The 288,358-nt window shown below is 38.7% G+C and overlaps 1 protein-coding gene and 2 pseudogenes across 3 annotated transcripts; all 3 read right to left on the bottom strand.

The window, feature by feature from the left end:
• Positions 1 to 78,877: 78,877 nt before the first annotated feature.
• PLS3 (plastin 3) lies at positions 78,878 to 180,329 on the bottom strand. 3 transcript variants are annotated; one of them, XM_055437848.2, is made up of 17 exons: positions 180,221 to 180,329; positions 138,846 to 138,930; positions 135,449 to 135,529; positions 120,365 to 120,528; positions 112,033 to 112,162; positions 111,169 to 111,301; positions 108,756 to 108,837; positions 107,816 to 107,981; positions 104,808 to 104,950; positions 97,100 to 97,195; positions 86,242 to 86,437; positions 84,330 to 84,408; positions 83,223 to 83,337; positions 82,913 to 83,046; positions 81,925 to 82,048; positions 81,578 to 81,702; positions 78,878 to 80,123 (listed from the first exon to the last, which is right to left on the bottom strand). In XM_055437848.2, the coding sequence occupies exons 3-17, from the start codon at positions 135,519 to 135,521 to the stop codon at positions 79,991 to 79,993; spliced, it is 1,893 nt and encodes a 630-aa protein (XP_055293823.1). In that variant the 5' UTR covers positions 135,522 to 135,529; positions 138,846 to 138,930; positions 180,221 to 180,329; the 3' UTR covers positions 78,878 to 79,990. The 3 variants fall into 3 exon arrangements, with proteins under 3 accessions (XP_055293823.1, XP_055293824.1, XP_055293825.1); XM_055437849.2 differs by having other exon boundaries at positions 180,206 to 180,223; XM_055437850.2 differs by lacking the exon at positions 138,846 to 138,930 and having other exon boundaries at positions 180,221 to 180,303.
• Positions 180,330 to 181,019: 690 nt separating this feature from the next.
• Positions 181,020 to 215,580, bottom strand: LOC148773423 (protein CFDP2-like; annotated as a pseudogene).
• A 2,138-nt stretch (positions 215,581 to 217,718) lies between these two features.
• On the bottom strand, positions 217,719 to 252,166 carry LOC148773422 (protein CFDP2-like; annotated as a pseudogene).
• Positions 252,167 to 288,358: the final 36,192 nt, after the last annotated feature.

Here is a 288,358-nt window from a genome sequence, read left to right as displayed (position 1 = left end):
ACATGGAAGCAAGCTAGATGTTCATCAGCAGACGAATGGATAAGAAAGCTGTGGTACATACACACAATGGAGTTTTACTCAACAATTAAAAAGAATACATTTGAATCAGTCCTAATAAGATGGATGATACTGGAGCCTATTATACAGATTGAAGTAAGCCAGAAAGGAAAATACCAATACAGTTTATTAACGCGTATTTATGGAATTCAGAAAGATGATAATGATAACCCTGTATATGAGACAACAAAAGAGACACAGATGTATAGAAGAGTCTTTTGGACTCTGTGGGAGAGGGGGAAGTTGGGATGATTTGGGAAATTGGCATTGAAACATGTATATTATCATATGTGAAACGAATCACCAGTCCACGTTCGATGCATGATACAGGATGCTTGGGACTGGTGTACTGGGATGAACCAGAGGGATGTGATGGGGCGGGAGGTGGGAAACACATGTACACCCGGGGCAGTTTCATGTCAATGTATGGCAATACCATTACAATAATGTGATGTAATTAGCCTCCAATTAAAACAAATATATTAGAAAAAAATTTAAAAAGAAAGAAATAAAATACAAAAGAATGTGTTAATTACAAGATAGGGGAGAGTAACTTGACAGTGGTGAAGCTTGACAGCAACCACTTTAATCAAGTGATCCAAGTGAATATCATCAATATTGGGACACGTAGAAATCATGAACCACCTGATAGAATGAGATGATATGAACACAGTGTGATTTCCATCATTTTCCTGTTAAAGATGCAACACATGAAATTGATCATGAGCAAATACTGGGTGGAGCAAAACTGGGGAGATTTGTACGAATTAACTGGCCTCTAGTTTTGGCATTGGAGTAATACTTCCTTACAGAATGAGCTGGGAAATGTTCCTTTCCACTTCTATGAATACATTTTGAATGCATGTATGGAGAATTGGCATGACTTAGTTGCAATGCTTTAAATTTGCTGAAATGAAATGTTTGACAGAATTCATCAGCGAGGCTATCTGGGTCTAGGTAGGGTAAGGGGGCTTTTGTGAGGTGGGTTGGGAAGAAGTTTAAAACTTACTAATTTTACCTCTTTGCTCTTCCGATTTTCATTTTCTTCTTGAGTCAATTTCAGTCATTTGTATATTTCTGGCAGTTTCTCCATTTGATCTAAATTTTCTAACTAGCATCATGGTATTCCTTTACAATTATATTTATTTCTCTAAAGTTAGTAATTTTTCCTTTTTTATTCCTAATTTTAGTAATTTGAGTCTTTTCCTTCCCTTGGTCAATATCACTAAAGTTGTGTCTATTTATTGACCTTTCAAGTGTCAATTGTATTTTCTTCTTTTTTTTTTTTGCATTTGTATTTTTCTTTTTTTAAAAAATTAATTTATTTTAATTGGAGGCTAATTACTTTACATAATTGCATTGGTTTTTCCATACATTGACATGAATCTGACCTGGGTGTATATATGTTCCCCATCTTGAACCCCCCTCCCACCTCCCTCCCCATCCCATCCCTCTGGTTCATCCCGGTACACTAGCCCTGAGTATCTTGTATCATGCATCGAACGTGGACTGGCTATTCGTTTCACATATTATAATATACATGTTTCAATGCCATTCTCCCAAATCATTCCACCCTCGTCCTCTCCCAAAGAGTCCAAAAGACTCTTCTATACATCTGTGTCTCTTTTGCTGTCTTGTATACAGGTTTATCGTTAACATCCTTCTAAATTCCATATATATACGTTAATATACTGTATTGCTGTTTTTTTTTTAATTTTTATTGGAGGCTATATTATATTGGTTGGTTTTGCCATACATTGACATGAATCCGCCCTGGGTGTACATGAGTTCCCCCTCCCAAACACCCCTCCCACCTCCCTCCTCCCCTTATCCTCCCTCTGGGTCATCCCCGCATACCAGTCCCAAGCATCCTGTAACATGCATCGACCCTGAACTGATGATTCGTTTCACATATGATAATGTACATGTTTCAATGCCATTCACCCAAACCATCCCACCCTCACCCTCTCCCACAGAGTCCCAAAGACTGTTCTATACATCTGTGTCTCTTTTGCTGTCTCATATACAGGGTTATCATTTGCATCTTTCTAAATTCCATATATATATGCGTTAGTATATTGTATTGGTGTTTTTCTTTCTGGCTTACTTCACTCTGTATAATAGGCTCTAGTTTCATCCACCTCATTAGAACTGGTTCAAATGCATTCTTTTTAATGCTGAGTAATACTCCATTGTGTATATGTACCAAAGCTTTCTTATCCATTCGTCTGCAGATGGACATCTAGGTTGCTTACATGTCCTGGCTATTGTAAATAGTGCTGCAATGAACATTGGAGTACATGTGTCTCTTTCAATTCTGGTTTCCTCGGTGTGTATGCCCAGGAGTGCGATTGCTGGATCATATGGCAGTACTATTTCCAGTTTTTTGAGGAATCTCCACACTGTTCTCCATAGTGGCTGTACTAGTTTGCATTCCCACCAACAGTGTAAGAGGGTTCCCTTCTCTCCACACCCTCTCCAGCATTTATTGCATGTAGACTTTTGGATAGCAGCCTTTCTGACTGGTGTGAAATAGTATCTCATTGTGGTTTTGATTTGCATTTCTCTGATTATGAGGGATGTTGAGCATCTTTTCATGTGTTTGTTAGCTATCTGTATGTCTTCTTTGGAGAAATATTTGTTTAGTTCTTTGGCCCATTTTTTGATTGGGTCATTTATTTTTCTGGAATTGAGCTGCAGGAGCTGCTTGTATAATTTGGAGATTAATCCTTTATCAGTTGCTTCATTTGCTATTATTTTCTCCCATTCTGAAGGCTGTCTTTTCACCTTACTTTTAGTTTCCTTTGCTGTGCAGAAGCTTTTGATTTTAATTAGGTCCCATTTGTTTATTTTTGCTTTTATTTCCAATATTCTGGAAGGTGGGTCTTGGAGGATCCTGCTGTGATTTATGTCGGAGAGTGTTGTGCCTACGTTCTCCTCTAGGAGTTTTATAGTCTCTGGTCTTACATTTAGCACTCTAATCCATTTTATTTTGGTGTATGGTGTTAGGAAGTGTTCTAGTTTCATTCTTTCACAAATAGCTGACCAGTTTTCCCAGCACCACTTGTTAAAGAGACTGTCTTTTCTCCATTTTATATTCTTGCCCCCTTTGTCAAAGATTAGGTGTCCATAGGTGCGTGGATTTATCTCTGGGCTTTCTATTTTGTTCCATTGATCTATATTTCTGTCTTTATGCCAGTACCATACTGTCTTGATGATTGTGGCTTTGTAGTAGAGCCTGAAGTCCGGCAGGTTAATTCCCCCTGTTCCATTTTTCTTCCTCAAGATTGCTTTGGCTATTCGAGGTTTTTTGTATTTCCATACAAATTGTGAGATTATTTGTTCTAGTTCTGTGAAAAATATCGTTGGTAGCTTGATAAGGATTGCATTGAATGTATAAATTACTTTGGGTAGTATACTCATTTTTACAATATTTATTCTTCCAATCCACGAACACGGTATATTTCTCCATCTATTAGTGTCCTCTTTGATTACTTTCACTAGTGTTTTATAGTTTTCTATGTACAAGTCTTTTGTTTCCTTAGGTAGATATATTCCTAAGTATTTAATTCTTTTCTTTGCAACAGTGAATGGAATAGTTTCCTTAATTTCTCTCTCTATTTTCTCATTATTAGTGTATAGGAATGCAAGGGACTTCTTTGTGTTGATTTTATATCCTGCAACTTTACTGTATTCATTGATTAGCTCTAGTAGTTTTCTGGTAGAGTCTTTAGGGTTTTCTGTGTAGAGGATCATGTCATCAGCGAACAGTGAAAGTTTTGTTTCTTCTTTTCCAATTTGTATTCCTTTTATGTCTTTTTCTGCTCTGATTGCTGTAGCCAAAACTTCCAGAACTATGTTGAATAGTAGTGGTGAGAGTGGGCACCCTTGAATTGTTCCTGACTTTAGGGGAAATGCTTTCAGGTTTTCACCATTGAGGATAATGTTTGCTGTGGGTTTGTCATATATATCTTTTATTATGTTGAGATATGTCCCTTCTATTCCCACTTTCTGGAGGGTTTTTATCATAAATGGATGTTGAATTTTGTCGAAGGCTTTCTCTGCATCTGTTGAGATAAACATCAGTTCAGTTCAGTTAAGTTCAGTCGCTCAGTTGTGTCCGACCGTCCCCGACCCCATGAATCACAGCACGCCAGGCATCCCTGTCCATCACCAACTCCCGGAGTTCACTCAAACTCATGTCCACAGAGTCAGTGATGCCATCCATCCATCTCATTCTCTGTCGTCCCCTTCTCCCCCGCCCCCAACCTTTCCCAGCATCAGAGTCTTTTCCAGTGCGTCAACTCATGATTTTTATTTTTCAGTTTGTTAATGTGGTGTATTACGTTGATTGATTTGCGAATATTGAAGAATCCTTGCATTCCTGGGATAAAGCCCACTTGGTCAGGATGTATGATCTTCTTAATGTGTTGTTGGATTCTGATTGCTAGAATTTTGTTAAGGATTTTTGCATCTATGTTCATCAGTGATATTGGCCTGTAGTTTTCTTTTTTTGTGTGGGATCTTTGCCAGGTTTTGGGATTAGGGTGATGGTGGCCTCATAGAATGAGTTTGGAAGTTTCCCTTCCTCAGCAATTTTCTGGAAGAGTTTGAGCAGAATAGGTGTCAGCTCTTCTCTAAATTTTTGGTAGAATTCAGCTGTGAAGCCGTCTGGACCTGGGCTTTTGTTTGCTGGAAATTTCTGTGTACAGCCTCTAGTTCCGTGCTTGTGATGGGTCTGTTCAGATTTTCTATTTCTTCCTGGTTCAGTTTTGGAAAGGTGTACTTTTCTAGGAATTTGTCCATTTCTTCCAGGTTATTAATTTTATTGCCATATAATTGCTGATAATATTCTCTAATAATCATTCGTATTTCTGTGTTGTCAGTTGTGATCTCTCCATTTTCATTTCTAATTTTATTGATTTGGTTCTTCTCCCTTTGTTTCTTGCTGAGTCTGGATAGCGGTTTGTCAATTTTATTTATCTTCTCAAAGAACCAGCTTTTGGGTTTGTTGATTTTGCTATGGTCTCTATTCTTTCTTTTGGATTTATGTCTGCCCTAATTTTTACGATTTCTTTCCTTCTAGTGACCCTGGGGTTCTTCATTTCTTCCTTTTCTGGTTGCTTTAGGTGTAGAGTTAGGTTGTTTAGTTGGCTTTTTTCTTGTTTCTTTAGGTATGCCTGTATTGTTATGAACCTTCCCCTTAGCACTGCTTTTACAGTGTCCCAGAGGTTTTGGGTTGTTGTGTTTTCATTTTCATTCGTTTCTATGCATATTTTGACTTCTTTTTTTTATTTCTTCTGTGATTTGTTGGTTATTCAGCAGCGTGTTTTTCATCCTCCATATGTTGGCATTTTTAATGGTTTTTCTCCTGTAATTGAGATCTAATCTTACTGCATTGTGGTCAGAAAAGATGCTTGGAATGATTTCAATTTTTTTGAATGTACCAAGGCTAGATTTATGGCCCAGGATGTGATCTATCCTGGAGAAGGTTCGGTGTGCACTTGGGAAGAAGGTGAAATTCATTGTTTTGGGGTGAAATCTCCTATAGATATCTATTAGGTCTAACTGTTCTATTTTATCATTTAACGTTTGTGTTTCCTTGTTAGTTTTCTGTTTAGTTGATTTATCCATAGGTGTGAGTGGGGTATTGAAGTCTCCCACTATTACTGTGTTATTGTTATTTTCCCCTTTCATACTTATTAGCATTTTTCTTACATATTGCAGTGTTCCTATGTTGAGTGCATATGTATTTACAATTGCTATATCTTCTTCTTGGATTGATCCTTTGATCATTGTGTAGTTTCCTTCTTTGTCTCTTTTCACAGCCTTTGTTTTAAAGTCTATTTTATCTGATATGAGTATTGCTACTTCTGCTTTCTTTTGGTCTCTATTTGCGTGGAATATCTTTCTCCAGCCCTTCACTTTCAATCTGTATGTGTCCCTCGTTTTGAGGTGGGTCTCTTGTAGACAACATATATGGGGGTCTTGTTTTTGTATCCATTCAGCCAGTCTTTGTCTTTTGGTTGGGGCATTCAACCCATTTACATTTAAGGTAATTATTGATAAGTATGATCCCATTGCCATTTTCTTTATTGCTTTGGGTTCGAGTTTATACACCCTTTCTGTGTTTCCTGTCTAGAGAAGGTCCTTTAATATTTGTTGGAGAGCTGGTTTGGTGATGCTGAATTCTCTCAGCTTTTGCTTGTCTGTAAAGCTTTTGATTTCTCCTTCAGGTTTGAATGACATCCTTGCTGGGTACAGTAATCTGGGCTGTATGTTATTTTCTTTCATCACTTTAAGTATGCCTTGCCATTTCCTCCTGGCCTGAAGAGTTTCTATTGAAAGATCAGCTGTTATCCTTATGGGAATCCCCTTGTGTGTTATTTGTTGCTTTTCCCTTGCTGCTTTTAATATTTGTTCTTTGTGTTTGATCTTTGTTAATTTGATTACTATGCGTCTTGGGGTATTTCGCTTTGGTTTTATCCTGTTTGGGACTCTGTGGGATTCTTGGACTTGGGGGACTATTTCCTTCCCCATTTTAGGGAAATTTTCAACTATTATCTCCTGAAGTTTTTTCTCATGGTCTTTCTTCTTGTCTTCTTCTTCTGGGACTCTTATGATTCGGATGTTGGGGCGTTTAACATTGTCCCAGAGGTCTCTGAGATTGTCCTCATTTCTTTTAATTCGTTTTTCTTTTTTCCACTCTGCTTCATTTATTTCTACCATTCTATCTTCTAACTCACTTACTCTATCTTCTGCCTCTGTTATTCTACTGTTGGTTCCCTCCAGCGTGTTTTTTTATCTCATCTATTGCATTATTTATTGTATATTGACTCTTTTTTTATTTCTTCTAGTTCCTTATTAATCCCTTCTTGCATCTTCTCAATCCTTGTCTCCAGGTTATTTGTCTGTAACTCCAACTTGTTTTCAAGATTTTGGATCAATTTCACTATCATTATTCGGAATTCTTTATCAGGTAAGTTCCCTATCTCTTCCTCTTTTGTTTGGGTTGGTAGGCTTTTATTCTGTTCCTTTATTTGCTGAGTAATTCTGTGCCTCTTCATCTTGCTTATATTGTTGTGCTTGGGATGGCCTTTCCGTCTTCTAGCAGTTTGTGGAGTTCTCTTTTTTGTGGAGTTTCCTCGCTATGGGTGAGGTTGGATGGGTGGCTTGTCAAGGTTCACCGGTTAGGGAAGCTTGTGTCGGTGTTCTGGTGGGTGGAACTGGATTTCTTCTCTCTGGAGTGCAATGAAATGTCCAGTAATGTGTTATGAGATGTCAAAGGGTTTGGAGTGACTTTGTGCAGCCTGTATATTGAAGCTCAGGGCTATTTTCCTGTGTTGCTATAGAATCTGTGTGGTATGTCTTGCTCTGGACCTTGTTGACCCTTGTGTGGTGCTTGGTTTCAGTGTAGGTATGGAGGCATTTGATGAGCTCCTATCGATTAATGTTCCCTGGAGTCAGGAGTTCTCTGGTGTTCTCAGGATTCAGACTTAAGCCTCTTGCCTCTGGTTTTCAGTCTTATTCTTGCAGTAGCCTCTAGACTTCTCCATCTGTTATTTCCAGGGTGGTTCCCTCTGTTTTAGCTTATGTTTGGTGGTCTCTTCAGTGTCTAATTTCCGCCCTGACAATAGGGGGCGGTGGTCAACACTTTTTAAGGCTCACTTGTTCAGTCCTGTTCTGGGAAGGGAGGAACGTTGCAGACAAATATCTCTGGCGTCTGTGGGGGTGCTCGCAGTATCTTGGCCACACTGGGTTTGCCCCCATTCACGGCACGTGTGCTGTCCCAGTCTACACTGCACAGGCTCTAGGTTGCTCTGCTGGAAATTGTCTGAGGCAGGCGCTGGGTTGCATGCACATCCCAGGTCTAAGCCGCTCAGGTTCAGGTACTCGGGTACTCCACAAAGGCGCAGACTTGGTTGGGCCTCCGTTTTGTGCCCTTCCCCGGTCTGAGCAGCTCAGGTGACCAGTTGTTTGGCGAGCTCGGTTGCTGCGACTTATCACCTCCCCGGTCCCTGCCACTCAGTTTTCTGGCTGTACAGCTGGCGCACCTTTTCAGGAAGATATCAACTGGCTAGAACCCAAGAAGTCTTGGTTAGCAATGAAGCCTGACTGCAGTTTGGTATTGGATGCCTTTCTGGGGCCGTGATTGCCCGCTTCCAGCTCTGGCTGTCCTCCACTGCCTGTCTTGGCAGGGGATGGGTCATCCGCCACCGGCTAGCTCTGCTCAGTCCTTTGTTCTGTGAGCGGGACTGGTGGAGTCTTAGTTTAAGTCTTTTCGCCTTTTCGCGGGGTAGCTATCCCACAGTCTGCTTTGCTATCCCCAGTTAGTTCTCTCAGATGATTCTCGAGGCATTCAGGCCCAGTCCTTTCTCTAAGCAGTGCCGCCGGCTCCTCCCTGCCCAGCCTCTGCTTGCTAATGGCGTATGCGGGCATCTGCATTGCTTCTCCGCTGGGAGGTACCGTTTGGCGTGTAATCTGTGGGTTTTATTTATTTATTTTTCCTCCCATTTATGTGGCCCTCTGAGGTTCCAAGGCTCTCCACAGACTCACCAGTGAGAGTGTTTCCTGGTGTTTGGAAACTTCTCTCTTTTTTAAGCCTCCCTTCCAGGGACAGAGCTCCGTCCCTACCTCTTTTGTCTCTCTTTTTATCTTTTATGTTTTTTCCTACCTCCTTTCAAAGACAATGGGCTGCTTTTCTGGGTGCCTGATGTCCTCTGCCGGCATTCAGAATTTGTTTTGTGGAATTTACTCAGCATTCAAATGTTCTTTTGATAAATTTATGGGGGAGAAAGTGGTCTCACCGTCCTATTACTCCACCATCTTGTTCCCTTTCCTATTTTCTTCTTTATCTTGTGAGTCTTTGTTTGACCCTTTGTTTATGTAGGAGTATGCCAAAGCCTTTGACTGTGTGGATCACAATAAACTGTGGAACATTCTGAAAGACATGGGAATACCAGACCACCTGACCTGCCTCTTGAGAAACCTGTATGCAGGTCAGGAAGCAACAGTTAGAACTGGACATGGAACAACAGACTGGTTCCAAATAGGAAAAGGAGTACATCAAGGTTTTATATCGTCACCCTGCTTATTTAACTTATATGCAGAGTACATCATGAGGAACACTGGGCTGGAAGAAGCACAAGCTGGAATCAAGATTGCCGGGAGAAATAGCAATAACCTCAGATATGCAGATAACACCACCCTTATGGCAGAAAGTGAAGAGGACCTCAAAAGCCTCTTGATGAAAGTGAAAGTGGAGAGTGAAAAGGTTGGCTTGAAGTTCAACATTCAGAAAACAAAGATCTTGGCATCTGGTCCCATCACTTCATGGGAAGTAGATGGGGAAACAGTTGAAACAGTGTTAGACTTTATTTTGGGGGGCTCCAAAATCACTGTGGATGCTGATTGCAGCCATGAAATTAAAAGACGCTTAGCCGAAGAATTGATGCTTTTGAACTGTGGTGTTGGAGAAGACTCTTGAGAGTCCCTTGTACCGCCAGGAGATCCAACCAGTCCATTCTAAGGGAGATCAATCCTGGGTGTTCATTGGAAGGACTGATGCTAAAGCTGAAACTGCAATACTTTGGCCACCTCATGAGACGAGTTGACTCACTGGAAAAGACTCTGATGCTGGGAAAGGTTGAGGGTGGGAGGAGAAGGGGACGACCGAGAGTGAGATGGCTGGATGGCATCACCGACTCTGTGGACATGAGTTTGAGTGAACTCCGGGATTTGGTGATGGACAGGGAGGCCTGGCGTGCTGTGATTCATGGGGTTGCGGAGAGTCAGACACGACTGAGCGACTGAACTGAACTGAACTGAACTGAATCCTTTGAAGGAAAATTATGAGCAACCTAGATTGTATATTAAAAAGCAGAGACATTACTTTGCCAACCAAGGTCTGTCTAGTCAAGGCTATGGTTTTTCCCGTGGTCATGTATGGATGTGAGAGTTTTACTGTGAAGAAAGTTGATCACCGAAGAATTGATGCTTTTGAACTGTGGTGCTGGAGAAGACTCTTGAGAGTCCCTTGGACTGCAAGGGGATCCAACCAGTCCGTTCTAAAGGAGATCAACCCTGGGTGTTCATTGGAAGGACTGATGCTAAAGCTGAAACTCCAATACTTTGGCCACCTCATGCGATGAGTTGACTCACTGGGAAAGACTCTGATGCTGGGAGGGATTGGGGGTGGGAGGAGAAGGGGACGATAGAGAATGTGATGGCTGGATGGCATCACCGACTCAATGGACATGAGTTTGAGTGAACTCCAGGAGCTGGTGATGGACAGGGAGGCCTGGCGTGCTGTGATTCATGGTTTCGCAAAGAGTTGGACATGATTGAGCTACTGAACTGATCTGGAGCTGACTGTGGCTCTGCTCATCAGCTCCTTATAGCAAAATTCAGGCTTCAACTAAAGAAAGTGGGAAAAACTACCAGGACAGCCAGATACAATTGAAAGCCAATGCCCTATAAATATGCAGTGGAGGTAACAAATAGATTCAAGGGATTAGACCTAGTTAACAACTTTCCTGAGGAACTACAGATGGACGTCCATAATACTGTACAGGAGGCAGCGAACAAATTCATCCCAAAGAAAAAGAAAAGGAAGAAGGCAAAGGGGTTATTTCAGGAGGCTTTAAAATAACTGAAGACAGAAGAGAAGCAAAAACCAAGAGAGACATGGAAAGGTATATCCAACTAATGGCAGCATTCCACACAAGAGGACCAAGAGACAAAAAGGCCTTCATCAATGAACAGTGTATAAAACTAGAAGAAAACTACAAAAGGAGAAATAATAGAGATCTTTTCATGAAAACTGGAAATATCAAGGGAACATTTTGGCCATAGATGAGCACAATAAAGAACAGCAACTGTAGAGACCTAGTAGATGCTGAAGAGATCAAGAAGAGATGGAACGTACACACGGAAGAACTGTAAGAAAAAGAGCCTAATGAACCAGATTATTATGATGGTGTGGTCCGTCACCCAGGACCAGACATTCTGGAGTGGGAAATCAAGAGGGCCTAGGAAGTACTACTGTTAATAAAGCTAGAGGATACGATAGAATTCCAGTGGAACTATGCAATTTCCAAAGCTATTATGCTATCATGCTGCTGCATTCAATATGTCAGCAAATCTGGAAGAGGCAGCAGTGGCCATAGGACTGCAAGAGTTCAATCCTCATCATGTTAGTTCTAGAAGGTCTTGTAGCCTATCAAAGAATGGTTCAACTTTAGCTTCTTTGGCGTTAGTCTTTGGGGCGTAGACTTGGATTACTGTGATATTGAATGATTTCCCTTGGAAACAAAGAGAGATCATTTTGTCATTTTTGAGACTGCACCCATCCCATCGGAGTCAAGTAGCCTAACCTGTCTGTGCTTCCATAGCTCAGCTGTGTGATCTTAGGCATGTTGCATGGCCTCTCTGTTCTTTCACTTCTGAGCTCTGTGATCTTAGCCAAGTTGCCTGTATGCACTATTCTTACATATCTGAGCTGTGTGAACTTAGGCAAGTTGCCTAAATTCTCTGTGCTTCCGCATCTGAGCTGTGTCATCTTAGGCAAGTTTGTTAACCTCCCTGTTTCCACTTCTGAACTGTGTGAACTTAGGTAAGTTGCCTGATCTCTCCGTGCTTCCACTTATGAGCTGTGTTCTTCATCAAGTTGCCTGACCTCTCTGTGCTTCTACTTCTGAGCTGTGTGATATTACACAAGTTTCCTAATCTCTATTTGCTTCCACACGAGCTGTGTATTCTTAAGCAAGTTGCCTGACCTCTCTACGATTCCAATTCTAAGTTGTGTGATCTCATTCAAATTGCCTGACCACTCAGTGCTTCCACTTCTGAGCTCTTTGATCTTAGGGAAGTTTACTAACCTCTGTGCTTCTCTTTCTGACCTGTGTTGTCTTAGGAAAGTTTTTTTAACTTCTTTCTACTTCCATATCTGAGCTATGTGACATTATCAAGTTGCCTAACTGCTCGGTGCTTCCACTTCTCAGTTGTTTGATCTTATGTAAGGTCTTCCACTTATGAGCTGTGTGATTTTAGGCAAGTTCCCTAAGCTATCTTTGCCTCCACTTCTGAGCTTTGTGATCTGAGACAAGTTGCCAGACTTCTCAATGCTTCCACATCTGAGCAGTGAAATCATAGGCACTTTGCCTGACTTCTCTGTGCTTCCACATCTGAGCTGGGTGATCTTAGGCAAGTTTCCCGATTTCTCTGTGCTTCCACTTACAAGCTATGTGATTTTGGGTAAGCTGCCCAACTTCTCGGTTCCTCCACTCATGAGCTATATGATCCCAGGCAAGTTGCCTAACCTCTCTGTGGTTCCCCTTTTGAGCTGTGTGATCTCATTCAAGTTTCCTGAACTCTATGAGCTTCCACTTCTGAGCTGTTGGATCTCAGGGAAGTTGCCAGAACTCTCTGTGCTTCCACTACTCATGTGTGTTATCATAGGCAAGTTTCCTAAATACTTGTGCTTCCATATCTGAGCTCTGTGATGTTAGCCAATTTGCCTAACCTTTGCGTGATGCCACTTCTCAGCTGCTTGATCTTCCATAAGTTGACTAACGTCTCTGTGGCTCCACTTCTGAGGTGTATGATCTTAGGCAAGTTGCCTGACATCTCCTTGCTTCCACTTCTGAACTGTGTGTTCTTATGTCTGTTGCCTTACTTCCTTGTGCTTCCACTTCTGATCTTTTTGATATTATGCAAGTTTCCTGACATCTCTGTGCTTCCACATCTAACCTGTGTGATCATAGGCAAGTTGTCTGACCTCTCTGTGCATCCCTTTTTGAGCTGCATTATATTAGGCAACTTGCCTGACCTCTCTGTTCTTCCACTTTGTGCTGTGTGCTCTTAGGCAAGTTTCATGACTTCTCTGTTCTTCCACATTTGAGCTGTGTGATCTTAAGCATGTTGCCTTATCTCTCTGTGTTTCCACAAAAGAGCTGCGTGATGTTACAAAAGTTGCATGAGGTCTCTGGGCTTCCATATCCGAGCTTGTGATTTTAGGCAAGTTGTCTGACCTCTCTGTGCTTCTACTTCTGAACTGTTTGATTTTATGGAAGTTGCCCGACCTCTCTGTGCTTACACTTCTGAGCTGTGTGATCTTAGGCAAGTTCCCTACCTCTCTATGCTTCATCATGTGAGCTTTGTGATCTTGGGCAATTTGGCTGACTGCTCTGTGGTTTCAGTTGTGATCTGTATTATCTTAGCAAGTTGCCTGATCTCTGTTGCTTCCCCTTCTCAGCAGCATGATCTTAGGGTAGTTGCGTGAACTCTCTGTGCTTCAACTTCAAAGCTGTGATCTTAGGCAAGATGCTGACATCTCTGTGCTTCCACATCTGAGCTCTATGACCTTAGGCAAGTTCCCTAACCTTTCTGTGCTTCCATTCTTGAGCTGTGTGAACATAGGCAGTTGCCTGACCTCTCTGTTCTTCCATATCTGAGCTCGGTGATCTTCGGTAAGTTGCCTGATTTTTCTTTACTTCCACTTCTGAGCTCTGATATCTTAGGTAAGTTGCTTGACCTCTATTGGCTTCCACAACTGAGTTGTATGATCTTAGGCAAGTTGCCTGACATCTCTGTGCTTACACTGCTGATCTGTATGATTTAAGGCAAGCTGCCTGACCTCACTGTGCTTCTCAGTTTGAGCTGTGCCTATCTTAGGCAAGTTGCTTGAACTTTCTCTGTTTTGCCTTCTAAGCTGTATTGTCTTAGGCAAGTTTCCTAATTTTTCTCTGCCTCCATATCTGAGCTGTGTGACCTTAGCAAGTTGCCTACCCTCTCTTTGCTTGCCTGTCTCAGCTGTGTGATCCTAGGCAAGTTTTCTAACCTCTCTGTGCTTCCACATCTGAGCTATGTGATCTCAGGCAAGTGGCCTATACTCTCAGTGCTTCCACTACTGAGCACTCTGATATTAGACAACTTGCTTAACCTCTCTGTGCTTCCACTTCTGAGCTTTTGATCTTAGGTCAGTTGCCTGACCACTCTGTGCTTCCACACCTGAGCTCTGTGGTTTAGGCAAGTTGCCTAACCTTTCTGTGATTCCCCTTGTGAGCTGCGTGATCTTAGGCAGGTTGTGTGAACCCTCAGTGCTTCCACTTAAGAGCTGTGTGATCTTAGGGAAATTGCCTGAACTCTCTGTGCTTCCACTTCTCAGCTGTTAGATACTGTGCAAGTTGGCTAACCTCTCTGTGCTTCTACTTATGTGCTTTGTGACCTTAGGTTAGTTGCCTAAACTCTCTATGGTTCCCCTTCTGAACTGTGTGATCTTAGACAAGCTGTGTAAACTCTCTGTGCTTCAACTTCTAACCTGTGTGATAGTCGGCATGCTGCCTGATTTCTCTGTGCTTCCCCTTATGAGCTGTCTGGTCTAAACAAGTGGCCTGACCTCTCTTTTGTTCCACATCTGAGCTGTGTGATCTTAGGCAAGTTATCTGACCTGTGCTTCCACTTAAGAACTCTTTGATCTTAGGCAAGTTGTGTGAGCTCTCTGTGCTTCCACTTTTCAGCTGTGTGACCTTAGGCAAGATGCCTGACTTCTCTGTGCTTCCACTTCTGAGCTGTTTGATCTTAGGGAAGTTGCCTGAACTCTCTCATGTCTTCACTGTCCATTCCCAACTCCCAGAGCTTGCTCAAACTCCTGTACATCGAGTTGGTGATGCTATCCAACCTACTCATCCTCTGTCACCATCTTGGCCTCCTGCAATCAAACTTTCCTGGCATTTGGGTCTTTTCCAGTGAGTCAGTTTTTTGCATCAGGTGACCAGTTTATTGGAGCTGAAGCTCCAACATCAGTCCTTCTGGTTTATGTTCAGGACTGATTTCCTTTAGGATGGACTGGTTTCATCTCCTTGAACTCCAAGAGACTGCCAAGAGTCTTCTCCAACTCCCCAGTTCAAAAGCATCATTTCTTCCGTGCTCAGCTTTCTTTACTGTCCAACTCTCACATCCATACATGACTACTGGAAAAACCATAGCTATGACTAGATGGACCTTTGTCAGCAAAGTAATGTCTTTGCTTTTTCATATGCTGTCTAGATTGGTCATATCTTTTCTTCCAAGGAGAATCATCTTTTAATTTCCTGGATGCAGTCACCATCTGCAGTCATTTTGGAGCCCAAGAAAATAAAGTCTGATACTCTTTTCATTGTTCCTCCATCTATTTGCCATGAATTGATGAGACCAGATGCCATGAGCTTCGTTTTTTGAATGTTGAATTTTAAGCCAGCTTTTTCACTCTCCTCTTTCACTTTCATCAAGAGGCTCTTTAGTTCCTCTTTGCTTCCTGCCATAAGGGTGGTGTCATCTGCACATCTGAGGTTATTGATATGTCTCCCAGCAATCTTGATTCCACCTTGTGCTTCATCCAGCCTGGCGTTTCACAAGATGCACTCTGCATATAAGTTAAATTAGCATTTCACAAGATGCCCTCTGCATATAAGTTAAATTAGCAGGGTTATTATATACAGTCTTGTTGAACTCCTTTCCCAGTTTAGAATCAGTCTGCTGTTTCATGTCCAGTTCTCACTATTGCTTCTTGACTCACACACAGATTTCTCAGGAGACAGGTAAGGTGGCCTGGTATCCCCATCTCTTTAAGAATGACCCACAGCTTGTCGTGATCCACACAAAAGCTTTGGTGTAGTCAATGAAACAGAAGTAGATGTATTTCTGGTACTTTATTGCTTTTTCTGTGATACAATGGGTGTTTCCAATTTGATCTCTGGTTCCTCTTTGTTAAATTCAGCGTGAGTATCTGGACATTCTCAGTTCATATTCTGTTGAAGCCTAGCTGAGAGAATTTGGATTATTCCTTTGCTAGTGTGAGAGGTGATTGCCATTGTGCAGTCGTTTCAATGTTCTTTGGCATTGCCTTTCATTGGGATTGCAATAAAACTGACCATTTCCAGTCCTGTGGCTACTGCTGAATTTTCCATATTTCCTGGCATATTGAGTGCAGCATTTTCACAGCATCATCTTTTCAGATTTGAAATAGCTCAACTCGAATCCCATCACCTCCATTAGCTTTGTTCATAGTGATGCTTTCTCATGCCCACGTGACTTTGCATTCCAGGATGTCTGGCTCTAGGTGAGTGACCATACCATCGTGGTTATCTGGGTCATTAAGATCATTTTTGTATAGTTCTTCTGTGTATTCTTACCACCTCTTCTTAATACCTTCTGCTTCTTTTAGGTCCATACCGTTTCTGTCCTTTATTGTGCCCTTATCTTTCAAATCCAACCTTAGGTTTATGAGATTAAAGATTTCATGGGAAGAGATTCACACTATATGGGAAAACAAACAAACAAACCTCAAGTAGTAGTGGCTTACCATTGAGCTGCCTTTTGCACTGGTGGTGGGATGATTTTCAGTGTTCTAATGAGTAAGTCCACCAGTCTACTTCAGGCTCACTTTGTACTAGGCCAATCCATGGTAATGACTTAAAGTAAGCTGTGTATTTATATGCCTTCATGTGAAAGAGCAATGCTGAGTTAATTTCCTTCCATTTCAAATAACGACTAATATTTATATTGATAAAGCTAGTGTACCATGAAGTACAATAATCATTTGCCTCATTCTCAACATTGTTTAGTTTATATTTCTATTTTTGTCTTCAGTGAAAGTTTATTTTCCTTTTTTAATGTTCTATTTTATATTGGAGTACAATTATTAGCGATGTTGCGATACCTTATGTCTACAGCAAAGTGGTTCAGTTATACATATATCTATTCTTTTTCAAATTCTTTTCCTGTTTATGTCCTTACAGAGTATTCAGCAGGGTTTCCTGTGCTATTGAGTAGGTCCCTGTTGGTTATGCATTTTAAATACAGCAGTGTATACATATCAATCCCAAACATATTTAACTGAAATATTTATTTTATTATAAAATAAGTGCTGGAATTAAACAGAATGCACATTTTACTAATGATAACATATTAATTATAAAAATATTCATTAGGCACAGTACCAGACATTCAAAAACAAGTGCCTTAAGATTTCTCTTCTCTTGAAAATCAGAAGCGTAGGAAAATATTGAGTAAAATAGTCATCCCCCCAAGAGAACTAGCAAATTCTCTTTACTGACAGGAAAACAAGAATGTTTATAACTGAACTACAAGACTCTAAGTGAAACTAGTTAAAACCGATCATTAAACATTCTATAAATTTATGTTCGATTGAGGTGCTTGCTAATTTACCTTCTCTGTTTATAGATTATATCGAAGAGCATTTGGACTTTCAAAATTACAAAATCACTGACAGAAAATTGTTACCAATAGCAAACAGTTTAGTTACTGTCATTTTTAAAATATAATTTATTCAATTACTATACCAACATATTTTATGATTGCTCTCTAGTTCTATCAATATATATGGACTCATTAGAATCTCAGTGGAGAAGAGGCACAGATTATTAAAAACTTAAATAATGAGCATGTAGTTTTTCAAAACTATATGAAGAAGACACATAAGTGAAGATTCTGATAAAACACATATTTGCTTGTAATAAAACTTCAGGGTAAATGTACCACTACAACTGTAACTGGTACCATGCAGATTTGGTTAACATTGAGTAAGTATATAAAAGAATCTAAACAAACTGAAAAAATGGGGGAAGGGAGTTCATGCTGAATCTAAACTTTTGTGTGGAGGCACTCAACATTAGTGGATAAAGCCATACTCAGGAAAAGAAAACGTGCTCAGTGTTATACACGATTTCAAGTTATGAGTCGTTCACGAAAAAATTATTAGAGGACTAATTAAGCAAAGTAATCACTGATGGTATAAACAGCAGCAGAAGTTTTGCTGAGCAGAAGATCTATTTAAACCTCAGATTAAAGATAAATCTCCTGAAGAATTGATGGTAATAAAACACAGTGTAAATGCTGCAATGGAAATATGAAAATAAGATAACGTTTTAGAGAATACTAGTGAAACTAAAACAATGAGATACCACTACACGCTTATTGGAATGGTCAAATACAAAAATCTGACAAACCAATTACTGGCAAAGATGAGGAAAAACAGGAACTCTCATTCGTTGTTAGTGGGATTACAAAATGGTAGAATCACTTTGAAAGCAATTTCCTACAGAGCTAAACATTGTTATACAACATGATCTATCAATTACACTCCTAGATTGTTCAAATGATTTGATAGTTAATGCCCACACAAAAGCATGCACATGAATTTTATAACAGCTTAATTCATACTCTCTCTCTCTCTCACCCACAAATTGGAAGCAATGAACTATCAAATCACAAAAAGAAATGGATGAAACCTGAATGAATGTCATTAAGCAAAATAAGCGAGTCTGGAAAAGGTTATACGTTGCATGTTGCTAATTATACGACACTCTGGAAGAGATCAAACTGTAGAGCAAATAAAAAGTATCAGAGGCTTTTTTCTTTTGCTTCAGAATAGTTTTATTAGTGGATAAGGTATGTCAATGCTCAACAATACCTCTCCTACTTTGACTCACAAATCCACTCAATCGGAGTCTTCATCACACCAGAGTTCATACACTGTAATGTCATTAGGTACATCTGCAGGAACCTCGACATTGGGAGTGTTGAGGTTCCTGCAGGTTTCTGTGGCAAATTTCAGATTCCGCACCCTGGACACAAATTTCACAAGGTCCATCTCGAGCTGGGTTAAGGTAGTGAATATATAGTCTTTGTCTGAGGAAGCGTTTTTCTTTTTCTGTCCCGGAGAGCCAAATGAACCACCCTGACAGGCAGCAGGAGTCTGCACATTACTCTCGCCACTCTCTCCAGCCATCTGCACATTACTTTCGTCACTCTCTCCTGCCAACTTCACTGTCACGTACGTAAGCACGATGAAGAAAAGCCAGAGCAATATGATCTCAAGCCAGTCTTGGGCTTGCTCTGGTAGATTCTGTTGAAATAGACAGTGTCCTCTGCAGAGCACCTTCCCCTGTAGTTCTTCGGCTTTATCCCTCTGAGAAGTAAATATTAAGACACAGGTAACACCCAAGAAGAAGCACAGGAACCATTTTGGGGACCACATGGTGAACCAAGAAGAAATGGCCCCTGGTGCGCTGGTCTGCCCTGGCACCTGGAGACTGAGGACCAGCCAGGGCTGAGCCCTTGGTGATGTCACAATGGGCCCCACCCCAGCCAGAACCCATGTGGCCATGGTGATGACTTCAGGGCAGAGGGTAAGGAGGCTTGTGGGGGTCAACTGGTAGTAGGGCTTAAAGGGAAATTGCAAAATTTCCAGAGGGCAATTGAAAAAGAAGTGGGGAGTGACAGAATGCCATTTCCATGCCAGTGTATTCTTTCTGAACCTGGTGCTCTACTGAGAGGGTGGTTCCGTCTTTGATTTTCATTATTCCATTTGTTGAATCCAGACACTGGGCTGAGCAGAGCAGACCCATGGGCATGTGCCCCTATGGAGCAGAGGGACAAGTGGGAGAGTAAGATATTAAACCAGAGGCCACAAACTAGGAGCCACTGATGTGTTTTGTGTGGCCTATACTGTTCCTAAAAATGACTGTGCTCAGTCGCTGTTGTGTCTGACTCCTTGAGACCCCATGGACAGTAGCCCACCAGCTCCTCAATCCCTGGGATTTCCCAGGCAAGAATACTGGAGTGGGTTGCCATTTCCTTCTCCAGGCATAGAGGCTGTTTTAGGGCAGTGAAACTATTCTGTATAATGTTATGGAAAATACATGACACTACATATTTGTGAAAACCGGGAGAACCTTATAGCAGAAAATTAAATCAATGCATGGATATTAAAAAAAAATTGACATCAAGAATGGACTGCAGAATTTGACTAAAGAATGGAATTATATTACAAATGTATGAAACCACCTCACTAAAATCCCCTGACTTAAGTAACTTTGGAAACGAAAGGAGTTTGAAAGACTGAAAGTAAAATATAAAAGCAGTGTAATCTAGTTGATAGTGTTCTTTTTCATAGGGGTACAAGTTAACAATTCCGATAGTTACACATGCATACTTGAATTTAACAGTTAAATAGATGGCACATGAGTATACATACATATATTTCTTTACCTTCTTAGCTGAAAGGGTTTAAGAGAAATGATACTCCCAAAATCTGAAAGAAACAATTATGTAGAAATAAGCACAGATACTTATTATACTTACAATACTCTTTTCCAATAAAAGGAGCCAGGCTTCTTGGAGAAATGACTGATTGTAGGGCTCAGAGAGGAAATATAGAAGAGGAGTCTGGGGGAATCTTATTGTATCAAAAAGGAAGTGCTTAAAAAATAAAAATAAATAAAAACAAAAAAGCCCTAAAGTAACGGGGTATGTCAAAGAAGACAGGAATGTGCTTCCAATGACCAAAACTATAACAAGATGAGCAACATAATAAATTAAGTAAGTCATCTTTTGGGATTATACCCCAAAGTATAAAATGAATATCTATGGGTCCATACTGATATAAATAAATGATTGAATACATGTGAGAGAATAGACCAATTTCCCATGCAGAAGAATTTCAGATAATTGACATGGGTAATTGTGCTCTCAAGGAGTTGGAGTGTAACTCCCTATTCCTTAAGAGTGAGTTACACATAGTGACTTCATTCCAAAAAATGCAACAATATGGAGAGGGAGAAGAAGAGTAACTTGACAGTGGAATAACCTGACAAATACTACTTCAGCCAGGTGGTCAAGGTCAACATTACCAGGGATAAGGCATGTAGAACATATCACGTGGTAAAAAGGACACTCCACCTCTGCAGTCTTCCTCCCCCCAAACCCATGAAGTGAAAGTGAAAATGAAAGTCACTCAGTCATGTCTGACTCTTTGCAATCCCGTGGACTATACTGTCCATGAAATTCTCTAGGCCAGAATACTGGAATGGGTAGCCTTTCCCTTCTCTGGGGATCTTCCCAACCCAGGGATCAAATCCAGGTCTCCCGCAATGCAGGTGGATTCTTTACCAACTGAATCACAAGGGAAGACCCCCCAAAAAATCCATAGTCCAAGGCTAATAGGAAAAGCATCACACAAATTCAAGTTGAGAAATATTTTATAAAATACCTGACTAGTACTCCTCAAAACTATCAAGGTCATGAAAAATAAGGGAAGACTGAGAAATTGTCATATCCAAGAAGAGCCTAAAGGGACATCTGCTACATATAATGTAGGATCTGGGATGGGTTCCTGGATCAGAAAAAGGACATTAGGTAAAAGCTAAGAAAATCTTAATAGAAAAAAATCTTAGAAATAAAATAGGCACTCTAGTTTATAACAATATGTGTGCTATTTTGGAGCTTTCTGATATACGGCAACTATCTTCGCTTGTTTAAAATTATTCTAAGGTTTTTTTTAAGTTTATTTTTAAAACATAAAGCAATGGAGGCAACATTAACATTATTTGCTGATGATAGGAGACTCCAAAATAAAGTACTCTATACAGTCACCCTTTCCTATCCATGGGTTTTTCATGCAGGGATTCACGAAGTGTGGACTAAAAATATTTATTAAAAAATTTCAGAAATTTCCAAAGATCAAAATTCAAATTTACCACATGCTGTCAACTATTTACATATCATTTACATTGTATTAGGTATTATAAGTAATCTAGAGATGATTTAAAGTATATGACAGGATACATTCAGTTTATATGCAAATACTAAAATGCTATGCAACTTATTATAAGGGACTTGAACATCTGTGGATTTGGGTATCTGATCTTTGGCGGTGGTGTCTTAGAACCAATCTCCCACAGATATTGAGGGACAGCTGTATTTTAAGGGGGTTGAGCTAGATGGCTAGATAAAAATAACAACCAATTACATTTATAATGGAAGATACCATTTATAATAGCTAGAAACAGATAAATATTAAGAATATATTCAAGAACAAATATGCAATAACTATTTGAAGAAAATTCTGAAATCCTACTGAAAAACATAATGAAATGCATGACAAAATGGAAATATGTTTCTTTTGGGAGTATGAAAAGATTTTATACAGATATCAATCGGCCCCAAATTATTCTAAAATTATGATGAGAGTTCAACAAAAATACTAATATGATTGGTATGAGAAATAAGCTAATTCTATAATATATGTGGAAAAATAAACATGTTATAAGAGGCAGGACGTTTCTAAAAAAGAAGATGAATGCACATGAAGGTTGTCCTTACTAGATTTTAAAGTGTATGGATAGCCTACACACTTACATAGAAAAGTAGTGGTATACAACTAGTACTGGTACATGGTTAGACTTACAGCTCATGAGGTAAGAAATGAGAAAAGAAATCAACTCAACTACATACACACATACACATTTTGTATGAATGTGGCACCCCCAAAATTCATGTTGTAAACTTAATATTCAGTGTGATGATATTAGAAGGTAGGGCCTTTGGGAGATATTTAGGTCATGAGGGTGGAACCCTCAAGAATGGAGATTAATGCTCTTACAAAGAGAACTCACAGAGCTCCCTAGCTCCTTCTGCCATGTGAGAAAACAGTAAGTCCCTTACATAGGAATCTTCAAACTGAAATTTCAAAGATTCGAACTTGCATTCCCATGTCCAGTCATGTAAGTTAATTTACGTGCCTTGTGGACATTGTCACATGTGTGCATCCTCTACAAGTGGTTGTGTTTTTGTGTATTTTACAGCACAGTACTGTATAGAGTACATTAGAACACTACGTTGATTTCTAGCCCAAGATGTCTGAAAGCATGTGTAAAAGAGTAGTATACCCTATGACCCAGCAATCCCACTCTTAGGCATATACCCTGAGGAAACAAAAATTGAAAAAGACACATGTATCCCATTGTTCATTCCAGCACTATTTACAATAGCTAGAACATGGAAGCAACCTAGATTTCCATCAACACATGAATGGATAAAGGAGTTATCCATTGGTACTTGTACACAATGGAATATTATTACTCAGCCATAAAAAGGAGTCAGTTCTATATTTGAGTTCTAAAATTTGAGTCAGTTCTAATAAGGTGGATCAGCTTCCCTTGTGGCTCAGCTGGTAAACAATCTGCCTGCAATATGGGAGGCCTGGGTTCAATTCCTAGGTTGGGAAGATACCCTGGAGAAAGGAAAGGCTACCCACTCCAATATTCTGGCCTGGAGAATTTTCCATGGACTGTATTGTCCATGGGGTCTCAAAGCATTGGACACGACTGAGTGACTTTCACTTCACTAAGAAGGTGGAGTGAAGTAACTCTGAAAGAGAAAGATAAATATTATAATGCATATATATGGAATCTAGAGAAATTGTACTGAAGAATTTATTTAGGGGGCAGCAGTGGAGAAACAGACATTGAAAATAGACTTATGGACATGGGAAGAGGGAAGAGGAAAGAGTAACATGGAAACTTACATTATCATATGTAAAATAGAAAGCAACAAGAATTTGCTGTATGGCTCAGGAAACTCAAACAGGGTCTCTGTATTAACATAGAGGGGTGGGATGGGGTGGGAGATGAGAGGGAGGTTCAAAAAAGAGGGGATATATGTATACCTATGTCTGATTCATGTTGCGATTTGACAGAAAACAACAAAATTCTGCAATTATTCTTCAGTAAAAAAAATAATTTTTTAAAAAAGCAGCAGTATACAGCTGATTTTGTTGTTTGGGTACTAAGGCTAACTTTGCTGGACTTATGAACAAATTGGGCTTAAAAGTGCACTCTCAGAATGGAACTTGTTCATACGCAGGAGACTTCCTATAGGAGAGAAGTCTGCAACTCAGTAAAGGGCCCTCATCTGGCTATACTGCTATCCTGATCTTATTGCTCTAGCCTCCAGAACTGTAAGAAATAAATTTCTGTTGTTCACAAGCACCTCTATGCCTGGTATTTTGTTATAGCAGCCCAAATGCACTAAGATACATAGACACACATAACACATTAAGAATATGATAAAGGTAGAAGGTGTCATTTTACACTGGGAGAAGAAAGTTTCTTCAACTAATGCTGATGCATTATTTAGTAACCCTCTGGGGGAAAAATATAGAATTATTTTTCTATACCCCATTTTTCACATATTAAATTCCCTACCTGAAATGTGGTTTATCTATCTTTGATTGGCAATGGTCACCTATGCTTCAAAATTCAATTCAAGAACACCCCCCCCCCCGCCTGCCTCTCTTCCCCTTCTCCCTCTTGCTGAGCAACTCATCACAATTAGGTGAGATCGATCAAGACAGGTATCCATGACAGGGGTCATGGAGCCATAGTGGGCCAGCGTGAGATGCTAGAAGTGAAATAGGAGTGAAAGGGATATCCATGCAGTCAGAGTAGCCCAGTACGGGGAGTCAGAACTCAAATAGGGTGAAGTGATCAGATCCACAAGAGCAGGGAAGGGAGGTGTGTAGCATGACATGTCAAAATTTGAGCAAGGAAAAAAGGATATCCATTCTAGGACGTGTCATGGGCAGTCAGTGCCAAAGTGGGATTAAGAGGCATTCACAGAGCAGAGCAGCTTGCTACGAGAGTCCGTTTAGTCCAGAGGATATTAAACAGGAAGCTGGCCAGGCATACAGAGTAAAAGCCTCAGTCCAGAGAAGATAAAATCCACAAGGAGGAGGCAGGTTTGTGTAGAAAATCAGAGGCCAATCAAGGGGAGGTGGAATCCATGCATGGACGTGGACAGCCCTGTGTGGGCAGTTAGAGGCTGAGTGGAACGAGGAAAGTATCTGCACATGGGGGTATCCCATTGTAGAGTATCAAAGCCCAAGCAGGGTAAGGGGAGTATGTTTATATAAGGATTGCCTGGAGTGGGTGTCAGAGTATGAATATGTTGAGAAAGGCATTCACATGAGTTGGGGACAATCCAGCATTTTGTGATATCAGAGCCTGAGCTATATCAGGAGGATACCCACACACACAGGCATGCACACACACATGTACACTTCCCAGACTCTGTCCAATGAGAGGAACTTGGAAATAATGAGTACATACAGATCTCATATATTGGATTCTAAATTCCATTTTCCACTAAAAATACTTGAGACTTCTTGGAGAAATTGTTAGTTCCATGGGTAGGACAGGAAAAGTACAAGATGAGCCTGGGATATCTTGTACCAAAAGCATCAAATTTTTCAAAGAATGATGGGGAGATGTCAAAAGGACAGAGAGTCAGGTTTAAGGAGGTTCCCACTGTCTGAGGCTGGAACAATGTGAACTTCAAAATAAATAACGATGGTGACAGATCATGATTCATTTAGTAAAATAAGAGACTTAATCAAATAGACACAAATAAATTAATAAATCTAATTTTGGTGAGGAATAAAATATTTATATACTTTAAAATAAAAAAACTGTTTTAAAATACAAGATGGGGGAGAGTAACTTGACAGTGGAGAATCTTGTCAGCAACCATTTTAAATCAAGTGGTCCAAGTGAATATCATCAATACTGGGACACACTGAAATCATGAACCACCTGATAGAATGAGATGATATGAACACAGTATCATTTCTGTCATTTTCCTGTCAAAGATGCAAAACACGAAATTCGTCATGAGCAAATACTGGACGGAGCAAAATTGAGAATTCTACAAAATAACCGACCTCTAGTTTTGTCATCAGAATGAGTTGGGAAATGTTTCTTTCCACTTCTATGGATACATTTAGAATGCATGTGTGGAGAATTAGCATGATTTTTGGTTTAAATATTTGGTAGAATTCACCAGCGAGGCTATCAGGATCTAGGTAGGGTAAGGGGGCCTTTTGTGAGGTGGGTTGGGCAAAAAAATTAAAAGTGACTAATTCTATCTCTTACTATTCAGATTTTCATTTTCTTCTTGAGTCAATTTCAGTCATTTGTGTATTTCTAGAAATTTGTCCATTTCATCTAAATTTTCTAACTAGCATCATGGTATTCCTTTACAATTATATTTATTTCTCTAAAGTTGGTAGCAATTTTTCCTTTTTTATTCCTAATTTTAGTAATTTGAATCTCCTTCCTCCCTTGATAAAAATCACTAAAGTTGTGTCAATTTATTGACCTTTCTCAGGGAAGGCAATGGCACCCCACTCCAGTACTCTTTTGCCTGGAAAATCCCATGGACGGAGGAGCCTGGTGGGCTGCCGTCTATGGGGTCACACAGAGTCGGACATGACTGAAATGACCCAGCAACAGCAGCAGCAACAGCAGCACTGACCTTTCTAAATAACCAAATTTTAATTTGTTGAGTATCTCTGTGATTTTTCTATTCTCTATTTCATTAATTTTGCTCTAGAATTAATTGTTTACTATGGCTGCCAATTTGAGTTTAATTTGCTACATTCCCTCCCGTAGGTGTGGTGTATTTTCTCTTTCATTCTTCTCAAAGTAAAGTTGACCCTTGAATAACAGGCATTTGAACTGTGTAGGTCCACTTATACAAAGATTTTTTTTTCAATAGTAAATACTACAGCACTACACCATCTGCAGCTGGTTGAATCTGCAGAGGTGAAATCACGGATTTGGAAGAACCACATAGAGGGCCAACTACAAGTTATATATAGATTTTCGACTGCAGAAAAGGTTGTTGCCCTAAATACCGCATTGTTGAAGAGCTAAATGTATTTTTTACTTTCTCTTGTGATTCTTTCTTTGCCCCTTTGATTATTTAGGAATATACTGTTTAACTTCCACATATTTGTCTGTTTCTCAAAATGTTTTATTTTCTAATTTCATTACATTCAGAGGATGGACTTGATATGGTTTGAACCCTTTAATATTTATTTAGGTTTGTCTTATGTCCTAGCATATAGGGTATTCTAGAGAATGTTCCCGCACTCTTAAGAAGAATGCATATCCTGTATTGGATAAATTGCTCTATAGATGTCTGTTAGGTCCATCTGGTTTATATTATCATTCAAGATCTCTATTTCATTGTTGATCTTCTGCCTAGTCTTTCTATCCATTATTGAAAGTGGATTAGTAAAGTATAGCAATTATTGTTGAATTGTCTATTTCTTTCTTCAATTCTATCAGCTTTTTTTTTCCTCCATGCATTTTTCGATTGTCTTATTAGGTGATATATATATATATTATGTCTTCCTAATAGAGTCCCCTTTTATCATTATGAAATATCCTTCTTTATCCCTACTATCAGTTTTTAATAAAAATCATTTTTTTCTTAGTACAGTATACCACTTTTTCTCTTTGGTTGATGTTTGCATTATATGTATTTTTCAGTCATTTCATTTGAAATGTATATCTTTGACTCTAAATTATGTCTCCTGTAGAGAGCATATAGTTTTGTCTTTGTTTTTTATCTAGTTTCAGAATATTTGCTTTTTGATTAGATTGTTCAATTCATTCATAATTTACATAATTATTCAGTTCAGTTCAGTCGATTAGTTGTGTCTAATCCTTTGAGACCCCATAGACTGCAGCATGCCAGGCTTCCCTGTCCATCACCAACTCCCAGAGTTTGCTAAAACTCATGTCCATTGAGTCGGTGATGACATCCAATCATCTCATCCTCTGTCATCCCCTTATCCTCCCACCTTCAATCTTTCCCAGCATCTGGGTCTTTTTCAGTGAGTCAGTTCTTCACATCAGGTGGCCAAAGTATTGGAGCTTCAGCTTCAGCATCAGCCCTTCCAATGAATATTCAGGACTGATTTCCTTTAGGATTGAGAGGTTTGATCTCCTTGCAGTCCAAGGGACTCTCAAGAGTCTTCTCCAGCACCACATTTAAGATCATCAATTCTTGGGCGTTCAGCTTTCTTTATAGTACAATTCTCACATCCATATGTGACTACTGGAAAAACCACAGCCTTGACTAGACAGACCTTGGTTGGCAAAGTACTCTGCTTTTTAATATGCTATCTAGGTTGGTCATAACTTTCATTCCAAGGAGTAAGCGTCTTTTAATTTCCTGGCTGCAATCAGCATCTGCAGTGATTTTGGAGCCCAAAAAAATAAAGTCTGACACTGTTTCCACTGTTTCCCCATCTATTTCCCATGAAGGGATGGGACCAGATGCCATGATCTTTGTTTTCTGAATGTTGAGCTTCAAGCTAACATTTTTACTCTCCTCTTTCACTTTCATCAAGAGGCTTTTGAGTTCCTCTTCACTTTCTGCCATAAGGGTGGTGTCATCTGCATATCTGAGGTTATTGATATTTCTCCCAGCAATCTTGATTCCAGCTTGTGCTTCTTCCAGCCCAGCGTTCCTCATGATGTACTCTGCATAGAAGTTAAATAAGCAGGGTGACAATATACAACCTTGACATACTCCTTTTCCTATTTGGAACCAGTCTGTTGTTCCATGTCCAGTTCTAACTGTTGCTTCCTGACTTGCATACAGGTTTCTCAAGAGGCAGGTCAGGTGGTCTGGTATTCCCATCTCTTTCAGAATGTTCCACAGTTTATTGTGATCCACACAGTCAAAGGCTTTGGCCTAGTCAATAAAGCAGAAATCGATGCTTTTCTGGAACTCTTTTGCTTTTTCCATGATCCAACGGATGTTGGCAATTTGACCTCTGGTTCTTCTGCCTTTTCTAAAACCAGCTTGAACATCTGGAAGTTCACGGTTCACGTATTGCTGAAGCCTGGCTTGGAATTCAGTAGAACTGTCCAAAACCCAAAAGGGTGATGCCATCATGACGGTAACATTCAATTTGTCAGCAAATCTGGAAGACCCAGCATTGACCACAGGACTTCAAAAGGTCAATCCTCATCGCAATTCCAAAGAAGGGTAGTACTGAAGAATGTGCTAACTATCAGACAATTACACTAATCTCCCACGCTAGTAAAAGTCTGGTTTAAAAACTTGCATGCCAGGTTTCAGCATTATTTGAACCAAGAACTTCCAGATGTCCAAGCTGGGTTTAGTGAAAGAAGAGGCACTGGAGATCAAATTGACAGTATTTGCCGGATCACAGAGAAAGCAAGGGCGTGCCAAAAATCATCTATGTCTCTTTCATCGACTATGCTATTGCCTTCGACTGTGTGGATCATAACAAATTAATGAAAGCTCTTAAAGAGATGAGAATACCAGACTCTCTTACCTGTCCCCTGAAAAACCTGCATATGGGTCAAGAAGCAACAGGTAGTACCCTGTATGACCCAATTGATTGGTTCAAGATTGAGAAACAAGAGCCTCAGTAAGTCGTACTGGGAAAACAGACAGCTACATGTAAAAGAATGAAATCAGAACACTTCCTAACACCATACACAAAAATAAACTAAAAATGGACTAAAGACCTAAATGTAAGACCAGAAACTATAGAACTCTTAGAGGACACAGGCAGAATACTCAGTGACATAAATCAAAGCAAGATCCGCTATGACCCGCCTCCTAGAGTAATGGAAATAAAAACAAAAGTAAACAAGTGGAACGTGATCAAACTTAAAGCTTTTTCCAGCAAAAGAAACTATAAGCAAGGCGAAAAGACAACCTTCGGAATGGGAGAAAATAATAGCAAATTAAACAACTGATAAAGGATTAATTTCCAAAATATACAAGCGGCTTATACAACTCAATAGCAGAAGAAACAAACAACTCAATCAAAAAGTGGGAAAAAGACCTAAACAGACTTTTGTCCAAAGAAGACATACAGATGGCTAACAAACACATGAAAAGATGCTCAATATTGTTCATTATTAGAGAAATGCAAATCAAAACTACAATGAGATATCACCTCACACCACTCAGAATGACTATCATCAAAAAGTCTACAAACAATAAATACTGGAGAGGGTGTGGACAAAAGGGAACCCTCTTGCACTATTGGTGGGAATGTAAATTGATACAGCCACTATGGAAGACAGTATGGAGATTCCTTAAAAAAACAAACAAAAAAAAAAAAAAAAAAACTATGAAGAAAACCACCATAGGACCCAGCAACCCCAATCCTAGGCATATACCCTGAGGAAACAACAATTAAAAAAGACACATGTAACTCGATGTTCACTGCAGCACTATTTACAATAGCTAGAACATGGAAGAAACCTAGATGGCATCAGCAGATAAATGGATAAAGAAGTTGTGGTATATATACACAATGGAATATTACTCAGCCACAAAAAGGAATGCATTTGAGTCAGTTCTAATGAGGTGGACGAATCTAGAGCCTATTATATAGAGTGAAGTATGTCACAAAGAGAAAGATAAATATTGTACACTAATGCATAAATATGGAATCTAGATCCTGGGTGTTCATTGGAAGGACTGATGCTAAAGCTGAAACTCCAATACTTTGGCCACCTCATGCCATGAGTTGACTCACTGGAAAAGACTCTGATGCTGGGAGGGATTGGGGGCAGGAGGAGAAGGGGACGACAGAGAATGAGATGGCTGGATGGCATCTCCGACTCGATGGACATGAGTTTGAGTGAACTCCAGGAGTTGGTGATGGACAGGGAGGCCTGGTGTGCTGTGATTCATGGGGTCGCAAAGAGTCGGACACGACTGAGCAACTGAACTGAACTGAGAAAGATGGTACCAAAGTATTTATTTGCAGGGCAGCAATGGAGAAACAGCCATAGAGAACAGACTTATGGATAAGGGAGAGGGGAGGAGAAAGTGAGATGTATGGAGAAAGTAACATGGAAACTTACATTGCCATATGTAAAATAGATAACCAATGGGAATTTGCTCTGTCTCAGGGAACTCTAACACGGGCTCTGTATCAACCTAGAGGGGTGGGATGGGGAAGGAGATGGGAGGGAGGTGCAAGAGGGAGAGGACATACGTATAATTATGGCTGATTCACCTTTAGTTTTGACAGAAAACAACAAAATTCTGTAAAGCAATTATCCTTCAACTAAAAAATAAATAAACTTAGAAAGAAAAAAAAGAACTACACTGATTCAGGGCTTCCCTGGTGGATCAGGAGTAAAGAATCTGCCTGCAAATGCAGGAGACATGAGTTTGATCCCTGATCTGAGAAGATCCCACGTGCTGTAAAGCAACTAAGCTTGTTCTCTGGAGTCCAGAAGCCACAACTATGAACCCCATGTGCCACAACTACTGAAGCCTGCATGCCCTAGAGCCCATGCTCCACAACAAGAAGAACTACCACAGTGAGAAGCCTGCACCACAAGTAGAGAGTAATCCTGCTTGCTGCAACTAGAAAAATCCCCTCGAAGCAACAAAGACTCAATAAAGTCAAAGATAAATAAATTTAAATTTTAAAAACTTAGTTGATTTAAATATAACAGAGAAGGGCCATTAGAAGTAATATAAAGTCTGAATTAGATGATACGGTTAGATAGCATCATCGATTCAATGATCATGAATTTGAGCAAACTCGGGGAGATAGTGAAGGACAGGGAACCCTGTGTGCTATGGGTCATGGGGTTGTAATGAGTTGGACATGACTTACTGACTGGACAAAAATAACAAAGCCTGGCTTGTAGGATACTTTTTGAATAACTATAATAAAGCAAATGCAAATAGCTACTGCTAAAAAAAAAGAAGATTGAGAAAGGAGCACAATAAGGCTATCTGCAGTCACCCTGTTTAACCTGTACACTGAGCACAGCATGAGAACTTCCAGGCTGGATGAGTTACAAGCTGGAATCAAGATAGACAGGAGAAACATCAACAACCTCAGACATACAGACAATAGTACTCTAATGGTAGAAAGTGAAGAGGCACTAAAGAGACTCTTGATGAGGGTGAAGGAGGAGAGTGAAAGAGCTGGCTTAAAACTAAATATTAAAAAAATTAAGATCATGGCATCAAGCCCCATTACTTCAGGGCAAATAGAGGGGGAAAAGGTGGAAGTAGTGACAGATTTCCTCTTCTTGGGCTCTAAGATCACTGCAGGTGGTGACTGCAGCTATGAAATCAGAAGGCAACTGCTTCTTGGTTGGGAAGCTATGAGAAACCTAGACAGTATGTTGAAAAGTAGAGACATTACTCTGCTGACAAAGGTCCGTATAGTCAAGGCTATGGTCTTCCCAGTGGTCACGTATGACTGTGAGAGCTGGACAGTAAAGAAGGCAGAACGCCAAAGAATTGATGCCTTTGAACTGTGGTGCTGGAGAAGACTCCTGAAAGCCACTTGGACAGCAAGGAGATCAAATCAGTCAATCGTAAGGGAAATCAACTCTGGATATTCATTGGAAGGACTGATGCAGAAGCTGAAGCTCCAGTCTTTTGGTCATTTGATGTGAAGAACCAACTCACTGGTAAAGTCCCTGATGCTGGGAAAGATTGAGGGCAGAAGGAAAGTGGGCATCAGAGGATAAGACAGCTGGATGGTATCACCAACACAGTGGACATGAACTTGGCAAATGCTGGGAGATGGTGAGGGACAGGTAGTCCTGGTATGCTGCAGTCCATGGGGTTGCAAAGTGTCAGACACGACTGGGTGACTCAACAACAACAATGCCAGGGAGATATAGAAATGTTACTCCTACACAGCTCCATCTCCCCTTTTGCATTTTTGTTGTTTGCTCAGCATCAAAACCTGCACTTCTTAGAGTACTCTTAAACTTGAACATCTTCATTCTCTATTCCAAATAATGTTAGTCTCTTCAGGAGAGCTATGCAGCTCTGTTCTTACGGCCTGACTCTCACCCTCTGCAGAATCTCTGTGCTACTGCTCCAGAGATGGAACAGGAACTTTTATTCTTGCAGTGTCATTCCCATACAAGCAAGACTCTAGGCTGCGGGGGTGGGGGCAGGAGGGGATGGGTCATCGCTGGTCTTCTTGGTTTGTCTTTCCCAGTATGGAATCTCTGCCCTACAGGGAACCTGGTGTGAAGATTATCGAAGCCTAGTATTCTCAGTTTACTGTGCCTAGGACAGAGTTTCTGTGTTATGGAAGTAAGCTGGGTAGAGGAAGGGAGTCTTGGATCTCTCTTGCCTGGAAAGAGCTTCTGCAGTAAAGCTGGGAAGGATAAAGAATGCTGGAGCCAACCTTTCATGGGGAGAAATCATTGTCTTGAACGGAAGTCTGGAAAAAGAGCAAGTCCTATGTAATTAGCTATAACCACGTGGAATAGAGTTTCTGTTGCACTGAGCTGGGGAAGGTGGGAGGTGGGGAAAAGTCATAGTTCAAATGCCATAGACTCTAGCTCATCTTACCAAGATTTACTAGATTTTATTGAATAAATGTTTCCCCAGGGCCTTCCCTGGTGGTGCTGTGGATAAGAATCTGCCTGCCAGTGCATGGGACAGGGGTTCAATCCCTGGTCCTGGTCTAGGAAGATTCCACATGTCATAGAGCAATGAAGCCTGTGTACCACAACCATGGAGCCCCTGCTCCAGAGCCCACGTACTGCAGCTACTGAAGCCTGCATGCCACAACAAGATTAACTACCGTAATGAGAAGCCCAAGCACCACAACAAAGAGTAGTCCCTGCTCACTGTGACTAGAGAAAGCCCTGGCACACAATGAAGACACAGCCTAGCCAAAATAAATAAATAAAGTAAATATAAATAATTTCTTTTTAAAAAATGTTTCTTCATTTGCTGTAGGCTTTACAGTAATTTCTAGATATATTAAATATTTTTTTAATTGCCAGTTATCGCTGTTTTGCTGATAGAGGGGATCCGTGGAGCTTCTCATGCCACGATTCTAGAAGTGATTTTTCAAATAACTTATTTTGAGATTGAATGAACCTAGGACTGTTCTGAGCATGAAAATAACAATGAGTTCCCATGCTAGTTTTAACACTTTGAATGTAATATTTAACCTAAGTTTTTCCTCATTTATAGCATGGGCACCTTGTATACCTCTTAGATTTTGGTCAGGATTGAAAGACTATTGAAATAGTGTTATATAAAGCACCAAACATAGACATTGACTCACAGTAATCATTTAATAAGTGTCACTTCTCTCCCCTTCAAGTAAATGACTGTCTCAGTCTGGATAGCTATTTTCGGGACTATCGCAGTGTCTCTGCTTGGTCCCTCAGTCGAGTGTAACTCTTTATGGCCCTATGGAATGTAGCCCGCCAGGCTCCTCTGTCCATGGGAATTCTCCAGGCAAGAATACTGAAGTGGATTGCTATGCCCTCCCCCCGGGATCTTCCTAACCAAGGGATCAAACCCAGGTCTCCCACATTGCAGGCAGATTCTTTACCATTTTAGCCACCAGGGAAGCCCTCACATTGTCTAGAATATGGTCTCTGTGTTCATATATACTCTGAGTTCAAAGTAAGGGGCTAGGGCAGGCCTAGATGGCAGAAGACAAATGAAGGGAGCCACAGCTTAAGGCATTATATATACACTAAGAATTTGGGAAATATTCAATATGCTAAAGCTCTGTCATAATGCAAAACAAATTAAAAAGGTGATTAAAAAATTCAATTTTAGAAAATTTAGGATGACTGCAGTTGGTGACTGCCACCTTGAAATCAGAAGACGATTGCTTTTTGGTAGGAAACCTATGACAAACTTAGACAGTGTGTTGAAAAGCAGAGACATTACTCTGCCGACAAAGGTCCATATAGTCAAGGCTATGGTTTTCCCAGTGGTCATGTACGGTTGTGAGAACTGGACCATAAAGAAGGCAGAGTGCCAAAGAATTGATGCCTTGAACTGTGGTGCTGGAAAAGACTCCTAAAAGTCCCTTGGACAGCAAGGAGATCAAACCAGTCCATCCTAAAGGATATTAGTCCTGAATAGTCATTGGAAGGACTGATGCTGAAGCTGAAACTCCAGTATTTTGGTCATCTGATGTGAACAGTTGACTCATTGGTAAAGCCCTGTTGCTTGGAAAGATTGAGGGCAGAAGGTGAAAAGGGCGTCAGAGGATGAGATGGCTGGATGACATCACTGATGCAATGGATATGAACTTGGGCAAACTCCGGGAGATTTTGAGGGACAAGGAGGCCTGGCATGCTGCAGTCCATGGGGTCAGAAAGAGTTGGACATAAATGGGTGACTGAACAATAGCAACAAGTACCTCATATAAGTGGAATCATATAATATTTAAAAATATTTGTAACCTTTGTATATTGTCACCCTGCTTATTTAACTTATATGCAGAGTACCTCATGCAAAATGCCAGATGGATGAAGCACAACCTGGAATCAAGATTGCTGGGAGAAATATCAGTAACCTCAGATATGCAGATGACCCCACCCTTATGGCAGAAAGTGAAGAAGAACTAAAGAGCCTCTTGATGAAAGTAAAAGAGAAGAGTGAAAAAGCTGGCTTAAAACTCAACATTCAGAAAACTAAGAACATGGCATCTGGTCCCATCGCTTCACAGCAAACAGATGGGGAAACAATGGAAGCAGTGAGATACTTTATTTTGGGGGCTCCAATATCACTGCAGATGGTGACTGCAGCTATGAAATTAAAAGACACTTGCTCCTTGGAAGAAAAGTTATGACCAACCTAGACAGCATATTAAAAAGCAGAGACATTACTTTGCTGACAAAGGTCCATCTAGTCAAAGCTATGGTTTTTCCAGTAGTCATGTATGGATGTGAGAATTGGACTATAAAGAAAGCTGAGCCCTGAAGAATTAATGCTTTTGAACTGTGGTATTGGAGAAGACTCTTGAGAGTCCCTTGTACTGCAAGGAGATCAAACCAGTCAATCCTAAAGGAAATCAGTCTTGAATATTCATTGGAAGGGCTGATGATGAAGCTGAAGCTCCAATACTTTGGCCACATGATGCGAAGAACTGACTAACCCTGATGCAGGGAAAGATTGAAGGCAGGGGGAGAAGGGGACGATAGCAGATGAGATGGTTGGATGGTATCACCGACTCAATGGACATAAGTCTGAGAAAGCTCTGGGAATTGGTAATGGACAGGGATGCCTGGCATGCTGCAGTGCATGGGGTCACAAAGAGTCAGACACGACTGAGCGACTAAACTAAACTGAACTTTTTGTCCAGCTTATTTCACTTAGCATACATACTTATTCAAGCCCAGGGCTAGGTGCTACATGAGGATTAGATATCATTTGTCTCTGAGCCATCACACTAACACAGCAACCTGAGAGTCAACCTCTAGAGGATACAATTAACCAAAGAGCCACATTGATTTTTCTAAAGTAGCAACCCATAAAATGAAACCAGACCTCAAGTAAATATTTGGATATGGAGCCAGAGTATGGTCAATAAGGTTCTAAATAGACAATGGAAAGACCATATTCAAGATCAAATGTTGTACCAACAAAAGACAGCTGCCTTTGTTTGGAGAGCCTCCCAAAGGTATAGGCTTGGTGATAAGGAAATGCTCAAATATAGGAATGCCAAAACAGCAAAAAGTATTCCTCTGGAACTTCATGTAGCCATTGGCCTGTACATGGTGGTCAGTGTACGTGTCAAAAAAGAGAGGGGGCAAGGAATGTGGCCCATTGATAGCAGAAACAAACAGAGAGATACAACAGTGAACAAGGGGTTGACCTGCATCAGAAGAAAGAGTTCCTTAATAAAAGGGACAGCAGTGGACGGTGTGAAAGGTGCTATAAGCAAGTATGCCAGGAAACCAAGGTCCAAAGAGGCTAACTGCTTTTGCCATTGTGAACCAGGTTTTCACATGATAAATTCACACATATGGGGTACTCGTGCTTCAAATTAATTGCTCTCTCCATGCTATAAATGGACTTTTTGATTTCATTTCTTCTGTTTCTAGGCTCTTCTGGCTATTTTAAGAATTAAATTGGCATGAGACAGATTCAGTTCAGTTCAGTTGCTCAATCGTGTCTGACTCTTTGCGACTCCATGAATCACAGCACGCCAGGCCTCCCTGTCCATCACCAACTCCTGGAGACAGATTAATAGGAGAAAATCAAACAAAGTTTCATAATGTATTCATGGGAAAGACCCAGAAAAACTGAAAGCTTCACTAAAATTGCGGAAACCCTTACATTTAATACCATCTTCAGCTAAAAACAAAAGAGAATTTTGGGTGTAGAGGTTTGGGACTTCAAAGGGAGGATGGCAATTCACATGGAGCAATTCACACGAAAAGTAAATGTTTGGTAAACAAATGTATGCTGGGTCAGGCAGAGACAACTAGACACTGAGAGGAATTTTACCAAACAGACTTTGCTAGGTTCCTCCCTGTCTACTTCATTTTATAATTTTCTATGGTCATACCCCGCCTGAGGCCAGGGCCGGCGGCCGAGAGGAGCTACCCCACGTCCAACAGGCGGTGGCTGCGCGGGCGCAGGAGGGCCGAGAGGAGCTACTCCGCGTTCAAGGTCAGGAGGGGGGGCCTTGAGGAGATACCCCTCGTCCAAGGTAAGGTACAGCAGCTGCACTTTGCTGAAGCGGCTGTGAAGAGATTTTCCACGACCAAGGTAAGAGAAACCGAAATAAGACGGTAGGTATTGCTAGGGGGCACCAGAGGGCAGACAAACTGAAATCATAATCACAGGAAACTAGCTGATCTAATCACATGGACCACAGCCGAATGTGGTCCCCTGGAGAAGGGAATGGCAAACCACTTCAGTATACTTGCCTTGAGAACCCCGTGAACAGTAACAAAGGGCAAAATGATAGGATACTGAATGAGGAATTCCCCAGGTCGGTAGGTGCCCAGTATGCTACTGGAGCTCAGTGGAGAAGTAACTATAGAAGGAATAAAGGGATGGAGCAAAAGCAAAACCAATACCCAGTTGTGGATGTAACCAATGATAGAAACAAGGTCCGGTGCTGTAAAGAGCAATATTGCATAGGAACCTGGAATGTTAGGTCCATGAATCAAGGCAAATTGGAAGTGGTCAAACAGGAGATGGCAAGAGTGAATGTCGACATTCTAGGAATCAGTGAACTAAAATGGACTGGAATGGGTGAATTTAACTCGGATGACCATTATATCTACTACTGTGGGCAGGAATCCCTTAGAAGAAATGGAGTAGCCATCATGGTAAACAAAAGAGTCCGAAATGCAGTACTTGGATGCAATCTTAAAAATGACAGGATGATTTCTGTTCGTTTCCAAGGCAAACCATTCAATATTACAGTAATCCAGGCCTATGCCCCAACCAGTAATGCTGAAGAAGCCGAAGTTAATCGGTTCTATGAAGACCTACAAGACCTTTTAGAACTAACACCCAAAAAAGATGTCCTTTTCATTATAGGGGACTGGAATGCAAAAGTAGGAAGTCAAGAAACACCTGGAGTAACTGGCAAATTTGGCCTTGGAGCACGGAATGAAGCAGGGCAAAGGCTAATAGAGTTTTGTCAAGAGAATGCACTGGTCATAGCAAACACCCTCTTCCAACAACACAAGAGAAGACTCTACACATGGACATCACCAGATGGTCAACACAGAAATCAGATTGATTATATTCTTTGCAGCCAAAGATGGAGAAGCTGTATACAGTTAGCGAAAACAAGACCAGGAGCTGACTGTGGCTCAGATCATGAACTCCTTATTGCGAAGTTCAGACTTAAATTGAAGAAAGTAGGGAAAACCACTAGACCATTCAGATATGACCTCAATCAAATCCCTTATGATTATGCAGTGGAAGTGAGAAATAGATTTAAGGGACTAGATCTGATTGATAGAGTGCCTGATGAACTCTGGACGGAGGTTCGTGACATTGTACAGGAGACAGGGACCAAGACCATCCCCATGGAAAAGAAATGCAAAAGAGCGAAATGGCTGTCTGAGGAGGCCTTACAAATAGCTGTAAAAAGAAGAGAGGCGAAAAGCAAAGGAGAAAAGGGAAGATATAAGCATCTGAATGCAGAGTTCCAAAGAATAGCAAGGAGAGATAAGAAAGCCTTCCTCAGTGATCAATGCAAAGAAATAGAGGAAAACAACAGAATAGGAAAAACAAGAGACCTCTTCAAGAAAATTAGAGATTCCAAGGGAACTTTTCATGCAAAGATGGGCTCGATAAAGGACAGAAATGGTATGGACCTAACAGAAGCAGAAGATATTAAGAAGAGGTGGCAGGAATACACAGAAGAACTGTACAAAAAAGATCTTCACGACCAAGATAGTCACGATAATGTGATCACTGACCTAGAGCCAGACATCTTGGAATGTGAAGTCAAGTGGGCCTTAGAAAGCATCACTACGAACAAAGCTAGTGGTGGTGATGGAATTCCATTTGAGCTATTTCAAGTCTTGAAAGATGATGCTGTGAAAGTGCTGCACTCAATATGCCAGCAGATTTGGAAAACTCAGCAGTGGCCACAGGACTGGAAGAGGTCAGTCTTCATTCCAATCCCAAAGAAAGGCAATGCCAAAGAATGCTCAAACTACCGCACAATTGCACTCATCTCACACGCTAGTAAAGTCATGCTCAAAATTCTCCAAGCCAGGCTTCAGCAGTATGTAAACCGTGAACTCCCAGATGTTCAAGCAGGTTTTAGAAAAGGCAGAGGCACCAGAGATCAAATTGCCAACATCCGCTGGATCATGGAGAAAGCAAGAGAGTTTCAGAAAAACATCTATTTCTGCTTCATTGACTATGCCAAAGCCTTTGACTGTGTGGATCACAATAAACTGTGGAACATTCTGAAAGAGATGGGAATCCCAGACCACCTGACCTGCCTCTTGAGAAACCTGCATGCAGGTCAGGAAGCAACAGTTAGAACCGGTCATGGAACAACAGACTGGTTCCAAATAGGAAAAGGAGTGCGTCAAGGTTGTATATTGTCACCTTGCTTATTTAACTTATATGCAGAGTACATCATGAGGAACGCTGGGCTGGAAGAAGCACAAGCTGGAATCAAGATTGCTGGGAGAAATATCAATAACCTCAGATATGCAGATGACACTACCCTTATGGCAGAAAGTGAAGAGGAACTCAAAAGCCTCTTGATGAAAGTGAAAGAGGAGAGTGAAAAGGTTGGCTTGAAGCTCAACATTCAGAAAACAAAGATCATGGCATCTGGTCCCATCACTTCATGGGAAATAGATGGAAAAACAGTGGAAACAGTGTCAGACTTTGTTTTTTTGGGCTCCAAAATCACTGCAGATGCTGATTGCAGCCATGAAATTAAAAGACGCTTGCTCCTTGGAAGGAAAGTTATGACCAACCTTGATAGTATATTAAAAAGCAGAGACATTACTTTGCCGACCAAGGTCCGTCTAGTCAAGGCAATGGTTTTTCCCGTGGTCATGTATGGATGTGAGAGTTGGACTGTGAAGAAAGCTGATCGCCGAAGAATCGATGCTTTTGAACTGTGGTGTTGGAGAAGACTCTTGAGAGTCCCTTATACTGCAAGGAGATCCAACCAGTCCATTCTAAAGGAGATCAATCCTGGATATTCATTGGAGGGACTGATGCTAAAGCTGAAACTCCAATACTTTGGCCACCTCATGAGACGAGTTGACTCACTGGAAAAGACTCTGATGCTGGGAAAGGTTGGGGGCGGGAGGAGAAGGGGACGACGGAGAATGAGATGGCTGGATGGCATCACCGACTCTGTGGACATGAGTTTGAGTGTACTCCGGGAGTTGGTGATGGACAGGGAGGCCTGGCGTGCTGTGATTCATGGGGTCGCGGAGAGTCGGACACGACTGAGCGACTGAACTGAACTGAACTGATGGTCATACCCCTCCCTGGAACAGATCCTCTATCTACATTCTTTAGAGGAAAGTCAAAACTTCCTGAGTCTTTGGGGTCTTGATTGTTTTCAGCTCAAAATAATCTGCAGGCCAAAGAGACATTTGGAGGTGGCAAATTTTCAGGACCATCCTGACCTGGTTTCTGGCTTGCTCCTGTTCTCTCCAGTTTTGCCTCAGCTCGGGTTCTTGAACATTACTTCCCTTCAGGGTTTCTGCTCCTACCTGTGGATGGATTTTGATTTACAAGTTCAATACTCAGTTCATCAAGCTCACTCCCCTAGTCCCTGAATTCCCTGGAACTCCACAATTCTCTCTGGCCTTCTGGTAAGATAAGAGATGGATGGGCTCCAGGTTAGACATTTCCAACCAGCCTCCTGTTTATACTTTGAGACAGGAATAATAATAGGAACCAGGTAAACAGCTAGACTTTGTCTCCTGTAGACATTGTAAGATAACAGTAATGGCAGGGGCAGAGAGGTATTAAGCCCTGCTTGGATAAAAGATCAAGAGGTCACATATTTCTGATCCTTGGAGTCAGGGAGACCTCAACTGCACATGCAGAGAAAGGATCCTTGGAGGTGACGAAGGAAGGGGACACTAGACAATGATAAGTCTTGCTAACTACCCAAAGGTCCCTAGGCTGAAATTCATCTTGGCTAAAGGATGTGTGTGCACATAGGGAGGGCCCTGAGACAAATCAGCTATTGGGTCCAACAAAATGATTGGCCAGAGGAAAATGGAGACCCAGAAGATGGCTCCCTTACAAATGATTTAAATGTCCCAAAGTCACGACTTCTCTGAACTCACCTGTGTGTCTGTCAGCATGTATTCTGTTTTCTTAATAAACGCCTTTTCCTCTCTACCTTCTGTCTTTTTGTCAATTTTTTTTTCAAGGCAGAAAAGGACTGGATTTCAGGCTCTACTCTCTGGCCCTCATGTTCTAGTGGCTATGATCTCAGGAGCCTCACCCTGCAGCAGCTTGTAGCAGGGTTTCTGTTCCCAACCAGAGATTGAGGTCAGGCCGCAGCAGTAAGAACACCAAATCCTAGCCAATGGCAAGGTCTTGGCCCCTCACCTGTGTAGAAATGAATTTCCATAGAGATGGAAAGTAGTGAAAGAAGTAGTTCATTAAGAGGAAAAAGAGTACATGTGGATAGACACACAGGCAGTCTCAGAGTGAGAGAGAGACGTGCCCTTGTGGTGGTTTAAATCACTTTTATGGAGCATTTCTTCTAGGTTTCCTTTGGTCAATCATTTTCATTTCTCTGGTTCTGAGTCTGTATTTGGTTTATCTCAGAATCTTCCCATGTGTGCACGTGTATCTCTTAGCCAAGAAGAATTCTAGTGAAGAGGCCCATGGGGAGGTTAACATCACTGACTATGAGGTGACAGTGCCCCCTCCCTTTTGACCTCCAAAAAGCCTTTCTGTGCTTATGTAGTCAGGAAGGTCTTCTTCAAGAATGAGGAATATGTGGTCTTTTATCTCTTATCTGGGCAGGGCCCAGCCTCCCCCATCATCCAACTTTTATGAAGTTTCTGTCAATAGGGGAGAAACTGTTCAGCCTGGGGCCCATCTATCTTCTGCCTCAGTTAGGATTCAGTGCTGTCACCACTGTGACCAGGGTTCAATATCTGCTCAAGGAACTAAGGTCTCACTCTAAGCTGCTGCTCACTGCTATCTCCCTGAAATCACTGGGATAGAAATTGTGGCCTCTTCATGCTTTCTGCACCCTTGTAGGGGGTAGGAGAGACCTAGGCTGGCAAATATTTTTCCTGAAATCTACATAATTACTTATTCTGCTCTCAGAATTTTCCTGCCCGAAATATATCCCATCATGATTTCAAGATAAATACCCGTGTGCTAAGTTGCTTCAGTGGTGTCAGACTCTTTGTGACCCCATGGACTGTAGCCCACCAGGCTCCTCTGACCATGGGATTCTCCAGGCAAGAATGCTGGAGTGGGGAGCCATTTCCTCCTCCAAGGGATTTTCGAACCCAGGGATCGAACCCACGTCTCTTACTTCTCCTGCATTGACAGGCATGTTCTTTACCACTAAAGAAAGTGAAAGTGAAGTTGCTCAGTCATATCCGACTCTTTGTGACCCTGTGGACTGTAGACTACCAGGCTCCTCCGTCCATGAGATTTTCCAGGCAAGAATACTGGAGTGGGGTGCCATTTTCTACTCCAGAGGATCTTCCTGACCCAGGGATCGAACCTAGGTCTCCCGCATTGTAGGCAGATGCTTTACCGTCCGAGCCAACAGGGAAGTCCTCTTTACCACTAGCGCCACCACAAATACCCGCACACATGGTCATATGTAGCTAGGATTAAAGGGAACCTCAGCTTCAAGGTCAAGTCAAAATCCTTCCCTTATTTTCCTTCTAAAGACATAATATTTCCCCTAAGTTTAAAGCTTTCCTTGCCTTTAGTTCAATTTTTAAATAAGCAAGTTGCATTATGCAATTTAACGACTAGATGGCAGGACTTGTTCAATCTGAGTATAACATTAACTGCTCAGAACAACTCCAGGTGGTCACAGGGGGGCGCCCCAGACAAAGCAAGAGTTTTCCTAAGCATATCTTGATAATGTTAGCAAGTGTAATTTTTATTATCAACCTTATTTCCACATTGGTAAATCTGTCCTCTTTACATCCTCTCTTCACATTTAAGAACTCTTTTAAAGAAAACCACTTTAATCAGGAAAGAATATCTGAAACTTTTAATGGAAATACAGGACAAACACAGAGGCTCCAGTTTTGTTGAAAGTGTATTTAAAACGAAGTCTGTAGGAATCCACAGCAAGCTTGCTGAGCAGAGGTCCTTTCAAACACAGAAAAACGAATCCAAATTTCATTCAGTTATTCACAGATCTTTAAAAGTAGTTTCATGCTAAGTACTTTGAGCTCTTTCTAGAGTGAAGTAGGTGTGTTGCAAAATTATTTTCCTCTTTTTCAAAACTAAAGCCAGAGGAAATAAGGCAGTGGACTGAAGGAAAACTGGAGACAAGGAGACCAGTTCTGGGTATGTGAGTAGAAGCAAAAGTTAAATGCACTTTCTCACTCTCCTTGCAAACAACCTGAAGATGGAGGCTGTTGCTTCCTGCATTAACGAACACTAGGACCATCCATCTCTGTAGTGAAAAAAGTGAGATTTCTTATTTATTGAAGAAACCATGGATGACCTCCATAAAAGGTTGTAAGAAAGGACTTAATATAGGGTTTTAATGTGTATTAGATGGTTTACAGAGGATTGAAAGAATTAGTGCTTTGTTCTAGATTGTATGCTTTGATATAATAAAAAATAAATATTTGGTCTTTGTCCCTGGTTGTTGGCACACAGATTGTAAAACTCTTGGAGGGAATTCCCTGGTGGTCCAGCGACTGGGACTCTGTACTTTCACTGCAGGGGGTGTGGGTTCCATCCCTAGTCGAGGAACAAGGATCCCACATGCTGCACAGCACAGCAAAAAAGAAAAAAAAGTCAAAAAATAAAACTCTTAGAATCTCTCAGGGAATAAGAATGTGTTTTTTATGCTAATGAGATCACTGGTGTCTGGGTGCCGGTCTCAGAAGGATGAAGGCATGATTAGAGGGTAAAACTGTCAGCCCCATCCTCTGACCTCCAGGGAGGGGAAATGGACTGGTGATTGAATTCAATCACCCTCACCAGTGTAAACTGGCACCATCCAACCTATTGGTCCCAAATAGAACAAAAAGGCAGAGAAATGGTGAATTCTCTTGTCTGTCTCTCTCTCTCAAGGCAGGACATCCAGCTAACCATGCCCTCAGACATTATAGCTCCTGGTTCTTGGGCCCTGGGACCAGGACTAACAGCAGTAAGTCATCTCTCAATCTGAAACCAAGCAAGACCTGTGGGCCTAGGCACAAAAAGCCTTCTGTGTCCCCCCTCCCCCTACTCCTTGTTTGTAGGAGACAGGCTTCATTCAGTCTCCATGACCCTCCTTGAGTTCCAAAGTGAAAGCTGTTCAGTCAGGTCTGACTCTTTGTAATCCCATGGACTGTAGCCCGCCAGACTCTGCTGTCCATGGAATTCTCCAGGCAAGAATACTGGATTGGGTTGCCATTCCTTTAGACTCCAAGAGATCTTCCTGACCCAGGGATTGAACTCAGGTCTCCTGTATTGCAGGCAGATTCTTGACTGGGGAAACTACTAGGGAATCACTAAGGCAGGTTCAAACAGTTGTTTATCAGGGAACAGAGAAGATTCAAAGACAAGAGAGGAACAACCAAGAAACAACAGTGCAGCCTTGAGGCAGAGCTCTGATTCCCTTTCAAGGGATATACTAGGATGTACATAATGATCACATTTAGCATCTAACCTCATACCCTTCCCCCCTCAGTTCAGTTCAGTTCAGTTCAGTCACTCAGTCGTGTCCAACTCTCCGCGACCCCATGAATCACAGCACGCCAGGCCTCCCTGTGCATCGCCACCTCCCGGAGTTCACTCAAACTCATGTCCACAGAGTCGGTGATGCCATCCAGCCATCTCATTCTCGGTCGTCCCCTTCTCCTCCCGCCCCCAACCTTTCCCAGCATCAGAGTCTTTTCCAGTGAGTCAACTCGTCGCATGAGGTGGCCAAAGTATTGCAGTTTCAGCTTTAGCAGGGGAGAGCAAATAAAACTGTGTACCAGGACCCAGGGACTCCACAAAAGACTGAGCCAGACTTGCTGAGAGTGTCCAGGAGTCTCTAGTGGACATGTGGGTCAACAGTTGCCTGCCAGAGGGTCAGAGGCACTGAATACAACAATTTTGGGAGCTGTGTCATGCTGTCATAAGTCCTCAGGCCTAATTACGGGGAGGGAACACAGCTCCACCCATCAACAAAAAATTGGATTAAAGACTTACAGAGCATGGCCCCGCCAATCACAGCCAAGACCCAGTTTGCTCCAGAGCCAGTCCCTCGCATCAGGAAGCTTCCACAAGCCTCTTATCCTTATCCATCAGAAGGCAGACAGAATGAAAATCACAACCACAGAAGACTAACCAAACTAATCACATGGATCAGGCCTTGTCTAACTCAATGAAACTATGAGCCATGGCATGTAGGGCCACCCAAGATGGACAGGTTGTGGTGGAGAGTTCTGACAAAACGTGATCCACTGGAGAAGGGAATGGCAAACCACTTGAGCATTCTTGCCTTGAAACTCCAAGAACAATACGAAAAGTTAAAAAGATATGATAATGAAAAATGAGCTCCCCAGGTTGGTAGTTGCCCAAAATGCTACTGGAGAAGAGCAGAGAAATAGCTTCAGAAAGAATGAGGAGGCTGAGTCAAGTGGAAACAATGCCCAGGTGTGGATGTGCCTGGTGGTGAAAATAAAGTCCAGTGCCGTAAAGAACAATATTGCATAGGATTCTGGAATGTTAGGTCCATGAATCAAGGTAAATTGGAAGTGGTCAAGCAGGAAATAGCAAGAGTGAACATTGACATTTTAGGAATCAGTGAACTAAAATGAACTGGAATGAGAAAATTTAATTCAGATGACCATTTTACCTACTACTGTGAAGAGGAACTAAAAAGCCTCTTGATGAAAGTGAAAGAGGAGAGTGAAAAGGTTGGCTTGAAGCTCAACATTCAGAAAACAAAGATCATGCCATCTGGTCCCATCACTTCATTGGAAATAGATGGGGAAACAGTGGAAACAGTGTCAGACTTTATTTTTTTGGGCTCCAAAATCACTGCAGATGCTGATTGCAGCCATGAAATTAAAAGACGCTTACTCCTTGGAAGGAAAGTTATGACCAACCTAGATAGCATATTAAAAAGCAGAGACATTACTTTGCCAACAAAGGACTGTCTAGTCAAGGCTATGGTTTTTCCCGTGGTCATGTATGGATGTGAGAGTTGGACTGTGAAGAAAGCTGATCGCCGAAGAATTGATGCTTTTGAACTGTGGTGCTGGAGAAGACTCTTGAGAGTCCCTTGGACTGCAAGGAGATCCAACCAGTCCATTCTAGAGGAGATCAGTCCTGGGTGTTCGTTGGAAGGACTGATGCTAAAGCTGAAACTCCAATACTTTGGCCACCTCATGCCACGAGTTGACTCACTGGAAAAGACTCTGATGCTGGGAGGGATTGGGGGCGGGAGGAGAAGGGGACGACAGAGAATGAGGTGGCTGGATGGCATCACCGACTCGATGGACATGAGTTTGAGTGAACTCCGGGAGCTGGTGATGGACAGGGAGGCCTGGCGTGCTGTGATTCATGGGGTCGCAAAGAGTCAGACACGACTGAGCGACTGAACTGAACTGAACTGAACTGTGGGCAAGAATCACTTAGAAGAAATGAAGTAGCCCTCATAGTCAACAAAAGAGTCCAAAACACAGTATTGGGTTCAATCTCAAAAATGACAGAATGATCTCTGTCCATTTCCAAGGCAAACAACTCAGTACCACAGTAATCCAAGTCTGTCCCAACCACTAATGCCGAAGAAGCTGAAGTTGAACAGTTCTGTGAAGACCTATATGACCTTCTAGAATTAACACCAAAAAAAGATGTTTTCATCATAGGGGACTGGAATGCAAAAGTAGGAAGTCAAGAGATACCTGGAGTAACAGCCAAATTTGGCCTTGGAGTACAAAATGAAGCAGGGCAAAGGCTAACAGTGTTTTGCCAAGAGAACACATTGGTCAGAGCAGACACCTGCTTCCAATAACACAAGAGACGACTCTACACATGGACATTACCAGGTGGTCAGTACTGAAATCAGATTATCTTTTCAGCCAAAGATAGAGAAGCTCTATACAGTCATCAAGAAACAAAACTGGGAGCTGACTGTGGCTCAGATCATGAACTCTTTATGGCAAAATTCAGACTTAAATTGAAGAAAGTACGGAAAACCACTAGGCCATTCAGGTCTGACCTAAATCAAATCCCTTATGATTATACAGTGGAAGTGACAAATAGATTCAACGGATTAGATCTGATAGAGTGCCTGATGAACTATGGACGGAGGTTCATGACATTGTACAGGAGGCAGTGATCAAGACCATCCCCAAGGAAAAGAAATACAAAAAGGCAAAATGGTTATCTCAGAAGGCCTTACAAATAGCTGAGGAAAGAAGAGAAGCTAAAGGCAAAGGAGAAAAGGAAACATATATCCATTTGAATGCACAGTTTCAAAGAATAGCAAGGAGAGATAAGATAGCCTTCCTCAGTGATCAATGCAAAGAAATAGAGGAAAACAATAGAATGGGAAACAATAGAAATTAAAAGATGATTACTCATTGTAAGAAAAGCTATGACAAACCTAGACAGCATATTAAAAAGTAGAGACATTACTTTGCCAACAAAGTTCCGTATAGTCAAAGCTATGATTTTTTTCAGTAGTCATGTATAGATGTGAGAGTTGGACCATAAAGAAGGCTGAGCGCCAGCCAGAGAATTAATAATTTTGAAGTGTGGTGTTGGAGAAGACTCTTGAGAATCCGTTGGACTGCAAGAAGATGAAACCAGTCCATCCTAAAGGATATCAATCCAGAATACTCATTGGAAGGACTGTTGCTGAAGCTGAAGCTCCAATACTTTGGCCACCTGATGTGAAGAACCGACTCACTGGAAAAGACCCTGATGCTGGGAAAGATTGCAGGAGGAGAAGGAGTCGACAGAGGACAAGATGATTTGATGACATTACTGATTCAATGGACATGAGTTTGAGCAAACTCCGTGAGATGGTGAAGAACAGGGAAGCCTGACGTGCTGCAGTCCATGGGGTCAGAGTCGGACACGACTGAGCAACTGAACAACAACATAATGATATGTTCAAAGATATCATTGAGAATTAAAAATCCCCACCAAAAGGAAGATGTTAACTACTCGGAGAAGCATTCTTCATTCCAGAGAGAAGGTCAAAGTTCAATAACATCAAGAATCACAGAAGCCCATCATGAGACCATCTGATAACAGATGATCTCTGTATTGAAAAATGCGAACTCTGCATGTACATTTATCCTTATCATCAACTCCACTCCTTGATTATAAGACTCCTCAAAACTCCTTCCCACCCCAGGTTGAGATGCACAGTTTTGAAGGCATTAGCCCACTCTTATCCCCTTTGCCTGGCAAAGCAATAAAGTTATTCTTTTACATTTCACCCAAAACTCTATCTCCAAGATTCAATTTGGTACTGGTATCAGTTCAGTTCAGTCGCTCAGTCGTGACCGACTCTTTGCTACCCCATGAATCACAGCACACCAGGCCTCCCTGTCCATCACCAACTCCCGGAGTACACTCAAACTCTTATACAGAGGGTGATTTTTGGTATCAACCCCTACCCTGAGTTCTTAGACTTTTGGACTGAGAGTTATACTATTGCCTCCCCCATTCTTCACGCCTTCAGACTTTGACTGAATTATGCCACCACTGGCTTTCCTGGGTCTCCAGCTAGCAGATGCTAATTAGTCGGGTTTCTTGGTTTCCATAACCATATGAGAAATGCCAATTCATCATATGTATATATCTCCCATTGGTTCTGTTTCTCTAGAGAACCTTGCTTGAATAATATAATCACCAATGGCCAATGATTTAGTGAATTGTGCCTAGATAATAAAATCTTCATAAAACCCCTCAGCCATAGGGTTCAGAGAGCTTCTGGGTTGGTGAACACATCAGGATGATTTGAAGGTGGCATGTCTGAAGAAATCATGGAAGCTCTGCATCTCCCTTCCCCCACATATGTATCTTCCATTTGGCTATTCCTGAGTTGTATTCTTTATAATAAAGCAGTTCAGTTCAGTTCAGTTCAGTCGCTCAGTCGTGTCCGACTCTCCGCGACCCCATGAATCACAGCACGCCAGGCCTCCCTGTCCATCACCAACTCCCGGAGTACACTCAAACTCATGTCCACAGAGTCGGTGATGCCATCCAGCCATCTCATTCTCCGTCGTCCCCTTCTCCTCCCGCCCCCAACCTTTCCCAGCATCAGAGTCTTTTCCAGTGAGTCAACTCGTCGCATGAGGTGGCTAAAGTATTGCAGTTTCAGCTTTAGCATCAGTCCCTCCAATGAACACCCAGGATTGATCTCCTTTAGAATGGACTGGTTGGATCTCCTTGCAGTATAAGGGACTCTCAAGAGTCTTCTCCAACACCACAGTTCAAAAGCATCGATTCTTCGGCGATCAGCTTTCTTCACAGTCCAACTCTCACATCCATACATGACCACGGGAAAAACCATAGCCTTGACTAGACGGACCTTGGTTGCCAAAGTAATGTCTCTGCTTTTTAATATACTATCAAGGTTGGTCATAACTTCCCTTCCAAGGAGCAAGCGTCTTTTAATTTCATGGCTGCAATCAACATCTGCAGTGATTTTGGAGCCCAAAAAAATAAAGTCTGACCCTGTTTCCACTGTTTTTCCATCTATTTCCCATGAAGTGATGGGACCAGATGCCATGATCTTTGTTTTCTGAATGTTGATATATAAAGCAGTAGGTATATGTATTTTACTGAGTTCTGTGAGCTTTTCTAGTAATTTATCATACCTGAGGAGGGGTCATGGAAACCTTTGATTTACAACCAATTGGTCAAAAGTACAAGTAGCAACCTGAGACTTGTGACTGGTGTCTGAATAAAGGGCAGTCTTTTACATTAGCATTCTCTAGTCTAGCAAACTGATAAACACTATTTACAATTTCTAAAATGTATGTACTTTATTATAGAAAATGTATCAGTATGGCAGCAAATATATTATTAAGAGTTCTAAATATCTTTAATTTCTCTGTAAAAGGAAGCCTATGTTCATTAACTGTTTCAGTATCTTATTTTGGAATGATACAGATATTCAATAAACTTCTACATTTAACTTAATATAGCAAAACTCTAAGGTTTCAAGTTACTAAATATCTGGAGAAATATTTTTAAATAGATAGAATATAAAACATATTTATCCTTAGAGTTCCTAAAAACTCTTATTTCATTTACATTTAATTTACTTATGAAAATATCATACCAAGTTATTTTTCTTGCTAACAAATTATATAATAAATGTGATAAGATCTTATTTGACTTCTATCAAACCTAGGTATAATAAAGGTATTATATAATGTTGATAACTTTAAAGACATGTCCATAGTAATTAAACCAAACTAAATTATATACCAAATATTACTTTAATCTGAATGTTTCCAGGATCATGTGACCCTGAAATTCATTTGGGTTAGTTTGTTTATATTTCTGAAAATTTACTTTAAGCAAATTAAATAGAGCTCACTTACAAATTAATTTTGGCAATACCATTTGGAGATAGAGGCATATAATATCTATAACGTACATATAAACACACTCTAGAAATCTCATAGCTTTGTTCTGAAACTGTCATAAATCAGATATTATAATATAAAATCACTAGTTTATAAATAACTGTTTAAGTTTACTTGCTTGAGTTTAAAAAGTTTCCCCTACTATGCAGAACAGTATAGAGATTCCTTAGAAAACTAGGAATAAAACTACCATACGACCCAGCAATCCCACTACTGGGCATATACCCTGAGGGAACCAGGATTGAAAAAGACACACGTACCCCAAAGTTCACTGCAGTACTATTTACAATAGCTGGACAAGAAATCAACCTAGATGTTCATCAGCAGAAGAATGGACAAGGAAGTTGTAGTACATATACACAATGAGTTATTCAGTTCAGTTCAGTCGCTCAGTCATGTCTGACTCTTTGCGACCCCATGAATCACAGCACACCAGGCCTGCCTGTCCATCACCAATTCCTGGAGTTCACCCAAACTCATGTCCTTCGAGTTGGTAATGCCATCCAGCCATCTCATTCTCTGTCGTCCCTGTCTCCTCCTGCCTCCAATCCTTCCCAGCATCAGAGACTTTTCCAGTGAGTCAGCAAATCGCATGAGCTGGCCAAAGTATTGGAGTTTCAGTTTTAGCATCAGTCCTTCCAATGAACACCCAGGATTGATCTCCTTTAGAATGGACTGGTTGGATCTCCTTGCAGTCCAAGGGACTCTCAAGAGTCTTCTCCAGCACCACAGTTCAAAAGCATCAATTCTTCGGTGATCAGCTTTCTTCACAGTCCAAATCTCACATCCATACATGACCACTGGAAAAACCACAGCCTTGACTAGACAGACCTTGGTTGGCAAAGTAATGTCTCTGCTTTTTAATATGCTATCTAGGTTGATCATAACTTTCCTTCCAAGGAGTAAGCGTCTTTTAATTTCATGGCTGCAATCAGCATCTGCAGTGATTTTGGAGCCCCAAAAAATAAAGACTGACACTGTTTCCACTGTTTCTCCATCTATTTCCCATGAAGTGATGGGACCAGATGCCATGATCTTTGTTTTCTGAATGTTGAGCTTCAAGCCAATCTTTTCACTCTCCTCTTTCACTTTCATCAAGAGGCTTTTGAGTTCCTCTTCACTTTCTGCCATAAGGGTGGTGTCATCTGCATATCTGAGGTTATTGATATTTCTCCCAGCAATCTTGATTCCAGCTTGTGCTTCTTCCAGCCCAGCGTTCCTCATGATGTACTCTGCATAATTTAAATAAGCAGGGTGACAATAAACAACCTTGACGTACACCTTTTCCTATTTGGAACCAGTCTGTTGTTCCATGTCTAGTTCTAACTGTTGCTTCCTGACCTGCATACAGGTTTCTCAAGAGGCAGGTCAGGTGGTCTTGTATTCCCATCTCTTTCAGAATGTTCCACAGTTTATTGTGATCCACACAGTCAAAGGCATAGTCAATGAAGCAGAAATAGATGTTTTTCTGGACTCTCTTGCTTTCTCCATGATCCAGCGGATATTGGCAATTTGATCTCTGGTGCCTCTGCCTTTTCTAAAACCAGCTTGAACATCTGGAAGTTCACGGTTCACATATTGCTGAAGCCTGGCTTGGAGAATTTTGAGCATGACTTTACTAGCGTGTGAGATGAGTGCAATTGTGCGGTAGTTTGAGCATTCTTTGGCATTGCCTTTCTTTGGGATTTGAATGAAGACTGACCTCCAGTCCTGTGGCCACTGCTGAGTTTTCCAAATTTGCTGGCATATTGAGCACAGCACTTTCACAGCATATTTCAGGATTTGAAATAGCTCAATTGGAATTCCATCACCTCCACTAGCTTTGTTTGTAGTGATGCTCTCCAAGGCCCACTTGACTTCGTATTCCAAGATATCTGACTCCAGGTGACTGATCATGCCATCGTGATTATCTTGGTCATGAAGATTTTTTTGTACAGTTCTTCTGTGTATTCTTGCCACCTCTTCCTAATATCTTCTGCTTCTGTTAGGTCCATACCATTTCTGTCCTTTATCGAGCCCATCTTTGCATGAAATGTTCCCTTGATATCTCTAATTTTCTTGAAGAGATGTCTTGTTTTTCCTATTCTGTTGTTTTCCTCTATTTCTTTGCATTGATCGCTGAGGAAGGCTTTCTTATCTCTCCTTACTGTTCTTTGGAACTCTGCATTCAGATGCTTATATCTTTCCTTTTCTCCTTTGCTTTTCACTTCTCTTCTTTTCACAGCTATTTGTAAGGCCTCTTCAGACAGCCATTTGCTTTTTTGCATTTCTTTTCCATGGGGATGGTCTTGGTCCCTGTCTCCTGTACAATGTCACGAACCGCCATCCACAGTTCATCAGGCACTCTATCTATCAGATCTAGTCCCTTAAATCTATTTCTCACTTCCACTGCATTATCATAAGGGATTTGATTGAGGTCATATCTGAATGGTCTAGTGGTTTTCCCTACTTTCTTCAATTTAAGTCTGAATTTTGCCATAAGGAGTTCATGATCTGAGCCACAGTCAGCTCCTGGTCTTGTTTTTGGTAACTTTATAGAGCTTCTCCATCTTTGGCTGCAAAGAATATAATCAATCTGATTTCGAAGTTGACCATCTGGTGATGTCTTTGTGTAGTCTTATCTTGTGTTGTTGGAAGAGGGTGTTTGCTACGAGCAGTGCATTCTGTTGGCAAAACTCTATTAGCCTTTGCCTTGCTTCATTTCGTACTCCAAGGCCAAATTTGCCTGTTACTCCAGGTGTTTCTTGACTTCCTACTTTTGCATTCCAGTCCCCTATGATGAAAAAGACATCTTTTTTGGGTGTTAGTTCTAAAAGGTCTTGTAGGTCTTCATAGAACTGTTCAACTTTGGCTTCTTCAGCATTACTCGTTGGGTCATATGCTTGGATTACTGAGATATTGAATGGTTTTCCTTGGAAACCAACAGAGATCATTCTGTCATTTTTGAGATTGCATCCAAGTACTGCATTTCGGACTCTTTTGTTGACCATGATGGCTACTCCATTTCTTCTAAGGGATTCCTGCCCACAGTAGTTGATATAATGGTCATCTGAGTTAAATTCACCCATTCCAGTCCATTTTAGTTCACTGATTCCTTGAATGTCTATGTTCACTCTTGTCATCTCCTGAGATATTACTCAACTCTAAAAAGAAACACATTTGAGTCAGTTCCAATGAGGTGGATGAACCTAGAGCCCATTATATAGAGTGAAGTCAGAAAAAGACAAATATCATATATTAATACATATATATGGAATCTAGAAAGATCGTACCAATGATCCTCTATATGATCCTATGTACAGGGCAGCAAAGGAGACACAGACAAAGAACAGATTTTTGGAGTCAGTGGGAGGAGGAGAGGCTGGGATGATTTGAGAGAATAACATTGAAATGTATACATTATGATATGTAAAGCAGATAACCAGTGGGAGTTTGATGTATGATACAGGGAACCCAAAGCCAGCACTTGGTGACAACCTGGAGGGATAGGTTGGGGAGGAAGGTAGGAGGGAGATTCAGGAGAAAGGGGGGGGGGACACATGTATACCTATAGCTGATACATATTGATATATGACAGAAACCATCACAATACTGTAAAGTAATTATCCTCAAGTAAACTAAGTAAATGGCAACCCACTCCAGTCTTCTTGCCTGGAGAATCCCAGGGACAGGGGAGCCTGGTGGGCTTCCGTCTATGGGGTCGCACAGAGTCGGACACGACTGAAGTGACTTAGCAGCAGCAGCAGCAGCAAACTAAGTAAATAAATTTTAAAGTTTCCCCCTTTTCTCCCCTCAGTCTCAGAAAGTAGAGATGGTCTAGGCAAAAGTAAGGTAAGAGTTCCTGAGAGTCTTGGTAGAACATTTACCTCTCAAAGGCACAGGGTTTTGTTTGAGGTCCTCCTAGAAGGACTTTGTTCCTGTAGCATCAGAATTTTGAAAAGAACTTTTTATCAAGCTGGCTTTTGTTAGTTGCATATGCAAAAACCAGTTTTGGAATGCCAAAAAGAGCCCCATCTTGGCCATTTCAGGGCAGAATTTCCTTAGTTCCCAACTAAGTACGGACTTCTGTAGCATGGCCAAGATGGTGGAGTAAAGACCTTGAGCTCACCTCCTCTCACAAGCACACTAGAATCACAACTATCTGCAAAACAACCATCAGTGAAAAAGATAGGAACCTACAGGAAAAGATCTTCTACAACTAAAGACATAAAGAAGGAATCACAATATGATAGGAGGGATGGACTTGTGATATAATAAAATCCCAACCCCCCTGGGGAATTGTAGAATATTGTAGAATTTCTCTTACAGGAGTGAGAATTCTGAGTTCCACATCAGGATCCCTAGCCTGTGGGCACAGCACTTGAAAGAGGAGCCCCCAGAGTATTTGGTTTTGAAGGCAAGCGGAGCTTAATTGCAGGAGCCCCACAAGACTGGAAGAAAAAGAGGCCCTCCTTCAAGGGTAGATATGAGGGTTTCTGTAAGGCCATTAACCTGGCAGACTTGAGTCCCTTCAGAGTTGAGTGGCAATTCAGATAGAGGATTAGTAGACTGGATACTCAGGTAAAGGAGAATAGAATAGTAGGAGTCACGTCAGTCTTGTTTTAGATACTTCTTGTGTCTTTAATGTTTCCTGGTATTTTGCAATGAATCATGCAAAAAACTCATATTGGAATTCTGAGGCCTTCTGGAGGTTTCTACATGCCAATTAAAATAGGTATCTCATTGTGTATGTTTGACTTGGGAACTCTTCCTTTCAAGTACACTTTTTAAATCAATGACCTTGTCTAATTGAAGTGTACTCCACAATGACCACTGTGATTCTAGGTGGTCGTAGTAAGATTCTGCCATTTTTGTAGATAGTGATAGCTTCAGAAGGGAGCGCATTACTTAGACACAGAATTAGTAGGTGTGCCAGAAGGTGGTGTGCTTAATTCTTTGAAACTTGAGTATGTCATTTCTTTAGCTAAGTCTTAGGTGTCTCAGAGCCAAATTAATACCTAAGAGGAATGTGCTACTGGGTTGGGAATTTTGTGGTGTTTTACGGCATACCTCTTATATAGACCTTCACCCGCCTGCTAATGCAGGAGACATAAGAAATGCAGGTTCGATCCCTGGGTTGGGAAGATCCCCTGGAGGAGGGCATGGCAACTCACTACAGTATTCTTGCCTGGAGAATCCCATGGAGAGGGGAGCCTGGTGGGCTACAGTCCATGGGTCTCAAAAGTTGGACACGACTGAAGCAACTGAGCATGCACACACTTCTTGAGGTTGCCAGGTAAGGTTAGAGTTAATTAGCAAGCACTCTTAACAGCTTTTAAGTGCTTCACCTGTAGTCACCAATTTTGTGGTTATGGTTTCCAAGATTCCCATTAGCAATAGATCTATTATTCCTTTTCCAAGATTTCTTTACACTGGCAGACATCCTAATGGTTTTAAATAGTCTGACATGTGCCTGTTTAGATTCTGGTGTACCTTCGGTCAAAGCAGCTAGAATTTCTTATCTTAATTTGTTTCCCCGAGTCCCCCTGTGGTTTATGCTGTGGAGTTACCTTGAAGATTTGCAAAGCCTCTAATAGTGTCCATCTTACTTTCTTAGATTGAAGAGTATCCATTATTTTCCCTTGTCGAAATAATCCTCCTTAGTTATTGCCTAGAAAATCCCATGGATGGAGGAGCCTGGTGGGCTGTAGTCCGTGGGGTCGCTGGGGGTCGGACGCGACTGAGCGACTTCACTTTCACTTTTCACTTTCACACATTGGAGAAGGAAATGGCAACCCACTCCAGTGTTCTTGCCTGGAGAATCCCAGGGACGGGGGAGCCTGGTGGGCTTCCGTCTATGGGGTCACACAGAGTCGGACACGACTGAAGTGACTTAGCAGCAGCAGCAGCAGTTCAATGAGACTCTTTCTGGCTGCCTGTGTACGGCTCATGAGACCTATCAAAACCTCCTGAAGTTGGCTTACGTGGTAGGTGAAGTTGGCAACAAACTCAAACGTTGTGGCCCAGTAAGTCTCACCTAGAAAAGTCTGGAGTCTTTCACACTCCAGTTTTCCACTCAGAAGGATTAAGACAAACTGCAAAAGCTCAGAACACAAAATAAACAGGGATAAATCTGACAGCAGCTTCCCAGAGATCCCAGAGAAAGACTGAAGAGGCAGCAAACCAACAGGGTTCTGTGAGTATCTTCACCTGTGTTTTGGAGCGGTTCATGGAATCTTCAGTAGCTCTTTTCAGGTCTCAACTCATTGCCAAAACTGTCCGTTGGTGAAACAAAACAACTTGGTTACGAGTTTGATGTCCATTATATAGGGGAAAATAGTCCCTGGATGGGGAAGTACAGTGCCTCGTAAACAATGAAGCACACTTCCTGAGGGATTTTGGGAAAAGCAAGTTTTATAGAGTTACAAGAGGCAGTGCCGAAAGAAGGCATGATTTGCTAGGAGGTCAGGGATTTCCTTCTAAGGCTAGTAAGTCCTGTTTTCTAAGGTAAATCACTAAAGTGGAGTTGAAGGATAGTTACCGGTGTGTGAGGACTCCTTGACAGGTGTTTCCTATAAGTGCCTGCTGATTTAGGTTTAGATTTGTGATGTGGGCCTGGCCACCGGGGTGGGCTTCGCTTTGTGGGTCCTGATATATGACTCACCTTTATCAATAGGTACAGCAAGGACTGTTTGCCATAGCGTAAATTCCACTTTGGCTGGTTAAGTGGTTATCAAGGCCTGCAGGATTGTCCATAGCAATCCTGATGGGTCTAGACTAGTTTGTCTTTCAAAGTTGAAATGGTATTATTTATGATTTATTAGGGACTAAGGCAAGTTTTGGGCCGTGCTTGTCAGTGATATTACCCCTAGGAGGAAACTGTCACTTATAAAGTATGCATTTAAACAGAATTTCTGGAGGGGTTGTTTTTTAATGAGTTTGGGTGCACTGCATTTTGAAGGTTTCTGGGTAGTATTTTTTTCCACATGATCCACAGGAGGGATGGTACCTTTAAATATGTAGAAGTGTCTCATAATTATCCTGAGTACACAGAATAAATCAGTGTGTGGCAGATTGGTGGAAGCCTATCCATGTAAAATGGAGTACCCTAGTTGGAAGTAAGCTATACTGGAAGTTTAAGTATCATTTAATACAAGGGGAGGCCAACTTGGTATCCTTCGAGGAAGATACCTTTTTTCTTTGCAGAGTGCATTTTTTATTTGTAGTTGTGGTAGAATATGCATAACAAAATTAACCATCTTAACAATTTTTAACTGTATAGTGCAATGGTATTAAGTATGGAAGACATATCTTTTGAGTGGAATTAAATAGGTCAGCAAAGCAGGGTGTTCTTTTAAAATTTTAATTGGAGGCTAATTACTTTACAATATTGTATTGGTTTTGCCATACATTGACTTGAATCCGCCCCAGGTGTACATGTGTTCTCCATCTTGAACCCCTCTCCCTCCTCCCTCCCCATATCATCCCTCTGGTTCATCCCAGTGCACCAGCCACGAGCATCCTATATCATGCATTGAACATGGACTGGAGATTCATTTCACATATGATAACATACATGTTTCAATGCCATTCTCCCAAATCATCCCACCCTCGCCCTCTCCCACAGAGTCCAAAAGACTCTTCTATACATCTGTGTCTCTTTTGCTGTCTCGCACACAGGGTTATCATTACCATCTTTCTAAATTCCATATATATGCATTAGTATACTGTATTGGTGTTTTTCTTTCTGGCTTACTTCACTCTGTATAATAGGCTCCAGGTTCATCCACCTCATTAGAACTGACTCAAATGTATTCTTTTTAATGGCTGAGTAATACTCCTTTGTGTAAATGTACCACAGCTTTCTTATCCATTTGTCTGCTGATGGACATCTAGCTTGCTTCCATGTCCTGGCTATTATAAACAGTGCTGTGATGAACATTGGGGGACACATGTCTCTTTCAATTCTGGTTTCCTCGGTGTGTATGCCCAGAAGTGGGATTGCTGGATCGTATAGCAGTTCTATTTCCAGTTTTTAAAGGAATCTCCACACTGTTCTCCATAGTGGCTGTATTAGCTTGCATTCCCACTAACAGTGTAAGAGGGTTCCCTTTTCTCCACACCCTCTCCAGCATTTATTGCTTGTAGACTTTTGGATAACAGCCATTTTGACTGGCGTGAAATGGTACCTCATTGTGGTTTTGATTTGCATTTCTCTGATAATGAGTGATGTTGAGCATCTTTTCATGTGTTTGTTAGCCATCTGTACGTCTTCTTTGGAGAAATGTCTGTTTAGTTCTTTGGCCCATTTTTTTGATTGGTTCATTTATTTTTCTGGAATTGAGCTGCAGGAGTTGCTTGTATATTTTGGGGATAAATTCTTTGTCAGTTGCTTCATTTGCTATTAATTTCTCCCATTCTGAAGGCTGTCTTTTCACCTTGCTTATAGTTTGTTTTGCTGTGCAGAAGCTTTTAATTTTAATTAGGTCCCATTTGTTTATTTTTGCTTTCATTTCCAATATTCTGGGAGGTGGGTCATGGAGGATCCTGCTGTGATTTATGTCGGAGAGTGTTTTGCTTATGTTCTCGTCTAGGAGTTTTATGGTTTCTGGTCTTACATTTAGATCTTTAATCCATTTTGAGTTTATTTTTGTGTATGGTGTTAGGGAGTGTTCTAGTTTCCTTCTTTTACAAGTGGTTGACCAGTTTTCCCAGCACCACTTGTTAAAGACATCGTCTTTTCTCCATTGAATACTCTTGCCTTCTTTATCAAAGATTAGATGTCCATAGGTGCGTGGATTTATCTCTGGGCTTTGTATTTTGTTCCATTGATCTATATTTCTGTCTTTATGCCAGTACCATACTGTCTTGATGACTATGGGTTTGTAGTAGAGCTTGAAGCCTGGCATGTTGATTCCTCCAGTTCCATTCTTCTTTCTCAAGATTGCTTTGGCTATTCGAGGTTATTTGTATTTCCATACAAATTGTGAAATTATTTGTTCTAGCTCTGTGAAAAATGCCATTGGTAGCTTGATAGGGATTGCATTGAATCTATAGATTATTTTGGGTAGTATACTCATTTTCGCTCTATTGTTTCTCCTGATCCATGAACACGGTATATTTCTCCATCTATTAGTGTCCTCTCTGATTTCTTTCACCAGTGTTTTTATAGTTTTCTATATATAGGTTTTTTGTTTCTTTAGGTAGATATATTCCTAAGTATTTTATTCTTGTTGTTGCAATGGTGAATGGAATTGTTTCCTTAATTTCTCTTTCCATTTTCTCATTATTATTGTATAGGAATGCAAGGGATTTCCGCGTGTTGATTTTATATCCTGCAACCTTACTATATTCATTGATTAGCTCTAGTGATTTTCTGGTGGAGTCTTTAGGGTTTTCTATGTAGAGGATCATGTCATCTGCAAAGAGTGAGAGTTTTACATCGTCTTTTCCAATTTGGATTCCTTTTAGGTCTTTTTCTGCTCTGATTGCTATGGCCAAAAATTCCAAAACTATGTTGAATAGTAGTGGTGAGAGTGGGCACCCTTGTCTTGTCCCTGACTTTAGGGAAAATGCTTTCAAGTTTTCACCATTGAGGATAATGTTTGCTGTGGGTTTGTCATATATAGCTTTTATTATGTTGAGGTATGTTCCTTCTATTCCTGCTTTCTGGAGGGCTTTTATCATAAATGGATGTTGAATTTTGTCGAAGGCTTTCTCTGCATCTATTGAGATAATCATATGGCTTTTATTTTTCAATTTGTTAATGTGGTGTATTACACTGATTGATTTGCGGATATTGAAGAATCCTTGAATTCCTGGGATAAAGCCCACTTGGTCATGATGTATGATCTTTTTAATGTGTTGTTGGATTCTGATTGCTAGAATTTTGTTAAGGATTTTTGCATCTATGTTTATCAGTGATATTGACCTGTAGTTTTCTTTTTTTGTGGCATCTTTGTCAGGTTTTGGTATTAGGGTGATGGTGCCCTCATAGAATGAGTTTGGAAGTTTCACTTCCTCTGCAATTTTCTGGAAGAGTTTGAGTAGGATAGGTGTTATCTCTTCTCTAAATTTTTGGTAGAATTCAACTGTGAAGCTGTCTGGTCCTGGGCTTTTCTTTCCTGGAAGATTTCTGATTACAGTTTCGATTTCCGTGCTTGTGATGGGTCTGTCAAGATTTTCTATTTCTTCCCGGTTCAGTTTTGAAAAGTTGTACTTTTCTAAGAATTTGTCCATTTTTTCCATATAGTTGCTGACAGTAGTCTCTTATGATCCTTTGTATTTCTGTGTTGTCTGATGTGAACTCTCCATTTTCATTTCTAATTTTATTGATATGATTTTTCTCCTTTTGTTTTTTGATGAGTCTGGCTAGTTGTTTGTCAATTTTATTTATCCTTTGGCTTTGTTGATTTTTGCTATGGTCTCTTTTGTTTCTTTTGCATTTATTTCTGCCCTAATTTTTAAGATTTCTTTCCTTCTACTGACCATGGGGTTCTTCGTTTCTTCCTTTTCTTAGTTGCTTTAGGTGTACAATTAGGTTATTTAGTTGACTTTTTTCTTGTTTCTTGAGGTATGCCTGTATTGATATGAACTTTCCCCTTAGCTCTGCTTTTACAGTGTCCCACACGTTTTGGGTTGTTGTGTTTTAATTTTCATTCATTTCTATGCATATTTTGACTTCTTTTTTTATTTCTTCTGTGATTTGTTGGTTATTCAGCAGTGTGTTGTTCAGCCTCCATATGTTGGCATTTTTAATAGTTTTTCTCCTGTAATTGAGATCTAATCTTACTGCATTGTCGTCAGAAAAGATGCTGGGAATGATTTCAATTTTTTTGTATTTACCAAGGCAAGATTTATGCCCCAGCATGTGCTCTATCCTGGAGAAGGTTCTGTGTGCGCTTGAGAAAAAGGTGAAATTCATTGTTTAGGGGTAAAATGTCCTATAGAGATCATTTAGGTCAAACTGGCCTATTGTGTCATTTAAAGTTTGTGTTTCCTTGTTAATTTTCTGTTTAGTTGATGTATCCATAGGTGTGAATGGGGTATTAAAGTCTCCCTCTCTTATTGTATGATTGCTAATTTCCACTTTCATACTTGTTAGTAATTGTCTTATATATTGTGGTGCTCCTATGTTGGGCACAGATATATTTATAATTGTTATATCTTCTTGGATTGATCCTTTGATCATTATGTAGTTTCCTTCTTTATCTCTATTCACAGCCTTTGTTAAAGTCTATTTTATCTGATATGAGTATTGCTACCCCGGTTTTCTTTTGGTCTCTATTTGTGTGGAATATTTTTTTCCAGCCCTTCACTTTTAGTCTGTGTGTGTCCCTTGTTTCAAGGTGGGTCTCTTGTTCAGTTCAGTTCAGTTCAGTTCAGTCGCTCAGTCGTGTCCGACTCTCCGCGACCCCATGAATCACAGCACGCCAGGCCTCCCTGTCCATCACCAACTCCCGGAGTACACTCAAACTCATGTCCACAGAGTCGGTGATGCCATCCAGCCATCTCATTCTCCGTCGTCCCCTTCTCCTCCCGCCCCCAACCTTTCCCAGCATCAGAGTCTTTTCCAGTGAGTCAACTCGTCGCATGAGGTGGCCAAAGTATTGCAGTTTCAGCTTTAGCATCAGTCCCTCCAATGAACACCCAGGATTGATCTCCTTTAGAATGGACTGGTTGGATCTCCTTGCAGTATAAGGGACTCTCAAGAGTCTTCTCCAACACCACAGTTCAAAAGCATCGATTCTTCGGCGATCAGCCTTCTTCACAGTCCAACTCTCACATCCATACATGACCACGGGAAAAACCATAGCCTTGACTAGATGGACCTTGGTTGCCAAAGTAATGTCTCTGCTTTTTAATATACTATCAAGGTTGGTCATAATTTTCCTTCCAAGGAGCAAGCGTCTTTTAATTTCATGGCTGCAATCAGCATCTGCAGTGATTTTGGAGCCCCAAAAAATAAAGTCTGACCCTGTTTCCACTGTTTTTCCATCTATTTCTCATGAAGTGATGGGACCAGATGCCATGATCTTTGTTTTCTGAATGTTGAGCTTCAAGCCAACATTTTCACTCTTTCACTTTCATCAAGAGGCTTTTGAGTTCCTCTTCACTTTCTGCCATAAGGCTGGTGTCATCTACATATCTGAGGTTATTGATATTTCTCCCAGCAATCTTGATTCCAGCTTGTGCTTCTTCCAGCCCAGCGTTCCTCATGATGTACTCTGCATATAAGTTAAATAAGCAAGGTGACAATATACAACCTTGACGGACACCTTTTCCTATTTCGAACCAGTCTGTTGTTCCATGTCCAGTTCTAAGTGTTGCTTCCTGACCTGCATACAGGTTTCTCAAGAGGCAGGTCAGGTGGTCTGGGATTCCCATCTCTTTCAGAATGTTCCACAGTTTATTGTGATCGACACAGTCAAAGGCTTTGGCATAGTCAATGAAGCAGAAATAGATGTTTTTCTGAAACTCTCTTGCTTTCTCCATGATCCAGCGGATCATGCCTCTGCCTTTCCTAAAACCTGCGTGAACATCTGGGAGTTCACAGTTTACATACTGCTGAAGCCTGGCTTGGAGAATTTTGAGCATGACTTTACTAGCGTGTGAGATGAGTGCAATTGTGCGGTAGTTTGAGCATTCTTTGGCATTGCCTTTCTTTGGGATTGGAATGAAGACTGACCTCTTCCAGTCCTGTGGCCACTGCTGAGTTTTCCAAATCTGCTGGCATATTGAGTGCAGCACTTTCACAGCATCATCTTTCAAGACTTGAAATAGCTCAACTGGAATTCTATCACCTCCACTAGCTTTGTTAGTAGTGATGCTTTCTAAGGCCCACTTGACTTCACATTCCAAGATGTCTGGCTCTAGGTCAGTGATCACACTATCGTGACTATCTTGGTCGTGAAGATCTTTTTTGTACAGTTCTTCTGTGTATTCCTGCCACCTCTTCTTAATATCTTCTGCTTCTGTTAGGTCCATACCATTTCTGTCCTTTATCGAGCCCATCTTTGCATGAAATGTTCCCTTGGAATCTCTAATTTTCTTGAAGAGGTCTCTTGTTTTTCCTATTCTGTTGTTTTCCTCTATTTCTTTGCATTGATCACTGAGGAAGGCTTTCTTATCTCTCCTTGCTATTCTTTGGAACTCTGCATTCAGATGCTTATATCTTTCCTTTACTCCTTTACTTTTCGCCTCTCTTGTTTTCACAGCTCTTTGTAAGGCCTCCTCAGACCGCCATTTCGCTCTTTTGCATTTCTTTTCCATGGGGATGGTCTTGGTCCCTGTCTCCTGTACAATGTCACGAACCTCCGCCCAGAGTTCATCAGGCACTCTATCAATCAGATCTAGTCCCTTGAATCTATTTCTCACTTCCACTGTATAATCATAAGGGATTTGATTGAGGTCATATCTGAATGGTCTAGTGGTTTTCCCTACTTTCTTCAATTTCAGTCTGAATTTCGCAATAAGGAGTTCATGATCTGAGCCACAGTCAGCTCCTGGTCTTGTTTTTGGTAACTGTATACAGCTTCTCCATCTTTGGTTGCAAAGAATATAATCAATCTGATTTCGGTGTTGACCATCTGGTGATGTCCATGTGTAGAGTCTTCTCTTGTGTTGTTGGAAGAGGGTGTTTGCTATGACCAGTGCATTCTCTTGACAAAACTCTATTAGCCTTTGCCCTGCTTCATTCCGTGCTCCAAGGCCAAATTTGCCTGTTACTCCAGGTGTTTCTTGACTTCCTACTTTTGCATTCCAGTCCCCTAGAATGAAAAGGACATCTTTTTTGGGTGTTAGTTCTAAAAGGTCTTGTAGGTCTTCATAGAACCGATTAACTTCGGCTTCTTCAGCATTACTGGTTGGGGCATAGGCCTGGATTACTGTAATATTGAATGGTTTGCCTTGGAAACGAACAGAAATCATTCTGTCGTTTTTAAGATTGCATCCAAGTACTGTATTTCGGACTCTTTTGTTGACCATGATGGCTACTCCATTTCTTCTAAGGGATTCCTGCCCACAGTAGTAGATATAATGGTCATCCGAGTTAAATTCACCCATTCCAGTCCATTTTAATTCACTGATTCCTAGAATGTCGACATTCACTCTTGCCATCTCCTGTTTGACCACTTCCAATATGCCTTGATTCATGGACCTAACATTCCAGGTTCCTATGCAATATTGTTCCTTACAGCACCGGACCTTGCTTCTATCACTGGTCACATCCACAACTGCGTATTGGTTTTACTTTTGCTCCATCCCTTCATTCCTTCTAGAGTTATTTCTCCACTGATCTCCAGTAGCATACTGGGCACCTACCGACCTGGGGAATTCCTCATTCAGTATCCTATCATTTTGCCCTTTGTTACTGTTCATGGGGTTCTCAAGGCAAGCATACTGAAGTGGTTTGCCATTCCCTTCTCCAGTGGACCACATTCGGCTGTGGTCCATGTGATCAGATCGGCTAGTTTCCTGTGATTATGATTTCAGTTTGTCTGCCCTCTGATGCCCCCTAGCAATACCTACCGTCTTATTTGGGTTTCTCTTACCTTGGTCGTGGAAAATCTCTTCACAGCCACTCCAGCAAAGTGCGCCACTGTACCTTACCTTGGACGAGGGGTATCTCCTCAAGGCCGCCCCTCCTGACCTTGAGCGTGGAGTAGCTCCTCTCGGCCCTCCTGCACCGGCGCAGCCACCGCCTGTTGGACCTGGGGTAGCTCCTCTCGGCCGCCGGCCCTGGCCTCAGGCGTGGGATAGCTCCTCACGACCGTACCTCTTAGTGGGGTTCGTTGCGCTGGGGCCAGCGTCTCTCGCGTCGCGTCTGCGCTGCCGGGGCCGGCGTCTGTCGCGTCGCGTCTGGTCTCTTGTAGACAACATATATAGGGGTCTTGTTTTTGTATCCATGCAGCCAGTCTTTGTCTTTTGGTTGGGGCATTCAACCCATTTATGTTTAAGGTAATTATTGATAGGTATGATCCTGTTGCCATTTACTTTGTTGTTTTGGGTTCGAGTTTATACACTCTTTCTGTGTTTCCTGTTTAGAGAAGTCCTTTAGCATTTATTGGAGAGCTGGTTTGGTGATGTTGAATTTTCTCAGCTTTTGCTTGTCTGTAAAGCTTTTGATTTCTCCTTCATATTTGAATGTGATCCTTGCTGGGTACAGTAATATGTGCTGTAGGTTATTTTCTTTCTCCACTTTAAGTATGTCCTGCCATTTCCTCCTGACCTGAAGAGTTTCTATTGAAAGATCAGCTGTTATCCTTATGGGAATCCTCTTGTGTGTTATCTGTTGCTTTTCCCTTGATGCTTTTAATATTTGTTCTTTGTGTTTGATCTTTGTTAATTTGATTAATATGTGTCTTGGGGTATTTCACCTTGGGTTTATCCTATTTGGGATTCTCTGGTGTTCTTGGAATTGGGTGACTATTTCCTTTCACATTTTAGGGGAGTTTTCAACTGTTATCTCCTCAAATGTTTTCTCATTGTCTTTCTTTTTGTCTTCTTCTTCTGGGAATCCTATGGTTCGAATGTTGGCATGTGTAACATTGTCCCAGAGGTCTCTGAGATTGTCCTCATTTCTTTTAACTCATTTTTCTTTTTTCCGCTGTTTGATTTATTTCTACCATTCTATCTTCTAGCTTCCTTATGCTATCTTCTGCCTCCCTTATTCTACTGTTGTTTCCCTCCAGAGTGTTTTTGATCTCATTTATTGCATTTTTCCGGAGAAGGCAATGGCAAGTCACTCCAGTACTCTTGCCTGGAAAATCCCATGGATGGAGAAGCCTGGTAGGCTGCAGTCCATAGGGTCGCTAAGAGTCAAACACAACTGAGCGACTTCACTTTCCCTTTCACTTTCACATATTGGAGAAGGAAATGGCAATCCACTCCGGTGTTCTTGCCTGGAGAATCCCGGGGATGGGGGAGCCTGGTGGGCTGCCATCTATGGGGTCACACAGAGTCGGACACGACTGAAGCAACTTAGCAGCAGCAGCAGCAGCTTTATTCATTACATATTGACTCTTTTTTATTTCTTCAAGGTCCTTGTTAAACCTTTCTTGCATCTTCTCGATCCTTGTCTCCAGGCTATTTATCTGTAACTACATTTTGTTTTCAAGATTTTGGATCATTTTCACTATCATTATTTGGAATTCTTTATTAGGTAGATTCCCTATCTCTTCCTCTTTTGTTTGGGTTTTTGGGCATATATCCTATTCCTTTACCTGCTGGGTATTTATTTCTCTGCCTCTTCATCTTGCTTATATTAATGTGTTTGGGGTGGCCTTTCCATATTCTGGCAGTATGTGGAGTTCTCTTTATTGTGGAGTTTCCTCACTGTGGGTGGGTTTGGACGGGTGGCTTGTCAAGGTTCCCTGGTTAGGGAAGCTTGTGTCGGTGTTCTGGTGGGTGGAGCTGGATTTCTTCTCTCTGGAGTGCAATGAAGTGTCCAGTAATGTATTATGAGATGTCTATGGGTTTGGAGTGACTTTGGGCAGCCTGTATATTGAGGCTCAGGTCTATGTTTCTGCGTTGCTGGAGAATTTGCGTGGTATGTCTTGCTTTGGAACTTGTTGACCCTTGTGTGGTGCTTGGTTTCTGTGTAGGTATGGAGGTGTTAGATGAGCTCCTATCAGTTAAGGGTCCCTGGAGTCATGAGTTCTCTGGGTTTGGACTTAAGCCTCCTGCCTCTGGTTTTCAGTCTTATTCTTTCAGTAGCCTCTAGACTTCTCTATCTGTCACTTCCAAGGTGGTTCCCTCTGTTTTAGCTTCTTCTGTTTGCTGGTCTCTTCAGTGTCTAATTTCTGCCCTGACACAAGGGATTGGTGGTGGATACCTTTTTAGGCTCACTTGTTCAGTCGTGCTGTGGGGAGGGAGGAATGCTGCAAACAAATAACACCGGCATCTGTGGGGAGTGCTCACAGCTTCTTGGCCACACTGGGTTTGCCTCTGCTCACGGTGTATGTTCTTTCCCTGTCTATACTGCTCAGGTTGTTCTGCCGGAAACTGTCTGAGGTGGGCCCTGTGTTGCATGCACTTCCCAGGTCTAAGCTGCTCAGGTTCAGGTACTCGGGTACTCCACAAAGGTGCAGACTCGGTTGGGTCTGCGTTTGTGCCCTTCCCCAGTCCAAACAGCTCATGTTTGTTGAGTGTGGTTGCTGTGACTTATTGCCTCCCCGGTCCCTGCTGCTCGGTTTTCTGATTGTACAACTGGCGCACCTTCTCAGGCAGATGTCAACCAGCCAGAATCCCAAGAAGTCTTGGTTAGCAACGAAGCCTGCTTGCAGTTTGGTAGATGATGCCTCTCTGGGGCCACAATTGCCCCCTCCCAGCTCTGTCTGCCCTCGCCTGTCTGTCTCTGGAGGGGGATGGGCTGGCCTGCAGCTGGCTAGCTGTGCTCAGTTCTTTGTTCTGTGAGCGGGTCTGGCGGTGTCTTAGGTTAGGGCTTTTGGCTTTTTCCTGGGGTAGCTATCCCACAGTCTGCTTTCCTATCTCAAGTTAGCTCCCTCAGATTGCCCTCGGGGCATTCAGGCCCGGTCCTTACTCTAAGCAATGCAGCGTGTGCCTCCTTGCCCAGCCCCCGCTTGCTAGTGGGGGATTCAGGTTACTGCACTGCTTCTCCACTGGGAGTTACCACTGGGCGCATAATCTGTGGGTTTTAATTATTTATTTCTTTTTCCTCCCAGTTATGTTGCCCTCTGAGGTTCCAAGGCTTGCCACAGACTTGCCAGTGAGAATGTTTCCTGGTGTTTGGAAACTTCTGTTTTTTAAGACTCCCTTCCTGGGACAGATCTCCGACCCTACCTCTTTTGTCTCTCTTTTATTCTTTTATATTTTTTCCTACCTCCTTTAGAAGACAATGGGCTGCTTTTCTGGATGCCCGATGTTCTCTGCCGGCATTCAGAAGTTGTTCTGTGGAATTTCCTCAGCGTTCAAATATTCTTTTGATGAATTTGTTGGGGAGAAAGTGGTCTCCCTGTCCTATTCCTCCAACATCTTAGGACTGCCCCCAGCAGGGTGTTTTCTGAAGAGGGTGAACTGACTCTCATGGTCAAGAGGCCTCAATATTATTGTCTACTACTGACTGGCAGGTCTTGTTGATGGTATTATAAAAACCTTAGCAGAAGTGTTTGATAATATAAGGTCAAGGTCCAATTTTATAAGACTGAAGAGTGGGATTAATGATATGAGGGAAGCTTAAGTGCCAGAAGGGGCTTATAAGAGCATCTTCCTTTCAAGATGTTTAAAGAAATTTATATTAAATTAGTGTCCCCAGGGTTTAGTGGAGGATATTAGATCTAGCAGTCATATAAATTTACAGCAGCAGCTATGACTGGGAAAAATATATAGGAGAGTTTTGCTTTCCCTAAAGTGGCAGAAGAGGGTAATAGGGGTTTAAAACTAACTGGATGGAGATAGAGTATCTAACAGGAGATAAAATATAATAGGATGAAATAAAAAACGATTAAAAAAGTTTTAAAGGATAAAAATAATCAGATAAAGATAAGCTTTAAAGAAGGCTGAGTGACAAGAATTGATGCTTTTAAATTGTGGTGCTGGAGAAGACTCTTGAGAGTCCCTTTGAGAGCAAGGAGATCAACCCAGTCAAACCTAAAGGAAATCAACCCTGAATACTCATTGGAAGGACTGATGCTGAAGCTGAAGCTTCAATACTCTGGCTACTTGATGCAGAGAGCTGACTCATTGGAAAAGACCCTGATGATGGGAATGATCAAGGGCAGGAGATGGGAGTGACAGAGGATGAGATGGTTGGATGGTATCACTGACTCAACGGATATAAGTTTGAGCAGTTTGAGCAAACTTCAGGAGATAGTGGAGGATGGGGAAGCCTGGCGTGCTGCAGTCCATGGGGTTGCAAAGAATTGGACATGACTTAGTGACTAAATAACAATAGAAGGGAGATCACAATAGTGTTCTGGAGGGTGTAAAAGTGTCATAATAGGTAATATTAGTAGAAGGGTAAAGGGACAGAAACAGTGTTAAAAAATTAGAAAATTAATCTCCATTCTGTCATCTTGGGTGGAACCTATCCAGTTCTGAAGACAGAAGCTTTTGTTGTCTCGAGCAGAACCTGCCCCCTTCTGCAGTTAGCAGCTTCTGGAGGATTCCTACGAATCCTCAGTCTAAGGTCTTCTGATGAAATGAATGTCCAGTAGTGTGGGAGGAAATGATGTATATCTTTTAAGGTAAACATTTGATATACTTTTTAAAAAAGTCTGAGTATCTTGGAGTTTTACTGATATATCAGTAGTTAATAGTACCAACAAGATCCTTTTCACTAAGGCTCAATGAAGTTTTAGCTCTGTTGCCTATTTCAGAAGACCAAACCTCCAGGTGGCAGATCTCACAGGGGATGTTTAGGTAAGTATTTTGAAGATGTGCCTTATATCCGTTAGTCACAAAGTTGGAGATATTTTATAAGTCTTGTGGAGTACTCAGTCACATTAGCCTGTAAATAAAGTAGAATCTGGAATTGGAAGTGAAATTCCCAGATGCACGAGGCAGCTTTTTATGAACATACAAGGAAGAAAATTGTGGAACCTTGAGTGGCCTGAGTTTATCATCATAGGGCTAATGGCAGTACTTTAGGCCTCGGAAGTCCGAGGGTTTTTGAGAGCTTTAATAACTAAAATTCTAGAATTCTCTTAACTTTCTTCATTTTTTGAGATTGAATATGGTATGTACAGAGAAATTTCTGAGTAAAGTGTTAATACTTTAAAGGATTTAAAAATAACGATATTAGCAAAATGTGTGTCCCTGTTACTAGAGATACCTTGGGATTTCTGACATCAGGATTGGGGAAATCATTTCACTTGGCTCTCCACCAGAGAGGCCTCAACCCACCCCAAGAATATACAGTAACCAGAACCCAGTCATTAGCCACTTGGAGATGTTTAAGGCGACCTTGAAGCTTTGGTTCCTATTTTCTACATTTACAGACTTTCAGGATTTGTGAGATTGCAGGTAGGACATCCTCTGAAAACGCCCTCAGCAATACTTCTAACCATTTCCCCGACAGTTACTTCAATGTTGTGGTCAAACTAGCTCGCTATTGAGTGTGATACCATGAAGTATTTTTGCTAAAATCTGTTTTTATCAAGGTTATCTTCTTAGATAATGGCCAAGCATCTCAGGGTCTGTTAAGTCATTGTTTATTTTATAGGGGTTCCTGGAAAGGTCAGGAAATCTTTGTTTCGACACCATGTAGACATCATGTAATTAACCTAAAATCACCTGTTTACTATCAATATATAATATCCTCTTAAACATTTTGTTGGTTAGTCTGAGCACAGACAATTAGTTGAGCCATAAGAACTAATTTCTATGAGAAATTTTCAACATTTCAAGAAGATATTTAAATCTGTAATAGCAAATAGGAAAAGGAGTACGTCAAGTTTGCATATTGTCACCCCGCTTATTTAACTTATATGCAGAGTACATCATGAGAAACGCTGGGCTGGAAGAAGCACAAGCTGGAATCAAGATTGCCGGGAGAAATATCAATAACTTCAGATATGCAGATGACACCACCTTTATGGCAGAAAGTGAAGAAGAACTAAAGAGTCTCTTGATGAAATTGAAAGAGGAAAGTGAAAAAGTTGGCTTAAAGATCAACATTCAGAAAACTAAGATCATGGCATCTGGTCCCATCACTTCATGGGAAATAGATGGGGAAACAGTGGAAACAGTGTCAGACTTTATTTTTTGGGGCTCCAAAATCACTGCGGATGCTGAAATTAAAAGATGCTTACTCCTTGGAAGGAAAGTTATGACCAACCTAGATAGCATATTAAAAAGCAGAGACAAAGGTCCATCTAGTCAAGGCTATGGTTTTTCCAGTGGTCAAATATGGATGTGAGAGTTGGACTGTGAAGAAAGCTGAGCACCGAAGAATTGATGCTTTTGAAGTGTGGTGTTGGAGAAGACTCTTGAGAGTCCCTTGGACTGCAAGGAGATCCAACCAGTCCTTTCTAAAGGAAATCAGTCCTGGGTGTTCATTGGAAGGACTGATGCTAAAGCTGAAACTCCAATACTTTGGCCACCTGATGTGAAGAGCTGACTCACTGCTGGGAAAGATTGAGGGCAGGAGGAGAAGGGGACGACAGAGGATGAGATGGTTGGATGGCATCACCGACTCAATGGACATGGGTTTGGGTGCACTCCGGGAGTTGGTAATGGACAGGGAGGCCTGGCATGCTGCGATTCATGGGGTTTCAAAGAGTCAGACGCGACTGAGGGACGGAACTGAACTGAATAGCATATCTTATGTAGCAATTTTTTGGTTTTACTTTTTCTGTTTGAACCATTAACGAATAAAACTGCATCACAGTTCTTTGAGTCTCTAGGAGGTCTGTCCAGGGCACATAGACAATCTCCTAAAAGCTATAAGCAACCATAGGGGTTTTCCATTTCAGGTGAAGGAAGGCATGTGACTAGCTCTGAAATATTGCAATGTTTCTTAGGTGACTAGCTGAAAGGTGGTGAACGCTTTTCTTTCATGGAAGAGTGTATACAACACTAGAGCCATTACATTTAGTGAAGACTTTAGAACTAAGTTATTGAAGTTTTCACATATTTTGTTGTTTCTGTTACAGCTTGCAAAGTGGGTATGTCTTGGTTATTGAATCTAAAAAGTACTTTTCACAAATCCTATGTAACTGAGTCAGTACTCCCAGTGCCTACCCACAAATACTTTGAACAAAAAAGAAAAATAATCAGTGAATCCAGAATCCTGCAAAAATACTTGGCAGAGACAGTACATCAGTCTTTGTGCTTAAATGTATGTTTCTTTTAACTTGAAATGTATTCAATCATTGAAAGACATAACTACCATAGTTTATTTATGCAAAATTAACATAGGAATATAAACTCTTAATTTGTCAAGTTTATCATCACCATTATTTTTACAGTTTGGACTTGATTAAATGGTAGAAAAATTCATTATATAGAATTGATACTCAAATCTTCATATTCTCTAGTGGCCACTTCAGGACACCCAAAGATAGTTTAGGTATAAACGATGTCTTAGTAATTTTATGATTCTGAATTTGGAGCCTAGATTTGGGAAAGGCAAAATCAAGGCTAGTTGTCAGAGAAGACAAGGTGTAAGTCCTAAGTATCTAAAGACAAGAAATATTTATAATCAATACCATAAAACCACATTAGATTTTACCAAGGCTAAAGCTGTATTAGAGAAAAGATAGCAACAGTACCTCCTATCAGTGAGTAGAGGATGTTTGTTCATTACTGAGATTTAGAGGACATTCATGTTTTGTCTGTGTTCAGACAAGATTACACAGTGGTCTTGTTTTGGTCTCACTTTGTCACCACCTCAGAGGGGCCTTGCTGGATGTTGGCACATGAATTTCTCCATGCTCATGAGAGAACAGACTGAGCCGTGAATGCCAGGCCAGCTCCCATAGGCCAGGGGCTATTTTCCTCTTTCTCATCAGTGACACAGACTGAGAGGACTGTCTTATCTATATGTTAAGTCTCGGCTGTTAAGCCTTACAAGGAGCCCCTTCCATGAAATCCAGCGGGTTGTAGCAGTTTTGAAATTAAGATTTTGAAACCTGGGAGTAAATATAGGTCAAATCTGAACCTCCAGAAGCCTGCAGGATTTTGAAAAACCTACCTGGGACCCTTTATCTCCAATCAAATTTGCAAGAAATAAAGCAGCAGCTAAAGCATCACTTTGCATTGGGGATTTTGCCAAGTACCATGACCCCAACCCACACACATTGTTTACCCCTGTCCAAATTTACCATTTTTGACTTTATGCTCTGGATACAAACTTCCACAGTCACACTTTAACTTAGTGGTAAGTGTTAATATCCCAGATCTGCAACTGTTTAGCTCAAGGAAAAGAATGGGTCTCATTCATCTTATTCAGGCCTTAGACAAAAGCCTGAAATTAAGCAGTTGCTCACTATTGTTTAACTGACCGTTTATGAAAAATATTTTAACAGAAGACTCAAAGTAAAATGTAACTTGGAGAACTTCTCTAGGCACAGGAAAAATGTTGAATAAAAGGTGACAAAAGAGGAAGACTGAAGTCCTAAATTCTTCCCTGAGGGACATTTCACAAAATGGACAAAATCTGATAAATTCCTCATGAGTTGCTGCAAGTTCCTTTACCTGGTTTTTAATGGTTTTACTTAAAAATCTTTTACCAATATTATTTGCTTTCCAGTAAGTGGTAGTCATCTCCATCTTGCTGATCCTTGAAATAAACCTTCCCATGCAGTGTTTCTGGGAAAGTAAATGAAGGACAGAGGACCACTTCCCATTAATTTAGCAATGATTTGTTTTTATCTTTAGGAACACTTAACATGAGATCTACCATCTTAACAAATTTTTCCTGATGACATGATTGTCTATGTAGAAAATCCCAAAGAACTTACCCCAAAACTCCAAATAAAATGAAATACTTAAGTAAAAACTTTAAAAAATGTACAGAAAAGTAAAATGTACAGAATCTGTATACTAAAAATTTTTAAATGCTGATTAAATAAACAAAGAAGACCTAACTAAATGAAGAGATAAGCTATACTAAATGTCCATTGACAGAGGTAAAGAAGATGTGTTATACATATACGATGGAATACTACTCAGCCACAAAAAATAATGAATTAATGCCATTTGCAGCAACATGAATGGACCGAGAGATTATCATACAAGCCAGAAAGAGAAAAACAAATATCATTTGATATCACTCATATGTGGAATCTAATTTTAAAAGAGATACAAATGAACTCGTTTACAAAATAGAAACAGACTTACAGATATTGAAAACAAACTTATGGTTACCAAAACAGAATTGTGGCAGGGAGGGATAAATCAGAAGTTTGGGATGAACACATACACACTACTATATATAAGATAGATAACCAAGAAGGACATACTTGATAGCACAGGGAACTCTATTCTTCAATATTCTGTGATAACCTATATGAGCCAAGAATATAAAAAGAATGAATATATGTATAACTGAATCACTTTGCTGTACACATGAAACTAATACAGCATTGAAAATTAACTATCTGCCAAGAAAATTTTTTAAAAAAGATATTTTTGGCATCATCTGGAAATTTTGAATTTAGATTTTGTATTTGACATATCTATATTTTGGAGATATCATGACAATGTTGTTGTAGCATGTGGGAAAATGTCCTTATTCTCAGGTTTATGATGAAATATTTGAGTAAAATATCACACTATCTACAGCTTACTTTTAAATGGTTCAGCAAAAAAACACACAGATACAAAACAACTATGTCAAAATGCTAACAACTGAGGAATGTAGGTAAAGAATATATACATGTTCACTGTAACACTCTTAACTTCATTGTAAGTTTAAAAAATTTCTGTTATTTGCCTGACTATGGTAATAGTGTATTTTAATCTTAACCTTCTGATATTATAGAAATATGTAATATAAAAAGCAAAAGCCCCTAGTTATCACACTCCATCCCTCCAAGTATAACTACACAAATATATTTATGGAATTTCTAACACTTTTATCTGTATATATACTATCATTTATTTTTCTAAAATGGGATTAACGCAGGGCATCTTTCCTTGTCATTGTAGAGTCACAGCCATTTTTTTTATTTTTTAAACTTTTTATTGGAGAATAGTTGACTTACAATATTGTGTTAGTTTCTGCTGTATAGCAAAATGTATCAGTTATACATATATCCACTCTTTTTTAGATTCTTTGCCCATACAAGTCAGTGCAGAGTATTGAGTAGAGCTCCCTGTGCTACACAGTAGGTTGTCATTAGTTATCTATTTTATATATATAGCAGTGTGTAAATGTCAATTTTATATATAGAAGTGTATATATGTCAATCCCAATCTCCCAATTTATCCCTTCCTTTCTTTGCAGTAACCAAAAATCTGTTTTCTACATTTGTGACTCTACTTCTGGCTTGTAAATATTTGTACCCCACCTTTTTTTTTTCAGATTCCACATAAAGAACAGACTTTTGGACTAAGTGGGAGAAGGCGAGGGTGCGATGATTTGAGAGAATAGCTTTGAAACATGTATATTGCCATATGTAAAATAGATGACCAGTACAAGTTCTATGTATGAAGCAGGGCACTCAAAGCCGGTTCTGAGCCACAGCCATCTTTTTAACAACTACATAAATATTGCATTGTGTAGATGGACCACGTTTATCCCACCAACCCTTTATTGTATTACAAGATGTATCCTGGCACACTGCTGTACTTGCTGGCTGAAAGAGTTGAAGGATATGTTAGTTTTTGGTTTCTCTGTAATTACCAAATTGCCTTCAACAATCTATAAACTGATCATCCTTTCATCTGTGGTGTTAGAGGATGCCTGTATGCTCATACCTTCATCAGCATCAAATAATTTATTAATTACTTAAAAAAAAAACCAATGGCATGCAGTTCATAAAACAGGCAGTTATATTAAATGCTTATTACTCAGTGAAAGAAAGCAATCTGAGAAGGCTATACTGTATGATCCTGACATTCTGGAAAAGGCAAAACTATGGAGATTGTAAAAAGATCAGTGGTTCCCAGGGGTTAGGGAACAGGGAGGGATGGCAAGGCAGAGAATAGAAGATTCTAGGGCAGTGAAAATCCTATATATTATACTATAAAGGTAGATTTATGTCATTACACATTTGTCAAAATCCACAGAATATCCAAGGTAAGCTATGGACTTTAGGTGATTATGGATGTGTCCATGTAGGTTCATCAACTATAACAAATGTACCACTCTGGTGGGGGATGTTGTTAGTGAGGGAGGCTCATGCATGTGTGCAGACTGGAGGTATATGGAGAATCTTTGTACATTTTACTCAATTTCACTGAGAACCTAAAATTGCTCTAAAAATAAAGTCTATTAAAAAAGGCAGCTCTTTGTTGGTTGAAACTACATAAGCTTCATTACTTTTTGAGAATCAGCATTCTCTTTTAAAGTTCTTTGTTTAATTATAGGCTTTGAATTGGATATTGATCTCCTTTGCCCATTTTTCTAATGGAACTTTCTCTTTTATAGATTTGTTAGATTTCTTAATATATTAGTGATTTTAGCCCTTTATTTGGAGGAAATAAGAAATGGTGTGTTCAGGCCAACTGTTTCATGTGAACACTTAAGTAACCAAAGGTGCATTCCTACAGATGGTGGACTCTGTACAGTGAACCACCCAAGAAACTAGCTCCTGTTTTGAATAAAGGGCAAGATAGAATAAGTCTTTTTATTAATATCTTGCTTCAAAGCCACTTCAAGGCATTATTTACAGAGAACTTTTGTACCTGGAAGGAAACAAATGTAGATAAGCATAGGAAATACAAACTAGAAGACAGGTCATAAGATACAACTGTCCTGTCTTATCAGTTACCCTGGTATATATTTGCAGAGACTGGTCTTTTAGCCTTATATTAAGAAAATCCATCATACAGGTACTATAGACTAAATATTTTAGGCTCCTCCAAAATTTGTAATCTCCCAGTGTGATGGTATTAGGAGGTGGGACATTAAGTTATAAAGGTGAAGTCATGAGTGGGGTTAGTGCCCTTATTAAGAGACTCCAGAGCTTCCTTGTCCCTATCACAATGTAAGGTTACAGCTAAAAGACAGCCATCTATGAACTAGGAAGTGTGCTCTCACCACACAGCAAACCTGCCAGTGCCTTGATCTTGGACTTCCAGACTGCCTAACTGTGAGAAATAAATTTGGTATTTATGAATCACCCAGTCTATGAAACCATGTTACAGCAGCCTGAATGGACTAAGACAATGGGATCAAACTTTTTTTTCTTAGTCATCTATATTCTAACTTTGCTTACTCATTTATTGCAAAAGCAGAATTGTCACATTTATCTTTCTGTCTCTGGGGTTTATATCATATTAAGAAAGGTCTTTCTTATTCTTAGGCTATAAATAAAAAATATTTTATAGTTATCACCCATGTAGTTCCTTAAAGGACTGCATTTCATATTACTCATTCACACAAAGCGTTAAAATGGTACCGTAAACAACAGTTTGTCAACTAGAGATGATTTTGCCCCCCATCTTGGAACATTTGGCTAGTTCTGGAGACATATTTCGGAGAAGGCACTGGCATCCCACTCCAGTAATCTTGCCTGGAAAATCCCATGGATGGAGGAGCCTGGTAGGCTGTAGTCCATAGGGTCATAAAGAGTCGGACACAACTGAGTGACTTCACTTTCACTTTTCACTTTCATGCATTGGAGAAGGAAATGGCAACCCACTTCAGTGTTCTTGCCTGGAGAATCCCAGGAACGGAGGAGCCTGGTAGGCTGCTGTCTATGGGGTCACAGAGTCGGACACGACCGAAGTGACTTAACAGCAGAAGCAGCAGAAGACATATTTGGTTTACACGCTGGGGGTATGCTACTGACATCTAGTGGATAGAGGCCAGGGACACAGCTAAATGCCCTGCAATAATGCACAGGACAGCTCCCTCCCACCTCCAACAAAGAATTATCCAGCCCCAAATGTCAATAGTGATGAGGCTGAGAAAACCTGTCATAAACCACCTCTCCTCCCTGGTTGTTTGGATCCCCATTGTTTTGACCTTCTGTATATCATAGAATAGGCTTCCCTGGTGGCTCAGCAGTAAAGAATCACCTGCAATGCAGGAGTTGCAGGAGATGCAGGTTCTATCCCTGTGTCGGAAAGATCCCCTGGAGAAGGGAATGACAACCCACTCCAGTATTCTTGCCTGGAGAATCCCGTGGTCAGAGGAGCCTGGCGGGCTACAGTCCGTAGGGTTGCAAACAGTCGGACAAGACTGAAGTGACTTAGCATGCACGCAAACACATATCATGTCATTACTGAACACTGAAAAGACTGAGTGACATGGAAAAGAAAGAAAAAGGGAGAAACTGGATAAGGAAATTTTGGTAAGTTGGAGAAAACCATCTTACCTCATTGATGATTATAACCTTAATCTGTCCATCTGTGTAATTCAGCTCCAAAAGCATAAATTTAACACACATCATTTTATAAAGTACACCAGAACATGAGTTAGAATATTGGAGAAAAAAACCTGGCAAACATTATAGGCATACTACGAAGGGACAGAGGCGTGAAGGGACTAATTATGTAAATGCTTTTATTTGAACTAATACATTGCTACCAGATTACATCACTTTTCAGAGTTAGAGTAACATTATGATCTTAAAAACTATAGCAAACAGCTTGACAAAGCAAGGGTACATTAGAGTACATTAAGTCCTACAAATATGTTTATTTTTTAGTGACCACATCTCCTTATCTTAGGTGTAAAATTAGAAAATTTAGTATACACTTAGCATACTTGGCCTACCATATCCTTCTGAGCCCACTCTCTCCTCAAAAGTGTCATATTCAACAGCATTTTAAATCTAAAGAGAGAGTTTGATGGTACACATTTTAAAACAAATAAGCATATATTGAACCAAGTGTTTCAGGACAAAATACGTCAAGTGTTTACAGCTTTAGTGTGGGAGGGAAGATGGAAATTCAAAGTACATTTCCCTCTACCTATAATGTATGTTTTTTACTTACTTGAAGACCCCTTAAAAAAAAGTAGCAAAATCAGCAGTCTTATTTAATGTAATCAAAATATTCTTAAATGTACAAAAAAGGATCATGTAGAAAGAATACTGTAAAAAGATACTGATTTTAAGAATAAAAGAATATGAAAAGCTTCTATTACATTCTGCACAGCCAGTTACTTCTGTCAATTTTCAGTACTAGAAAGATAAGCAAAGGATACTCATATACAAATACCCTCTGACCACAGTTCTTGAATAAGAACTAGCATACTGGATGGAAAGCAAATTATTGTCTAATACCAATAATATTCATATTCAATCATCTAAGCAAGTCCCTGGAGGTGGACATTCTAAGAGAAAAACAGATACATAGAAATACATACAGCAATGGGAAATGTCAAGGGCAGCGATCTAGGAGGAGCAAGTAAATGATTTGACTATGGGCACATTTCAGGTGGGCCTGACAAATCCACCTTGACTATAGGAAAGAGGAGTTGTTGTTACTAAAACTCTTTCACCTGAGGGCTCCCATGATGAGCTTAGTCTTGTTAAAACTAAAAAGTCCTTTCAATAACCAATAGTTTCTTAAGCCATGAGCACTTCAGCCAGAAATTGCTGTACTGCTAATCATGCATCTGGGAGCAAGGTTGTTTTTTATTCAAATTGGTTATTTTACACTCTCTTCATACCCCTGCCCATCAAGCATGCAAACACAGTCATGACCATCTTGGGCTTTACTTCCACAAGGTCTTCTGGGAGAGCGTACACCCTGGCTCCAATTCTTCTAGCCATTGACACTGCGTATCTATTTTTTGGAGGAAACAAAAATTGAGGTTCAATTATGGTTAGTCAGGGGCACAACATGAGGCATCTATTTCCTCTCATATACTCAACTGTCTGGGACACAAAACTTCTACAGCAAGAGTTCAAATCAGAATGACTTCATATTTCATTGTTTTCTCTTTTATTTTGTGAGGTCACTCATAAGTGATACTAGATTTTTAAGTTCTACTATTTGGGGCTGATAATATTTATTCACTCCTTTTCTACAATGTAAAATGAGAACAATTTAGGAGCATTGATATGAAAAACATTTTTCCAGAATATGTGTGTGTGTGTGTGTATACATATATGTACCCAGATGTTGAAAATATGTATATATACTCAGATGTTGATGTTCTCATTGAGCATGTAATAAGATAACAGTGGCTATCACGAGATCTTAGAGACACAGTGGAAAACTGTGCTAGATGCAAAATACAATTTCATAGATGCAGTGAATACTTCCATATATTCAAGGGAAGAGACAGAGTCTATATGGTACATGTCAGAGTGGCTGAAGCAAGGAATGAAAAGGGTAGAGAAAAGAAAGGAGTTAAGAACTGACATGTCCAGCTGAGGAAATTTGCAGGAGCACCCCTCAATTAATACACAAGGCATTTCTAGGTGTTCTGTAACAGGAATCTTTAAATATGATCAAGTTTCTGGAAAAAGAAGTTTGAAGAGTTCTCTATAAATCTTTATCATATTATGCTTCAAATATTTTTTTTTCAAGGAGGGAAGAAATGATTTGACACAGTATGTGATGCCAAAATGAAGTTTTGCAGTAATGCTTCTTAGCTATCTTGTGAAGCCCTGTTGGGAGCTGATTTTCAGTGTATACTAGGCAAGCTTTCATGGGTTGCCCATGAAATCAGATCACAGTCTAGGTCTTTGGAGAAGAAGGAAAGAGGCAGGTGGAAAAGACCTTCTCAATATTGTCAAAATGCAGGAAACTTTCAAGGCACGGTTTCAGCTGAGGGTTTAGCATCCTGACCACTTAAGGGACCAAGATAATAAACTCAATGTACATAATAAGGTGGGCTATGCACAGTAAGTTTTAAAAAAAGTTTAAAAAGAGTGCGACAAATGAAAACCCTATCAAAGGCATGATTATCCTTTGCCCATTTTTCCCTTGTTTTAAGTTTGCAGCTAAGTTGCTTTAACACATACATTATTTCTATAACCTACAAACCAATGGCTGACTGAGCACCTACCTACTAGGTCAGGTGCAACAATGCTAGGCTCTTACGTATTTTACTTATTTCAAAATCTCCAAGGCAAGTATTATTGCTCCTATTTTATGGATGAGGAATCTGAGGCTAGAAGACTTTTTCCCCAGCTGACACCATTCTTAAGTGGCAGAACCTGAATGATAATGCAGATCTGCCTGCCTACAATGCCTATGCCCTTATCAGGATATTAGGCAGCATCCCTTACTTGGCATTATTGTGCTTGTCATCTTCTGTCAGAGTGCCACTCTTAACAAGGTCGTAGTTTATGCAGCCTGGCTGGATGGCGTCAATCAAATCCACAACTGCCAAACTGGAGCTGATTGTCTTATCCTTGAGTAAAAGGACAATACATTTGAGAATTTCCATGTGTACAAATTAATGCACGATCACTTATATAAAGCTGTCAAAAACAAAGTCTAGTGAGTTAAAAAAGAATCATGTCATTAGCCCCACCACAATCTCACTCACAAAGAAATCAAAGGCTATCCTTCCAAACTATAGATACTTTCTATAGCAAACATAACGTTTAATAGTCAAACATGGAATTCTTACCTTAAAACTCTGAATGGAGGTTGATTTTCCAGCTTCATTCAATGTTTTGTTCACCCAGCTTACAATGATGTCATCATTAGCTTTCTGACCATCACCAAGATCTTCCAGGACATTGAGGGTATATCTAAATGAAGCAGCAGAAGAAATAGATAACTAATGAGAAGCTACTGTATAGCATAGGGAACTCTACTCAATGCTCTGTGGTGATCTAAATCAGAGGGAAATCTGAAAAAAGACGGGATATATTTAAACATATAGCTGATTCACTTTGCTGTATAGCAGAAACTAACACAACATTGTAAAGCAACTAAACACCAATAAAAATTAATTTTTTTAAAAAAGCAGCAGAACAGTTTCTGTTCTATTTTATTAGAAAAAACATAAATTTAGAAAGATGCTTTATCTTTCATTTCTTTTCCTTAGGTTTGAGAGATTAAAGAAAAGATTTCATGAGAAGACATTCACACTATATGAAAAAAAATTTCAATTAGTAGTGGCGTGCCATTGAGCTGCTTTTTGCACTGGTGGCAGGAAGATTTTCAGTGCTTTAATGAGTAAGTCCACCAGTCTACTGCAGGCTTACTTTGTACTAAGCCAACCCACAGTAACGACTTAAAGTAAGCTGTGCTTTGGCTGGTACCCAGTTATAATGATTTGCTTTTTAACATTACAGTTAAGAGATCTTCTTTCTCAAATGTATACATGTTCATACTTTTTTCTGTTTTTATTCACCAACACTAAATGAGGCTCAAGTCTGTGTCAGGCATATTATGAAAAAAGGGAAATATTCACAGTTCTGCTGCCTCACTTTCAAGAAGGCATTTCCCATTGACCATCCAACATATATTCATTACTTAAGCTCACTTCAGAGTATAAACACAAAAATTTCAAAGGTGTAGTCATTGATACGTTTCCTTAGAAATAGTAAAGACTAGATCACAGACCTGTATGATAGTGAAGCTTAAGCAGTTAAAATCGTGTACCATACCTTCTCATCAGCTGCCAGACCAAAGCTAAAGTCAGGGTTTGATTTCCATCATTCAGGTCTTGCCCTCCAATGCCAACCAGGGAGAATTTGGCAGGATGCTTCCCTAATTCAACAGCATAGTTGCAGTTTTCTAGCTGCAAGCAAACAAAAGAAATGTTTAAAGATTTTCACTAGTTTAATCTGTATATGCAGGTGCGCACAAAGACACAGTTTCTGTCCTCAAGAAGCTCAGAATCGAGTTTCCCAAACAAAAACAAACTGAAAATAAGAACAGTCTGTAACAAATATGTGCAGCAACTTAATTAGCTACCTTTTTCATGTTGGCTCCAAGTTTTGGGTATGGAGGTTTATTCACCTTACTCCAGTCAACAGGAACTTTAATTCGTTCATATAGCTGTAAGATTACCAGGGCATCTTGCAGGTCACTGATGATTTAAAAAGAATTTGATCAGTGTTTTCAGAAAGCAGGGCCTATTTCCTTAAAAACAAGGACACTACATTGTCAAAAGACTCATGCATTTTATTAATCTGTGCTAAAAATAGAGCTGCTGCTGCTAAGTCGCTTCAGTCGTGCCCGACTCTGTGAGACCCCATAGACAGCAGCCCACCAGGCTCTTCTGTCCATGGGATTCTCCAGGCAAGAATACTGGAATGGGTTGCCATTTCCTTCTCCAATGCATGAATGCATGCTAAGTCACTTCAGTCGTGTCTGACTGTGCAACACTATGTACAGCAGCCCACCAGGCCCCTCTGTCCATGGGATTCTCTAGGCAAGAATACTAGAGTGGGTTGCCAACACCATCCAATTCACTTAAAAGTATTGAGAGCTTATTGAGAGTTTATTGGGAGGTTATTGTTTGCAAAGAACTGTTCTAGAAGCTGGGCTCATAGGAGAAAAATCCAAGGCTTTTAGAGTCAGAGAAAGAAAGAGAATAAACAAGTATATGGATAAATGGGTTAGGGGAATGTATTTAATTGCTATGAAAAACAAAAAGAACAAAGTTAGGAGTTAGGGAGTGGTAGGTGGCGGTTAGAATCTGAATCAGCGGCTTGAATATAACAAGGGAATAAGGCATTTGATGTGGAAAAGAACATTCCAGGCTGAGAGAACAGTGAGCACAAAGACCTCAAGGCATCATGGATGGTCTACTTAATGTACTCTCTGGTCTCTGTTTCAAAATATAAAGTTTTTGTTCCCTAGGGTGTTAGAAAGAGATTTACACATTCTTTCACTTCATGACCATGTAAAGAAATAATCTGGGCTTTTGTGTATTTGGGAAATGATAACGGAAGTCAGCACATTTTCCAATAAAGTAATGGTTACAAACTAACATTTAAAAAAGGTTTAGAGCTATAATTATTTATGCAGCATCCATTCATGATGTTCAAAACTTTATAATAGCATCGGAAGGCTTACGCATAGAGATGGTTTACATGGGGATTAACACCAAGAGAGTTCATCCAGTTACGGAAGGTTCTTTCTTCACGAGTTTCTCCTATTAAAAATATTCACAGCATTTATATAATCATTAAACACCTTGCATATGTGCATATAACATCAACCCACAATTAGATTAGTTTTTTTTTCAGATGTAGAGCTTTTCTCCAATATGAATCTCCAAGCAATCTCTCTGAATACATTCTCTTGTTTTTTTAAATTGGATGACTTTATTTCAAAAGTAAAAATATAACCTCATTATAACCAACTAAGAGGTATATGAACTTTTTATAATCTCTTCTCCATCTCATCCTTCTCCAGTATCTCCCCAAATCCCCATACTTCTAAAGTAACTGATATTATCAGTTTAGTTTTTATTAGAAAAATTTGCCATGGTCATACAAACCTCTATACTCACATTAATTTGCATCTTCTCTCTACCCATTTAAAAATATTGATACTAAGTTACATATATGTACTTTTTTTACATGCCTATATTAGAGCAACAAATTATTTGAAACTTCAAAAGCATAAAATTTAAAGATTTTATAGTAATCCTAGTATATATGCAATGAGCTGCTAATTGAGAGTTCAAAGTATTAGTTGCTAAGTTGTGTCCTGCTCTTTGCGACCCCATGGACTGTAGCCTGTCAGACTCCTCTGTCCATGGATTTCTCAGGCAAGAACACTGGAGTGGGTAGCCATTCCCTTCTCCAGGGGATCTTCCCAACCCAGGGATCGAATCCAGGTCTCCTGCACTGCAGGCAGATTCTTTACCATCTGATTTCATAATAATGCTAGTGGATATGCAGTGAGCTACTAATTGCATTTGTTCATTTTTAAGTACTATACTTCATGCATATATAATCTTTCAAATACTCTGCCTTTCCCAAATTAAATGAATATTTACATGCATTATTATTATTTTTTGAGTAGGTTAAAGGTGAAAGGAACTAAAAGCAGTTTCAGTTAGTCTGACTATGGAAGGATGAAACAAATACTGCAGATTTGTATAGGTCAGATTTTATGCACATGTGCATTTTTTTGGAGGGAGGTTTAAAAATAAGTGACCTAAATATAAAATATTAAAATAAAACATTGGTTTACTAAGTGTCCTTATACTAAGTGATCCTAGGCTGCTGCTGCTGCTAAGTCGCTTCAGTCGTGTCCGACTCTGTGCGACCCCATAGACGGCAGCCAACAGGCTCCTCCGTCCCTGGGATTCTCCAGGCAAGAACGCTGGAGTGGGTTGCCATTTCTTTCTCCAATGCATGAAAGTGAAAAGTGAAAGTGAAGTCACTCAGTCGTGTCCAACTCCTGCGACCCCACGGACTGCAAGCCTATCAGACTCCTCCGTCCATGGGATTTTCCAGGCAAGAGTACTGGAGTGGGTTGCCATTGACTTCTCCGGATCCTAGGCTAGCTTACTTTAAAAGTTCCCAGACTTCCTTGATGGTACAGTGGATAAAAGTACTCCTGCCAAAGCAGGGGACACAGGTTTGATCCCTGGTCTGGGAAGAAGATCCCATATGCCATGGGGCAATGAAGCCCAACTACTGAACCTACACTCCTCAACAAGAGAAGCCCCCCCAATGAGAAGGCTGAGCACCACAACAAAGAGTAGCTCCTGGGTGCAGCAACCAGAGAAAGCCAGCATGCAGCAACAAAGACCCAGAACAGCCCAAAATAAGTAAATTAAAATAAAAGTTCCCTTATTATCATCCCTTTCTATCAGGTGCCACTTATTACTCAGCCCTTGGGACTACTTCTAGTAGACAGTTGCTAAAGGAAAATGGAAAAGGAAACTTATTAAATCAAGATTATGAAATCATTGTGGCCTATGTTTTTCCAATGTTTAACCCCAAACATAATTTAAGAAAACTTCAGTTACCTTCTAATAGTGTCCAATCAATATCTTGGTTCTCTGGCTTAGTGAGTGCTGGGTATTTATTAAACAGGTTAGCCACAAAGGCTAAGTTCAGTTTAGGGTTCCCACTGACGACATCAGCTGGGGTAACAAACTGTCTGCAACCTAATTTGTCTGCTTGTTGAAGCATACTCTCAGCTCTCTTCAAATCATCTGTTTCCTGTTGAAGTAAAATAAGAAGACTTTTTTTTCAAAGGCCATACTAAAAATATAGAAACTTTGCCCTACAATGATAGGCTGGGTATACAATTCTATTTTCTCTTAGCCAACACATGGTACTTATATTACTGTTTTGAATGTAAAAAAAAAAAAAAAAAAAGTTGGCTGTGCTAGATATGCAGTACCTTGAAAATACTCTAGATGGCAACAGATCATGTATCTATGGACAATAGATTTCACTCAACTGAGATTACTTCTCTCATGCCAAAATTCACTAAGAAAAAAGTGAAACCTGTTCAGATTTTAAATTTAAGCCCCAAAGAGGGTGTAAGGCTGAAAAAGATGAAGGAATTATGAAGAAATATTTTAAAAATAATAATCAAGGATACCAGGCTCCAATAATTTTGAGGTTTAAATTACATATTTCAAATTATCATTTTTCTCTTAAACTACTTTTTGTTTTTACTTTTCCATCCAGGAAGCAAAGTTGTCTATTTCTGTGTAAAATACTTAAACTTTCAACTAATTCCTAGGACTCCTAACTTCTTCGTTTTGTCTTCTACCCCACCCCAACTTCTTTACTTTTGGAAAGATGCGTGCTGATTTCTTGACTAACATACAGTTTGGTGAGGATTATAAGTTATAGATCTGATAATTTCAGACCAAATTAAAAATAGTTTCCCAAGTGCTCACCATTCCCACCTCCCAAAAATAAAAGTCAAAAACCTGAAGCTGGAGAAACAATTGCTTTTGGATTATTCATTTCTAGTGACCTGCCCTCTCCAGACTTCTCTTGGCAGCTACTATAGACATGGCCACCCCAGTATGCCCCAGGGTAAATGTAGCTCTTCTGGAAAACAGTTTCAAGTAAGAAGGGATTTTTATAATAAGGGGGAAATAAGAGATAAAGGAAATCTGAGATAAAGGAAATTTGAGAAATATTACTTATAAACCAACACAGTTCGGATTCTACAATTTGAGAGTCTTAACTCTATCTTTAATAGATGATGCTATCTTTACTTTTTTCATCTCCAGTGAGGTGACTTGATCATCTAAGTCTCCAGAAAAATGGGTATTTACTGTGTTACCCTTCATTGTTACCATTACAGAGCAATCAGTAACCACCATCAGATGGGCAATTGATAGGGATACAGCCTTTGGGATTCTCCATGAGCCTAGTGAGTTCATCTCATAGAGTCTATTCTATTTCTTGTTTGTTTGTTTTTTTTTTCATTTCATACCTTTATTTATTTATTTTTATGTTTTTACTTTTTATTGGAGGCTAATTATTTTACAATATTATATTGGTTGGTTTTGCCATATATTGACATGAATCCACCCCGGGTGTACATGAGTTCCCCCTCCCAACCCCCACTCCCACCGCCCTCCTCCCCTTATCCTCCTTCTGGGTCATCCCCGCATACCAGCCCCGAGCATCCTGTAACATGCATCAACCCTGAACTGGCGATTCGTTTCACATATGATAATATACATGCTTCAATGCCATTCTCCCAAACCATCCCATCCTCACCTTCTCCCACAGAGTCCCAAAGACTGTTCTATACATCTGTGTCTCTTTTGCTGTCTCGTATACAGGGTTATCATTTCCATCTTTCTAAATTCCATATACATGCGTTAGTATATTGTATTGGTGTTTTTCTTTCTGACTTACTTCACTCTGTATAATAGGCTCCAGTTTCATCCACCTCATTAGAACTGTTCAAATGAATTCTTTTTAATGGCTGAGTAATGCTCCACTGTGTATATGTACCAAAGCTTTCTTATCCATTCATCTGCAGATGGACATCTAGGTTGCTTCCATGTCCTGGCTATTGTAAACAGTGCTGCAATGAACATTGGAGTACATGTGTATCTTTCAATTCTGGTTTCTTCGGTGTGTATGCCCAGGAGTGTGATTGCTGGATCATATGGCAGTTCTATTTCCAGTTTTTTGAGGAATCCCTTCTCTCTACACCCTCTCCAGCATTTATTGCATGTAGACTTTTGGATAGCAGCCATTCTGACTGGTGTGAAATGGTATCTCATTGTGGTTTTGATTTGCATTTCTCTGATTATGAGGGATGTTGAGCATTTTTTCATGTGTTTCTTAGCCATCTTTATGTCTTCTTTGGAGAAATGTCTGTTTAGTTCTTTGGCCCATTTTTTGATTGGGTCATTTATCTTTCTGGAATTGAGCTGCAGGAGCTGCTATTATATTTTGGAGATTAAACCTTTATCAGTTGCTTCATTTGCTATTATTTTCTCCCATTCTGAAGGCTGTCTTTTCACCTTACTTATAGTTTCCTTTGCTGTGCAGAAGCTTTTGATTTTAACTAGGTCCCATTTCTTTATTTTTGCTTTTATTTCCAGTATTCTGGGAGGTGGGTCTTGAAGGATCCTTCTGTGATTTATGTCGGAGAGTATTGTGCCTATGTTCTCCTCTAGGAGTTTTATAGTCTCTGGTCTTATATTTAGCTCTCTAATCCATTTTGAGTTTATTTTGGTGTATGGTGTTAGGAAGTGTTCTAGTTTCATTCTTTTACAAGTGGCTGACCAGTTTTCCCAGCACCACTTGTTAAAGAGACTGTCTTTTCTCCATTTTATATTCTTGCCCCCTTTGTCAAAGATCAGGTGTCCATAGGTGCGTGGATTTATCTCTGGGCTTTCTATTTTGTTCCATTGATCCATATTTCTGTCTTTATGCCAGTACCATACTGTCTTGATGACTGTGGCTTTGTAGTAGAGCCTGAAGTCCGGCAGGTTGATTCCCCCAGTTCCATTTTTCTTCCTCAAGATTGCTTTGGCTATTCGAGGTTTTTTGTATTTCCATACAAATTGTGAGTTATTTGTTCTAGTTCTGTGAAAAATATCGTTGGTAGCTTGATAGGGATTGCATTGAATGTATAAATTACTTTGGGTAGTATACTCATTTTTACAATATTTATTCTTCCAATCCACGAACATGGTATATTTCTCCATCTATGAGTGTCCTCTTTGATTACTTTCACTAGTGTTTTATAGTTTTCTATGTAGAAGTCTTTTGTTTCCTTAGGTAGATATATTCCTAAGTATTTAATTCTTTTCGTTGCAACAGTGAATGGAATAGTTTCCTTAATTTCTCTTTCTATTTTCTCATTATTACTGTATAGGAATGCAAGGGATTTCTGTGTGTTGATTTTATATCCTGCAACTTTACTGTATTCATTGATTAGCTCTAGTAGTTTTCTGGTAGAGTCTTCAGGGTTTTCTGTGTAGAGGATCATGTCATCAGCGAACAGTGAAAGTTTTGCTTCTTCTTTTCCAATTTGTATTCCTTTTATGTCTTTTTCTGCTCTGATTGCTGTAGCCAAAACTTCCAGAACTATGTTGAATAGTAGTGGTGAGAGTGGGCACCCTTGTCTTGTTCCTGACTTTAGGGGAAATGCTTTCAGTTTTTCACCATTGAGGATAATGTTTGCTGTGGGTTTGTCATATATAGCTTTTATTATGTTGAGATATGTCCCTTCTATTCCCACTTTCTGGAGGGTTTTTATCATAAATGGATGTTGAATTTTGTCGAAGGCTTTCTCTGCATCTATTGAGATAATCATATGATTTTTATTTTTCAGTTTGTTAATGTGGTGTATTACGTTGATTGATTTGCGGATATTGAAGAATCCTTGCATTCCTGGGATAAAGCCCACTTGATCAGGATGTATGATCTTCTTAATATGTTGTTGGATTCTTACTGCTAGAATTTCGTTAAGGATTTTTGCATCTATGTTCATCAATGATATTGGCCTGTAGTTTTCTTTTTTTGTGGCATCTTTACCAGGTTTTGGGATTAGGGTGATGGTGGCTTCATGAGATTGGAAGTTTCCCTTCCTCAGCAATTTTCTGGAAGAGTTTGAGTAGAATAGGTGTTAGCTCTTCTCTAAATTTTTGGTAGAATTCAGCTGTGAAGCCATCTGGACCTGGGCTTTTGTTTGCTGGAAGATTTCTGATTATAGCCTCTAGTTCCGTGCTTGTGATGGGTCTATTCAGATTTTCTATTTCTTCCTGGTTCAGTTTTGGAAAGGTGTACTTTTCTAGGAATTTGTCCATTTCTTCCAGGTTATTCATTTTATTGCCATATAGTTGCTGATAGTATTCTCTAATAATCCTTTTTATTTCTGTGTTGTCGGTTGTGATCTCTCCATTTTCATTTCTAATTTTATTGATTTGGTTCTTCTCCCTTTGTTTCTTGATGAGTCTGGCTAGCGGTTTGTCAATTTTATTTACCTTCTCAAAGAACCAGCTTTTGGCTTTGTTGATTTTTGCTATGTTCTCTTTTGTTTCTTTTGCATTTATCTCTGCCCTAATTTTTATGATTTCTTTGCTTCTACTGACCCTGGAGTTCTTCATTTCTTCCTTTTCTAGTTTCTTTAGATGTAGAGTTAGGTTGTTTAGTTGGCTTTTTTCTTGTTTCTTGAGGTATGCCTGTATTGCTATGAACCTTGCCCTTAGCACTGCTTTTACAGTGTCCCACAGGTTTTGGGTTGTTGTGTTTTCATTTTCATTCATTTCTATGCATATTTTGACTTCTTTTTGTATTTCTTCTGTGATTTGTTGGTTATTCAGCAGCGTATTGTTCAGCCTCCATATGCTGGCATTTTTAAGGGTTTTTCTCCCGTAATTGAGATCTAATCTTACTGCATTGTGGTCAGAAAAGATGCTTGGAATAATTTCAATTTTTTTGCATTTACCAAGGCTAGATTTATGGCCCAGGATGTGATCTATCCTGGAAAAGGTTCCGTGTGCGCTTGAGAAAATGGTGAAATTTATTGTTTTGGGGTGAAGTGTCCTATAGTTATCTATTATGTCTAACTGGTCTATTGTATCATTTAAAGTTTGTGTTTCCTTGTTAATTTTCTGTTTAGTTGATCTATCCATAGATGTAAGTGGGGTGTTAAAATCTCCCACTATTATTGCATTGTTGTTAATTTCCCCTTTCATACTTGTTAGTAATTGTCTTACATATTGCGGTGATCGTATGTTGGGTGCATAAATATTTATAATTGTTATATCTACTTCTTGGATTGATCCTTTGATCATTATGTGGTTTCCTTCTTTGTCTCTTTTCACAGCCTTTGTTTTAAAGTCTATTTTATCTGATATGAGTATTGCTACCCCTGCTTTCTTTTGGTCTCTATTTGCATGGAATATCTTTTTCCAGCCCTTCAGTTTCAGTCTGTGTGTGTCCCTCGTTTTGAGGTGGGTCTCTTGTAGACAACATATATGGGGTTCTTGTTTTTGTATCCATTTAGCCAGCCTTTGTCTTTTGGTTGGGGCATTCAACCCATTTATCAATGGTAACCCACTCCAGTATTCTTGCCTGGAGAATCCCATGGATGGAGAAGCCTGGTAGGCTACAGTCCACGGGGTTGCAAAGAGTCGGACACGACTGAGCGACTGAATGGAACGGAACGAACTGATGATCCCATTGCCATTTTCTTTATCGCTTTGGGTTTGAGTTTATACACCCTTTCTGTGTTTCCTGTCCAGAGAGGATCCTTTAGCATTTGTTGGAGAGCTGGTTTGGTGATGCTGAATTCTCTCAGCTTTTGCTTGTCTGTAAAGCTTTTGATTTCTCCTTCATATTTGAATGAGATCCTTGCTGGGTACAGTAATCTGGGCTGTAGGTTATTTTCTTTCATCACTTTAAGTATGTCTTGCCATTCCCTCCTGGCCTGAAGAGTTTCTGTTGAAAGATCAGCTGTTATCCTTATGGGTATCCCCTTGTGTGTTATTTGCTGCTTTTCCCTTGCTGCTTTTAACATTTGTTCTTTGTGTTTGATCTTTGTTAATTTGATTAATATGTGTCTTGGAGTATTTCGCCTTGGGTTTACCTGTTGGGGACTCTCTGGGTTTCTTGGACTTGGTTGATTATTTCTTTCCTCATTTTAGGGAAGTTTTCAACTATTATCTCAAGTATTCTCTCATGGTCTTTCTTTTTGTCTTCTTCTCCTGGGACTCCTATGATTCGAATGTTGGAGCATTTAACATTGTCCCAGAGGTCTCTAATATTGTCCTCATTTCTTTTAATTCGTTTTTCTTTTTTCCTCTCTGTTTCACTGATTTCTACAATTCTATCTTCTAGCTCGCTTATCCTGTCTTCTGCCTCTGTTATTCTACTGCTTGTTGCCTCCAGAGTGTTTCTGATCTCATCTATTGCATTTTTCATTGTATATTGACTCTTTTTTATTTCCTCTAAGTCCTTATTAAACCTTTCTTCCATCTTCTCAATCCTTTTCTCCAGGTTATTTATCTGTAACTCCATTTTGCTTTCAAGATTTTGAATCATTTTCACCATCAAAATTTGAAATTCTTTATCAGGTAGATTCCCTATATCTTCCTCTTTTGTTTGTGTTGGTGGGCATTTATCTTGTTCCTTTACTTTCTGGGTATTTCTCTGCCTCTTCATCTTGCTTGTATTGCTTTGCTTGGGGTGGCCTTTCCCTCTTCTGGCAGTTGGTGGAGTTCTCTTTATTATGTAGTTTCCTCGCTGTGTGTGGGGTTGGATGGGTGACTTGTCAAGGTTCGCTGGTTAGGGAAGCTTGTGTCGGTGTTCTGGTGGCTGGAGCTGGATTTCTTCTCTCTGGAGTGCAATGAAGTGTCTAGTAATGAGTTATGCGATGTCAGTGGGTTTGGAGTGACTTTGGGCAGCCTGTATATTGAAACTCAGGGCTATTTTCCTGTGTTGCTGGAGAATTTGCGTGGTATGTCTTGCTCTGGAACTTGTTGACCCTTGGGTGGTGCTTGGTTTTAGTGTAGGTATGGAGGCATTTGATGAGCTCCTATCGATTAATGTTCCCTGGAGTCAGGAGTTCTCTTGTGTTCTCAGGATTCGGGCTTAGGCCTCTTGCCTCTGGTTTTTGGTCTTATTCTTGGAGTAGCCTCTAGACTTCTCTATCTGTCATTTCCAAGGTGGTTCCCTCTGTTTTAGCTTCTGTTTGCTGGTCTCTTCAGTGTCTAATTTCTGCCCTGATAATAGGGGGCAGGTGGACACTTTTTAAGGCTCAGTTGTTCAGTCCTGTTCTGGGAAGTGAGGAACGCTGCAGACAAATATCTCTGGCATCTGTGGGGAGTGCTCGCAGCATCTCGGCCACACTGGGTTTGCCCCCGCTCACAGCGCGTGTGTTTTCCCAGTGTACACTGCACAGTCTCTAGGTTGCTCTGCCAGGAACTGCCCGAGGCCGGCACTGGGTTGTATGCACTTTCCAGGTCTGAGTGGCTCAAGTTCAGGTTCTCGGGTACTCCACAAAGGCGCAGACTTGGTTGGGCCTGCGTTTTGTGCCTTCCCCGGTCCGAGCAGCTCAGGTGACCAGGTGTTTGGCGAGCACAGTCACTGTGACTTATCGCCTCCCCAGTCCCTGCCACTCGGTTTTCTGTGTGTACAACCGGCACACCTTCTCAGGCGGATATCGACTGGCCGGAGCCCAAGAAGTCTTGATTAGCAACAAGCCTGCCTGCAGTTTGTATCGGATGCTTTTCTGGGGCCCCGGTTGCCCCCTCCGGCTCTGGCTGACCTCCCTGCCTGTCTCGGCAGGGGATGGGGGATGGGCCAACTGCAGGCAGCTCGCTCTGCTCAGCCCTTTGTTCTGTGAGTGGGGCTGGTGGAGTCTTAGGTTAGAGCTTTCGGCCTTTTCGCGGGGACGCTATCCCAGTCTGCTTTGCTATCCCCAGTTCTCTCAGATTGCCCTCACGGCATTCAAGCCCAGTCCTCTCTCTAAGCAGTTCAGCTGGCTCCTCCCTGCCCAGCCCCCACTTGCTAATGGCGTATGCAGGCATCTGTGCTGCTTCTCCACTGGGAGTTACCGTTTGGTGGGTTATCTGTGGGTTTTAATTGTTTCTTTTGTTTTTTCCTCCCAGTTATGTGGCCCTCTGAGGTTCCAAGGCTCGCCACAGATTCATCAGTGAGAGTATTTCCTGGTGTTTGGAAACTTCTCTCTTTTTAAAGCCTCCCTTCCTGGGACGGAGCTCCATCCTTACCGCTTTTGTCTCTCTTTTTATCTTTTATGTTTTTTCCTACCTCCTTTCGAAGACAATGGGCTGCTTTTCTGGGTGCCTGATGTCCTCTGCCAGCATTCAGAAGTTCTTTTGTGGACTTTACTCCATGTTCAAATGTTCTTTTGATGAATTTGTGGGGGAGAAAGTGGTCTCGCCGTCCTACTCCTCCGCCATCTTGTTCCTCCCCCATTCTATTTCTTTTAGTCTGTTACTCGTTACTTTAATATTTTTGGCTTGTACTATTTACTATCTTTATTTTTAAATCCCATATTTTTTTAATCATCTTGGCATTGTTAAACAAAAAGCATTGATAATATTGGAGTAGAAGGAAACGTTGAAATAGCAACAATTTTAAAAAATTAAGATACAGAATAATGAAACAAAAATAATCAAATAAAAAATATATATGCCCAAAACAACTTCAGCCCATACCTCACATCATATTCAAAATTAACCTTCAATACACACACACATATAAATGTATGAAACCAAAACTATAAATATAAAACTAAATATAAAACACCAACTATAAAACCTCTAAGAGGAGACATAAGAAGAAATGTTTGTGACCTTGTGTTAGGCTAAAATTTCTTAGATACAACATCAAAAGCATGATTTGTCAAAGAAAAAAAAGTGACTAAATCTGACTTTGTCCAAATTAAACAATGTCTGTTCTTGGAAAAACACTAGGACTAAGTATCTGCAAATCACATATCAATCAAGGACTTATATCCAAAATATATAAAACACTCAAAACTTGATAAGAAAGCAAACAATGCAATTAAAATTGTAAAGTGTTTAAACAAAGAGGTATAGACAACAAATAACTACATGAAAAGATGTTCAACATCATTTATCATTAAGGAAACGTAAATTAAAATCACAATGAGACACCTCTACCACTGTTAACATTCTTAATGTTTACATTAACCACATTAAAGTGTCAGTGAGCATGTGGATGAACTGGAACCTTCATGTGCTACTGGTAGCAATGTGCAATGGTACAACCATTTTGGACAACAACTCAGCAGCTGCTTAAAAATGTTAAATGCACATATATCATTACCCAGCCATTCCACTCCTAGGTATTTACAAAAGACAAATGAATGCATAAACTCACATAAAGACTTGTATATGAATGTTCAGAGCAGCTGTATTTGTAATAGCCCCAAACTGGAAACAATCCAAATGATCATCACAGTGAATGGATAACAAATTATAGCATCTCCATCCACCTGAATATTATTCAGCAATAAAGAAGGAATGAATTTCTGATTTATGTAACAACACAGATGAATCTCAAAATAATAATGCTGAAAGAAGCTTGATTAAAAAAACAGAGCACCGGTTATATGATTCCATAAAATTCTCAAAAATTCAAACTAAATTGAAAGAAAGCAAATCAGTGGTTGCCTAGGATGGAGGAGTATGGGGGCAGAGAGGAATCACAAAGGATCATAAGGTAACTGGATTTTATGATGGAGATATATATCCCTAAATAAAGTATAAGACTGACAAAGATAAAGGACACTGAAAAGGGAAAAGCATGATGAAAGACTCAACAGTAAAATGAGTGTGTGGATACAGCGGTAGGAAATTGCCCTGGCTAGAAGAGATGGAGCAAGATAGAGTAGCAGACCTTCACATGCTCAGAAGAACATTTCAGACTGAACTCTTGAGTCAATGGGGAATCCTTAAAGGATTCTGAGGAGGACAGAGACAATGAAGGGGGTGCTTTAAGATCAACCAGGGAGAAGTGACTAGAGAAGAGGTGTATCAGAATCAGAATCAGTACACTGATGTTATCTACCTAGGCATAAGATCACCTGGCTAGCCATCCCAGAGAGCTTCCTTCACACACAGGAGGGCCCCTCATTTGTGCCAAGAGTGACCTGAACTGAAGAATTTCACATTTAAAAACAGACAGAAATATAAGTACTACAAGTCAGTGACAAATTAAGTTCTGGTAAGGGCAGCATAAAAGGTTTAGCAAGTGTAATCCACTCAATCTGAAGTGGATATGAAATATGCTAGAAATGTGCATTTTTAAAAAATCAGTAGAATCCATTCCATATCTAATGAATACAAAGAACAACAGGATCCTAGAAAGTTGAGACTCAATAGTCTAGGCCAACTTGGTACTTCATGTATGAACAAAGGAACTTGTCCAAGGTCACTGAGCTAATAAGTGATGTAACAAGGGAACATGGTCCATGACAGTAATTCACCAAATTGGATTTCAGGGATCAGGAGTTTGTAAAAACATTCACATTACTCTCAACATAAGAATATTACAGATGCATATATGAATATGTTTTCATTAAATCTATCATTGTGATTATAATCCAAAAACTCGGAAAAGGTTAGCCTCTAGTGCTTATTTCCCCACACTTACTCTGAATATTTTATGCCATCCATAAAAACCAACACCACCATAACTACAGAACTCACTAATAAACTATTAACATAAATCAAAGCTGGTCTTTCTGTTTATAAATTATATCTATTGTAATAAAATTTAAGATAATACTTAAAACTGTCAACATCATAACATGCAATTATAAGCATTCTTATTATTTATAAGAAATTGACAATTTTGTAAGTTTGTAGAATTCACAAGAACACCTATACTTACATTGAAACCTGACATGTTAATATCTATCCGTGGTTCACCTTCCTTTTGTCCTTTTGGTGCAATTTGATTGAGAAGATGAAAATAGGCTTTGGAATCCTAAAAATGAATTGCAAATATCAGTGAGATCACGTTTAGAAAGAATGAATGTATACTATTGTCCCATGTGTGGAAGGATATTTGCATTGGATTTTGTAAGAATGTAACACAAATCTCTATCTTCTAATTTAACAGTTCCTTTTCCCAGGAAAGTCCACCTATCTGGCCTTATGACTGCCTTGAATATGGATGAACTGGATTTTGTCATGACTTTACAATTTATTGAAATCATTAATACAATAATGTTAGAAAACATATAACTAGTTCTGTACCTTCACTGAGTTACTGAAGTCAATAAGCTTGACAGATAAAACAAGCACGAGAAACAAGTAGGATAGGAGAAGTCCAGGAAGCATAGGGAAAGAGAAAATAAACAGGTTATATCATGACAAAGCATAATATGTATATACTATAACCTATGGAGAAGAGATTAGTTGTGTTTACAATGCATTAAATTCTAAATTGAAATGACAAACATTTTAAAATGAGTTCTACTTGAGGTGGTGAAATAACAGTAAACCCTTAATCATCTGAATATATTTAACCAAATGAGCTTCTCTTTGTTTTAAGCCCTTGACCTCTTTCAACACTTGAACACTTTTACTTGGAATCCCAATACCTAAAACAAAAATGGCATTGCTCATATGGGATGTGGGCTGGGTGAATTCAGGCTGTGTGGATGCTACACAGAACAAAACCTGAAAACCACTGTATTAGCGTAAACATTTAATGAGGGTCTTCAACACACATGTCAAGTACAGTTCTGCCTCTCTGGAATACCAGAGGACAGGAACTGGAGTGAAGTTTCTTTATCATGTTGAGGCAGGACATACATGGGCCCCAGGCTGAACGGTTTCTCCCTTGTGGAGAGAAACTCCATAATATTAATAGCAGAAACTCCATAAAAGCTGGATGATGGAGTAGGCTGGGCCCTGCCCAGATAAGAGATAGAAGAGGTAGCATCATGGTGATTTTGGGTAGCCTCAGTTCACAGTGCCTTGAAGCAGGGCTTTGGTTCCCAGCCAGAAATTGAGGTGATGCCCCCTCCCTTTTGACCTCCATTGAGCCTTTCTGTACCTGTGTAGTCGGGAAGGTCTCCTTGACTTCAAGAATGAGGAATATATGGTCTTTTACCTCTTATCTGGGCAAGGCCCAGCCTCCTCCATCATCCAGCTTTTATGGAGTTTCTGCTATTATAGAATTTCTGTCCACAGGGGAGAAACTCTTCAGCCTGTACCCATGTATCTCCTGTCTCAAGCTCATAGTAAGTAATGTCAACCTACCCATAGGCCTCTTCACTAGAATCCAGCTTGGCTAAGAGATACACAAGCACACGTGGGAGAATCCTGAGATAAACCAAATATGGACTCAGAACCAGACAAAGCAAGATGGCTGGCCAAAGGAAACCCAGAAGAAATGTTCCATGAAAGTGATTTAAACCACCACGAGGGTGCAACTGTCTCTCTGAGCCCACCCATGTGAGTCTATTCACATATACTTTTTCCTCCTAATAAACACTTGTTTTACTCATCTCGATCTCTATGTGCAAATTCATTTCTACACAGTTGATGGGCCAGGGCCTTGGTCCCACTGGTCCCTGGTGGTCTAGTGGCTAGGATTCAGTTCTCTCACTGCTGTAGCCTGACCTCAATCTCTGGCTGGGAAAAGAATCCCTGCTTCAAGCTGCTATAGGCCAAGGCCACCTGAGATCAATGTTACATCTGAAGATCACCTTTCCAGTTTTGGAAGTTTTCTATTACTGAGCCTTGACAGTCCAAACAGATTATAAAGGAATATTTTTCATGGTAACTCCTATGGATTGTGTACATCCTAATCCCCCAGGGAAGTTGCTGAATATGGAGATGGCCAGATGTAAGCTCTGACCTGCCAAGTACAGATTTCTGGGAGAGGCCTAGAAAGCTGTATCTTCAATGAGCCAACTCTGTATGCTTGATACACTTGCCAGAAATTATTCTAAGAATGGGGAGAATCAGGTGAGAGTGAAAGCCACTGCAGAGCAATCCATGGAATGCAAACCCAGATCTTACCATTAGTGGCACAGGGGTTATCTCCTAAGGAGTAGTGCATTACAGTTGTGAAAGTGCTTTCACGTACAACTACCTACTAAAGGTGCAGAAAGAATTTGTATGTGCCTTCTCCCTATGCACTTGAGAAAGACAGGTAAAGAGTAGACCCCAAAGAGTCTGTAACTTAGTACCCTGAAAAGGGGCTTTTGGTGAAAATTTGAACTTGAACATAAATTGGAAGTTCCTTTTCACATTACCTAGCAATCCTCTGCTTTTTAAAAATATTAAAAGCAGAATATGTTTTTAAAAAATATCAAAGGAGAATTTTTTAAATATTCATTTAAAAATAAGATTCCCTTTCCAAAACTGCAGAATACACTTTTTTCTCTCTCGCTTTTTTTTTTTTACTTTTTTCTCAAGTGCACATGGAACACTCTCTAGGATAGATCAGATCTTTGGTCACAATCATCAGGAAATTTAAGAAAACTGAAATTGTATCAAGCATTTTTTTCTGAACTACAATGCTATGAGACTAGATATGAATTACAGGAAAAAAAAAAAACTAAAAAATACAAACACATGGAGGCTAAACAACCTGCTTCCAAATAACCAACAGGTCACTGAAGGCATCAAAAAGGAAATTAAAAATACCTAGAAACAAATGACAATGAAAACATGACAACCCAAAACGTATGGGACACAGCAAAAGAGGGAAGTTTATAGCAAGCCTATAAACTTTAAAGCCTATAAAGCAAGTTTATACAAGTCTACCTCAAGAAATGAGAAAAAAATCATAAACAACCAGACTTTACACCTAAAGCAAATAGAAAAAGAAGAACAACAACAACAAAAACCCCCGAAGTTAGTAGGACAGAAATAGTAAAGATATAAATGAAAAATACATGAAGGAAACAATAGCAAAGATCAATAAAACTAAAAGCTGGTTCTTTGAGAAAATAAAATTGCCACTAGCCAGACTCATCAAGAAAAAAAGGTAGAAGACTCAAATCAATAAAATTAGAAACAAAAAGTTACTACAGAACACAGAAATACAAAGGATCATAAAAGACTACTGTGAGCAACCATATGCCAATAAAATGAACAACCTGGGAGAAATGGACAAGTTCTTAGGAAAGTACAACCTTCCAAAACTGAACCAGGAAGAATTAGAAATCACAAATGCACCAATCACAAGCACTAACATTGAGACTGCGATTTAAAAATCTTTCAGCAAACAAAGGCCCAGGGCCAGATGGCTTCACAGATGAATTCTACCAAAAGTTTAGAGAAGAGCTAACATCTATCGTACTCAAACTCTTCCAGAAAATTGCAGAGAAAGGAGAACTCCCAAACTCATTCTACAAGGCCACCATCACCTTGAGAGCAAAACCAAACAAAGATACCACCAAAAAAGAAAATTACAGGCTAATATCATGGATGAATATAGATGCAAAAATCCTCAACAGAATTTTAGCAAACAGAATCTAACAATACATTAAAGGATCATACACCATAAACAAGTGTGATTTATCCCAGGGATGCAAGGATTTTACAATATATGCAACTCAATCAATGTGATTAACCATATCAATAAACTGAAAGATAAAAGTCATACGATCATATAAATAGATGCAGGAAAGCTTTTGACAAAATACAACACCCATTCATGATAAAAACGCTCCAAAAAGTAGGCACAGAAGGAACCTACCTCAACATAATAAAGGCCATATACAACAAACCCACAGGAAACATTATTCTCAATAGTGAAAAACTGAAAGCATTTCTTCTAAGATTAGGAGAAAGACAAGGGTACCCACTCTTGCCACTATTATTCAATCTAGATTTGGAAGTCCTAGCCACGGCAATCAGAGAAGAAAGAAAAAGAAACAAAAGGAATCCAGATTGGAAAAGAAGTAAAACTCTATTTGCAGATGACATGATAACATAGAAAACCCTAAAGATTCCGCCATAAAATTACTAGAATTAATCAATGAATATGGTATAGTTGTAGGATATAAAATTAATACACAGAAATCCCGTGGATTCCTATACACTAACAATGAAAAATCAGAAAGAGAAGTTAAGGAAACAATTCCATTCACCATTGCAACAAAAAGAATAAAATACCTAGGAATAAACCTACCTAAAGGGACAGAAGACCTGTATGCAGAAAACTATAAGACACTTATGAAACAAATCAAAGATGACACAAACAGATGGAGAGATATACCATGTTCTTGGATTGGGAGAAATATTGTGAAAATGACTATACTACTCAAAGCAATCTACAGATTCAATGTAATGCCTATCAAACTACCAACGATATTTTTCACAGAAATAGAAACAAAAAAAGTTACAACTTTTATGGAAACACAAAAGACCCTGAAAAGTCAAAGCAATCTTGACAAAGAAAATCAGAGCTGAAGGAATCAACATTCCTGACTTCAGACTATACTACAAATTTATAGTCATCAAGACAGTATGGTACTGACACAAAAACAGAAATATAGACCAATGGAACAAGATAGAAAGTCCAGAGATAAACTTACACACACCTACGGGCACCTTATCTTTGACAAAAGAGGCAACACTACACAATGGAGAAAAGACAGCCTCTTCAATAGGTGGTGCTGGGAAAACAGGACAGCTACAAAAGAATGAAACTAGAACACTCCCTAACACCATAGACAAAAATAAACTTAAAATGGATTAAAGACTTAAATATCAGGTCAGAAACTATAAAACTTAGAGGAAAACATAGGTTGCATGCTCCTTGACATAAATCACAGCAAGATCCTCTGTGACCCACCTCCTAGAGTAATGGAAATAAAAACAAAAATAAACAAATGAGACCTAATTAAACTTAAATGCTTTTGCACAGTAAAGGAAACAATAAAGAAGATTAAAAGATAACCCTCAGAAAGGGAGAAAATAATTGCAAGTGAAAAAAGTGACAAAGGACTAATCTCCAGAATATATAAGTAGCTCATATAGCTCAATATTAGGAAAACAAACAGTCCAATCAAAAAATGGGCAAAAGACCTAAACAGACATTTCTCCAAAGAAGACATACAGACGGCCAAGAAACACATGAAAAGATGCTCAACATCATTAATCCTTAGAGAAATGCAAATCAAAACTACAATGAGCTATCACCTCACACCATTCAAAATAGCCATCATCAAAAATTCTACAAACAATAAATGCTGGAAAGGATGTAGAGAAAAGCAAACCCTCCTATACTCTTGGTGGGAATATAAACTGATACAGCCATTATGGAGAACAGTATGGAGATTGCTTAAAAAAATAGGAATAAATCTACCATATGACCCAGCTACCTCACTACTGGGCATATACCCTGAGAAAATCATAACTGAAAAAGACCCATGTACCCCAATATTCATGTGTGCTTAGTTATTCAGTCATGTCTGACTCTTGCAACCCCATAGAATGTAGCCTGCCAGGCTACTCTGTCCATGGGATTCTCCAGACAAGAATACTGGAGTGGGTTGCCATTTCCTTCTCCAGGGGATCTTCCCAACCCAGGGATTGAACCCAGGTCTCCTGCACTTCAGTCAGACTTTACCAATTGAGCTACATGGGAAGCTGAATCTTCATAGCAGCAATATTTACAACAGCCATGACATGGGAGCAACTTACATGTTCATCAACAGATGAATGGATAAAGAAGATGTGGTACATATACACCATGGAATATTACTCAGCCATAAAAAAGAACGCATTTGAGTCAGTTCTAGTGAGGTGGATGAACCCAGAGCCTGTTATACAGAGTGAAGTCAGTCAGAAAGAGAGAAACAAATATAGTAGATTAATACATATATATGGAATCTAGAAAAATGACACTGATGAACCTATTTACAGGGAAGGAATAGAGAAACAGATGTAGAGAATGGAATTGTGGACACAGTGAGGGAGGGAAAGAGTGGGACGAATGGAGAGAGTAGCATCTATATATATATATACACTATCGAGTGTAAAATGGATAGATGGTGAGAAGTTGCAGTGTAGCACAGGGAGCCCAGTCTGGTGCTCTGTGATGATCTGGAGGGATGGGATGGGGAGAGGGATAGGAGGCTAGAGAGGGAGGGCAATGTATGGCTGATTTGCGTTATGGTATGCCAGAAACAAATACAACATTGTAAAAGTTTTTAAAATATGTTTAAATTTAAAAAATAGGGGCAGGACTGAGGTAGGACATACAGACATACATAAGAGTATATAACTACCCCCAAGAACTGAATGCCTGAAGGAGGCAGCACATGACAGAAGAGGAGCCAAATAAGAAAGGGGATAGGGAATCCTGAGGCCTTTTCTCTTCTAGGCCTTTACTAACACAGGTACACTGAGGCCTGGGAAAAGCAGTTAGGAACAGAAGTCATGACTGCCGATCTTTTCGTACAGCATGTTGAATGGTAGGCAGAATAGAAAATGTTAGCACTATAATACTTAAACCCCTTTACACAAAATTAAAGCTAGACTTAGTGCTGGTGCTCTTACTTGGCTCAGTCTCATTACTGAAGTCTACCATCAGGGCCTAGAGGCAACAAGGCTGGGTGATAAACTCATAGGATTTTCTCTCCTTTAAGCTGGCCTGAAGTCTCCATGTTATTATGTCCCCCTGGTATTTAACTAAACAGTTAAGGCTGTATATTTTCACCCTGCTTATTTAACTTAAATGCAGAGTATATCATGAGAAACGCTGGGATGGAGGAAGCACAAGCTGAAATCAAGATTGCTGGGAGAAATATCAATAACTTCAGATATGCAGATGATACCACCCTTATGGCAGAAAATGAAGAAGAACTAAAGAGACTCTTCATGAAAGTGAAAGAGGAGAGTGAAAAAGTTGACTTAAAGCTCAACTTCCAGAAAACTAAGATCATGGCATCCGGTCCCATCACTTCATGGCAAACAGATAGGGAAACAGTGGAGACAGTAGCTGACTTTATTTTTAGGGGCACCAAAATCACTGCAGATGGTGACTGAAGCCATGAAATTAAAAGACACTTACTCCTTGGAAGGAAAGTTATGACCAACCTAGACAGCATATTAAAAAGCAAAGACATTACTTTGCCAACAAAGGTCCGTCTAGTCAAGGCTATGGTTTTTCCAGTGGTCATGTATGGATATGAGAGTTGGTCTATATAGAAAGCTAAGAGCCAAAAAATTGATGCTTTTGAACTGTGGTGTAGGAGAAGACTCTTGAGAGTCCCTTGAACTGCAAGGAGATCCAACCAGTCCAGCTTAAGGGAGATCAGTCCTCGGTTATCATTGGAAGGGCTGATGTTGAAGCTGAAACTCCAATACTGTGGCCACCTGATGCAAAGAGCTGACTCATTTCAAAAGACCCTGATGCTGGGAAAGATTGAGGGCAGGAGGAGAAGGGGACAACAGAGGATGAGATGGTTGGATGGCATCACCGACTCAATGGACATGGGTTTGGGTAGACTCCGGGAGTAGGTGATGGACAGGGGAGGCCTGGCGTGCTGCGGTTCATGGGATTGCAAAGAGTCGGACACGACTGAGCGACTGAACTGAACTGAAGTGTTTAACTAAACAGTTACCTTGATGTCAGCACTAAAATTGTTGATTTTCTGCCAGCCTGAGTTTTCCAAATGAAAGTTTGCCCATCTAAGCAGAAGCTCTTCTGGAGATAATTTCATAAGTTCCTCCAAAGTCTCACCATCTCGAAGTAAAGCAGCCAAGGCTATAAAGGAAAAAAGGAAAAGCCTAACCGATATGTTACATGGTAACAGTCATTACATGTTTATTGAGTCTTTTGACACTCTGTTAAGTAAGTAACAGAGGTACAAAAAGTACTGTGACCTAGTTCCTCGTTTTCGGGTACTCACAGTCTAATAATAAAGATAAATAAAAGTATATAATTAGTTATAAAATGATACAGATAGAAACAATTATGAGAATACACAGCATTACAAATTTTAACATCTTGATTATCCTTCACATTCCAAATACCAAGTAAGTTCTAGCTTTTAAGTTGAACACTGTCACATTATGTCACATATTTACATAAATTGTTCTTAAATAATATTAAAATCAGAGGCTTTGGGGATTATGTTTAAAACTTTGGAGCCTTTTGATTAAAAGAGTATTCAAACCCTATGGTATTTATATTTAAGCATAACTAACTGTACATGGAACAACAGACTGGTTCCAAATAGGAAAAGGAGTATGTCAAGGCTGTATATTGTCACCTGGCTTATTTAACTTATATGCAGAGTACATCATGAGGAACGCTGGGCTGGAAGAAGCACAAGCTGGAATCAAGATTGCTGGGAGAAATATCAATAACCTCAGATATGCAGATGACACTACCCTTATGGCAGAAAGTGAAGAGGAACTCAAAAGCCTCTTGATGAAAGTGAAAGAGGAGAGTGAAAAGGTTGGCTTGAAGCTCAACATTCAGAAAACAAAGATCATGGCATCTGGTCCCATCCTTTCATGGGAAATAGATGGAAAAACAGTGGAAACAGTGTCAGACCTTATTTTTTGGGGCTCCAAAATCACTGCAGATGCTGATTGCAGCCAGGAAATTAAAAGACGCTTACTCCTTGGAAGGAAAGTTATGACCAACCTTGATAGTATATTAACAAGCAGAGACATTACTTTGCCAACCAAGGTCCGTCTAGTCAAGGCAATGGTTTTTCCCGTGGTCATGTATGGATGTGAGAGTTGGACTGTGAAGAAAGCTGATCGCCAAAGAATTGATGCTTTTGAACTGTGGTGTTGGAGAAGACTCTTGAGAGCCCCTTGGACTGCAAGGAGATCCAACCAGTCCATTCTAAAGGAGATCAATCCTGGGTGTTCATTGGAAGGACTGATGCTAAAGCTGAAACTGCAATACTTTGGCCACCTCATGCAACGAGTTGACTCACTGGAAAAGACTCTGATGCTGGGAGGGATTGGGGGTGGGAGGAGACGGGGATGACAGAGAATGAGATGGATGGATGGCATCACCAACTCAATGGACATGAGTTTGAGTGAACTCTGGGAGTTGGTGATGGACAGGGAGGCCTGGCGTGCTGTGATTCATGGTGTCACAGAGAGTCGGACATGACTGAGCGACTGAACTGAACTGAACTCTTGAAGTGCTAAACCTGTTTTTTAAATTAATTTATTTATTTTAATTGGAGGCTAATTACTTTACAATATTGTAGTGGTTTTTGCCATACCTGCTTTTAAAGAAAAAGAATTCAACTTTACATTTTCTATAGCACCTAACATGTAAAGGCTCTTCAACAATTTTTTGTTGTTGAATTGAATGTGCAGAAGAAGCCAAGGGGTTTTGGGTAAATAGCCCCAGAGGTAAGAGGTAGAAGCCTGTGCATCTGCACAGAGAACTATCTAAATTTAGGCACTGTTTTCATGGAAAAGTTGTATAGTCCTTATGCAGTAATTACCTCGCATAAGATAAAAGGAGATTTACACTGAATAAGAAGACTAAAACTGCCTGACTTCCAAAGAGGTCTAAGTAATATCTCTAATGGACAAATTTCATCTTTCATAGATTCCACTTCACACCATGTCACTCTGGCACTGAGGGATTTAAGTTAGGGCAGAGGCAACATTGTCACTTGTACAGAAACCTCCACATGCTCTCCATCTCCAAGTCAAAAGGCTGGCAAGGATTAAACAGCCTGAACTCTCTGCACCTATGACCTTGTCAGAGATAAATCATTTGACTTATTACATGAGCCAATGTAGTTTAATTTTGTTGTCTTCCTTTCCTTGTTCAATAGACTTCAACTCTAACAAGATAAATACTGCTCTGAAGAGACCAGCAACTAGAAAATTTTTATTTGTTCAAATATAGGCCACGTTGAGTGGACTGAAAATTGTTAAGTGTCATAAAGTCTTGAATAAATGTGCAGAATAGGACTGTTGACAAGTATTGTGAGACCTAGAAATACTGAGAACTCCCAATATATATTCTTCCCCCAAAGTAACTGAAGATTGATATGGTGATTTCCAGAAGAAAATGTGAATATTTGGAGTGATGCTTAATATTTTAAACTTCAAAAGGAGAGGACAATGTAGCACTTCCTAGGACCTTAGGACAATTGTATCACATATGCTTATACATTCTACAAGTCTATGAAGTGATATCAAAACCTATGCTATAAAAACGGTGCTTCTGCTAATTCAGGAAATATGAGACCATCAAGGGCAGGTTAGAATATTTCTGAAGAGCCCTAAATCTATAATAGAATAGAAAAGGTATTAAAATTAATAGGAGATGGTGTGCCTGAGGGTGGTAATGGGGTGGGGACTATGTGAGTAGAGCAGAAAAGAACTTTGCACAAATTCCTTAAACTCTCTGGGTTTTCGTGTCTTTATTGTGAAATGAATTCTAAAGAGCCAGACAAATGTTAATTACTACTAAAGAAGAAAGTTATGATTAAGCTATTTTCCTGAATAACACTATAACATTACCTTCTGTTAATTCTAGTTATCATCTAATCACCTCAATTAGGTGAAAGCATGACAGTCTGCATGACTAGAAAAAAATAACCAATAAACAATTTTCAAAATCATGACTGTGTTTCATTACCTTCATTCCTGCTTAATTCAATGTCAGCAAACAAACCGATCTTAATGATCTGCCACAGCAGTCCCAAAACCAGGTGAGGTTTCCCAGCCCTCAAATCCTCTGCACCAATGTTCACAACATGACATCCAATGGCAGAAGCTGAGTTCAGTGCCAAGTTCAAGTTTTCCTGCAAGACAGCCAATTTATAATACTTGCTTCTTGACCTTTCTGGTTTTTTACAGTCTTTTTCTCCCTTCACTGAAATAACACTCAGTAATGAAATTATGTATTAAGTTTACCCATACATGATCCACAGAAAGCAATATCCAAGCTTTGGTGTTAAAAGCATAGCTAAAACAAATCTAGCCTCATTTTTATAGTCTTTTTCAGATTTCCAAGGCAAGTTAACAGCATTTTTAGTTAGTCCCTATTGAAAGACACTGACCCTAAAAGAAAAGGCTGAGTTACTAGAGTAAGTATATCCACGTGTGTTACGTGTTGAATTTCTTAAAATGCCTAAATGAGAGGTCTACTGAATACATATGAGAATTCTAGAAGTTCTGAATCTCCTCATCCCAAGAGATGTTCTTGCATGAGGAAATACTGCTATATAACACCCTAATACTAGATGGAAAATAAAAGCGTTCTATTCTTTAAGCATGCTAATTAACTAAGAGCTTAAACGTGCCTGCTTATTTCTGTATGTTTGAACACAAAATGTAATGAAAAGAATATAGGGCTTTGCAGTTAGACCTGGATTTGAACTCTAGTTCCAGCATTATTAACCTTGGTACAGCTCTGAAATCTTTCTGCATCTCAGCTTCTATGAAATCTGGAAAATAATCCTCAACTCAGAGCTGTTGTAAGAATTAAATGAGAAGATGAAAAATGCAGAGCCTTCAGTCTATAAAACAGGTCCTCAAATAATAGTTTGATGGAAGGACAGCAGAAGAGTGCATACCTGAATGATGAATGGTGTGAGTTTCTTCTTGTTGATTGCTCTCTCATCAATAGTATCAGGGACTGAAAGGTTGATCATTTTACTGAAACAGAAATTTTAAAGTATTGACTTATTTTTTAAATAATCCATAAATATTCACAAATATTTTAAGGCTTATTATAACACGTATCTTATGTAATCTGAAAAAAAAAGCAATGGATGACTTTAGTCAGGTTGATCAAAAAAAAACATACATATAAAAATGCAAATAAAGGAAAGACCAAAGTGTTTATAGTAGTTGAATATTTCTGATTTGGGGGTTAGGGCATATTTTCTTATTTAATGTTCTGTACTTTTCACATTCTCTTAAAAGAATGAATTACCTGGATATTAAAAACTTTGTTGAGTAAGTGCTAAAAACAAATAACATCCTACATTGAAGCTGAATCTGTTATATTATATAATGTATAATTAAAATGATTTCATCTACAAAGAGTGAAAATTAGTTGAGCATGAGATTCTTTCATTCACCAAATATTTACTGAGTACCTAGATGACACACAGGTACTATATTTGGTGCTAGAAATACAGTGATAATATCGATAGAAAGAAAGGTTGTATTAATTAGGGCAGGATCTGACTTAGAACAACCTCATTTGGTAAAATTTGGAGTTAGACTCTAACATTTTAGATGTTTATATTACTGCCCTAAAACAAGCTATTTTGCTAGAGAAAACCGTACTTATTTCTATGCAAAATTTAAATATTAAATAAATAGTATCATATGAGTCTCTCTACTAAAATATATGGGAAATTATTTCTTTACAGCCTATAAGTGGCAAGTAAAAGGGTATCTCACATTTTTAGAAATCATCTTTTAAACAACCAAAATGACCGTATTGGAAAAAAACCGAATTTTATATATTGTACACTGTCATCAGAAATATACCCACTGCACTGTTCTAAGTGTTCCAATATGTACTTATTTAATGCTCACAACAACTTTCTGAGCAAGCACAATAATATGGGGATCATAATGGATGGACCCTGAAATGCAAAGCGGTCAAGTACCTTTTTTTAAAAAAAAAATAGTTCTTCCCTACTATGGTTTATCACTAGAGAAGGAAATGGCAACCCACTCCAGTATTCTTGCCTGGAGAATTTCATGGACAGAGGAACCTGGTAGGCTACAGTCCATGGGGTCACAGAGTCAGATGCAAATGAACACACACACATGGTTTATTACAGGATATTAAATATGGTTCCCGATGATATATAGTACTTGTTTATTTTATATATAGTGTATGTCTATATACACTATAAAACACTATAGTGTTTCACACATAGTATATAGTGTACTTTATATATAGTGTGTGTCTGCTAATGCAAAACTCCTAATTTACCATCCCCCCTTTCCCCTTTGGTAACCATAAGCTTGTTTTCTATGTCCTTGAGTCTGTTAGTTTTACAAATAAGTTCATTTTTAAAAAATTTCACATATAAATGATATCATGTAGTACTTGACTTTCTCTGACTTCACTTAGTATGATAATCTCTAGGTCCATTCATGTTGCTGCAAATGGCATAATTTCATTCTTTTTATGACTGAGTAGTATTCCACATTCATCTTTATCCATTCCCTGTCAACTGACATTTAGGTCATTTCTGTGTCTTGGCTATTGTAAAACAGTGCTGCTATGAACACTGGGGTGCGTGTATCTCTTTTAGTTTTCTCCAGACGTATGCCCGAGAGTGGGATTGCTGGATCATATGGTAACTCTATTTTTAGTTTTTTTAAGGAAACTCCATACTTTTTCCTATAGTGGCTGCACCAATTTACATTCCCACCAATAGTGTAGGAGAGTTCAAAGGGGTCAGTGTCTTGATTACAGTTATACAGCTACTGAGAGGCAGAGCCTGAAAAGGAACCAGGCAGACTGATTGTAGAGCATGCTGTTAACCACTGTGCTCCACTACCTCAAAAAAGAGGTAAATCTACTGACAAGCTGTTGATAATCTTTTACCTTTTTGGCCGAGACACTGTTGGGTCTAGGGCAGCAGCAGTGACAAACATATTTTTCAGAAATAAGTAATTGGAGATTGAAAAGTGACAAGTGGCCTGTTTTTCTCTTTTGGAATTTATGGTACTTGAGAATAAAGAGATACTGACATAAAAGGCTTAACAAAGTTGAAATGCTTAGCTTGCTCAGTGATGAGAAGAACCTGGAAGCTGAAAGCTCCTCTAGGAAGAGGTGTCCAGTCTGAATGACTGAGTTTTAGATTCACCTTTGGTGGCACTTTCACAGACAGACCTAAAGATGAAATGGACAGAACCTAGATAACTTTCAATTCTAGTTTTTCCCCAAGAAGAATCTGTCAGGCATCCAGAAATGACTGTATCAATTACATGGAAGATTACTCTTGGAAATCTTACCAAAGCACAATTCCATCACCAACAGCTTTGAACAGGTCATCGGTATTTGGGTTCATTGGTATGACGTGCCGGCAATCAGGATCATTTTCCAAAGCTTTGTTTATCCAGTTAACAAAAGCATATTTTTCTTCCTCTAAAATTATGTGGAATAAGAAGACATTAGTTTATACTCTAGGTTAAATATTTGACTCTAAAACCTGAAATAGCCATTCATAAGCACTGCAGTCAGTGTGTCATAAGCCTGTGTTATCCTCTTTGGAAACCCAAACAACTGAATGTAACACAATAGCTCTTAGGAGCTATAAAATTAACAAAGAAATAGAGCAAGGTTAACTGATCTTTACAGAAATTACAAAATTCTTAGAAGTTAGTTACAAAATTCTTTAAAAATTCTATTTATATCACCACAGGTGGTGCTAGTGGTAAAGAACCCACCTACTGATGCAGGAGACAAAAGAGATGTGGGTTCCATCCCTGGGTCAGGAAGATCCCCTGGAGGAGGGCGTGGCAACCCACTCCAGTATTCTTGCCTAGAGAATCCCATGACCAGGGGAGCTATAGTCTATATGGTCGCAAAAGAGTTGGACATGACTGAAGCGACTTAACACACACTGCTATAATAAAGCCTATTATTGTATCATGTGTTGTATCATATCAATATTGTGCACATATTGTATCATGGCTCTTACAAGCTAACAAAGCTGTATAATAAATACCTGTAATGCTTTCATGGCAAGTATTAGCCCCAGTCCAAATACAGATCACAACTTCAACTGTATTCTTACCTAGGAGGCAGGGTTTTTCTAGAGCCTCTCCTTGACATTATAGCAGGCACCCTATGTAGTTCACTGTGTTAACCATTACCTGAGTAAGAATGCTGCGTTCCTTCACTGGACAGCTCTGAAGTTCCTCCCAGAGCACAAATCCCTTCTTTCCTGTTGATGGCTTTGCGGAAGGTTTTGGCTATATCACTGCTTTTTACCTCTTGGAAAATCTATTAATGAAAACATGTTGCTGATTCACAATTTTCAATCTGGCACAACTATAAGCATATTGATCTTTTATATGCTGGTAACCTACATTCCCCCAACAGGTGATGAGTGTTAAAAGATAAGGCAAACTAAGCTTGAGTTTTTAAAATGCTAAACAAGTACTTCAATACTGCTACCAAAAATGAAGCACCAGAAATCAACTGTACACACTTGTCAAAAACATTAAATGTCACATGCATTGAAATCTGCTTTAAGCCAAAAACTAGCGTAGTTCAAAGGCATAGGTAAATCTATTAATTTTCTAGAACAAGGAAGACTCTGTTGTTTTCCTGCAAAGAAAAGACTGAAAGATTTCCCCCTTCTTTAAGCACAATACACAGTGCAAAGAAATATGGAAATTTTATGGCTCAACGAAAAATACTATTTCTTATTCTGGGGTAGCTTGGTAACAGCTACCACAGAATAATAAGGGGGGAAATATGCTTAGTTGGCAGCAGGAGATGAATAAACCCAGAAAAGAGGCTTTTCATGATTTTCTCTTCACAATAAGGCACAAAAGCAGGATGGAACAAAGCAAATTTCACACCCTACTCTAACCGATTGACTGACATTCCAAAGGTCTGCCTATGTAAGTCTGATATACTGGAACTTACCTAACCTCCAATGTGTTCCTGAGCTATCAATGTGCGTGGCTAAATTAGCCACCACCAGAAAAACAAGAGCAAGATGTATTTTCATAAAAACTCCTTTAAAAGGTGTTTGGAACACACCAGGCTTACTGAAGGAAACTTAGAGCCCTAATGGAAAAGTCACTGAACAAATAGAAGATAACCCAAAGGCCTTTAGCATTATTGACAAGTACATAAACATACACACACCTCAAGAGGCGTAGCCTATATGTGAAGGTCACAGAACAGAGTCGTGGTATCTAGCAATTCAGGCTGTGTCTGTGACAGCAGGCATGAAATGCAGCCCACACTCCCCTAAGCAGGCCTGGGGTCTTGTGCAAGACTGTGGCAGGCAGAAACACGAGTGCCTTTTCACATTTAGTCTTTCCAGGAGGACCCCTTTTTGTAATTAATTGACTGAGAGAGTGACTTTTGTAACCAGTAGGAAAGTTGCTGCAACCTTGTCACAAAGTCATCTTTTCCTGTTACCATCCTTAAATCCTGGCCTTCCTTGGACTTATAAACCCAATTTTATTTAGGAAAATGGTAAGCACAAAGTTTTATAAAATCAAGCTTATTCACTTTCTACAGCTGTGATTTTGTGCTATGCCTGTAATTTCAGAGGTGGACTTTTAGAACGGGTGTGTGTGTTTGTGTGTGTGCATGCCTCCATCTATTTATGTATAATATATAGACACACACAAACTGACTACCAATGAAATCATTCTTCCTTCTCTCTGGCCATTATACTGATTCCAATTATGTAACAATAGTTTGGAGCTGACTCATGTACTCTGGGTAATTTTCAAATTATTAAAATCACTTTTACTCACATTCTGATTTCAACTGGAATTTCATTTATTTCACTTTACCATCCAAGCCAAGGTTATACAACAAAATGGTTGCTTGGGAATGTAGCAGTTTTCATTGTGATACATTTTGTTCAAACAAGTCCCTCTTTGGTAACTATCCATCTGCTCAGTGAAAAAGCAATATTCACTATCCCACCTCATTCTGAACTCTACTTCATTTAGTAGAACAGTGTCTAGTAAATTAAAATCCAAAATCTAAGTCTTTTCCTCAAGACTAAGATACTATAAATCACTGGAATGATTTATATAATGATTTATAGCTCCCAATGTGACTGCCTTGGAGTTACTGCCTCAGAGTGACACATGAAAAGTTATTTTTCTTATTACAATTATTTCTGTCTTAAGGATCATTACCTTCTAAAATTAGGTTGCTTCCGTGATCACAATTTCAGCTGAAAAAATCCACATTTGTATACATCATGCAAAAGAGGAGTAATACAAATAATAATCATTTAAAAAAAGAAATTGCTGTATAATATTCTAATATAATTACTTACATAGCTCTATTTAAACCCTTGATGCTTGGGAATGACATTTTGAATGCAAAGATGCAATTAAATTAGTTACATTTTCAATTGTCTTACAAAATTTACATGACCTTGCTTTTCTAAATATCTTTAAATAAATTCTTTCAGCCAAGTGCAAATTTGCAGTTTCATAGTATTTTCGTCTGTTCTTTAGATTTTAAACAAATGTTAAAAGATAGGAGATGACTGAAAATTTATGTATTTGTTCAATGGATTCACCATGTGAGAATGAACACTTTATTTTCTACTTTAGTAAAGAAGTCTCTCCAGTGGATGATAAGGCAATTTGAGTATAAGCCTTGGCTTAACAAGAATCTCTGAAATCAGAGAAAACACCAGGCCAACTACTGTGCTGGAGAGTTGTCAATGAATCTATTCAAAGCTGCCTGTTGTGATACTAATGAGCTCACTGTTTCATGCCGTTTTTCCCTCCAGGAGGAGGGACTTGCTTTATCATGTATGAACAAACTCCTGGTGTACACTGCACTCTCTGGTTCTATACATCTTTTCCAGTCTCTTTTATGAAACATATATGTCTTGTATTCATTTTAAAAGTGTTATCACCTTCCTAGATGAACACTAGTGGCCAAACCAAAACAATGCAGAGACAGGAGTTTAAGAAGGAAAGATTTCAGAAAGAATTGCAAAAAAATATGACTTGCTTCCAGTGTTTGAGGTTTGTTTCCAATATAGTAGGTTTGAATTTTTACTTTTTGGGAATCTGTTGTAGGCCTAAACTTAGTAATAATAGGAAGAGAACATTGCCCATTTAATAAATAGAAATAACTACCAACAACTAACACTTCTATAGTATTTGCTATATACCAGGTACAGTTCTAAGCACTTTGCTTATATGAAGTTACTTATCTCTATGATATACCAGTCTTTTTATAGATGCAGGAAAATACTACAATCTAAGAAGTATAAAAATCTAGTAACTTTGTTTTGAAATACTCAAAAGAAACAAGATCAGTTAATATATATTTAATTTTAATGTGTGAAGTTTACATATAATTTGGGGACTCTTTTCTGCCATATATATATATATATATATATCTTTCTCCAAAATTAATACAGACATTTTGTTGGTAGCCTGGTTTGCAATTAATACCTTTTAAGCAGCAATTTTGGAGAAGGAAATGGCAACCCACTCCAGTGTTCTTGCCTGGAGAATCCCAGGGACGGTGGGGCCTGGTGGGCTGCCGTCTATGGGGTCGCACAGAGTGGGACACAACTGAAGCGACTGAGCAGCAGAGCAGAGCAGCAAGCAGCAATTTAAATAAAAATAAAAAATCTAACATGCAAGAACATGTTTATTTCTATTTCCTTATGTTAATCCTTGACAGGAATAACATGCTTCTGTTAGGGGAAGCACACTGACTGAAACGGCCCACCCTGGCCAGGCACCATAATAACCATTTGCATGAGTTGTTTTATGATAGGAGGTCCTGGTAAGGAACAGGGAACTAATAAGCCACCACCAACTGGAAGAGTTCAGAAAAGGTCAAAAGGAGACACCACATGTCCGACCACCTCCCAGAATCATTCTCTCTGGCATCCATCTTGGCTGAACAAGGTGTGCACCACCAGGACGGACTCTGAGTCAGAATCATTGGCTAAAGACAACCTGGAAACTAATCCCATCACCATAAAACCTGAAACTTCAAGCCATGTGACAGGGCTGTCCTCCTGGGTTCCCTTACCCTACTGCTCTCCACCTGGGTGCCCTTTCCCTATAAAATCTCTTGCTGTGTCGCACATGTGTCTCCTCGGACAATTCATTTCTGAGTGTTAGACAAGAGCTCAGTTTCGGGCCCTGGAAGGGGTTCCCCCTTCCTGCAACACTTCCTTTTTCTTAGATAACTAGGATCTACCCTATTTTGTCTAATGATTTGTAAGAGGTTTCATTGATGACAAGGCAGATGGGAGTGGACAGATGTCTGCTTGGTTAATCATACACCCATCTTTCTTTCAGTACAGTCATGGTGGTATCATTCTGAAACTTCAGGTGAGTTATTTTACTGTCTTCCTTTCCAATTTTTTGAACAAAGAGGGATAACTGACAAAGCCACTAGTTCCCTGTGTAATGTTGGGCAAGTCACTTCCTTTTTGAGAAACCCAGGCTTTTTTTTTTAATTTGAGAAATGAAGGAGTATAAACATATTGATTTCTTCCAATTCTAAAATATATATATTTTCACCAACAAGGTTCTCATTAGTGTTTTATTTTTAAAAAAGTCCTGGGTGATACCAAAATTATGAAGCTTATTATTCACTTTTTTAAAAAATACTAAGTTGGTCACAGCCACAAACAGCTGTGTGGAATCAGCAACATTTCAAAATATACAAAATTAAATATTTCCCTAAGATGATTTTTCTCAAAGACAGTTTCATAACCGTCTCCTTAAAAATATTGGCACACTGCACATCTTGATTATTTAAGTCTGTTCTTCCTAGTAGATTAAAAAATTCTGAGCAGCAAACTATATCAAAAGTAAGCAATTGTAGTTCACCACCACTCTAAGCTGCTTTAAATTCACAATTAAACATGCAGTTTCAAGGGGAGCAAGTTATATACCAGAGGACATGCAAGTGCTCACATTGCAAGTCAATTGCAACTTACTATTGAACACAGGATTTAAAACAAAAGGCTTTGGTAATAACTGGAGGCAAAAAATGGTGGGGAGGAAATCAGTATTGCAAAAGAAGATGGCAAGAACTATAATAGCATTATAATTCTGACCCTGGTGCATTTTAAAGCAGTAATGCTCCCTTCATCCCTGCCCCGCCCCCAGGCAAATGCTATCTATCAGAAGAGCAGACATTATTACTTAGTCAATTTCCTTCTGGAACTCTCCAGGTGTTCTAAAGGGTCTAATTCTAATAGGAGAAAACATATCAGAATTTCACTTGCTATATTGAGCTGTGGTTACTGATGGGAGTATATGTTATCATTTCAGGTATCTTGGGGCAAAAACAAACCCTAGAAAAGACAGCGTTCTAGGAAGTTTGTGATAATATTAGGCACTAATTACTATCTATAATACACATAAGGAATGCCAAATAAGATCTAGTCAAACTCAGTTTTAAATGAATAATAAAATGATGAAATCTTAAGAGTGTTTCTAATAGAGGAAACAGCTTTTCTTTAATGTCTATCTCAAATACTTTGTCAATGAATATGGATGGAAAATGTCCTATGTCCAGAAAAATTTTGACCCCACTAGTTGGCAGCTAAAAGCATTAAATTTCAATAATGAGTACCACACAAATACTCGCTAAGCACTAAGTATGGAACACTAGGTCCTTGGGGGTAGAATTAAGAAATCAGCCCCTAACCTTGAAGAGTATTTGATGATACCAGAGAAGAAATCAGATTGATTATATTCTTTGCAGCCAAAGATGGAGAAGCTCTATACAGTTAGCAAAAACAAGACCAGGAGCTGACTGTGTCTCAGATCATGAACTCTTTATTGCCAAATTCAGACCTAAATTGAAGAAAGTAGGGAAAACCACTAGACCATTCAGATATGACCTAAATCAAATCCCTTATGATTATACAGTGGAAGTGAGAAATAGATTTAAGGGACTAGATCTGATAGATAGAGTGCCTGATTAACTATGGACGGAGGTTCCTGACATTGTACAGGAGACAGGGACCAAGACCATCCCCATGGAAAAGAAATGGAAAAAAGAAAAATGGCTGTCTGGGGAGGCCTTACAAATAGCTGTGAAAAGAAGAGAAGTGAAAAGCAAAGGAGAAAAGGAAAGAAATAAGCATCTGAAAGCAGAGTTCTAAAGAATAGCACGGAGAGATAAGAAAGCCTTCTTCAGCGATCAATGCAAAGAAATAGAGGAAACCACAGAATAGGAAAAACAAGAGATTACTTCAAGAAAATCAGAGATATCAAGGGAACATTTCATGCAAAGACGGGCTCGATAAAGGACAGAAATGGTATGGACCTAACAGAAGCAGAAGATATAAAGAGGAGGTGGCAAGAATACACAGAAGAACTGCACAAAAAAGATCTTCACGACCAAGATAATCATGATGGTGTGATCACTCACCTAGAGCCAGACAGCCTGGAATGTGAAGTCAAGTGGGCCTTAGAAAGCATCACTAGGAACAAAGCTAGTGGAGGTGATGGAATTCCAGTTGAGCTATTTCAAATCCTGAAAGATGATGCTGTGAAAGTGCTGCACTTAATATGCTAGCAAATTTAGAACACTCAGCAGTGGCCACAGGACTGGAAAAGGTCAGTTTTCATTCCAATCCCAAAGAAAGGCAATGGCAAAGAATGCTCAAACTACCGCACAATTGCACTCATCTCACATGCTAGTAAAGTCATGCTCAAAATCCTCCAAGCCAGGCTTCAGCAATATGTGAACCGTGAACTTCCAGATGTTCAAGCTGATTTTAGAAAAGGCAGAGGAACCAGAGATCAAATGGCCAACCTCTGCTGGATCATGGAAAAAGAAAGAGAGTCCCAGAAAAACATCTATTTCTGCTTCATTGACTATGCCAAAGACTTTGACTGTGTGGATCACAAGAGACTGTGGAACATTCTGAAAGAGATGGGCAAACCTATCCACCTGACCTGCCTCTTGAGAAACCTGTATGCAGGTCAGGAAGCAACAGTTAGAACTGGACATGGAACAACAGACTGGTTCCAAATAGGAAAGGAGTACATCAAGGTTGTATATTGTCACCCTGCTTATTTAACTTATATGCAGAGTACATCATAAGGAATGCTGGGCTGGAAGAAGCACAAGCTGGAATCAAGATTGCCGGGAGAAATATCAATAACCTCAGATATGTAAATGACACCACCCTTATGGCAGAAAGTGAAGAGGAACTAAAAAGCCTCTTGATGAAAGTGAAAAGAGGAGAGTGAAAAAGTTGGCTTAAAGCTCAACATTCAGAAAATGAAGATCATGGCATCTGGTCCCATCACTTCATGGGAAATAGATGGAGAAACAGTGGAAACAGTGACTGACTTTATTTGGGGGGCTCCAAAATCACTGCGGATGCTGATTGCAGCCAGGAAATTAAAAGACGCTCACTCCTTGGAAGGAAAGTTATGACCAGCCTGGATAGCATATTAAAAAGCAGAGACATTACTTTGCCAACCAAGGTCCATCTAGTCAAGGCTATGGTTTTTCCCACGGTCATGTATGGATGTGAGAGTTGGACTGTGAAGAAAGCTGAGCGCCGAAGAATTGATGCTTTTGAACTGTGGTGTTGGAGAAGACTCTTGAGAGTCCCTTGCACTGCAAGGAGATCCAACCAGTCCATTCTAAAGGAGATCACTCCTGGGTGTTCATTGGAAGGACTGATGCTAAAGCTGAAACTCCAATACTTTGGCCACCTCGTGCAAAGAGTTGACTCACTGGAAAAGACTCTGATTCTGGGAGGTATTGGGGGCGGGAGGAGACGGGGATGACAGAGAATGAGATGGCTGGATGGCATCACCGACTCGATGGACACGAGTTTGAGAGAACTCTGGGAGTTGGTGATGGACAGGGAGGCCTGGCGTGCTGTGATTCATGGGGTCACAAAGAGTCAGACACGACTGAGCGACTGAACTGAACTGAGAGAAGAAAACAAGAATTTTAACTGCCTCTTCCAATGGATTAAAAAGATATGTTTCTAACTTTTAATTATCAAAATCATCATCCTAGGGAAAATGGTATAGTTGACTACTACTACCACAAGATTAGCAAACATGTTTTTAATCAGAAAGTTGAACTCAGGAAGCTTCCAAGACTGTGAGTCAGGGTGTATCATTAACATTTGGGACCATGCTGTTCACCTATAAGAGCACTTCAAGGATGTGATTTCACATCTTGAAAAATGTCGTTTAATGATGCCCCTCTAAGGAGACTGTTCACCTTACACAGCAAGCAGAGTGTTATATCTTTGATTCTGTCAGTGTTTTTTTCTCAGTTCTTTTGTTAAGATAGTCTAATGGCTAAAAGAATCAACTAAATGTAGTGAGTGAGATGAGAGAAATTTCATTAGTTACAACAATACTACTATGATATATTTAGGAACTTAATAGGACTTATTACTAAAAGACGCCACAAGACAAAGAAGCAATCATTACTTCTAATAATGGTAGGGTGTCACATACTTACATAAACAAATTCGTCAAAACTTATCTTCCCATCTTTATTCCTGTCACCATCCAGCATGAGTTTTTGAATAATTTCTCTCACTTTATATCCAGGTAATGGCATATTAGCTTCCTTGAAAAGCTCATGAAGTTCATAGTCACAAATGAATCCATTGCTGTTGAGGTCTTTTTGATAAGGGAGAACAAGCAAAAAAAGGAAATAAGTTAACCTATAGAATATTTTTCTTCATTTTAGGCTCAGTTCTTAAAGCTTAAAGTTCATAAGCTCGCCTATATACAATATTATCCTTTCTTATTGTGTGCTACCTAAAGAGGTCTGAAAGGGAAATGCAGATTTTAACTGAAAGGGCATGGTTGTATTTGTTTCTTGTATTTTGAACTGTATAAGTAGCTTAGCTTAAAAATAGCATCCTTAATATTAGGAATGGGTTGGGAAGATCCCCTGGAGAAAGAAATGGCAACCCACTCCAGTATTCTTGCCTGGAGAATCCCGTGGATGGAGGAGCTTGGTGGGCTACAGTCCACGGGGCCACAAAGAGTGGGACATGACTGAGCGACTTCACTTTCACTTATCTTTCACTTTCAATATTAGGAAAGCACAGTTGTCTAATAAAATTATCATTAAATCACAAAGCTGACAGGACTTCAGAACAGATTATACACCAATAAAAAAATGTCATGGTATAAAACAATTCCTACTGTAGCTATTTAGGAATTTTATGCCCCTTATTCTCCCCTTTGTCAAAGATAACTGTTTGTGATTAAAGCTAATTATATTATATAGAACACCTGAAATTATGCTATCCTTGAGTGCCAATTTTTTCAAGTTAATGTAAATAAATGTTAGTCCAAAGCAAATACAGATTTCAAAAAAAATAAATGCAGTCATAAGTAATGCAAATGTTTAAATGAAGTCTACAAATAATTTTAAAATTTTGGGGCTTTCATAATTTTAACAGAGTGTATCTAAGTGCTGATAATGCTTATTCTGAAACAATTAAAAATGGGGGGAAAAAAACCTGATCAGTGACTAAAAGTTAATTTATTGGAAAAGAGGGCTAATGTCCTGAGGTATAATTTTTTAGTAAAGACAGTTGGACTCTCACCAGCTATTTCATATACTTAAATGTTCAGAAATGCTTTTTATTCCTTAGCTCCTCCACTGATTTTCATATATAAATTTAATTATAATAGAGGGAAACAATCTGAATAGAGAAATGACTCAAGATGATGCCAACACCGTTCAAGAAGATGTACTATGAAGTTAATCTATTTGATATATTACTTAAAAACTGTACCAAAACAAAATTGCACCAGATACCATTCCTAAGATTGGAGATACTTCAACCAATGAAACAAAGTCTTGCTAGACAAAAGCTCACCTTCTCATGACAACTAATAAGCAAGTAACATATAGCATAAGTGCTGTGAAGAAAAATAAAGAGGAGTAAGGGGTTAGAAGGAGGGCTATTTTGCCCTCCAGAGAACATTCAGTGCATAAAGGCCAGAAATGTTACTAAAAATCCTCCAGGGCATATGACCCCTACTCCCACTCCCATCCTACAACACAGAATTGTGCAGCTCAACATGTCAGTAATGCTGAAGTTGAAGAACCCTGGGTTATAGTGACAGGTGGGGATACGGGTGATGGTGGGAGTGTTATTTAGATAGAATCATCAAGGATGGCCACTTTGATGAGGTAATATTTGAATGAAGACTTACCTGAGGTAAGAAAGTGAGTCATGTGGCTATTTGTGGGGGGCAGATTTTAGGTAGAGGAAAGAGCAAATGCAGTCCATGATGCGAAAGTATATCTGACGTGTTTTGGGGACAGCAAAGATCCAGTATGACTTGAGCAGAATGAGCAAAGGAGAAAATGAGAGATGAGGTCAGGGAACTGATCATGGAAGCTCTTATAGGCTATGGTACACACTCCGGATTTTCTTCTAAGTGTGACTGAAGCAAAATTGATATTAGCCAATGTGGGCCAATTATTAAAATATTAAATCCTCTGTATGAAACCATTTCCATAAAAAAACTGAAAGCTGATGAAATTGTTATGTTTAGTTTTAATGAAGTATATGATTCTAGAGTCAAATATTCTTAAGCATAGATTCAGTTCAGTTCAGTTCAGTTCAGTTGCTCAGTCGTGTCCGACTCTCTGCGACCCCATGAATCACAGCACGCCAGGCCTCCATGTCCATCACCAACTCCTGGAGTTCACTCAAACTCATGTCCATAGAGTTGGCGATGCCATCCAGCCATCTCATTGTCTGTCATCCCCTTCTCCTCCTGCCCCCAACCTTTCCCAGCATCAGAGTCTTTTCCAGTGAGTCAACTCGTCGCATGAGGTGGCCAAAGTATTGGAGTTTCAGCTTTAGCATCAGTCCCTCCAATGAACACCCAGGATTGATCTCCTTTAGAATGGACTGGTTGGATCTCCTTGCAGTACCATATTTTGAATCTATCAATTAAAATATTCATACTTTTAAAGCATTATCACCAAAGTATCCAACACTTCTGAAAATCACTAATAGTTCCTTCAAGGTAAAGTACTTGATTCCCCTTAGGGCACATCTTAACTGTTTTTGCTTTGAACTTATAAAAGGCCATACATCAAATACTTTATTAGTAAGTGTTTATATGCAGAAATCAATTCAGGAACAACATCTGCAGTTGCTGAAAAGAACAAAGTAATCCACATGGCACTGTGGTAGGATTTTAGCAACTTCTGATGAATGAAATTCTTGGGTTTAAATACACCTTTCCCCATGCACATACCAATCTGTTTCTCCCATTTTCTTTAAAAAGCGAAAAGACAACTCAGTTCTAGGGAGTGTGACAAAGTGAACGATACACAGCATACACAAGAGGGAGTAATGTGACACAGGCTCTAACTACATTTAATTTGCCCAAGTCTTCTCTCCAGATCAGTTTTCTCATCTGTAAAAGGGGAGCTTCATTTGATCTTAGAGAAGATCCCCTTTTAGCTCTAAAAACTGGAGATAAAAAACCATCATACATATGAAAAACAAATATAGAGTAATAACATTATGATCATTATTAAACCTCAGTATCCAACCACCATATTCCTTCATTTTATTTTATCTATAGAGAAGGAGACGGCGTATTCCTTTTGACTATCGAAACTTTGTCCACGCTAGCAATTTCTGATAGAAAGATATTTTAAGACATAGTCTATTTTCCTCTGACTTCTGAAATGACATATCAGAACATAATTTAATTGTGTTACTTACTCCAGATTTGACCTAGCACGTTGTTCTTTTTGTATTCTCAATATAATAGAAGTGGAAGACAGAGATGCTTTTTATTTATTATGCTGAAGAACTATAATGAATTCAAAGCTACATGAAACTGACAAAGGCACTGAGTCTAGTCTGTCTGGCGGTTTCTTTGCTTTAGGTAGAAGATAGGTGCAGGCAATGGGGGAACTACCACTTGTGTGCACCTCTCTGAAACAACCTCTCTTGAGCATTAATTAGAAGCTCGCTGATGTGATTAAAAGTTGCCAGGAAATAGCCACCCTAAAATATAACTAGCATAAAATAACCACATGTGGAAATACCATTTCAAGGTAAGAGAAGTAATAACAGATGCTTTCAGCAATGGACAGAAATGTTTTAAAGGGGGTCTGGAGGAATATGAATTTGTCATTACCTGACAATCTTATGAGATTGTAAAAATCTCTTGATAAAGATTCTCCTAAATCTTTCTCCAACCCCAGTATGTAACACAGTACCTTGCACAGAATAAGCAGAGGGAAAAACTTATTTTTGTAGAACCAGAGATCCTGAAGTATATTTAAATTAATTTTTATTGGAGTATACTTGATTTACAATGTTGTTGGTTTCTGCTGTACAGCAAAGTGAATCAGTTATATATATATATACCTACTCTTTTTTATATTCTATTCCCATGTAAGTCATTACAGAATATTGAGTAGTGTTCTCTGTGCTATTCAGTAGGTTCTTATTAGGATCCTCAAGTATTAAACCAGGAAAATAATGCTCTAATCTAATGAGCATTTTAAAAACATAAATAAGCAAACAACAATGAGCAAAAAATGAAGAAATAGCACTGATAGACTGAATGGCACTCCATCAGGAAACCCTGAAGACAGAAATATCCCTTAAATAACATTCAATCTCATTCCTTTTGTTCTAATTCTGTCCCCACCCAGCAGCCTTCAGATCTGTAATTTGGTTTTCTAAGTGAACACACCCACCAAGGATTATCCAAGTAGACTACCAGTGATGGCTGTCAGGTCAGGACCTCTCTCTCATTCTAAATGTAGAAACCTACTTTGACTTTATTAAGAAAAACTGTGCACTTGCATAGCATGAATCAACCTCCAGAGCAAATCGAGTACCTACTCTGTGGCAGGCACAGGGCTAGACACCAAAGATACAGAATTAACCAGACAGAACGTCTGGTTCTTACTTGAAACTGTGGCTTCAAAATCCTTATAAAATCTGGAGCTACTTGGAATCTCTCTCCTGTATCTTTCCTGATATGGGAAAAGAATAGTTGACCATGTGTCATCTTCTTCTACGTATTTGTAAAGCTTTACCTTTTACCTACTCTGTTTCTCCATATTTTAAAAGCAGAGCAAGCTTGACTACCTCCTGAGATCAAAGGCATTTTAGTGTTAGTACAAGTAAATTACAGAAAGTCTTTCTGTCTCTAAATCATACCTTTTGAAGAAAACAATTTTAATTTCAATAAGAAGGCAGAGGGAGCCTTAAAAGGCAGCTTGCGATTAATTTTAGAAAATCTCCCAGCTGCTAAAGTACTTGAAAGACAAAATAGGGTGCAATTACTTTAAAAGAGTTTTAGGCTAATTTTATTCCCAATCTCCAGCCAAAACACACACACAAAACAGTTTTAACAACTGGAAATCACAACCTCCTGGCATGATGGTAGTCCTTTATTTTCTCATTAAAGCTGTCAATATTCTGCAGGCCTTTTCTGGCTCATTTGCCCCTTCTTCATTAACTACCCATTGGCATGGGGTGGAACATGTTTTGCATTTTGAAAACTCTTCTGTTTCAGCATCGTATTTTTGACCACCCAATAATGTAGACATACAGTCTATAATATCTAGAGCATTTTCAATGTTTCTGCAAGCACAGGTCTCAACTTTTTGGTTCAAAAAATATGGTCAGTGTGGGTAGACACTGACAGGCTGGGGAGAGAAGGGGAGAAGAAACTCCACCTACCTACTGAACAAAGTTCCCGCATAGAGTCCAGAGCTAAATTTCAAGAAATGGATCAAGTGTTCTATTTTTACAGAAAAATTGCTATACTTAAAAAAAAAAAGCCACACAAAGATGCTCCCAAGGGTGTACCAGAGAGGCCTGTGTCTTTCATACTGGCTGCTGAATTCATCAGAAAGGAATCAAATGTTTTTAACAACAGATTCTGTCTGTCTGTCTGTCTATGATGACACATGTAGATTCACATATGCACTTAAAAAAACAAAACAAAACAAAAAACCAAAACCTTAATATGCTCTTAACAAACATTATTTTAAATGCCAGTTAACACTCCCCAAACCCTCCCCCCAAGTAACCTTAAAGTAAATAAACTTATTATACAGCCATGTTCCTGCAGAAGTTTGAATCACACCAAGAATGCATATCCTTAAAAGGAAATGTTTTCCCTCCCCTTGCATCCTGTTATTTAAGCTATTTTAAGTACTTGTCTGGAGAAAGCTGAGCCAGAATTCAAGTGGTTTTGATTTTAGCTGCTGTTTTACACTGCCCATATCCAGGTGGAATGTGGTGCAATCTATCACTTCAAATGCATCTTTTGGGGTGCTACTTTGTCTTATAAATCTGACAGTGATTAAAACCGGGATTTCCCTTGACTCTTAGGTTGTGTGTGTGTGTGTGTGTGTGTGTGTGTGTGTTGCTTTATCCAGCCTTGATTCTGTCTAAATGTAGAGTCTTTCTTTATAAACAGGTCACATGTGTGTGTCCTCATCTGCAATACATATGTAATTTCTTTACTAACCCATTGTGGACAGTGCTTATTAGGACTTAAAGAAGAAAACCAATCAAGTGCAGATGCACATCCTTTACAAAATGCTGTGTTTAAAAGTTCCATTTAGTTTAACTGATAAACTCCACAAATTTTTTGCACTAAAAAATGACAAAATCTATGTATGTATCTAGCAATCTATGTATCTATCTATATAAAATCTATGTATCTAGCAATAATGGATTTACACACACACACACGATCCTGACTGCCTGTGAAAGCACACAAAATATTAATTTAAAAGACTCAGCCAAGAAACTTGTGCAGAAGAATTTAGATTATATTCCATCCTCAGATCTAAGCAATAAAGTTGAGCTTTCATTAGCCATTAAAACTTTAGAAAAGGGAGATGCTAAACATCTCCAGATGCTTAGATAAACACGGTTTTGCCTTTCACAGCTAATACCTTTTGAGGTAGCTCATTCCAGCAAATACATATAAGAGGCAGTTTAATGAATCCAGCTAACAGTAGAATAGAGGTTGCTACCAAACAGTTCATCCTAAGAGTAGATCCCCAGAGGTGGAAGTCAAGTACAGCTGAAGGTTGGACAAGACTAGAGGACTGGAGACCAGGCAATCAAAAATGTTGTCTATCAACTGTTTTCCAACTCAGAATTGGCCATGATTTCCCACCTGCTGCCACTGGGAACACTTTTAACACGATTAAGTGGGAAGACTTAAAATACACACACACACACAAGAACATACACACACACATGTATGCTCGTGCTCTTACCCAACACAACTATAATCTGTGCACCTATCTTCCACACAGTCAAAACATGGCGTTCACACTATCCTGAGAACTTAATTTCTAATATTTCATCGATAATTAACTAGATGACACAGTGAAAGAGCACTGGTCTGTTTATTTACTTATTTTTGGTTGGGCTGTAGTTTTAATTTTTTAATATAAATTTATTTATTTTAATTGGAGGCTAATTAAAATATTGTAGCAGTTTTTGCCATACACTGACATGGATCCGCCATGGGTGTACATGTGTTCCCCATCCTGAACCCCCCTTCCACTTCCCTCCCCATCCCATCACTCTGGGTCATCCCAGTACACCAGCCCCAAGCACCTTGTCTCATGCATCAAACCTGGACTGACAATCCATTTCACATATGATAATATACATGTTTCAATGCCATTCTCCCAAATCATCCCACCCTCGCCCTCTCCCACAGAGTCCAAAAGACTGTTCTATACATCTCAGTCTCTTAGCTGTCATGCATATAGAGCTATCATTACCACCTTTCTAGATTCCATATATATGTATTAGTATACTGTATTGGTGTTTTTCTTTCTGGCTTATTTCACTCTGTATAATAGGCTCCAGTTTCATCCACCTCATTAGAACTGATTCAAATGTATTCTTTTTAATGGCTGAGTAATACTCCATTATGTATATGTACCAAAGCTTTCTTATCCATTTGTCTGCTGATGGACATCTAGCTTGTTTCCATGTCTTGGCTACTATAAACCGTGCTGTGATGAACATTGGAGTACATGTGTCTCTTTCAATTCTGGTTTCCTTGGTGTGTATGCCCAGCAGTGGGGTTGCTGGGTCATATAGCAGTTCTATTTACAGTATTTTAAGGAATCTCCACACTGTTCTCAATAATGGTTGTACTAGTTTGCATTCCCACCAACAGTGTAAGAGGGTTCCCTTTTCTCCACACCCTGTCCAGCATTTATTGCTTGTAGACTTTTGGCTAGCAGCCATTCTGATTGGCGTGAAATGGTACCTCATTGTGGTTTTGATTTGCATTACTCTGATAAAGAGTGATGCTGAGCATCTTTTCATGTGTTTGTTAGCCATTTGTATGTCTTCTTTGGAGAAATGTCTGTTTAGTTCTTTGGTACATTTTTTGATTGGGTCGTTTATTTTTCTGGAATTGAGCTGCAGGAGTTGCTTGTATATTTTTGAGATTAATTCTTTATCAGTTGGTTCATTTGTTATTATTTTCTCCCATTCTGAAGGCTGTCTTTTCACCTTGCTTATAGTTTCCTTTGTTGTGCAAAAGCTTTTAAGTTTAATTAGGTCCCATTTGTTTATTTTTGCTTTTATTTCCAATATTCAGGGAGGTGGGTCATAGAGGATCCTACTGTAATTTATGTCAGAGAGTGTTTTGCCTACGTTCTCCTCTAGGAGTTTTATAGTTTCTGGTCTTACATTTAGATCTTTAATCCATTTTGAGTTTCTTTTTGTGTATGGTGTTAGAAAGTGTTCTAGTTTCATTCTTTTGCAAGTGGTTGATCAGTTTTCCCAGCACCACTTGTTAAAGACATTGTCTTTTCTCCATTGTGTATTCTTGCCTCCTTTGTTGAAGATAAGGTGTCCATAGGTGCCTGGATTTATCTCTGGGCTTTCTATTTTGTTCCATTGATTTATGTTTCTGTCTTTGTGTCAGTACCATACTGTCTTGATGACTGTGGCTTTGTAGCAGAGCCTGAAGTCCGACAGGTTGATTCCTCCAGTTCCATTCTTCTTTCTCAAGATTGCTTTGGCTATTCGAGGTTTTCTGTATTTCCATACATATTCCGAAATTATTTGTTCTAGTTCTGTGAAAAATACTGTCGGTAGCTTGATAGGGATTGCATTGGATCTATAGATTGCTTTGGTTAGTATACTCATTTTCACTATATTGATTCTTCCAATCCATGAACATGGTCTATTTCTCCATCTATTTGTGTCCTCTTTGATTTCTATCAGCAGTGTTTTATACTTTTCTATATATAGGTCTTTTATTTCTTTAGGTAGATTTATTCCTAAGTATTTTATTATTTTCGTTGCAATGGTGAATAGAATTGTTTCCTTAATTTCTCTTTCTGTTTTCGCATAGCTAGTGTATAGGAATGCAAAGATTTCTGTGTGTTGATTTTAAATTCTGCAAATTTACAATATTCATTGATTAGCTCTAGTAATTTTCTGGTGGAGTCTTTAGGGTTTTCTATGTAGAGGTTCATGTCATCTGCAAACAGTGAGAGTTTTACTTCTTCTTTTCCAATGTGGGTTCCTATTATTTCTTTTTCTGCTCTGATTGCTGTGGCCAAAACTTTCAAAACTATGTTGAATAGTAGTGATGAAAGTGGACATCCTTGTCTTGTTCCTAACTTTAGGGGAAATGCTTTCAATTTTTCACCATTGAGGATAATGTTTGCTGTGGGTTTGTCATATATAGTTTTTATTATGTTGAGGTATGTTCCTTCTATTCCTGCTTTCTGGAGGGCTTTTATCATAAATGGATGTTGAATTTTGTCAAAGGCTTTCTCTGCATCTATTGAGATAATCATATGGCTTTTATTTTTCATTTTGTTAATGTTGATTGATTTGCAGATATTGAAGAATCCTTGCATCCCTGGGAGAAAGCCCACCTGGTCATGATATATGATCTTTTTAATGTGTTATTGGATTCTGATTGCTAGAATTTTTTAAGGACTTTTGCATCTATATTCATCAGTGATATTGGCCTGTAGTTTTCTTTTTTTGTGGCATCTTTGTCAGGTTTTGGTATTAGGGTGATGGTGGCCTCATAGTATGAGTCTGGAAGTTTACCTTCCTCTGCAATTTTCTGGAAGAGTTTGAGTGGGATAGGTGTTAGCTCTTCTCTAAATTTTTCATAGAATTCAGCTGTGAAGCCATCTTGTCCTGGGTTTTTGTTTGTTGGAAGATTTCTGATTACAGTTTCAATTTCCGTGCTTGTGATGGGTCTGTTAAGATTTTCTATTTCTTCCTGGATTAGTTTTGGAAAGTTGTACTTTTCTAAGAACTTGTCCATTTCTTCCAAGTTGTCCATTTTATTGGCATATAGTTGTTGATAGTGGTCTCTTACTATCCCTTGTATTTCTGTGTTGTCTGTTGTGATTTCTCCATTTTCATTTCTAATTTTGTTGATTTGATTCTTCTCCCTTTGTTTCTTGATGAGTCTAGCTAATGGTTTGTCAATTTTATCTTCTCAAAGAACCAGCTTTTAGCTTTCTTGATTTTTGCTATGGTCTCTTTTGTTTCTTTTGCATTTATTTCTACCCTAATTGTTAAGATTTCTTTCCTTCTACTATCCTTGGGGTTCTTTTCTTCCTTCTTGTTGCTTTAGGTGTATAGTTAGGTTATTTAGTTGACTTTTTTCTTGTTTTTTGAGGAAAGACTGTATTGCTATGAACCTTCCCTATAGCACCGCTTTTACAGTGTCCCATAGGTATGGGGTTGCTGTGTTTTCATTTTCATTTGTTTCTATGCATATTTTGATTTCTTCTGTGATTTGTTGTTTATTCAGCAGTGTGTTGTTCAGCCTCCATATGTTGGCATTTTTAATAGTCTTTCTCCTGTAATTGAGATCTAATCTTACTGCATTGTGTTTAGAAAAGATGCTGGGAATGCTTTCAATTTTTCTGAATTTGCCAAGGCTAGATTTATGGCCCAGGATGTGATCTATCCTGGAGAAGGTTCCGTGTTCACTTGAGTAAAAGGTGAAATTCCTTGTTTTGGGGTGAAAAGTCCTATAGATGTCAATTAGGTCTAACTGGTCTATTGGATCATTTAAAGTTTGTGTTTCCTTGTTAATTTTCCATTTAGTTGATCTACCCATAGTTGTGAGTGTGGTATTAAGGTCTTCCACTATTACTGTATTATTGTTAATTTCCCCTTTCATACTTGTTAGCATTTGTCTTACATATTGTGGTGCTCCTATGTTGGGTGCATATATATTTATAATTGTTATATCTTCTTGGATTGATCCTTTGATCATTATGTAGTTTCCTTCTTTGTCTCTTTTCACAGCCTTTGTTTTAAAGTCTATTTTATCTGATATGAGTATTGCTACTCCTGCTTTCTTTTGGTCTCTATTTGTGTGGAATATCTTTCTCCAGCCCTTCACTTTCAGTCTGTATGTGTCCCTTGTTTTGAGGTGGGTTTCTTGTAGACAACATATATAGGGGTCTTCGTTTTGTATCCATTCACCCAGTGTTTGTCTTTTGGTTGGGGCATTCAACCCATTTACATTTAAGGTAATTATTGATAAGTATGATCCCATTGTCATTTACTTTATTGTTTTGGGTTCAAGTTTATACACTCTTTCTGTGTTTCCTGTTTAGAGAAGATCCTTTAGCATTTGTTGGAGAGCTGGTTTGGTGATGCTGAATTCTCTCAGCTTTTGCTTGTCTGTAAAGCTTTTGATTTCTCCTTCATATTTGAATGTGATCCTTGCTGGATACAGTAATCTGTGTTGTAGCCTTTTCTCTTTCATCACTTTAAGTATGTCCTGCCATTCCCTTCTGGCCAGTTTTTATTTTTTAAGCCATAATTAAACAAATATGCACTTGTGTCATTTTATTGAATACTACAAGTAAATTAAATGAAATCACTGTACTTTTTGTCACATCATCTGGATGTGGTTTTTATATACTAGAGAATATCAAGTAATTTGAAATCACTTAACTTCCTGAGATTAGAAAATCTGGTACAGCTATAATCACCATAACAAAAAAATTTTGACTTAGTTTGGTGGGCAGCCTCAAAGGAATATACCCACACTATTCCTAGTCACTTATGAAACCCCATTATTCTTTAACTTCAAAAGTGTAGAATTCCTGTTTTGTTTTTTAAAGCAGAGTGGTTATTGCTTAGGAGAGAAAAGAGTCAGATTTAAGTGTTTGCAGGACTAAAGCCAATCTGATAATTTCTAAGGTATATGAATTTACCTTTATGACAAGTAATCATTCAAATGACCTCTAGCTTCCCTAACAAGATTAAAGTTTCAGAATGTAAAAGATATTTTCTACTTGGCAAAATATTTACTTCCTAAGTGTTCTCAAAAGCTTTATATATTCTTCTTTAGAATGAATTTATGCATCCTTGCAGCATATAAATTAAAACAGAAACATCATGATGTAAGAAAAAATGAGAGCAAAGGCTTCTGCTATCCCAATGAGAAATACTGGAAACAAATATTGAGAAAATGAAAATAATTAGATGGAAATATACTGCTTGGAACTTAACATTAAGCAGGTGCAGAAAGTGAGTGAAAGGAGAACTTTAAATCTTAGTACTCGATTTTTATTGCTAGTAAAAAGAATTTTAAAGCACTATTAATTGATTGAACAAAACCCATGATTAGTGGTAATTACAGAGATCTTCTCCATACACTATGATTTTGCTGAATTTCTAAAGAGATAATCAAGGCTATTATTGTTAATAGATGGGGAAAATCATATAATGATTTCCATATTTTGTCAGAATTGAACTGAGATAAACTAGTCCCCTCTTCCCTCCCCATAAGAAAGAATTGTCTTTGTCAGGAAAATAAGTTATGGAGCTTGTTTTTAAAATCAAGTTTCCCTGAATGAGGGGAAAAAAAAAAGGGATTTGCATAATACCTTTGATAGTTGCCTAAGGGCTCCGTAAGTAAGAGTAACTAAAAACTACAAAGATTTAAAAGGATAATCTAGATTCAACTGGGTCTTTAAACACTTTTCTGAAAGACCATACACAGCGTTTAATATGCTGAAAAATACAAATTTTATGTGTTACACTGTAATGGCCAAATCCTTCGGCAGTAAATTCTGCCACGATGAAAATCTTCATAACAAAGACCCTTTGTGACAAAGTCTTGGTACATGAAGAGACTATGTATAATTCCTTAGAATTCAATTATTTGTGTATTGAAAACTAAACGTGTACAACAGTGAGCTAGATATTGAGGGGGAATACAAAGAATACTGTGTGGAACAGGTAGAAATTTTGAACCCCAGAATTCCTGTTTATAGCATACAGAGTGATAAGGGTCTACATATCACAGGAATGCATGCCTGGTAAGGCTTCAGTAAGACACATGGTCCAGTCTCTCAGCTTTGAGAAGGTCTTTGCCTACCCTAAACCCTCCAATATATATGGTTTAAAGTAAGACAGTAGTTCCACAATGACCCTTTCTTGCAGTCCAAGCTCTAATTGATCCCTCATTAGCCCAGTTTAGCTTCATTTCCTCCTTGGAGACAATTGGTCAACCCTTTTTATATCATTAAGCTTTAAAAAAGCAATTAAGTTGTTTTACTGACAAAACTATTCCAGTGCCATCAGGTAAATAGTATTTGAATTAACTTTAATTTTTTAAAAATATTTCACTCCAATATTTCTAAGATGCTGCACATGAGAACAAAGCCTGTATTCAACAGTAAATATTGATTTGAGGCCTTGAAGATTAAGTAATAGCAATAATAAGGTACCCACACCAAAATTCTAACAATAAAAAAACAAATTAGGCAGAAACCAACACAATATTGTAAAGCAATTATCCTCCAATTAAAAATAAATTCAAAAAATAAAATGGATAACCAAAAAAAAAAAATTAGGCTGTCCCCAACACTGAAGATGAATAAAAATAAAACAGAAAGTTCAAAGGAAACAATGATAAAAAAAATTTCTACAGAATAATGTGATTTAAACAGTCTTGCAGCCAAGAATCCCCCTGCTGTTTTCCATAATCAATCTATTAAACTGAGTAGTACATTAAGTAGTCCAGTAAGTGGTATCTATGGCAAGTTACCTGTCTTTTTTTTCATACACACACATAGTCATGTTAAAGATTCAGGACTATTTTTTCCTAGTTAGAATTCTGATGGGATTATGAATAGTCACTCTGGCTGTTGGGGTGTGGGGGGTGTCATTACCTTTCCCAAGGCATGTTGTTATTACCAAATGCCTTCATAAACATACTCACAAATATATGGGGACATAGCAAGGAGATCAAACCAGTCAGTCCTAAAGGAAATCAACCCTGAATATTCATTGGAAGGACTAATGCTGAAGTTGAAGCTCCAGTACTTTGGCCACCTGATGCAAAGAGCTGACTCATTGGAAAAGGCCGTGATGCTGGGAAAGATTGAAGGCAAGAGGAGAAGCGGGTGACAGAGGATGAGATGGTTGGATGGCATCACCGATTCAATGGACATGAGTTTGAGCATATTCCAGGAGATAGTGAAGGACAAGGAAGCCTGGAGTGATGCAGTCCATGGGGTCACAAAGAGTCGAACATGACTGAGCAACTGAACAACAACAAGAGATGTGTATTTCCTTACTTTTCACTAATGGAGTTTCCAACACAGGTCAAAGATTAGATTCTGGTTTAAATAACAAATCATTATGATTTAACTTCATACCCTTTAATCAAGAAGATATCAAACAGTAATACTCTCCCTCTGAAAGCACCTGTTGAGTACACACATCAATAATCAGATCTTACCCTGTTTTCTCATTATCTTCACTGACTTGACCTGAGCACTGAAATAATGGAATGTAAATACTATAAATTGCTTCCATAGCTGCTAAATTTGAAGACATGTTATATGACGTTAAAGGATAAGCCAAATGGTATGCTAATCCTTCCCATCTTATACATATGCTAATTCAAGAAGGTAGAACAGTGTGCATTATCCAAAGGCACAATACACCCATGAAAAAGGCAGTAAAGCCATGTTAATTAAAAATAAACTATCATCCTAGCTTCCCAGGTGGGTCAGGAAGATCACTTGTAGTAGGAAATGATAACCCACACCAGTATTATTGCCTGGAAAATTACATGGGCAGAGGAGACTGGTGGGCTATAGCCCATGGGGTTGCAAAGAGTCAGACACAACTGCATGACTGAGCATGCACACGCACACATGTACAACATCATCTAATGGTTCTTAACATTTTGGGGGGTCAGTTGGCTCTTTGAGAATATAGTGAAAGCTTCAAATCCTCTCCTCAGAAAAATATGGTGAAACAAAGTTTGTCTACAAATTTCAGGAGCCACAGCAGCCCCCAGTTAAAGACTGGGACCCTGGACTAAAAACCTTTCACCATATTAGATATTGGCTATAATTAGCAATGACACAGTTTAAAGTGTGGCTTCTAGAACTTTATTCCATTGATTTTAACTAGTTTCCTGATTAACCATTCACATAATTTTTCAGAGAAATAACTTTGATTAGTGCCAAATAAACACTGCTTTACCATAGTTACCCTACAAAAAAACAACTCACCAACTTTTGCAAAGGCCTCTTTGAGTTCATCAAGCTCATCTTTGGAAATCTGAGTGGTAGCCATCTCATCCATTTAAAGATCTAAAGAGAAACCAAAAAGGTTTAAGACTTGAAAACAGTCACAGATAAAGAGAACAAACAGGTAGATGCAGGACGGGAAGGGAGAAGGGGAGGAAAGAAGTGAGGAAGGTGAAGAGGTACAAACTTCCAATTATAAATTGAAAAATAACTGAGTCACAGGTATGAAATGTACAGTGTGGGAAATATAGTAAATAACTAATATCTTTGTGTGGTGACATAATTAAAATTAGACTTACCCAGATGATCAGTTTGGAATGTACAGAAATATCAAATCACTATGTTAAGTAACAAGAACTAACAGTATTTTGAATCAATTATACTTCAAAAACAAACTGACAGGAAAAGAGATTGGTGGTTACAAGACACAGGGGGTTACCAGAGGATAGGGAATTGGATGAAGGCAGTTAAAAGGTATAAACTCCCAGTTATAAGTACTAAAGGATGTAATGTACAACATGATAACTATAATGTGAAAGTTGTTAAGAGAGCAAATCCTAAGAGTTCTCATCAAAAGGAAAAACATTTTTTTCTTTTATTTTGTATCTATATGAGAGAATGCATGTTTACTAAATTTATTGTAACAATCCTTTCATGATGTATATAAATCATTTTGCTGTTCACCTTAAACTTCTACAATGCTGTATGTCAATTGTATCTATAAAACTGGAAGAAAAAAACTTAAAACAAAAAAATTTGTGATGAATATATTATAAGCAATCCTGTAAACTCTCATTGTAGGGATAATTTAGACAGAAATGCAAACTACTGGAACTATCTAAATTAACCCTTATTTCTAGCTACAGCCATAATGAAGAAAACAAATGAGAAATTATCATTGGTCAAAAGCTCCTCAGACAAAAATACTTCTCAATCTTCCTTTCAAGGATAAAGTCTTATGCTGCACTCAAAGAATGTAAAGAAGGGGCAAGGTAGCAAGCAATGATAGATCCTTGTTTATATGAGCCAAAACGAAGTCAAAATTATGTGACTAAAGATTCAAGTAAAATATAACTTTTTTAGGACTTCCCTGTGGTCCAGTGGTTAGGTCTCTGTGCTTCCACTGCAAAGGACACAGGTTCAATCCCCGGAGGTGGAAATAAGATCCCGTATGCCACATGGCGTGACCAATAAATAAATAAATGTTTTAAAAAATAACTTTTTCAATTAACATCTATCTATCTTACTGGCTAGTTCCATTTTTTCCATCTTCATTGAGATATGTGACATAATATTGTGTAAGTTTAAGCTGTACACCATAACAACTTGATATATACATATACTGTGAAATATATAGTAACTTAACCACAATAAGGTAAGTTAACTCATCTATTACCTCACATAGTTACCATTTTTTCCCCTTAAGTCATTTAAAAGTCATTCACTGTGGAAAACCTTATGTTCAAATAGGAGCATACTAACAGCTACCACGGAGAAGGCAATGGCAAGCCACTCCAGTACTCTTGCCTAGAAAATCCCATGGACAGAGAAGTCTGGTGGGATACAGTCCATTGGGTCGCTACTAGTCGGACAAGACTGAGCGACTTCACTTTCACTTTTCACTTTCACACACTGGAGAAGGAAAATGGCAATCCACTCCAGTGTTCTTGCCTGGAGAATCCCAGGGATGGCGGAACCTGGTGGGCTGCCGTCTATGGGGTCGCACAGAGTCAGACACAACTGAAGTGACTTAGCAGCAGCAGCAACAGCTACCAATCATCCCTATTAAAGAATGAATCAACTAATACAAATTATTTTGGGGTTTGATACAGAAACACACACAAGAACATGCTTATCAACACATCTTTGTGTATACAACTTATTCATATTATTTGAGCTTATACTCTTCCTGATTTGGCCCTATTTTACCTATTTGACCAACAAACAGGGCTCAGCAAACTATGGTCTGTGGGCCCAATCTGGACCACTGCTTATTTCTGTATGGCCCCAACCATCTGTATGGTTTTTTCAGATAAACATCTGCTGTCAAATGTTTGAACTTCAATAAAATGAAATGTTATCCCTGAAAAAAAAACAAAAGAATTCCATTTTTTCTCATCAGTACAGTTGTAGTACCAAAAAAAGTACTGAAATAGTTATTATTTTCTGAATTTTGTCAGTAAAAATTTGTGGAAACAATATTTAAATCCTTGACATTAATAATATAATAATCTTATTTTGCCTCTTGGTGTACAATATTTATGAGGGGACCTTTACAGAAAATCTTGACTGATTCCTGCAATAGAGAAAGGAGGTCTGTACTACAATGGAAAACCCCCACATACAAACCTATTAACAACTTCTAGACAGAAGGAAATGCACATGATTATTTGTTGCCTTTTTATTTTTTTTCTCATTTAATCTTTTTAACTCCTGGAGAAGGAAATGGCAACCCACTCCAGTATTCTTGCCCAGAGAATTCCATGGACAGAGGAGCCTGGCAAGCTACAGTCCATGGGGTCGCAAAGAGTTGGACATGACTGAGTGACTTTCACATACACAATCTTTTTAAAGAAATTTACTTTTTAGCAGAACTGAGCAAAAAGCAGAGAATTTAGTTTCCATATACCCCCTGCCCTCACAGCCTCCCTCATTATGAACATCCTTCATCAGTGATACATTTGTTACAACTGATGAACCTTCTTTGACACATCATTGTCACCTAAATCAACAGTTTACATTAGGCTCACTATTGGTTTTGTACATACTATGCATTTTGTATATACAAAATGGATACCATTATAGTATCATACAGGATAGTTTCACTGCCCTAAATGTGTTGCCTGTTAACGTTCAAAAACTATATGAAAAGAAAATTTGAGATCTTATATTTATCTCTTTTAAGCATTTTTATTAAAAGTTAAAATATTACTTGCCAACTCTTCTGTTTGCCGTGATGCCTAATATTTAATACAGAAGAGCTCAAAAGATAGTGGACCACATCTGTCTTTTGCACACCCATCATTGTCACTTCTAGAACTAACCACAGTCCCAGTCATGTAGTAAGGGACTCAACAAAACAGTACTTTCATAAATTTATCCATTCAACAACTATGTGCCAAGCCCTACATCAGATAAATTCATATTCCTACTAATTCTCTGAACCCTCATAACAGCCTTTGGAGGTAAATAGAATTATTTCTCCTTTTAGAATTCAAACTCAGGCTTCTCAAATCCCTGCAAAGATTTAAAATGACCATATGATACTATTTGCTGTTTCCACCCTAATACAACACACACTTATAATGACTCATATTTTTTAAAAATTAAATAAAAGCAGACTTTTCAAAAACTTGTCTGTTCATAAAACTTTTCTTACCTCTAGTGTTAAAATGTCACTAAAGATGGAAAACTTCTCAGTAGATAAGCTGTGTAAAAAACACCTTTCAGAGCAGTCTCAGGATCTATAGGGTAAAGAAAGATCTTCAGTTGGATATGAAGGCAGTCATTTTCAAGATTTGGAGAGTAAAAAATGATTTTGCTTAAGTTAGCCTGCAACCTGCTGATGGTACTTTTAAAAATATCTATACTTTACTAATATGATGTTCAACACTTCTGATTACCAAAATACAGGTTTCACTCTAATTTTCTTTACACATATTTTAAGTAATCATGTTTTCAATGTGAAATAATTGCCCCTCTCTAGTAATGACATCACACAGAACAATGGCACAGAAAGTTTGAAAGTGAGACTGTCTCAGAAAATTGAAAACATGTGGCCTCTCCTTTATTTCTAAAGTTTCCATCTAGTTTGGGCAATTTGTGAGTCAATAATAATCTAGAAAATTAGGCAAAAGTGGTTGTGGACATTTACCTCCTACCCACCCCTTACCCACCCACAACCCCAACCTGCAGTATCTTTCATTATGGCTAACCAGTGGGTTCTGAATCAGTCCTTCTCTCCCAGTTCTCCCCTTTGCAGGCAGCAGGGCTAACAGGGTAGAAATCACTTCCCTCTTCTTTACACCCCTCCCTCAACACATATGCATTTCTATCCTCACACAATTTTACCCAGGCCTCTGTTAGATGTCTAGTTCCTGCCTTCAAAGAATTTACAATCTGGGGAAGACAAAGATGTAGATAATTATAATTTGACACAAAGTGAATTAGTGGTTGCAATAAAAGGTAGAGATGGGGGAAAGACTCTGAAGACTTTAAGGATTATTAATTTCATCTCAAGCAGGCCAAGAATGTAGCACTTTTGTTCATCCTGCAAAATTAGGATATACATACATCTCATAGAAATGATTTCAAGGCACACGCTTACTTAAAAAAATTAATAAAACACATCACTTAAAAAAACCCAAAATACACTTTGAAGTTTCCTAATTTCTTATTCCTGTCTGAATACCATCATGAAAGCCTAAAGTGACCCCCTTTACACTGATAGCTCAGATTTTTCAGCTACAGAAGTCAAGAAAAGGCACAACTAAGAATTAAAAGAACTGTAACACCTATATATTACCCAAAGAATATTTGTTTAGTTCAGGGTAACAACATAGTTTAATTTAGGAGTCTCCCACTTAAATAAACTCCATTTTGTTTATTTATAATTATTTGAAAGTAAATAAATAAATGCTCCCCTGAAGCACCTGAACTAAAACTAAGAAATCCAATGTAAAGTTTAAAAGTCTCACAATATACACCTCAGTTGACAAAAATCATAATATTTAAATTAGCTATTTAATGCAGATTTTTTTACCACTATGAATAAAAAAAGGTTTGTCCTTAAGATTACTTATGGGTACTTGATGGAATCCAGCAATTAAGTACTATCCTGGAAGAAAATACCATATTTAAATAATTTAGGGAAGACTGCAAGGAACATCAGATTTTTAGAAACTGTACAAATTAAAATTACTGAAAGCTCTATCCTCTTTACAGGGCATTCATTGTACTCTTTCTCTCAAAATAAGTAAAACATCCCAGATTGGAGTTTAGGAAGCAAAACAGATGATTATTGCCCCATAAACACCTTGAATGAATCCTGAATCCTTGCAGCAAACTGTTGTTCCCCACCGAAGGATGTAATATGTTAACACAGGAAGACTGAGAGATGTGGAATCAGAAGACATCAATCAGTGTCCCGGCTCTGCGACCTCCTAGCAGTATGTCTATGAGTGAGTTTATTTAATCTTTCTAAGCCTCAGTTTCCTCCTTTGAAAATAGCCATAATAACTACTTCGCTAGGGTCCTGATGAAGATTAAAGATGGCATGTGAAGGCACACTATAAACCATAAAACATTATACAGCAACTTCAAATCCTTAATGAAAGAAAAAGAGAAACAAATCAATGCCTAAGTAATTAAGAGGCTATGTATAAATATAAGCCATGAGTTCTACTAAGAACCTTTTAAATAAAATATATGAAAAGTTATGTCTTTTGCCCTATAATTATCAACTGCAGAGTATGATAGATCTCCTTCATATATAAAAACTATAAGCCTTTAAGTCAGAGTAATTTAAGAAGGCTGGGACTAATGAAAATTTGTCAGCCACTTTTTACCCATGAGTCAATTTGGCTTCTGCGTAAGGCCAGTTTCTAAACGCAACTTGAAGAATGGTCAGGAGAGTTTTTGTTTTTTTAATCCAATTTTAACTTTATATTAGGACCACTTAAAAAATAGTTAACAGCTTGTCAATACTGTCACATTCTTCCTACTTTGCAGTTTTTTTTTTCTGTGAGCAATGAAAAATGAAAGGTGAAGAGGTAAAAAGTAAATATTATTGCTTAATAAAATCTCACAGTATGTGATTGGTAGGCAAAAAGAAAGTGACTGTTGAAATATGTTGAAATGTGTCCTTTTCCCCGGTCTGTCTTCCCACAAAAAAATGAACTTTATATGGAGAGAGAGCAGGCACTGATATTAAAGAAAAGAAAGAAATATATATATATATTTTCCCTCCATTTAAATTTAGCCAAATGAAATGCCAATCAAAAATAAAAGCTTCCAAAGTCTCTCCATTTTTCTGAATTCTGTCATCTGCAGAGCATTTTGTCCCCAATTCTGTTTTCCTCCCTAGCTCCAGTGCTGGCCTTTTCTATAAAGGGAAAACAGCAGGAAAAAAGCAAACCTTCTCTCTCCCTAAACATCAAGAGACAGGAAAACAGATTTTTAAATAAGGGAATGAAACAAAAGCAAACAAAGCTTTGTTTGTTTGTTTTTTCATAAAAAAGGATATGGTATACAACTGAGTTTGAATTCAGGGCGTCACCCATAGAGGAATCTTATGCCTATGAAGTCATCCCTAATTACAGCGTTTGACTAACAATACAGCAATTACGAAACCACTCCACTGGCTCATTTAACTATACTTAAACCCTGAATACAAATCTTTGCTGAGAAAGGTGTACCTACAACTAACTACCTGAAACAATTACTCAAATTCTGAAAGGCATTTGATGAGGGGTGGAGGCGGCGGGGGTTGTGTGTGTGGGGGGAGAGTGCCTGTTTTCATCCCCTAAAGCGATTCACTTTAGGAATGCAGAAGACTAAATTTACTAATCTGTGTCAATCACAACCAACTGTGGCTCAGGAAGCAGGGCACACACAATGGGAAAATCAACCATGGACAATCAAGAGTTGATGATGAATTTTGTATTTTTTTCTTGAAATTGAAAGGAACTGAAAGATAAAAGCAGGGGCTATTCATCAGCCACTAGCAAGTAAACAGAATTGAGAAAGTGAGGCTGATGACTTAAAATCAGCTATTTGGTCACACACAGTTAAGCTGATTAAGTTCAAATCATGAAGACGAGAAGGTGGATAAAACATGGAAGAATACATGATTTGTATTTGTGTATTTGTCACCTTCCTCTGTCCAAAACAGGCAATGCTTCAGAACACCCACACTTCACATACCTAACTGTACCAACAGAAACTGCCACCCTGCCTCCTCCCTAGCTGGTAAGTCAACAGCACTAGTCTCCAGGTCAGATGGGCATGCAACCCTCTGTGTTAAAGCTCACCCACTCTCACTCTGATTACTCAAGCTCTAGTGACATGTTTCCAAATGACTTGAGAAGATTTCAACTTGAATGTGTATCATACTCACCCAACTTATTCATTTATATTCAAGCCTTAAGTGAATGTTTAATATGTACCACACTCTGTGTTGGGTGCTGCATATACAGAGATTTAGGATCCAAAGTCTCCTCTCGAAGACTTACTGTCCAGAGGGGACAAAGATGGAAAACAAAGACATAGTATTAATGCCATCATGCTATTCACTGAGTGGTGGGGTGACAGTGATGGGCTTCAGGAAAAGTTTTCCAGAGAAGGTGACTTTTGAACTTTATCTTAAAACGTAAGGAGGACATCCTCAGACAGATATCACTGGTAAAGGCACTCTAGGCACAGAGAAGATGATATTCTGGCACTAGAGAAAGACAGTGTGGTTGGAGCACTGTGCCTAGGGTCTGTGACAAACCCAGTTGGAGCAGAAAGTCAGGGTCTAATTTAGAAGGCTGAGACTCAAAATCTGTACTTGACCTTCTGGCCAAGGGAGAAGGAAGGTCAGAGAGGAAAATCCCAGTCAGGAAAGTCTAAGTGTCTACATTTGAACTTTCCATGCTATTTCTCCCTTTTTCGAACACCTCTGCTGTCAAATTCAGTCTCCTTTTCAACTTTCCTCAATCTCCAGGTTTACAAATTCAAGAAGTTTGGTCACAAGAAACACAGGGAGATTGAGGTAAATCACTAAGCCCTTTGGATTATCATAGCCCTTTATCACTTCATGTCTAGCTTTTTCTAAAGACCTTTTGGTCTGTCTACAGTCCTATCTCCCTCCGATGTAATCTTTATGCTGCTAACTTCCTGAAGAGCAGATCTAAGATATATTCCCTATGAAAGCAAGTCCCAACTTTTTGGCACAACATCCAAGAACCCTACACACTTTTCTGTATTGATACCTGTCTATCTTTCCAATGCTTCTTCCCATTACATGCACTGCACACCCTGGAATCACACTCTATAAAGATAACCTCTGCCCCAATCAGGGCATCTACTCTCCCATCTACTCTTCAGAAGAATCTTTGAGAAAGCCTCTTTGGATGGTCCCCACCTGAGGGAAAAACTCTCTTTTCCCAGGACTCTCACAGAACTGTATGTTTTCTTCTATTACAGCCAGCAGGAATCCTTTCAGATAGCTCTAATTTCTAATTTTAAATATCTTACTGTCAGATCATATGTACCAATTTTTGAATGGGAAAATACAGTCACACAAGGATAACATTTAATACTACTATATAAAAGCTTTTTGATGGAAGGGACTGCTTCGCCTTCATCCTCATATTCCTAGCCCCTCTCACAGTGGCTACAGAGTAAGTAATAATCATAATTAAGATAATATAATAACATGGCATTGTAAGTTTATAACACTTATGGAGAACTTATTATTTAAATATACTGTGCTATACATTATGTAAAGTTATTTCTCAACAAACTCTGTGAACCACATAATACTGTTATTTCCATTTTATAGTAAAGCAAACAGGCTTACAGAAGTTGAATAACTTGCCCAGTCACATGGCTCAAGAGAGGGAGACCTAGGTCTCTACCCAACTCCACCTGACATCAAAGTCAGCATTCTCAATTGTTATGCTGTATTATAGCTTTCTCAACCACAGTTTAGTGAATGAATTCATTTCCCCAACAAGACTATAAACTTATTTAAGTAGTAACACAGCTTACTCATCTCTTTATTCACCACAGCACTTAGCACAACACAGGGACACAAGTGTATTCTCAATAAATCTTTTATTTTCTTCTTAAACACTTTATTTTATATTGGGGTATAGCCGATTTAACTAGTGTGATAGTTTCAGGCAGACAGCAAAGGGACTCAGCCATACATTTACATGTATCCATTCTCCCCCAAACTCCTCCCATCCGGGCTGCCACGAAACACTGAGCAGAGTTCCCTCTGCTATATATAGTAGGACCCTCTCAGTAAGTACCTTGAATCAAAAAAGGTCCACATCTAGGATTTACAACCATTTTAACCATGTCAGTTTTATACCCGGGCCTTCTGGCATTCCTACTAGTCACATCTAACTAGTTTAACCTTTCAACAACACTCAAAATTAGCTTTTTGATCACTACCACTCTCCTATGGAAAAGGAAATGGCAACCCACTCCAGTATTCTTACCTGGAAAATGTCATGGACAGAGGAGCCTGGCAGGCTACAGTCCATAGGGTCGCAGAGAGTTGGACACAACTGAAGCAACTAAGCACACACAAGCATGCACCATCCTCCTGAACATGTCCTACTAACTCCTACATCAGTACCTTCTGTTTTATCCTGACCCCACTACCTCTATCTCTCCCTCCTAGTAAGAACTCCCTCTCTCTGTATCTATCTTTCAGACTTAAAATGCCCTCCGCTTTATTCCTCTTATCTCCTTATCCAAATTCTACTCATCCTTCAAGTTTCAGCAGAAGCCTCATCCTCTCTCAAACCATGTTTCCCAGTGACTACACACCCCTGCTGATCTTTCTCTTCAACTCCCACAGGACTTAGAGTGTTGCCACAAAATTCAGCAATTTAATCACGGACATCCTTCTATAGTTATATAAGTGGGTGAGGACAGTCTGGCTGGGACATCCATTATCCTACTAGATTCAGTTCATTTGCCTCCTTCACACAGATCCTCAAACTTAGTCAGAGAATAACCTTCCCCCATCAAAGACTATTCTTTCACCATCAGCACACAAACACTTGTCTAATTACTTGTTTTGATGTCTTATTTCAAGATTGTTTGTTTCTCAAGAACAGAATCTAAACTTCATCTTCCTCTCGGATATTCCCACAATGATAATCTTTTGCTGGATGCTTGGTACAGAAGTATGCCTCAAAACATATTCCAACAGACTGCAATGTTTTGAGGGTGGTGTTAATTCCCAGTATTCCCAATATCCAATGATTACTGAAATTAGGGAAGAAACAAAAAATTAGGGTAGTTAGGTGACTTTGCCCAAAACAGAGCTGTGCAGTAAATGTAAAAAAAAGAGTATGTGTGAGAGAAGGTAATTAACTACTCTTACTATAAAAATGAAAATGAAGAGGCTACACAGTGCTTTATGGAAAGAAGGCACATGCCTATTATACCCTATGGGAGATAATTTTAAAATTCCTAACCAGGAATTCACTGGTTGTCCAGTGGTTAGGATTCTGTACTTCCACTGCTGGGGGCGTAGATTTGACTCGTGGTTAGGGAACTAAGATCACACATGCTGCCAGGTGCAGCCAAAAAAACAAAACTTTTAACAAATGTGACCATGATATTGAGAAATATAAAAAGTTGCCAGAAAATGAAGATAGGGACTCTTCTAGCTAATGCTAATTCATTTTCATTATTTAAAGAAGGGATTCAATAAATCCTTGAACTGAAATCACCAAAACTGTAACTGTGTAAAACATACGGATTATCGGCAACAGGTTCAGTAGGGACTATATAGGAAAGCGTTCTAAAAGTTCTTTCTTCCAAACATTGGTGTTAAGTGGGTACTGACCAAAAAACAGCCCAGACTTTTAAAAAATAAGGACAAGAATGCTGATCTTCTCTTGTGGCACATTCATTCCTATATATGACATGTTTCTGCTTCCCTGTATTTAATATCGCAAGGTTGGGGGCGGGAGGAGAAGGGGACGACCGAGAATGAGATGGCTGGATGGCATCACTGACTCTGTGGACATGAGTTTGAGTGAACTCCGGGAGTTGGTGATGGACAGGGAGGCCTGGCGTGCTGTGATTCATGGGGTCGCAGAGAGTCGGACACAACTGAGCGACTGAACTGAACTGAATTTCAGCCTCTTATATGCTAATACTATAAACAACTATTCTCATTGTATCAGTGCTAGTAATTTAGTATAAACATAAGCACACACTCAAGTATCAGTGTGATTTGAGTGTAAGATTTTTTTTTAACACATAAGAGCCATCACTGTGGTACCCATAGTTTTTTTTTTTTAGTGATTAGTTTTTAACCTTATAGCTTATTTTCTCTAGGTGACTGCAGCTTGGAGTTTTGTTTGCTTCCTTTTAGAAAACTTTAGTGGAATCTTGGTAAAGGAGTAACTATAGCAGTTTAAGAGTTTATATCATCTTTCTCAATCATCTGTTGCTCTGAAAGTCACAACTGAGTTACTCTCTAAATGGTCTCACCTGTGTCACAGGTTCCCTGTTTTGAGTCACAGGTTCCTAGCCCTGAAAGTTTAGGAAAGGTGAAAGCAGACAGAATAAGTGGTGAAATATGTTACTGTTATTCCAGCACCTCAGCATTATTAAAAATTGCTCATTACAGTCAGGTAGAGAACAAGCTTCTATGATGAAAGCAAAATTCAACAAGTAGAGCATACTTTGCCTAGCTAGGTTGCTTTTATGGCCTAGATCTTCTGGTAATTCTACTTGACATTTCAGCCACAAATTGATAAAACTACACAAGAGGACATCGCTAGATAACTCCCAATAAAACAGATAGTATTTTCCCATGAAGCACTGTTATATATGGACTTTCTGAGTAACACAGTGGTAAAGAATCTGCCTGCCAATGCAGGAGATACAGGTTCAATCCCTGGGTCAGGAAGTTCCCTTGGAGAAGGAAATGACAACCCACTTCAGTATTCTTGCCTGGAAAATTCCATGGACAGAGGAACCAGGTGGGCTACAGTCCATAGTGTCCCAAAGCTTCAGACACGAATGAGCAACTGAGGGTGCACGCACACGCACGGACACACTTAAATATGCTGTTAGGCTGTACAGGAGTCAGAACTAGAGAATAAAGCAGCTGACTGATTTGGATACATTTAGCAACGATATTCGGAGAAGGCAATGGCAAGCCACTCCAGTTCTCTTGCCTAGAAAATCCCATGGATGGAGGAACCTGGTAGGCTGCAGTCCGTGGGGTCGCTAAGGGTCAGACACGACTGAGCGACTTAACTTTCACTTTTCACTTTCACACATTGGAGAAGGAAATGGCAACCCACTCCAGTGTTCTTGCCTGGAGAATCCCAGGGACGGGGAAGCCTGGTGGGCTTCCATCTATGGGGTCACACAGAGTCGGACACGACTGAAGTGACTTAGCAGCAGCAGCAGCAGCAACGATATTTCTACAATTCCTTTAGATCCTAATAAAACAAACCCAGAAAACATCATTTTGGTGACATAGCATACCATTTCAGGGACATTTGTAAAGTGACCTTAAAAAATCTTACCTACTATTTACATGACAAAATACATTTCAAATTCCAAATCAATTGAGCAATGAACTTTGGAAGGTTCTATCAGGGACTGAAGGCTAACTCTCCCTTGTATCCAACCCCAAGTAAATGCCTGCATATAACTGCAATTTTGCCTTGGTTGGATCCAAAAACGTCAAGGACACTTAAACATTAGCTTACTAGTTGATGTGAAGAAGAGATTTCTATCTTCTGCGTGTATGCTGCTCGAACAAGGCCCACGGATGCAGGAGAGAAGGGTGAGGGTTTATTAAGAGGGGCAGGGGAGCCAAGGAGGCTGTTATTTGCACAGTGACGCATGGGGGCAGGGGCACACAGACTTAAACTGAGTCATCTTAGTCTTCTCCCTATTTCTCTAATACCTACAATCAATTAAACCACCTCAACTGTTGTGTCTATGTTGTTTTAAAGGAGACACAGCATGGGGTTCTGGTTGCTGACCAGTGACTCCCCTTCCCGCATTCCGGTACCCTCCTCAGTGTGTGATAACCATCTGCTTCTCCATCTCCTCTTGCTAGGCTGTGAGTTCCTTGAAAGCAGGACTGGTATCTTATTTAACTTTGTATCTTGGCTCACAATAAGCCCTTACAAAATGTTTGTTGAATAAATTGATGTTGGCAAGTAGGGAAAGGGAACAAACATAATGCAGGCTAAATAGTGGTCTCGCGTGGTTTCAAAAATGCACACTCTGTAAAGAAAGCTGGGAACAAAACACTTGAGACATAATAGTGCGCCCACATTCTTCACATGCACTTGGCCTGTTAGCATGGTTTAACTGTCTACTCCTATTTAATACTTCAAGATACTACAAAACTCTTCAAGATGTTTGCAACCTGTCCTTTGAGTTTAACTGAAAGTCAAACATAAAGGTTTTTTTTTTTTTTCTTTCAGAAACAGTTTTTGCTTGGCAACAATTTTGACAATCAAGCAGCACATTTCACCTTTGCAATAATACACATCATGTTTTGACAAACCTGCAATTTACAGATAAAAGTATCATTTAGAAATAGATGTAAATTGCTGCAAACTAAAGCTATACTTAAAATTTTTATTATGATATACAGAAGAGAAAATTGTACAACACCCACAATCCTATCATCGAGATTCTACATTTATCAGGATTTTCCCATTGATTCTCTTTACCTGTCCTCTCTTCAGCTGGGTGCTCTCCCTCTCCCTCTCCCTCATCCCCTCTCTTTTCCCTGAATTATTTTAAAGCAAATCTCAGACATCTAGTGAATGATTTCACCCTACGTAGCTACTAAATGAGTTCACTTTCTGGAAATAACTCTCTTCTATTCTAGAATCTAGCATAAGCTAGATTCTAATTGATCTTTTTTTCAAGTACCGATATTTATGAGTCACTTAAACCCCAAAGAGTGCCCAATCCTGTGTCATTTCCTGGAGGAATATCAGATACTTCCATTTTAAGTAAAAGTTTCCTTTCCTCTTTTTGTCTTAATAAAAAACATAAGATGTTTAAGCAATGACAGTTTAAAAATAAGTTAATAATTTTTCCAACAGAAACAGTCAAATCAATTGTCATATTGAAGACATTCTTTAAATTCTTGCCAGACAAGAGTGTTGTACGCATTTAATGTACATCTTAATCATATTCAAAAAGCCCCCACTTCCTGTTATGAAGAATACTGTATCAAACCCAAAGACACAACAAAGTTATATCTCTCCTCCATCTTTACAAAGCTAAGAATTATTAAATCCTTGGATTGAAATAGCATATTCTTTTTTTTAAAGGTCCAATACCTTCCTCACTGCCTAAGTAAACTTTGACACTTTCCAAAAATATCTGAATGATTTATGAAAAAACATATCTGCTTCTAATGAAATTAACTAACCTTCATACCTGAGGAGTATTTCCATTCTCCTTTCCTATGAAAATTAACACTGCAGCCAAGGGCAACCTTCAGATATATATCTCTCACAAGGCAAGATCAGACTAGTTAATTCAAAACAAAATATTGTGATGTACAGCTCAGAATCACTAGAGATAAAATTTCAGCTTAGACTTTGAGCTAAGCTGAAAGTTTATTCTATTAGTCATTGTAATTGCCTCCTGTAGTGTAACATACTCTGCTTATATGTTCTCAAATAAGGTACTTGTTAATCGAGAAAACTAGATTCTTTTGTTTCTTAACTTTTTACTTCATTTGAGTTGTAGTAAGAACAACTAAGAGGTTACTCTTGATTCAGAGTCGAGATTTATATAACCAGCTATTCTGAAATAAGAGAAATAAAGCTTATATGACCACGATGTGATAGAAAACCCTGGTGGAGTCTGTGAGCATCAGAAATCAGTATCATTACCATGTTATTTAACACCAGCAAAATCTCATCACCAATGATTTTCAATGTATTTTGGAAAGTATGAATAAACACTCGGACAACTGTTTGTCGTATTCTGTCATGGTAGCTGCCCTCAACTTCTATGTCACAGATTTTTGAAAAACCATTGAACAGGGCTCAAAGGCATTTGTAATTCCATCCCCTTTTGCCCCACCTCCAAGTAAGGATCTGTCATTTAAACCTTTGGGCATCTGACTAGATAGATACAGATATATAATTAGGATTACAAAACCAACTTTTAAAAACATTTTTAAAGCATGTATTGAATTTGTTACAATATTGCCTCTGTTTTATGTTTTGGTTTTTTGGCCATGAGACATGTGGGACTTTAGCTCCCCAGGAAGGGATTGAACCAGCACCCCCTGCATTAGAAGACAAAGTCCTAACCACTGGATTGCCAGTGAAGTGCCTACAAAACCAATTTTTAAAAAGTAAAACGTCCCTAAAATATTCCCCAAATAAAGAAAATACAGAATATACATATATATTTAGAAAAGGTAGATTCTAAACTTCAAAATTTTCTTTTAAAACAAATTTGCTTCTATCTGAATGCATAAGATTTAGAAAGCATCTCCAAATGTGTAGCTACCCAAACACATAATATGGATTTCCAGATGTTTCAATTTCTGCTTCAATATTCCATACTATAAAAGTTAGAGCCTAATGAAATATTAAAATAGTTCTCCTTCTGGGACAAGAGCAAACCTGTTTCTCACAGTACTAATAGAAGGAACCTCCCACGCCCAGAACTGCCAATCTGGAAACCCAACATTCTTCTTACAACTGCAACTTTACAGAGCAAGTCATAACACTTCCTGCTAGAGAAAGAATACCCTGACAAAGGAATGATACAATACTTATGAATCCCCTTCCTGTCAGCCTCACAGTATTTTGCCAAGTATTAATAAATTTGAACTTCACAACATTTAGAGAAAAGTGAATTTTTTCAGCTCTGCTGAAACCATGCAAAAACACAAAGGAATTTTAAGTTGGTTCAGGTCAAATAGCTGCAACCCACATACCTATTTAAAGTTTGAACATTAGCCAAGTAACCTGCTTATTTTAGAACACATAGAACCAGCTTCTCCCCCAGAGGCCAAGTCAGTCGTCCATAGGAAAGTACATTACTTAGAAAGGCAAATTAACTGTCCCAGACCACTTTAACGTTCTGTTTTCATCTTGAGCCATACTTATTCATGTCTTCATACAAGGCTTACACGCCACATGCTAGATGTCAGAGCATTTACCATGAGTATCTACATCTTGTTTGCTGTTGAAAATGTAATGTATTAAGTATAAGAATTGTATTTTCTACCAGCCTAGCATATAGGAAGGGATTTCCCTGGTGGCTCAGAGGGTAAAGAATCCACCTGCAATGCAGTAGACACGGGTTCAATCCCTGGGTCTGGAAGATCCCCTGGAGAAGGGCATGGCAACCCACTCTAGTATTCTTGCCTGGAGAATCCCATGGACAGGGGAGCCTGGCAGGCTGCAGTCCATGGAGTCGCAAAGAATCGGACCTGACTGAGCAACTAAGCACAGCACAGCATATAGGAACTAAGCTAGCACTTGCTGAACTGAATTTTCTATTGAGAGGCAGTACTGTTGAGTAGCTCAGTGTTCTGGAGCCAGACTGGTTCAAATCTTGTCTCCACAATTTTCTACATTGTCTTTGGGCAAACTGCTTAAGCTCTTGTGCCTGTTTTCTCATCCAGGGATGATAATAGTAACTATGTCACTTAATAATAACTTTGTATATTGTTGTGATGCTTAAATGATTTAATGTGTGTTCAAATTTTAGATCATAGCCTGGCACATGGTAAGCATTAGGTATATTCAGTTCAGTTCAGTTGCTCAGTCGTGTCCGACTCTCCACGACCCCATGAATTAGGTATGTGGTAACTGCTATATGCTTATTATTGAAATTTGTTTAACTGGTCTAACAATTCTAATCAGTTACATTCTTAATGAAGCAACTGGTGAACTGTGAGTTCTTGCCCTTTACGGGAGACAACAATAAATCAATACGAGGACTGACCTAGGTTCAGGAGACCATGTCTAAGACCGACATAGAGCAAGTCAATCACTTGAAAGGAAATGGAGTGCAATGGGAGCAACAGGGTCTTAGGAATCAGACAGACTTGAAATCTGTGTGACCTTGATCACACAACTCAGCTTCTCTGAGCCCCAGGTTCATATTTATAAAAGTGGAGCTAATTCCATGTACTTCAAAGGGTGTTGATGATGATTAAATGAGATAAGTACATAACAGGGTCTGGTTCCAGGAGGTGCTCAGCAAGTGGCAGTCACTGTTATCATTTATCTAGTATATTATATGCATAATACCATCTGCTCTATCTACTTAACAAGTATGAAGGTGAGATAATAGATCCGCCAGTCCTTTGTAAATAATATAAAACAAAGTGAAATATTTTAAGATAACATTGAATTCTCAGAATAAGGAGACGATTCATGTTATACTCGCTTATAAAAAGGATTGGGACACATCACATTAGGAGGCAAGAGGGTACTCCTGTTCTCGTCACTAACCACCATTAATAGACACTAGATTACACTCTTGTCTCCTTAATGCAAGCAAATTATTTCATCAATCACAAAAACTGCATAAAATATCAAAAGGCAACACAATCCAAAACAGAAGGCATAGAGCGTCAGAGCCAGACGACGTGTTTTTCCATCTGTTTTCATTGCTGACTCACTAAAGGAAGCCTCTCCAACTTTCCCGTGTCTCAGTTTCACTGTCTGTGAAACAAGGATAGCTCTAGCTGCCTGCAGCCAGTCAGGGATTATGTGGGGTAGTAAGCTATGCTCAAGCGCCTTGAGCTAACTGGAAGAAAGGGCATACGTGTATATATTATCAGGCTTTTCCAAGGAAAACTGGGGCACAGGCAATTGCCTCCACCAAGAAAACAGTATCAGCGTCAGGCCAGCAATGTTGGGTTTTCCCTGCCTTACCTTTTCTTTGGCAACACTTATCACTTTACAACACTGTCCCAAGTACTATGAACTTCTTCAATGATCATGCTACCCAGAAACAGATCCCTTGCCTTACGCTTTCATGGTCATCTGAAATGTATATGCTTTCTAGCTTTCTGAACTCTAAGGCTAATCTTTGATCACAGTGAAATCTGTCAACACCCAAGCACTAATTTTAAAGTCTATTCATCAGAGAAGGCAATGGCACCCCACTCCAGTACTCTTGCCTGGAAAATCCCATGGATAGAGAAGCCTGGTAGGCTGCAGTCCATGGGGTCGCTAAGAGTCGGACACGACAGAGCAACTTCACTTTCACTTTTCACTTTCACGCATTGGAGAAGGAAATGGCAACCCACTCCAGTGTTCTTGCCTGGAGAATCCCAGGGACAGGGGAGCCTGGTGGGCTGCCATCTATGGGATTGCACAGAGTCGGACACAACTGAAGTGACTTAGCAGCAGCAGCAGCATCATAACATAATAGAATTCATTTCAACAGCAAAATATTGCGATGAAACTTCTAGGAATGGATACTCCTTTTAAAAACGGATGTCTTCTACTTAGTAAGGGGCTTCCCAGATAGTGCAGTAGTAAAGAATCTCCCTGCCAGTGCAGGAGATGTGGGTTTGATCCCTGGGTCAGGAAGATCCCCTGAAGTAGGAAAGAGTCGGACACAACTGAGCAACTGAGCACGCACTTCTTGGTAAAATACCAGGACATTTCCTAAGACTGTTGTATCCCATCAGTAGTTCGGCCAGTTTCAATAATTTTCTAAATGTCTCATAAGAGTTATGCACAGGTGTGCGGGGCTGGTGGAGGGATGGTATTGGTGTTTGTGTTTGTGCATGTGTGTGATTATATGTGTGAACAGCACCTGTTTTTACCATGGGTAATAAGAACTGGTTTGGGAATAGGAGATGGTGGCAAGAGTTGTGTAATACATTTCACATTTTTATAAGCAGGCCACAGGATGAAACAACTTTTATACTGCATTCCAAATCCATCATGATGAATGCTGGGGAAAGCCAATGGAAACCAACCCGTGTTTTATCTGTACACGTAAAGCTCACACTCTCTCTCAGATGTTACCAACAAATTCATAAAGTTAAAAGTGCACACACATGCACCTGTGGACCTACACACCCTTCTGGGTGGAAAGGAAGGAAAAAGGCACACCCAAAGTTTCATGAGTTTCATAAATGGGTTGGTGTAATCCACAGTTAGGACACAAGACCTAGATGTAGTATTTTTAAAGTCCCTTCCAACTTTCATTCAAACGTCATCCTCTCTCCACCACACCCAGTACCGGGTATATTCTTTCCATGTGTGACACGCACAATGGAGGCCTCTCCCACTGTACTTAATGCCACACCTCAATAACACTCATCTATTGTTCTTTAATGGAACAGGACTTTACCCATCTTCATGAGTTATAAAACAAACAAACAAATAATGCAAAGGGATTTAACATAAAACAGGTATCAAATTAAGGTACAGGATATTGCTACTGTAATTTTGGGCTATATCAGAAAGTTTAGGAAATTTATACTAGGAACACTCAGGTACTCAAACTTCCTGTTGAGTGGATGTGTCAGTTTTAACAATCAAGTAGATCTGGTTTATGTGATGATTTGAGGGGGAAATAAACCACAAGAACATCTTAATTTCAATATTCCAAGGGGTATCTCCAACAGAAAATATTTGTTGGCTCTGTATTTGCATAACAAAGTAATCAACATTTAAAAACAGGATGTCTTATTACATATCAAATTATATATCTTATCTTAATGCTCTAAAACAAAAGGTTGAAATAAATAGAAGGATTTAAAGCACAGGTCCTCCACAGATTATCAATTGAACTACACATGGGGTAAGGAACTGATTTGGAAGACATCTATGGTGACTATACATAGTTAACAATACTGAATTGTGTATTTCAAAGTTGCTAAGCAAGTAGATCTTAAAAGTTCTCATCACAGGGGAAAAAAAAAGTGAAACTGTGGGGTGGTGGATGTTAACTAGACCTGTAGGAATCATTCCACAATATATACACACATTAAATCATCTCATTGTATACCTTAAACTAATACAATTTTATACATCAATTATATCTCAATGAAATGGGGGAAAGACATCTGTGTTCTGTTCATAGCTATTAAAATCATATAAAGAAATAACTCGTGCTCCACACCTTCCTATTCTGAGGGTCTCTCATTCTAAAAAAGGGTAGGGAAGGAAAGGAAACAGGAAAGAACAGGAAACAAACCAAAAAACCCAATTAACTCGGCATCTCCTAAACTTTTTGGCCTCAGGACCTGAGGATCTCAAAGAGCTTTTGAATATGTGGGTTAAATCATTGTTTACTAACGTATTAGAAATTACAACTAGGAAATTTTAAAGATATTTATTTAAAAACAATGATAAAGCTGCTGCATCTGAATATAAATAACATTTAGAAATGAAAACTACCTTAAAAAAATCAAAAAAATTAGTGGGGGAGACAGTGTATGTGGCACTCCTGTAGATGTTTCTTGCTTCAACAGTGTTTGGATGCAACAGATCCAGGGACGCCCCCTTCCCCAGACTCTGGTCACCCTCAACATCTTTTCCAGTCATAATCTTAGGAACCAACCACTCTGCCATCCTTGGCCTCTGGAATCAGTCAACACCATTTTTTTTTTTTGAGGTTTTGCTCCTTACTGCTTATCAACCATGAGCTCCCAGATTGGTCAGAATTATTCCACTGAGATGAAAGCTGCAGTCAACCACTAGGTCATCCTGCATCTGGGTACCCCTACACCTACCTCTCTCTGGGCTTCTGTTTCCACCGCAAAGTTGTAGCTCTGGAGGGCGTGGACCACTTCTTCCATGGTCTACTGTGGGAAAAGGCAAGGGTGCACAGCATCTCTTGAAAATGCAAAATCAGCGCAGTATCCTGTGCTCTCTTCTAGGACGTGCAGAAGCCGTCCCCAAGATGAATGGACTAAAACTCTGGACAATAAGGAAACTGCCACGGCCCGCCCTGGAGAAGAACCTGAGCCAGACCCTGTAGACCTGCATGCCCTGGGTTCTGGCTGCACAGACCGCAATCCCTGTGACTTCCTAGAGAGTTGTTTCCTGGAGGAGTAAATGAAACTCATCAAGTAGATTACAACCACCTGATCAGCCCCATTCCTAACCCCCATAGACTGGGGACGGGGTGGGGGGATATCAAGATGAGCCAGTAGCTCTTCCAAGGGCTGACCCTCAAGCACAACTGGAGCCTCTAGAGCCCAGCGGCCTTTGAGGGGCCCCTCTGCATCCCCCTGAAGTCAGGGCTGCTGCCTGAACCACTCCCTGCAGCCACTAGGCAGTTTTTTTTAACCACCCTGGGGCCCTCATCCAAGCCCTGAACCAAAAAGAAATAAAGATTTTGCAGAAAAAAAAAGTGACATGAGGATATTGTTTACATTTTTGTTTAATTTAATAGACTGCTGGATTTTCGTATCTGCTTCTGCATTCAGCCTGTTGCAATGTTGTTTTGATTCAAGTATAGGAAGAAAATGTGGCCTCTCACAGATATGTTGTTTGGAAAAAGGAAGTGTTTTAGGAGCCTTTCTGGATAATTATGGATATTCTTCTTAATATCATGCCAAAACTGGGGCAGTTGTAGTTTCTTAAATGTTAGTTGTAGTGTGGAATCTGATACCAAATCAATGACTTTTTTGTACTGTTACACTAAAACCCATTGGTTTGTCTTGTAGTTTAAATGGACCTTTTACTTGATTGATTGATTTTAAATGCTTGATTTCATAACATCACGCACGGATCATATGGAACTAATACAGATCATCCAAATGCTTTCACACTTCATTTTACAATATCTAACAAGTCACTGTCATTAAAAATACCCCCAACCTCATTAGAAAAGTCAAAGTATTGATGCACGGTGGCTTATGCAAGTTTTTAAGAATTTGAATTTTTGTTTGAAAGCTTTATCATTGGCAACAAATACCCTCAGTTGTTTTCCTTGCAATGACTAGCACACGATTCATTTTTTATAATGTATCTGCCAAATATTCAGCTCTGAATAATCAGTTAATGTGTCATCCGCTCTTTTAAGTAAAATTCATTTTCTGTTTTTTTAAAAATGCGGCTAGTTTAGCTTGCAATTCAAACAATTTCACAAGTGCTTTTCCTCAGGACAATCACTGTACATCCATATGCAGCAGAAATTTTTTTATGTACTTCCATTTCATCACACACACTATTGAAAAGATGTATACCCAAGAGTTGAGATTTAATAAAATCAATTTTTCCTACTTAATCAAGAACATTCATTAATGAACTACATGGTGTAGGTCTTTTTCTACCAGGATGGGTATGGTGTTGAATACAAAGACTACTAATACAATGTGGGGCCGCTGCCTTGCATGCTAAGGCACCAGCAGTTTTACCCACTATTGCTTTTGTCAGTACACTGAAAAAGCAGAGAACATCTCAGTTTTACTAAACAAGTAACTTTGATCTCCAAGGGACTCTATGGCATACTTCTTTATCGATAACTGGTGCTTTACTTACTAATATTTATGATGGAGTCATCCAATTTTAGAGAAACAAAAAATCATAAAATCCATAGGTGTTTAACAAGACATTTCAAAACTGAGAATGCAATTACCAGAATAAGTTTTAACATGCGTTCTGTGCTGTTTAATTGCTAAAAGAAAAACTAATTCATTAATATCAATTCTGAACATTTTGCAGAATCAGGTTCATGTCCCTGAGACAGGGACTTATCATGATAATGTAGTTTTTAGAAACTTTTAATACATTTTTTAAAAGATTAAGAAAGGCAATATATTTGTTACAAAACTGCTTAAAAATATCCAGTTTATATGGAGCAAATGGATTTTTCTTCTTATAATCAATAGGAGTTTCCTTCTCTGACACATACACTGGAAAAAAAAGGGTTTGAAAGTTTAACTCTGTATGAAATGCAGAAATTATTACTACTTTAAAATATTAAAAATGAAGAACACTATAGTGTTTATATGTAAAATAATAAGTAGGTTATTTTAAAGCAAATTCCAAACAACAATAAAGATGAAAGGGAGGGACTTCCCTGGAGGTCCAGTGGCTAGGAGTCCAGGCTCCCAAAGGAGGGGACCTGGGCTCGATCCCTGGTCAGGTAACTAGATCTCTCATGTGACATCTAAGAGTACTCAACTAAAGATTCCACATGCCACAACTAAAGATTCTGCATGCTGCAACTAAAAGTTCTCACATGCCACAATAAAGATCTAAGACCTGATGCAGTCAAATAAAGAAAATATTTTTTTTAAAAAATCATTAAAAAAAAGAAGGGGAGATAAAGGATGAAATATAAGAACATCAGATATTGATAAACTGTTGAAACTGAGGGGTTCCTTATGCTATTTTATTTTGTATGTTTAAAATTTTCCATAAAAATAAGTATTTTTAAAATTCCTTGAGCTGATAAAGTATTTGGTATTTTGGAAAACAAAAATAAAATTCTTGGCTCATATTCATTCATTGCACAAACACTGAATGAACATCCACTCTATAAAAGGCACTGTACTAGATGGCATCAGGAAATAGAAAGATTTATGAAACCTGCCGTTTACACCCAAGGAGCTCAGGATGTCTGTGTCCATATATGTAATTGATTGCCTAAAATGGATATAATGTCTCTACTATGACCATTCTAAGGGGTACTTACAGTATTTCAAAGCACAACTTGACCCAATGAATTGCAAATTATGATAATGCAATTTTAAGGGGTAAAAAGGAAAATGGCATGAAGAGAAAATACAAAAAGGAAACGTAAAAAAATAAGAAATGAAACTCTCTTTGCTTTTCCTCTATAAAAGGAAATGAACAAGAGATGTGAGCAAATATGGGCATGATCACATCATTTTTCCACCACAACCCCATCATCTTATTTCACTTCAGGACAGGAACCATCATGTCATCTCCTTTGAGTCAGCTCTTGTACTACTCACATAGGCAAAAATAACTGAGTAATACATCCACTTTCCATGGTGAACATTAAATATATTAAGTACTCTATAATTCTCCCAGTGAGTGAAGATGGTGTTTATAAATGCTATATTTTAATTTTCAAGATTACTATGTCTATTCACACCCCCTTGTATAAATTAAGACCATCTTAAAGAAGAAATCCACAAGTTAAATCAGTAACATTTCTCAGTTACTCAAGGGGTCTAATTGTAACACTGATAAATGAAAAATAGAAGCAAGAATAAAAGAAAAATAATTTGCTTTAATTATCATCTTCCAGTTTATTGCCATATATTCCAAGGAAATGGTCAAATTTTCCCTGTTCAAACTTCAGGCAAAATGTGCAAGAGTTCTCAAAACTCATTCAATGTATGTCTTTAAAATCTGAGTGACAGATTAAAGGATTTAAAAATTCTCTATTTCATCTTTAATATTTATTAAGCTCTATGAGGGCAGTGATTTGTCTTTTCACCAATCTATCTCTAGTATTGAGAACAGTGCCTGACACACAGTAGGTACTCAATAAGTGTCTGTTAAGGAGGGTGGGGGAGGAAAGATTGGATGAAAGTAATCAAAAGGTACAAACTTCCAGCTCTAAAATAAATAAGTACTAGGGATGTAATGTACAATATGAGAAATAAACACTGCTATGTGTTATATATGAAAGTTGTTAAGAGAGCAAATCCTGAGTCCTCTTCACAAGGAAAAATTTCTTTCTCTTTTATATTTTTTATCTATATGAGATAATGGATGTTCACTAAACTTACTGTGATCATCATTTCTTGAGGTATGTAAGCCAAATCATTATGCTGTACACCTTCAACTTAAACAATGCTGTATGTTAATTATGTCTCAACAAAATGGAAGAAAAAAATTCAGGAATAAATATTTACTTTCAAATGAAAAAAAATTATGTTATTAGTATGTGATAATAACATTGCATCCTAAAGGAATTAAATTCACTGCCATTGGCTGTGTGGTTTTACATAATGAAGAACAAACCTGTAGCACTTTTAATACAAATCATATAAATAAACATAAAAGACATCTACTCCTATTGGGTAAACTACAAAATAGAATGATTCTTGAGAGCTAATCCAGCCAAACAAACAGTAGGTTACATCTTTCTAGTGGCACTGGATCCATTATCATATTTGGCAGCTGAAATGATTTTTTAGTTCTCCACTTTAGAAAATAAAGGCATTTCAGAGAAAAGTGGAATGGAAAGCATAAAGAACTCTGAATTTTATCAAGTTTTTCTTCAAAGTTGCCACACAAAGAAAAAAAAAGTCTCACTTAACTGTCATGACATCAATGTTTTAGCTTTCTTAACTTTAAAACAACTACTTTTTGACCTCATAAGCAATCACAAAACCTTCAAAGGGAAGAGCTGCTTCAGCATTTCCTGCCTGCCTGCCCTAGCCCAAGATTAACCTTGTCAGTTCTTAGGAAGACTTATAAAACCCCCTTAAATGACTAATTCAGATAAGTGGTAACATGAAGCCAGAGTTTATAAGATACTGGTTTATACTTGTTACCAGATATAGCTATCACTTCAAAGTGTTAAATACATCCATGAAGAGGCTCAGATATATTTGCATGTGGAATACTTTCTGACTTCCGCTATTATTGTGGAGACTTGTTTCCAGAGGAAAAGTGTTGCCTTGTTGTCTAACAAAATGTCTTTAAGGTAGCCAGTGGTCACTTCAATGACCATTAGACACTCTGTCAGTCTAATTCTTTCCTTAATTCTTTCAAACACATACATATACACTTTCAAAACACACCACAGATAAATTCCATTTCTTTGGGCGCTTGTCATGAAACAGCCACCTTAAAGATCTATCTGAAAAATCCAAACGTGTGTGTGTTTATAGTTTTGGAACTGCTTTTTTAGACAAGGAAACAGTCACCGGCTTCACATAGTTTAGGGTTCCTTTGCCAGGATAACTCAACAATTGCACTAGGTTTTCTGCTTCTATCCACTCTTCTCTGGTTATGTTAATTTCTTTAGTTATGTTGCCATTAGGGTTTTATTAGGTTAATTAAAAATGTTTTTTTAATCTCTGGGGAAAGCTTAGGGCAACAACAATGGTTGCTATTTTCTACACATAATGGTCATTGTTAAGTTTGGCCCAACACAGCATCCTGAATACAATGTAGATTTATCCTTAAGATTGGCTGCAAAAATAACCACAGTCTTACACAGTGTTATATGCCCTTGCTATTCAAATATCTGGGAGATACCCCATAACTTTTATTTTTGCAGAGATACCCCAACTGTATTTCGAGGATGACGCTGAATCCATAAACATAACACTACTGCTGGCTCAGATTTCTAGAGACTGAATTGTAACTGACCATTCTTGCTTGCTCAGTATTTTATTTGGCAGTCTGGTAACCCTGGTCCAGCTAAAAAGTCTCATTCTAATTAATTCTGCCATAAATCAAATGGCTTTTGTGGCCTTTGCCTGCTAAAACTCATTGTTAGCAAAAAGTCATCTATACAAAGTAACTTCTTCCTTCTCCCAGTTTATCCCTCTCCCAGGTACTGTTACCTCAGAAATTGCCTAAAGCCATTATCAGAGTTCTTTTGATGGGGTTGACTATAGTAGGCTCACTGGCTCTGAGAGTTCACTGCTTTAGAGAATGAGCATTAAAGAGTCTCTCATTAAGCCAAATTTTAAAAATGCTGATAAACTATATGGGAATAAAGAAGTTGGAGTATCTGTTTATGGTGAGTAGTACCATTATACTGCATTCTTCCTTAAACTACACTTTCTTTCCATCAGAGAATAGTTTTTGCTATAGTGTGACTATTACCTGAACAAAGGAGTAGGTGGGGAAGAAAAAAATCACTGATATTAGTGGTACTAATTTTTTTCAGTATTAACTCTGTATTTAAATAGATTGAATGATCATCACACATCCTTTTACCAAGACTTCTCAATTCTTAAAATCTTAATATTGCCCTATTTTTCAATTGGCTGAATTTCACTTTCAAGTATTTTTCTTTTCTATTAGTTATTTTATATTTACAGGAACCTTTATTTTTGAATGATGTCTGGATTACTACTCTTGGATCACACTTTTATCCTTTCAGAACTCTGAAGACAATACTTAGTAGTAGTAAATTTCACTGTAATAATTATATTAAAACTATGAGATACATTTCTACAATATAGGTAAGTTTTCCTTATTGAGAAGTAATTGTGTTAATTGTGTTTAAGGTGGTATAACTGGACTGTGATTTTCAAATTCCTGCTTTCTGAGTGTAACCACTTAATACCATGTTTATAGGCTTCCAGTGATATATTTATTAAAACAATAAAAGCCAATTTAGAATATAAACAGGATGGGAAAGAGAGCCAGGTTGCTGGGTTTTGTTTTTTTTTTTTTTTTTTTTGGTACTTCCACCCTGAACTGTGAAGCAGAAAGAGGGGTGGGAAAGCTTATCTTGAGAAAGCAAGACAGAAATGAAAGCATGATCTCATTCCCTTTTCCCACACCCAAAAGCAACAAGGTGACATTTTCTCTTCCTCTCATCAGTTTAACAGTCCTCTTCTCTTTTTTTTAAATTCCTAATAGTAAGTTTTCAAGTGCTTTTTTTTTAAATTAAGAGGTTTACCAGATTCTTTTCGTAATTTTTAAGATTTTAGTTCTCAGAATCAAAGATCAAAGCATGAGAATGCACAAAAGTTCTCATTTAAAACCTTTTGCTTTGCTATTTATGACTAACAAACACATCCTGAGCTCCAATAACATAAACCCCAAAGATTTGGGGGCATATTCTATTTTGCTTTTTGGGAAAATTCATTTGTTTAAAATGACAGAAGAGGTAAACCACACTTTCCTTAAGGCAGTAAGTTTAGGAGTCTTGTAAAGAGAAATCTAATGGGGGAGGGTCTTTTAAAATTCTACATGATTTGGGAGAATGGCATTGAAACATGTATATTATCATATGTGAAACGAATTGCCAGTCCAAGTTTGATGCATGATACAGGATGCTCGGGGCTGGTGTACTGGGATGAACCAGAGGGATGGGAAGGGGAGGGAGGTGGGAGGGGGGGTTCAAGATGGGGAGCACATGTACACCCGGGGCAGATTCATGTCAATGTATGGCAAAACCAACACAATAATGTAAAGTAATTAGCCTCCAATTAAAATAAATAAATTTAAAAAAACTCTACAAAGAACTCTTCAAATAATTTTAAAACTCAAAAACATAACAATGATTTAGAACTTGAAAGTTATACACCAAAATCAAGAATGTGTTATTCCTGTGGAAAAGAAATTTCAATTTTGGCAATGAAAAAAAGATGTCCAAGTTATATCTGAAGAGAAATGACCAATTAATATTTGTTCAGTGATTTAAAAATCATAAACATAGGCACCACTTTAGAAAATAAGACCTAGAATGAGACTACAGAAGAAATTAAATTGTCTTCTTTAAGAATGCCATTACCATTTTTAACTAAATTAACATTACATATGCAATCTCAAAATTCTAATTTATTCATTATTAATGCAATTTCTATCGACAGCACAGTTTTTTGTGGTCACAGTCCAGCTTATTCTAAAAATGTTTTGTGGAAAGGAAGAGGTCTTAGAACAGGTAAAAGATATTTAAAAATTAAAGTGGGTGGACTCTCTCTGCCTGGTGTTAAGTCATTTCTTACAGCTACAGCAATCAGGATAATGTGGTTATAGAGCAACACATGCAGATCAATGCAACAAACCACAGGACTCAGAAATAGGCCTACACAAATATGCTCAACTGATTTTTGACAAGGGTACAAGAGCACATCAGTGGAGGAATGGTGCTACAGAAACTGGACACCCATAAGAGAGGAAAAAATAAGAACTTTGACCTAAACCTCATTTTTTATAATTTTGTGTAAAGATTTACACAAAAAATGAACTCAAAATGGGCCACAGATTTAAATGTGAGACATAACACCATAAAACTTTAGAAAAAAATTGAAAAATTCAACAGGAAGCATGTTTGGTGAAGGGACCTTAGACATGACTCCAAAAAGACAATCTGTAAAAGGAAACATAGATCAATTTGGGCCTTGTCAAAATAAAAACTTTTGTTCTGTGAAAGACCTTGTTCAGAGAACAGAAAGACTAGCTACAGACTAGGAGAAAAGAGTTGTATACCACTTATCTGATAAAGGATTGTTATCTAGAATATATAAAGACCTCTCAAAACTCAGTATTAAAAAAACAACCCAATTAGAAAATAGGCAAAAGATATGAAAAGATACTTCACCAAGGAGGATAAACAGATGGGAAATGAGCACATAAAAAGATGCTCAGCATCATTAACCAGAGGGAAATGCAAAATGAAACAAAATTGAGTTATCGCTACACTAAATAAAAAAGTGACAAAAGCAAATGATAGCAAGGATGTGGATAAACTGGACCATTCATATATTGATGGTAAGAGATTAAATGGTACATTTACTATGGAAAAACATTTCGGGATTCATAAATTTAAATATGTACTCTTATATGACCCAGAGATTTGTATTCTTTGGGCATTAATCTCAGAGAAATGAAAATGTACAGTCACAGAAAAACCTGTACACAAATATCAATATTTGTAGCAGTTCAAACTAGAAATGGCTCAAATGTTGTTCAATGTGTGATTGATTAAATAAACTATGGTACATTTATACCATGGAATACTACTCAGCAATAAAAAGAAAGTATCGTTACACTCTATTTGAATGAACTCTAGACAATTATGCTGAATGAAAAAGCCAAAAGATTGCATATAATTCTGATACTGTTTATATATTTTTGAAACGACAAAATTAGAGAAATGGGGAACAGATTAGCGGTTTCCAGAGGTAGACAGAAATGGGGCAGGTGCAGGAGAGGGAGGAAGAAGTGTGTGCTATTACAAGAGTAACAAAAGGGATTCTAGCGGTGAAAGAACTGTTTTGCATCTTGTCTATATCAATGCCAACATTGGCTTTAGTACTGTACCAAGGGTTGGTGATGGACAGGGAGGCCTGGCATGCTGTGATTCATGAGGTCGCAAAGAGTCGGACAGAACTGAGCGACTGAACTGAACTGAACTGAAGGTCCTACAAAAGATTATTCGGGGAAACTGGGTAAACGGTAAGGATCTCTCTGTGTTATTTCTTACAAGTACATGTCTACAATTTCTGCTAAGTAAAAAGTTCAGCTAAAAAATTAACAGAATTAAACACAGAATATAGTATCATTAAATTGATGGGATAAAAGAACATTTACTTGCAAAAATTTCATATCTCATTTTAAACATTATTTCCACAAAGTTTTCCAAAACACTATAGACATAACTACAACTATTTTGGAAGAAATATGAATGATAAATCCTTCAATGTATATCCAATATATTGGCATTAGAGTTTTCAAAGTTCTCTGGATGCAGTACTATGTAGGAAACTCTTTAAGATCAGTGATTAGGACTGCAGCTTTGTAAGTATAAGAATGCCTTGGTTGAAGATATAACCTAGAAAATAATTTACCACTTTAAAGCTATAACCAATGAATTCCCATTAGCTATGGAAGAGTTGGTCAAGTTAAATAATGCTGCTTAAGTCGTAGGTGAAGTGAGTTTCAGAGAGTTATGTCAACTTTTAATGACACGGCATTCCCCATTTTGTTAACATCTGAAAGAAAACTCCAGTTAGTATAAATTGATTCACGGAGGAAGAGGAAGAGATATTCCTAGTAAACAAAGTTGGACTCTGGATGTGATGTTTAAATTTATGGTGAGAAGCGTGATGGATTAGGTATCAGGAGACTCTGTCTGCCACCACTGCTCTACCACTTCATGATGTGGCAAATCAAAATCAATTTCTCTGTTGCCTCATTTGCAAAAATCGGTGGCTGGATTAGACTCTGAGCTCTTCAAATAATGGCACATTATTTTATTTATCTTAGTGATAACAGTGCCTAGCACACTGTTGATCATTAATAAAGCCCTGTTAAATGAATTAAGTAATGATGTAGGAAATGTCAACCCACTCCAGTATTCTTGCCTGAAGAACACTCATGGATGGAGGAGCCTGGTGGGCTGCAGTCCACAGGATAGCAAAGAGTGGGACACAACTGAGCGGTTAAACACAAAACAAATGAATTAAATAATGAAATGCATATGTGCATGCTAAGTCCCTTCAGTCGTGTCTGACTCTTTGCAAGTCTATGGACTGTAGCCTACAAGGCTCCTCTGTCCATGGGATTCTTCAGGCAAGAATACTGGAATGGGTTGTCATTTCCTTCTCCAGGGGATCTTCCCGATCCAGGGAGCGAACCCAAGTCTCTCACATCTCCTGCACTGGCAGGCAGGTTCTTTACCACTAGCGCCACCTGGCAAGCCCCAAGCAATTAAATAGGAAGTTCAACAGGAAGTTCTAAATGGGTCTCCTGGAAATTATCTTTCCTTGACTGAACTACAGCCCTTCTCTCTCAGGGAGGCCTATCCTTTCCTAGTGGGTTTGCAAGGTGCTAGCTGCCCAGAAGAATAAGGAAAGTAGGCCCAGGAAATTCTCTGTGGGTTGAACACAGAAGATAATGGCTGAGATTGGTTCTAGGCATCATTAGCTATTTTGACCAGAAGGGTTCTTACAAGAAAAACTCTGTAACTGAAGCTGATTCTTTTTCATCATCCTTGGATGATAATCCCTCCTTCTCATGTTCATCCCTAAAGAGTCAAAAGGTAAAGACTCCCTCAAATGTAATGCTGCACTTTCTAAATGTAAAACACCAAGCTCTTCTGAAAATGTCAAATGTCAAATGTATTCAATATTATTTCTAGATAGATACACAAGAGACTAGTACTAATTGTCACCTCCTGGGAAAGGAAATGGGGATTGGAGTCAGAGGCACATTTCTTTTCTTTGCTTTATGTCCCTTTATAGCATTTGAATTTTGTTCTGTGTTAATATTTCATATTTAAAGAATAATTTTAAATAAAGTAAATATATATGCTCAATTATGCTTTAGGTTGACTGAAAACCACTGTGTTTCAAAGCATTTTTCATTTACTTCTGCAATACTTAATACTTCTTACTTTTGATCCTTATACTAGGTGTTTGATAAATGTGTTTAAACAAGGCATTTTGGATAAATCTATTATATTAAAAGTTTTTTTTAATGTGATTATACAACTTTTACAGATTTTCCATTATTCGAGTAAAAATATTAAGGAAAAAGTATTGGGAACAAGTTGATAATAAGCTACTAAGCTTCAGGAAACAGGAAAAAATAGCTTCACTTAGATGTAGAAATCAATACTGCTCAGAGTGAAAGCAAGGATGTGCATTAACAGCAGAGCAGTGATACATGAAATATTATCTTGTCAATACCACTTCTAATCCATTAGCTGACCTGTAGTTAGACATTTAATATTAACGTGTACCATTATTCATAACAGCCAAACAGTGGAAACAACTCAAATGTCTATCAATGGATGAATGGATAAACAAGATGTCATATATCCATACAGTGGACTATTATTCAGTCATAAAAAGGAATGAAGTGTTGATACATGCTACAATTTCAATGAACCTGGAAAACAATACTCTAGGTGAAAGAAGTCAGTCAAAAAAGACTATATGTCCCATTTATATATGAAAGTCCAGAACTGGGAAACCTGCAGAGACAGAAAGTAGATTAGTGACTGCTTGGGGCTGGAGAGATACGTGGCTGGGGAGAGGGATAGCTTAAAAGTATGGGGTTTCTTTCTGAGGTGATGAGAAGTTTCAAAAATCGGTAATGGTCGTACACATCTGTGTGTATACTAAAATCCACTGAACCATACTACTTACATGTTCAGTTCAGTTCAGTCGCTCAGTCGTGTCTGACTCTTTGTGACCCCATAAATCATAGCACACCAGGCCTCCCTGTCCATCACCAACTCCCGGAGTACACTCAAACTCATGTCCATCGAGTCGGTGATGCCATCCAGCCATCTCATTCTCTGTCGTCCCCTTCTCCTCCCACCCCCAATCCTTCCTAGCATCAGACTTTTTTCCAGTGAGTCATACTACTTACATGAGTGGTAGAGAATATGAATTCTATCTCAATAAAACTGCTTTAAAAAATGAAAATATTAATATGTCACAATTTCCTTTTGGATCCTAAAGTTAAGCAGTTCTCATAATGAAAGTGCTACCTATAACATTCATTCCTGTTATCCTGTTATAGTCATTCCTGTTATATAACATTCATTCATACACCTCTCACCATTTAAAACAAGTGAGAGTAAGAAAACCAAAGAAGCCCTTTGCTTAGTCTTCTGATAGGTTCACATCATGATTTATTTTATTCAATTATGATTCATAAGCTACCAATTTGCTGATCAGGTTTTCACAATTTAATCTTTATTAGCAAAGGCCTCTTTCAAATGTATTTATGGAGACCTGCTACATGACAGGTGTACTGTGAAAGAATCAGGAGAATGGGTTTATTTTCCTTTCTCCCTAGAAGAACAGTGTTTGCCATGGTATATGGCAGGAATTTAGTGCTATCTTTGAAGCAAACCATATACAGAGGACATAGTACATCCAGATGTAGTGCATTCATTTGATCCTCTCCCATCAAACATAACGATGACCACATTTGGAATCCTGGAAAGTCTGGGACAATCAAGAAGTTCAAGGCAGAAAATTAAGGTGTCAGTTATACCTGTGTGCAGGGCTTCCATGGTGGCTCAGATGGTAAAGAATCTGCCTGCAAATGCAGGAGACCCAGGTTCAATCCCTGGCCAGAAAGATCCCCTGGAGAAGGAAATGGCTACTCATTCCAGTATTCTTGCATGAAGAATTCCATGGACAGAGGAGCTTGGCAGGCTACAGTCCATGGGGTCACAAAGAGTCAGACATGACTGAGCCGCCAACACTTTTATACCTGTGCACACGTGCTCAGTTGCTCAGTTGCGTTGACTATTTCTGACCTCATTCACTGAGCCCATTAGGCTACACCTTTTCCCGACCCAGGATCAAACCCAGGTCTCCTGCATTGCAGGTGGATTCTTTATCAGCTAGGCCACCAAGGAAGCCCCATTATACCTGTAGTTACTTGCTATTATCCTTGACTCAGATAAAACTTAACAGAATGCTTAACAGAAAACTTAACTTTCTAACTATAGAAAGTATGAGAGCTGCATGTGCAAGTAATGGTGAATCAATGTTTTTAGAGCTTCTGCATGCATGGATATTTCCACAGCTGCATAACCAACTACTGCAGAAGTACATGCTGTGCACAACATCTACAATTTAGTAAAGCTGGAAAGAATTTTATTTTTGTAAAAACTAAATGGGGAGTGGCTCACTTTCTTGCCAAAGGGCTATTTTATTCCAAGACACTGGTGTCTGCTGACCTTCATTTATAGACTGAGCAATGTTCTATTTAAGTAAAATTAACTCATGGTGGGCACTTTTTCTAGGACGCAATAATTATTGCAAAGAAATAACAATGTTTAAACTTGATTTGTTCTTAGTTTAGATTTGATTATATTGGGTTAAACATGAATGTCTTTGTTCACACAAGGTTTAAATTTAGAAATTATTTTATGTTGAGAAAAAAGGCCATATTTAAGTTCCTTCTCTACATATAAGAATATTTTTAGGTTTTATGAAATTCAGTATTATGTCTTTTCTTCTAGACTGAAGGAGTATCTTACCATCTTTGTAGCCCTAGCACCTAGCAGCTTTCATTAAACTTATTTTAGTTGAATGATGAAAGAATTCCACAAACAGATTAATTAAGGCATTGTCCATATTACTATATTTGGCTAACTCTTACTCCATCTGTAGTTTGTACTATCAGTAATATATACCTGAGAACTCTGGGCATATTTTAAAGTTTCCCTGAGTTTTACATCTCTTTATAAATGCCTTATAGGCCTGCTTTTATATAATCCTTACACATTTCAAAGTACTTGACATAGCAGCATTCCCTTCATCTTTACACAAACCCTCTCTGGTTAGGGAAGTTTGCCATGATCTGCTTGCTCCTATAAATATATTCTAGTTTGTTTTCATTTCAGGAGGGGGGCAACTAATGCTGGAAAACTTTGATTTAGGATAAGATACCAAATATATGGGTTGGCTTATATCTTTACACATGTTATTCTATCAGTATTACTTTTTGGCTATCTATACTTAATGTTAATTTGGCTATATTGTTTTTTAATTATTGTAAGACAAAATATAAAATTTTAATTATCCATAACCACTTGCAAAAGCTATTCAACTGTAGCTTTAAACTGGAGATCCATAAACTGCTCAAAATATTTGTTGAATGTGTCAATGTCCTTCATCATTTCCTGGTTTTTGCTTTTGAAAACTTCCACTAGAGGAAATAATGGGCATCGTAAATTTAAAATGAATATGTTTTGGATTCACCCATGACTAAGACTCTGATTTAATTTATAACTCTCTGCCTTCCCCAGCATTTTAAGTTTTGACTAATTTAATTTCTCTTTTCTCCTATTTTTCAAAGGCAAACTTTTAAACATTCATGTTTATACTATTTATACTATTGTAGAAACAAACACTTAAGAACTTGAAGCTTTTTTTCCCTGCCCTCCAAAATAGGCATCAACATTACCTACTACCTTCCATCCTGATCTAAGCTAAATTTGTTAGTAGCAATGAGTTTATAGTGGTGTCTGAAATGTATTAAAAGAGTATCATTTCTAATTTTCATTTGAGGGTGAATTTAGACGGCTGGATGGCATATCCTTATAAAAAGGCACATGGTAAAAGGGTTTCTAGCTAGCTTCTTCAACCTGGAACATTGTTAAAATCCTCCACATGTGTAATGCAAAGCATTAGGAAGTCATATTTTCACAATACCATTAAATAAAACAAACAAACAAAAAAACTATTTTATCTTCAATGGTGATACTTAAGGGGAAAAAAAAGTAAATCAGAGGAAAATGAAGAGGTAGCTACAGACACCTGATGAAGATCACCTAAGGCGATATTAATTGACCTATAAATTGGCGTGCCACATGGCTTGTGGGATCTTAATTCCCTGACCAGAAATCCAACCCCTGCTCTCATCAGTGAAAGCGTGGATTCCTAACCATTGGACCACCAGGGAAGTCCCCACTAGTTTCTTTATAAATGTTCTCCTTTAATTTTAAGGACAACACTAAAACAAGTCATATCATCCCCATTTTATAGACAGTAAAATTGAGGTTTGGAGGAGTTACAGAACTTCACCAATGTCACAGAGATATAAAACAGCAAAATCATGGGAACTGACATTTTATACTAAACTCCAGTCTGACTATGAAATATAGCATGTACATAATACCTCTGAGAACAAAAAAAGGAGGTGATGAGAACGAGTTGTCTGGTCAGACATTTTCCACATCACTTCTGGGTCATCAGAAGATGCCCAGAACAACATGGTCCTTAGTGCCACCGGTGAACTGGGGGAAGGAAACAAATATCCAGAAAGGGTCTATGAAGCAGCATGGGATAAGTTTAGCGACAGAGATGCAGTGTACAATGAGTCATTTAAATATACAAAATGTTTGTTAAGTGTTGTAATTGGGGATTACATGGAATCTAGGCACAAATTAACTGATGGCACCAGAAATTTTACCGCTATTTGATCTCAGTTTAGCTATTTAAGCAACCTGAATGAAATATATAACTGAGTTTATTGAGCAGTGTCAAAGGCACACCTCATTTTATTGCACTTTCCAGATATTTCACTTTTTACAAATTGAAGGTTTGTGGCAAGCCTGCATCAAGTGAGGAATCTATTGGCATCTTTTTCCCCAACAGCATTTTCTCATTTTGTGTCACATTTTGGGAACTCTCACCATATTTCACAATTTGTCATTATCATTATATTTGTTATAGTGATTGGTGATCCGTGATCTTCAGTGTTACTAGGATACACTGAAGCTTCAGATGATTAAGTGGCATTTTTTAAACAATAAAATATTTTTAATTATGTACTTTTTAAAGACATAATGCTATTGCACACTTAATAGACTACAGTATTGTATACATAACTTTTATACGTGCTAGGAAGTAAAAAATACTGGTGTGACTCACATTATGGTGGAAGCCTGGAACCCAACTGATGTATCACTGAGCTGCAACGGCACAGCCTGAGATAAAAATGCCTATCAACAAACAGAGCCATTTGTATGTCTGTGAGTCTATTTCTGTTTTGTAAATAAGCTCATTTATATCATATTTTAGATTCCACGTATAAGTGATATCACATATTTGATGATATTTGTCTTTGACTACTTCACTTAGTGTGATTGTCTCTAGGTCCTTCCAAACACAGCCATTTATCCAACTTCTGGATTAAAAGTTTCTTTAGGATACTGAAAGTTTCTGGTCACAAATAAGCTTTCCATACTTGAACAGTTTTACAGCAATCTGAAATCTAAAGGCTAATTACATACAAACCTGTCTCCCTTCCCCCATTAACAGTTCCGTTTCAAAAAATAGAACTTCCTATGATTGTGCACCCAACAGGATTCTACTTCATCCTGCTTTGCACCTGCTAACTAGATCAGAGGAAACCACAACATTTCTAAGACATATACTTTACCTAAACCAGCTCCAGTTTAGTCGCATACAAAACACTATATAAAGAATGACTTTTTGTTTTCCTGAGTGCTGTTCTTTGAAATCAAGGCTCTTTTTGGGTAAACCAGTGTTTAAACTTCAAAGATTGTCAAAGGAATTCATCTTTAAAAACAAAAATCTTTGCAATTTTTCTTCTAAATATTTATCCCAAAGAAATAATCAGAGTCACGAAATGCTTTTTGCCCCAGGATGTTCACTGTATCTATAACATATGGAAAGAAAAAAAAAATTCCAACAACCTGGAATTAGTGAAATAAATTATGAAATCGCATGCAGTAATTTTAAATATTTTCAAAAATATCTTATTACATGAAAACATTTTCACAGTATAATAAGTGAAAAAAAGAGATACGAAGTGTATATACAGCATGATCTCAATTTAAAAAATATTTAACTTTCTATACAGGAAACATTAACAAATATGAACAGGTGGTATGATTATGAGTAATCTTTACTTTTCTTCTTTATAAAAATTTTTGCTTTCTTCTAATATTTTTACAATGGCCTTGGATTTTTTAATCCAACGTAAAGTAATTAAAAACATCCAAAGTACACACTATTTAAGACACTTTTCCAGTAGATTAACTAAATATACCTATTGACTATTATAGCAATAAGATATACCGAAGGAATCATCATCTCATCATTTTTACCTCTGAGAAAGTGGTCTTAAATGGAAATTCTCCCTCACTGAAATACAAGCTCCAAAATGTCAAAAAGACATTAAGAAATGGCAAAAACAAGGACATATAAGCAAGTGAACAAATACAGAAAAAAAGCTTCAAAATTACATTCATCTATAAAGGACAATGTATTTAATATTATAATTCAGTGTCATAGCAGAATGTCAGTCTGAGCACAACACTATGTACTTAGAGCTTATAATGTAGAATGCAATAATATGAATATTCAAAGTAGTATACTGTCCTCACAAATTCTATTTTATAGAAAGTCCGTTCCGTTCCGTTCAGTCGCTCAGTCGTGTCCGACTCTTTGCGACCCCGTGGACTGTAGCCTACCAGGCTTCTCCGTCCATGGGATTCTCCAGGCAAGAATACTGGAGTGGGTTACCATTTCCTTCTCCAGGGGATCTTCCCGACCCAGGGATCGAACCCGGGTCTCCCGCATTGGAGGCAGATGCTTTAACCTCTGAGCCACCAGGGAAGCCAAGTATTTGTATTTTATATAAATATATATACACATATAAATTAAAAACAGCTTAAGATAATCAGTTTTATTTTCAATGACTGAGTTACAAGGTTACAAAAAATGATTTGCTGTTGTCACTTTTAAACCAGAGATGGAAGAAATAAGAGATCAGATTTTACAAAAGAAAATGATTTCTTTTAACAAAAAGAATCTTCTCTTCAGAACTATCCACACAATACCAGGTAATTTCAAAAGTCCTTTAACTCAAGGTTTTCTGCTTATTTCATTTTCATTAGGTACTGTTACTTCACAAATGATATTTTAACAAATGTTATCAAACATAATTTTAATAAAAACATTGATAATGCAAAGCATGACAGAGTTAAAGAACCATTATGTAATTGGCAAGATGATAACAGACATTGAAAATTAATTCCAAGTTAACAATTTTGAGGGTGGGGGTTGAAAATGACCCCTCAGAAGTTACCTAGCCCAAGGTTTGATTTTCAAAAGAAAATCTACATTCACTTCTCGCCTTTTCTGTGTTAATGATTTCATGACACTTAAACATACAGATTATCTCCTTCATTATGCACTTTGCCATACTTAACATAAGCAGTTCAGAGTGAAATTACACGGAGAAACATTTGATTTTTCATGTGCAATTTTACACAAAACCTCCTATAACAAGCAATCACAAAGAATGAAGTATGATAAGCCAAAATACTTTGTAAGTTTTAGCAATGAACACCAAAATACTGCTCGATAGTTGCTTGGGAAAAGTGAGAAAAAAAAAAAACACCACATTAATGGCTTTAACGGGCTACTTGGCACAATATTTGAGGGGAAAAAACATAACAAAGTATTACACGTATAGGGCTTAATGCTCTTGTTATCAACCATTTCTCTTATTTTTCATTATATTATGTTTGGCTTTATTTCTCCTTAGCTTGTAAAAGTGGATGGTTGGAGACTATTACAGACAAGTAAAAATGTGGCAAGACTTAAGTGATGAGAATTCTATTTCTGTAAACTCTTTTTAAAACTTTGGTGCTTCTATGATATACTACTACAGTACTTTGTATTTATATAGCACCTGTCTGCCGAAGAGCCAAGGCTTTCATAGCTCATTTATCCTTTCAGCATCCCTGTGAAATACGTAGATTGAAAACAGATGGTTTACAAATAAAGTAAAATCCAGATATGAACATAGAGAACTTCCATAATTTACTTAAGATGGCCTATCTGTGCAAACTGTAGAGGATTAAAAGACCTTGGAGTTTTTTCCAGTAAACAACACAACCTCCTTATCAAACCAATTTCTAGACTGCTAAGAAAAATTAAGCTTGCTTATAAAATAAAATCAGAAAATTTAATGTGCCAAAAATCTATAATAAGGAATGACAGAAATGGTCTATATTTTAAAGAAATAACATTAGTCACTGCATAAGCCACCAGTGATCATCTTCCTGTATAGTTACCAATTTTCCAACAAGGTATTTAGCTTAAATACAGTTGCTTCTCAGGTGGCACTAGTGGTAAAGAACCCGCCTGCCAATGCAGGAGACATAAGAAACTAGGGTTCAATCCATGGGTCGGGAAGATCCCCTGGAGGAGTGCATGGCAACCACTCCAGTATTCTTGCCTGGACAACCCCATGGACAGAGGAACGTGGCACCCTATAGTCCATAGGGTAGCAAAGAGTTGGACATGACTGAAGCGGCTTAGCATGCAATATAGTTGCATTAAAATTGGCAAAAAAAAAACCTGATAAATAAAATTGAAATAAGCCATACTATTTCTGTATAAAAGACACAAAGTCCTTGAGCCATGCCCTCAGTTTATAAATGAGAAAATGTGTGGTGTCTGGCACACGTATGTACTCAATGTTATATAATAAAGTAATAATCTTTAGTGACTTTCTCAAGGTCAAATTTTGAGTCAGTGGCAGAACCATGTATAGAATCTAGTTCTTCTGAAGGAAGTCCAACATACTTCCCCCTTACCATTGTAATTTTCATTTAACAGCAATGCTTTTTCATCCCTAAAACAGTTTATACTCAGCAATATTTGTCTTTCAAGTGCTAAGAATAAGGCAAATTCAATGTTATTAAACATATTAAAATTTTTGAAACTGTCTCCTCCATAACTACCAGTTGGTCCAAGTATTATCAGATCTTTTCCTGAGACTGACATTTCATGATTAGACTGTTTTTAATATTTCTAGACCATAATTTTAACCAAAGCTCTCTCATAACTCAAAACAGCGAGTCGTGACCACTGGTATCTAAAAGACCTTCCAACAGTATAATGTATCCATAAAACTTTTGAAACCTCCAACACATTGAACATACATTATATGGTATGTCATTACCTAGAATAATTATACAGACTCAAAATGTGATCTAGCTGTTTTCTTCTAAACTGAGTTTTATTATTTTCACATATCAAACTTTCCCCCCGGATTACTTTTCACCAAAACAGCATGAGCAATTACAAAGTGATTCCAAAAACAGATACCCAAGCCATCATGTATTGATAGATATTAGATGTTTGTTTCCAATTTTATATCTGCTACTTCTGGAATCTGTACTAAACAGCAAAAACAAACAGTTTGGCATATACATTCCACCTAGATTATGATAAATTCTGATAAGGAATGACAGAAATGGTCTATATTTTAAAGAAATAACATTAGTCACACAGTAGCAAATCCACGAATTTATCATATGTGCTAAGAATATTATTATGTCAGTATATTTCTTGGATAGGCAAGCAGAAATGTCTAAAACAGAATATGGAAAAATTGCAAGTGGATTTCCTTCCTTTTCTCTGTCAGTTTCACCAAAAAGAATCTCCTTAGTGCTCAAACACCATGGCAAAGCTACTACCCACTCCTTTTCAGTAACAGTCACACCGTTTGCCTTGAAGAGACATCAACTCAGTGGACATGGATTTGAGCAAACTCCAGGAGACAGTGAAGGACAGGGAAGCCTGACTTGCCACAGTCCATGGGGTCGCAAAGAGTCGGACTTGACTGAACAACAACAAAAATTTCCACATAGTTCCTGATAGTGCCCTGGATACTGACATTCTGCCAGTATAAATAGTCACAGTTAAGTCTAATGTACTTGTAACCATTTGTAGAAGAAACTTAATCTCAACCCAAATATTACTCACTAGTTATAATTAATCCTTTTACCCAAAATGCATTAAGCCTAGACATTTTTAGCAATTGACCCTAAATGATGCCATCAGATTGGAGTCCTTCGACCTGAGTGTTGATTGTCTGTGTAAAATCAGTTGTTGTTAGGTGCTAAGTAGTATCCCACTCTTTTGCGACCCCATCGGGGCCAAGCATAATTTATTTGTCTGTCCCACCCCAGACAAAGAGTTTGATCACTTTCTAGATCTAATCAAAGAAATTAACTATTAGACTCGTAATCCTCTAATTTTAATGAAAGCCTGGGTTCATTAGATCATACCACTAAAAAGTGAAGTCAGTAATTTTAAACAAGTGGACACCTGCGAGACAAAAGACTGTGGACAGAGAGCCTAGTGAGGATCCTGTTTTGACATGAGTTAATATTATTTTAAAAAGAACTTAACTCCCTACCACTTTAACCTAGTTGGATAGTTGTACTCTTTCTTTTTTTAAGGTTAAATATTTATTAGTTCAATCTAAAATTATATTATCACCTCACTTCCACTAGGGGGTCTATCTAGCAGTGTGTCCTTAACTCCCAATTAACTCAGGTACAGCTTGAGTCCATTTCCAGCTAATCTGTGCTGCCAGGTTAAGCCTGGAGGTCAGAGCTATGTGCTTTAAAGCTGTTCTAGTTTTTAGGCTCAGAAACCCATGCACAGCATGAAAATGGAATGCTCAAGTCACTCAGAGGTTGCTGCAGTACGTAGACAAAGGGTTTTTGGCTAAAGCATACAAAGCCAAAATCTCTTAACTGTTCCCAGTTTCATTTTTAGCTGCCCTAGTTGTTTTCAAGACTGAATATGTGTCAACTGGATCCATTTTTGTAAATAAGTAAAGCTTTTAAACTCTTGACCTCAGAGGTTCTGCTGCCCATTTCTGTACTCTGCAATACATAATCTAAATCGCAAAAACCTTAACATTTTTCCAACAGCAGTCTTAACTTGGGTCACTTGGGTGGGTATTGGTCATTACGGAAGTTTCTGTGGCATCTCATTATTCTGCTAAAGTATTGACAGGCACAAACCCAATCAGCTCCATTTCTCAAATTGAGTGTCCACTGTTTTTGTGCCTTATTTCTGATCCAATTTCAAACCACAGTAACTGATGGTTAATTTTAGCCAAGAGATTATCCACCACTTTCAGGCAGATGCCTAATATAGAGAACAGTTCAAGTGAAATATAGGCCAGACCTAGGTACATGGACAAAGCCTAATTTTTTAAAAACACTATCTTATGGGATATGGCTTAAAATCAATCATTTCAGAATGAAACAGGGCGTGAATAAAAGGACAATTTTCCCAGGAAATAATTAATAAGATATTTTTAAAATGTAGAAAAGCCATAACTAGATTGAAGAGCCACAGGGGAGACATATATCCCAGCACAAACATATTTCAAGCCCTTATTTTAAAAACAGCTTCTGTTTTTATTCTGGATAAAATCTGAGCACCAAATTCCCTTTCTGTTCCCCTCATCCAAATCCAAGTAGAATTCCCTTGAGCAGAGGCTAGTTCACACCCTCTCCCCTTTTTGGTCGCGTATTTTTGGGAAAATGGACTTCAGCCATTACATTCCAGTTTTAAAGTCAAAAGAAGTCATGTGACCATGACCCCAGGGGCATCAGAGACTTGGGGCACGTGATGATAATTGGCATGTGTGGGGCTTCCGCCACTATGTTGGAATTCACTCTAAATTGCATCTTCAGGATCAAGTTTAGGCGCCCAAATACACTGTGACATCTTATAAAGCAGACTATCTGCTTATCTCTCAGTAGTTTTTCATTTCACCTAGGTACCTACTGTGCGGCCTGCCAGGCTCTCTTCCCAGTCCCCACCCTCATCCCCGGTAACAAGTCGGGTACCCCCAGCATCCTGTCTATCTGATCCTAAATAAGCGAATTAATTCTAAACTCAACCTTGAGCACCAACCGGGATGTCGTGCAGATCGGGTGTGGAGCAAGAAGCGTCGTGTACGGGAAGTGTCATAAAGCCTTAAGTCCACTCCACCTCCCTGTCTGGGCTCTTCTGCCCAGGAGACTGGCGGTCGGAGCCGCCAGCACATTAAAGCCAGTAGCAGCAGCGGCGGCGGCGGCAACTCTGGGACTGGCGAGCAGCCAGGGCGCGGGTGGTCGGCGTTCCCCACTCCCCCCACCCCGCCTCTCACTAGGGCGCTAAGTACTGCGGGTGCGGAAAAGTAAACACTGGCAAGTGCAGCTGTGTGGGAGAAGAGGGACGTTGCCCCTCTCCCACCGCCCCTTTCGACTCTGTCTCCCGAGCCGCCGGGACCGTGCGCGCTCGAGGGTGCGGAGCCAGAGGAGCTGAGAAAGGAGCAGACCGGGCGGCGAGGAATCGGGAGAGTGAAGAACGGAAAGGGACTGTCCTAATGGCATGGGGATGTCCTGCTACCGAAAGGAAAAAAGTGCTTACTCATAGGGAGACGCGGTGCGATCGCTAAGCGATCGCTACTGGCCAGGGACGCAGGCGGAAGGCAGGCAACCAGAGCCCCGTTCTCTCCCTGGGCCACCGCACCCCGCGGAGCCGGGGGCCGAGGGGAGCCTGCGAGGTCACCGGAGGCGGGCGAGCGGGGGCTGGAGGCGTAGCAGGCGGCTGGCTCCGGGATTTCCTGAGTCCGGAGCCGGCGGAGGCGGGGGGGAGCAGGGTGGCAGTAGCTGGAGACGGACGAGCGAGGGAAGTTTAGGCGCTGGGTTGCTACTTCGGAGCCGCCGCCGGTAAAGAGGAGAAGGGCAAGGGTTGGCTTCAAGGACTCCAGCCCAAGGTTGGCAACTAGCTAAGAGCGACTATTGAGAAAACACCATCTCCCCCAGTGAACATCAGAAAACGTGTCTGCGGCGGGTTGCTGTCATGGGGGAACACTCGGTCACTCCCACCCATTCCTGCTGCGAACGGTCTCTCTGGCGCCCAAGGCTGGGACAGCAATCTCTCCAGCCTCCGTCTCAGGCCCCCGCCCCCCCGTGCCAGGCATGTTCCCGCCGAGGTTCCTGGAGATGCTCTCCTCTGGACCCGCTCCTGCCCACGCTCAGGTACCCTGTTCCCCTCGTGCCCTCCTGTACCTGCAGAGCACTTACAGAAAGTCGCAGAGTACCGAATCCGGCCCGACTGTCTCCTCCCGACGCACTCAGACAACTTCTGCCGCTCGGAATCTTTGCGGCTGTGGTTCTAAAGCCAGTGCTCCCGCCCCTTCTGCCAGGCCCTCCGCCCCTCGGCCGCTGCCATTGGCTCGGGTGGTGCTAGCAGTCGGCCTGGGAACCAGGAAGGGGATTGGGCCACGAGCCTGTCACATCATCTGGGTGGGGTGTTGGGACAACAGGCACAGGGATGGGCGCCCTGGAGGGATGGGGACAGTAACTGCGGTTGGGAGCGGAGATTGGTCCTCTGCTTCCTTTTTCCACTTCCCTAGCTCCGAAGAGACTAGAAGTCCTCAGAGCCTGGCTGGGGTACCACGTTCTCAAAAATCGTGTAGAATAAATGAAAAGATGAGAATGTTGGAGCGAGAGTTTGAACGTTACCAAGACCCTATTTAAGTCTGGAGAGTACAGTTTCAACCTAGAATCATAAAAAGAATCTGGACAGGGGAAGGGACGTTACTAGTACGCATCAATAGTCTCCTCGGCTCAAATCAGCTCAGGTGCTGAGCAACGCAGAGGGAAAACCTCAGCAATCTTCCCTTTCTAACTAGTTCTCTGGAGCAGATATATGGACAGGACGAGTCTCTCATGTTTTGGGTTTCGTGCCAAGTAAATTGTTGGCCAAAATCACCTGTGTGGTCTGTTTGTCCATGCCGAAAGGAGTGAGAGTTGGAGGTGGGCAGGGACGTGAAAGTTACGTGGTTCCACTTGGTTGACTGTAAACCGATATCAATTCTCATTAGTCTCCTTTCACCAGAGAAAACTTGGAGACATACTCCTGCTTCTTAGGGTACCTTTTCTTCTTCTTGGCCTCTGTGTCATAGCTGACCTCTTTCATTAACACGCGCGGAGGTTTTCCCTGCTTATCTGCATTCCAATCTTTGGAATCAAGAGACTGGCTTGTGGCACAAGAAGCAAAAGGCTAAGCCCTTTCCCGTTCCATTCGCAACCATTTTGTTCAGGCAATGTGTGCTTCGAATTTTTTTAAAGAATTTTAAGTTGGTTCAATTACATCTCATTTTATATGCACTAGGAAAATCTACTAAATTCAGAGTGGCCTGAAAAATTGAATGGTCTTGTCAAGGAAACCTCCCTTCATCTGCTGTTCTGGATTTCTTTAGAGAAATTAACCTATAGTGAGTGTCCTGGCTTCTTAAATGGGCAGAAAAGGAGAGTTCATATACTACCTAAAGGCTAGACTAGCAGAGAAGGAATTGGCACTGTGAAAAAGCCTTGTTAAATATTAATTAATGATTAACCAGCTGGAAGAACATATGAAAGGCACAGAAAGGTGAAAAATAAATGAAAGGGCAATCATCAGGCTTTCAGAAATATTAAATTTCTGGTGTGAGAGATTTTGTACTGGGTCAGGCTAGGGTCAGCATAAAAGTACCGATTTCAACATGTTCATGTTGTGTGGACTGTGCACTATATTGCCACACACATTTACAAGAGGCTCCAAAATGAGATTTCTAATTTTCAGTAATTAGCCCATGGTTTGGTATAGTTTTTGGAATCCTATACACAAAATTTCTAGATACACTGATACAGTACTTTAGTTTTCTACATTTTATGGTGTCTGTAAATCACTCCTGAAGAGCTTCCGGTCGCGATTAATTTTTTTTTTTAGAGTTTCGTTGCTTTAAAATGTTGTGTTAGTTTCTACTGTATAGCAAAGTGAATCAGCTATATGTATACGTATATCCGCTCTTTTTTGAGTTTCCTTCCCATTTATGTCACCACAGAGCACTGAATAGAGTTCCCTGAACTTTACAGTCCACCTGCTTTAAAACTTGGGAGAAGGCAATGGCGACCCACTCCAGTAGTCTTGCCTAGAAAATCCCATGGACAGAGGAGCCTGGTGGGCTGCAGTCCTTGGGGTCGCTAAGAGTCAGACACGACTGAGTGACTTCACTTTCACTTTTCACTTGCAAGCATTGGAGAAGGAAATGGCAACCCACTCCAGTGTTCTTGCCTGGAGAATCCCAGGGATGGGGGAGCCTGGTGGGCTGCCGTCTACGGGGTCAAACAGAGTCGGACACGACTTAGCAGCTGCAGCAGCAGCTTTAAAACTTAAATTTAGAGACTTAAAGTGTCTGTATGAAGGGACTCTGCAAGCTAAATTTTCAAGAATAGGTATATTACTTACCTTAGTATTCTATTTTAGTATATTTTTCAAGTGTTAGAGTTTAGAATAAGTCAAAATATTAAGAATCCTAAGGATGTGCTATTTAGGCTTTCCTGTTTTGTTTTGTTTTTTTTTAAACTTACATAGGAGCTTTATATAAGCTTTAATTTACTTACTAACACTAAGTATGTCAGAATTCAACAAGAGTTTGTGGTCAAGAAATGTCACTTTAATAGAAGTTCAGTGGTCATAATTTCAAAGCCATCGGGTGCCCAAGCAGTAGCACTGCATCTCACTGCCTCAGTAGTTTCCAACAGATAAAACATGCCCTGTTTGGATGGTGGTTGAGATTCCTGATTAACAAGCTCAACAATAAAATCCAAGTAGAACTCCATTTTAATGAAAATTCTTAAAATAACCATTTTGATGTAACTAAGCTACTTTTGTGTTACCCAAAATTTATGTCCTTTTCAGAGGTTAGTGTCTTGCTCTTGGAAACGGGCGTTGGACTCAAAGCTCTAATAAAACTGCATTTCATTCTGATCTTTCAAATCATTAGTTTAAGACATATAGAATCATTTACAAAGTAACCCAAAGTTGGTAGTTTTTTCTATCTATATAAAAGAATCTTGCACAGATGATCTTCAGGGTCTCTTCCAGAAGCTCAAAGGCAGGTTTTCGACTCTAATTCATATCTTAAAAACTGAGTTATAATTAACAAACAAATTATATTAGTTTCAGGGGTACAGCATGTTGATTTGATATTTGTATACATTGAGAGATGATCACAGGTCCAGTTATCATCAATCACCAGACAAGTTGTTATAATATTGACTATATTCCATACATGTACATAATATCCCCATGAAATTTATCTTATAACTGGAAGCCTGTACTTCTTATTCCTCTTCACCTGTTTCACTCATTCCCCCATGCCCCTCCATTCTGGCAACCACTAGATTGTTCTCTGTATTTCTAATCCTATTTCTGTTTTGTTCATTTGTTCTGTTATTTTAGATTTCACATGTAAGTGAAATCATATGGTATTTGTTTTTCTCTGTCTGTCTTATTTCACTTAGCACAATACCCTCCAGGTTGATCCATGTTGCCACAAGATGGATGGTAAGATCTCATCCTTTTTCATGGATGAGTAATATTCCATTGTGGGCTTCCCTGGTGGCTCAGCAGTAAAGAATCTACTTGCAGTGCAGGAGATGTAGGAGACATGGGTTTGATCCCTAGTTTGAGAAGATTCCCCTGGAGAAGGGAATGGTTTCCCTCTCCAGTACTCTGGCTTGGAGAATTTCATGGACAGAGGAGCCTGGCAGGCTACAGTCCATGGGGTCATAAAGAGTCGGACATGACTGAGCGACTTTGACTTTCACTGAGTTCCTTCCCATATCATGGCTATTGGAAATTATTCTGCAATAAACATACAAATGCATGTATCTTTCAAATTAGTGTTTTTGTTTTCTTTTGGTAAACACCCAGAAGTGGAATTGCTGGATTGGATGATAGTTCTATTTTTAGTGTTTTGAGGCACCTCTATATTATTTTCCATAGTGGCTGTACCAATTTACATTCCCACCAATAATGCACAGGAGTGCCCTTTTTTCCACACCCTCTCCAACACTTGTTGTTTCTTATCTTTTTTATAATACTATGAGTTCTAACTCACTTTAACAACACCATGCATAGCACCTAGCACACAGGAGATCAGTAAGTGGTTTGAACTAATGGATATTTTATCTTTCTATTCTTTTAAAAACAAAAACAAAAGGCTCTATACCCAGATCTCTCACAGATCCTTTGAATTAATAGCGTAAATGTTTCCCCTTTGCTTCCATCTCCAATTGTCAGCCCCACATGTCTTTATAATAACTTAAAATGAGCATCACAAAATTTTAAAAATTATTTCTTCTTCCTGTATTCCTTTGATGTCATAGGTGGATCCAAGTTTCCCCATAGGTTTTGTCTTTGTCCAATCTACCTTTCTTTCCTCATTTCCACCAGCACATCCTTTCTTTGCTCTTTTTCCTATAGCTCCGATGAACACTCTGCCCAGTAAATAACTTATTATGTGCACATAGTCTGAGTTATTTCCAGAAATTTTCCTAGAGTAAATTATATGTTTTCCTTTTTATACACTTCTTTTATTAAAAAAAAAAACTCATTTTTATGGTCTACTAAAATGTGGCTTTACTATACAACCATTGTATAAGTAAGAAATAAGGATTTTTGTTCAATTCAATACTAAATAATTTCTTTGAATTCATCTGACTGTTTTCTCAGTGTCTAAATGTATGATTGTGTACCAATCTATTTTTTAATTAATTACTTCTTAATGTATTATTTCATTTCCAGGAACCAATCTGTTTTTCTTTCATCTTATGGTTTATATGATAATTGTTTTCGATGTTGTCAGGTTGGTTTATTTATCTCCCTCAGTACTTTTCTTATCATAACAGATTTGGAATAATAGCTCAAGCAGGCAGGATTTCTCAGCTCCAGTCTTGTCATAACAAAGATTCGAAACAACAGGCTGGTTACAACTCAGTTACAGCTCAAGCAGACAGATCTTTTATTAAATAGACGCGGATATTACACCTCCAAGACATGGGAGTGGGCTGACCCCAAAGGAGTGGCCATGATCCCTCTTGGCTTCTCTGTTTATACTCCCCATCTCTTCCTCTTGGATCTGCCCTGTGCAAAATAGGGCTTGTACCCACCACCAATCAGGAAAGGGAATGCAAAGAGGCTAGGCTCAAGGTTGATTGACAGTTGCAAGTTACATAAAAACAGGCTCTATTGCACATGTCACCAATGTGTCAGCCCTATTGCACTGATACATTAAGAAGTTAGTTTGTATCTACTGTGTGCCTAGGGTAGCATGTGCAGGAGTTGGAAAACTCTGTGGTTATTTTTGTATGATATCTGTGAGGTCTCCTAGATGTGTCTGGGATGGAGTTTAGAGATTGGCTTACATCCTTTTCTGCTAAGCCACCCCTCATTGCTCATATCTAACTTCCTACCTAACAGTGTTATGATACTTTAGGTTCTTGGATTGATCATCAGTTCTTCTTTTTATTCAACATGTCATGTCTTATTAAAAATACAGGTTAATGTCCACAGCATAGAGTGAAATGGAATTTTTTAAAAATTAAGTGGAATTTTAAAAGGTTTTTTACCATTAAAATATTAGACATGGAGGAAATCTTGGTAGACCTGGAAAATTCTTGATCTAGAATATAAAAATTTGAGCAGTTGTTTTCATTGTTTACTAAGCGAGGGGTGTTTTCATGTTTCCAGCTCAAAATGTACACATATATAAGCATATGTGTTAATTCCTTAAATAGGTACTTTCAAATATTTTTCAAACCTCAAAGGTTACTATGAATCTGAATGTCTCCTAAAACATGCCAATCATCTTACAAGCAGGTTTTCATAAATAATTGTGACATGTCCAAGGGTATTTTCAGATTTCCACTTGTTTAAAAAAAAGAAAGACAAAAAAAATCAGAATAAACAGCAAGGTCCTAACATATAGCACAGGGAACCATATTCAATGTCCTATGATAAACCATAATGGAAAAGAATATGAAAATGAATATATATGTACATGTATTACTGAATCACTTTGCTGTACAGCAGTAATTAACACAACATTGTGATTCAACTATCAGTTCAGTTCAGTAGCTCAGTCATGTCTGACTCTTTGTGACCCCATGGACTGCAGCACTCCAGGCCTCCCTGTCCATCATCAACTCCCAGAGTTTACTCAAACTCATGTCCATTGAAGCAGTGATGCCATCCAACCATCTCATCCTTTGTCATCCCCTTCTCCTCCTGCCTTCAATCTTTCCCAGCATCAGGGTCTTTTCAAATGAGTCAGCTCTTCACGTCAGGTGGCCAAAGTATTGGAGTTTCAGCTTCAACATCAGTCCTTCCAATGAATATTTAGGACTGATTTCGTTTAGGATTTACTGGTTGGATCTCCTTGCAGTCCAAGGGACTCTCAAGAGTCTTCTCCAATACCACAGTTCAAACCCAACAGTTCTTCGGAGCTCAGCTTTCTTTATAGTGCAACTCTCACATCCATACATGACTACTGGAAAAACCATAGCTTTGACTAGACGGACCTTTGTCGACAAAGTAATGTCTCTGCTTTGTAATATGCTGTCTAGGTTGGTCATAGCTTTTCTTCCAAGGAGTAAGCATCTTTTAATTTCATGGCTGCAGTCACCATGTGTAGTGATTTTGGAGCTCAACAAAATAAAGTTTGTCACTGTTCCTATTTCTTGCCCATCTATTTGCCATGAAGTGATGGGACCAGATGCCATGATCTTAGTTTTCTAAATGTTGAGTTTTAAGCCAACTTTTTCACTCTCCTCTTTCACTTTCATGAAGAGGCTCTTTAGTTCTTCTTCACTTTCTGCCATAAGGGTTAAAAATAAATTTTAAAAAGAAACTAACTCATACACAAAAATAACAAAAATCTAATGATGTCTTTACTAGGATTAAGACATATTTGATCAACATTAACCTTCTATTTTATAGGTCCAATGAAGATCACTCTCATCACTGGAAATCCTCAAAATTAAAATGCCCCCCACTTTGACTTTCTGCTAAATACATAATTAGTTGACAGTATTCTTTTAAGTTCCTATCATGTTCTCAGCATTGTATTAAATATTGGGTTGACCAAAAACTTTATTCGTGTGGGGAATACATTGTTCAACAAAGTTCTTGGTGAAGATGAAAAATGCCTTTAATTACTTAAAACCAAATGTACTTTTCGCCCACCCAATATTACAAGCAACATAGAAAAAATATGGTCTCAACACAAATGGAATTAATAGAATAATAATGATTCAATAGCAAAAGCAACACGTGAAATAATGAGAAAATAATTCAAGATAGAATATATAAAGGATGCTGTAGGAATTCTGAAAAGAATGAGAATGATTGGGCTAAAGTAATCAGAGAAGGCATCTTTTGTACAATAGGACTTGAGTTAGTTTTTAAAAGATGCACAGACTTGGTAAGGTTAAGTGGAAAAGGACAGGCATTCCATTCCTGGAGAGAAACAAAAGGGACAGCTTCTGGGGCATTTCTGGTATTGGGCTTCTGCTTCCTCATATGCAACACAAGAGCTTCAGATTTGCCTATCCTAAAGGTCCAGTGATAACCTCAACGGAAAGAAGATTGCTTGAGATCTCACCTATTTAAACTATTTAAGAGATAAAATATTTGTTATACTTAGAGGTTGAACAAACTTCCAAATCTTGTTTTATAATGATTAAACTGCAAATTACAGAAGGTCTTGGTTTTGGTTACAGCAGTCCTCAGTTACTTTAGACATAGCCATATTAATCTCCACCCCCCATGAGGTTTACATAACTAATTGGAATATAACACATTTTGATTTTAGAGGTAAAATGAACATGCCTGAAATTACAGGGCAAGAGAGGTGAGTGCACTGGCTCACATGTATATCTTGATTTCACCATTTTGTATGTCTGGGTTATAAAAGCATTCTTTTGAATGAAATATCCAAACTAAACCTTCATCAGAATGTATTTCAAATATTGGAGGTTTCCTATGAGAAGGGCCTGGTAAAGGTATACTAGAGACTTCTTGGAATAAATTGTAAATCCCCCAGTTCATAGGGATTATCCATAATTTTCCACGCCACTAATCAGGCTCCTAAAGAGGCAGTCATGTCCAGCCTATTCTTTTTTTTTTGCCATGCCACAGGGCATGCAGGATCTTTGCTAGAGCCCTCACCACCTGCAGTGGAAGTGTGGAATCTTAATTACTGGACCATTATGGAAGCCCCTAGCCTATTATTCTTGTTTGTTGGGTTCTCCAATAGGTTTGCCAGATTTTGGTGAATTTAAAAGTTTCTGTGTGCATTAGAGTGTGTGTATCTGTGTGTGTGTATGAGAGAGAGAATATAATAGTATTTTTAAATGCTATAAATATTTGCAGGCAGATGGATGGATCAAGAGACTGAAAAAAGAGCTTTCACCACATACGTTATTGGTTAAGTGCTATAAATATTTGAGTCTGTCTACTAAACATGCAAAATGTGACTTTAAAAAGAGATTTACAGAGTTGCAACATAGGTGAACTTTGAAAATATTAATATGATGCTAAATGAAAGAAGCTAGTTGCAAAAAGCCACGTTATATGATTCTATTTATCTGAAATGTACAAAAAGGGAAAATCCATAGAGACCAAGAGTAGATTAGCTGTTGCCATGGGCTGGAGTGGGGATCAGTGGATTTGAAGGAAAATGGGGAGTTACTGTTAATGGGATTCCCTTTTGGAGCTTTGAAAGTGTTCTAAAATGATGGTTGCACAATTCTGTACACTAAAAGCCATTGAATTGTACCATTTAAGCAGGTGAATTATATGGTGTTGTGAGTTATATCTCAATAAAGCCGGTATTAAAAAAGAGAGATTGACACAATTAGGCTGCTTAAGCACATGAAGGAAATGGCAACCCACTCCAGTGTTCTTGCCTGGAGAATCCCAGGGACGGGGGAGTCTGGTGGGCTGCCGTCTATGGGGTCGCACAGAGTCGGACATGACTGAAGTGACTTAGCAGCAGCAGCAGCAAGCACATGAAAACCACACTAGTGAGGATATGACATGTATACAAGTATAGGAAAGATCTATATTGTAAGAGAAAAACTAAACTCAGAAATCAAAAGGACCTTGAAAGATAAGTCATCTACATCTTATTTAGAATGATCCCTTGTCTGCCACTGTCACTGCAAGAAGGACAAAGGACAAAGTGCTTTAATTTACTACAAAAGAGATGTAAACATTGCAGAAACATTTCAACAAATCAAATAAGTCAGAAACAGAACCTGGGTAGCAAAAAAGAAAAAATGATGTATTTCGCCTCTGATTCTTTTAGAAAGGTTAAAGTAATCCTGTGACTATATTTGATTTAGGGATTAAATCACGCAAACGTTTTCATAACTAATTGCCATCAGAAAGATAATTGGACATTTGGTTTAAATAGCCAAGAGTTTCCTTATAAAATGTCACAGAAACTTCTTGATGACAGGAAGTTTCATTTGAACTAACAAACATATTTTGGATAATTCAAGACCAAGAATATATCCACTGGTTTGTTTATTTGACAGTGTTATAGGGTCACCTAATGCTAAAGCAGAAACTGCAATACTTTGGCCACCTCATGCAACAAGTTGACTCACTGGAAAAGACTCTGATGCTGGGAAAGGTTGGGGGCGGGAGGAGAAGGGGACGACAGAGAATGAGATGGCTGGATGGCATCACCGACTCTGTGGACATGAGTTTGAGTGAACTCCGGGAGTTGGTGATGGACAGGGAGCCCTGGCGTGCTGTGATTCATGGAGTCACGGAGAGTCGGACACGACTGAGCAACTGAACTGAACTGAACTGAACAAAGGTGTAAGTAGAGTGTAGTTTGAGCATTCTTTGGCATTCCCTTTCTTTGGGATTGGAATGAACACTGACTTTTACCAGTCCTGTGGCCACTGCTGAGTTTTCCAAATTTGCTGGCATATTGAGTGCAGCACTTTCACAGCATCATCTTTCAGGATTTGAAATAGCTCAATTGGAATTCCATCACCTCCACTAGCTTTGTTCCTAGTGATGCTCTCTAAGGCCCACTTGACTTCACATTCCAAAATGCCTGGCCCCAGGTGAGTGATTACGCCATCGTGATTATCTTCTTCATGAAGATCATTTTGTACAGTTCTTCTGTGTATTCTTGCCACCTCTTTTTAATATCTTCTGCTTCTGTTAGGGCCATACCATTTCTGTCCTTTATCGAGCCCAACTGTGCATGAAATGTTCCCTTGATATCTCTAATTTTCTTGAAAAGATCTCTTGTTTTTCCTATTCTGTTGTTTTCCTCTATTTCTTTGCATTGATCGCTGAGGAAGGCTTTCTTATCTCTTCTTGCTATTCTTTGGAACTCTGCATTCAGATGCTTATATCTTTCCTTTTTTCCTTTCCTTTTCGCTTCTCTTCTTTTCACAGCTATTTGTAAGGCCTCCCCAGACAGCCAGTTGGCTTTTTTGCATTTCTTTTCCATGGGGATGGTCTTGGGCCCTGTCTCCTGTACAACGTCACAAACCTCCATCCAGAGTTCATCAGGCACTCTATCTATCAGATCTAGTCCCTTAAATCTATTTCTTACTTCCACTGTATAATCATAAGGGATTTCATTTAGGTCATATCTGAATGGTCTAGTGGTTTTCCCTACTTTCTTCAATTTAAGTCTGAATTTGCAATAAGGAGTTCATGATCTGAGCTACAGTCAGCTCCTGGTCTTGTTTTTGCTAACTGTATAGAGCTTCTCCATCATTGGCTGCAAAGAATATAATCAATCTGATTTCGGTGTTGACCATCTGGTGATGTCCATGTGTAGAGTCTTCTCTTGTGTTGTTGGAAGAGGGTGTTTGCTATGACCAGTGCATTCTCTTGGCAAAACTCTATTCGCCTTTGCCCTGCTTCATTCCGTGCTCCAAGGCCAAATTTGCCTGTTACTCCACGTGTTTCTTGACTTCCTACTTTTGCATTCCAATCCCCTACAACAAAAAGGACATCTTTTTTGGGTGTTAGTTCTGAAAGGTCTTGTAGGTCTTCATAGAACTGTTCAACTTCAGCTTCTTCAGCATTACTGGTTGGGGCATAGACTTGGATTACTGTAATATTGAATGGTTTGCCTTGGAAACGAACAGAGATCATTCTGTCGTTTTTGAGATTGCATTCAAGTACTGCATTTCGGACTCTTTTGTTGACCATGATGGCTACTCCATTTCTTCTAAGGGATTCCTGCCCACAGTAGTAGATAGAAAGTGAAGAGGAACTCAAAAGCCTCTTGATGAAAGTGAAAGAGGAGAGTGAAAAGGTTGGCTTGAAGCTCAACATTCAGAAAACAAAGATCATGGCATCTGGTCCCATCCCTTCATGGGAAATAGATGGAAAAACAGTGGAAACAGGGTCAGACTTTATTTTTTTATGCTCCAAAATCACTGCAGATGCTGATTGCAGCCATGAAATTAAAAGACGCTTGCTCCTTGGAAGGAAAGTTATGACCAACCTAGATAGTATATTAAAAAGCAGAGACATTACTTTGCCAACCAAGGTCCATCTAGTCAAGGCTATGGTTTCTCCCGTGGTCATGTATGGATGTGAGAGTTGGACTGTGAAGAAAGCTGATCGCCGAAGAATCGATGCTTTTGAACTGTGGTGTTGGAGAAGACTCTTGAGAGTCCCTTATACTGCAAGGAGATCCAACCAGTCCATTCTAAAGGAGATCAATCCTGGATGTTCATTGGAGGGACTGATGCTGAAGCTGAAACTGCAATACTTTGGCCACCTCATGCGACGAGTTGACTCACTGGAAAAGACTCTGATGCTGGGAAAGGTTGGGGGCAGGAGGAGAAGGGGACGACGGAGAATGAGATGGCTGGATGGCATCACCGACTCTGTGGACATGAGTTTGAGTGTACTCTGGGAGTTGGTGATGGACAGGGAGGCCTGGCGTGCTATGATTCATGGGGTCGTGGAGAGTCGGACATGACTGAGCGACTGAACTGAACTGAACTGAGTTAAATTCACCCATTCCAGTCCATTTTAGTTCAATGATTCCTAGAATGTCAACGTTCAATCTTGTCATCTCCTGTTTGACCACTTCCAATTTGCCTTGATTCATGGACCTAACATTCCAGGTTCCTATGCAATATTGCTCTGTACAGCATCGGACCTTGCTTCTATCACCAGTCACATCCACAACTGGGTATTTTTTTCACTTTGGCTCCATCCTTTCATTCTTTCTGGAGTTATTTCTCCACTGATCACCAGTAGCATACTGGGCACCTACCGACCTGGGGAATTCCTCAAATTCTCCAAGCCAGGCTTCAGCAATATGTGAACCGTGAACTCCCAGATGTTCAAGCAGGTTTTAGAAAAGGCAGAGGAACCAGAGATCAAATTCCCAACATCCGCCGGATCATGGAGAAAGTAAGAGAGTTCCAGATAAACATCTATTTCTGCTTCATTGACTATGTCAAAGCCTTTGACTGTGTGGATCACAATAAACTGTGGAACATTCTGAAAGAGATGGGAATACCAGACCCTCTGACCTTCCTCTTGAGAAACCTGTATGCAGGTCAGGAAGCAACAGTTAGAACTGGACATGGAACAACAGACTGGTTCCAAATAGGAAAAGGAGTACGTCAAGGTTGTATATTGTCACCCTGCTTATTTAACTTCTATGCAGAGTACATCATGAGGAACCCTAGGCTGGAAGAAGCACAAGCTGGAATCAAGATTGCTGGGAGAAATATCAATAACCTCAGATATGCAGATGATACCACCCTTATGGCAGAAAGTGAAGAGGAACTCAAAAGCCTCTTGATGAAAGTGAAAGAGGAGAGTGAAAAGGTTGGCTTGAAGCTCAACATTCAGATAATGAAGATCATGGCATCTGGTCCCATCACTTCTTGGGAAATAGATGGGGAAACAGTGGAAATAGTGTCAGATTTTATTTTTTGGGGCTCCAAAATCACTGCAGATGCTGATTGCAACCAGGAAATTAAAAGACGCTTACTCCTTGGAAGGTAAATTATGACCAACCTAGATAGCATATTAAAAAGCAGAGGCATTACTTTGCCAACCAAGGTCCGTCTAGTCAAGGCTATGGTTTTTCCCGTGGTCATGGATGGATGTGAGAGTTAGACTGTGAAGAAAGTTGATCACCGAAGAATTGATGCTTTTGAACTGTGGTGCTGGAGAAGACTCTTGAGAGTCCCTTGGACTGCAAGGAGATCCAACCAGTCCATTCTAAAGGAGATCAATCCTGGGTGTTCATTGGAAGGACTGATGCTAAAGCTGAAACTGCAATAATTTGGCCACCTCATGCGACGAGTTGACTCACTGGAAAAGAGCCTGATGCTAGGAGGGATTGGGGGTGGGAGGAGAGGGGGACAGCAGAGAATGAGATGGCTGGATGGCATCACCGACTCGATGGACATGAGTTTGAGTGAACCCCGGCAGTTGGTGTTGGACAGGGAAGCCTGGCGTGCTGTGATTCATGGGGTCGCAATGAGTCGGACACGACTCAGTGACTGAACTGACCTGAAGTAGAGTGTAAACCTGTACATTCAGAGAGGGTTCCCTTTCACACACTGGCACTGTTGTTGTAAGATACATCTCATCTAGTGCTGGAATGGAGTAGGTCTAGAACTAAACTAAGCTTTACGTTTAAAAAAAAAATATTTGGGAGACTTCAGGAAAGGATATCATGTGAAATACAATCAGATTCCTAGGAATAATCTAGGTCAGGAGTCATAAACATCGTCTAACAAGGGCCAGATAGTAAGTATTTTTGGCATACAGTCCGTATAGTCTCTGTTGTAACCACTCTAATTGGCTGTTAGAGTACAGAAACAGCCATAGAGAATGGCCGTAAACAAATGGCCTTGGTGATATGCCAATAAAGCTTTATTTACAATAACAAGGCTGGGCCTGAAACAACTTAGTTTGCTGACTGTCTGGGTTCCTGTGCTTACCTTAATATGGACTTGGTATCCAGATGGAGTTGTATTCTTAAAGGGGTGTATGTATTTACATTAGAAATGGTTCATTACAGAAGATATGAAACAGATTAAGACAGAAATTATTACCCTTTGCACATTACAGTTTTAGGTCTTCATAATCTTTAATACCAAGCAGTTGATGGATAGCTGTATTCTACTCTCATTTCTTTGTCACCTTTCAAATTTGAATGTCATCACAATTGCAGAATTCCATCAAGGGGAAAAAATGACAACTAGCAGAGAGTCAGACTTAACTGGGTAACTGAGCACCCATGCACAACTATCCCTTAGTGAGCTCCTTCTATGTGCAGGGCTTGTACTAGGAACTTTATATGTATTATCTCATTTAAGGCTAATGATTATTCCATGAATGAAAGTGTTATTATCCCCATTTTAGAATGAGAAAACTAAGGCTTATGGAATTTAGTAATGTTTGCCCAAGATCATTTGGCTGGTAAAGCAGAAGTTGGGAGGTGTAGCGGTGGGGAAGAGATAGATACTCCATCTTACAGTGTGTGAATACATTCACATTTTCAGCCTGTAAATAGAACCATAGGATCTTACAGGAAATGTTTACTCTACTTTGTCCCAAGAAATAAAGCAAAGGAGAACAACTGATTAAAATCATCTATTTCATGGAAAATTGATTAGCCCACTAGTGGTAAATCTCATTGATAAATAGGCATGTTTATTATACTTATGCAGAATCTGTTAGCTGTGTATAGTAGCATGTATTTATTTTTATAATTCTACACACCAAATGACGCTGTCAACTTTGAAAAGTAAGTCAGTGGATCCATGAAATATAAATATATGCCAATGGCAGCAGAAAAAAATGTAATTCTATCTTCCTCTTTAATAATATTTTAGGTGATGTCCAGGATTAGTAACATAGGTATTTCAGGACTATGAAGACTATAAGCAAAGAATGTTTTCAGGCTATATTCTAAGGGATATTAAAATATAGGATAATTTCAGTAAAAAGCTTAGTCAAACCAGGTGTTACTACAAATACAAAATAACAGATTTTCAGTGTACCCTCTAGGCAGGATATAGATAGAGGCCTAATTTATCAAATTTTCCAGAAAATGCACTATTATAGCCCAACTTGTGTTACCTAATGAGCTCTGAATTCTGGGTTATATAAATCATTATGTGTTGCAGGGAGGTAGTTTTAAACAAATGAAATATATTCTAAAACAAATGTGTTGATAACAAAACTCATAGCATATGGTTGACCTTTTCTTTAATTTTGTTTAATACAGGGTCCCCTGAAGCATCAAATTTACAAACTAAAATAGCTGGATAATGAAAATCATAGAATTTTTGTGTTGGAAGGAATGTTACAGACCATCCCCTTCACTCAGTAATACAGAGGCTCACAGGCGCAAAACAACTTGCCATAATATTTTGGTTTGTTCAAAGTCCTTTCAAAGTTATCTTACCAAGTGACGTTTTGAGCATTATAGTCTTCTTTGTATGTAATTCAGTTTTAAGTGTGGCTTTGCAAATATGCTACACAATGATGCATTCCAGTGACCTTGCCTTAACTCAAGCTATTTAGCAGGGTAGAGTCCCTTCCAACTGTCAGTTTCCTGGCGCAGAGAAGACGACAACAACAATACCGTACTGGCTGAAGTCAGATAGCAGGTAGGGTGTAAGTGGGTCTCCAAAGCCTTTCACTTACAGAGCAAAAGTAGGACTGGGATTGACCTAGATCAGGAACCCCTGTCAATCAAAAGAAATGCAAACTCCAAGTTTTAAGGACCCAATCCAAGATGAGGGCTTGACAAGGAAACAAGGAAAGGTAAGGAAAACCCGAAAGCAGCCCAGTGTAGAGGTGATTTGCTGTTTTTTTGAGACAATGCCCTCCATAGGTCCTATAAAGTGCAGAGCTCTTATTTGGACTCCTCTTTTAAGTCTGCTCTCTCCCTGGCGGCCCAGATGGTAAGGAATCTGCCTGCAATGCAGGAGACCCAGGTTCGATCCCTGGGTAAGGGAAGACCCCCTGGAGAAGGGAATGGCTGCCCACTCCAGTATTCTTGCCTGGAGAATCCCATGGACAGAGGAACCTGGGGGGCTACGTCCATGGGGTCGCAGAGTTGGACACAGTTCAGCAACTAACACTTTTACCTTCACTAATTAATTACTCTGATTCTAAGAGGCATGAAAGTCACTACATTATTCCTGGGGAAGCTGGAGTAAATTATTCACAAGAGTGAATTCAATGTCTTCAAAGAGGTCACTTGACAGGTGATTCTGCCCCACAGTGGAAAGTCTTCACCTAGTTTGCCTTCTTCTTCTCATTTCTCCCTTTCCTTATTGTTGAGTATACAAAAGTCCTTCTCTTTTGTTAAAGGAGAGTAAGCCCTTTCTCTTCACCAAATCTGAGAAGCAGATTCTAGGCTTGTTTATCACTTCCAATTTCTTTGTTACCTTGATTGAAGCAGGTACTGCTTAATCAAGTGCATGACTCAGTCATTCTAGAGCAGTGTAAGTTTCAACTTTTAACAGATTCAAACACCCACCAAGAAGAGAGGCATAGGTAACAGACTGCAAAGTGTTGGTAGTACTTCCTTTACATCCAGGTATGAATACCAGCCTCTCCTACCACCCAATGACGTATGATTATGTGTTGGAGTTCCCGAGATACCCAAAATGAATGGATATATATGCCAGACTAGAGCCAGTTGTCCAGGAGTCTATCTTCTTTAAAATTTATCTTGGAATATTTAAAATAGTAATATGTATCATTCATTTTACTGGAAATGATTCAGAACATTAAGGTCTTTCCTCCATCTTACTTTCCATTTTGAATTAAATATAAATTTTTCAAAAATGAATCAATACTTCCATTAGTATTTGTATCAACCCACTTTTTGTGTATCCGTTAAGTTGTGTCCAACTCTTTGGGACCCCATGGACTGTAGCCTGACAGGCTCCTTTGTCCATGGAATTTCCCAGGCAAGAATACTAGAGTGGGTTGCCATTTTCTCCTCCAGGGAATCTTCCTGACCCAGGGATCAAACCCACCTCTCTCACGTCTCCTACATTGGCACATGGATTCTTTACCACTAGCACCACCTGTGTGGAGGAAAGAAAATCCTCTGAAGGTTTGGAACACCTTATTAACATCTACAAACTTAAAACCAACATCTTAATTCTCAGTAAAGGAGACAATTCTTTTCCATGGTAACTAAAATTGGTCATTTCAATTATTGCCCTAAAGGCTTAATAGATACCCCATGAAACTGGTGATTTGCACCACTCAACAACTTAAACTTTATCGCAAAACACTTTCTTCTGTAACACTGTTAAATACAGTTGTAGATGATTTAATGAAATTTAATTTTCTAAGAAATGAATTTTCAAGATATATGCAGAATTTGACAATGGTTTTTGGAAATGAAAATATGAAATTACATAAATGCAATATAGCTATGATGCAACATGAAAATTATCATCTTTATTTGGTATCCTCATATTTGCTTTAGACAACTGTTCCCTTTGCGTTTGGGTTCAGGCATATTGTCTGGAAAGCTGGGTGATAAATATTCATGGTGTTTTAATGTAATTGCAAGTAAAAAATGGGTGCGTTGAGAATCATTTTAATTCTTTCTTCATTTATTTTCCTCCTCAACATTGTGGGGTCATAAGTTTCTAAAAACTTTAAGAAGTAATTATTGTACCTGTTCCAGAATTTTCTTGAAAAGGCACAAAAAGGAATTATTTCCTCTTTTCTAAAATTGAATGCAAACCAGATATATAAACCTTAACATGCAAATTAGTGAAACATTCCAGATTGTCTGCTGCCACTTCTCCCCCCATCCACACATTCCCTCATATTTGAACCAAACCATCATTTCCCAAATATACCTGTACCTATATAATCCAGTTTTGGCAATGGGATAGAAAACATGTGTATTTAAGGACAGTCAGAACTTGGTTTGAATCTGTCTCTTGCTCTCTGTGTAGTTTTGGGAAAGTTAAATAGTCTTCATATGCTTTGTATCCTCATATGAAAATTCAGAGAATTGGCGCCTGAGCATACTGCCAGGTATATATTATATTATATAGCATGTGCTCAGTTAGTTGTTACTGAATGAAAATGAAGGATCAAATATATATAAAGTATCGGTAAATAGTATCCTCTATCCCTCACTGATGGAGAAGGCAATTGCAACCCACTCCAGTACTCTTGCCTGGAAAATCCCATGGGCAGAGGAGCCTGGTAGGCTGCGGTCCATGGGGTCGCTAAGAGTCGGACACGACTGACCAACTTCACTTTCACTTTTCACTTTCATGCATTGGAGAAGGAAATGGCAATCCACTCCAGTGTTCTTGCCTGGAGAATCCCAGGGACAGGGGAGCCTGGTGGGCTTCCGTCTATGGGGTTGCACAGAGTCGGACACGACTGAAGCGACTTAGCAGCAGCAGTAGCAGCAGCATCCCTCTCTGAACTAACCCATTGTGTTGGTCACACCTCTGGATATGAGGGATCTTAGTTCTCCAACCAAGGATGGGACCTGCACCCCCTGCAGTGAAAACAGAGTCGTAACCACTGGACTGCCAGGGAAGTCCCTTGTGTTCTTTTTTAAACTAGCAAATCCATAACCATCCTTCAAGTCCCACATCAAATGATATATCTTTGGAGGGGACTTCTCCAGTTTCCCCAAAACAGAGCTAATAGTTCTATCTCTGCACTCTCACAGCATCTCATACTTGGCTCCCAGAGCATGATGCTGTCATTGTTGATTGTTTATGTTTCCAAACTAGGTATAGGAAGCTCCTTGAAGGCCCTGATGCCACCTTATTGGGTTTCTTGTCCTTAGTTTCTAAGTCCCAGGCGCATAATAGAGCAAATAAGTGTGTGATAAAAGATGAAGAAGAGGCTGAATTGTCTGCCAGAGCTTTTACTAAATTGTGAGACTCAAGTAAACTTTCAAATTTGCATACAGTTCCCACTACACCATGAAATGTAAGGGAAGGCCACTTCCTTTGTATTTGCAGTGCTGACACAGTACCTGGTTCAACAGATGTCAGTTGAGTTCATGTAGGCAAAATTGTCTTTAGGGTTCTTTCATGCATTCTTGTCTGTTACTTGAGTAACTTGTCCCCCACTTCATAGGATCTCTACAATATCTGCCTTTCCTTGTGTGCTCTCAGTCTCTGCTTTCTTTCCCTAAGTACTAAAGGATAGGTTTGCGTTAGATAAACTCATCTCTGCTAATGTGTTATTAGCTAACTCCTTGCCATCCGTCCCAAGCAGTAAATGCCTTGGTGAATGGCTGTATATCCAGCCTCAAGACAGCCTGTTTTGAGGAGCTAGGGGAGGGGAGATTTGGATGCATAATCCTTAAAATATCTTTCAAATTGCATTGTATACAATGACTACACAGTGTGCTAATTGGCATGTCTAGCCATGGGCAGAGCTGTGATAAGTTAGATATAGTGCATCAACCTCTGAAATCTCTCAGGTTTTTTTTTTTTTTATTAAGAATTTTTTAAAATGTAGACCATTTTTAAAGTCTTTAATTGAATTTGTTACAATAGTTTCTGTTTTATGCTTAAATTTTTTGGCCATGAGGCATAAATGATCTTAGCTCCCCTACCAGGGGTCAAACCTGCACCTCCTACATTTGAAGCTGAAGTCTTAAGCATTGGACCACAGGGAAGTCCCAAAATCTCTCAGTTTTGAACCTATTCTTTTAAACATGGAGAATTAAACTCACCAAATCTAATTCCCCACTATGTGTTGGTAATGTTCAAGTAGTGACTTCTTATGGGGCTGGGATAAAAAGTTTGGCTCTAACTCCCTTTCAGGTTACCTGAAGTGACCCCTGCTTTGTTTTCATTTGCCCAGCAACCGATTAGGACCATTTTCCATGCTGATTTTCATATGAAGAAATCTGGCCTTTAGGTGGGTATTCAGCTAGCAAGTAGTATACCAAAATTATCACTGTCTCATCAGTCTATCAAGCGTGATACATACAAAATTCATAGGGATGCCTAAGATTCTTTGGTATTTTCTCCTGAACGTTGATCTTTGATGGGTTGGGTCAAGTACCCAGCCTGTGTCATCTTCCTTTTCAGTCTTTTAATTACCAAAATTAACCCCTACTCAACCATCCAACTGTTAAGGATGGAATGACATTTCTCTTATAATTACAACTTAAATATCTTGAAGGAAAGTCTTTTCTGTTAAAAAAAATCTTATAAGTATTTATGATGTTAAATGTCAATTTGGGTAGTGAATTATACAAGAAATGTTTTGGTCTAAGAGTTCTAAATTAGAATATAGTTAAACAAGGAATGTTAATAAAAATTGCCTTTTGCTTTATCCTGATAATCGTTTTATCTTCCTTCAGACATCTGTTCCCAGAGACTGTTGCCTTGAGTCCATATCCCCCTCTTTCAATTAGGGAGACAGATAAGCAGTTGTCTTGAGAATATAAGGTCATTGGCATTCCATAAATGGATTCCAGTGCCTGCTACAGAAACAAGTGGTGAATGTTCTCTGTCTCTTGCAAACCATAAATTAATTAAGTTGACAACTTTTCCTTCTTTATGTTATGCTTTCAGAAGGACTTCTGAAATACCATTTGTTGCATTTTCTGATTTAAAAAGTAACATATGGTCATTGTAGAGAATTGATAGTACAAAGTACTAAGAGGAGAGTAAAAATCTCAATACCCAGATATAACAGCTGTTAGCATTTTTATGTAGTTACTTACATATTTTTAATGTGCATATAAAATATTTTTTTAAAAATTCGGATTATATTATACATACAATGCTATGTCTTGGCTTTTCAAAGTATCCTTGTATTTGAAACAATTTCAAGTGCTGTTAAGTATTTGAAAACACCCATTTAAATAATTATATAACATTTTGCCATATGAATATACCATGGGTTGTTTATTAAAAATCACATATTTTATTGTTGGACATTCAGTTTGATTCCAATTTTTCCATCTTAAAAATAATTCTGTAATCTTTGTTTGAATTTCTGATCATCTCTAGAATCTTACAAAGGAACTTAATGGGTCTAAGTATATAATTTTTTTTCCAAAAAACATATATGATAAGAACTTTAAAAGTATCTTAAATAAAGTTTGTATCAATTTACCCAGCCACCAACAGTTTAAGTGTGCCTGTCCTTTACACTGAACTGTCTCCCAAATAATCATTTAAAAGTTCCTAATTTGATTGACAAAAAAAAAGATATTTTAAAATATTTAACATCTGTAAAAAACATCTAACCATTAGGTTCTTGAACTTGTCTCATGTGTATTTATCTCTTTTCTTGTGTTTTACACATTTTCCTTTTAAATTTTTGTGAGTTATTTAGTATTTCAAATCGATCATCCTTTTTAATGTTTGCTGCAAATATTTTTCCCACTGTGTGGCTTATGTTTTAGATTTTCTTATTTAGTAATGGCTTTTGAGCTTTAAGTTTTTCCATTTTTGAGTAGTCCAAATCTATTGATTTTTCCATTTGCGATTTGTTCCATTGCTTATATGCTTAAAAATTGCATTCTTATTCAGTAAAGTTTTCTGTTAGTTTTAATTAATCAGACTTATAATTTTGAAGGCAATGGTTCTATTCTACATAGCTGCAGATATAGCTGTAGCTGCACTTTGTTCATTTTAAATATTTTATAGACAGATTTGGAAGTGTTAGTTACAAAAGTTGGAGCAGCTGTAATTCCTTTTAAATAGGACCATGTATAGAGGGAGTGATTCTTTAGAAGGCTTTTCAAAAAACAACTTGAAATGTTGACATTTCATTGCAGTGAACAACTGTGTTGATTGAATGTTCCACATTATTCATGTCACATTGTGTAAGATCTCTGTAACTCAAGGCAACACAACACTCAAACTCGAGAATCCCCAGTAGTTTTCACTTTGAAGATTGTCTGACTGTAGCCTTATTTCAGAATAGTGAAAACAGCATTTCTCAAAGGGTGGTCTCTGACTCCCTTCCATCACAATCACTTAGACTAATTGTTAAAATGGTGATCCCTCCATCCTCCCTTCACACATACTAAATCACATCCTTTGGGTTTGGGGCCTCAGAAGCCACATTTTAACAGGCATCCCAGAAAATTTGAGAATCTCTGGGCTAGAGAGGAAAATGAGTTTAAGAAGTGGACACACAGAGGCAAAATAAAAAAGCAAATATTTGAGAACTTGAGGTCAAAGATAGATATGAAAAAAGTGTATCAGCCAGTGGACAGAAAGGATAGTCAGAATGCAACAGGGCAGAGATTGAAGAGTACTGGTCAGAAAATCAGAAAAAGGAGCTCTGCTACTTAATATTCTTGTGACCCAGGGTAAGTAAAAATTCTTCGGGCTTCTTATCCTTAAAATGAGGGTGAGAAAATGCATGTACCCAAGCATACAAGACTGTGAGAAATAAACAAATGTAACAATGCTTTGTAAAGTTCACAGATTTCATTATTAATAATAGAATCACAGAAAGTGCTGGTGGTGGTCAGCATCTGTAACATATGGCACTGGGTACCAGTGAGTCACTGGAGTTATTAGAGTTCAAAGTCCACAAATTCAGTCCTTGGAAGGATTTGAAGCTGAAGGCAAGGATGTCAGGGGAGAGAGAAGGCAGGACAACATTAGAAGGACTAAAGTAGAAGAAGGAGCACAAGTTATTGGCAGACCTACGTGAGAGAAGGAACAAAGCCTCCACTGGCTCTTTCAGTGGTCATGGTCTCACTGAGTGATGTGGATAATGACCACTAAGTTCTTTTATCCGGCTTCACACTGGCCCTGCAACCCATTTAGAATCAGGATTGGACCAGGGTATGAGGTGAGGCTTACCTGTAAGAGGTGACTAAGTTAAACTATTCCTTGAATTAGAGGATTGAAGGCTACAGGGGATGAGGGGAAGTGGCAGGAGTCCAATTATGTACTTCTCCTATTGTCACAACCTCATGAGATGGGACATATGCCTACAAATAGTCTAATTTCCCTTTTGATTTCTCTCCTCTGAAGGATTTCATTCACCTTTATTTATTGTGAAATTAAATACATTCCAGTGTTATTAATATTAAAAACCTCAGGGTAACAAACAGAATGTCTATGTGTGTGCTCAGTCGCTTCAGTCATGTCTGACTCTTTATGACTCCATGGACCGTAGCCCACCATGCTTCTCTGTCCATGGGATTCTCCAGGCAAGAATACTGGAGAGGGTAGCCATTTCCTTCTCCAGGGGATCGTCCCAACTCAGGGATCGAACTCGAGTTTCCTGTATCTCCTGCATTGGCAGGAAGATTCTTTACCTCCTGAGCCATCGGGAAGCACAACAAATAGAATATATAGCAGTAAATATAGATATAGTTATTTAAACCAGGCCCATGCAAACTCCGTTCATTAAGTGTAGTGGAAAGCGCATGGGCTTCCATGTGTCAGAAACCATCTGAATTACTCCCGAGCTGGAATTCTCTCTCAATTTCTTCCTATCTGTGTGATCTTGAATATGACTATATATGAGCCTCTATCTGTAGAAGCCAGAAAATGGAGATAAAATGTCTACCTGAATAGTTAGTGGAGGATTAAATCAGATCATCTAGCAAAAGAAATTGGTACAATGACTGGTATCCTTGTTTAACTGATTAATCAAATTTCAATAATTCTTATCTGATTTTCTAATAGAGGGCCTAAGCATATTCCTTTACCCTGATCCTATGGGGTCCACAATTCTCCTCCTCAACTTTAGCCATTTTAGCTTGATCCATCTCTTTCTCTTTTATGTTTTCTCCCTCCAACCTTTATTTCTAAGGAATCAAGATTCACGTGTTCTGGAATCTAGGACCACTTCTCTCTAGATGAGAAATTCTCTCCTTAGCTTCCTGAATATTGAATACATTCCCTTGGTTTTCTACGCAGAGGTTTTCTAAATTAGCCTTCCACTCTTTTTAATGGCCACTTTCTTATTTTGCATGATTTATCCTGTTATTATATCAAAGATTAAAAAAAAATTCTTCTCTCCACTTGTTCCAGAGTAACTTTTCTAGCCCTTCAGTGTTTGTCATCTTTTTCTGGCCACATTCAAGCCTTCCTGCAAAGATGCAAAAACACACTGACCTAAAACCCACCTAATTATGGATGAGATCCCAACCAGGCTGGAGCTTTCATCACTTGGCTTAGAGGATGATAAGAGGCCTGTTTTAAGACTCTAGACTACCCTGTGCTCACAGTCAATACTAACTTCAGCTAAACCTCACCACTTATCCACAGGGGCCCAGGAATCTAGTTACTGAGAATTACTTATATTTTAGACTTTGTCAGTGAGGAAAATGCCAAAATCTTTCTCCTCTTCCTTTCTGCATCCAAGTACTTTTGGATAACAGAACTGAAAAATCTTTTATTGTGAGTTAAGAAAAGGGAAGAAAGTCCTTTCTATTTGCTTGGAAGTCCCAAACATCTGGGCATGATCATTGTATAGCTGTAGTTAGTACAAAATAAAAACAGTCCACACATTCATTCATTCAGCAAATATTTATCAAGAATTTACAATATGCAATGTGAAGTTCTGGATAAGGGGATTAAGATGAGTATACATGGGCCCTGCTGAGATCTCACAGAGTTTTTATTATTGAATAGGGAAGATAAGCCACAAACAACTATAATATACAGCATAAAGGGATAACTGCCATACAAACGAAAGAGAATGTATATTCAGAGCGGGCAGAGATTCCTCCAGGCTGAAAACCTCATGTGATTAGTTTCCCTCAGCGACTGACCAAATGGTAAGACAGTCTCATGAAACCAGCTTCAGCAACAAGACTTAAAATATTTCAATTTAATATAAGGAAAAAATGAAATTCAATTTTCTCAACAATGAACATAGTGTCATTGTATGAGGGCAGCCTGTGGGCACCAGAAGACCCTGACAATTGCAGTGCTCTACTCGTAAAACCTTCTTTCTTTTCCTCAGGTTGTGGAAATAAAATAGAACAGTCTGCAAAAAGAGCAAAGTGGAGAATTTCCAATTTTGTCCTTTAATAAATGGCTCCTTGGCACTGTATAGAATGAAAATAATGATAGCTTTTTTGCCACCAAAGCATAATGACCTTTGTGGCCTTTCTCCTCACTCTGTACCCTGTACTTTACATGGTAAACAGCAATCTGAGTGGTGATATTGTAAAAGATTTTAACCCTCTGTTGCTCAGCAAGTATGAAGCAGACACAGAGCCCATATTGTGCACACTGAGTCAGGACTATTAGCAAAGGGGTGTTTCTGGGTTTTCCCCTTCCCTCAGTTCACTGAAACAGAAAGGGTAGTGTTAATAGAAAGCCCTGACTGAGAAGGCAGAGGATCCATGGATGGTCAGAAAACTTATAAATCTAAAACATTGAAGTTGACACTGCATGGGAACTTAGAATCTGAATTCTGTAGATGAAATTATTACCATCCTAAATTATTAGAAAAGTAATGGAACAGTTGGATTTCAAATTTTTTTGTTTTTACAGTCATGGAAAAAAAAACACTTATTTTTTCCCCACATAGCAGTGTGTTTGACTATTCTTTTTTTCCCAAATCATTTCTGTGAGTGCTAAATTGCTTCAGTTGTGTCTGACTCTTTGCAACCCCATGGACTGTAGCCAACCAGGCTCCTCTGTCCATGGGATTTTCCAGGCAAGATTACTGGAAGGGATAAATGCCATACAATGAAAGGGATCCCAGAACATTTGGGTTGCTGTGCCCTCTTCCAGGGGATCTTCCCAACCCAGGGATCAAACCCATATCTCTTATTTCTCCTGCATTGGCAGGCGGGGTTTTTTTTTTGTTTGTTTGTTTTTACCACTAGCACCACCTGGGAACCCCCTTTCAGTCATTTCAGTTCAGTTCAGTTGCTCAGTTGTGTCCGACTCTTTGTGGTCACTGAGTCAGGACTATTAGCAAAGGGCCTCCCTGTCCATAACCAACTCCCAGAGTTTACTCAAACTCATGTCCATTGAGTCGGTGATGCCATCCAACCATCTCATCCTCTGTCGTCCCCTTCTCCTCCAGCCTTCAATCTTTCCCAGCATCAGGGTCTTTTCAAATGAGTCACCTGTTCACATCAGGTGGCCAAAGTATTGGAGCTTCAGCTTCAGCATCAGTCCTTCCAATGAACATTCAGGACTGATTTCCTTTAGGACGGACTGGTTGGATCTCCCTGCAGTCCAAGGGACTCTCAAGAGTCTTCTCCAAAACCACAGTTCAAAAGCATCAATTCTTTGGCACTCAGATTTCTTTATGGTCCAACTCTCACATCCATACATGACTACTGGAAAAACCATAGGTTTGACTAGACAGACCTTTGTTGGCAAAGTAATGTCTCTGTTTTTTAACGTGCTTTCTAGGTTGGTCATATGTTTTCTTCCAAGGAGCAAGCGTCTTCTAATTTCATGGCTGCAGTCACCATCTGCAGTGATCTTGGAGCCCCCCAAAATAAAGTCTGTCACTGTTTCCGTTGTTTCCTGATCTATTTGCCATGAAGTGATGGGACCAGTTGCCATGATCTTTGTTTTCTGAATGTTGAGTTTTAAGCCAACTTTTTCCCTATCGTCTTTTACTTTCATCAAGAGGCCCTTTAGTTCTTCTAAATATTAAACCAAGCTTCTCCAAAACTACAAGGTCCTAGAAAAATGTAGAGAATTATCAAAAGCACTGAATTAATAGTTGATATTCTGTACAGCCACTATCAACTCAAGTATGCTATTGAATAACTTTTTTGGATGACATTTTTATTGAGATAGAATTTACATAGAATACCATATTTGTTTCAGGTGTACAATGTAATGATTTGACACTTTATTGTTCGTCAAAGAATTGTTGTTTAGTCACTAAGTCCTGTCTGACTCTTTCAACCCCATGGACTGTAGCCCACCAGGCTCCTTAGTCCATGGGATCTCCCAGGCAAGAATACTGAAGTTCATTGGTATTTCATTCTCTAGGGGATCTCCCCCACCCCCATTGATCAACCCCCCATCTCCTACATTGGCAGGCAGGTTCTTTACCACTGAGCCACCTATGAAGCCCTCTTTAAAGAATGCTTAATTATAAAACCTGACTCTGAATTTTAAATCCCATAGATGTGATAGAATAGCACCTGAATAGGGTTGCCAGATTTAGTAAATAAAATTAAAGGATGCCCAGCTAAACTTGAATTTGAGATACCAAAATAATTTTTTAGTATTATTATGACCCACACCACACCTGGCAACTCTAACATTACTTAGAGGGTGTTGCTTGATTATATAGTATTCCAGTGGGCTGGTTAATTTTTAGAAGGCCTGTTTGCTTTTAGTCTCTGGGTTTTCATCTTTCTCTGTTTCTGCATGTCTGCTCAGCATACAAGATTTATTTGAATGAACAGAAAGATCTTCAGTGAAGAAGACTATTCATTTCATAAATGAATTATTTTAAAGCCCTGCATCCCTCTGAAAAAAAAAAAGTGAACCAAAAGCCCCTTTTTGTACCATGCCAGGTACTCTTCACTTGTTGATCTGGGTTGAATCATCTAGATAAGTGTCTTAACTATAAATGCCTCAATTCTACACTTCTTAGTATAAAGGCTCAACCAGAATGAGGTGGGGGTGAGGCGGGGGAGGGAAGAGGCTAGGAGCTGAGTCAAAAAAAGTAGAAATAAATTAAATTGCGAATTTGGAACGCACCCAAATTGAATATGTAGTGAGCCAAAATGTACACCTCATTTGGAGTTTTCCTTTATTTTAAAGCATCTTACCTCCTCAACTAAAACTCAGCTAGTTTACCTGTTCTGATCATTTCAATGAGCATTTAATTCACACTTTGATCAGAAGGTTTAAAAATGTCTGAAAAGTTGATGGTTCTACATTTAGTTCTGAATAATTTTACAAGGAAAAATACACTGTCTTCACATTTGACTACCTTGATGTCGGCATCTGGCATTACTTCTTATCCCCTCCCTCCAAAAAATAGATTAGTTCCCTCTCCATTATCAGGCTAGCTCCAAAGACAGATTCTAAGTATGATAAAATAGTACAAAGGAATCTCAGTAACATGGGCTGTTAACTAAGTTTATAACAATTTTGAGAGGGGCAACAAATTACTCAAATCAAAACTTATAAGAAAGAAATATTAAGAGATTTTCAGTTGTTTCTTTATTGTGTCATAAGAAAAATCTTTTAACGAAACCCGAGACAGCTTATCAAAGTTTTAACTCTGTTATGACAGATAATCTTCATGATGAAGTAACCTTAAATATGATATTCAAAGTTTTAAATTGTTGCTTTTCAAACATTTCTTATCAATCTTTATTCTTTTAATTTTAAAATGATTTACATACTCCTGTCTTTTGTTTATAAAATTTGTTAAAACACACAGTTTTGTATATTATACTTGAAACCCCATGAGTTATTGAGCTATGTAGGTAATATTATTTTATTTTACTGATGAAAAATATTGAGGTTTAGAGAGAGTAAGTGATTTTCAAAAGCACACGCAGCGGTAAGTACCTCAGTTGCCTCTAGAAATGAGTTAGAACTCTAACCTGCCCTCTCAGGAATTTTTTAATGGAAAAATATTGGTGTGTTTTTGTTTATGATGATTATTAAATCTTTTGCTCAGCCCCCAAAACACTATACGGGCTTAAAAAGATATCGTGTCCTCAAGATGCTGACACAGGCAAAAGCATACTTTCAGATAGAGCTTCAATGTTGATTAAAATACATTTTTCTGTATGTGACTTTGTATCATATACATTATACAGTATGTCTTTTGTCCAAGGGAGCTTCACTTATAATAACTAAATTTAAATATATGCCTACATGCAGATAAATAGATATTTTAAGGGTAATTAAAAATTTCCCACACTATGAAACATATATATCTGACAATAATATTGGCATTTAAATAAGTATGTACTATAAAACCACAGTAACTAAGATTCTAATAACGCAAAATACATGATAAATTAGTTATAGGTTAGCCATAAGTATATGTTTTCACTATCATTTAAAAAAATTTGCCAAGCAAATTAAATTAGGTCCATAATTCTTAACACATGTACTCTGAGAATCTTTCAAGCATGCACACATACATGCACACACACATATGCATAAATTATACATTAATATGCTGACCATAAAGTATTCTTTTTAATAAAAAATGTCTTGACAGAGCTTTGTAATGAAAACTTGATTAGCTTAGTTTAACTTAGTGTATCTTCTCAAACATAAGAACCTCATATTTTAACACACTGGAAGCTCTATCATTTAACACACTGGAAGCTCTTTATCATTCAGAACAACTGAATGATAAAAAGAAACAAAGGGGATCCAGATTAGAAAGAAAGAAGTAAAGATATCTTTATTTGCAGATGAAGTGATCATATATATAGAAAATCCCCAAGAAGTTATAGCTAATAAGTGAATTCAGCAAATTTACAGGATATAAGATCAACATGCCAAAGTTAGTTGTACTTCTATATACTAGCAATAAACAATTCAAAAAGGGAATTGAGAAAACAATTCCACTTATAACAGCATCAAAATGAGTAAAATACTTAGGGATAAATTTAAACAAGGAGGTGAAAGACTTATACATGTAAAACTACAAAATACTTTTGAAAGAAATTAAAGAAGCCCTATATAAGTGAAAAGACAGCCTATGTTCATAGTTTGGAACACAATATTGTTAAGATGGCAGTTATCCCCAAAATGATTTGCAGATTCCATGCAATCCCTACAAAAACGTCAATGGCCTTTTCCCAGAAATGTAAAAACCAATTTTCAGATTCATATGAATTTGCAAGGAGTCCTAAATAGTCAAAGCAATCTTGAAAATGAACAATGTTGAAAGACTTACACTTCCAGATTTTAAAACTTACTACAAAGCTACATTAATTGAAAGACATAAGAGTAGACATATCGACATATAAATTAGTGGAATAGAAAACAGAGTTAGGAAATAAACCCTCACATTTATGATCAACTGATTTTTCCCCAAGATCAATGGGGGGAAGAATAGTCATTTGAACAAATGGTGCTGGGGCAACTAGATATACACAGGTAAAAGAATGAAACTGGACCCTTACTTCACCTAAAATGGATCAAAGACCTATATGTAAAAGACAGAACTGTAGAACTTTTAGAAGAAAACAAGCCAAGTCTTTGTGACTTTGGTTTTGGCAACGGCTTCTTAAATATGACACCAAAGGCACAAAAAACAAAAGAAAAAAATTGATGTGTGGGATTTACCGTAAAATACTTCAGTTAAAAAACAAATTGAGCAAATTTAGCAAAATACTAATTATTTAACCTAGGTAATAGATATGTGGGAGTTTGTTATATTGCTAAATGTTTGAAAATGTTCAGGTTAAAATGTTTTAAATATGTATAAATTGTATATAATGTTAAAAAATAAAATTAAACAGAGTCAAAAAAAGAGGAAAACAATTTATAAATTGGACTTCATCAAAACTAAAATCATTTGTCCATCCAAGAACATTATTAAGAGAGTAAAAAGACAAGCCACAGAATGGGAGGCAATACTTGCAATCACATTCCTGATAAGGGTCCAGTATCCAGAAATTTTAGAGATCTCATAATTCTACAACAAAAAGGTTTATTTCTTATAAAACTCTCAGAACACTAGAAATAGAAACTTTCTCAATTTGAGAGCATTCTCATCCATGAAAACTCTGCAGATAAAATCACACTTAATGGTTCAGGAACAAGAGGAGGAGGTTTGCTCTCTCCACTTCTATTCAACATTGTACTGGATGTACTAGTAAGTATAATAAGCTGAGACATAAAGGGCATTTGAATTGGGAGGAAAGAAGTAAGACTGTCTTTGTTCACACACAACATGATCATTTATATAGAAGATATTAAATCTACAAAAAAAGCTACTAGATATAAAAAATGCGTTAACAACTTTGCAGGATACAAAGTAATAGAAACATTAATGTTTTTTCTATACACTGCTGCTGCTGCTGTTGCTGCTAAGTCACTTCAGTCGTGTCCGACTCTGTGACCCCATAGACGGCAGCCCACCAGGCTCCCCCGTCCCTGGGATTCTCCAGGCAAGAACACTGGAGTGGGTTGCCATAGTAGCTAACAATTGGAAATTGTATTTAAATAAAACAATACCGTTGACAAGAGCATAAAAAGACATGAAATACATAGGTATAAATCTAACAAAAGATGCTAAAGACTAGTATACTGAAAACTACAGAACAAAATCAAGGAAATTATATATAAATACATGTACGGTATTTATTGACCAGAACACTCATTTTGGTCATTTTGTCAATTTTCTTCAAATTGATATTTAAGATCCATATATTATATTCAAGCTCATCTGGAAAGACAAAGGACTAGCTAAGACAACTTTGACAAAAAGTGCAAAGTTTGAGGAATAAGAGTATCTGTTTTCAAGACTCATTATACATTTATAATAATCAAAACCTTATGGTACTAGTGTCTTTGCACTAGTTTATCTTTATAAACATGTAGGTCAATGGAACAGAATAGAGAGTTCAGAAATAAGCCCATACATATATATACTGCTGACTTTCAGCAATGCATCAAATGCAGTTCAGTGGAGAAAGAATAGTTTTTTTCAACCAATTGTGCTGGAACAATTAAACATCTATATGCAAAAGCATTAATCCAGGTCCACACCTTTATCATAAATGAAAATTTACCCCAAGTGGTTCATAGACCTAAATGTAGAACCTTAATATATAAAACTTCTAGAAGAAATCATAGGAGAAAAGTTTTGCATCCTTGGATTTGGAAAATATTTCTTAGACATGACACCAAAAGTATTTACAATCCGTAAAAGTCAAAAGTTGATAAAATGGGCTTCATCAAAAATTTTAAATTCTGCTGTTTGAAAGACACTGTTAAAAGAATGTAAAGACAAGCCACTGACTGGGTGAAAATTTTGTACTTAGGTGATAAAGACTTGCATGAAGAATAACAAACAACCAAATTTAAATGTGGGTAAGATTTGAAAATATGTGAATGGCAAATAGACAAATGAAAATATACTCATCATTAGTCATCGAAGAAATGAAAATTAAAATCACAAAATAAGGTATCACCACACATCTATGGACATACCTCACTTTATTGTGTTTTGTTTTATTGCATTTTTTAGATGCTGCTCTTTTTACAAATTGAAGGTTTGTGGTAACCCTTTGTCTAGCAAGTCTAAGGGTGCTACCTTTCCACTTCATGTCTGTCTCATTTTGGTAAGTCTCAAAACATTTCAAAATTTTTTATTACTTTTATATTTGATATGGTGACCTGTGATCAGTCATCTTTGATATTACTGCTGTAATTTTTGGCGGGGGAGGGGGCACCACAAACCATGCCCATATGAGATGGTGAACTTAATCAGTAAAGGTTTTGTGTGTTCTGACTGGTCCATCGACCAGACGTTCCCCCAGCTCTCTCCATCTCCTGGGGCCTTCTCATTCCCTGAAATACAACAACATTAAAACTATGCCAATTAACAACCCTATAGTGGCCTCTAAGTGTTCAAGTGAAAGAGTCGATCAAAAATGATAAGTTCCTACTGGATAGCAGAGAGAACTATATTTAATATCCTATGATAAACAATAATAGAAAAGAATGTTAAAGAGAATATACATATATATGTAAAACTGAATCATTTTGCTGTACAGCAGAAATGAACTCAACACTGTAAATCAACTATACTTCAACAAGAGTCAATTCAGCAAATTTCGTTTAATCATTTTTTAAAGAAAATTCCACAGCCATCCCAATCTTTAGCAACTACCACCCTGATCAGTCAGTAGCCATGAACATAAGGCAAGACTATCTCCCAGTAAAAATATTAGGACTCACTGAAGGCTCAGATGATGGTTGGCATTTTTTTGCAACAAAATATTTTAATTAAGTTTTTTATATATATTTTAAAAATCTGTTGCACACTTAGTAAACTATAGTATAGTGTAAACACAACTTTTATATGCACTGGGAAACTAAAAAAATTCTTGTGACTAACTTTATTATGATATTCATTTTATTAGTCTAGTAGTCTAGAACTTAACCCACAATTATCTCTGGGGTATGCCTGTATTAGAATGAAAATGACTGACCATACTAAGTGTTGACAAGGATATGGAGGAACCTGAACGCCCATAAACTGCTTGTGGGGATACAAAATGTAAAATCACTTTGGAAAAATGTTTGGCAGCTTCTTAAAATATTAAACATATACTTAAAAAATGATACACCCATTAAACTCTTAAGCAATTTTTCAAGAAAAATTAAAGAATTATGTCCATGCAAATTCTTTTACACAAATGTTCATAACATTTTTATCTGTAAAATAGCCCCAAACAAGAAACATCATAAATATCCTTCAAAAATGAAGGGATAAACAAAGTGATATATCTTACAATGTAATACTGCTCACTACTAAAAAGAAATGAAATTTTCATACATGCAAAAACTTGAATGGAACTCAAAATAATTATGCTGAGTGAAATGAGCTAGCCAAAAAAATGAGTTCAGACTGTATGATTCCATGTTTATATAAAATATCATAATATGCAAATAAGCCTGCAGTGAACAAAGGCAGATCAGTGGTTGCCTGGGAATGTGGAAGGTAGGGATTGAGTGTTAGGAAAGGATTACAAAGGGGTGCCAAGAGAACTTTTCAGGAGTGCTATATTTTTCTACTGTGTGGTAATGGAGAAGACTCTTGAGAGTCCTTTGGACATCAAGGATATCAAACCAGTCAATCCTAAGGGAAATCAACCCTGAATATTTATTGGAAGTACTGATGTTGAAGCTGAGCTCCAATACTTTGGTCACCTGATACGAAGAGCTGACTCACTGGAAAAGACCCTGATGCTGGGAAAGATTGAGGGCAGGAGGAGAAGGGGATGATAGAGGATGAAATGGTTGAATGGCATCATTGACTCAATGGACATGAGTCTGAGCAAACTGTAGGAGATGGTGAAGGGTAGGGAAGACTGGTGTGCTGCAGTCCATGGGGTTGCAAAGAGTCAGACATGAGTTAATGACTGAACAACAAGAATTTTTTTAAAAGTGTTATTTATTTATTTAATATATTTATTTTTTGGCTGTGCTGGTTCTTCGTTGCAGCCTGGGCTCTTCTCTAATTGCAGCAACTTGTGGGTACTCTAGTTGTGGTGTGTGGGCTTCTCATTGTGTTGGCTTCTCTTGTGGAGAATAGGCTCTAGGGCGAGCAGACTTCAGTAGTTGGAGCACGTGGGCTCAGTAGTTGTGGCTCCCAGGCTCTAGAGCAAGGCTCAGTAGTTGTGGTGTAAGGGCTTAGTTACTCCTCAGCATGTGGGATCTTCCCAGACCACGTATCAAACCCATGTCTGCTGCATTGGCAGGCAGATTCTCTACCATTGAGCCATGAGGGAAGTCCTGTTTACTATGTTGTTTGTGGTGATGATTTCATGTGTATGCACATGTGTCAGAACTTAATTGTAAAATTTAATTGCATCTAGTTTATGGAATGTCAAATTACATCCTAAAAAGGGAAAGACAGAGAATGAGATGCCTGGATGGCATCACCGACTCGATGGGCGAGTTTGAGTGAACTCTGGGAGTTGGTGATGGACAGGGAGGCCTGGCGTGCTGTGATTCATGGGGTCGCAAAGAGTCGGACACGACTGAGTGACTGAACTGAACTGAACTGAAAGATGTTAAAAATTAAATATCAGGTTATAATATTTTTTCCTGAAAATCTCTTATTGTGAATATTACAGAAGTGTCTTGCTGGCATTTCTATGCTAATTTAGAGCCAATTGTGTTCCTCTGAATGAACACATTGTATTTTCCATGAATTCTTACTGGTTATCATTCTATCTTAAAATGAGAGCAGAATGGCCTAGCAACTGTTCTGAAAAACTAGAATAAATGAAGCCAAGAAAACAGTGTTTTCAGAGTGAAATGATTTTACTTAGCTGCCAAAAGTTGTATATTGTCTGAAATGAAAGATGGAGAAATATACTGTGTTCATTGGTCAGAAGACATGATGTTGCCAATGATGTCAGTTCTTCCAAATAATATAAAGTGACTAGCACAGAGAAGGGGTACCTACCAGGTGGTCAGTGAATTGTTACTCTTTCTATCACTTTAAAATCAGAACTTTCTGTAAAACAGATCATTATATACTTTTGTCAGTAACCAATTAAAATTTGAGATAAACTCTTGAAGTCAGAAGTACACTGCACTGGAAAACTGGAGACCTAGTTGTATTCCCACTGTATCAGCATTTACTTCTGTGTTATATGGCACATCGTTTCACCTCTCTGGGCTTGAGTCCTTCCCTTATGAAATCAGGTGGTATATATGTGTATATATATATATATATATATATATATACACACACACACACATACACGTATTTGTATATATATACATTCTTTTAAAAAATATTCTTTTCCATTATGGTGGATATTGAATATATTTCCCTGTCTATACAATAGGATCTTTTTGTTGATCCATTCTATATATAAAAACTTACATCTGCTAACCTCAACCTCCCATTCCATCTCTCCCCCAACCCCCTCCCCTTTGGCAACCACCAAGTCTGTTATTTATGTCCATGAGTCTATTTCTGTTTCATAGATAGGTTCATTAGTGTCTTCCCAGGTGGCTCAGACAGTAAAGAATCTGCTTGCAATGCAGGAGACCCAAGTTCGATCCCTGGATCAGGAAGATCCCCTGGAGAAGGGCACTCCAGTATTCTTGCCTGGAGAATTCCATGGACAAAGGAGCCTGGCAGGCTACATACAGTCCATGGGATCTCAAAGAGGACACAATTGACTAACACTTAGGTTCCACATATAAGTTATATCACATGGTATTTGTCTTTTTCTGTCTGACTTACTTCACTTAGCATGATACTCTCTAGGTTCATCTGTGTTGCTGAAAATGGCATTATTTCATTCTTTTTTATGGCTGAGAGAGTCGGACATGACTGAGCGACTGAACTGAACTGAACTGAACTGAACTGAACTGAATATTCCATTATATATACCATATCTTCTTTATCTATTCATCTGCTGATAGACATTTATGTTGTTTTCATGTCTTGGTTATTGTGACTAGTGCTGCTTTGAACATAAGTGTGCATATATCTTTTTGAATTATAGCTTTGTGTGGATATGTACCCAAGAGTGGGATTGGTGGGTCATATGGTAATCCTATTTTTAGTTTTCTGAGGGACCTCTAAACTGTTTTCCACAGTGGCTGCACCAACTTACTCCCCCAATAAGGTGGTTAATATATGCTTATTCCTATCCCACTTATAACACTTATAATCTAGGACATAGTGAGTTTAACATCAAATTTATTAGCATCAAATATTTAAGACACCATCTCACTACTGCACCTTCAGCATTGATGAGCAGAGTAAAATGCTTTATGAATACAGATAAGAATGAGCTTTTTGTCTGGGTCATTTCAGATAATTGTATTAATTGTCAATTGACATTAAAGATCCATCTACAATGTGTTAGTAATAACAAAAATGACCAAATAAAATCCCCAGAATTTTGTACTTTCCAAAATCAGGTGATTAGAAGCAAGCAAAGAACAATTTTTTAAAAAATTATGGTCTTCTGACTTAGACTTGTGAGACATTCACAGGGCAGACTATAAATAATTACAAAGGCCTTAAAATAGCATTTTTTAAAAAAGGTACCAGCAGTTTTGTTCTCATGCTAAATATTTGGGCTCCATTTGGAAAACACATAAAGCTTTATACTCAACCAAGCACATAGCCAAATTGTCACATGTTTAGCACATTCAGATGTCATAGTCCAAAATCATGAATCTTTTACTTTTTGAATCCTCTCCTCTGTCTTTGGAAGCTTCCAGGCAAGAATACTTAAATGGGTTGCCATTTCCTTCTTCAGGGTATCTTCCTGACTCGGGGATCGAACCCTGACTTCCTGCATTTCAGGTGGATGCTTTACTCTCTGAGCCATAGGGGAAGCCCTTTATGAATATCTTTATATTTTTTCAAAAGAACAAAAATGATGTAGTATGCACTGTTCTATATAGAATATGAGCCTTCGAATTGGTGATGTGCTACATAATTGTTTCTTTCCTTCTTTAGAATCAACCTCTTTTCCCACTCATTGATACCAGTTCATCTGTTCCATTCATCTACTAGTATCCAGTAGTAATGTTTTGTTTATATTTATTTAGTTTGCTAAATGACTGCTAAGCGTCTATTCATATTCATAGACATCTATATATAGGGAAGCTGTTCTATCTATATTCTGAGATTTCAAAACCTTTTGAATAGTCTGAATTTCAAGAAATAAGAACTGTCTTACTTCATTTGCATGTTTTTCATGATTTGAATATTTTACTAAAGTTGAAATCCTTGACTGTATTAAAGTCTCTTCAGAGTTTTTTCAGTGGGTAACAAACTTCACTTTATATACTATATAGTTATTTTCTTCTTTATAATTTCTACAGTGGCAAATTTAAACTATGAGCCAAGGTTGTTTCTGCATTCCAATTTGATAATGAGCCGTCACAGTGTATTATTTCATTCCATTAACAGAAAAAAAACTACTTACTTGCAAAGCAAATGGCTCATAAAGTAATCTGAGTGCTGGAGAAAGAACAGCTCCCGGCATGAAATGAAAATATCTTTCACCAAGAATGAAGAATTCTAGAAGTCCTCCAGCTGTAGCTGCTTTTGACCACTGACGACCTTAGATAAAATTCTCCTTGGGTCCCTTGTAGTGATTTTGACCACTAATGTTTTAGAGCTTGAAACGTGATTAATTATCTTCAATGTCATAAAGTTTTACACATTTACCTTATAAAACTTTTAGATTTTTTTTAAATAAAATTTTTTTCTAAATATTTCTAAATTTGCTTTGCGATGTCAAGATGCCGCAGGGGATCCTAATAAATAATAAAGCAGCTTAGGCTGAAATGAGGAGCCAGACTTTGTTTATAATACCAGCTTCATTACTCAATTACTGTGTAGTGTTAGAGAAGTCCACTCACCTTTCTCCTCAGAGTCACAATGAGAGCTAAGTGCAAATATATGGTGAAATCTGTATTCAGGTCAAGAAGAGACTGTTAGAACTGGACATGGAACAACAGACTGATTTAAAATTGGTAAAGGAGTACGTCAAGGGTGTATAGTGTCACCCTGCTTATTTAACTTATATGCAGAGTACATCATGAGATGTACTTCATCATGGGCTGGATGAAGCACAAGTTGGAATCAAGATTGCCGGGAGAAATATCAATAACCTCAGAAATGCAAATGACACCACCCTTATGGCAGAAAGTGAAGAAGAACCAAAGAGCCTCTTGGTGAAAGTGAAAGAGGAGAGTGAAAAAGTTGGCTTAAAACTCAGCATTCAGAAAACTAAGATCATGGCAGCTGGTCCCATCACTTCATGGCAAATAGATGGGGAAACAATGGAAACAGTGAGAGGGGGCTCCAAAATTACTGCAGATTGTGATTCAACCATGAAATTAAAAGATGCTTGCTCCTTGGAAGAAAAGGTATGACCAACCTAGACAGCATATTAAAAAGCAGAGACATTACTTTGCCAACAAAGGTCCATCTAGTCAAGGCTATGGTTTTTCTAGTAGTCATGTATGGATGTGAGAGTTGGACTCAGAAAACTGAGTGCCAAAGACCTGATGCTTTTGAACTGTGGTGTTGGAGAAGACTCGAGAGTCCCTTGAACTGCAAAGAGATCCAACTGGTCCATCCTAAAGGAAATCAGTCCTGAATATTCATTGGAAAGACTGATGCTGAAACTCCAATACTTTGGCCACCTGATGTGAAGAACTGAGTCAATGAAAAAGATCCTGATGCTGGGAAAGGTTGAAGGCAAGAGGAGAAGGGGATGACAGAGAATGAGATGGTTGGATGACATGACCAACTCAATGGACATGAGTTTGAGTAAGCTCCGGGAGTTGGTGATGGACATGGAAACCTGGCCTGCTGCAGTCCATGGGGTCGCAAAGAGTCAGACATGACTGAGCGACTGAACTGAAGTGATACGGTGAAAGATGCTTTTAAATTGTAAAGCACTATACAAACATTAAGTGTTTTCTCCAAAAAGCCACCCAAATGAATGTTCCCAACAACTTACCTCCATTCAAACTGGTTTTTCAAATTATAACTATATTTCCACCTTTCCAATCTACTCACTTCTCCATCTTTTCAAGCATGTCTTTTTAAATTTTTAAAAAATATTTATTTTTTTGGCTGCATCAGGTCTTAATTGCAGCACATGGGATCTTCATTGCATCATGCAGAATTTTTCATTGCAGTGCACAGACTCTCTAGTTATGGCACACAGACTCAGTAGTTTTGGCACACGGGATTAGTTACTCCTTAGCATGTGGGATCTTTTAATTCAAAAACCAGGGGTCAAACCCTAGTCCTCTGCATTGGAAGGTGGATTCTCAACTACTGGACCACCAGGGAAGTCCCCTCAAGCATGTTTTAAAATGATGAGTTCTAACCTGTTGCGTCCTAGAAAAGGGAGTCAAAAGTCTTTATAGACTGTTTCCTGAAGACAGCTGCCCAAATGTTGCTTTGACTAAAATAATCTGGATAATGTTCAATATCATTAAGAGAAGAGGGAAAAACCCAGTAGGTCGTCATCCTACTTTCCATAAATTCTTGAGGTGTCTGTTCCTGGGACATTATTTTTTTTTGTAGTTGCTCTTTGTGTACAAGACAGGAATAATAGTGTTGGAGAAGACGCAGAGAAAAGAAACTCAAATGATGAAGAGAATGATAGAAAACAAGGCAGAAGTGGGGATAAAGCTACATATACAGTCAGATCCTTTGTATCCATGGATTCTGTATCCTTAGATTCAACCAACCATGGATCAAAAATATTTTAAAAATTTCCAGAAAGTTCCCAAAAGCAAAACTTGAATTTGCTACACACAGGAAACTACTTACATATAATTTACATTGTATTTACAAGTACATACATAGCATTGACATTGCTTTAGGTATTATAAATAATCTAAAGATGATTTAAAGTATGCAGGAGGCTATGCATAAGTTATATGCAAACACTGTGCCATTTTATATAAGAACTTCAGCATCCATGGATTTTGGTATTCATGGGGGTTGTGGAACCAATCCCCCCTTGAATACCAAAGGACCACTGTATATAATATGACAACTCTAATTAATGAAACTGACTAAGGGTGAGCATCATCAGAGAGCCATGTGGCTGGCAGTTCTTTGTTACTGGTGTCTTGCCAGGGTATGCCTGATAAACAGATTCTCCTCCACATGGCCTCAGCTTTGGACTGTTTTGCTTTTGCTTTCTTTTTATGTTCTTTCAATTGAAACTTCCTTAGTCCAATACATCCTCACTTAGAAGGAGCTTCTCCTGACAGTATGGGGAACATCAGGCTGTCCTTATATTGTCCGGTGAACAGTCTTATTTAATGAGCTTGAAAACTGGTTCATAAAGCTTCTGGTTTGAATCCCCCTCCAGGCCAATTGACTTACTCTTTAGGCTCCATGAGCCTCAACCAAATTGTGTACATCAGAATCACCTAGGGGAACTGTGGTGCTATAAATCATTCAGAACTTGATTTACCTATTGTGTAAAACCAGAATGTCATAGGAGTGTTTCTTTAATCAGAATATAACTAAACAAACAAGGACAATTCATTAGTAAACACAAAACTGCTTTTAGTTTTATGTTATTATTTAAATTTCTCAAATAGAAAGGCATCCAACATTGAATATGCTCAGAGGCTAAGGTTGGCTTTAGTTAGTTGCCAAGAGCAGAGGCAAATAACCACTTACATAAACATCAAGGTCCGCCTAGTCAAGGCTATGGTTTTTCCCGTGGTCATGTATGGATGTGAGAGTTGGACTGTGAAGAAAGCTGATCACTGAAGAATTGATGCTTTTGAATTGTGGTGCTGGAGAAGACTCTTGAGAGTCCCTTGAACTGCAAGGAGATCCAACCAGTCCATTCTAAAGGAGATCAATCCTGGGTGTTCATTGGAAGGACTGATGCTAAAGCTGAAACTCCAATACTTTGGCCACCTCATGTGACGAGTTGACTCACTGGAAAAGACTCTGATGCTGGGAGGGATTGGGGGCAGGAGGAGAACGGGACAACAGAGAATGAGATGGCTGGATAGCATCACCGACTCGATGGACATGAGTTTGAGTGAACTCCGGGAGTTGGTGATGGACAGTGAGGCCTGGCGTGCTGTGATTCATGGGGTCGCAAAGAGTCGGACACGACTGAGGGACTGAACTGAACTGAACTGAACTGAAGTCCCCATTCTTTACAATTCAGTTTCTACAGCTCTATACTTACAACATTTAGCTTAGTTAGACCCTTATCACACTAACCTTATAAGCTTGTCCTGAAGAGATAGGAGGCTTCGGATAGGTGGGCCCAGACAAGTTATATAATTCATAGATTGTTTGCAATACTCTTGTAATGCAACATACTGACCCTACTTCTTCAGATCTGTAACAAAACACCTAGCTAAGCTAGAGGACTCTGCTACATAAAACTGTCTTTACTTGGGATGATTTGGGAGAATGGCATTGAAACATGTATATTATCATATGTGAAACGAATTGCCAGTCCAGGTTCAGTGCATGATACAGGATGCTCGGGGCTGGTGCACTGGGATGAATGCAGAGAGAGGTGGGAGGGGGGTTCAAGATGGGGAACACTTGTACACCCGGGGCAGATTCATGTCATTGTATGGCAAAACCAATACAATAATGTAAAGTAATTAGTCTCCAATTAAAATAAATAAATTAAAAAAAAAGAAAAGAACAGCACCTCTGTGTCATTTTACTAAATATTTATTTTCACCACTTTTAGCTATAATTCAATGAGGGAAGCTGCAATCTCTTCCTCATTTGGTCTTTTTATTTTCTTTTAAGAGTACTCTATTTTTTAAGATTTTATTCGAGCATAGTTGATTTACAATGTTGTGTTAGTTTCAGGTGTTCAGTAAAGTGAATCAGCTATTCATATACCTGATTTGGTCTTTTTTTTTGACTTGGTCTTAAAACTGGTCATACTGTTTCTGTCTTTTGTCTCTTTGCATTCTATCCTCTATGCTGCAGCCAATGCGTGTGTGCTCAGTTGTGTCCAACTCTGTGACCCTATAGACTGTAGCTTGCCAGTCTCCTCTGTCCATGGGATTTTCCAGGCAAGATACTAGAATGGGTTGCCATGCCCTTCTCCAGGGGGCCCTCCTGACCCAGGGATTGAATCTGTGTCTCCTACATTGCAGGCGGATTTTTTACCACTGCACCACCTGGGAGGAAGCCAGAGCAAGCTTTTTAATGAGTCACTCTTTTGCTCAGAAATCTCCAGCAGCTAATACTCACAGTTAAAAGACCAGATCCTTATATTATCCAATAAGGCCCCATAGGAAGTCTCTGCATCTCCCTCCCTAACCCCTCTCCTACTAGTTCCAGTGGGTTTCAGACACATTGACCTTGCTTTTCCTAGACAAAGATGGGTTTTTATCGCACATATTGATGTTCTCTTTGCTGGACTAGTTTTACACCAGATAGAAGCATCACCCTTGTCCTCACCTATTTAAGGTCTCTGCTCAAATGTCACTGTCAGTGAGGCATTCTTTGGGTACTCTTAAGTTTCTCCATCCACATTTCCTGTCTTCTGTCCTTGCTTCATTTTTCTACATAGCACTATATATGCTTTCCTTATTGATTTGAATGTGCTACTCCCCACCTGACATGTAAATTCCATGAGGACGGGGGCTTTTATCTCTGCCTTGAATGGTGTTGCTTGAACAGTGTATGACACATATTAGGTGCTCAATATTTTTTGTTCAAATTAAGGAATTAAAGATTCTTTCTCAGCAACCTTGTGCCTAACTCTCAAACTTTCACCTTCCTGTGGAATCCTTCTGGCACCTCCTTATCCAGTATTTCTTCCCCAAAGTCCTCTCTGCCTGAATAAGTTTTTCTAAGTGGCAATCTCTTACTTCCGTTAGTGTACAACTTTCAGGCAACGCTTGCAGCCCTCTCCAGTAGCAAGAAGTCACTTCTTAGCAGATCCACTTTATTGCGAATTTCCTTTTTGCCTGCATCCCTGACCTCAGAGTTAGTCTGCACATCTCACTTCCCACCCAGGCCCATGATGTAGGTGATTGTCACTTAGTAAAATCTCAGCACACTTAAAACACAAATTTACATGAATGTTAGTCTTGTACTCTTGGACTTCCCTAGTGGCCCAGTGGCCAAGACTTCACACTCCCAATGCAGGGAGCCTGGGTTTGATTCCTGGTTGGGGAACAAGATTCCAAATGGCACAACTAAGAGTTCATATACTACCACTAAAGATCTCACATGCCACAGTGAAGACCTGGCAGAGCTGAAGAAATAAGTAATATTTTTTAAAATTTATAAAACCAAGTAAAACATGATTCTTGAACTCTTGCTTCAGTTCATAGGTGTATGCTATAATTAAGGCTGTCAGACTCAGTGCCTTCCTAAATAAAGAACTCCTCCTCTTGGAGGGCATAAACAAAGAACACCCAGTTAAATATTGCGTGGAACATACTTTTATTAAGACTTATTTGTTGTATTTCTGAAATTAAACTTTACTAAGGCATGATGTATTTTATCTGGCAACCCTACCTGTGATGGACATAGATATTGTTGAAAGGGCTTTTTCATCCAGATTATTTTCTAGAAAAACTGTATGTAAAATAGCTATATTATCCAAGTCTCCAAATAAGACACACCTGGATTATTTCACTGTATTAAAAAATACCAGAAATAGGGAGTATTCCCTTGAAATTTAAGGAAGTGATTTTGAATTTAAAAGAAATTGAAGTGCTTAACGCAGTAATAAACATATGGAATTTATTATTCCTAGGAAAAGATCCAGGCAGAACATTTTTGAAAAAAAAATCTTTTAAAGGTTTTTTTTTCATGTGTAAAAATGCAAATCAAATAAAGATGATAAAACACCTTCTGTATTTTGGGCACTCATGATCCAGACTAGAAGACACTGTCTCTGTACTTAGAGTCTGCTAGTAATACAGATATAATTCAAAATGACAATATAGTGTTAGGAGAAAAATAGAAGTAAATAAAAAAGTGTAGTTGTAGCAAGAAAGTGGTTGGTTATCTGTAGTCAGGGAAAGATGAGAGTAAAGGGAAAGCTCTCTAGTAGATGACCCTTCAATTTGGTTTTTAAAATCCATTTTATTTGGGGTATAGTTTACATACAATAGAATTTACCTATTTAAAACCTATTTTGATGAGTTTTATTTTATTTTCATAGGTTTACTGACACATAGTTTACATAAACTGTAGCCTTTTTAGGTGTACAGTTCTATGAATTTTGACAAACATACTCAGTTGTTTAACTACCACCACAATCAAGATATAGCACATCATTTGAAAGTTGCTAAGAGAGTAGATCTTAAAAATTCTCACCACAAAGCGAAAAATAACTATGTGAGGTGACGGATGTGTTAAATAACCTCATTGTTGTAATCATCTCGCAATCTTTACATATTATCAAATCTTCATGTTGTACACCTGAAACTTGGACAACACTATATGTCATTCATACCTCAATAAACCCGAAAAAATGCCTAAAATAAAAGATAGGGTATTTCTTCTACCCAGAAGACTTCCTTCATGCCCTGCCCTATTAGTTTTCCATTGCTATGAAAACAAATTACCACAAACTTCATGATTTAAAACAACATCCACTTATTAGCTCATATTTCCGTAGGTCAGAAGTCCATGCACAGAGTGTTGGTTTCTCTGTTCAAGGTCTCACAATGCTGAAATCAAAGTGTTCCCCTGGTTTGAGTCCCTTTTTGGAGATGAGTAAAAAACTTGCTTTCAAGTTCATTCAAGTGATTGGCATAATTCAGTTCCATGGGACTGTAGGATTGAACTTCCCCATTTTTTTTTGACACTTGACCCCTCCATCCTCAAGCCAGCAACAGCAAGTTGAATCCTTCTTGTGATTCAAACATCTCTTCCTTCTTCCTCTGCTTCTAAGAGCTCATATGATTACATTGGACCTACCTAGATAATCCAGGTTGATTTTGTCATTTTAAGATTAAATGACTAATAACCTTAATTACAACTACAGAGTTCCTTTTGCCATGTAACATAACATATTCATGGGCATAAAACCCAGGCTGAAGGTCACAGGAGCTCAAAATTCTGTTTCCCTCGCTTTTTGTATCAATCCCTTTGCTCCACTCTAGCTTCTGGCAACCTCTGATCTGATCTCTGTCCCTGTAGTTTGTTTTTTCCAGAATGTCATATAAATAGAACTATACAGTTAATATTCTTTGAGTCTGACTTTTTTTTACCCAGCATAAGGTTCTTGAGGTCTATCCATTGTATGGATAAGTAGTTCCTTTTAATTGTGGGGTAGGTAATATTTCATTGTGTGGATATATCACAGTTTGCTTCACCTGATGAGGTGGTCCAGGTGGTGGTCACATTCATCTTAAGGGAATAGGGAGAGGACAAAGGCTAGGCATCACTTAGTGATCTAAAGTTGCAGGTAGATGCACACATTCAGGGGATGACCTGGTCCTAGGAGATCATCTATATACAACACTTTTTAAATAAGAGAAACTCCAAGATTTTAACTAATTGCTAAAATCACACAGCTGGTCAGTACCTGAATTGGGACTTAAACCTTTATCTCTCTGACAAGAATTACATTGTTTATTCTTAACTATTTTTGATATGATAAAATTATGGATCTTTTCTCCTGAAAAGTTTATTGTGCAAATACATACCAGCCCCAGTTTAAGAACTCTTGTGCCATGGCACTATTCTTCAGCATGACGAGCTCTGTGGGTACTTTGTGTTGATAATTTCTCCCCAGATATAGGACTAAATCTTTTTCAGATTCATTACGGTTCTAAAGGTTGGTTGGGGTGGTGGGGGATATCATGTACTAATGAAGACATTTCCTGAACCTATGGGACATTTTGAGGGGTTAGCAGGGGTTCCCAAACTTTTTTTTAAAGAGCCAGAAAATAAATATCTTAGGCTTGCATGAATATAGTTTCTGTGACAAAACTTCTCTGCAGTTGTAGACCGTATGTAAGTGAATGAATGAGCACAATGAGCACAACTGTGTTCCAATAAAACTTTATTTAAAAAACCAAGTTGTGGGCCTTCAGGTTAAAATTTGCTGACCCTTAGAGTGGTCACAAACTGTTGTAAAGATGTAGTGCTATAGAGTCTAATGTGTGCATTTGTATCTCCTCATACATTTACCCTAATCCCCTAGGGCCAATTATAATTATTCCTTGTGATTAAAATGCAGACCATTATTGCAGGTAGGGACAATTGGAGTAGGAAGACCTAATTTCAAATTCTGTCCTTTACTGTCTGTGTGAACCTTGATCCCATTACTTTGAGCATCGGTATAACAGAGTATAAGACCTGGAACATGAGTATAATAATGGCAGCCTTGCAAGGCAAAGTGAAGCAGACAGTGGTTATTCAGTGATCCTTGATAAACTGAACTGCTCAATGAATTTCACCTCTGTGTCCTTTGTCCTTTCTTCTGACCATCCCATCATAATAAAGAACCCCATTGTCAACTTCAGTGGCAGTTACTGTAAAAGTTAGGTGCAAATAGCTAGGCACATAGGAGGTTTGATAAGGCATAAGGATCAAGAAGCCTCCTGTGAAAGAAATCATCCAAAGTTAAAAGACTGTCACATAACTTGTTTCAAGGGCAGTTGGGTTCATGTTAGGGCTTTGGCTAGATTATGTGAGTCTGTCACAAATGTCTGTCACATATATCATCTGGCCCAGCCCCCCTTGAACCCAGGCCTGAATCTTACATCAAAGGATCTCCAATTAAAAAAAAAAGTAAAGAAAAAAAAACTTTGTTGTAATATGACAGCAACCTCAGTGCCAGCAGCTTTGGCAACACCCAGGAGAGTGCAACGTTGGAAGACAGCACATTCCCTACTGGGTACTGACAACCTGGAATGGATACTGCTGGTCACCAGGCTTGCCCTTGGCAGATACCAAGTGGAGGTTTTGCTTTTGATGGCCATTGGCCAGGACAGTATATATACCCAGAGAAAGCCCTAAAAGAAGAGAAGAGAAATGGGAGATACGCAGTGGCCATGAGTACTGATTCCCAGAGAACTTGTGAGATATTATCTTGGTTTAACAGGTTGTTTTTTGGTGGTGGGGGGCAGTGGGGAAGGGCCAGAAAGATGACATAAGGGAATGTATGGGTCCAGAATAGGGAGTGAAGTTACTAGAGTGTGCATGGGAATGGAGCCAGGAAAACATGAACTTGTGATTCCTCTCTTTCCCACAAAGCTAGTGCAATTGTGGAAACTCAAGTGCAAGGCAGTAATAATTTAGTCTTCCTGAAGATCCCATACTTCATAACCTATGATTTTTTCTTTCTTTTTAAAATTGAACTATAGTTGATTTACAATGTTGTGTAAATTTCTGCTGGTGCTGTTGTTGTTCAGTTGCTCAGTCATCTCTGATTCTTTATGACCCCATGGACTGCAGCATGCCAGGCCTCCCTGTCTTTCACCATCTCCTGGAGCTTGCTCAAACTCATGTTCATTGAGTCAATGATGCTGTCCAACCATCTTATCTTCTGTCGCCCTCTTCTCCTACCTTCAGTCTTTCCCTGCATCAAGGTCTTTTTCAGTGAGTCGGCTCTTCGCATCAGGTAGCCAACATATTGGAGCTTCAGCTTCAGCATCAGTCCTTCCAATGAATATTCAGGGTTGACTTCTTTTAAGATTGACTGGTTTGATCTCCTTGGTGTCCAAGGGACTCTCAAGTGTCTTCTCCAACACCACAGTTCAAAAGCATCAATTGTTGATGCTCAGCCTTCTTTATAGCTCAACTCTCACATCCATACATGACTAGTGGAAAAACCATAGCTTTGACTAAGTAATTCATAACCCTCTGACCTTTGCATGTGGGTTTTTGTCCTTCAGCACCATCTTTCCTCTTGAGGCTTTCCTTCCTGAAGTCCCTTCACATCTTTTGTTCATCCAAAGGTTAACTTCTAGTCCAATTCTCTTCTAAGGTGTAGTATCTTGAATTCAGGCACAGGCTATGCCATACTAGGGAAGTCATTCTCAAGCTTGCTCAACTGTTTTTGTTGTTGTTGTTTAGTCACTAAGTGTTAAGTGTTAGTCGCTCAGTCATGCCTGGCTCTTTGTGACCCCATGGACTGCAGCCTAGCAGGTTCCTCTGTCCATGAGATTTTCCAGGCAAGGGTACTGGAGTAGGTTGCTGTATCCTCCTCCAGGGAATCTTCCTTACCCAGGGATCAAACCCATGTCTCCTGCATTGGCAGGTGGATTCTTTACCACTGAAACACCAGGGAAGCCCCTTCTCAGGTGTTAGAGTCATGGTGCTTGAAAGTCATGGTGCTCTTTGTGGGACTTTAACAAATGATATATATTTTTTCATTTGGTTCCATGAGAATGAAATAATAGCTGTATCATAGCACCTGTCATTGTGGGTACCTCCTATATATCAAGCACTCTGCTAATCTCTTTACGTGCATGACTTTATTTGTCTCTCACTATAACCCTGTGCACTGTGTTGAAGATGGAGGCTCAAATACATTTAGACACTTCCCCAGTGTCAAACAACCTAGAAGTGATAACCAGGATTTGCACTCTGGACTTCAAAGTTTGTGATTGTAACTAATGTACCTACTGCCTCTCCTTATGAACAGTTTTCCTAATAGAAAACATGCCTATGTGACAAGTGGGCAATATTAAATGCAGCCTCTAGAATAAGGATTTGAGTACACAATATAAGCTGATGAAAACATATGTTCTGCCAAATACAACATGAATATTCTTTTGCACACCATAGTAACAGTCTTTTTTGTCCCTCCATCTAATTTATAGTAATTACCTGTACTTCTTTATTTGTCTGGAGTTCATTAAAAGTACCAGTTGATAATACTCCCATCATAGTACTAGTGTGAGAAATTATACACTATCACCAGTGCCAGCTTTCAAAGACTCTCTAAGGTACTTCACAGACTTGGGGACACAAGAAGATAGTCTGCCACCCAGACCGCTTTTTATTGATGGTGTGTTGCTGGAATGGATAGGCCACATGGAGAACAGAGCACACATGTGTCTAGTCTTGCTTCAAAGTGGATATTCTGAAACATGCTTATACAAGAAAGTTAAAAACATTTTCTTTCATCTTGACACTTTGTCAGTTCTGGTTCACCTCACACATGTTTCTCTTGGGTGACTTTTCTTCCCATTTTGGTTCCTACTGGATGTCTTAGAGCTTCAGCTTTCGCCCAGCTCCAGGTTCAGTAAGTGAAGTACTCAGAATTAGTTTATATCTTAGCCACCCACTAGGGAGGAATGCTGATATATATTTGGATTAAGTGGTTTGTTTAACAGAAAAGGAGACTGCATAGAAAGTAGACAGTACAATTTTAAAATTGGGGGGCAATTATGACTATAAACCCCAATATTTTTGCAAGGAATCACGGAATATTTAAATTCTCTTGGTTGTTAATTGTTCAGTCATGTCCAACTCTTTGTGACCCCATGGACTGTAGCCGGCCAGGCTCCTCTGTCCATGGAATTCTCCAGGCAAGAATAGTGGAGTGGGTTGCCATTTCTTCTCCATGGGATCTTCTCAACCCAGGGATAGAACCTGGGTCTCCCGCATTGCAGGCAGATTCTTTACCATGTGAGCCACCAGGTCAGTGATGTTAAATGCTCTTAACGCCACCTTAACACATCACATTAATGATTGCCCACCTCACTGTAAGCAATGAATAAGAGGTAGCCGTTACTTTTGTGATGATGATGATGGATAGACAACCAATTGGAGTGTTCGCAAAGACTATTCAGATTTCTTAAGATGCATAAAAAAGGGAAATTCAAACTGGAAAGATGTAGCTATTTACTCTGGATCCATAAAATGTGTGATGTCTGTGATTGCTATTTGTCCCTCAATATTCATCCTTCCCTTCTTTCTCTTAGTAACAGAACTACCTGAGTTTTGACTCATTCAAAGACTGCATATCCCAATCTGCTTTGCAGCTAAGTTTGGCCATGCCATCACCTGGCCAATGAAGTGTGAGTGGCAAGTGCAGCCTCCAGGTCACATTCTTAAAAGGAAACTGCTTGCCCTTCACATCCGTGTTCCTTTTCTCATGGGAATTGAGTGAGTGTTGATCATGTAAACAAGGAAAGCAAAGATAGAAGAACCCCAAGGACTTGGATGAACTTGTGGAGCAGAGCTACCTACCTCCAGACTGTTACAAAGGAGAAAAACAATTTCTATATCATTTCAGCCACTGTATTTTTTTAGTTTCTTCATTATTTATCAACTTAGCCTAATACATGAAATAAAATGCCTGGTATAATGCCCAGCAACTGTAAAAGAATATCACACATTTTAAAAAGAAGGGCAAATAAGAAAAATGTATCATTAAAAATAGAATCTAAAAACGTGGGGAAAAAAGTATCAGTTGATACCAAATGATGCATTATTTGCTACTAGCAGCTGATAGCTACTAGCAAGAAAGGATGGACAATTGCCGTTCTTTAGGATGCACTCTTGATTACTTCCAGAAATCATTCTTTGAAAAACAAATTTATTTTAACCATTCTATTTTCAATGTCATTCACAGAAGTTAAAACTCTTTAACAATTTTAAAGAGCAGAGCATTAGAGATGTTCACTAGAAAGGTGTCTAAGACTTTTCTTTTAATATGCTTTCTTTGGCCAAAAAAGTCAGGACTATTCAAGTAGCAGAACATTTGCCATTTTTATCACCAGTCGCTCATCCCTGTTGCTCAGAGAATGAAGAATTTTTCCTTTTGGGTGTCAGAACTCTCCTCAGAATTGACATTTATGCCCCACCATGAAGGATGTATGAACATTCACACTGTGAACAACTTCAGGTTCCAAACCATACCCAGGAAAACAAATGATAATTGCCTAGATAAGACTGGAGCCAAGCCTACATTTGTCTTCTTAGTTTCAACCTCCTTCACCTTTATGCCAACTTGAATAAATATTAATCCCATGGTAACTACAGAAAAATAGGTCTTTCTAACTGGACTTTATACATAAGCCTAAGATTTTAGATCAATGATAAAACAGCAAAATAGCAATTGCCTAGTTAGCAATTGCTATTGCTAAAATAGCAATTGTCTAGCAAAATAGCAATTGCTCTCCTTCAGATCCCCTGAATAAAACCTTAGCTTGGACACTTGACCTGGTCAGGGTCCATGAGCTGTTCTTGACTCAATCACCCAGGTTCTATGTCTTATTTTTGTCCTAGTCTGTTCTTGTTACTTCAGCCCTTTCTCTTATGGTTTACATTTGATTCAGAGTCATCTTAAATTCTAGGTTGTCTGCACATTTATATTTTATCTCTCATGAACCACATCCATATTGCCTACATTTTCTTCAACATACATGAAATTGCTTTTCTTAAAATAAAATGAAGCTACATAGACAGTATAGATGGTTCTTGGAAGGCATGAGTCATCACATCCTCAATACATAATGTAATTGGTACATAATATCAAAGAAACACGCCTTCAAGGTCTCAGAGAAGAGACAGGGACTTTTATAGGAAATGTCTGTTTTTTAACTCAGTCTCATCTCAAGCAGTGAATCGAGATCTTATTTTTCTGTGCAAAGATTCAGGAGTGGCTAGTTCATAAAGTATCAGTTCAAATATCTTTGGGAAATCAAAAAATATGTGAAAACCCACAGGCTAATTGAAACACAAAATTCTCCCAAGGGAAAATTTAAATACCAATGGCATCTTATCTTGCTGGTTCTAATCTTAAAGTTGCTACCTGGTGAGAATAACTTTCTTCCACAGTCATTTGTTACACAGAAGCATCTTTTGTTAAATTTTAACTCCTTGACCAAAAAGTTTCCTTTAAGAAAAATTTCTAAAAGATGATTCAAAAGAAAGAGTAGCTAGCTACTTGTGTTGAACAATTTTCTTTTTGTATTTTTAAAACTGTGATCAGATGCCTAGGCTTGATGCCAAATTATGAAGAATGACATTGTAATAATAGAAACTCACTCTTCAATATACATGTTTGGCCCTGATCTTTCAACTTTTTTGGCTACACCTATCTACTGTTATCTTCATTTGAGTTTCTCAAATTTGGGTCACCTCAAATCCTTTATTTAAAAATAAAATCATCTTTCCAGCTTTCTGTTTTTCTTGATGTTGTTCATCTATGTTTCCAACCTAAAAATCTTGGTATCACCTTGGACACCCACCATTCACAGACATTTATGGAGCATCTACAGTGAGTCAGGTCTCATGCAAAGTGCTGAGGATATGGCATCAGCTTTCAAGGGGCTCTATTTTTGGTAATTGAGTTGAGTTGTTACCTGATTTATATGCAAGCATATTTGCATATTTTAATATTGCCAGTGTTGTTTTTTAATGTGTCAGATTCATCCTCTTCTCTCCTTTTCCCCCATCAATTCTTTTTTTTAAAGAGTTTTATTTATTTATTTTTTAATATTTATTTAATAAATGGTACAAAGCACAGTTCTCTCCTCTTCTTTCCTTCTTACTATTTAGTGAAATTTTAACTGTTAATGTTTTTGGCATTGTGCTTTGTACCATCAATTCTTTTTAATTCTCTCCTCTTCTTTCCTTCTTACTATACTATCTAAATGCTAACTCTTTAAACCTGATGCTTAAAATATTGCAGCGGTTTTTCCTTGTCTTCAAAGAGTATCCGTGGTTACATGTGGAAAAGGGAATGGCGACCCACTCCAGTATTCTTGCCTGGAGAATTCCATGGACAGAGGAGCCTGGCAGGCTATGGTCCATGGGGTCACAAAGAGTCAGACACAGCTGAGCGACTAATACACAGACGTTTAGTCTACTCACTGAATGTGCTGTGTTTATGCCTAATGTTGCAGTATTTTATGAACATTATCAACCCCATTCATCTTGTGTCAGATTCTGCAGAAACAGGGATTCAGTTGTGAATAATGTGTCGAGAGAATGCTCTTTAGGAAACACCTGTCAATGAATCAGAGAAGCGGGAAAAGAACTGGGAAAAGATGTGGTCTCAGATTAAAGCAAAGCCTTGATCTGATCCATGGGATTAGGATTCTGGATCATAAACCACACTGCAGAGTTCTCCCATTTTTGTCAAGAAGTCAGCCTTTCACACCAGAAGTTTTGGGCCAGGGGATATATATATATATATATGTATATATAAAACTATGGTTGATTCATATGCTTGTATGGCAGAAAGCATTTAAGTGAAGCTGCTCAGTTGTGTCCAACTCTTTGCAACCTCATGGACTGTAGCCTGCCAGGCTCCCCCATCTGTGGGCTTTTCCAGGCAAAAATACTAGAATGGGTTGCCATTTCCTTCTCCAGGGGATCTTCCCGACCCAGGGATTGAATCCAGGTCTCCCGCATTGCAGGCAGACTCTTTACCGTCTGAGCCACCAGGGAACCCCTGGTGGGATTCAGAAGTTCAGGGGATGTATGTATACCTATGGTTGATTCATATTGTTGTATTGCAGAAACCAGTACAACATTGTAAAGCAGTTACCCTCCAATTAAAAATAAAAAATGAAGCTATGTGCCACCCCCAACCTGGGGCACAGCTGCCTGGGAGAGTCAGCTCTGACAGCTGAGGACAATTCCCCCAAGAAAGGGGGACAACTGTGGGACTTCAGCTGCCTGGTGGGTGCACCAGTGAGATCTGGGCAGGACAGTAATAGAACTGTATATATCAGATATTTTCTTTTAAAATTTTTTTTATTTTTTTTGAGAGGGCTCATTTAATGGGTACTATTCGATTTTTTTTTTACTTTACATTATTGTATTGGTTTACTCAGCAATTAAAAAGAATATATTTGAATCAGTTCTAATGAGGTGGATGAAACTGGAGCCTAAGGAAAGGCTTCCTTTCCTTAAGCCAGAAGGAAAAACACCAACACAGTATATTAACGCATATATATGGAATTTAGAAAGATGATAACGATAACCCTGTATACGAGACAGCAAAAGAGACACAGATGTATAGAACAGTCTTTTGGACACGGTGGGAGAGGTCGAGGGTGGGATGATTTGGGAGAATGGCATTGAAACATGTATATTATCACATGTGAAATGAATCGCCAGTCCAGGTTCGATGCATGATATAAAATTTTTTTTAATTAAAAAAATTTATTTTATATTAAAGTATAGTTGATTTATAGTGTTGTGTTAGTGTCAGGTGTACAGCAAAGTGAATCAGTTATGCATATACATATATTTACTCTTTTTTAGCTTCTTTTCCCATATAGGCCATTACCAAGTTTTGAGTAGAGATCCCTGTGCTATATAGTAGGTCCTTATTAGTTATCTATTTTACATATAGCAGTGTATATATGTCAATCCCAATATCCCAATTTATGCCCCCACTTCCCCACAGTAACCATAAATTCCTTCTCTAAGTCTGTGAATCCTGTGTTTCTGTTTTATAAATAAGTTTATTTGTATCATTTTTTAAAAAAAATTCTTCACATAAGTGATTATATCAGTTGTTTTCAAATTTTAGTGTACACCAGAATTACCTGATGTGCTTGCTAAAACACATGTCTGGGCCCCAAGCCCAGAGTTTCTGATTCATTTGTTTTGCCTGAGGTGAACCTAGGAATTTGCCTTCATAACAAATTCCCAGGTAATGCTGATGCTGCTGGTTTTAGAATTATAATTTGAGAATAAGTGCTTTATATAGAATAACATTGCATCATTGATATTAATAGTCAATCAACCTTGATAAAGTTAATTGAATCATGCATGGGACTGCCAGATGAAACATAGGATGCCCATTTAAATTTGAATTTCATATAAACAATAAATCATTTTAGCATAAATATAACTATTCTATTATATATTTATATATACAATTATATATATTTACATATAATATAAATACAAAGTATAACTATGCCCCACATATAGCACAGGACATGCTTACAGAGAAAAACTGTTGTTTCTCTGAAATTCCCACTTAAATTTAAATGTATTTGCTAAAACTGGCAACTCTACTCCATGTCATCATGAGTAGAATGGTAGACAGTGCTATGTCACGAGATTAGTATAGTCATGACAAAAATAAAAGTCAGTTCAGTTCAGTCGCTCAGAGGTATCCAACTCTCTGCGACCCCATGAATCACAGCACGCCAGGCCTCACTGTCCATCACCAACTCCCGGAGTTCACTCAAACTCATGTCCATAGAGTCGGTGATGCCATCCAGCCATCTCATTCTCTGTCGTCCCGTTCTCCTCCCGCCCCCAATCCCTACCAGCATCAGAGTCTTTTCCAGTGAGTCAACTCGTCGCATGAGGTGGCCAAAGTATTGCAGTTTCAGCTTTAGCATCAGTCCTTCCAATGAACACCCAGGATTGATCTCCTCTAGAATGGACTGGTTGGATCTCCTTGCAGTACAAGGGACTCTCAAGAGTCTTGTCCAACACCACAGTTCAAAAACATCAATTCTTCGGTGATCAGCCTTCTTCATAGTCCAACTCTCACATCCGTACATGACCCCTGGAAAAACCATAGCCTTGACTAGACGGACCTTGGTTGGCAAAGTAATGTCTCTGCTTTTTAATATACTATCTAGGTTGGTCATAACTTTCCTTTCAAGGAGTAAGCGTCTTTTAATTTCATGGCTGCAATCAGCATCTGCAGTGATTTTGGAGCCCCCCAAAATAAAGTCTGACACTGTTTCCACTGATTTTCCATCTATTTCCCATGAAGTGATGGGACCAGATGCCATGATCTTTGTTTTCTGAATGTTGAGCTTCAAGCCAACCTTTTCACTCTCCTCTTTCACTTTCAACAAGAGGCTTTTTAGTTCCTCTTCACATTCTGCCATAAGGGTGGTGTCATCTGCATATCTGAGGTTATTGATATTTCTCCCAGCAATCTTGATTCCAGCTTGTGCTTCTTCCAGCCCAGCGTTCCTCATGATGTACTTTGGATATAAGTTAAATAAGCAGGGTGACAATATACAACCTTGACGTACTCCTTTTCCTATTTGGAACCAGTCTGTTGTTCCATGTCCAGTTCTAACTGTTGCTTCCTGACCTGCATACAGGTTTCTCAAGAGGCAGGTCAGGTGGTTTGGTATGCCCATCTCTTTCAGAATGTTCCACAGTTTATTGTGATCCACACAGTCAAAGGCTTTGGCATAGTCAATGAAGCAGAAATCGATGTTTTTCTGGAACTCTCTTGCTTTCTCCATGATCCAGCGGATGTTGGCAATTTGATCTCTGGTTCCTCTGCCTTTTCTAAAACCTGCTTGAACATCTGGGAGTTCACGTTTCACATATTGCTGAAGCCTGGCTTGGAGAATTTTGAGCATGACTTTACTAGCATGTGAGATGAGTGCAATTGCGTGGTAGTTTGAGCATTCTTTGGCATTGCCTTTCTTTGGGATTGGAATGAAGACTGACCTTTTCCAGTCCTGTGGCCACTGCTGAGTTTTCCAAATTTGCTGGCATATTGAGTGCAGCACTTTCACAGCATCATCTTTCAAGATTTGAAATAGCTCAATTGGAATTCCATCACCTCCACTAGCTTTGTTCGTAGTGATGCGAAATAAGGCCCACTTGACTTCACATTGCAAGATGTCTGGCTCTAGGTCAGTGATCACATTATTGTGACTATCTTGGTTGTGAAGATCTTTTTTTTACAGTTCTTCTGTGTATTCTTGCCACCTCTTCTTAATATCTTCTGCTTCTGTTAGGTCCATACCATTTCTGTCCTTTATCGAGCCTATCTTTGCATGAAATGTTCCCTTGGAATCTCTAATTTTCTTGAAGAGGTCTCTTGTTTTTCCCATTCTGTTGTTTTCCTCTATTTCTTTGCATTGATCACTGAGGAAGGCTTTCTTATCTCTCCTTGCTATTCTTTGGAACTCTGCATTCAGATGCTTATATCTTTCCTTTTCTCCTTTGCTTTTCGCTTCTCTTCTTTTCACAGCTATTTGTAAGGTCTCCTCAGACAGCCATTTTGCTTTTTTGCATTTCTTTTCCATGGGGATGGTCTTGGTCCCTGTTTCCTGTACAATGTCACAAACCTCCGTCCAGAGTTCATCAGGCACTCTATCTATCAAATCTAGTCCCTTAAATCTATTTCTCACTTCCACTGTATAATCATAAGGGATTTGATTGAGGTCATATCTGAATGGTCTAGTGGTTTTCCCTACTTTCTTCAATTTAAGTCTGAATTTGGCAATAAGGAGTTCATGATCTGAGCCACAGTCAGCTCCTGGTCTTGTTTTTGTTAATTGTATACAGCTTCTCCATCTTTGGCTGCAAAGAATATAATCAATCTGATTTTGGTGTTGACCATCTGGTGATGTCCATGTGTAGAGTCTAGAGAATAAAAATTTGAAATTGGTGAGAAATGACCAGTATTTAATGGGGTAAATCCTTCTGTGATAGAAACAGTTATGCATGACAAAGAGGAAATAATGAGAAATATAAAAAGCTTTGTGCTTTTGCAATCCACAATAACCAGGGAGAGGATATGGAAATCTATTGAGGAAATGGAAAACTTCTGAATGTGGGACTTGGGGCCTAGCATCAGTGTCCTATGCCTTGTTGCTGTTGTTCACTTGCTTAGTCATGTCTGACTCTGCGACCCAGTGGACTGCAGCACGCCAGGCTTCCCTTTCCACCATCTCCCATAGTTTGCTCAAGCTCAAATAGGTCCTATGCATATTAGTGTAATATTAATTTAGGAGGAGGCTAGTTTTTCCCTGGTGATCCAGTGGTTAAGACTCCACGCTTCCAATGCAGGGGACACAGGTTTGATCCCTGGTTGGGGAACAAGATCCCACATGCTGCTGGATGCCAAAAACAAGCAAAAATTGACTGTGGTGATGACTGCACATATCTACAAATATATTGTTATCTTTTAAAGAATGTACACTTAATGGGTGCCTTCTACAATATGTGTAATATATCTCAATAAAGCTGTTCAAATAAATCAATTCATGAAGTGTTTAAAATATTTAAAAAAAGAAGTTCAAAACCTCAAAAGCTAAGCCTTGTAAAAATGTTGTGAATGAAGATATTATTTTACATTAATTTAATATGATGACCCTTTTTATTTAGTACCACAGCCTCCTTCTCCCACCTCTGTCCTTGCTCTATCTTTTCTTTTACTTTAAAAATTTTTTTCTTTTTCTACAGCAGTTATTTCCTTCAAATATTTAATTTTCCTCTTTACTATGTTTATTGTCTTGTTTCCCCATGCTAGAATGTAAGCTCCATGAGAGCAAGGATCTTTTGTTCACTGATATACCTATCCTGAGAGCCTAGAACAGTCCCTGACATACTGAGTACTCAAAATGTGTTTTTCAATGAGTGAAGACATGAATGAATGCTTCACAAGCAAGTACTTCTCCTCTATGCTCTGGGTTCCCCAAGTTCAAGGCCATTTGAATCTAGGCAGGAAAGTCAAATCAGATGGTGATAGATTAAGGTTGCTAGAGGATTCTCTAAGATATCAGTTATTGCATAAGATTCTAAGGGGCTGGTGTCGGGAGGGAGTATTTACTGAACACATTTCAGTACAGTTGAAACTGGGTTATTTGAGGGGAAAGATGCTGGATAGAATAGATCAACAAGGAGATGAGTGTGCTTGGTTTTAGATCTGGGAAGGACAGCCCCATACTGATTGATTGGTGGCATGAACCACACAGTGGTATTGTTCCCTGGTGACCAGCCTTTTGAAGCTCTTATCAGTTAATCTGGATATCTGAGACTTCCAGACTGGAGTGTAACCTTAGTGAGCATCTGTTATCAGCCCACAGCAGTTCTCCAGAGAAAAGGGGCAACTGTGAGCCCTCAGCAGCCAACACTCATAGCTGCTGCTTGTAAATGTTTCCCAGGGACTGTATATGTATAACTGAATCACTATGTTGTATACCTGAAACTAATACAACATTTTGAATCAACTATACTCCAATAAATTTTTTAAAAAGACAAATTGCTGCTACTGCTAAGCCACTTCAGTCATGTCCGACTCTGTGTGACCCCATAGATGGAAGCCCACCAGGCTCCCCCGTCCCAGGGATTCTCCAGGCAAGACACTGGAGTGGGTTGCCATTTCCTTCTAAAATGTGTGAAAGTGAAAAGGGAAAGTGAAGTCACTCAGTCATGTCCGACCCCTAGTGACCCCATGGACTGCAGCCCACCAGGCTCCTCCATCCATGGGATTTTCCAGGCAAGAGTACTGGAGTGGCTTGCCATTGCCTTCTCCTTTTAAATAGTCAAATGCTTTACCTTTTTCTCTTGAACTCTTAATAGTAATGCCACAGAATTATATCCTAATGTAATATATTTTTTGTGAAAGTCTTTGATCATTGCAGCCTAATCTCTGCCATAGACACAAACATAAACTTACATTGTAAAAAATGCTTGTTTCCTGTGACTGTAAAGCTCTGAGCCTTTGGGATTGCTTTCATTATAATCAGTACATGATTAAAATACAAATATATGTATAAATTTATAATTAATAAACATAAAATAGACTATTATTGGCAATGCATCTCTTAATATGATGGAAAGGGAATTTTTTTTAAAAAGTAGTTCCTTTCTCTGTGGATGAATATTACTTATTGTTAGAATGATACCAAGTTCAGCATTTTCAATACATTTAAGTGTTGAGAAATCTTGTTTATATAAGTGGCCAGGGGATGAACAGAGTTTACTTAAAACAATATCATTATTGAACTTTTTCTGAATACTATCTCAAAAAATTACATAATGATGATCTATCAAAATTATATATAATGACTTATCAAACGACATCATGGTAGGGCTCTCCTCTGATTTTTTTAAAGTAAGGCATTAAAAAACTACAATCAGCCCTCCATAGCCTACAGGTTCCACATCTGTGGATAGAAAGGGCCAGCTGTACTTGGTTTACAAAAGGATTTGTTATCACATCATTAAAGTAATATATTTTCTCAATATCAACACCAATATTTCCAATGGTCTCTTTGATGTCCAGGAGGTATTTATACCTTGGGACCACACACCAAGGTGAGCTTTGACCTGAGTTAGAGACATGGTTTTGTTTTGTAAAGTGGGAGAAGTGAAGGTGGGAAAGTAGGACCATCAGGTTTATTCTCACACAGATCAAGCTCAGGAAAGAGTACCCATGGAAATAAAAAATCTGGAAATTGGTTAAAAACAGACACAGACAAAACCTGCCTATGTAATTCTTTAAAGTCTTCATGTATCCTAGGAGAATGGGTACTCAGTTGAAACAACATTGACCCACAGGACAGAATAATGTGTAAAGCAGGAGATTGGAGTAAGGAGGAAGGCAATATCCCTAGTGACTCCATCAAGACACTATAATACGATTTTTGAAAAGGTCATATACTCAATTTAGTTTCCCAGGTGGCACTAGTGGTAAAGAACCCACCTGCCAATGCAGGAAACGTAAGAGACACAAGTTAGATCCCTGGGTCAGGAAGATCCCCTGGAAGAGGGTATGGCAACCCACTCCAGTATTTTTGCCAAGAGAATCCCATGGACAGAGGAACCTGGCAGGCTACAGTCCATGGGGTAGCACAGAGTCGGACATGACTAAAGCAACTAAACCATCACCACTACCACATACTCAGTCTAGAACTCAACATGCATACATTACTCATGTCATTGGGACAAGGGATTCATTCACTTAGACTCAAGTGTAGATGATGGTACAGAGGTGGGGAAGGGTTGCAGAAATGCCGCTGGCTCTTTAGACAAAGGAACTCAGTACAGAAAAGGGAAGATGAGAATCACAATGTTACCCATTTACCTGGTTTTGCTGATTCTCCTTTACAGAAGTTAAATAAATCTCTTTGAAGTGCTTTAAGTGGGCTTCCCTGGTAGCTCAGCTAGTAAAGAATCCTCCTGCAATGTGGGAGACCTGGGTTCAATTCCTGGGTTGGGAATATCCACTGGAGGAGGGCATGGTAACCCACTCCAGCATTCTTGCCTGGAGAATCCCCATGGAGAGAGGAGTCTGGTGGGCTACAGTCCACGGGGTCACAAAGAGTTGGACCCAACTGAGCGACTAAGCACAGCACAGGACAGGACACTAAGTGCTTTAGGTAGTATATGACACACAGCTGAGATTCAGGGGACAACCGATCTATCAGAGGCAGCTCATGTAATTTCTTTTTGAGTGGTCTAACAATCTACTTCTAGGCCTAGCTCAGTGCTTTGGACTTGATAAATTCTACCCCAGCACGTTTTCAACTGGGTTCCATAGGAACTCACAGGGTGGGGTGCTCCAGAGTCCTGCAAACAGTGGAATTTTTTGCCAAAATATGTAAACTTCCTGAGGAATTTGTTCATCACTTCTATTTTAAATATTAAGATTTAGAGAAAGATTTAGTTGGGGAAAAGTGTTGCTGAAACACACACACACAAAGCTACTCACTTGAACACACAATTACTTCCATTCCTTATTTGTGTCCTGCTGCTGCTAAGTCACTTCAGTTGTGTCCGACTCTGTGCGACTCCGTAGACGGCAGCCCACCAGGCTCCCCTGTCCCTGGGATTCTCCAGGCAAGAACACTGGAGTGGGTTGCCATTTCCTTCTTCAATGCATGAAAGTGAAAAGTGAAAGTTAAGTCACTCAGTCATGTCCGACTCTTAGCGACCCCATGGACTTCAGCCTACCAGGCTCCTCCATCCATGGGATTTTCCAGGCAAGAGTACTGGTGTGGGGTGCCATTGGCTTCTCCATATTTGTGTCCTAGCACATGGTATTTCCTGTGCCTAGGGTAACCAAAGCTCACCTTCGTTAGAGTCTCTGCCAGCCCTTCCAGACAAATGATAAAGCTTTATCTTTTACATTGTATTTTGTATTTACTATTATTACAGCACTTCCCATGTTGTATCATAACTCTATGATTACATGTACTAGCAGTTCAACTTTCTAAATACCTCTTGAACATGTCTTCTTTTCTACATTCCCACTACAATGCTTTAGCTCAGTTTATCATCATCTCTCATTTGGATCATGGCAACAGCATTCAATCTTTGTTCTTTCCTATCTATATTTCCATACCGCCACAAAAGTGACCCATCTAAGACTATATTCTGATTATATCATGTCTCTACTTACAACATTTTATGAATCTTATTGCTCCAAATGATAGATCCTATGATACTTCTGAGTGTAGTTAATTTGTCCTGTTTTCATCCTCATGCTTCTTTCACTCTTCTTATCTTACCTGTGGATCATAAGTTGTAGTCATCAAGAATTATTGATAAATACAACCAGAAAGTCATGCTATTGTAAGGTTTTGTGCCTTTATAAACAAACACTGCCCTCTCTACCTGAGATTGCTGTTCTCTAGTGAGATTAATGCCTCCAGACCTTTTACATCCCCACTTAGATATTACTTCTTCTGCTATTTATTTTGTGATCCCATAGTTCTCCTTCACTCTTATTTACCATATTTCAAAGTAATTTTCTGCAATTGTGTTTGTCTCTACCATAAGACTCAAGTCTTTTTTGAAGGGGTATACAATTTTCATATTTCATTGTACTTACATTTAAATTTCAACATTAAATACATGTATAAGTATATTCTAATCTTATGTCCTGATTTTTGAAATGGAAAGATAATTGGATGGACGGATTTAAGGATGTAATATATTAGACAGTGTAGAATATACTAAACAATTAGAGAATCTAGGGGATGGTAAAAATCTGTCAATATACATGTACACATTTAGTGACACCAGTAAACACTATCAGGTCAAGAAGACATCTAAAACTTTGGGTTGCACTTAGAGAAAAAAAACCATTCAGGACTAAACTGAGAGGTCTTTGGTTGTTGACATAATCTCTCTTTGATTTTACACTTTAGACAAACTAAGGACTTTGTCAGTATATTGAAACCCCTGAATTGTACAAAATCCCTATTTCTCAAGAGAGACAGTAACAACAAGGTAGATTAAGGAATTGGTTAACACCAATTAGGATTGTGGGGACCGGCCACAAAGTGAGCCTGGCTGCTGGAGGCTGAAAATCCAGTTAGATGATGTAGCTCAAGTCTAGTATCTGTAGATTTGAATAGCAGGCTAGAAACCCAGCCTGGAGACAGAATTGGTTAGTGCATTCCTCTAAAATCATTGTTTTCCAAACAAGTTCCTAGGAGGCTTTCCTGCAACAGAGCATAAGACTTATCAGTCTTAAGCAGGCACTGCATCTTCATTATCTATATATCTCCATTTCCTAGTACCATACCTTGCACAAAGTAGTTTTTTAATTTATTTTTTAATTGGAGGATAATTGCTTTACAATGTTGTGTTGATTTCTGCTGTACAACATGAACCAGCCATAAGTATATATATATTCTCTCCCTCTTGAGCCTCCCTCCCTGCCCATCCCACCCCTCTAGGTCACCACAGAGCACTAAGCTGAGCTTCCTGTGCTATACAGCAACTTCTTACTAGCTGTCTATTTTACACATGATAGTCTAGTAGTTTTCAATAAACAGTTTTTGAAAAAGTAAGAGATGAATGTTTGGGAGGAGAATGTATGTCTGACCTGGGGCAGGCTTTACTTTGGGGTCCTGGGTCATTCCCAGTAAAGAGGCCATGGGGCTTTAGAGCATGTGGTATAGGGAGCCAGAGGGTTTCTAGCTATGTCCAGAAAGGGTTAGCTTCTGTATAATCTACACAAATTTATGGAATTACTTGCATTAAAACTAGATTAAATAGAGCTTCATAGTCTAATAGCCACTGCAGTACACCCTGCAGCATAATCAGTATCAGTAAAAGGAAGACATTAGGAAAATGAGATTGCTGAAAAACGAAAGGAGAAAGGAATCTGGGTGCTATAGAGACCAAACAGTAGTCACAGCTGTTGACTCTAGGGGACAACAGAACAAGAAGGGGATAAAAAGAGCAATAAAAGACCATTGAAAGCACACCTGTTACAGTAGGAGACAGGCCTTGAACGGTATCCAGTTACATGCCTAGGACAATTTGCCTCTTATTTATTTTAAACTCTGAGCAATCTAGGGATAAAATTGGACTAAGATGGGGCATTGTTCTAACATTTCCTATTGGCAATATCCTTTCTGTATTACTGAACAAAGAAACATATATATAGTTAAACAAAGCAAAAACAATTTATCTTTTTAAATTCATGTATAAAATGTAAATAATATAAGAAAAAGAAAATTATTGTGCCACTAACCATCTAACTCCAATATAATCTCACTGTTAACCTTTTCTGATGTCCTATCTTGCTACTAAATATAATTTTGGAAAATCTTATCATCCAGGTGTTATTACTTAAATAATTATTTCATCTTTGGCCTCACAGATGGCTTAGATACACAGGAATCTAGTTTGATAATTTAAGTACCATATTTTAAATATTCCTGAAAATAAGTGGATAGTTTAATAAAGCAGATAATGTACATAGACAACCACAAATATTTAGATAAAAATGGAAACATTCAGTCAAAAATCTAGATTTACATCTGCATGATGACAGAGTAAAATTTCCATTTTCCATGCAACGTTTTTTCTATAACAGTGTGGATGCTGCAGAAACATCTTCTTATAGTTATTCACTTCTTTGTATAGAAGAGATTATTGCTGTATCAACAAGAAAAACAAACCAAGTGTTATTATATTAATTCATACTAAGGCAGGCTTAACAGGAAGAACTTCCTATAGTGCTTCTATATTTTTCTGTTTGATGTGTTTGCCATTACGTGAACCAAAGAATTTCCTAACTACCACCATTCATAGTTTGCATAGTATCAGTTCTAGTAGAATGAATTCCTTCATTAATTCATTTGAAGATTAAACTGGGAGCAGAGGGAGAGGATGTTGAAGGATATTCCAAATAGAACAGCATGTGCCAAGGGACTGACTTGATAAGGTACTTGGCATGTTGGAGAATGTAAAAGAAGGCCAGAATAGCTCAAAGAGAGTGAGTGAGGGCTCTTGGGCTTTATTCTAAGAGTCATAGGAAATCACTGAGCGGTTTTCTTATTCAATAATGATACAATCTCTTTAATGTGTTTAAAAGGTCACTAGGTGGACAGTGTGCAAAATGGATCAGAGGGCTGGGCAAGGCTAGACCTAGGGCCAGTGATACCTGTTGGCTTGTCATAGAGTCCTAGCAATGGAGATAAGCGGACAGATTTGAGGGAGATGTCAGAGGTAGAATCAATAAGGACATAGTGATTAACTGTTGGCAGAAGAAAGATGGTGAGTTTGAAGTTGACTCCTGGTTTTCTGAGTTGAGTAATTGGGTGGATAGTGGTGTCTTTAACTGAAATGCCAAGTACCAAAAGAAGAACAGAAGTTTGGGGAAGGTAATATAAATCTTCAATATACCTTTTGTCCTGATGAATTTTTGGTACCTATAGGATACCTATGGTAGACAGGTTTCAGGTTCAGTATGAAAATCTAGGATGGTGTAACTGGTATATAACTGAAACCCTGCAAGTGAATGAAATCAACTAAGGAGAAGAGGCCACACCCTGAGGAATTCAAACATTTAAAGTTTGGTGAAAAATGGAGTAAACAACAAAGATGCCAGTGGAATAGCCAGATAAAAGGAAGAAAGCTGAAAGAGGGTGATGTCATAGTAATCAAGGGAACATTGTTTTGAGAAGGAGGATGTAATCTTCTATGATGATGACTGAAAGAGTGCCACGTGTGAGATTCTCTCTAGTCAGGATCTCATCCCGCCATCACACTTCTACCTGAATTATATGGTGTAAATATACTGGCAAGATAGGTCCACTAAGTCTACAGGACTCAGGCCATAGAAAAAAATAATTCTCCTCTTAAATCTAATAAAACTAATGGAGAAATGCCCTGGGTGTTTTTTTCACAAGTGTTTTTTTCGCTTGTGGCTCAGCAGTAAAAAAAATCCACCTGCCAATGTAGGAGATGCAGGTTTGATCCTTGGGTTGGGAAGATCCCCTGGAGGAGGATATGTATTCTTGCCTAGGAAATCTCATGGACGGAGGAGCCTGGCAGGCTACAGTCCATGGGTCACAAAGATTTGGACACAACTGAGTGACTAAATAACAACAACAATGACAAAATATCTTATTTCTTAAACAGGAGAGTCAGACTTCCTATTTATGATTTATTAGAACCCACATGTAACAAACACACTGGAACTCAACAAAAAAGAATTAGACTATTTTCTAAAGGAAAAAAGAAATACAGGTCTCAGGGGGAAATGTCCAAGGAACACAGATATTATGTCTATATTTGTCAAACAGGCAAAGAAGAGAGAACAAAGACCAGAAAACACTGAAAAATGATTCTTAAGCTAAAACTCCATGAAGTTTGTGGATTTCTGGGAGTATGAAGCCCTTTGAATGAAGAGTTTAAGCTGTACACAAAGTAGGAGTTCAATTAGAATCAGATATCAAAGATGATCTTGCTTACTCCAAGTGATTTAACTGGATACTGGCTGAAGAGAGCTTAAGCTGAAAAGGAATTAGTAATGTTGTGACTAAGATTCTGACAGATGTGAATAACAGGAAGAAGAACTCTGAGGCAATCCAGAAGGAAAAAAAAATGGAAAAGAGGCTGAATAGATACAAACTGATGATTATTTTGATTGAATTTAATCTCAACAATGAATTCAAATAGCAGATATATCATTTCAGAGAAACAAATCTCTTCTAATAAAGAAAAATTACATAGTATGTTCAATTTCTAAGCCCATGCTATTGATAAAAGCTTTTTGAGAGAGAACAGGGGTAGGGGAAGGAAGGGAGGGTACGAGAAAGAGAAAGAAATTGATTCTGAAAAATTGACTTTGTCTGCCTGATAGTCATTGGATGAAATCACAAAGAAAACATTGGCAAGAGACCAGGCCTCCTGGAATCCATTAAATACAAAGAAGGAGAAAAATATCTAACTGTTGGTTGCAGATCAGCATGATATATTCAAAGATTTGAGCAGAACTATTTAAGGGTAAGCAAATCCAGCAATAAAATGTGAAAATCAGCACTCATAAAAATAAGAAAAGAAAATTTCTAGGTTAGAGAGCAACTGATACTACTACATATGTTGGATCCTATACATGGGTCTTAACCAGAAACAAAGATCTTGGAGGGCCAGTGATTCCTCAGTTTCTGTTCTCCCCTTAGCATATGCAAATTTCTGCAACGTCTCCACTAGTTGGTAGTCACAATTACAGTTTTTGAAGGTGTGCTCAGAATAAAGGCTAATCTGACCAACTAAACCACAGACTTAAAATAGACATGAGGGCTAATCTAATCTCTAGGCTGGGAGATGAAGTATGACAGTCATGTCCCACACGCACACCTTTATTTCTACAGTGGATAAATCCAATAGACAAGAGCTGCATGGTAGAATGACTTGACTTGAAAATGTAGTTTGCTTTAATGAGAAGTATCAGAAGGAAATTAGAGCTCAAGTAGGCAAGATGCCAAGGACAGGGAAGTCAGCTAACGCAGGCTAGAATGGGTTGTTACTAGAGACATATACTAAAAGAATCATTTCTGACCTTTTAGAAAATGGAGACTACTCATTACTGATAAGACAAAGCTTTATGAAAAATTGCAAAAGCAATAATTTTTCATTCTATAAAAAATTTGGAAAGTAAATCTAAACAAAAATAAGAAAATAAAGAATATACCTCCAGAAGTGAAAGTGAAAGTCGCTCAGTCATGTCCGACTATACAGTCCATGGAATTCTCCAGGCCAGAATACTGGAGTGGGTAGCCTTTCCCTTCTCCAGGGAATGAGATAGCCACAGTTAGCTCTTTGGTGTACATCTCATAAATTTTTTTCTATGCATATACAAATATACATGTGTGTGTATATATGCATACAGTTTGTGACTCCATGGACCATAGCCTGCCAAGCTGCTCTATCCATGGGATTTTCCAGGCAAGAATACTGGCCTGGTTTGCCATTTCCTTCTCTTGGGTCTCTTCCCAATTGCAGGGATTGATCCAGAGTCTCCTGCATTGGCAGGCAGATTCTTTACCACTGAGCCAGCGGAGAAGCCCATGTATGCAGTTACTGAATTTTCATCAGAATTTTCACTTAATGATATTTTATGAACAACTTTTTACTACAATAAATACATATACACAGTACTATTTTTCTACATAATATTACATCATAAGGGTCTATCTCAATTGATTTTACTGATCTATTGTTGAACATGTTTGGTGTTTCTAGTTTTTTCACAACTATGAAGAATACTACAGTGAATATTACTGAGCACATTCTTTCTTTAAGGATCCCTTTATAACATCAAACATATAAATATGGGACAACTGGATAGCCACATGCAAAAGACAGAAGTTATACCCCTATATCACACTAGATCTAAAATTAGCTCTAAATGGATCTAAAACTAAATATAAGAACTAGAACTATACAGCTTTTAGAAGAAAAACAGAGTGGTAAAACTTTGTAACCTTGGGCTTGGCAATGATTTCTTAGATATGACCCCAGAAGCACAATCAGCAAAAGAAAATAAAAGAAAATGGACTTTATCAAAATTAAATTTTCTGCATCAAAGAACAGTATCAAGATAGTGAAAAGGCAATCAATGGAATGGGAGAAAATAGTTACAAATCACAGATCTATTAGAGTCTAGCATCCAGATTATATATACATCTCCTATAATTCAACAACTAAAAAGAAAACAACCCAATGAAAATTTGGGCAAGGGACCTGAATAGATATTTCCCTAAAGAAAATATGCAAATTTCCAATAAGCACATGAAAAGATGCTCAACATCACTAATCATGAGGAAAATGCAAATCAAAATACAGTGAGATGTCAGTTCACACTGATTATGATGGCTACTATATATTAATTTTGTGCCCCATGTATTTTATTTTTTTTTATTTGAAGGACACACACACAAAAACAATAAGTGTTGGCCAGGATGTGGAGAAATTGACTTTGGTATGTTGCTAGTGGGAATGTAAAATGGTTCAGGCACTGTAGAAAACAGTTTTTACAGTTTCTCAAGTTAAGCATAGAAGTAACATTGTTGTTGCTGTTCAGTCACTGTCATGTCCAGCGTTTTGTGACCCCATAAACTGTGGCAGGCCAGGTTCCTCTGTCTTTCACTATCTCCCAGGGATTGCTCAGATTCATGTGCATTGAGTTGGTGATGCTAACTATCTCATCCTCTGCTGCCTCTTACCCTTTTGCCTTCAATCTTTCCCAGCATCAGGGTGTTTTCTATGTGTCAGCTCTTTGCATCAGGTGGCTGAAGTACTGCAGCTTCAGCTTCAGCATCAGTCCTTCCAATGAATATTCAGGGTTGATTTCCTTTAGGATTGACTGGTTTCATCTCCTTGCAGCCCAAGTGACTCTCAAGAGTCTTCTCCAGCATCACAATTCAAAAGCATCAATTTTTCAATGCTCAGCCTTCTTTATGGACCAACTCTCACAACTGTACATGACTACTAGAAAAACCATAGCTTTGACTATATGGATTTTTGTCAGTAAAATGATGTTTCTGCTTTTTAACACACTGTCTAGGTTTGTCATAGCTTTCCTTCCAATGAACAAGCATCTTAAATTCATGGTTGCAGTCACTGTCCATAGTGAATTTGGAGCCCAAGAAAATGAAATCTGTCACTGCTTGCAGTTTTTCTCCTTCTATTTGCCATGAAGTGATGGGACTAGATACTGTGATTTAGTATTTTTAATTTTGAGTTTCAAGCCAGCTTTTTCACTCTCCTCTTTCATCCTCATCAAGAGGCTCTTTAGTTCCTCTTCACTTTCTTCCATTAGAGTGGTATCATCTGCATATCTGATGTTGTTGATATTTCTCCTGGCAATATTGATTCCAACTTGTGGTTCATCCACCCTGGCATTTTGCATGATATACCCTGCATATAAGTTAAATAAGCAGGGTGACAATATACAATCTTGTCCTATTCCTTTCTCAATTTTGAAACAATCAGTTGTTCCATGTTCAGTTCTAACTGTTGCTTATTGACCCATATACAGGTTTCTCAGGAAACAGATAAAGTGGTCCAGTACTCCCATCTCTTGGAGAATTTTGAGCATTATTTTGCAAGCATGTGAAATGAGTACAATTGAGTGGTGGTTTGACCATTCTTTGGCATTGCTTTTCTTTGGGATTAGAATGAAAACTGACTTTTTCCAGTCCTGTGGCCACTGCTGAGTTTTCCAAATTTGCTGGCATATTGAGTACAGAACTTTCACAGCATCATCTTTTAGGATTCGAAATAGCTCAGCTGTTAATTCTGTCATCTCCACTAACTTTTTCCATAGTAATGCTCCCTAAGGCTCACTTGATGTCTTACTTCAAGATGTCTTGCTCTAGGTGAGTGACCACACTGTTGTGGTTATCTGGGTCATTAAGACCTATTTTGTATAGTTCTTTGTATACTTGCCACCTCTTCTTAGTCTCTTCTGCTTCTGTTAGGTCCTTACTGTTTCTATTCTTTATTGTGCCCATCCTTGCATGAAATGTTCCCTTGATGTCTCCAGTTTTCTTGAAAAGATTTCTAGTCTTTCATATTCTATTGTTTTCCACTATTTCTTTTCATTGTTCATTTAAGAAGACTTTATCTCTCTTTGCTATTCTCTGGAACTCTGCATTCAGCTGGGTATATCTTCCCCTTTCTCCCTTGCCTTTCACTTCTCTTCTTTTCTCAGCTATTTATAAAGCCTTCTCAGATAACCACTTTGCCTTCTTGCATTTCTTTTTCTTTGGAATAGTTTTGGTTACTGCCTCCTGTTTATAGTGTTACAAACTTCCATTCACAGTTCTTCAGGCACTGTGTCTACCAGATCTAATCCCTTGAATCTATTCATCACCTCCACTGTATAGTCATAAGGGATTTTATTTAGGTCATACCTGATGGCCTACTGGTTTTCCCTACATTCTTCAATTTAAGCCTGGATTTTGCAATAAAGAGTTTATGATCTGAGCCACAATCAGCTACAGGTCTTGTTTTTGCTGGCTGTTAGAGAGCTTCTCCATCTTTGGCTGCAACGAACATAATCAACCTGATTTCTGTGTTCACCATCTGGTGATTTCCATGTGTAGAGTCATCTCTTGTGTTATTGGGAGAAGGTGTTTGTTATGCCCAGTGTGTCCTCTTAAAACAAACTGTTAGCCTTTACCCTGCTTCATTTGGTACTCCAAGGCCAAACTTGCCTGTTATTCTGGGTATCTCTTGTGGAAAAGACTCTGATGTTGGGAGGGATTGGGGGCAGGAGGAGAAGGGGATAACAGAGAATGAGATGGCTGGATGACATCACCAACTCAATGGACATGAGTTTGAGTGAACTCTGAGAGTTGGTGATGGACAGGGAGGCCTGGCGTGCTGTGATTCATGAGGTTGCAAAGAGTCGGACACGACTGAGCGACTGAACTGAACTGAACTGAACTTGACGTCCTACTTTTGCTTTCCAATCCCCTGTGATGAAAAGGACATCTTTTTGGTGATAGTTCTAGAAAGTGTTTTAGATCTTCATAGAACTGGTCAACTTCAGCTTCTTCAGCATCAGCTATTGGGGCATACACTTGGATTACTGTGATGTTGAATGATTTGTCTTGGATACAAGCTGAGATCATTGTGTTTTTGAGATTTCACCCAAGTACTTCATTTCTGTCTCTTGTTGACTATGAGGGCTACACCATTTCTTCTAAGGGATTCTTGCCCACAGTCATAGATCTAATGGTCATCTGAATTAAATTTATCCCTTTCCATCCATTTTAGTTCACTGATTCCTAGAATGTTGATGTTCACTCTTGCCATCTCCTCTTGACCACATCCAACTTACCTTGATTCATGGACCTAACATTCCAGGTTCCTATGTAATATTATTCTTTACAGCACTGGAGTTTACTTTCACCACCAGACATATCCACAGCTGAGCATTGTTCCTGCTTTGACGCAGCCACTTTATTCTTACTGACGCTATTAATATTAGTAATTACCCTCTGCTCTTCCCCAGAAGCATACTGGACACCTTTTAACCTTGAGGGCTCATCTTCCACTGTCATATCTTTATAAACCTTTTATACTGTTCATGGGGTCCTCAAGGCAAGAATATTGCAGTGGGTTTCCATTCCTCCTCCAGTGACCACATTTTGTCAGAGCTCTTCACTATGTTCTTTCCAACTTGGGTGGCTCTGCACGGCACAACTTGCAGCTTCATTGAGTTTCACAAACCCCTTCACCATGAAAAAGCTATGATCCAAGAAGGGAATCCATATAAATCAGCAACTCTATTCCTAGATAAATATCCCCCAAAATTGAAGGCAGATATTCAAAGACATGTATACCCATGTTCATAGCAACACTATTCAAATTCACTAGTCAAAACATGGACTCAACCCAAACATGCATCAGTGAATGAATGGATAAATAATGTGGCATGTCCATACAATGAAATATTATTCATCCATGAAAAGGAATGAGGTGGTGATTCGTACTGCAACATGGATGAACTTTGAAAACATACTAATTAAAAGAAACTGGACACAAAATGACACATATTGTATACATCTATTTAAGTGAAATATCCAGAATAAGCAAATCCTTAGAGACAGGATGCATACTGGGGGTTTTTAGGAGCTGCATGGAGGGGATATTATGGAGTTTCTGCTTAATGGATATGGGGCTTACTTTTGGGGTGATAACAACTTCTGGAACTAGATAGTAATGATGGTTACACTACATTGTGAATGCACTTAATGCCACTGAGTTATGTATTTCAAAATGATTTAAATTGTAAGTTTTATATGTTCATTTTACAGCAATAAACTTAAATTAAAATGTATTTGTAAACTTACATAATTTATTACTTTCAATACACATTGTTTGAGATATTATATAATGACAGAAAGCTACTATGACTTTAATAATATGAGTTAATATACTATTAAAATCATAGATGGACATATTTGAAAAAATAATACTAGATTTATGTTCAAGATAAATGTATATGATCTAATACCAGGCTTGCTTCATATAAGGATATGAGAATTCTTTGCTGTAATTTTGCTGGCTCCTGGAAGTTTAGGGCACACAGGTTAAAACTTATTGAGCCAAAGCATAAGTTCACAAAATCAGAAAGGCAGTGAATTGGTTTCCTGTGGCTGTTGTAACAAATTACCACAAACTAAGGACTCTGTGGACATGAGTTTGAGTGAACTCCGGGAGTTGGTGATAGACAGGGAGGCCTGGCATGCTGTGATTCATGGGGTCGCAGAGAGTCGGACACGACTGAGTGACTGAACCGAACTGAACTGAACTGAAGGACTTCCCTGGTGGCTCAGTTGTAAAGAATCCACCTGCCAATGCAGGAGACATAGTAGATATGGGTTCAATCCGTGGGTTGGGAGCATCTCCTGCAGAAGAAAATAGCAACCCAACCATATTATTTATTTATGATTTTTAAATTTTTTCATCATGTTATATATACATACACACACACACACACATGCAAATAAAGAGGGGAAAATTTACTTGAGGAAGTGGAATAATCATATTCCATATCTCAACAGAGCATTAAGCAACACAGACATTTCGTATAGTTTCATTTTTTAAAATTCAAGACAGATAACTATCATCAGCATGTTATCCAGATATTGCACACAGTGCAGAGAAACAATTTGAACTTAAGAGCAAAGGTAGCTGACATTACATTTTTAATGTTATCTTTGAGATATAATTTGCATACAATAAAATTTGCCCTTTTAAGGTGTTTAATTCAGTGGTTTCAGTATATTTACAGAGTTGTACAATCATTACCATTATGTAATTTTTAGAACAATTTCATCATCCTCAAAACAAACCTTGTCCCACTAGCAGTCACTCCATAATATCCCCTTTTCCTGTCAGTGCCTTATAACTGTTAATATACCTTTTGTGCCTACAGATTTACCTATTCTGGACATTTCATATAAATGGAATCATATAATATGTGGGGTTTTTGTGACTGGCTTCTTTCCTTTAGCATCTTTCCAAGGTCAATCATCACTGTAACACATATCAGAACTTCATTCTTTTTTGTGGCCAAATAATATCGACAGGGATCAAGACCATCCCCATGGAAAAGAAATGCAAAAAAGCAAATAGGCTGTCTGCGGAAGCCTTACAAACAGCTGTGAAAAGAAGAGAAGTGAAAAGCAAAGGAGAAAAGGAAAGATATAAGCATCTGAATGCAGAGTTCCAAAGAATAGCAAGGAGAGATAAGAAAGCCTTCCTCAGTGATCAATGCAAAGAAATAGAGGAAAACAACAGAACAGGAAAGACAAGAGATCTCTTCAAGAAAATGAGAGATACAAAGGGAATATTTCATGCAAAGATGGGCTCGATAAAGGGCAGAAATGGTATGGACCTAACAGAAGCAGAAGATATTAAGAAGAGGTAGCAAGAATACACAGAAGAACTGTACAAAAAAGATCTTCAAGGCTAAGATAATCACGATGGTGTGATCACTCACCTAGAGCCAGACATCCTGGAATGTGAAGTCAAGTGGGCCTTAGAAAGCCTCACTACGAACAAAGCTAGTGGAGGTGATGGAATTCCAGTTGAGCTATTTCAAATCCTGAAAGAAGATGCTGTGAAAGTGCTGCACTCAATATGCCAGCAAATTTGGAAAACTAAGCAGTGGCCTGACTGCAAAAGGTCAGTTTTCATTCCAATCCCAAAGAAAGGCAATGGCAAGGAATGCTCAAACTATCACACAATTGCACTCATCTCACACACTAGTAAAGTCATGTTCAAAATTCTCCAAGCCAGGCTTCAGCAAGACATGAACCGTGAACTCCCAGATGTTCAAGCAGGTTTTAGAAAAGGCAGAGACACCAGAGATCAAATTGCCTACATCCACTGGATCATGGAAAAAGCAAGAGAGTTCCAGAAAAACATCGATTTCTGCTTCATTGACTCTGCCAAAGCCTTTGACTGTGTGGATCACAAGAAAATGTGGACAATTCTGAAAGAGATGGGAATCCCAGACCACCTGACCTGTCTCTTGAGAAACCTGTATGCAGGTCAGGAAGCAACAGTTAGAACTGGACATGGAACAACAGACTGGTTCCAAATAGGAAAAGGAGTACGTCAAGGCTGTATACTGTCACTCTGCTTACTTAACTTCTATGCAGAGTACATCATGAGGAATGCTGGGTTGGAGGAAGCACAAGCTGGAATCAAGATTGCCAGGAGAAATATCAATAACCTCAGATATGCAGATGACACCACCCTTATGGCAGAAAGTGAAGAGGAACTAAAAAGCCTCTTGATGAAAGTGAAAGAGGAGAGTGAAAAGGTTGGCTTGAAGCTCAACATTCAGAAAACAAAGATCATGGCATCTGGTCCCATCACTTCATGGGAAATAGATGGGGAAACAGTGGAAACAGTGTCAGACTTTATTTTTCGGGGCTTCAAAATCACTGCAGATGCTGATTGGAGCCATGAAATGAAAAGATGCTTACTCCTTGGAAGAAAAGTTATGACCAACCTAGACAGCATATTAAAAAGCAGAGATGTTAGTCTACCAACAAAGGTCTGTCTAGTCAGCGCTATGTTTTTTCCAGTGGTCATTTATTGATGTGAGAGTTGGAATATAAAGAAAGCTGAGCACCAAAAAATCGATGTTTCTGAACTATGGTGTTGGAGAAGACTCTTGAGAGTCTCTTGGACTGCGAGGAGATCCAACCAGTCCATCCTTAAGGAGATCAGTCCCAAATATTCATTGGAAGGACTGATGTTGAAGCTGAAACTCCAATACTTTGGCCACTTGATGCGAAACACTGACTCATTTGAAAAGACCCTGATGTTGGGAAAGATTGAAGGTGGGGAAAAGGGGATGACAGAGGATCAGATAGTTGGATGGTATCACCGACTCAATGGACATGACTTTGAGTAAACTCCGGGAGTTGGTGGTCGACAGGGAGGCCTGGCGTGCTGCAGTCCATGGGGTCGCAAAGAGTCGAACATGACTGAGTGACTGAACTGAACTGAACTGAAGGAGGTTTCTATACTCAAGTCTTTTCTGAATTTCTAATCTATGAGTGTGCATTTCCAGCCTTCGAGGTTAGAAATATTGCAAACATTGTATGCCATTTCTTCACTTTTTGACAAGAGGAATATTTTTCAAATATTTTATTGAAGAACAATCACAATATTTATATATTTATTTTATAAATGCACATATTTAAGATGTGCAATTTATTATGTTTTGACATATGTATACATCCATGAAACCATCTCCACCATCATATCACCTGCTGAGGTTATGAATCCTGATTAGTCTAAATCAATCATAATAAATTCCTTTTCCTTGCCAGTGTTTGAAGTATGGATATATTACTCGATTCTCATCAACCAGATATGAGAGGATGTTTCATTGGGGCTTTCTGGAAGTAGTTTCCTTACTTAAGAAAGATAGCCTCAAGAACATATGGTCTCTGCTTCCACTGGTCATGGTTACATCTAGATATTATGTCTGCAACTATAATAATCATCTTATGATAGTGAGAAGAATAAATGAGTAGAAAACTGACAGTTTGAGGATGACAGAGCAGAAAGATAGGATGAAACTTGTCTTTGAATTCTTCTTTGAAACACTGAAGACAAAACAAAACCCTGGAGCCACTCAACCTTGACACTTCTTGTTCTGTGAGTTAAAACATTGTCTTCACAATTTACACCTTTTGGGGTAGGATTTTCTGTTCCATATAGCTGAAAACATGCTTACAAAGAGGTTTCAAAGCACATATCACTGACCATTCAGTTCCTGGTTCTTTAACCTCAGCCGGTTTAACTTAGTGCTTTATAAGTCACAGAGTGCAATTTTATGTACCTTGCCTCACTTACGTGCCATCTACTGGGTTCACAGCTCTGGTCTTTGATTCCTAGAACTGTGTTCCATATTTTAATACCTAGCCCCTCTTTGACTTTTGCAATTTAGCTTTACATTCAACTTTCAGCTTCCATTGACCCCTAAGTTCAGCTGCTCTAACAAATTAAGAGGTGGCAAGCCACCTCTCAAGCCACTAATGCCAGTCCAGTAATTCTCAGTACCTTCTCTCATAAGTGGCTCCTCTTCCTTTACTTCCTGTTTGAAAGTATGATACCCCCCTTCCATGCAGATGCCCAAGTTAGAAATTATCCTTGCTTCTTCCTTTTTTTCTCATCCCAACATCCAGTCAGTCATTGGCGACCTACTCATTTTTAAAAATTTTTTATTGGAGTATAGCTGATTAACAACATTGTGTTAGTTTTTACTGTATAGCAAAGTGAATCAGTGATACATATACACATATCCACTCTTTTTAAAGATTCTTTCCCATATAGGTCATTACAGAGTATTGCGTAGAGTCCCCTGCGCTAGACAGTAGGTATTTTATTGGGTTGGCCAAAAAGTTCATTCGGGTTTTTCTGGACTCCTTTGTCCAACCCTATATATACAGTAGTGTGTAGAAATCAACTTCAGTCTCTCAATTTATCCCTCCTCCCTTTCCCCCTGGTTAACATAAGACCTACTTATTTTAACTTTGGCTTTTTTCTTCAACTCTTCTCTCCATCCTCATTCTCATCTTCCTAGTTTCAATACCATCATTTCTCCTGAGTCGCAGTAACTATTTCCCTGCTGTTTTTCCTGTCTCCAATCTTGCCATCTTTCAATACAACCTATGTTTTGCAGTGAGGGGAAAGTTTCTGAAACGCTGACTATGTTATTTCCATGCTCATATCCACTGCCCCCTGTTCTCCCGCACCCATTTTTATAGGGGGAAGTTCTTAAGTTGGGACAGAGGGCCTCCAAGATCTGGCTCTCCCTTGCTTCTCCAGCTTCATGACCCACCACTGACTAACTCAAAATTCATTAATCAGCAACCATGAATGGTTTATAGTTCCTCAGAACACACCATGCCATGATTCACCTTCATTCCTTTGCTCATAATCTTCTCTGCCAAAAATGCCCCTTCTCCTATTATAGTATTTTCCTACTTATTCTTTGGGCCTTGGTTCAAGCATCACCTCCTGAAAGATTTATTTGGTCCCACTCAATCTAGATTTCCTTCCTTAATATTCTTTTACAGCATCTTTTACTTTTACAATGCCCTTAACACATTATGTATTAGTCGCTCAGTCGTGTCTCAACTCTTTGCAACCCCATGGACAGTGGCCCACCAGGCTCCTCTGTCCATGGGATTTCCCAGGCAAGAATACTGGAGTGGGTTGCCATTCCCTTCTCCAGGGGATCTTTCCAACCCAAGGATTGAACCCGGGTCTCCCGCATTGCAGGTGGATTCTTCACTGTCTGAGCCACCAGGGAAGCCTAACACATTATATTATGGCTTATTTATATGACTATATCTCCCTACTCCAATCCCTATGAGAGTTTGAGCTCTTGAGTGCAGCGGTTGTATATCATTCATTGCTGTATCCACAATACCTGGCTTGAATGAGTTTATTAGTCTCATCAAGTGAACAGGGTTTTTGGTCCCCTACCTCCCTACTTTCCACTGCAATGATGTTGGACATTTTGCCCAGAATCTAAGATTCTTGAGGATTGCTACCACTCACCCAGAGACAGAAGATGAGGTGTTAGGCACTGAAGGAATCTAGTAGTGTGAGGCTAAAATTGAGTCATACAGAACAAGCTGGCTGTACTCACCACTCAGTTGGCAGAAGACAGATTGTTGTTTAGCCTGTACTCACACATCAATCAAATACCACCTCCTTCATCATCAGATTTGTACTTGGTGATATCCAATTGGGTTCCTAATTATTATTCTTCCTGCAAATGGAGATTTTAATAGACTTCCAAGGATTTGAATTTAAAGAAAAATCCAAAGTGGTGCGATTTCTCCACTCACTGTACAATGGTATCATAAAAGACCCTCTATATCCTCTGTAACTCTTTCAGTAGTTCTTTCACAACTACTACATTGCACGGTAGGAGAGTCTGTATCCCAATGCAATTAATAGTAGGAAATTCTCATATCCAAGTGGATGCTGTGATATGTTCTAAGACATCTTCTAACTTAAGATGTGGTCCTACATTCCTGGTCCTACTCAACTGTTGAACTGGACCACATTCACTTAAGTGCAGGTGGACATTAAGAAAATACACCACAGACCTAGGGGTCTTAGGGGCGTGATGATGGTGTTCAGTTCAGTTCAGTTCAGTTCAGTCGCTCAGTCGTGTCCAATTATGGCGTTAGGGGCATCCTTGTCAAAAGGCTCATGCTGTTCACCTCTTACTGCCTTATTCTTCCCTTTGTTCCTCAACTTCTCATGTTTGCAATTTCATTCTCTTTGGAATTCCATTTTGTTATTTCCTTTACCTTGCTTCCAAGTTATTTGTTTATTATTTAAAATCAGCATTATTGCTCCTAGAATCCCCAGATAAGTATGCCATATTACAGAATGTGAGTGGTTGTCTGCTGTGGGCCTTTAAGCCAGAAACTGTTTATGCAACATAATGCATTGAGCACATATTATGTGCTCAGCTCCATTCTAGGTCTAAATCAACCAAAATCAACTGAAATTGTTTGGTTGAACAAATAAACCAAAATTTATGCCTCATGAACTTACATTATGATTGGGAGGAGGGGACAGATATTTAACAACATAAGTAAAATATATGTGAAATGGTGATAAAGAAAACAATAATTCAGAAAAAGTACAATTGAAAGGGTGACTATCCTATAGGATAGTCAGAGAAAGCAACATTGAAAGACTTGAATGAAGTGAGGGAGTGAGTCACGTGGATGTCTGTGGGAAGAATATTATGAGTAGAGAGACCAGAATGTGAAGGAGGAAAAATGACTGGAGGGTTTCAGAAATAAGAGACCCATGTGGCTGACCTGAAGTGAGCAAGAGGGTGAGGGGCTAGAATGAATTCAGAGGGGAAAAGGGCAATCAGATCTAGTAAGGCTTATGGGTAACAGCTTTGAATTTAACTCTGAGAAATTACCGTGTTTGACAAAACAAGTTAGGTGATCTGACTTGTATTTAACATGATTGCTCTGGCTGCTGTTTTGCGACTAGACACTGCAGGGAGGTGAGCAAAAGTGGAAGCAGGGAAAGACTATAGTAGTAATCCAGAAAAAAACAGTAATAGTTTAGACCAGGATGGTGGTGGTAGAGGTGGTGAGAAATGTTTGCATTCCAGATATATTTTGAAAGTACTGTTGACAGGACTAGTAAATGAATAAGATGTGGGTCATGGGGAAAGGAGAAGAATGACAGATCTTCAGCTTCGACAATTGGAAAGATGGAGTTGCTCTTTTCTAAGATAAGGGGAAAATGTGGGAACAGGTTTGAGGGACAATAACAGGAATTTGATTTGAGGTCTGTTAAGGGTGACTCACTGGAAAAGACTCTGATGCTGGGAGGGATTAGGGGCAGGAGGAGAAAGGGATGACAGAGAATGAGATCGTTGGATGGCATCACCGACTCGATGGACATGAGTTTGGGTGAACTCCGGGAGTTGGTGATAGACAGGGAGGCCTGGCGTGCTGTGATTCATGGGGTTGCAAAGAGTCGGACACGACTGAGCAACTGAACTGAACTGAACTGAAGGATGTGAAGCCTGTTAGACACCCTAATAGAGACAGTGGGTAAACAGTTATATGAGTAGGTCTGAAAGGGGAGAAGTCCGATTGGATGATTTGATATACATCAGCATACAAAAACTATTTAAATAATGGATGAGATTACCAAAAAGTGCCTCAGGGTTCAATAAATGGAGGAGTGACTAAGACCAAGGATTGACCTCAAGCTCTCTAGAAGTTGGGTTAATAAGAGGAATTGGTAAATGACATAAAAAGAGGTTAATGATTAGAAGAGTGTGAGGTCCTGGAAGCCAAGCAAGAGAGAGTGATCAACTATACCCATTACTGCTAATAAGTCAGATAAGGTTGGAACTAAGAATTGAACACTGAATTTATCAATGCAAAGACCATTGGTGATCCTGAAAGAACTTTTTGTGGAACAATGGTGGCAAAAGCCTGACTGCAATGGGCTCAACAGAGAATGGCAGTATGGACAGTTTCTATTTAGGAGGTGGTTTGCTATAAAGTAGAGAATAAAAATGAGTGGAGAAGTTGCTAGAGGGAGACAGAATAAGATCTCTCATTTTACAAATGAGAGAAATAACAGTATTTCTTAAATGCTTATGGCAATGATACAGTAGAAAGTAGAAAATGGGTGATACAGGAAAAAGAGGCATGAATTGCAGGGTGATGTCCTTGAGTAGGTGAGTGGGGATGGGATCTAGTGGGCAAGTAGAAGAGTTGGTGCTAGATAAGAACATGGGCAAACAGGAAAAGCTCTGTGGTATGTAGTTGGGTCCATGCAGTGGCATGGATTGTGGGAGTTTTCTATTTTCCATTTTCTTTCAGGTGAACGTAACAATGGGAGGAGGAAATTTTCAAAGTTTGAGGAGAGTAGAAATATGAAATAGCAATTTATGAGAGTGGGAGAATGAATGAACTTGGGAAATGTAATATGATTCTTGAAAAACATTAAGGTTCTATTTGAAGTTGCAGAAAGTTAGATTTAACTGGAGTTGGGATTTTTTTCCAAGTATGTAAGATGTAGCAAGGAGGAGTATGTTGCTTCTGCTGCTGCTAAGTCGCTTCAGTCGTGTCTGACTCTGTGCGACCCCATAGACTGCAGCCTACCAGGCTCCACTGTCCCTGGGATTCTCCAGGCAAGAACACTGGAGTGGGTTGCCATTTCCTTCTCCAATGCTTGAAAGTGAAAAATGAAAGTGAAGTCATCCAGTCATGTCCGACTCTTTGCGACCCCATGGACTGCAGCCCACCAGGCTCCTCCATCCATGGGATTTTCCAGGCAAGAGTACTGGAGATGGGTGCCATTGCCTTCTCCCGAAGGAGGAATATAGTTGAGCTTAAATGTGAGAGGGTGATTATAATGACTGGCCACTGTGATGGAAAATTTGGGAAGTGGAACCATGAGGCAGTTGATGGAGTGTGAAGGTTGAAAGGCTGCCTCTGAATTGGGCGATACAATAAACTTTCCAGATCACAATACACTTACTGCCTGAGACCCATGTTATTAATAAAATTATATCATTATAGACAAATGAATTCCCACAGTGACTACTTTGACTATAACAACACTTACTTGAAAATATAAGTTCTAGCATGTGTATTGAAAAAAAAATCTAGTCACATCACTAAAGTAATGTCCCAGTCTCACCTCATTTATATGTTACTTTTCCTCTGAAGGGCTTTGCTGAACAAGAATCTGTCAAACACTAAACATGCCTCAGAGGCTGTAAGTCCTAAAAGAATGCAGATTTGAGTGAAAGCAGATGAAAGCCTAGCGATAGTAGGAAAGGGGATGAAGAAAAAGGTAGACTAGAAAGGAAGCAGAAGTCCCTGAAGATAAAAGTGCCATTGGCAAATAAAACTAGGCAAGAAATAATACGTTAAAAGAATGAAGAGGATGAACAGGAATAATAAGGAAGCGGAGCAGCAAAAAAAGTGTGAAAGCTACAGCAAGTATAGTAAAAGAATACAACGCTATTACTGAGATTCTTCAATGATGTTTATAATAGAATAGAGCTAAAATAAGGCATTTGGAAAGACTATTTATGTAATGCTTAGTACATGCTAAGTATTTTACATGAATTTATTTGTACTACACTTTTGACATCTAAAAGATAGATGCCATTATATCCCCATTGTACAGATAAAGAAACAGAATAGAGACTTACCTGAGTCCCACAGCTTATCTCTCTGATTTCAAAGCCAGCTCTCCTTACATCTTTTCAAAACCAGTGCCCGGGTGGTTGAGACACTTTATAAAAAAGTGTCCTTTTAAAAAAGTTATTTTTTGAATCCATATTTATTTTTAATTTTTATAATAATTTATAATTACCAAAAAGAACAGTGTGCTCATAGTTGTGTCCATAAAGATAAATACACTAACTGAAAGCCACACAATTGGAAAGGTGATGGGGAATCCAAATGCAAGAGAAAATGTTCCTCTGAATTCATGCATTTCAGTGACCATCAAAGTCCACTAATTACTTCTATTTGTGTGTATTATTCTTTATATTAATTTCATCTGGATGGATCTTCTCATTTTATTTCATTTTCTATGTGACCTTCTCCACGGATTTTACCATATCATTAACTGCTGCTCTGGGGTTGAATATCTACTACTTAGCATGGAGAACCTCCCAATCTCTTCTCCTAAATCAGCTCACCACTCATACCCTCCAACTTGTTTTTCTAGATTGTAAACATTTACTGAATGGACACACACACAAAGAAAAAGCCATTTGATTATATTTCCTACTACATTATACCACATGAATACTATTTTAAAATAAAAAGTGAATGATTTCTGAAACATTATTAGAAAAGTGAATAGTCAATTCAAGGCACTTTAGATGAAAGCTAATTTCAAAAATCTATACAAAAGGAACCTTGTTTTAAATGTAGCAAGTCTGCCTTTCACAGATTTTAGTCAAAATTTTGCTTTCCTCTTTATAGAAGTGGAATTAGGTCTTAAAGATGTAAGAGACAAATCAACCATAAAGGCTTTCATTCTTTTATTTTTATGGAAAGTTATTTTATGAGCTACAGATTGAATAGAATTAGCGTTTCCCTGGTCAGACAGCTACAAAGCAGATCATCTTGATACCAGTTGATATCATCTTGATTCCTTAATCATAGGAATCAGAGCATAAATGTATATTGTCTGAGAACAGTTCAAGAACAGATGAAAAGATGATAAAAAGGCACCCAGATCTATCACTTCACCTTTATGTGGTATGTCGACATGTTTCAATTCCAAAGGTCTGTGGATGCCCTTTCCTGTCATTTGTTGACTGAATCTCACAACAGAAAGTGGGGCATGACATGCAGCCTAATGATTTTCCCTGTTGCAAACCATGTAAGGAAAAGCACTAGGTAACTGAGATCATGGCATCTGGTCCCATCACTTCATGGGAAATAGATGGGGAAACAGTGGAAACAGTGTCAGACTTTATTTTTTTGGGCTCCAAAATCACTGCAGATTTTGATTGCAGCCATGAAATTAAAAGACGCTTGCTCCTTGGAAGGAAAGTTATGACCAACCTTGATAGTATATTGAAAAGCAGAGACATTACTTTGCCAACCAAGGTCCGTCTAGTCAAGGCAATGGTTTTTCCCGTGGTCATGTATGGATGTGAGAGTTGGACTGTGAAGAAAGCTGATCACCGAAGAATCGATGCTTTTGAACTGTGGTGCTGGAGAAGACTCTTGAGAGTCCCTTGGACTGCAAGGAGATCCAACCAGTCCATTCTAAAGGAGATCAATCCTGGGCGTTCATTGGAAGGACTGATGCTAAAGCTGAAACTGCAATACTTTGGCCACCTCATGCGACGAGTTGACTCACTGGAAAAGACTCTGATGCTGGGAAAGGTTGGGGGCGGGAGGAGAAGGGGATGACAGAGAATGAGATGGCTGGATGGCATCACCGACTCTGTGGACATGAGTTTGAGTGAACTCCGGGAGTTGGTGATGGACAGGGAGGCTTGGCGTGCTGTGATTCATGGGGTCGCGGAGAGTCGGACATGACTGAGTGACTGAACTGAACTGACTGAACTGAAACATTTAAGCCAAGCAAGAAACTATTCACTAGTAAGTTAGAAAGGTCAAAGCAAGCTTGTTCAAAGCAATTCACTGGAAAAATAAAGATCTCAGTGTTCCAAACTTTAGGAATGAAAAAATAAACCCTTATATAATTTACAACTTGTCAATAATAAGTATATATTCACTTAAAGTTGCTGATACGTGGAATGAGAAAATCACTTTGACTTTATCGTCTCATCATTCTTTTGATAAATGCTAAAGGATTTGTTGTACTTGTTCCACATTAGGGTACTTAATATTCAGACTAACCAAGAAAATAATGTAGAAAATGACCCATACACAGAATTCCATCAGGATAGGGTTATAAATCCTTCTTTGACTTCTTCAAACAGGGAATATAAAGACCTCATACAGGTGAGAAAAGTTTAAAAATTGGAACTCTTATGTCTTACTTCATTCAGGCTGCCATAACAAAGCACAATAGACTTGGTGACTTTAAAAACAGAAATTTTTTTCCTCCTTATAGTTCTGGAGGCTGGAAAGTCTACCATCAAGATACTGGCAAGGTAGGTTTTGTTCTGATGCCATGCAGTTACCCTCTCACTGTGTGCTCACATGATCTCTCAATGTTAAGAGTTGTGTGGTGGAGGGGAGGGCAACTTCTCTGATGTCTCTTTTTAAAAATTTTATTTATTTAATTTATTTGACTGCCTCAGATCTTAGTTGTGGCATGTGGGATCTAGTTCCCTGACCAGGGGTGGAACCCAGGCCCCTGCATTGGGAGCACGGACCTAAAGTTTCATTTAGGACATTTCATTCCTAAAGTTCAGAACACTGCACCACCAGGGAAGTCCTTGATGTCTCTTATAAGGGTGTAACCCCATCAGATCAAGGACCTGCCCTCATGACCTCATCTAATTACCTCCTAATTACTCTAATTACCTCCCAAAGGGCCCATCTCCAAACACTATTACAGTGGAGATTAGGGCTTCAACATATGAACTTTTAGGGGACACAAATATTCAGCCCGTAATACTTTACAAACATATATGATATGGCTTTCAATACCAGTGCTCATGAAGGTGTTTATTTTCTTCTGGGTACTAGGTGTGTAAATTAGATGCAGTGTCTTAGGGGATGTGATAGAGCCTTGGTTATAGCTTCATTGTTTGCTCAGCTAAGCTTCCCAGTAGTTTGGTGTATTAGTCGGGGTTTTCCAGTGAAACAGAACCAATAGGATATATATAGATATATAGAATGAGATTTATTTTGAGGAATTGGCTCTTGGGATTATGGAGGGTGAGAAGTTCCATAGTCTATCGTTTGCAAGCTATAGAAACCCAGGAAAGCCAGTGGTGTGATTCAGTCAGGGTTTGAAGGCTTGAGAACCAGGGGAAACAATGATGTAATTCCTAGTCTAAGGGCAGAAGACCCATATTTCAGCTCATGCAGTCAGGCAGAGATGGGACAAATGTTCCTTTCCTGTACCTTTTGCTCTATTTCTCATCCAACAGATTGGATGATGCCCACCCACATTGGGGAGGGCAATCTGTTTTACTCATTCTACCGGTTCAAATGCTAATCTTATCAGGAAACACCTTCACAGACACACCCAGAAACAATATTTAACCAGATATCTGGGTACCTGGTGACCCCATCAGGTTGACACATAAAATTAACCATCACATTTGGTCATTAGAGATAAAATGAGGGAAATATTTGTCTGTTGGTTGTTGACAGTTGGCATTGTACCTTATTGGTCAATGTCCATGCTGTACAACTTGTTAAATATTTTGAATATCACTATTTGTTATACATATTTTTGTTTATTCTTTGTTAAACATATAAGTAAATAAAAGCATATAGAAATAGACTTAAAACTAATTAGCCTCTGTTCTCATTAATCTTTAAATGCTATTATTTTCTAATTTTTATGTCACTCAAGCTTTATTTATTTTTTTTAAAGAACTAAGTGACCTTGAGTATTGAAAGGTAGAGGTCCTTTGATTTGAATAAAACCTAATTTTTTTTTATTGAGATGAATTTCACAGAAAAGTAACTATTTAAAGTGAACAGTTCAGTGGTTCACAATATTGTACACGCATTATCATTGTCTAGTTCCAAAATTTTTCATCACCCCAAAAGGAAACGTCTACCCATGAAGTAGTTACTTCCAAATTCCCCTTCCCCAGCCCCTGGTTTATGTTCTTATGGATTTTCCTACTCTAGACATTTCATATAAACAGAATTATACAATATGTGACCTTTCACATCTGGCTTCTTTTACTAAACTTAATGTTTTCAAGGTTCATCCAGGTTGTAGCATGTATCAGTACTTTGTTCCTTTCTTAATGTCTGAATCATATCCCATTACATGTATATGTCATAATTTGTTTATTCATTCATCTACTGATAAATATTTGGGCTGTTTTCATTTATTGCCTATTGAGTTAGCTTTCTAACAGTTCTATCCAGAGTTAAACCCCTGCGTATCTCCCCACCTTCCACATAAAGCTAGCTACCCTAGAAGAAGCATCTTGACTGCTTCATGTATGTTTTGGCACTTGGCTCTGTTTCCTGGACCAGTCTTTCCTTGTCTGAAAGTCAAGGAAGAATCTATCTCATTCACTCAACCCCCACGACAGAAAAATTAATCAGCTCCTGCAGCATTAACTGCCCCTTCACTTCTTTCACCTCTTTGCTGACCAGTTCTTTCCTAAATAGAGTGCCTTTCAAGCTCTTCTTTTGCTCTCCTGTTCTTTGCCATCTGTAATCGGCCATCCATGCACTGGCTCGTCTGTGAGTGAGTTGACGCATGCTAGAGTATTTCTTTTATGATCTACACCATCCTCTAAAAATAGCTTGATATTATAAAATGCAGGCTATACCTAAGCATAACTAAAAAACATGTTGAAACAGAATTAAAACATGAACCACATTTCAGTTTTCTTTTCTCTCATCCCCATCCCTGCTCCATCGTAGTTGAACAGTCTTGTACATATGGTTGAATTGATCTTGACTGGGTGGCAAAAGAATGTACTTTAGTTTAATAAACAAATTCCTGCAAATGTTATTTCTCTGATATAACAGAATGCCTCAATCCAGATAAGCAGTTCATTTCTCCTTAAGAAGAGCCATGAGGATTGAGTACACGGTGAGTAATACAGGTCAGTAAGATCAGATTGCCCCAAGTTCAGTTCAGTCACTCAGTCGTGTCCGACTCTTTGCGAACACATGAATCACAGCATGCCAGGCCTCCCTGTTCATCACCAACTCCCGGAGTTCACTCAAACTCATGTCAATCGAGTAGATGATGCCATCCAACCATCTCATTCTCTGTCGTCCCCTTCTTCTCCTGCCCCCAATCCCTCCCAGCATCAGAGTCTTTTCCAGTGAGTCAACTCTTCGCATGAGGTGGCCAAAGTATTGGAGTTTCAGCTTTAACATCAGTCCTTCCAATGAACACCCAGGATCAATCTCCCTTAGAATGGACTGGCTGGCTCTCCTTGCAGTCCAAGGGCTTCTCAAGAGTCTTCTCCAGAACCACAGTTCAAAAGCATCGATTCTTCGGCAATCAGCTTTCTTCACAGTCCAACTCTCACATCCATACATGACCACTGGAAAAACCATAGCCTTGACTAGATGGACCTTGGTTGGCAAAGTAATGTCTCTGCTTTTTAATATGCTATCTAGGTTGGTCATAACTTTCCTTCCAAGAAGTAAGCATCTTTTAATTTCATGGCTGCAATCAGCATCTGCAGTGATTTTGGAGCCCCCAAAAATAAAGTCTGCCACAGTTTCCACTGTTTCCCCATCTATTTCCCATGAAGTGATGGAACCAGATGCCATGATCTTTGTTTTCTGAATGTTGAGCTTCAAGCCAACCTTTTCACTCTCCTCTTTCACTTTCATCAAGAGGCTTTTGAGTTCCTCTTCACTTTCTGCCATAAGGATGGTGTCATCTGCATATCTGAGGTTATTGATATTTCTCCCAGCAATCTTAATTCCAGCTTGTGCTTCTTCCAGCCCAGCATTCCTCATGATGTACTCTGCATATAAGTTAAATAAGCAGGGTGACAATACAAAACCTTGATGTACTTCTTTTCCTATTTGGAACCAGTCTGTTGTTCCATGTCCAGTTCTAACTGTTGCTTCCTGACCTGCATACAGGTTTCTCAAGAGGCAGGTCAGGTGGTCTGGTATTCCCATCTCTTTCAGAATTGTCCACAGTTTATTGTGATCCACACAGTCAAAGGCCTTGGCATAGTCAATGAAGCAGAAATAGATGTTTTTCTGAAACTCTCTTGCTTTCTCTATGATCCAGCGGATGTTGGCAAAGTACCCCTCAAATCACACTATGTCAGCACCTGGCTTCTCTGCATCTCAGAAAGCCTGTATTGGTAGACAGTATAAGACCTATATCTTTCACACATTTGCTCGAAGCAAGCTTATTTTTGGATGTTCCTGACCTCTGAATTGCACTAAAGAAATATTGTCTTTAGGATTCTAAATGTAGAGGATGCAATGTGAGTGTCTTCTTACAAAGTGCTAATATGTAGTCTGAGTACATGCTTATAAACCTGGGTCACAAATTTCAGGGTGGCAGAACTTGGTTTTATCACTTTATATAAGACATCCAGATAGTCACTTTGGGAAAAATAGAATGTCTTGAGTTAGTTGATACTACATCATTCATTATTTTTCAAGCTATCAGGTAGTAAAACTGACTTTTTAATGTACAGTTCAATGAATTGTAGTATTTTAAATTTTATATTATATATAAAGTGGAGTCACTGTAATCTTTTCAGGGCTAAATGCCTCTAAAGGGTTTAATTCAGCCCTGTACCTCACAAATTTATAGGTTAAAATAAGTACTGAAGTTGGAGAACATTCAAGATACCTCTCTACCATCCATCACTTTACATTAAAACAAATTTAGAAATTGAATACTGAACTGTGAGCCTCCATTTTCCTTCTTGTGTCACATGGTAACCTGTGGTAACGAGCCCATTACATGATCAATGAATAAAAGAAATAATTTCCAGTAATTCCCTGGTAGTCCAGGGGTTAGGACTGAGCACTTTCAGTCTCACAGCCTGGGTTTGATCCCTGGTTGAGGAACTAGGTTCCTGCAAGCCATGCCAGGACAGCCAAATTAAAGGAAAGAAAGAGTTTCCAGAATTTTCAAAGGTAACTGGCTCTGAAATGTGGAAGATTTCCTATTTGTCTTTAATCCAAGAAAATTTGTTTTTAAAATGGTGGAGGTGAGAAAACTTAGTTTTGGTGATGCTGTGATATATTAACATATATCTTACTTGAAACTTTGCATCGTAACTACTTATTACCTTATTTTTCAATTTCCATTTTAGTGTAGCAGTTTGCACATAGGGCTAAAATGATCATTTTTTTTTCAATGTTATTTTGACCTAGCACTTGAAATTAATGTTTACCAGCTTCCATTGTTCCACATACCCTACAGCAAGTCTTTATTGGACAAAGAATATCTATTCCAAAGTAGAATTTGAATCCATGCCTTCTACTTTGGAAAATTGAATTTAGTTCAATTTCATAAATCTTTATTAAGCATATGTTATATACAAGACATTGTTAGAAATTGAGACAGAGGTAAAGAGGAATAAGATGATATGTTGCTAAGCATATTGCATTTTATTATGTATCTCATTTATTATATTTGTTAATTCATGTGGTTTTTTTTTTACACCTTATGGCAGGAAATGTGCCTTATTTGACTTTGTATACACGTGTTAAAATTATTTGTTGAACTATGCTTTCGGCTAAACCAGTGACACAGATATAACCCATTATATCTAATCCTGTGGGCAAGAATCCCTTAGAAGAAATGGAGTAGCCATCATACTCAACAAAAGAGCCCAAAATGCAGTTTCAAAAATGACAGAATGATCTCTATTCGTGTCCAGGCAAACTATTCAACATCAAAGTAATCCAAGTCTATGCCCCAACCAGTAATGCTGAAGAAGCTGAAGTTGAACAGTTCTATGAAGACCTAAAGACCTTCTAGAATTAACAACCAAAAAAAGATGTACTTTTCATTATAGGGGACTAGAATGCAAAAATGGGAAGTCAAGAAATACCTTGAGTTACAGGCAAATTTGGCCTTAGAGTACAGAATGAAGCAGGACAAAGGCTAATAGAGTTTTGCCAAGAGAACACACTGTTCATAGCAAACACCCTCTTCTAACAACACAAGAGAAGACTCTACACATGAACATCACCAGATGATCAACAGCAAAATCAGATTGATTATATTCTTTGCAGCCAGAGATGGAGAAGCTCTATACAGTCAGCAAAAACAAGACCGGGAGCTGACTGTGGCTCAGATAATGAAGTCCTTACTGCCAAATTCAGACTTAAACTGAAGAAAGTAGGGAAAACCACTAGACCATTCAGGTCTGACATATATAAAATCCCTTATGATTATATAGTGGAAGTGAGAAATAGATTCAAGGTATTAGATCTGATAGAGTGCCTGAAGAACTATGGAAGCAGGTTCATGACACTGTAGAGGAGGCAGGGATCAACACCATCCCCAAGGAAAAAGTAATGCAAAATAGTTGTCTGAGGAGACCTTACAAATAGCTGAGAAAAGAAGAGATGTGAAAGACAAAGGAGAAAGGGAAAGATATATCCATTTGAATGAGAAGTTCCAAAGAATAGCATAGAGAGATAAGAAAGCCTTCCTCAGTGATCAGTGCAAAGAAATAGAGAAAAACAATAGAATGGGAAAGACTAGAGATCTCTTCAAGAAAATTAAAGATACCAAGGGATCATTTTATGCAAAGATGGGCTCAATAAAAGACAGAAATGGTGTGTACCTAACAGAAGCAGAAGATATTAAGAATAGGTGGCAAGAATACACAGAAGAACTATATAAAAAAGATCTTCATGATGCAGATAATCACGATGTTGTGATCACTCATCTAGAGCCAGACATCCTGGAATGCAAAGTCAACTGGGCCTTAGCAAGTATCACTATGAACAAAGCTAGTGGAAGTGATGAAATTCCAGTTGACCTATTTCAAATCTTAAAAGATGATGCTGTGAAAGTGCTACACTCAATATGCAAGCAAGTTTGGATAACTCAGCAGTGGCCACCAGACCAGAAAAGTCAGTTTTCATTCGAATCCTTAAGAAAGGCAATGCCAAAGAATGCTCAAACTACCGCACAATTGCACTCACCTCACACGCTAGCAATATAATGCTCAAAATTCTCCAAGCCAGGCTCAACAGTACGTGAACTGTGAGCTTTCAGATGTTCAAGCTAGATTTAGAAAAGGCAGAGGGCAGAGGAACCAGAGTTTTAATTGCCAACATCTAATGGATCATCAAAAAAGCAAGAGAATTCCAGAAAAATATCTACTTCTGCTTTATTGACTATGCCAAAGCCTTTGACTGTGTGGATCACAACAAATTGTGGAAAATTTTGAAAGAGATGGGAATACCAGACCACCTGACCTGCTTCCTGATTAATCTGTATGCAGGTGAAGAAGCAACAGTTAGAACTGGACATAGAACAACAGACTTGTTTGTTATCACCCTGCTTATTTAACTTATATGCAGAGCACAATATGAGAAATGCTGGGCTGGAGGAAGCACAGGCTGGAATCAAGATTGCCAGGAGAAATAAAAATAACCTCAGATATGCAGATGACACCACCCTTATGGCGGAAAGGGAAGAAGAAATAAAGAGCCACTTGATGAAATTGAAAGAGGAGAGTGATTTAGTTGGCTTAAAATTCAACATTCAGAAAACTATGATCATGGCATCTGGTCACATCACTTCATTTCAAATAGATGGGGAAACAGTGGAAACAGTGACAGACTTTATTTTGGGGGGCTCCACAATCACTGCAGATGGTGATTGCTGCCATGAAATGAAAAGACGCTTGATCCTTGGAAGAAAAGTTATGACCAACCTAGACAGCATATTAAAAAGCCAAGACATTACCTTGCCAACAACGGTATATCTAGTCAAAGTTGTTTTTTCCAGTAGTCATGTATGGATGTGAGAGTTGGACTATGAAGAAAACTCAGGAGCATGCAGAAGATGGCAGAGGAATACGATGGGGAGACCATTTTCTCCCCCACAAATTCATTGAAAAAACATTTGAACGCTGAGCAAATTCCACAAAACAACTTCTGAACACTGGGAGAGGACACCAAGCACCCAGAAAGGCAGCCCGTTGTCTTAGAAAGGAGAGAGAAGAAATCTAGCTCCACCCACCAGAACACTGACACAAGCTTCCCTAACCAGGAAACCTTGACAAGCTACGTCCAACCCCACCCACAGGGAGGAACTTCCACAATAAAGAGGAACCAAAAACTGCCAGAATACAGAAAGGCCACCCCAAACACAGCAATCTAAACAAGATGAAAAGGCAGAGAAATACCCAGCAGGTAAAGGAAAAGGATAAATGCCCACCAAACCAAACAAAAGAGGAGGAGATAGGGAGTCTCCCTGAAAAGGAATTCAGAATAATAATAGTAAAAATGATCCAAAATCTTGAAAACAAAATTGAGTTACAGATAAATAGCCTGGAGACAAGGATTGAGAAGATGCAAGAAATGTTTAGCAAGGACATAGAAGAAATAAAAAAGAGTCAGTCAATAGTGAATAATGCAATAAATGAGATTAAAAAACACTCTGGAGGGAACCAACAGTAGAATAACGGAGGCAGAAGATAGCATAAGTGAGGTAGAAGATAGAATGGTGGAAATAAATGGAGAGAGGAAAAAAGAAGAAAGAATTAAAATAAATGAGGACAACCTCAGAGACCTCTGGGACAATGTCAAACACCCCAACATTTGAATCGTAGGAGTCCCAGAAGAAAAAGAAAACAAAAAGAAAAGCCATGAGAAAATACTTGAGGAGATAATAGTTGAAAACTTCCCTAAAATGGGGAAGGAAATAGTCAGCCAATTCCAAGAAACCCAAAGAGTCCCAAACAGGAGAAACCCAAGGTGAAACATCCCAAGACAAATATTAATCAAATTAACAAAGATCAAACACAAAGAAAAAATATTAAAATCAGCAAGGGAAAAACAACAAATAACACACAAGGAGATTCCCATAAGGATAACAGCTGATCTTTCAATAGAAATTCTTCAGGCCAGGAGGGATTGCAGGACATACTAAAAGTGATGAAAGAGAAAAACCTACAACCCAGATTACTATACCCAGCAAGGATCTCATTCAAATATGAAGGAGAAATCAAAAGCTTTACAGACAAGCAAAACCTGAGAGAATTCAGCACCACCAAACCAGCTCTTCAACAAATGCTAAAGAATCTTCTCTAGACAGGAAACACAGAAAAGTTGTATAAACTTGAACCCAAAGAACAAAGTAAATGGCAATGGGATCATACTTATCAATAATTACCTTAAATGTAAATGGGTTGAATGCCCCTACCAAAAGATAAAGACTGGCTGAATGGATACAAAAAAGAAGACCCCTACATATACTGTCTACAAGAGACCCACCTCAAACCTAGGGACACATACAGACTGAAAGTGAAGGGCTGGCAAAAGATATTTTACACAAATGGAGATTAAAAGAAAGCAGGAGTAGCAATACTCATATCAGATAAAATAGACTTTGAAATAACGGCCTTGAAAAGAGACAAACAAGGACACTACACGGTGATCAAAGGATCAATACAAGAAGAAGATATAACAATTATAAATATATATTCGCCCAACATAGGAGCACCGCAATATGTAAGGCAAATGCTAACAAGCATGAAAAGGGAAATTAACAGTAACACAATAATAGTGGGAGATTTTAGTACCCCACTCACACCTATGGATAGATCAACTAAACAGAAAATTAGTAAGGAAACACAACTTTAAATGACACAATAGACCAGTTAGACCTAATTGATATCTATAGGACATATCACCTCAAAAAAATGAATTTCACCCTTTTCTCAAGCACACATGAAACCTTTTCCAGGATAGATCATATCCTAGGCCATAAATTTAGCCTTGGTAAATTCAAAAAAATTGAAATCATTCCAAGCATCTTTTCTGATCACAACTCAGTAAGATTAGATGTCAATTACAGGGAAAAAAAAAAACCTACTAAAAATTCCAATATATGGAAACTAAACAACACGCTTCTGAATAACCAACAAATCATATAAGAAATCAAAAAAGAAACTGAAATATGCATAGAAAAGAATGAAAATGAAAACACAACAACCCAAATCCTATGGGACACTCTAAAAGCAGTGCTAAGGGGAAGGTTCATAGCAATACAGGCTTACCTCAAGAAACAAGAAAAAAGTCAACTAAATAACCTAACTCTACACCTAAAGCAACTAGAAAAGGAAGAAATGAAGAACATCAGGGTCAGTAGAAGGGAAGAAATTATAAAAATTATGGCAGAAATAAATGCAAAAGAAGGAAAAGAGACCATAGAAAAAATCAACAAAGATAAAAGCTGGTTCTTTGAGAAGATAAATAAAATTAACAAACCACTAGCCAGACTCATCAAGAAACAAAGGAAGAAGAATCATATCAACAAAATTAGAAATGAAAAAGGAGAGATCACAACAGACAACACAGAAATACAAAGGATCATAAGAAACTACTATCAGCAACTATATGCCAATAAAATGGACAACTTGGAAGAAATGGACAAATTTTTTAAAAAGTATAACTTCCCAAAACTTAACCAGGAAGAAATAGAAAATCTAAACAGACCCATCACAAGCACAGAAATTGAAACTGTAATCAGAAATCTTCTGGCAGACAAAAGCCCAGGACCAGACGGCTTTACAGCTGAATTCTACCAAAAATTTAGAGAAGAGCTAACAACTATCCTACTCAAACACTTCCAGAATATTGCAGAGGAAGGTAAACTTCCAAACTCATTCTATGAGGCCACCATCACCCTAATACCAAAACCAGACAAAGATGCCACAAAAAAAGAAAGCTAGAGGCCAACCACTGATGAGCATAGATGCAAAAATCCTTAACAAAATTCTAGCAAACAGAATCCAACAACATATTAAAAAGATCATACATCGTGACCAAGTGGGCTTTATCCCAGGGATGAAAGAATTCTTTGATATGCGCAAATCAAGCAATGTAACACACCACATTAACAAACTGAAAAATAAAAACCATATGATTATCTCAATAGATGCAAAGAAAGCCTTTGACAAAATTCAACATCCATTTATGATAAAACCCTCCAGAAAGCAGGCATAGAAGGAACATACCTCCACATAATAAAAGCTATATATGACAAACCCACAGCAAACATTATCCTCAATGGTGAAAAATTGAAAGCGTTTCCCCTAAAGTCAGGAACAAGACAAGGGTGCCCACTCTCACCACTACTATTCAACATAGTTTTGGAAGTTTTGGCCACAGCATTAAGAGCAGAAAAAGAAATAAAAGGAATCCAGATTGGAATAGAAGAAGTAAAACTCTCACTGTTTGTAGATGACATGATGCTCTACATAGAAAACCCTAAAGACTCCACCAGAAAATTACTAGAGCTAATCAATGAATATAGTAAAGTTGCGGGATATAAAATTAATAGACAGAAATCCCTTGCATTCCTATAGACTAACAATGAGAAAACAGGAAGAGAAATTAAGGAAACAATCCCATTCACCATTGCAATGAAAAGAATAAAATACTTAGGAATATATCTACCTAATATATATAGAAAAGTATAAAACACTGCTGAAAGAAATCAAAGAGGACACAGATGGATGGAGAAATAGACCATGTTCATGGATTGAAAGAATCAATATAGTGAAAATGAGTATACTACCCAAAGCAATCTATAGATTCAATGCAATCCCTATCAAGCTGCCAACGGTGTTTTTCACAGAACCAGAACAAATAATTTCACAGTTTGTATGGAAATACAAAAAAACTCGAATAGCCAAATCAATTTTGAGAAAGAAGAATGGAACTGGAGGAATCAACCTGCCTGACTTCAGGCTATGCTACAAAGTCACAGTCATCAAGACAGTATGGTACTGGCAAAAAGATAGAAATATATATCAATGGAACAAAATTGAAAGCCTAGAGATAAATCCATGTACCTATGGACACCTTATCTTTGACAAAAGAGGCAAGAATATTCAATGGAGAAAAGACAATCTCTTTAACTAGTGGTGCTGGGAAAACTGATCAACCACCTGTAAAAGAATGAAACTAGAACACTTTCTAACACCATTCACAAAAATAAACTCAAAATGAATTAAAGATCTAACCATAAGACCAAACACTATAAAACTTGTAGAGGAAAACATAGGCAAAACCTTCTCTGACATAAATCACAGTAGGATCCTCCATGACCCTCCTCCCAGAGTAATGGAAATAAAAGCAAAAATAAACAAATGGGACCTAATTAAACTTAAAAGCTTTTGCACAACGAAGGAAACTATAAGCAAGGTGAAAAGACAGTCTTCAGAATGGGAGAAATTAACAGCAAACGATGCAACTGTCAAAGAATTAATCTCAAAAATATACAAGCTACTCCTGCAGCTCAATTCCACAAAAATAAATTACCCAATCATTAAATGGACCAAAGAACTAAACAGACATTTCTCCAAAAAAGACATACAGATGGCTAACAAACACATGAAAATTTGCTCAACATTACTCATTATCAGAGAAATGCAAATCAAAACCACAATGAGGTACCATCTCACACCGGTCTCAATGGCTGCTATCCAAAAGTCTACAAGCAATAAATGCTGCAGAGGGTGTGGAGAAAAAGGAACCCTCTTACACTGTTGGTGGGAATGCAAACTAGTGCAGCCACTATGGAGAACAGTGTGGAGACTCCTTAAACAACTGGAAATAGAACTGCCTTATGACCTAACAATCCCATTGCTGGGCATATACACCGAGGAAACCAGAATTGAAACAGACACATATACTCCAATGTTCATCGCAGCACTGTATATAATAGCCAGGACATGGAAGCAACCTAGATGTCCATCGCCATACGAATGGATAAGAAAACTGTGGTACATTTACACAATGGAGTGTTGCTGCTGCTACTGCTAAGTCACTTCAGTCGTGTCCGACTCTGTGTGACCCCATAGACGGAAGCCCACCAGGCTCCCCCGTCCCTGGGATTCTCCAGGCAAGAACAGAGGAGTGGGTTGCCATTTCCTTCTCCAATGTGTGAAAGTGAAAAGTGAAGTTGCTCAGTCATGTCCGACCCTTAGCGACCCCATGGACTGCAGCCTACCAGGCTCCTCCATCCATGGGATTTTCTAGGCAAGAGTACTGGAGTGGCTTGCCATTGCCTTCTCCGCAATGGAGTGTTACTCAGCCATTAAAAAGCATACATTTGAATTAGTTCTAATGAGGTGGATGAAACTGGAGCCTATTATACAGAGTGAAGTAAGTAATAATGAAAAACACCAATACAGTATACTGGGAAGGATTGGGGGCGGGAGGAGAAGTGGACGACAGAGAATGAGGTGGCTGGATGGCATCACCGACTCGATGGACATGAGTTTGAGTGAACTCCGGGAGTTGGTGATGAACAGGGAGGCCTGGTGTGCTGTGATTCACGTGTTTGCAAAGAGTCGGACACGACTGAGCGACTGAACTGAATGCATGTAAATGGAATTTAGAAAGATGGTAACGATTACCCTATATGCAATACAGCAAAAGAGACACAGGTGTATAGAACAGCCTTTTGGACTCTGTGGGAGAAGGCAAGGGTGGGGTGATTTGAGGGAATAGAATTGAAACATGTACATTATGATATGTGAAACAGATCGCCAGTCCAGGTTCGATGCATGAGACAAGGTGCTCAGGACTGGTGCACTGGGATGACCCCGAGGGATAGGATGGGGAGGGAGGTGGGAGCGGGGGTTCAGGATGGGGAACACATGTACACCCATGGCTGATTCATGTGAATGTATGGCAAAACCCACTAAAATTTTGTAAAGTAATTAGCCTCCAATTAAAATAAATAAATTAAAAAGGTAAAAAAAAGCTGAGCGCCGAAGAATCGATGCTTTTGAACTCTGGTGTTGGGGAAGACTCTTGAGAGTCCCTTGGACTGCAAGGAGATCCAACCAGTCCATCCTAAAGGAGATCAGTCCTGGGTGTTCATTGGAAGGCCTGATGCTGAAGCTGAAACTCCAATACTTTGGCCACCTGATGTGAAGAACTGACTCATTTGAAAATACCCTTATGTTGGGAAGGATTGAAGGCAGAGGAGAAGGGGAAGACAGAGGATGAGATGGTTGGATGGCATCACCGACTTAATGGACATGAGTTTAAGTATATTCTGGGAGTTGGTGATGGACAGGGAGGCCTGGCATGCTGCAGTCCATGGAGTCACCAAAGAGTTGGACATGAATGAGTGACTGAACTGAACTGAGTGACACAGAACTATATCACTCTGATCTCTCATACTGGAGATGGACCCTCATGGAATTTGACTGTGAGCCCAAGACTCTCAGTGGCTAGATTTGTCATAAAAATAATTATTACTATTGTATTTCTACTACAAGTTTTAGCCATGAAATCTTCTGATCAGATTTTTAGTTTTGTTTATTTTCTTTTCCTTTTTGATATGATGTTGTCCTTCTATGAAAAGTTAGACCTATAGTTGACTAGAAGAAATATGTTGCTGCTGCTGCTGCTAAGTCACTTCAGTCATGTTTGACTCTGTGCAACCCCATAGACAGCAGCCCACCAGGCTTCCCCGTCCCTGGGATTCTCCAGGCAAGAACACTGGAGTGGATAGAAGTATGTTAGATACATTAAAAAGAAATAAACAATAGTAGAAGGTAGGGAACAATAGGAGCACAGGTATTAAGGCAGAAAATGACAGGGAATAATCAACAAAGAGGAGTAGTGCAATATGACCAGAGTAGAATATGTAATGCCAAAAGAGAGTTGCTGTTCAGTCACTCAGTTGTGTCCAACTCTTTGCAAATCCATGGCATGCAACATTCCAGGCTTCTCTGTCAATCACTATCTTCCAGAGTTTGCGCAAACTCATGTCCATTGAATCGGTGATGCCATACAACCCAAAAGGGAGTAATGTAAAATAATGCAGGAAATATTTGTTCAATTAGGTACATATATAATACTTGACTGAGCTCTTGACCTTTATTAATACAGATAAAGTCTTCATTCCATAGCCCTAGATTGCATCCAGAATCTTCCAACTTTCTCTCTAAGGTGCTCCAGAATAAGTGTGTGGATTAATCTAGTTCATCATATCAACTCCATAAGCAATATCACCTCATCCTGCTTTTATTTTCCTTTTATTTTCCATAAACTGATTAAAAGTGTCCTGCTGATTAAGTGACAAGCCACTCAAAGTCCAAGAGCATGCAGTTATATAGCACTCAGTGGGGATAATAAATTGAGGCTTGACTCGAGTAATTATGTCTACTCTTTCTGGGATTCTTCTGAACAAAAGAAATTTAAATCATTCTCCAGTCTTGCAAAAATAGGGTTTTTGGATATTCTGACACTAATAATTGACATTATAGCAACTTTATGCCTTGCTACTGAAGAGGAACCAAGCTTAAATGATTGCGTGCAGGATGAAATCAAAACACTAGTTAAATTGTAGAATGATAAAGGACACTTAGGGAATCAACTTTTCCAGAAGTATTTAAAATTTGATTGTCATATGTTTGACTGTTTGAGATATTTGATGTCTACCACAGTCTGGAAGCAAAAATTTCTATACAAGCTGATTTCATTTGAATATCTGTTTAAAATTCATTTATCCATTCAATAAATATCAGCTCAGTACCCACTATATGTCAGTCCCTCTTCTAAGCCTCAGGGGTTAAGACTGAACAAAACCAAGTTCCTGCCCTCATGGAGCTTGTAATCGGGTGAGGGAGAGATAAATTAATCAATAAATAGGTATTCTATAATCACATGATGATAATTATTGGAAGGAAAATAAAAGCAGGATGAGGTGATATGAAGTAAATGGGGGGTAAATTTTATATCAAGGACAGCCACTCTTAGGTGGTGATGTTTGAATAGAAGCATTAATGTACTAAGGTAATAAACTATGTAAAGGTCCAGGGAACAAGCACTCCAGGCCACAGGAGCAGCAAATCAGAAGGTTCTGAAGTAAGAATGAGTTTCAGTTCAGTTCAGTCGCTCAGTCGTGTCCGACTCTCCGCGACCCCATGAATCACAGCACGCCAGGCCTCCCTGTCTATCACCAACTCCCGGAGTTCACTCAAACTCATGTCCACAGAGTCGGTGATGCCATCCAGCCATCTCATTCTCTGTCGTCCCCTTCTCCTCCCGCCCCCAACCTTTCTGGCATGTTCTAAAAACAGCAAGAAGATTTTGGCTGGAGCAGGGTATTTAAGCAGTAAGACCTCAGCTCAGAGAGGTGGCCAGAATATAAAAGCATGTAGGGCCATAGTGGTCCATGATTAGGATTTCAGATTGATTCTAAAAATGACTGGAACCCATTGAAAGTGTTGAACAGCAGGTTAGCATGATTTGATTTACAATTAAAAAGCCCTCTGCTTGCTCCTGTCTGTGTATAGTTTAAAATTGCCCCAATTCCTGATGATCAGTTGACATGGCCTCCTATAAAGACCAAAGTCTTTTTATTTGGGACAAAATGAAATTTCTTAAGGGCAGACCCCAAGAAAACTCAGTAATATTCCCATTCTCTGGTTTTAGTGTTTCAGTTTTCATGTCTTCCTCACTGGTGGTCCAAGGCCCCTCATTAGTGGCTGGCTGCTCACCTTTAAGGACACAAGCCCATTTTGCAACTCCCTAATCCTGTGGGTAGATGTATCACTATATTGCTGTTAACCTAGTGGCATTTCATTACTTGGACTCTCCTAAATAATTTCTGACCGTATAGGTAGACTTCTGGTGTCCTGGGACTTGTCCTATTGCCCTACACTGACACCTCTGTGTCAAAGTATATTTGCAAATAACCCCAAGGGAATGAGGTAAAAGCTTCCTTTGTTTTCTTCCAATAGAATCAGAATATACTTGGATACACTTATAACACAATTTAAAACTTAAAGTCCTCAAATTACCATATTATTCTAGGAATAGCTTTCATTCTGTTTTTTTCCCCCCTTTCACAGAGAAAAACTGAGAAGTGAAATTTTTTACCACCAAATGGCAGAACCAGATATAGAACTGAGTAACAGCTATCTGAAATGTATGAAACATCATTATATGTTGCTCTGTTGCTAAAGATACACTAATTTGCCATTTAAAATTTCCCTCTCCTCAGTAGCCATACTATAAACTTTGCTGGCATTTAGTTTGATTCTATTTTTAAAACGAAGCTCGCCCCACCACATTGGTTTGAAAATATATTTTGAACCTGCAGCTTATTGGGAAGAATATAGCAAATGCTTTATTTTTGTTGTAGGCATGATAAAACTAACCAAGACTAACATTAATTTGAACTTTACCTTGGAATATGTCCATGAAGAACAAAGAAATTCAGACTAATCTTCTTGACTTTCTCTCCTCCAGATTCTTACATCAAAGACCCTTTGACACATGTAAGTTATAGCTTTTGAATTACTCCATCTTGAAGTCTTGCATACACAGAATGGAGATTTTGCCCCGATTCCTGTCTTCTGTTGTTTTTCAGCCACTATTTTACTTCATTTGCATACCTTATCTTTCAAACCACATTATTTGGGAGGATGAGCTGTGGGTTGAATCAGACTGTCAGTGGTGATTTGGGAGGAAGTTTTATGAAGCTCACCAGTGCTTGAGCTCATTGCTTGGTATTCCAAGAAATATCACTGCTGTGATTTGCGAAGTTTTCAAAACCTTATAAAGAATGTGACACAGCTAATGTGTTTCAGCCAAATTATTTCAGAGCAAATCTAAGGGATTGGTAAACCACTGAAAAGCTGACTTTGGCTGTACTAAGGTTTGTTTAAGTAAAATAATGAAATAAAAGCAGCTACCTTCAGATTAGCTTCCATATGCCTCTGTTGTAATGCAAAGTCTACAGTCACACTAAATTCAAAATGTGGCAAACTTTCCAATGTAGGGTGCCATGTTGCTGACTTCTTTTATTTTGGAAAGGGAACAAGCATGGGCAAAATGGGCAAGGAGGCCTCTTTCTCTGCTCAAAATTTTCGCCCAGGTAATCAACAAATGGAGTTAATATGGCCATCTTTTAAAGTGAAAATATCCCATGGATAGGTTAAATATATTGCCTTTGATTTTAGGTAGCATGTGCATTGTTAGGAGTTAGAGCAGGAGTTGGCACATTTTTTCTGTAAAGGTACAGATAGTAAATATTTTGGTCTTTTGTGGGCCATGTGGTCTCTGTCACAACTCCTTAACTCTATTCCCCCACTCATTATTTATTTTTGTTTTTTGATTTATTTTTTATTTTTATTTTTTAAATTTATTTATTTTAATTGGAGGCTAATTACTTTATATTATTATGTTGCTTTTGCCATACATTGACATGAATCTGCCCCGGGTGTACATGTGTTCCCTATCTTGAACCCCCTCCTACCTCCTCCCCATCCCATCCCTCTGTATAATTGCTTTACAATGTTGTGTTGGTTTCTGCCATACAACAACATGAATCAGCTATAAGTGTACATGTTTGTTCACCCTCTTGAAGTTCCCTCCCACCCCCCACTCCATCCCAATCATTTAGGTCATCACAGAGCAACAAGCTGGTCTCCCTGTGCTATACAGCAACTTCTCACTAACAATTTTACACACGGTAGTGTATATATATCAGTGCTACTCTCTCAATTTGTTGTGCAAAACCAGCCATAACAACACATAGTTGAATAAGGATGGCTGTATTTCAATAAAACTTTATTTACAAAAACACAGCAGCCCATATTGACCCATGTGCCATAGCTTGCCCCCTAGGTTATAACACTTATAGTAGAGCATGGGTTTCTTGGGAGAATTATTTCAATACAAAGAACATCATGAAGTTTTCGGACAACTGAGAGAATGCCTTGAGTTGGGTGAATACCTTATAATTTTGCCATCAATCCTAGTGTCTTCTTCCACTGAGAGTCACCTCATTTGCTGCTTTTGGACTCGAGCTGATGTTTTTTTCTGGCTAAAAGGATAGAAATAGCCCATACTTTTTTTTTATTACTCTCCTTCTCCTAATTCCCTTAGAAATAGCAACACCTGGCATGTAAAAAAAAACAAACAATAGACTGTCTAGATGTCCCACTCATAGTAAATTTCATAAAGCAACTAGTGACTTTAAAAAGGATTTTTATAGGAGCAGTTTAAAGTAGAATAGTAGAATTTATTTCAATGTATCTTGCTCGAGTTATAATTTTGCATTTGGCCAAATATCACTTTACATTGTTTTGGTCTGTTCAGAGCCTTTCAGAATTCATCTAAATAGTTTTGTGTGCATACTAAGGAATGCATGTATTTATTATTTGTATCATGATAACCATGTATAACTATTCTGTTTTTCCATTGTGGCCTAGAAGGGGGAATATCCTTCAATGAACACTTTCACATATGTTTTCTCATTTAATATAATTTAATTATTTTTACAGATGAATCTTAAGAAAGATAAAGTTACTTGCCCAAGGTCACCCAACTAGTTAAGAGTGCAGCCAAGCTTCACAAACAGGTCTCTCCAACTCCAGAGGCTTTGCTTTTTCCACTACATCACAATGGCTACAGGAAGCTACTTGCAATTCTTGGCAGGCTTTGTCTATTTTTTTTTTCTTAACCTGAGCTGTTTTAAAGTAAATCATAGAACTGAGTAGCATAGTATTCAATCCTTTTCATATATTTTGGAAGCACATATTTTCTAAAGGAGATATTGTAGATGAATTTGTTTAAATAACCATGGTTCTATGACTTGAATATTTCCAAATAAGGGTGACGTCCAAATATCATTTGCTTTCTTGGCAGTCTCCATACATTCTTTGTGAATGCAACTACATTTCCCATCTTCCTTGTTTAGCAAAAAAAAAAAAAAATCATATGTTAATAACATTTTTGAAAGGTGTGGTTTGGCAATATTATTTTCAGATTTGAAATAACTAGACTTCCTGGCATCATAACTTCAAATTATGGTGGAGCTAGCTGATAATAAGTTGAGCATTCTGAAACTGACTTTTGTTTGAGTATAGCTTTGTGTCACCCTGAATGTGGATATGAGTTAGGGGTAAAAGTTAATGCCAAAATCTTAAGATACAGATATTCAAGCCTTTTTATAAGTATGAGATAAATTCCCTTCTGTCACAATTTTTTTTTTCTTGACCAGAGCAGAAAACATCAAAGTGAACCACTATATGATAAAAGGTGGGGTTAGGAGAATTGACCCTTAAAGGTGTTATAGTGTGTATGACACTCAGACCTCCACCTCTATTGTGCAAAAATATAACTATTTTAAAATAACATCTATCTTTCAGACATTGAGCCCCAAGGGCTCAATGGTGGGGGACTGGTGGGAAAAAAATAACCTCAGTCACTTCTTATGGTCTTTTCCCCAAGATTTGTAAATATCACATTGTCAATATCTTGTGTGGTGCCTGGATTTTGGGGGTAATTGGGGTGAATAGCAGTGATGAGAGGACAAACATACAGTTATTAGTTATTAATCAGAGGTCTATATCAATTACTACTGAGATGCTCACTCTCTTGGCCCCTTCAAATCAAAGGTCCTTGGCTGTTTTTCCATTGCTCTTGGGGCTCAGGAATCTTTGCCAACTCTGCATACAGACTTGCCTGCCAAGAAACACCTCACAGCCATTGCTTTCTAGGGTCTTAATCCTTCCCTGCTATAACTGCTACAAAATGAAGTAAAAGATCCTTGATTTTATTCAAGAATCTTATATTTTGGCTCCACTCTTCTCCCCCAGCTTAGAAGAATCCATTTCTAGTGTGAGGAAAATTCTTCTTTCTTTCTATATTTTGAAGGTCCTGTCTGCTTGTGCAATTATTTCCTCTATGGGCTTAATTTTTTATATTTTATTATTTTTAATTACAAGATAATTACTTTTCAGGGCTTCCTTGGTGGCTCAGATGGTAAAGAATCTGCCTGCAATGCAGAAGACCTGGGTTTGATTCCTGGGTTGGAAAGATCCCCTGGAGAAGGGAATGGCTAACCAATCCAGTATTCTGACCTGGAGAATTTCATGGACAGAGGAGTCTGGCAGGTTATGGTCCAAGGGGTCACAAAGAGTTACAATATTGTGATGATTTTTGCCATACATCAACATGAATCAGGATTAAATATACATATGTCCCCTCCTCTTGAATCCCTCACCCATCTCCCTTCCCATCCCACCCTTCTAGGTTGTCACAGAACACTGGCTTTCAGTTCCCTGAGTCACACATCAAACTTCCACTGGCTATCTATCTATTTTACATATGGTAATGTATATGTTTCAATGCTATTCTCTCATGCCACCCTCTCCTTCCCCTACTGTGTCCAAAATGTCTGTGTCTCCTTTGCTGCCCTGTAAGTAGTATCATCAGCACTATCTTTCTAGATTCCATATATATGTGTTAATATATGATATTTGTCTTTCTTTCTAACTTCACTCTGTATAATAGGCTGTAGGTTTATCCACCTTATTAGAACTCTATACGTACCACAACTTTCTCATCCATTCATCTGTCAATGGACATCAAGATTGCTTCCAACTCTTAGAGGAAAACATAGGCAGAACACTCTCTGACATAAACCACTATGACCCACTTCCTAGAATAATGGGAATATAAACAAAAATAAATAAATGGGACCTAATTAAGCTTAAAAGCTTTTGTGCAATGAAGGAAACTATAAGCAAGGTGAACAGACAACCCTCAGTATGGGAAAAATTAATAGCAAATGAAGCAACTGAAAAAGAATTAGTCTCAAAAATATACAGGCAGCTCATGTAGCTCAATACCAGAAAAACAAACAACCCAATCAAAATAAAAAAGTGGGCAGAAGACCTAAATGGACGTTTTTCCAAAGAAAGAATGTGAAAGTCGCTCAGTTGTGTGTAACTCTTTGCGACCCCATGGACTGTAGTGGTAGCCTTTCCCTTCTCCAGGGGATCTTCCCAACCCAGGGATCGAACCCAGGTTTCTGCATTGCAGACAGATTCTTTACTAGCTGAGCCACAAGGGAAGCCCAAGAATACTGGAGTGGGTAGCCTATCTCTTCTCCAGGGGATCTTCCCAACCCAGGGATTAAACCGGGGTCTTCTGCATTGCAGGTGGATTCTTTACCTACTGAGCTATCAGGGAAGCCCAAAGAAGGCATACAGATGGCTCTTAAACACATAAAAGGTGCTCAACACTGCTCATTATTAAAGAAATGCAAATAAAAACTACAATGAGGATTCATCTCACATCGATCATCTAAAAGTCTACAAACAATAAACGCTGGGGAGGGTGTGGAGAAAAGCGAACCTTATTATACTGTTGGTGAGAATGTAAATTGATATAGCTACTATGGAGGACAGTATGGAGATTCCTTAAAAAGCTAGGAATAAAGCTACCATTATTGTTGTTCAGTCGCTAAGTTGTATTGACTCTTTTTGACCCCATGGACTGCAGCCCACCAGGCTCCTCTGTCCATGGGATTCTCCAGGCAAGAATACTTGAGTGGGTTGTCATTTCCTTCTCCAGGGGATCTTCCCAACCCTAGGATCGAACCCACATCTCTTGTGTCTCCTGCATTGAAGGCAGATTCTTTACCACTGAGCCACCAGGGAAGCAATCCCACTTCTGGGCATGTACCCTGAGGAAACCAGAACTGAAAAAGACACATGTATCCCAATGTTCAGAGCTTAGATTTCTTTGAATGACTAAACTTGCTTACAAACTCATAAGGTATTTTTGGTTCAGATGCTCTGACTCTTTGCACCAAGGCAAGGAGAACAGAGCATGGATGGATGGATGAAAAGGAAAGTGGAAAATATATTGAGAAAAATTACTTAAAACCTGAAAATATTATCTTGTCACCTAATCCATTACAACCAGTAAATAGCTTTTCCGTGAAGCTGTCTCAGTACTAATGAACTCTGATTTGGATTCTGGAAAGAACTGTGTGGTATGTTGATAAATAATAAAAAAAAAAGACTGGCATAATTCTATAAGTACTTAAAAGCTCACAATGAAAAGTGGGAGGGGACATATGTATAACTATGGCTGATTCATGTTGATGTTTCACAGAAAACAACAAAATTCTGTAAAGCAATTATCCTTCAATTAAAAAATAAATTAAAAAAGAAAAAAGAAAAGCCATGTTGTTGAAGAAAAGGATGATCTAGAGAAAGTGTCAAACTTCTTTTTCTCATCTTAGAACAGCTTCATGGAAACCAATTTTGTGCGTGTATGTGTGTGTGTTTGGTTGTTGTCGTTCTTCAGTCACTCAGTCGTGTCTGACTCTTTGTGACCCCATGACTGCTGCATGCCAGGCTTCCCTGTCTTTCACTAATCTCCCGAAGCTCAAACTCATGTCCATTGAGTCAGTGATGCTGTCTAACCACCTCATCCCCTGCTGTCCTCTCCTCCTCTTGCCCTCTGTGTTTATAGACAAGGTTACTTATATTTCAGCTTTGCATTTTACTGCTACAACAGGTTCAGCATAGATTC

Source organism: Moschus berezovskii, chromosome X, assembly GCF_049115385.1.
Source record: "Moschus berezovskii isolate FMDL1 chromosome X, NW_MosBer_1.0, whole genome shotgun sequence".
In the NCBI taxonomy this organism is placed as follows: Eukaryota; Metazoa; Chordata; class Mammalia; order Artiodactyla; family Moschidae; genus Moschus; species Moschus berezovskii.
Note: the sequence above shows the minus strand (reverse complement) of the source record. Positions and strands in the feature narration are given on the sequence as shown.

What these genes read in the sequence shown, in the direction of transcription:
- PLS3 (XM_055437848.2), bottom strand. Translation starts at nt 135,521, where the DNA reads ATGGATGAGATGGCTACCACTCAGATTTCCAAAGATGAGCTTGATGAA. An exon ending in GGTGATGGAATTGTGCTTTG is followed by an intron (nt 108,838 to 111,168) that starts GTAAGATTTCCA and finishes TTTCTGTTTCAG; the next exon opens with TAAAATGATCAACCTTTCAG. An exon ending in ATTTTAGTGCTGACATCAAG is followed by an intron (nt 97,196 to 104,807) that starts GTAACTGTTTAG and finishes ATTCATTTTTAG; the next exon opens with GATTCCAAAGCCTATTTTCA.